The 288,358-nt window shown below is 40.5% G+C and overlaps 3 protein-coding genes and 1 pseudogene across 6 annotated transcripts; 1 reads left to right on the top strand and 3 right to left on the bottom strand.

Moving 5' to 3' along the window:
- Positions 1-25,806: 25,806 nt before the first annotated feature.
- On the bottom strand, positions 25,807-26,845 carry LOC105881589 (UPF0488 protein C8orf33 pseudogene; annotated as a pseudogene).
- Positions 26,846-45,787: 18,942 nt separating this feature from the next.
- PTCD2 (pentatricopeptide repeat domain 2) lies at positions 45,788-79,750 on the bottom strand. 2 transcript variants are annotated; one of them, XM_076008102.1, is made up of 11 exons: positions 79,611-79,633; positions 78,207-78,299; positions 75,637-75,772; positions 74,772-74,901; positions 69,836-69,953; positions 65,351-65,429; positions 64,495-64,586; positions 62,185-62,298; positions 58,812-58,886; positions 52,681-52,794; positions 45,788-47,194 (listed from the first exon to the last, which is right to left on the bottom strand). In XM_076008102.1, the coding sequence occupies exons 5-11, from the start codon at positions 69,893-69,895 to the stop codon at positions 46,973-46,975; spliced, it is 756 nt and encodes a 251-aa protein (XP_075864217.1). In that variant the 5' UTR covers positions 69,896-69,953; positions 74,772-74,901; positions 75,637-75,772; positions 78,207-78,299; positions 79,611-79,633; the 3' UTR covers positions 45,788-46,972. The 2 variants fall into 2 exon arrangements, with proteins under 2 accessions (XP_075864217.1, XP_012638733.2); XM_012783279.2 differs by lacking the exon at positions 75,637-75,772 and having other exon boundaries at positions 79,611-79,750.
- Positions 79,751-79,860: 110 nt separating this feature from the next.
- Positions 79,861-166,730, top strand: MRPS27 (mitochondrial ribosomal protein S27). Its single transcript, XM_012783266.2, has 11 exons — positions 79,861-79,952; positions 87,635-87,712; positions 98,782-98,852; positions 100,916-100,974; positions 146,905-147,019; positions 151,074-151,152; positions 152,895-153,010; positions 157,497-157,599; positions 160,173-160,315; positions 162,622-162,795; positions 165,499-166,730. Exons 1-11 carry the CDS (start codon positions 79,880-79,882, stop codon positions 165,736-165,738), a joined length of 1,251 nt encoding a protein of 416 aa, XP_012638720.2. The 5' UTR covers positions 79,861-79,879; the 3' UTR covers positions 165,739-166,730.
- A 10,511-nt stretch (positions 166,731-177,241) lies between these two features.
- MAP1B (microtubule associated protein 1B) lies at positions 177,242-278,599 on the bottom strand. Of its 3 annotated transcripts, XM_012783241.2 has the most exons (8): positions 278,201-278,599; positions 269,256-269,357; positions 268,703-268,735; positions 203,378-203,460; positions 200,843-200,983; positions 186,444-192,918; positions 182,938-183,176; positions 177,242-181,708 (listed from the first exon to the last, which is right to left on the bottom strand). In XM_012783241.2, the coding sequence occupies exons 1-8, from the start codon at positions 278,382-278,384 to the stop codon at positions 181,553-181,555; spliced, it is 7,413 nt and encodes a 2,470-aa protein (XP_012638695.2). In that variant the 5' UTR covers positions 278,385-278,599; the 3' UTR covers positions 177,242-181,552. The 3 variants fall into 3 exon arrangements, with proteins under 3 accessions (XP_012638695.2, XP_012638699.2, XP_012638706.2); XM_012783245.2 differs by lacking the exon at positions 268,703-268,735 and having other exon boundaries at positions 278,201-278,598; XM_012783252.2 differs by lacking the exons at positions 268,703-268,735; positions 269,256-269,357; positions 278,201-278,599 and adding an exon at positions 207,221-207,525.
- Between the last annotated feature and the right edge of the window lie 9,759 nt (positions 278,600-288,358).

Below are 288,358 nucleotides of genomic sequence, written 5' to 3'. Positions count from 1 at the left end.
TCGCTTGAGCCCAGGAGTTTGAGGTTACTGTGAACTAGGCTGATACCATGGCACTCTATTCAGGGTAACAGAGTGAAACTCTGTCTCAGAAAAAAAAAAAAAAAAAAAAAAAAAAAAGAAGAAGAAGAAAGAAGAAAGGAGAAAGAAGAAAGAAGAAGAAGAAGAAGAAACTGCTTTATCCCAAATTTTGATCCACATCCATCATTAGATTGCCAGTCAGGAAAAATAAATTTTTTAAAAAATTTAAAAATTTTTTAAAAATCAGAAGCTAAACCATCTGTTTGAAAGAATGAGGATGTACCTTCACAACAAAAATAAAACAAGAAGTGTCAAAGTGAAATGTCATAGATATCAACTGTCAAACTTAGTACTTAAGGAGATCAGACATTTCAAACTTAATAACCTAATATATGGAAATACTCTTTTATTCTGGGAATACTCTTTTGGAATGCACACTGATAATTCTAGCTCATATTTTTATATAAAATAGCTCATTTTTAATGGTTTGGAAGATATATTAGGTTTAAAAAGCAAAGTGCAGAAGACTGTATATAGTATGCTGAAATCCATGTAAATATATTTAAGTGTGTAGACCATCTCTAGAAAGACTGACGATAAATCAGTAGCCTTGGTGGACTCTGAAGGGAGGACTAGGAATGGAATAGTTCCATGGAATAGTCCTAGTTAAGGACTAGGAATGGAAGGAAGATTTTTCATGTGTGGCTTCTTGAACCTTTTAAATTTTGACCCATGTGAACATAGTTGCTTGTCAAAAACTACATGTTTTAAAATGTTAAGAAATTAAATGAATAAATCTATTTCTGCCACATTTAGTAATTTTCTGAAGTCTCTTATATGCGTATGGTTAATTAAATTTACATTCAGTTCAAAAATTGCATTTTAGCCATTCCATGTTTAAGGATATTTATTTATTTATTTATTTAGATGCTCTTTTAAGCCTCTTGCCCTGGGTTATTGATTTCCACACTTACATTTTTTTTTTTTTAAATCACAATAAAAGATAAACTCTGGCTTGTGAATTCAGTTCTCCAACCCAAAGATAAAATATCACTTTAATGGTGATATTTTAGGCATCAGAGACAGGAAAGTGAAACATGTTTTTGCCTAGAAGACTGTTCTTGGCACCACCTGATGCCTGATGGGTGGTTTGCATGGGAATTTGGGAGCCTGATTGGTGAGTTTGTTTTTGTTTTTGTTTTTGTTTTGAGACAGAGTCTTGCTTTGTTGCCCAAGATAGAGTGAGTGCCATGGCGTCAGCCTAGCTCACAGCAACCTCAAACTCCTGGGCTCCAGCAATCCTCCTGCCTCAGCCTCCTGAGTAGCTGGGACTACAGGCATGCGCCACCATGCCCGGCTAATTTTTTTCTATATATATTAGTTGGCCAATTAGTTTCTTTCTATTTATAGTAGAGACAGGGTCTCGATCTTGCTCAGGCTGGTTTTGAACTCCTGACCTTGAGTGATCCGCCCGCCTCGGCCTCCCAGAGTGTTAGGATTACAGGCGTGAGCCACTGTGCCCGGCCTTGATTGGTGAGTTTGAATTTGATATCATCTGAGTATGTGGCTCCTGGACAGTTAACTTAAGAAAGGATGCACCTGATCCAGGTGTCTTGTGGCCTTTCAACTCTGAGTGGCTGACCGAGTGCCAGTTGGCTTTCTGGAGTGGAATATTTAGTGACCCTGCTGACAGACAAGCTCCCCCCTTTCCCACTCCTTCTTTAATAGCTAGAGGCTTAATAAGGGAAGGATTCAGTTGTTCCTAAATGTGATTGTGGAAAAATCTTGTCCCAGGAAAGAACAAGTCTTGGCTCAGACCCCTATAAGTAAGATGGCTGACAGCCAACACCCTTCCAGTTGGGTTATTTATACTGCAAAAGGAAATAATTTACTTGCAAGCTACTTCTTTTCTGTTCATACCTACTCTAAAATATTGTTACAGAAACCAAAATCTGGGGTCAAAATTAACAAAACAAAATATTTAGTGAACATCACATAGCTTCCTATAATAAATGCAAAACTTCATGCAGTTCCCTGTTACAGAGGCTCACTATTGAACTGCCCACTTTTAATCAAGACTGACTTGATTCTCTTCCTGAGCTGCTCATCCTAGAACCTTATTTGCTTCTTGGAAACTCCCCTTGAGCACATTTCTAAGGAATGCCCCTCCACTTTCCATGGAGACTTTTCTGTACTCATTTATTTTGAGTAAAGTATACTTAAGAGAGAAACATAACTGTGCACAAAGGCACTGAAACTAGCCAAGAGAGAAACTAATCCCCAAATTGGTTCAGAGAGTTCAACAACTGGAAATGGGATTCTTATACTTACGGACATTCACTCAGACCAACGTGGTTGTGGCAGCAAAACCATGTAAGCCAAAAATTTCCCCATGAGCTTTCAGAGGGAAATTCCATGTTCTCGTCAAAGAAATGGAGTTTATCTCCTTTTACTTCCAACTGGAGACAGACATGATTTTTCTTGCTGTTGGTATCCCAAGAATTCACTGCAAGCCCCACTGGGAATATGACACCTGAACTCAAAAGTTAGAGCAGTGATGCTGGGAGTAATAGGCTGAACTCTACCAGACTGTGAAATACTTCAGGGTTCAAAACCACTTTTTCACCTCCTTTTTCAGGTGAGCATGAGCCTAGATTGAAGTGGGCAGTAATGAACTCATGGAGGAACCAGTAACTGTGAAATAGACCATTGTTACATTGTGAATGTGGCTAATTTGTTCACAAACCATGATGAAATCAAATCAGAAACCTGAAAAACAATTTCTGAAGTCTAGCTGAAGATGCAAGGCAAGAGTTTGTAAGCCTAGTGAGAGGATGAACAAGAATGTGCCTCCTGGGAATATTCTTAAGATCACAAAAATATAAATCACAAGCTATTATTTTCTTTACAACATTATGAATTTTTCCATTTGGGAGTGCAAGGTTTTAGGAGGAATACCAACCAGTTCAGTCATTTGACATCCAAAGTACAATTCGTCTCTTGGCTAGGAGAAAAGCCACTCATTTTGAGCCATCTCCTAGGGAGTGCTGTTTCTTAGCCAGCTGGGCTACATCAGCCACTGGAATTCTCAGTCAGGGACTCCAAGACAACAAATGAGTCAGGATGGTTCTTTATTGGTTTCAGTATGATTTTACTTAGTGGTAGCCCTGCACTGGTTGCGTGTCATAATGAGGAAGACAAATATGGGACTATTAGGTGTTGTGACAATACAAACAAACAATTTATATGTAATTCAGAAATGTGAGCAACATTTACTCATTTGTTACTCATTTGTTCATTTACTCATTCATTCATTCAATATTTTTTATTTTTATTTTTTTTGAGATGGAGTCTCACTCTGTTGCCCAGGCTAAAGTGCCGTGGCGTCAGCCTAGCTCACAGCAACCTCAAACTCCTGGGCTCAAGCTATCCTTCTGCCTCAGCTTCCCGAGTAGCTGGGACTATAGGCATACGCCCATGCCCAGCTAATTTTTTCTATATATTTTTAGTCGACCAATTAATTTCTTTCTATTTTTAGTAGAGATGGGATCTCGCACTTGCTCAGGCTGGTTTCGAACTCCTGACCTTGAGCGATCCTCCCGCCTCAGCCTCCATAAATGCCCAATGAGTCCCACTGGGAATCTGACACCTGAACTCAAAAGTTAGATCAGTGATGCTGGAAAGTCAGAGGGAACTGTACAATCCTAGGGTGTGCCGTTCACTGATGTTTCCAGGCTCTGTGTAAAGTGCTGTGGGAACAAGGGACAGTTCCTGCCTTCAAGGGTCCCACAGTGCCTTGGGGGAAAGGACAAGTAGGCAGGCAATTACAACACAGAGTGACATGGTTAGCACCAGCAGTCCTCTGAGCTCACAGGTGGGACACTTATCCCAGCCCTGGAGGATGAAGAGGAGCTGCCTGGAAGAGGCTGCACCTGAGAGAACTCTGAAAGTGCAGACAGGACCCAGCCAGGCTAAGAAGAGGAGGGAGAACAGTCCAGGGTGAGGATGCAGCCTGTGTAGAGGCAAGGAAAACAGGGAGTGAAGGCGGGGTATCTAGAATATGCCAATTGGGACCAGCTGAGTAGACAGAGGAAAGGACAGTTGCCAAGGAAGAGGAGAGGAGGGGAGGGGAAAATAGGAAGGAGAGGGGAGGGAATGGAAGGAGAGAGTAGGAAGAAAGGGAGAGGATGTAGCCAGAGCCCAAAGCCACCTTGGTTCTCACCCTCCCATGGCCTAGTGGTCAGATTCCCTTGGGTTTTCTGCCTGTGAGTTCCTTTCCTGCATTAGTATGTGGCCACACTGCTCCTTTACAAGCAAAAGAATTCTACCCATAACAGGGCTCTTGATACTCAACAGACCGAAATGCAAGTAGGCCTTTTTATCTTTTAACATGTAGTTAGCAGGCACTTGCACCGAGTCGTTCAACTTTGCCATATTGGTAGTCTGAGTATGAACGGCTACTGAGGACTGAAGATGGAAACAGCTAGTTTTGCCATGTTATTTCCTGCCACTTTGTATTAAGCAACCTCTCTGCTACTTATTGGCTTCCATCTGCCCACTGGAAAACAATGCTGGCTCTGAATTCCTCCCTTAGAGTCTTTGCTGCTCAGCAGTTGAGCACCCATCTATCTATGAGATAACGAGAGAAAATACCAGTGTTGGCTTTTCAGCAGATTTCAACCGGACTGCACCCTAACACTGCAACATATTCTAGTAGGAAAGGTGCTACAAAAGAAGTTTTAAAAATAGCAAAGAGAGCATTATGATTCCCCAGATATCATCTCTTTTATCTTCATCACTCTCATACTTAAGAAAACAACAACAACAAAAAAGAAAACCTAGTTTGATGTAATAATAACTGCCTAACAGCAATTATAACAAAAATAGCTTAATCCTATTTTGGAGAATTTATTCTTTTCTCTCCACTTTACCACTTCCTATTCATTCATCATCTATTAATTTTTTTTCACACCGCACTCAGAAACCGATAACACAAAGTAACTGAACATAAACATCTCTAGTCTACCTCTTTCTTATGGTTTTGTTCCTCATTTTTCTTCCCACTTCCCCTTCAGGAAGATTTTTTCTCTCTTTCCTAAATGGGCTCAAGCCCGTAATTAGTCCTTTGAAAGCTTGCGCAAAATCTTATTTTCTTATTTCCTTATGCAAAATGCCTTTAAGGCTCTAATCCCAGCACAAAGATCTTCAAAAATACAGTGGTTATTTTGGAAAAAAAAAAAAAAGAAAGAAATTCTAAGAAGCCTAGTCATAAACTGTTAGAAGTGTTTGCAAACAGTTACAGCCATAAACTAAAACAGAAGAAATAGGCACTACTTGTGTAAACATTGTTGGTCTTTATTTTCTTAGCCACACAGGCTAAATATAATCATCATCTTCAACTATTAGAAAATTAACAATGTGCCACTGGGGTCATTAATGCTCCTCTTGTCAGGATGTGCTTTCTGTTGTCTGCTTAGTATTTTCTTATTACCGACTGGATTTAGTCCATCCCACCATCCCGTGTCCTTTGCACTGAGCGGGCTGTGCCTGAGGGCTTACAATTGAGCAACCAGTGATCAAAGCCAACTCTTCCTCCCACTGCCAGCCATGGGAGACATGGGGGACACTCGTCCCCTCCTCCCGGAAGCCCTTCACATTCCCATGGTGTGTGAACCACATTCTATCTCTACTTCTCTCTGGAAGTTTCAATTCTTAAAAATTGGTGATACTGAATCTCTTCTTAGTTTCCCCCCAGCAAGTTGAATTCCTCTCTATGGGTACATTTTTCTCTCAGAAAATGCTTTAAAACAGACAAACAAACCTCTTGTCTTTTATTCGTTTCTCTACCCATTTCGTAAGCTTCTTTCTAACCTTGAATCTATTTCTGCCAATTTAAAATGGGCAAGATAAATTCTTTTTCTCCAACTTGTTTTCATATCTTGAAAATATCTGAAGAAAATTTGTTCCTCTTTATTCAGTTCTTTCTAAAATATGTTTAATCAATGGTTACTCCTGAGGTGTGAGATTGGAGTGGTTTGGGATAAGGATTGAGAGGGCAATAGAGTGATTTTAAATTTTATTTTGCATCTATTTTTCTATTGCTTGAAGTTTTTTATAACAATAATATATTACTTTGGTAGTGAAAAATATTTCTTTCTTAGAAAACACCTTTATATTGTCCAGAGGGGGGGAAATTCCTACCTAATGCTTTTTAAAGTCTTCTAATACTATGGTTTTTAAGGTTTTCATAACTAAATCATTTTTTACTGAAAAGAAGAGGGGAACAGAGATAGTGGGAGACTGAAGCTAGGGGAAGTTTAGGAAATTGTGTAAAGCCAGCATTTCCCTTGACTTGTTTTCAAGCTGTGAGTACATGACCAAGTTCTGGGAACATCATATCTTGAAGGCTGAGTATGGAAAGAGATTGGATTATTATGGAATAAAACTATTTAAGTTACTTTTGATACCCCTTTAGGAACTTCTGATTCAGAAAATAAATCTGGCTCTTCATGTTTTTTCTTTTATACAATTTGACATCCTCAGAATTTTTTCAAAATCAGCACCTATTGCTGTTGCAAATAAACACACACTCGAATAAATAAACAAGGAACAAGAGAAGAGAGAAAGTCTGAAAGGACATACTCCAAAATGTCAATTCTGGCTAGTAGAATTATAAGTAGTTTTCAGTTTATGCAAATACTTCATAACTTGCTATTGTGTGGACTTTTTGCAATTAGCATGTATGACACTTATATACAATAAAACTTCACATACACAGAAGGACTTGCAGGCAAAGAGCCCTGCATCCATAATACACAGGGCCTTCTGGAAGGGGTATCATTGCTTGGAAATAGAGGCTCCTTCATCTGTTTTCCCTTCCTTCCCTCCCTTAAGTTTGGCCTTTGAGTAAGCACATGTCTTATTTACAGAAACACACTACATACAAAAACACCACACACACACACACACACACACACACACACACACACACCAAACAAGACTCCCATTCTCTTGAGTTAGCTAAATTTAACAGGGTTCTTCCTAATGCCTATAGTACTCATGAGGGTCCCCTTTATGGTAGGAAAGCAGAAGGCAAGGGACCCACTGATGTAATCCCTACAGGGCCAAGAGCAGAGCAAGAACAGGTGGAAAACAGATCGAGAGGGAAGAACAGAAGATACCCAGCACAGGTGTGAATGTCTAAGTTATTTTAGTAGTCATATTTTTACAGACCATCATATTCAAGTATTGAAGCATTTATTTTAAAACTCTGTCACAGCCGTTATATATGCCACAAATAAGTCTGCCTGGTAGGTTTAAGCTGCTGGGCGCTAACAAGCAGATTTGCAGGCCCAGAGAATGAGGGGGAATTGCCAGTCTCTAGGAATATTTTTTCAGTGACAATCTATTTAGTTATGACATATGAGGTTCACAGTATTTCTCCAAGCCCAGGTGTAGGCCCAGGCCCTGTAAGTGATCTGTCTCTCGGTTGCCTTCCTGATTCTCAGAACCTATTTGCACCTTTCCAGGCCTTTCCAAATGTAATTACTGTGTCTAACATTGTGATCTGAAAGTTAGCCATCTCTAACATCCAAATACTGACTTTTTCTGGATTCCAATGTAGAGGAGATGCTATCTCCAGTATTTTTCACATGTGAATTTTTATGTACTGGCATATGTCTTAATGTAGGAATTCTTTTTTCCTGCTTTCTTACTTCATTCAAAATACCTTCCTTCTTAAGGGAATTTTCTGAGCACCTCTCCATCTTAATAAACATCTTAAAATCTCTTTGGGAAACTTTCCTTCTGGCAAGTAGAGTCTTACTTCTATGAAAAGTTCTTCCCTGTGGTGAAGTCATAAACATTAAATAGCCTCAAAGTTATCTATGCCAATGCCTTCATTTGACTGACAAGAAAAACTCTTCCTGCTTTTTTCTTTTTTCATGACAGCACTTCGATTTCAGCTAAACTCTTCCTCACTCATTTGCTCTCTGGTATCAGTTATCTTTCGTTTAGAGTCTAAGATCTCCCACACCTTTAATCACTTAAGATAAAAATGAAAACTATGGGGTTTCTTTTTCCCGGAGTGCGTTCCCTATATTCCACTGCCCACATCACATTACTGACAACACTGGGATGATTTCTTTTAGTATCCGGTTAGGTTTCCAGAGGGAATGTCAAACTTTGCCATGAATGTTGTTTTATTTTCATTTTTGTACGATCTTCGTGAGGGAAGGCAAATTTGTCTCTTTGTCCAGTTGCCTGCCTCACTTGTTCTGTGTTCTTGTGTGAGACGGTCAGTCAGGGCAGCCTTAGAGAAGATAGAGGAGAGGAAAGCAGTTCACTGTACTCCTGGACAACTGAGGTGTGGCTGCCCACACAGGGATCCGGCAAGGCGCAGGGAGTCAGGAGGCGGAAGACAGGAGCAGGGGAACGTTTAAGCCAAGGGGTTTAATGGGGTCTCCACAGGCAAGGCAAGGCAAGGCCAAGGCAAGACCGGGTGAACAGATCAGGATCAGCTAGTGTGAATAACTGCTGGGGGCTCTGGGCTCTAGGGGTGGTCCCTGCTTGCCCAGCTCCCAGCCCTGGGAAAATCAAGGCAGAGCAAGTCACCTGGGGTGAATGGGCCTGAGAGGAGGTGCGGCTCCCTGTCAATTCGCTTGCACATCAAAGGTACGAATGGAATGGTCATTTTAATCTCTAGTCTTCTGGGACTTAATGCTCACACGCTCTTGCCCCACCTAGAGGTGCTTTGGCCCTGAACTTTTCTGGATTTTTGTAGGAGACTCTACTGGGTTCCTGCTGCAGCTGTGATCACCCTAGGAAGTGGAATTTTTGTTTCCATTTTAAAGGGGAAGAAGCAGAGATCTTTGAGATCCAATGTCTCAAGGTAATTTAGCTAGTTGGGGACAGCGCTGGTTTATATAAGCCTGGTTTTTCTGATGCCAACTTTTCCACATCATGATTTTCTTTACTTATTGCTGACTAGGTGTATGTGCTTTCTCTCCTTTTCCACACTCTACTAACCAGCCCCATCTTGTGCCACCAGAAAAGAGAAGGTGAATAATAGGGAAGGAAGTGCCACCAGTCCCTCCTCATGCATGGCCTGCCTGCAGTTAAGGTCCCCCAAAAGGCCTCTGCTTTTTCTTATATTATCCAAAGAAAGAATCAATAATGTCAAATTTCAACTATGTCTTCCCTTCCTGCTCATCCATCCTCTTGTTAATATTAATTTAATGTTAGGTTTACTGCAACATTTCTCTCAGAATAAATTTTATGCTGGAGTTTAGTTTTTTCCCCTCCTTTATTCAAAATAAGCTCATGTTTTTTTCTACATTCTCAAAACAATGTTAGATATTGTGCCTGTCTAAAACTTCCTTATCACTATTTTTCTTCAGTAAAATACTTTTGGGCAACTTTAGGAATATAGCAAAAAGGACAGAGGAGAAAATATGTTCCCACATACCAGTTAATGGTAGAACTACCCCTCAAAAAAGTCACACCAAAAGCACAATCCATAAAATAAAAATATTGAAAAATTGGACTTTATAAAAAAAGACTTTTGTGCTTTAAAAAACCCCACTAAGATAATGAAAAGACAAGTCACTGACTGGAAGAGAATATTTGCAAATTATGTATCTAATAAAGGTCTTGTTTCTAGAGTATATAAGGAGTGCTTATATCTCAATAAGACAAACAACCTGATTTAAAAATGGGCAAATGATTTAAATAGATATTTCACCAAAGAAGATATGGGAATGTTTAACAAAACATATGAAAAGATGCTTAATAGCATTACTTATTAGGGAAATGCAAATTAAAACCATGATGAGTTAACTTTTCATACCCACTAGCATGGCAAAAATAAAAAAGAGAGACAATAAAGAGTGTTGGTAAGAACATGGAGAAATGGAAATTTTCATACATTGCTGAAAGGGATGTAAAATGGTATAGCCACTTTACAAAAATAAAAAGTTTCTTAAAAAGTTAAACATAAACTTATCATACAAACTAGTAATTCCACTCTGAAGTACCTAACTGAGAGAAATAAAATCAAACATCTGTAAGCAAATGTTCATTGCTGTATTATTCATAATAGCCAAACTTTATGCTAACTGAAAGAAGCCAGATGTACGAAATAGTGCATATTGTGTCCCATTTATATGAAGTCTATAGAGACAGAAATTAGATTAATGGTTGCCCAGGGCTGAGGGTGGAGTGGAGATTTACTGCAAATGGGCATGAAGTAACTTTTTGAGGCAATGAAAAAGTTCTAAAACTGGGTTGTGGTGATGGTTGCACAACTCTGCCGATTGGTTAAAAATAATTGAATTGATCACTTAACAATGGACAAATTTTGTGCAGTGTAAATTAATCTCAGAGAAATTTTAAATTTCAGCTTTGCTAACTATTTATCTTTAGCTTTATTAGCCTTTGAATCTATGAGCCCACCCTCGTTTGCTATGCATTTATTCATTTCTGGGCAAACTAGCATCATACGAGAGGGACAGGGCTGAGACACATTCCATTGTTCCCTGTTGCCATTTCCCCTTGCTTGCTATCTGAGCAACTTAAATACTATACAGATAGACTTTTTAAAATGCATGTTGATTTCCTTTAGTGATATACCAAATTTTGGCAATTTTAGTCAATGTCTTCAATCTAATATTGAATAAACAGATACACTTGAAATGCTAACTCTTTAACCTAAAAGAATGGTTCCACTTAGTTCATTTAATTAAAAGATTTAAAGGCAAGAGGTAAAGAGAGGCCACACATTTTGCCTTTATCAAGGTCAACTTTTTTCATCAAAATCTGGGTCCTCTTTTACTTTCCAGATTGGGCTTCTTCCCACTATGAGGGCATTAGCCTATTCTGGCTTCATGTTGAGTGAAGGTCAAGAATGTTTGCTATCTGCCCTAATCCCATTCAGACATCACGTGGCCTGCCCGAGAGCCATGCTATTTTGTAATGAGAATTATCCACCTGGGAAAAGAGCCAGAGTAGCGGAAGAAACCAGACCCGAAGTAGCTAACAGACAGAATCTCCTTGTTTGGCTTTGAGTAATTGGAATGAAATCATACTTCCTTGTCAGACCATCCACACAATTTTTGTTTCCACATAGGCTAAAACTGGGGTCTGTGTCATGCACGGGAGGAAGTTTATCCATCACCTACCAAATATGCTTTACCATGTTAAGGTAAGAAGTTGTATGACCCTTTGCTTGGCAGGCTTTTTAAGCAACAACAAAATAGCCATGAGCAAGAAAGAAAATCAGGCTGTGATTCATTAAAGAACTCCTACTTAAATGCTATGATATGGATGGATTCCTCGAGTTCTCACAAACATGAATTTCCTTTGTGTCTATGTAGGCCATTAGTGCATTTGGAAATGGAAAGGAGTGAGAACTGCAGCCAGCCAATTGCCTCTCCCACTCTCCTCTGTGTTCACCGTGGGCCAATCCAGTTCTGGGAAGCTCAGCCAGGTATGATCCCTTCTAAGGGGCTTAGAGTCATTCTATCTCCTTAAGGATATGTAGGTATCTCTAGTATGAACATGATGTATTGATTTGGGAGGCTAATTTGTAATCAGTATGTTGAACAAGAACAATTTCTTAGGTTGTAATTATCAGGCAACTTTATATTCTGCTCCCACTGACTCTTTAAATTTGCTCTCCAGCCTAGTTCTTCTCCAGAAGAAATATCAAACAATCCCATGACATGTCTGGTCACTCTTTGGGCTTAAAAGGCAACCAATTATGATCTCAATTCAATATGAGAAATATCCACCTTTATATAATCATTGACACTCTAAGCTTGGTTTAAGTATGTAACCCTTCTCTCCTTCAGCTTGCAAGTTACAACCAGACAGAGTGGGGAGCTTAATTGGCTGCTCATAGTCTGCTCAGACTGCCATTACAAAATACCATAGACTCAGTGGCTTAAACAAGAGAAAGTTATTTCTCACAGTGCTGGAGGCTGGGAAGTCCAAGATCAAGATGCTGGCTAATTAAGTTCTTGGAGTGAGCTCTCTTCTTTGCTTACAAACACCCACCTTCTTGCTGTATTTTCACATGGCAGAGTAGCTTTGATGTCTCTTTTCATAAGTAATTCTATTAGATCAAGCTTTATAATCTCATTTATTTTTAATTATTTTTGTAAAAGCTTTATCTCTAAATACAGCCTTCTTGGGAGTTGAGATTTCAACATATGAATTTGGGGGGAGGACACAATTAATTCCTCATCACCTTGCATCTCTTCCTCCATCCTGTCTTGCACCTGTAGTTTCTAACCTATGAAGTATTGAGAGAGAGGAGACTAAAAGAGGCAGGACCATTTATAATGGCTGAAATTGATGTGAGCCTTCAGCACACTCTCCAGGCCTGGCAGACAGTAAACCTAAGATTCCTGCTCTTAGGGGGAAGTTTGTATATGCTGTGCTCTCCTCCTGCTCCATGTTCCACCTCTTTGCTCAGCCCCTAGGAATTCCATGGCTTACCTCCAGGCTCTTTCTGCTGAAGCTCCTTCTCCCCTTCAGAAAACCCACTTGGACAGTCATGAATCAATTCCCCACTAGTTCTCTTTCATGTGTGGACCATCATGTCCATTGGAAACCCTCATGCTTCTTTCTACTCTCCTCCTCTTGAATCCCAAACTCTGGGAGAACAGGCCAATCACAATGCAGCACCAAAATGACTTTGCTTCTGAAGTCACAGCACCTCTCATTTTTAGATTCTCCAGGCAGGAGTTAGAGTGCTTCCTGCCCTAATTCCCAAACTCCAGAGGATGCACCTCCAGCTTTCTTAATAATGTCCCTGAAGCCTTTCTCTTTTCACCTGAGGGAATGGGAACCCACTCCCCTGACACCTTCCCATCAGTCCCCCCTCTACAGCAGATACAGTGAATTGGTCCTCAGCATCAATTCCAACCTCTTTTCTTGTGTGCATTCCTTGACTACCAAATTGAAAACAACTATTTTCAGATGATTTTGCAGTTAGTATTCTAGATACAAATTATGTTCTGCCACTTGAAGGCTCTTGAATAAGATTTGGAAGACAGAATGGAGCTGGGGAAGAGGAGGGTGGTCTTGGAGATAGCAAAGCCACGGGGATGGAGATAGTATTTTCTGCATCTGTGATCCAGGGTCCAGCCATTATCTTCATGGGTATTAAGAGGGAGTTGCATCAGTGATGACAGAGGTTTCCTTATCTCTGGGTCACAGCTAAGGTGATACAATTTTGGCATCAACAATTCTAGAGTTCACATGGTAACCTCTGAACTTCCTACCTCTGGCTGGTGGGCAGAGTAGCAGCTCCCTGGGGGCCTAGTTCTGAAAGTCATTTTCTGTAAGCCTGGCCTGAAATCAACTCCTCGAGCCTTCTAAAATTTTCTAAGCACTAAATTCTTTTGATCATTCTGATTAAAATTCCTAGAGTAGTTTCTGCTTCCTGCAACTGAACCCTGACTGATACACCTCTGCTTGGGAAAGGGAGTGGGGAATGAAATTCAACTGCACCTCAACAACTGGGCTGAAACATCCATTTTAACATCTTCTTCTAACCTCCCTGAGGGCATGCCTTATTTTCAGCCCCCAAGAGTGCTCCTTCAAAGCACCTATGTCCTTATCACGTTTTATCATGTCAAAAGGGCCAACATATTCTAAATTTTCTTTTGTTCACAAAGATAATGCCTTCATTATATATCCTTACATACTCACAAATCTATCCAGTACTTTATTCATTTGGCTTAACTCCAACCTCAAATTATCAACTGTGCACCTGAGCTCTCATTGGGCCTGGCCTCGGGAGCAGACAGAGAGGCAGAACTGCTTCTGGAGCTGGAAAGAGTGATTTCTCTTCCAGAATATTCACTCCACCACCTAACATTGCACCCCCTGGAGACTGATTCTTTGGCTTGAATTTGTTTCCTGAAAATGCCAAGAGCCCGGTCACAGTGACAGTTGAGCCTGTGATCCAGAAGTGCCTTCTCTGAGCTCACCCTAACCTGTCATCAGCACTGTTCTTGATGAGAAGGAAGCAGAGGACACGAGCGGCACAGCGGGATCAATGTGTGGCCCTCGGAGGACTGCTGGCCCCCTGTTACCCCACGCCACCCCATGTGAAATAAGGGAAATAATGTTTGAGATGAGGAATTGACTTTCTCTTAATATTATGTAGAATGTGAATAAAAGCATCTTTTGGAAAATTTGCTACTTGTTTTTCTTCATAACACACTCTGAGCAAAAATGATTTGCTTGTTCTGCAAATACAACTCTGAGACTGGGCCTCTAGCCCCTCCTTGCACCTAAACTGCTGCCCCTAAGCCCCTACACAACAGAAACTCTGGAGCTGCCACTGGGACTCGGGACATTAGGGGGTGGAAGACAGAAGGAAGCGTCCCTTGACTGTGGGGGTAGGGGAGGGAGACCCACGCAAGATTTAACCTGCTTTGTAATTTTGCCTATAGGCAACATATGTCTTTTCTATATCCCTCGTTATTGGCATGCTTAAATCCCAAAATAACTATATCAAAAATTGCTCCCCTCCTAAAGCTTGCATCATACTTTTTAATTCTTTTTTTTTCTCTCCCAATATGATCTGCAGGAACATACTTTTTAATTCGGATCTGAGTCATGGCAACATTCTCTGAGTCAACTGCCAGGACTTAATCAAGGTTTTACAAGGTCTTTCCTATGTGAATACTTTCTGGCTTCTCTATTACATTTTATTTTGGCAACAAATAAAATCCTTTGGAAAAAAATGGGCTCCACACAGTTCCTCTGTCCCTCTGGTGGCCTCCCTCTTCTCTGCTGGGCCTCCCGAAGTCAGAGGACCCTTCCCCCACTTAACAAACGCCCTTTGTCCTTCCCTCTTCCCTTGCCTGTTGTGTCACTTTCCTGCCTCCTTTCCTTGCATTATTTTCTCCACTAAACACTTCATCCCCCTCTCAACGCCCTTCCCATCCCCAGAGGACAGTGGCATTCATGGGCTCACAAGGGAAGACACCAGGCTCTACCCTGCAACCTTGGCCCAGTTCTTTAATGTCTCACGGCCTCAGTTTTCTGTAAATCCAGATAGTTCTCAGTTCGTGTTAATAGTTGGTCTTAAAATATTCAGATAAATATCCCATCAGAGCAAATCCCATTACATAGAAAGTGTCTGTATATGAAACTACTTTCTAAATGTTTACCAATAGAACACTGGTAAAATACGTAAGTCCTTTCAAAGAGTAATGATGTATTTGTTAAAAAGCATGAGGTGGCTCTTTGCTAACGTGGAATGATGTCTAAAGAATAGAGAAAGCAATTTGCAGAATCACGTGTGTGATATAATCATGCTTTAAACAATCCACACTACATGTTGGTGTTACGTTATATATACCACGTGTAAGTTAGTGCAATTAGAAAAAATCTGGAAGGATATCGGCCGTACATAACAGTGGTTACCTTGGATGGGAGGTGAGGTGGAGGAAGTGAGGAAGGGAACTTTAATTTTTTTTCTATGCTTCTGAATTGTTTGAATTTTTTACCAGCATTTCTTTAATAATTAAACAGCACCAATTTGGGATAATTTTTGGAAAGCATCTTTTATATCCTGGATGAGTGCTTTATTGATATGTTTAAAATCCTATAAAATAAGCTATCTTAATACTAAGTCTTTTCCTTTGGTATCTTTTCACAAAACAGATCAATAGATGGACAGACAGACAGACTGCGTTGCCCTGTGGGAAAGTGGGAGCTGAGCTGACCCCAGTTTTTTGTTCTGCCCTCAAGTAGCAGCCCCTTTCCTTCTGACTCCCCCTCCTCAAATGTCTCAATCACCCCAACAAAGGCTTGGCTTCTGCTACAAACCCTGGCAAGCCACAGATTTCAGGGCCTTGAGAGAGGAAATAGGGCTAAAAGTTGAGGTGAAGTAGATGTCCTGAGATGACTTTTCCCTTTTTGGGTTCACACCAAAGTATGCTATTTTATATCATTAATTTATTACCAAAGTTTGCCTCACGGACTACAGCTTTTGTGGACTGATTTTACCAAGTTATTTATTTCAAACCTGTTATATTTGCTCTTTCATATGAGGCATATTATGGTGAGGTTTTATACTCACATCACTAAATGAAAAGGCTTTCTCTCTGATCCTTTTCACTAATGGAATTTCTATGAACTTGTTCGTAGCTCGCCATGGTGACGCACAGACTATTAAAGCAGCAGGACTCGCACATGCACACACACAGTCTTCATTGGCTGAATCCTCCCAGGAGAACCTGAGACATCTTTGTTAATAGAGTCACCCGTCTCCCTGCACCCAACACCCAAGGAGGAAATTAGTAAGAAAAACGCTGGAGTGTGATTTCCTCCTCCTTCTTCATTCTACGGTCCGTCCAGCCTATTTTAAGACAGTTGCATGCGGACAGACCTGTTACCCACCTTACTCAGCTTCTGCTAATCATGGAAAAAGGAGTTTGCTTGGCAGGATAATCAGCCACCATCTCCCAAGTCCCTAGGATTATGGCTGGTGCTCTCTTCTGCCCAGGCATGAGGAGTCAGTGAAAAGTAGCTGTCAAATCTGTGCATTTATGTGGAAATGAGACATTATCTGTGTTATATGTTGGTATATTTCTTGGGGACAACATCAAGTTGTCTTTTTGTTATAAGAAAGCATTAATCTAACTGGGAGATATTGTTATTACATGTCTTTTTTTTCATTGCTGTCAACCCCTTGGTCAATTTGTAGTATTATATGCATATTTAGATTTACATCACCTTTTTCCTGAGGGCCCCCCCACCAGCCACTGTCATCTCTCACTGGCCTATGTCGCCTAACCTGTCTCCCTGCTTCAGTGTGGCCCTGCTACAATGTTCTCCACATAAAATGCAGAATGATCATTTAAAAATGCAAATTGCCAGTCCCAGTTGGTTTGCAAACCCCTTGATGGCTCCCACTGCACCTTGAGTAAAAGATAATCTCCTTTGCAAGCTCTGCCCCCACTGGGCATTGCCCTCCCTGCGCCGGCCACACTGGCTGAGCCATGCTGGGGGGCTGCGCCAAGCTGGCCCAGCCACCGTGCTCTGCGCTGCTCTCCTGTGCCTGGGACACATGCCCGCGGTCCTCCCTGGACCTGCTCCTCCTCTCTCCTCAACTCAGCCTCCTCAGCCGTGCCTGCCCTGACCGACTTACCAGAGTGACAGCTTCCTATTTATTTCTTCTCTAGTACATATTATACCTATAATTACTAGTTTGTTCTTTACCTCCTTCAGTTGACTGAAAACTCCATGTCAAGGTGGATCATCTAGTGCTTGTATCCCAAACACCCTTTTCAGAAACCACTGAAACCCCAAGAGGCCCGGGCAGCCCAGGTTACAAACTTCTACCGTGTTATCAGTGTAAGTTGGCACTAGCAACATCTGCTGTAATGTTCTTGTTCGTATCACCAACTTAATTTTATTGAACAATTTGCCAAGAGTCTAAAATCTGTTAACGTTTCCAATTAAAACTAATAAGTAAAGCTTTTAAGTCAACGACAGGAAGCAGGATACAGAAAACAGCCAGCTTCGACACAAGTGTATCACTTAGGTGAGCTTTCCCTCAATTTGAGGAGTGCTGTCGCCAATTTTTGTGATGGGCTGAAGATCAGGGTGCAGTTGGATGGGACAGGATGCAGAAGCATGACTCTGCTTTCCTAAATCACATGTTTTCCCAATGACCTCATCACTTTATTTGAAACAGTGAGGGCTCCAGGGTCATTGGAACATCTGTACTCAAAAATAATAAGGAACATACTTTAACCTTCTCTAAAACTCTGTTTCAATGCCTCCTTCCTTCCAGGCACGTAATGAGTATGATTTCTTAGAATACTCAAAAAAAAAAAAAAGAAAAAAACAACAAAAAACAAAAAAACAGATATTAAAACAACCAGAGTTTAAAATTATTTGTACATTTGTGAAAATTTAGTCAAAGTCACAGCTAAGAGTTATTGTTATTTTATGGAGACTTAATTTGAAATACAGAAAATTAAGCGTGAAGCTATTATAAGACATACTTCACAATGGCTACATAGTTCCACAGTTTTTTGGGGGGGGAAAGGTCAAAATTGTTGTCACTGACCAAATAGAAGGCTAATTAAGACAAAGACCTGTTGTGACTCTCATTTAACTAATCAGTTGCATTGACATATGCTTATTGAGCTTCTGCTATAACCTTAGGAAGTGTAAGCCATGGTCCCAGCCTTCAAGAAGCTTGAATTCAGAGGGTGAAAGGCAGAAAAAATTTTACATTTATTACTTTAGTAAGTACCTTCCTACATTTGTTATTAATAGGTGCCTATGAGTTCCAAGTTCTCTGCTCAGACTTTGCATGTATTATTTCATTTAATCTCACAGCAACCATCATGTACTTTAACTATATAGGAATTTCACATTTAAGACAATTGAGCAATTCATTGGCTTGTGTACCTACAAGGAGCTGCCAAGTGGCAGAGCTGAAGTTCCACCTAGATCTGCCTGCCTCCAAGGCTCAGAGCTCTTTCCACCATCAAACTATGCTATGGTCAGGAGGGACTGTCCAGGCTCTCCCCAGGAATGCAAAATAAGACCCGGCAATAGGGTTAGAATATGAACTTCATGAGGATGGATCATGTCCCTTTCGTTTCCCATTTATTTCCCAAACCCAAGATAGTGCTTGGCACTGATAGTATTTTTTGAATAAATGACAATTAATCTCTGGCAATTAAGCTTTGAAAGCAACATATTCTAACTCAGAGTAGAGATGTATAGAGGGAACTTAAAAAAACAAACTCCTAGGTGTATAAAATCTGGGGAAAGTTGATGGAATGTATTGACATTAGAATAAAGATTTAAAACAATCATTAGAACTGTTGATTAGTTTTGGAAACAGAAAAGGAAAATGAAACTGTAGAGGCAAAAGATATACCATAATTCCAAATGGCATTTTCCCAGCAGACACAAGAGCTTGATAACTATGTCGACTGTAAGAATTTGGAGAAGGACATCTGGGAAGCTGGAGTCAATTTGACTGGCTCTGTAGAAGAGATTGACTAGGTGGCGTGTTCATTAGCCCTTGTTTCCAAGTCATCCTGAATGGCTGTCATGCAATAGCATGCAAAGGACATGATACATAGTGTAGGCAGGTCGCCTAGGAGTAGCAGCATGTGGACTCAGAGTTGGTGTCCCTCAGTGTTGGTGAGGATGTTCACTGAACACAAATGTTGTCTCAGTACGTCATTGAGACTTGGTGAGATGTTGTCACCAAGAACACGATTGGTGACTTCAACGAGAACAGTTTCAGTTAGGTGGATGGGGGAGAAGCCAGCCTGGGATGAGCCAAAGAGAAAATGGGAGGGAAGGAAAGAGTGAACAAAGGAAGACAGAGAGGAGACAAAATCTGTGGGCAGGTGTGGGACCAGAGCACTGGCTGGCAAGGGCACATCATCCTCAGGTCTAGTTCAGCAGTTTTGAGCTAGAAGCAGCTTTCCTCTCGCTCAGGAAAGGAGCTTGGCAGGGGCAGTGGGGACAGTGAGATTGCAAATAGATATGGGAGCCTCCTGAGAGTTCACAAAGATCTAATGTGTGTGTATTTTTCTGGAGAGATATTACATAGCCTGAATCTGATTTTTGAGGGATCATGATCCAAAAACGTTTTTGAACCACTGGTGTAAAATACAGGAAAACTAAGGCTCAGAAACCCAAGTGAATGGTTCCAGGTTATACGGCTACTTGAGGGCTGGATCTGAATGTAGAACACAGATACACAGACTATCTGATCTTTGAACATCTTCAAAAATGGGAGGACAGTGTGGTGTTCTACAAAGATTCCACTGTAAGCAAATTAGGCTGCCCTCTAAAAACTACACCCAACTTCCTGACAAAGGACATAGGGCTATGCAGTCAGTGCAAGCTCGCTGCTGAAACATACAGTCTCAAACTTTCAGTGGCATAAAGCAGTTTTTGCTTTTGGCTTTATTTATTGCTCCTGTCACATCTGACATGGATTGTGAGACTTCCTCCTAGCAGTGACACAGGGACCCCAGCTTCTACTGAATGGGTCTCCCATGGTACAGACTCTCACTTTCAGGTGTGCAGATGAGAAAGAAGAGGGCATGGAGGATATTACAGGGCCTTATCTCCACCCACGTTCCAGACCTCAGTCATGTGGTTTCAGCCATCTGCAACGGAGACTGGGAAATATCATGTTCCTGTGTGACTACCAAGGTGACCAACCATGCTGGTTTACCTGGGACTGTCCCAGTTCCAGCACCAAACATCCCACATCCCAGGAAACACTTCAGTCCCAAATAAACCAGGGTGGTTCATCACCCCAGTGCCAGAAGAATGGAAGTGGCTTTGGTGCACATCTAATAGCTGCAGGATGTTTGACAGGGCCTAATAAATAACATCCCAACCCCCATTTGACTTCTGAAACTATTGAGAAATTAAATAAGAAAGATAGATGGGGGGGTGCAGAATAGGCACCTTTGTCACTGATAAAGCTAGATCAGAGGATAAAGCTTTTATCCACGGGCATTGGGAGAGAGGAGGACTCCCTATCATGAACGCCCGAATGGGGGAGACCCTCCTGCCTGTCAAGGGTAGTATGGCACCTGCCCACGTGAGAAGCCTGGCAGTGGGACATAGAAGCCTCACTGTGAGCAGATCTGCTGCAAAAAAGACGAAAGGAGCTGATATTTGTACATCTAGTTTGTTTTCCCCGAGTTACCAAGGAAAACGTCCATTCCATCTTCCTGGGGTATGAAAAAGGGGTAAGTTGTAAAAGAAAGGGAGATTGAAAGAAAGGCCAGGCCATTGTAGCAATTGATCTTCCCTCACAAAGAAGGAAACACCAGGCAGGGGAAGAAGCTTTCCCACATGGCAAGGAGTTGGGACACCTAGGATGTCAACCAAGGAGAACTCAAAGCAACAGGACTGGAATGTTATCAGACTTTAGTTGGAGAAAGATGCACAAACTGAAAAGTGTAGACTAGAATATAGTAAATGGAATCTAAAATGGTGAGAAGCTGATGTGGTTCCCTTAGCAAGCTCTATCTGAGAGAGAGAGAGAGAGAGAGAGAGAGAGAGAGAGAGAGAGAGACAGACAGACAGACAGACAGACAGACAGACAGACAGAGATGTCGGGGTGGCCTAAACTTTGTAAGCATTGACATTGTGGAGCCAATATCCCTTGTTTTGTACCTCTAATAAATGGTCACTCCCTAACCTCCCACTGCTCACCCCTTTACCACCAATGGTGTATTTTTTATTGTAAATTAAAGAATCAGCATCTGGTTTGTCTATATCAGTCTCTGTGGCTGTGGTTAGCATACATAGTCCTCAAGAGGAGAGGCCCTTCATCAGTATTGGACAAATCAGGTTCTATGTCTGGAAGGCTGAAACAAGACCTTAGATCCCTCTGAATTCCCATAGGATAAACACTACCTTGAAAGGCCCCCTGACAGCCAACCAGCAGCTCTCCTAGCAGTTCCTAGTGTACCACACTGGAACCAAGCAGTGTGTCCTTCCGAACTGACATTATCAAAGAGTATATAACTACAAGGAAATATTGATACATTTCAGTTCTAGACTAAAAGGAGATTATCAGAATATAGTGATGATGGGGAGTAGAGAGGGAAGAAAAAGAAGCAAAAGAACTGACATTCACTGGGCCTTGTTTTGGCCAAGTCCTATGTACTTATCATACACAGAGAATGACCAGGGAACTACAGGCTTGGGGAGGTAAGTCAATTGACCAGAGTTACCTAACTAGTGGCTCTCAGGGATGGTATTCAAGCCTAGGCCTGTCTAGTTCATGAGAAATAATAATAAGGGGACATAATTAATATAAATAATAGATAGAAAAGACCCTCATAATAAGACTTAGAAGTCTGAATGCACAGTTGCCAAGAGACTGCTCTCTCAAGTTCTTTTTACAACATTCAGTAGATGCAAGCTGTTTGGACTCACTTTTCAGTTCTGCATGAAGGCAAAGAAGTGATAAGGGATATGAGAAACTCTGGGATAGAGGCAGGCTGTGGAGTCTACCTCCATCCCTGCCCCTGTCCCACAGGGAGTGTTTGCACAACTAGAATATAGGAATGCTTGGAGAGGTGATTCGTATGAAGCCAGCATTTATATGAATTGCTCTTTCCCTGGTGAAATCTTGCCCTTCTTGGACTTTGTAAACAGATTAAATTCCAAATTCAAATTGCTATACTGCAGCTTATTAAATATTCACTTTTTATAAGTAAATAGCTGCATTATTCACAGCAGGGCAGATTCACTATTTGTTTTTCCAAAGAGTTCCGACTACAGTGTGTCACCAGCGCCTTCCTCCTGGGTCAGGAGGTGAGATGAAATGAGTCTTTTTTGGTACAAATCCTAAGAACAGAAGATTAACCCGAACTATAAGCCAGCTTTGGGTCCTGCCAGACCCAGGCTGCGCCCACACCAGACCTCCGACTTGCCTCATTCTTGGCCTCTCACAGAGGCTTGTCCCTCATCAGTGTTTCTCAAAGTATGGCACCTGGCAACTTGGGGTAGAATCTCCTGGGATGATTTTTTAAAAAATGCGTTGGCATCAAAAATTTGAACCTCAGGGTTTAGAGTTAGGCTCTAACCAAGGTAGTGCCTAATAAGAAAGCCGTCGTAAGCCTCATCCTAGACTCAATCAAGAGTTCAGATTTTGTCTTATAAACTCTGGGGAGACACCAAAGGGGTTAAAGGACAGAAAGGACACAATCACGATTTTGCATTTTGGAAGAGTCGTCTAACTGAGATGGGAATAGACTGCTAGACAAAGGAGACCAGGTGTAGCAGTGGTCCAGGTGAGACAGGACACTGACCCAAGGTAAAGCAGTGGCCACGATGCATTGGAGAGACAATTAAGAAAAGGAATCAGCAGGGCTTAGAGACTCATTGGAGGGAGGGTGGGAAGGTCAGCAGGCGACAGAGAGGAAGAAATTAAAGATGAGCTTCCTGTTTGGGGTGAGACGCGCTAACATGAACACTACATGTTACTGTAGAATTCAGAGTATAACCCCCCTGTTCTGAAACCCAATTTTTTCCAAATATACTCCACTTCCTTAATTTGTATAAAATCAATTAAGTAATATTTTGTTTGTTTTATTCTACAATTAACAAATGGACTTTCTTAGATTTTTTTTTTTTTTTGCTGGAGGCCTTGATAATATAAACTGAATTAAAACAATGTGTCTAGGTTCCTAGTGAAGTTACTTCTCTTTAGGTTCTCTGAAAAGTAGGGCAGTGAGCCAAAGCCTCAGCTTTCATTCTGTAGGACTGAAAACACTTGTCTCCTAACCTCAAACTTGGAAGTGAGCACTGTCTTTTTTAATCACTGGCAGATCATCTCCTCCTTTTCCTCTCTGTCTCACTCCCTCTACCCTAGATTTCCCTGAGATGCTTTATTTAAAGATTGTTAGTCCACAGATGGGGGAGATTTAGCTGGAACTGGAGGAATTTCCAGGGGACAGAATGTAGCAATAGTTGTGGGACAAGAGGTAAAAATCTGATCTCTTTATTTTTCAGTTTTATTTTTTATAGTTACAGCATTCTTTTCCTAATTATAAAATAATTAAAATTTATTATGATTATTAGAAATTCAAACAATCCAGGAAACTAAGATACAGAAAGAGAAAATACTCTGCTATCACAGCCTGAGAAATATCTCTGTTAACAATTTGGTGTATACTAGTCCAGACTCCTATACTAACGGAGGATTAAGGCCAGAAATTAGTCAGGCACTCAGCAGGGGTCCGGGCCCCAGGCAGAGAACAAGCCTGTGTTTCTATGCAATGCAGGACACATGAGAGAAGCTAGAGCTTCCCTATGGTGCCAGGACCTGGAGCATGAGGTGGGTGTAGCAAGATGTGAACAGCAGAGGCTGGCAGGGATCTTTTGGAGTGCATGCGTGCGTGCCTGTACACCTTTTAAACAAATTGGGTCATACTATGCATTTTTTCCTACGACTTGTCTTTCCACATGGAAATCTTCCCATGTCCGTACATTTAGATATAATTCATCCCTTTAAAATTAGCTCTATGGTACTCTCTTATTTGGGTGGACAAAGAGGTTATGCAAAATTTTGAATATGTATAACCATTGACCTAGCAATATCAATTCTAGAAATCAAGCCTTAAAACATTCTTCTTTGGGTATTTACTTAATAATGTTCATGTCCTCTTAATAGCAAAAATTGGAAACTACTCACATTAGTAGTGGATTGGTAAAACACACTTTGTCCACCCAAATAAGAGAGTACCATATAGCTAATTAGCTAGTTCCTTATACCCTTACCAGTATAGGATGCTATTCATTTATTTGTTGCCAATCTCATGGCAAAAAGAAAATCTCATTTAAAATTTTATTTTGATTAATGTTGAAGGTGAACACCTTTTCATATCTTTCTTGCCTACAGGTATTTATTCTGCGAATTACCAGCTCATATCTTTTGTATCTGATTACTTTAGGTCAACCGCCTCTCTGGGCCAATAAAAATGTCACCATAGAGTTTTTTGGTTTGGATTTTGTTTCGGTGGCACTAGGGCTTACTAGGCTGCACCTTAGTGTCGGCACCAGGGCTTGCCTGTGGCGCTTCTGGTGTTTAAAGCCTGGACATTCTGCCAATCTGCCTTGAGCGGTGACACCAGGAAGCTGACAGCAGGAGGATGCTGCCCACGAGCTCATCCTGTGTCATCTTCATATGGCCAAGAGCCACGGCCAGACACAGCACCTTTATCTGGAACTCGACTGTGGCCTGTGCCTCATCAGCTCGGGCCACCGTGTTCACTGTGGGTCAGCAGGGAAGGGAACTTGCCAGCATTTCTCAGGCCAGGCCCAGGGTGCCTGGGATCTGTCTGGTCAGAGGCATCTGACTTCTTGGCCAGCTTCTTGACGAACCTCTTATCTTTGTTGAGTTTCTTCTGTGCCTCGATGTTCCTGTGGGTGACATCCACAGCCTCAGACTTGTCACAGTGCTGCTCGTCTCCAGGACACACATGGAGAACACGGGGCTGCAGTGGACTTAGTCCGGACAGTGCTGGAGAAGCATTTGTCCTTGTGAGGGTCACAGTTCTTCAAGCTGATCCTCAGCTCCACTGAACAATACCCAGTGCTTGCTCTGGCTCCCGCACAGGACACCTTGCCCAGGGTGTCCCGAGAGGCTTTGCTGCTCTTGGTGCCTCGTGTTACTAGAGAGCTTTGTGCCTTCATTTAAAGTGTTTGCTGTGTTGGTAAAACAAAGCCAGTGACCTTCAGTATTTTGGAGTCATTTGTGCCTTTTGGGTTTTACTGCAATTGCAGAACACTAATCTTCTTTTATAACCAACCATGACCTTTTTCTGTTGGCCTCTATCACCTTGATCTATGGACTCCAAAACTCCTAATTTCCACCAGTCAATTTAATCTTTTTAAGAAGGACATTTTAAATGCTTCTCAGGATTGCTTTGGGCTTCACGCCTTCATTTTCTATTTATGGGTTTATGGTTTTCTGGGAAGGAGACCCATCTTTTCTTTTGAATATGGCCTGTCTTCCTATTTAGACTTCACAGTTCTTCATCAGCAACCAACCCTGATCTTGTGCCATTAGGAATCCAAATTTGTCCACGTCTGCTCCAACTAGCATTGGAGTGAAACTCACACCATATTTCCCCCCAGGGCTCTTTATACTTCATCTGTAGCTGGACAAGATGACAGAAATAAGTTCTCCTTTCTGGACAGTCAGGGCTGGGAAAGAAAAATAAGGTAACAAATTTTTTTTTTTCATTATCCATTTTTATCAAAAATAGAGATTAGGGCAAAGTGACATAATAGGATGAACCACTAAACCATTTGATAAGGCATCCTTCAAAAGTGAGCACAGTGTACAGTTACATAGTTTCCCCACTAATCCTTGCTACCAACCTAAAGACTGAGTACAATATCCTTTCTATAACACACTGAACATGCATTTCAATTTAGTGTAGAAGATTTTCTAAAGGTACCTCTGTCTCTCTTCTGGCAGGAGGAGCATTTCATCAGAAAACCTACAAATGGGGTCCTGTGCCTATTGGAAGGTCCCATACCTGACCAACAGGCCCAGATCCTTGGACCAGCCAGGGACAGACCAACCTCACATGTGTCAACAGAGAATTCCTGGGAAAATTCTGCACTCAGGACAAACCCCACAGTACCCCTGGGGAGGGGCAGGATTGGAGAGAGGCTAAAAGAAATTGAACCTGAACTCTTCATCAGGAGTGTCCACAGTGGCCTTGGCTCTCCCTACAGGGCGAGGCCTGCAGACCCTTCGGCTCTTCTTTCTGGTGGTCTCATCTACAGGCTGTACCTGGGCTGAATGGGCAGCAGCCCTGAGAGCCCGCAGAGCCTCATGCCACTCAGCTTCCATCTGAGCCCTGTAGTCCCCAAACATGGAGCGCATCAGCTGCCTCTTCCGGGGCAGGGGGGTTCTTTTGCTGCGCAGAGTTCGGATCGCTCCAATAGCCTGCTCTTTCTGTTTCGGGGTGGGTTTCTGCGTCTTGAGGCCCAGCTCTAGCTGCTCCACGCACCAGGCCAATTCCTGGGCCAGCTGTTTTGCCTGGGCCTCAGCGCTCAAGGGGGCTTCCTCTGGGGCGAGGTTTTCTGAGGACTTCTCGCCTCCATTCGCCACAGAGGCCCTGTTCCGGGTTTTCTTCTTATTCTTTTGCTTCTTCAAGGATGTGTCATCGCCTACGGGGTGCGCTCTGCAGGCGGCGTCACTGCACGTGGGTTGCCCTGGGCCTGGGGCCGGTGGTGCCTCCCGAGCAGGATGTTCTAGAGCCGCCATGCACCGAAGTCCAACAAATTTTAAATACAGATGTATCATAGATTGAGGAAGGTTTAAAGGTCTTAAAACATAGAAGTTTTCCTAGAAGGTAGCATTTTCACTCCCTTGTTTTGTGGTTGAGACCAAGGCAGGTCAGTGAGCTGCCATGCTTGCCCAGCCAGGGAGAGCCAGAGCTGAAATGCAAGTTTCCTGACTCCTGGGCCACAGTCTCTTCTTCTAGGCTGCCTCCTTTTCAAATTGAAAGAAGAATTTCTTTCCATTTCTAATTGAAAGAAGAAATTCACTTAGAAGTTTCATATATTGTTAACCCCAGAAGTCACTTTGGTGTTCATCTATCACAAAGAAAGAACCAAGTCTCAAGGAGATGAAGTAACTTGGGTAGGGTCACAGGGCTAGTTGGCATATGCCCACCCCAGGGCACAGGTCGAGTGTCTTCTCATGAACAAAGAGGGCTCTCTCTACCAAGCCACTCTGGTATCCTCCAGAGTCCTCAGAGCAGGCAGAAACATCTCTGAAGTCTCAGACTGTGGTGGCTGCTCTCAGGAGTAAAAGAGACCCTCCCCTCCCAGTGCTCTGAGAAAACACTCTTGTCTTTTGGTTTCCTAAGCCTGCTCCTTGTGTCATATTGAAAAGAAATAATCCTCGTGGTTCTACTGGGTTTGTGACTTGTGTAATAGTGTGCATGTTCAGAGTAGTTGTATTTTATTTTTCTAGTAGTAAAATAAGTCATTGCTTTCCTACTGTTTCATTTAGGTGCCTTTGTTTTTAAGGAGAACTGATGTCAGTTAGCCTGAGACAAGGGGGTTTTATTGCAGGAACTGAGACAGCTCCAGGGACCCCTCGCTCTGCATCGCTTTCTCACGGCTTCTTGTTTCTCCTTGTGCTTCTGCTCAGTTCTTTTCTCTCAGCCACCTGGCATATTCTGCTTATTCGAGGTTTCTGAACTTTAACTGTGACTTACTCGTGGATTTTGCTTGCCAGGTATGTCCCTGACTCTCCTTTGGGGCATCTCTAAGGACACAGGTAAACCCAAACCTCATTTCTCCCCCTACACTCTCGCAACACAGAACGCTTCTGTGACCAAACGTGTGGGTGTGTTTCCTCACACACCAACCAAGCAATTCTGCCTCGACACCAGCTGGGTGTCCTCTAATTCAATTCAGTTCTGACACTATCCACCTGGAGATGGACTCGGATCCTGCAGGCGGAGGGCTCAGTCCCACAAGACTGCCCTCACTTGTGATGACCGGCACAGGGCCCAGATTTTTTTTTTACCTGTGCCTCTGCCCCACCAGCTATAAATCTGGGTTTCTGCAGCCCCCTCTGCAGTTGGATTAATTTGTCAGAAAGGCTTATAGAACTCTGGGAAACACTTCCTTACTGGTTAATTATGAAGGGTACCCAAGAATATAAATAAATCACCAGATGGAAGAGATGCATAGGGTGATGTGGAAAGTGCCAAGGAGCTTCCATGCCCCCCCCCCCCGGGTGAGCCATGCTCCAGGAACCTCCACCTGTTCAGCTATCCAGAAACTCTCGAACCCAGCCCTTTTGGGTTTTATAGAAGCTTCATTCTGTAGGCATGGTTGATTAAATCATTGGCCATTAGTGATCGACTTAACCTTCAGCCTCTTTTCCTTCCACGGAGGATGGGGGTGGGGCTTAAAGTCCCAATGCTCTAATCATGCCTTGGTCTTTCCTGTGAGCAGCCCCTGCCTTGAAGCTACCTAGGGCTGCCAGTTACCAGCCATCTTATTATTATTATTTTTTGAGACACAGTCTGGCTTTGTTGCCCAGGCTAGAGTGAGTGCCATGGCGTCAGTTTAGCTCACAGCAACCTCAATCTCCTGGGCTCAAGCAATCCTGATGCCTCAGCCTCCCTAGTAACTGGGACTACAGGCATGCGCCAACATGCCCGGCTAATTTTTTGTAGATATATTAGTTGGCCAATTAATTTCTTTCTATTTTATAGTAGAGACGGGGTCTCACTCTTGCTCAGGCTGGTTTTGAACTCCTGACCTCAAGCAATCCGCCCGCCTCAGCCTCCCAGAGTGCTAGGATTACAGGCGTGAGCCACCACGCCCAGCCCCAGCCATCTTATTAGCATCCAAAAGACACTCATCACTTTGGAGATTCCAAAGATGTTAGGAGTTGTAGGTCAGAAAATGACACAAAGACCAAATACACACTTCACAATATCACTGTGTCCTTACGGTTCTACTCTTGTAGCTGTGGGCTTATTTCTTCTGTGTTCCCTAGTTCTAGATCTTAAAAGACAGAGAATCTGATTGGCTCAACTCATCGTTTTGCACTAGGACATAGGTCATAGTTACTCTCCAGCCTGTAGGATTGGCTGTGCTTTGGTCAGGTGCCCACTCCTGCACCAATCAGATATGGCCAAAGAGGATTTCATCACATGGCAAATTATCTGGTAAATTAAGCATCTGTTGGTGGGGAAATTTCTTTAAAAGGGGCAGAGGCATCATAAACATGTCTAATACATGTGCTTTTTTTAAAAAAAAAATTAAGTTTCAAATGTCATGGAACTGAATTTGTTCATTGGCATCTTTTGTAGATTTCTTGGGAATTATAAAAATATGTTATTCAGGAACTCTTTCAATTATCTAACAGTGAGTCATGGCAATGCCATAATTTCCCATCCGTGAACTGGTTGGCTGTCTTCCAAGTCCTTATACTGGGCTCCATTCTCTTGAGGCTGAAATTTCAGATACAACTGGCAGAGAATGAACCATGTGCCTTGGCCTCTGAGCTTTGTCTTGTTCAGCTTGAGAAGGTCTTGTGATATCTACGTTCTTGGCCCAGCCCATTCCTTCACAACAGCTTTAATGAGCAGGGGTCCTGCAATGCTGAACCTAAATCTTATGCTCACCTGCAAACCCTATTCTGTCCCATTTAATAGAAATTAGTTGATTTAGGAGCTTGGGAGGGTGTATGGGAGTTGGGTAGGCATGCAGAAAAAAGGGGTTAACCTTTACTAAGCATATTCTATAAGCCTGATGTGAGCATGCTCATTTTACAGATGAGGAAGCTGAGGTTCAGAAAAGATGAGACACCTCCACAGCAACAAGCAGTGAGCGGGTAGTAGAGCTAGAATTTAACCCAGATCTGCCCGATTCCAAATTCCACTCTCTGCATTGTACCTTGGAGTTGCTGGTGTGAGAAGGGGGTGGGGAAGACATTCCTGGTGAAGAAAATGGAGACCATCACAGGTAAAGGTGTGGAGATGGGCAAATGGAAAGTGGTGCAAGGACTATTGACTGGAGTGGCAGATTTATGTTGGGACAAAGGGAGATTAAATGTCAGAGGCAGCCAGATTCTTGCACAATATAAAGGCCAGGCTAGGGTGTGACTGACATTTTTGGAGGCCTTGGGGAGTCACTGATGGTAAGGCAAGGCATGACGTCTCCAAGGCAGCTGTTTAGATTAGAAGGATTAGTCTGGAGACAGGTGTCAGAAGAGTTGGAAAAGGAAAAGACTAGAGGTGATTAAGGCACGCATAGCTGTGGAGAGCCCCTGTAATCAGGGAATGTTTCACAGCTGGCTTCATCTTCTCAAGCAAGGACCCCTTTTCAAGTCACCTCCATCATCTCTGTGACAGTTTACAAGCTTGGAATCGCCAGTCCTCTCTGTGGAAACTGAGCTTTGCTATCCAGTATCACCTTCGATGGAGAGAAATGCTGTTACTTTCTTGTAACAAATCCAATTCAAAGCTTCCAAATGTTGCATTTTTTGGTTTTTAAAAACAGAACTACTCCAAAGGGTAGCAAGTACTGGGAAGCCGAGGCTGTGGTCTAAATTTCCCCTGAAAGTCTTAACCACTGGTGAGATTTTGTGTGTGCATCAATCATACCATTTCCATCCTCATTCTCTGTTCCTGTCACTCCAAGTGTGAGAAGAGATAGATGATTAAGACAAAGGAGAAGTTCCCAGGACTCTATTTCTCCTTTTTCTTTTCCATAGTAAAATTACCATGAAACTTAGTAGTTGGAGGCAGTTTGGCTGAAGTACTTGTGGATTTGTCTTGAGAAGAATAAAAATCAACAAATGTTATTTTCTTCCCTGCATTTTGCAGCTATGAAGGATATTTGCATAATTTGGACATGCCAATAGCATAAACGGTACTGGTACTGAAACATGTCTTTCTGTTACCAGAGATTAAGTATCAAGTTTGGAGGTGAGTTAGTTTTTGCAGTTTTGTCGGTGAGAAAACTGAAAGGGAGAGAACTTAAGCCCTAGACCCTGAAGGGGTCAGGACTCATCCAGCCTGAAACCCAGTAGATAAAAATGGCAACAGGTTCATCTGCCTTTTCCTTATGCCCCAGGCGAAATTGGAAGCCTCTCTTCTCTGACATTCTTGAAGTAATAAAACAAACTTACAACTTTGACAAAACCAGAGGAAGAAGTCCTCAGTGCAAAAGTTAAACTGGTGATCCCTCCACCCAATGAAATATTAACACAACCAAATCAAAAACCTTAATTGGCTGCCCTCGATGTGGAAAGGTTGCACTAGGAGAGAACTTGAATAATTTTTCCTTAAGAGTTTAGTGTCAGAGAAATATTGTGTTCTAACAGTAATCATCTGCACTGAAGCAGAGGTGAGTTGCTAAAATTTCAAATTCCATTTAATGACCCCAAGAGTACTACCCAGTGCTTTCTCTGCTGAGTACTGCAATCAACTCCCTGCATTCTTTTGTGCTTAAAGCACAGGGCACTACACCCATAGGCTCAATAAAACAGCCACATTTTCAGGGGACTGTGCGGATATAAAGATGTAAAAGCAAGCTCTGGCTATCACGTCTTGGGGCTTTGCTGTCAGGCATGGATAAACGCCAGGTGCTGGGTTATTCTCAGACCAATGCCCTAGAATGGTCTGAGGATTAGGATCACCATGTCCTTCTCCTGGTCCTGTCACAGCTGGATTGGGTGGATATAAGGGTTGTTAGAGTTCTAGGCAGGAATTGTGAGAAATAGTATATATCCAACAGAATTGAGTTGGTCAAGGCCAGCTTTGTACACAGTCTGGTTTGGTGTCTAGTTCAAATCCAAGGAGGTCATGGTGGGGTGTTATGTGTATATTTGCACCTCTGGGAACTTGGGGAGCCAGAGCAGACTGGCCATAGTAGAACTAATGACTATTGATGTTTAAAGTCCCTGGAAGAAGCAGTGGGAACTTTGAGATTCTTGAACAAAGAGAAGAGACTAGGCCTGTGTCCACCTCTTGGAGGGAGGGAGTACTCCAAGTAGGCAAGGAAGTCACCCACTGAGGTGAAGGAAGGACATAGTTTGTATTCCCCATATTGAAACACTCTTTTTTTCATAGTCAAGGGATGCTTTTGAATACAACAAGGGCTGTGTCTTCCTGCCCAGAGAACCTGGAAATTTCTACATAGAAGCTATCTGTGGGGGCTTTACAAGTCTATGGTTACTTAAGGGTCAGACAATTTGAGGTTATCTGAAAGAATTATATTTGCTTGGGGTGGAGGCTGGAGTCCAAACCCTTGAGTTTTGATAGGGACACAGCAGGTCAGGGACTGCAGGAGAACTGGGGACAGTGGGAAAGAATGAAAGCCATTGTTGAGAAATGGAACACTGCAGAAGCAGTGGCGAAGACTCTAGGGAGATAGCAGGGACCTCTAGGGAACACAGGGGACTGAGGGTTTAGAGTCACAGTAACACAACCACGTGGGAACTCAGGGCCAAATACCTCTGTGCTCATCATCCAAGCTGTGACTATCACCAAGGCCTGTGTAGCCTGAGAAAAACAAGGGTTTCTCTCAATACTTGGTCAAATATTGGCTACTTTCGAAATGTCACCATCCTCATCCAAGTGTTGTGATGTGAAAAGCTTGGGAAGGGGAACACGAGCAAGCGGTTGGTCTGGCTAGTTTGCCAGCTGCTGAGGGTGGAGGCAGAGAAGGGACTCCGTGATTAGTTCTCGGGGACGGAACTGTCCCACTATGTGGAGAGATGACTTACATGCCTGGCACAGTTAAATACGAGTAGAATATCTGACTCGGTGTCCTGTGATATTCTCTGGGAGTTTGTCTGATGTGGCAAATAGCACCGAGAGGACATTAGTGAGGTCAGTCCGTCAAGTGAGGGTCTGGAGATCCTAAGTTGCCAGGAATGTCTGCCTCAGTTACCTCTTCAGATTTGGGGAGGGGAAGTCCTAATTTGGTAAAACCAGCCTTTTCACCCTAAGGGCAGACTGCTGCAAACTGAGAGATCAGTCAAGAGCCAGAACTGACCATGTCAGACATCTCTTTATTGATATTCATACAGCCATTTACAGTAATAGTGTACTAGTTATTGATTGCTCTGTAACAAGTTACCCCAACCCTATCAGCTTAAACTAGCAATAAATATTTATCTCATGCAATTTTTTAGGTCAGAGTCTTAGGAGTGGCCCAGCTGGCTTGGGGGTCTCTCATGAGGTTGCAGTCAAGAAGAGGTCAACCAGGACCGCAGTCACCTGAGAGTTTGACTGGGGCTGGAGGGTGGCTCCAGGAAGCTCCAGGAGCGAGCAGGATGGCTCGCTCACATGGATGGCGACTTCATGCTGTTGTCAACAAGCCTAGTTCCTCACCATATGGAATTCTTCATAGGGCTGCTTATGCACCCTCTTAACATGGTTGATAGAGGTCCTGATGGTTGTCCTGAAAAGGCTGCACAAAGTTCAGACGATGTCACGATTGCAAAAGTGACCTGATCTAGCCCTGATCCAGATCAAAAGTGACCCAAGAAAAAGCAAAACAGAAGCCTCAATAATGTTTATGACCTAATCTCAGAATCAAACTCTGGCATTTCTCTGATCTATCCTACTGGTCACATAGATCAGCCTTTCCAGTGGAGAAGTGACAATGCAGGGTGTGAATAACAGGAGGTAAGAGCCACGGTGACCCATCTTGGCCGCTGGCCACCACAGATAGCCACTACCTATCAAGAGCTCACTGTGAGACAGGCACCTTGCCCATCACTTTACAGACAGTAACCTTCAGGGTTATTGTTTTCTTATTATCCCCATGTTTGCAGATGAGGAAACTGTGGCCTAAAGAGAGTAAATGACTTCCCAAGGTTTCCCACACCCAGCTTGCCCTTGGTTTGCACCTCTAAGGAATAAAGCCTGGCCGTGTTTTCACTCGGCACACGAGCACCAAGTGCCCACTGTAAGCAGGCACTGTGTGAGGATCTGGGAATACAAGACAGCAGCCCCGGGCCCTATGGCGTGTGTAAGAGTTACTGGCACCAAGATGCCCTGTAGCTAAGGTATAACTGGGCTCAACTGAGGCAGTGGTCAACTCTCTGTGGGTGGAATATGTCAGAAAAGACTGCTTGTAGGGGTGATGCTTGAGATGAATCTTAAGGAGTCAGGCACTTTCCCAGGTGGGATGCACCCTAACTTCAGGTCTGAGGCAGGGGTGGGGAATTCTGACCAATTCCTGCAGACTCTCAAATCTTCATCTCCTAGCTTTTGTCTGTGTTTGGTGTAGCCACATGGCCAGCCAGCTGGGTGGAGCCATGAGGGCTAGAATCAGCAAACTCGGGTTTTACTCCCTGTTTTCCCACCAACCCTTTACATGACCTTTGGCAAATTCTTAACTTGCATTTGTTTTGGTCCTAGCTTCTATTAAATGGGGTAAAAACCATCTTTCTTTACATTGTGGTGGGGGAGGGGCAGGGAGACTGGTTGTGAAAATCAAATGAGATAAAAGATGTAAAATCCCACTGAAAAGTCTGAAGCTCTCATTCCTAAATGACCTAAAGTCATGCGCTAGTCTCCTCTGCGCACACGCGTCCCCCCTCTGCCACCCCACCCTACCCGCACTGTATGGACACTGAGGGGGTACACTTTTTATCTCCTTTTCACAGGAGGATTGCTGAACTAGGCTACCTCTGAAACAATGGAGAGGCACTTCAGTTGTCCATCTAAAATTATGTTGCTGAAAAAGTTGGAGGATGGGAGAAAAGAAAATAGTATACTATGTGCAATCGTGACATCATCTGAGCTTTGTGCCACTCTTTCAGGACAGCTATCAGGGGGATGACACTGTATGATTCTTACAGTTGCCATGCATTTCACTGTTTGAGAAGTCAAGCACATTTTTTTGTTGTTGTTGCAATAATGCTGAGATTTATTATTATTATTGCATAAGCAAATGAGCAATATTTTCCTGTGAACAGCACTGTCATGTATATGTAAACCATAGTCTGCAGTTCCTCAAAAGAAAAGAGGAATGCTGAATATTCTTACCCACGACGGGATGCACATGGGGTACAATTCCAGGTAGAGGCCACCACTGCCTTCCCATATGTAGCCTGCACCCCTTCCTCGCTGTCATTAGCACAGGTGAGCAACTAGATATTTGCGGTGAGTAAAAAAATTTCCCAGAAATATCCATCATTTCATACACATATGAATCTGGTGATATCATTCATATGGAATTATTCATATGGAATTATCCAATACACAGGATATTGATCTCCTTCAGCATAAAGCCACTTTTATTTCATTACGTTCTTTTCCTTCTCTTGCGTGGAGTCTTGGACAGCCAACCCCACACACCACTTTAGGCCTTCCCTGATCACTTCCACGAGCCCTGTGCACCCACAGGAGAGCGTCTGTTGTGACCTGGGCACACCCCAAAGTACGGTGGCAAATATGTTCCAATATCCATCAAGTTCTAAAACATTTTCTTTCTTCTGGACAAGCAGGCTCAGACAATTCTGGGGTGAAATTTGGTAACCCTGGATTGAGAAGTGAAGATCACCTTGTTCTGTGGAAAGTGAAAGAGGAATTGAAGCAAGGAAGCTAATGCTCTTGGTGCAGTTCCACAATATCGACTTTCTCCTCTCCGCTGAGCATTCAATGACCACGAATGGGCAAGGCCTTGTTGCCTGGTGCATTTTTAAAACTATGAATTTAAGTACTTTATTTGTGGCTAGAAGCAGATATTAAAAGCGCATCGTGTTCTTCGGGGACTACTGGTCTTGCTCTTTAATTAACACACAGTAAAAACAATTTTTTTAGTGTACAGTTTTCTGAGTTTTAACACGTGTATGAGGGATTCATGCAACAACCACTGCAATCAGGAGGAAGCCCAGGGAGGTTTTGAGATAGGGAATACCATGTTCCAAGTTTTCACCAGTGAGCAAAAGGGGTCAGGGTGACTTTGCACAGCCTCCGAGTAGTGGGTTAGGGTGGGTTAGTAAAAGCTGCCTCTTCCTATAGAAAGTGGCGGCCTTGGATGGCAGCCCCCACTCTGCCGAATGTCCTTGGTTGGGGTACAGTGTGCCTAGCTGTACATCATGGTCCTTGGTCTGAAGTGCTGCTGAGGTTACTTAAACTCCAATTAAATGGTACTCTTGAGACATTCAAGGACTCTGATACACTTGGTATGGAAGTGACTGCCATGAAGGCTGTTGTTTCTGGGGCTCCAGCTCAGAGCTCTAGGGGAGACGGGAGGGCGTCTAATATTGGGGATGTCCCTTCCTTTTCCCCTGAAAGGAGTCTCAACCAATTCCTGAGACCTTTTGCCACTGGGACAGGCGCTCCCCCTTTTTCATGTGGCAGCAACGCAAAGCAGTGTGGATGAGGGAAACAGGGCTGAGAGTAAGCAGCAAAGGTATCTATACTTTAAGTTATGGAAACTTGTATAAAAGGAACCTTGTGGCAATAATGAGGGTTTTCGTTTCCTATTCTTTGTTAAAGGACAGGTTGCCAGGAAAGCACTGTCACACATTTGCATGCAGGTTAAGTGTCTCCAAATCTGAGCCTCTACAGATAGTGTTAACAGTGGGACATGTGAAACAAAGGCCTGAGATTTACTGGTGTGCTGTTGTTATTGTCAGTGGGCAAATATCTTTGGCCGTTCGATGTGGTTCTAGTGGAACTGGCTGGAACAAATCTAGTCATTCTTCCTATTTACTGTTTTGAGTGGAGACTAGGATAGCCAAGAGGAGAAGATGAAAGACATTTTCATTATCACCATTAAATACCAATGCTAGGTGACTCCAGGGTTTACAGAAGAACTGTAGACAAGTTCATCATGGACTAATATCTTTCACTTTTCTAATGTGCTTTTGGAGGTTTTGACACCCGGGATGAAGCAGTGCTTTCCAAACAGTGTGTGCTTTACCTGGAAGTATGATCGACTGAGTCTTAGTGAGCACCGTGGGCCATTCTTTTCCTACTGTTGTCTTAATTAGCTGTACAACTGTCCCTGATCTCACAGGCACACACTCTTTAGCTCCTTTCCCAGAGATTTGATTGCACATTTTCTATTTATTCATCAGTGCTCAGAATGAGTGAATGAGATCAACTAAAAATGAATATTTCTCTCCTAATTCCTGTAGACAAATGCAGTTTGACTGCTTCAACTTAAAACAATAAAGATGGAAGTGATAGTATACTATTATTAATTTTGTAGTAATAAGCATCTCCCAAACTATAAGTAGAGGATGAGAGATGTAGTCCTAGAGTCGGGCTTTAAACTTACACCTGCAGTTCGTTGTTGGTAGGAGATCTCTGAATATCAGGCCTGGAAACGTTAAACTGGTAAACACATTTTTCTGTTTTTAATCTGTCCTCTCTGCTTTCTGGGAAAAAATGGGTACTTGCTAATATTCTCTGTGGCACAAACTGGGAAAGTTGAAATGTACTTTGGGGTGCAGTAAAAGACAGTTTTAGCAGGTTGATCTTGCCCTTGCCTTACATGGAGGGACTTAACTTGCATCAAAGTCTGCACAAGATGCTGGGCATGTGGAATATTTGGGGAGCAAATGGGCAGCTCCAAGTGGCCTAGCTATCCTTCTACAGGATATAGCCCACGGCTGGCTGGTGAGAAAAATGGTTTTTAGGCTTGTTGCTTGCTTTTCTCAACTTGGCCTATCTGGATCTTCTGTCTTGAAATAAGAGCTTTATGCTAGGCAGAAACAGGACTGAAAGCAAACCTCTGGCTTCTCCCAAGTTCCAGTAAAGCAGCCTCTACTCTGAGTCAGTGAGTGAAAGAGTGAGAACACAGGAAACCAAACTCTGTCAAGAAAGAACCCGAAAAAGGGACCTAAAATATTTTTTTTTTCCAAAGGGAGAATCATTAACAAAATCATGGGGAAGACACAAAATAGAAGAACAGAGAAAGAAGAAAGAGGAAGTAGAATTTAAGGAGGAAAAAAAATCATAAGAGATGAATTTATTGAAATGTGAAGAGAAGGCAAAACTGTACACAACCCACTCTAGCCTAGCTTGCTTGCCGACACTTCAGCTCAAAGGCATGGGCACTCACACCACCTATTTGTCTCAGGACCTCTAAAATGGAGTCAGGGGCCAGGTGCAGTGGCTGATACCTGTAATTCCAGCACTTTGGGAGGCTGAGGAGGGAGGATCGCTGGGGGTCAGGAGTTTGAGATCTGCCTGGGCAACAAAGTGAGACTCTATCTCTATGGAAAATGAAAAAAATTAGCCAGGTGTGGTGGCATGCACCTGTAGTCCTACTCAGGAGACTGAGGCAGGAGAACTGCTCGAACCCAGTACTTCGAGGCTACAGTGAGCTATGATTGTGCCACTGTACTCCAGCCTGGGTGACAGAGTGAGACCATGTCTCTAAAAAATTAAAAAGTAAGATAAAATAAAATGGGGTTAAGAAATTTGCTACTAGGGTGTAGCAATGTGCAGGTTGTCTTTTTTTTTTTTTTTTTTTTTTGAGACAGAGTCTCACTCTGTTGCCCGGGCTAGAGTGCCGTGGCATCAGCCTAGCTCACAGCAACCTCAAACTCCTGGGCTCAAGCAATCCTCCTCCCTCAGCCTCCTGAGTGGCTGGGACTATAGGCGTGCACCACCATGCTCAGCTAATTTTTCTATATATTTTTAGTTGGCCAATTAATCTCTTTCTATGTTTAGTAGAGACAGAGTCTTGCTCTTGTTCAGGTTGGTTTCGAACTCCTGACCTTGAGTGATCCTCCTGCCTTGGACTCCCAGAGTGCTAGGATTACAGGTGTGAGCCACCTCGCCCGTGCTGTAGGTTGTCTTTGTTCCTGCACCCCACCCCTGCTGCATCTATCCAGGTGTTCTGCACATAAGAGGATTTCCATAGAGTTCAATAATCAATAACTTTAAAAAGTGATGTCTACACTTGCAAAGTGAAATGTGGAATTGATATAGTTTAGAGAAGAAAAAGAGATTTTTGAAAACAGACTCAAATAGTCCATATGAATAAAAGAGTCATACCTTTGGGCCAGACCCATGACCCACTGAGTTTAATATGTTGACTCTGAGAAGGTTGGCAAAGGCCGCGGAAGATCAGGGGTACAGGAGTCCAGAGCTGCCGTCCATACCACTTGGCTCACTGGTTAATTGCCCAGCTCTCCACTTTGTCAAGACAGGTTCTGCAGGAGCGAGACCAATGCTACTGACACCCTCCTCAGTTGGCAATGCAGGAGAACACAGCCTTACTATGCTCCTCCCTCCTCCTCTAACACCTGAATGGGATAAAAGCCTCTCAGACGTAGCTCTGGCAACTCAACTCCAGATTCCTGGCAGAGTTTGACCCAGTGGTCATCAACAAGGTGTTTGGGGCATTTTTCATTTTATAAGTGAGATAAATCATAGAAAGAATGTAACGAATACCAACTACAATGGGATTTTCCCCAACCCTTTTTCTAGTACATTTTCTAGAACCTTTTATTCTAGAGCTGGTGTAGCCTGGCCCGAATCTCCACGGGTCAGATTTAGAGTAATCTTAACAGATTATTTCTTTTACCCAGTTGCACTAGAGTCTTCTCCAGGTACTTTTGGTGGTTCCCAAGAGTTTATCTATTGATACTCACAAACAAGTCATCTTAAGCAAGACCATCTACTCTTTTCCTCCTCCCAGCCTCTAGTCTCTGTCAAGGACGTTTCATTGGAATCCCACTCCCAGCCCCATGAGAGTTAGGATCCTGCGAAGTCTCAATATATAGTAAAGATTTGTGATAATGGAGGCTTGATCTATTCTTGAAACGGGCAGTGATAAATACACAAGGATACAAAACATAGAAAAAGTTCCAAGAGTTAGCAGGAAGAGATAGTCAGGTTGACTATAATTGGATGAATTTAGAAGGATAAAGAGACAATCAAAATGCCTAAGACTCTAATTCCTTTTTACTTCTCTCACATAGCAACATGATTTTAGTAAGTAACGACAGTTATTGTGGGTTTTTTCTTCTGAACTTGGGAGGAAACATTTTTCCAAGTGAGACAAATGAGTATCACTTTTCTTTTATAAGAAACTTAAGTTGGATGTTTTCTCATGAAACAGCTAGTGTGTGTGTGTGTCTGTGTGTTTGTGTGCACGTGAACATGTGCATGCACACATTGCATTATACTTGCATTGGTATACTTTCTGCAGAGGATTAACCTAACTGTTTTCTCTCTTCTAAGAGCATCCTTTCAACACGGGATAATTCTAAACCTGAGTGAATGCAATATTCCATATTGCCCCTATATCTCCCCCAAAGTCTATCTACCTCTCCCGTCTAGACTGCCAAATGGACCTCTGTTCTCTCTGAATTTGAAAACAAGCACCTTTCAAAATTAGTGAGTCTGGGCGCCCTCTACTGTCCACTCTAAGTTCTTCAGCTATTTAACATATACTAGTGATTGAGCAAAGCATGAAGTTGGCCAGGGATTATTGAAAATGAACATACACACACACACACACACGCACGCACGCACGCACGCACGCACACACACACACACACCCCACACATGTCTACCATTTGGGCAGGCAATACAGAGATGGAGTTAAAAACATGACCTCTGGCCTCAGACTGCCTGAGTTCAAATACTGTGCTCTCCCACTCCCTAGTGTTGTATGCAGGGGCAAGTTACTAAACCTCTCTGAGCTTCGCTTTCTTCATCTGTGAAACGGGGTAATAGTACCTTATGGGGTCTTCCTGGGATTAAATAAGATAATATACACAAAGTGCTTTGCACAGGGCCTGATAAATGGTAAGTCTTATTATATGTTAGCCATTTTTTCTATAATTTTTAAATTTTATTCACTGTAGCATAAAAGGCCCCGTTATTGTTGAATTCCCTATCATTTATGCTAATCAATTATGCTAATCTAAAGGAAATGACATTTCCTCTGATTTCTATAGTTATATATATAGAGACAAACTTTTTAGTCCAAAGGTCTCATGATGCATGCAACCATCTTGCTACCAGCTACAACCAGAACATTCTCCTTACCGTACCTGACATCGATCCCATAATTTCCAGCTATAAAACTGAAGGTCAATTTAATCCTCTTAAACCTTCATGGCTACATAAAGCAACCCCTGGGATGTGGCAGGATACAGCAGTGGCTTCTGCTTCGTAGTTGCCAGAAATGTGACTAGCATTTGTGGATTCAAAATCAAACCGAGTAGTAGGACAGTCACTTTGCGGGGGTCACACCTTCCTTTATGCTGTCAATTGTAGTAGGATGATCTTGCTGTCTGGGAGAGAGGGAGACCTGGGGGATTAAGAGAAAGGTGATGATGTGATCTTCTGGGTGAGCAGCTTGGCCCGACTTGGGGCAGGAAAAAGGAATCAGGGAGAATGAGGGAATTACAAAGCATCACTCTAATCCCACGATGCATTTGCAGGCAGGCCTGCAGCTCACAGACCATGATGCCTGGCAGGCTGACTCAGAGGCCTCTGCTGCCCTGTCCTTTCTCGGCCTGATTCAAGGAGGCCTTCCCCTAGTCTCCTGGAGCAGCCGGCTTTGGAGTGTTTCAGCTGCGGGGCAATGATTAGCAGGCAAGCATGCAGTTCTTTTCCTTCTCTTTGCTGCCTGTGAGGCCCTTGCAGGTTACAGCCCATGAAAGAAGGTCAACTGGGCAAGGCAGGCAGCGGGAGGCAGCAGTGTTCTGATCCTCGTTCATCAGCAGCTTGAAAGTCTCATCCAGAACCCTGTGCCCACCCCCTCAACCCCTTCCTCCCAAGTCACTTCCTTGTCGTGTCAGCTGAGTGCGCGGGACTGCTGGAAGAAACCCCCATGGATGCAAAACTGCACCTAGTGGTGCTCTGGCCCAGTATATGGATGCACTAGTCAGGCCAGGGCCCCTGCACAGTCGGTCATTCCACTTCTCTGCATCTTGGCTCTGTCATGTAAAACTGGGATAGAAATAGCAACCGGTTTATCAGAAAATTATGAAGTATCTAAAGAATATTGTCGCAGACTGTACAAATTAACCCAAATCTGCCATTAATTAATTATAAAAAATATTAAGGCCCCATGTATTATATACTACATAGGCACTTTGGGGGTCATATAAAACAAATGTAAAATACTTTGTCCTTCATTGGAGAATAGATACACTTAAGGAGAAAAAGTTCTATAACAACACAGGCAATGTACTTTGTTAAAATGAGTGACATAGACAATTGGTAGTACAAAAGACCAGAAAAGGTCTTCCTCTTATTATGTGTGTGTGTGTATATGTACAACACACACATGCCATTTGTATGCCACAGGGTGGTTAGGAGTAACCTGGCACTTATCCCATTTGCAATCATATGGTCATTTGCCCAGTTATCTTTTTAATGTCTGTTCCTTGTGTAGAATGCATACTTCATGAGAACACAGGGCATTTTTTTAAAAAATCCCTTGAGTCCATGTTAATGAATAAAAATATTTCAGCTAGAATTATACTGATATCCATCAATTTTTGTTGAGAAGATACTTTTAGAGTTAATGCCATTTAAGCCAATTTAATTCCTTGATTCATTTTTTATTTTTTTAAATTTCAAAATATTAAGGGGGTACAAATGATTTTGTTCCATGGATACACTATATAATGCTGAAGTCAGGGCTTTCAGTGTGCATGTTAACAGGACAGTGTTCATTTATCCTATAGGTAAGTTTTTATCCCTCACTTCCCTCCTACCCTTTCCCCTTTAGTTCTCAATGTCCCTTATGTCTTTTTGTGCCCGTGTGTACTCATTGTTTAGCTCCCACTTATTAGTGAGAACATGTGGTACTTGTTTTTCTAGTCGTAAGATATTTCACTTAGGATAATGGTCTCCAGTTCCATCCAAGTTGCTGCAAATGATATTATTTCATTCCCTTTTATAGCTGAGTAGTACTCCATGATATATGTACACACACACACACACACACACACAATTTTATCCACTCCTGAATTGATAGGTTAATTCCATATCTTTGCAATTGTGAATTGTGCTGTGATAAACATTCATAGGCAGGTGACTTTTTGATAAAATGATTTCTTTTCCTTCAGGCAGATACCCAGTAGTGGGATTACTAGATCGAATGGTAGGTCTACTTTTAACTTTTTGAGGAATCTTCATACTGTTTTCCATTCAGGTTGTACTAGTTTTCAGTCCCTCCAACAGTGTATAAGTGTACCTTTTTTCACCACATCCACACCAACGTATGCTGTTTTTTGACTTTTTAATAATGGCCATTCTGACAGGGGTAAGGTAGGTATCTCATTGTGGTTTTAATTTGCATTTCCCTAATAATTCGTGATGTTGAACATTTTTCCATATGTTTGTTGGTCATTTGTCTTCTTTTGAAAAAGTTCTGTTCATGTCTTTTGCCCACTTTTTGATGGGGTTGGTAGGTTTTTTCTTGCTATTTTGTTTGAGTTCTTTGTAGATTCTGGCTATTATTCCTTTGTCAGGTGTATAGTTCATGAATATTTTCTCTCATTCTGTAGGTTGCCCATTTAATCTGTTGATTATTTTCTTTGCTGTGCAAAAGCTTTTTAATTAAATCTCATTTATTTATTTTTGTTGCTGCTGTATTTGTGTTAGGGGTCTTAGTCACAAATTTTTTGCCTAGGCCTATGTCTAGAAGAGTTTTTCCTACATTTTCTTCTAGAATTTTTATAATTTCATGCCTTACATTTAAGTCTTTAATCCATCTTGAATTCATTTTTGTATATGGTAGGAGATATGGGTCCTGCTTCATCCTACCGCATGTGGCATCCAATTTTCCCAGTACCATTTAGCCATTGATTCATTTTCTGTACAATACAGCTAAACCACTTCCTTTTAAAAAATATCATTACATTTTTACTTTTCTATAATCATTTCCTTGGGAGATCAATTTTACAGTGATTTGGTCCACCACAGTTTCTTATGCATGTCAAATGTTACTGATCATAGCTCTTGCCATTGTTCACAGTGCCTTGTCCTTTGTAGACGTTCAATGTATGTTTGGTTAAGTGTATAGAAAATTCACATGGGTGTAAACAGCTTGAGAATACCTCATGGAAAAGGTGACACAGGACTTGGACCTTGATAAGTAGGCAGAACAGAATGAAGAGTGAGGGCATTTTAGGTGGGAGGAGAAAAGGATACATAATGGACTGAAAAAAACTTGTAGTCACGTCTAAATGTGGAGGATTTGGGACTGTCACAGTCCCTTTAGACTACTATAACTAAATCCCAAGAACTGGGTGGCTTGCAAATAATAGAAACTTATTTATTATTCCTGATTTGGGGATTTTGGAGCAATAGACATCTACAATAAGTAAAAATAATCTGCAAAGGCACATAACAGAGTTGAGGAATAAGATGTTCTGACCAATCGAATACTCTTTTTAACAGAATAAATAGATGCTTTAGGCAAATTACTGATTATAAGGAAACACCATTTTTTCAAAGGAGTTACCAAATTTTAAAGAATGAAATGCCCACCATAACCTGTATTGAATACTTTTTGATTTTTAAAAAAAATTTTAGAATCATCTTAGTTTGTGGCGAACATTTACGTACATTAGTTACCTCTGTACTAAGGCTTCTGGAACAGGTAGCAGTCCTTTTTACCACCTGATGCTCCGTAGGGATTGGGAAGGTTGTTGCTATTTATTGCTCATAGAATTTGTTTTCTTAAATTTTGCTAATGAATGGTTGTTGGCTAACAACCAAGGCCACATTCACCCAGGGCATCATAGCCATTTCAGTAAGTCAGTAAGTCTGGGGACAGGAAGTGGGCCTTATTGTTCCGTAAGACTAAAGGTAGAGAAATCCAAACTCCTTGTTGCTGTGTGTGTTTCCAAAACACCGGACACATAAAGAAGCAATTAAGATGCTATGAAAGCATAGAATTTGTTTCTTTAATTGGGGCTGTTTCACAGAGCACAAGCAAAAGCAATTCTTTCGATATTCCTGAGCAGGGGGAAGAACTCTTTTGTTCATGTAATTTCCTTAACTAGATGCAAACATATGGCACTTCCTATGTGCCAGACACTGTCTGCTTGCTTCACATTCACCATGTCATCTCATCCTCACACCAAGCCTGTGGGATGGGTATTGTAACCCCCATTTACCAAATGAGGACACTGAGGCGAGCCCCTGGCCACAGTAAGTGGTGGGAGCCCTTAGTATTCTACCTTAAAGATTCTCCTTTTCCCCTCTGAAGAGACAGACTGTGGTGTAGTGGGAAGGAGACTAGACTAGGAATCTGGATTTAACCTCAGCTCCACTGCAAATTAGTTATGCCAGTTTGGACGAGTCATTTCCTCAACCTGACAGATGAAGGAGTTAACTAGGAGACTCAGAAGACTCCTCCTAGTCTAAAGTTTCTGATTCTCTGAACAATCCCTGCCTCGGAATAACAATAAAGTGAACAGCCTTAGTTTTGGAAGAAGCAGTGGAGTCTGTGGCAGTCTTGGCAGACAGCTGCTGAGATTTGAACATCCCTCTGGGCCTCCAGAAACAAAAGGCACAACTGAGGTGTGGTAGCTGTGTATCTTCTGCACCTTAGTGAACAAATATGATAAAATTCACCAGATGCTATATTTCAAACCCTAAGTGTGAAGCTTTGACTTACTCTCATGATACATTTATTTTTGCAACAAAAAATAAGGCATCCAAGAAAAAAAGATTAACAAGATACACTATAGAACCAAATATTTATGACCCATATAGAAAACTAAATATTATATAGTTTTTATTGGCACTTATTTTGAAAAGTACAGGATTTACTCATGAACAAAGCAGTGATCATTTAAATTTGGCTTACTTACCAGCTCTGAAAGCTAAATTTGGATTTTGTCTGTGCTGCTGAGGAAAAACAAGCACAATCCCAAAAAGTTTGCTCAGGAACCTTTTTATTTCTCTTATTTTTCAGAAAATTTGACCCTACTGAACCTTGCATAAAAATTTCAAATCTATAGGCAAATACACATAGGCACTATTTTTTTTTTTCTTTTTTCTTTTTTTTTTTTTTTTGAGCAAGTGGCATACAAGGGAACATAGGCACTATTATTTTGCAGATGAAAAAATGAGGGCTCAAGTATCTTGTTTTGGGTCACTGAAATACATGATGGTGGGCTGGGAGTAGTGGCTCACACCTGTAATCTCAGCACTTTGGGAGGCCAAGGTAGAGGATCATTTAAGGCCAGGTTTGAGTTTGAGACTAGCCTGGGCAACACAGTGAGATTGTGTCTCTACAAAAAACAAAAAAAATTAACTGGGCATGGTGGCATGCACCTATAGTCCCAGCAACTCAGAGGCTGAGGTAGGAGGATTACTTGAGCCTAAGAGTTTGAGGTTGCAGAGAGCTATGAGGATGCCACGGCACTCTAGCTTGGGTGACACACTGAGACCCTGTCTTAAAAAAAAGAAAGAAAAGAAAAGAAATATTTGATGGCAGGGCAGTGAGAAAATCCTGGGCTATTTTCTAACATGGTAGAATAATGGTTTCGAATCTCCTGAATTCAGTAAGGGTACACTTTGCGAGTAACGACTCCCTTGAAAATCAGAGATGACCACATGTGTAGTGAAATTCATTCCTTAATGGTGCTTATGGGTTCCACTCTGGTACCAGAAGCTGGACTGGAGACAGCAACCATGTTCCTTCAAGGGTCCTCAGCAGTGTACACAGAAGACACCTCCTTTCTAAAGGAGCTAAGGTTTCTGTGCTTGCATCTAGACCTTCACAGTGGCACAACATCGTAACTTCTCAGTTCAGCATGCCACCACTCTGAACTCGGCAATTTAGGGAGGAGACCAAAGGTTAGCATTGTGTCCACTGAAGTATGATGCCTAGTTTCTTAGGGAAGCCAATAACTCACTAGAAGTGGGCCCCTCAGATACACAGGTGGATTAAACTAGGGTTACTCAGCCAACAGAGACTTGCTGAGTGGCTGCAAGGTCCGATGGCTGACTGTCTTGTTCAACGGCAACATGTGGGATTTCTTGTCCTTGGGTATGTGGCAGAGCAGGGCATCCAAAGTGTAAGTGGAGACCTGGCCACTGATGTGCAGTTTCCCATAGATCTCATCAAATTTGGTCAGAAGGGCAGGCACATCCTTCACTTTTTCCCTCACTTTGGCCAGCTGGAAAGAAGTAAAAGCAGATTGTTATGTCTCTGTAAGATTTCTTCCTTGTTCTTTCCATACTCTAAGACAAGACAGACATGGGTAAAAATATATAGCATACACCTAAAGTGGTGAAAACCAAGGTACTGGGACACATGGAGGCATCACTGACTATAAGAGACTCCACAAGCTACCAATGCAATTCAGAATTAGCACTTGAAAAATCAAACCTTGCATCTTATAAAAGGGTGCTCAAATGACACACAGCATGTAGAGGAGGGCAAATACCAATGGAATCAACTTTGTTCAATGTAAGGATTAGGGCTGAAGCAGGCAGGGCCAAATCACACAGAGTTTTTTTTTTTTTTTTTAAATTTACTCTAAAAAAGCCATCCAAGGGTCAAGTGGGACACAATCTGATTTAGGTTTAAAATATTGTCTAGAAAATGAATTGGAGGTACAGGGATGTGAAGACTATTCCAGAGGCTACCATCATAGCTGAGATGAGAAAGGACTGTGGTTTAGACAGGGGAATGTATAGAAAGGATGGAGAAGTAATGTACGTGAGGTATATTTTAGAGGTTTAACTAACAGGATTTATTGTTGACAGGATGAAGGAAAGGGAGGAGTCAAAGTTATCATCTCTATTTGGGCGTTAGTAACTGGATGATGGGTGGTGTCATTTGCTGAGATGGGGAAGGCATGGAGGACCAGATTTAGAGGGGAAAATCAAGAGTTCTGTTTTCGACAGGATTGAGATAGCTGTGAAACATCTAAGTGGTCGTGTTGAGAGGCTGTTGGATGTACAACTCTGGCTTGCAGAGGAGAGGTCTACCCCAGAGGTATAAACAGTAGAGTCACAAGTATCTGAATAGTATTTCATTCTGCAAAAATGGGTGAGCTTGAAATTAGAATGTGAAGCTTTCTGAACAGATCAACATTTTACTTAGCTCAGTCCTTACTAAGGATACAACTTAACATTTCTTGATGAAACTTAACTGGGATGAAGCTTCCTAACAAATCCTTTGGTCATCTTCTAAATGTATAATACTATTAATATTTGATACCTGCACATCTTCCTTTCAAACAAGGGCTCCCAACCAAATCTACAGACAAGCAGTCTGAACATTTCTTAATGTTCTTTTTAAAAAAGCCTGTTAAATCCTCATGTGCAAGGTGAAATGATTTAATGTGCAACATATGGCTTCCGAAAGAAGCAAAGCAAGCATGGCAAGCTGGCGGTAACTCTGATCTAAAAACGGTATTAGCTCTGTTATATAATTACAGAAATATTAAATGGCTTCATTAGAACCATTCTACAATTTAAGCAGAAAAGGATTGTACCATATTTGTTGTTAATTTAGTTTAAAAAAAGAAATCAATGAAGAAACAGCTAACATTTGAGCAGTTTCAGTAACATTATTGCAGAAAACTGACAATTCTTTTCAATAGTTCTCTGGTGGTATAATAGCACCCATGAAAGTGCAGCAGAATTGCAGAAAATCAACAATTATTTCAATACTCCTCTGGTGGTAAAATAGCACCTATGACAGTTTATAGTCTTATCTCCACACAATACATTTTTAATAACTGTTGGTATAAACACTCAATATACCACTTATAAAATGCAGACTCTTACAACATAAGACACCACACAATCTCACAGACACATATTTAGAACTAGCTCAAAAGCTACTGCAGTTATATGCATCAATCCATTTCTCATCAAGCAGTTCCCTAACTGGTTTCACAATAACCTGGGAGAATACACTGAACTAGAAGGGTTAGTTTTCTACATAGAAGAGTCTTATATCAGTAGTTTTCCATGTGGGGTTTGTTTGGACACTTTAGTCATATAAATGGGTGACAACATATAGATGGATCCGGTCTAAGGAAAGATTAATGTCAATGCTGTTGAGAAAGTTAAAGTTATATCAGTATTTCACATGATGGTGCACACACACATGTAATAGTGCACTTTGAAATCTGTTCATACTTCCAGTTCCCCTACTTTTGTAAACTTACTCCAAAAAGAATTTGGGTGGGTAACAACCTACACAGAGCTGAGACCTCAAATAGAAAGAAGCCTTATATTAATCATACCCAGTTAGTCATTTTCCTGACAATCTCCCTTTTATCAGCAGGAAGAAGACTTTGGGTGGAAACGAGGAAATGGGACAGGGCTAGGAAGGCGACAGTGTGGCAGGGGGAAGCAGCCATGCCCTCTAGTGCCAATCCTGCCATCTCAGCTGTCTTCCTGGACCAAACTATGAAAGGAAGAGGAAGGAGGGAGAAACGAAGGAGGGAGGACCAACCAACAGGACACTTGGTTAGTCAAAATGATAATACCAGTATTAACAATATGATCACTGTCAATTTCTTTACAATTTCTTTACAGTTGTTTTTCTCCGCTTAAGTTATATGCTACTAGAGATGTACAAATTACTATATTTCAAATATGGTACAATAATTGCTCTTTGTATACTTAAGCCATCAATGTGATACATGGGTTCATTTGTTTCATTTTGCTTTCAATTTTTAGGAATTGCTTTTTCTCTTCATTTTTAATTAATTTTGTTTTATAATTTTGTAATGCATTTCCATGGTTCCCAAGTCAAATATACAAGCAAGTTCCATTTGGAGAAGTCATGCTTCTATCCCTCACTTTCATAACGGTTTCCTTAAATTTTTTAAATTAAATTTTTTAAATTTATTTTAATTGACAAATATTAATAATTGTGTATATTTATAGAGTATGATGTGATGTTTTGATTCATGTAGACAATACAGAAAGATTCAATCAAGCTAATTAACATATCCAGCACCTACCAACTTATCATTTATTTGTGGTGAGATATTAATCTATTCTTTTGGCATTTTTGAAATATATATTATTAACTGTGGTCCGTAAAGGCTCCACCAAAAAACATCAGAACTGATAAACAAATTCAGTAAAGTTGCAGGTTAGAAAATGAACATATAAAAATCAGTAGCGTTTCTGTACACTAACAACAAACTATCTAAAAAAGAAAACAATATAACCATTTTAGTTTTTCCATTTGTTATGTGTTTCAAAAATCTAAATATGTGTGTGTGTATTTCCTCCATCTTAAAGTATACCACACAAAGACTTGCATCTTGCTTTTTTCACTTAACAACATATTTAAGTGATCCATACATATCTTACATAGTGGTCCATAGCAGTGTATGTTGGATCTATTCATCATTTCTTTTGAGATGCATAGCATTCCTTTGTATGGACATACCCTAATTTGTTCAACTAGTCCTCTACTAATGGAAATCTGTTTTTTTCCCAGTCTTTTGCTATTACAAATTGGCCTGCAACAAATAGATTTATACATATAACTTCTTTATTTTTGCCAGTGTATATTTGTTTGTATTTATTTATTTACAGAGTCTCACTCTGTTGCCTGGGCTAGACAGTCATGGTGTCAGCCTAGCTCCCAGCGACTTCAAACTCCTGGACTCAAGTGATCCTCCTACCTCAGCATCCCAAGTAGCTGGGACTACAGATGCATGCCACCATGCTCTGCTAATTTTTCTATTTTTAGTAGAGACAGGGTCTTTTTGTATTTTTAGTAGAGACAGGATCTTGCTGTTGCTCAGGCTGCTTTTGAACTCCTGACCTCAAGCAATTCTCCCACCTTGGCCTCCCAGAGTACTAGGATTATAGGCAGGAGCCACTGCACCCAGCCTGCCAGTGTATCTTTACCATATATTCCAAGAAGTGGGAAGACTGAGTCAAAGGGTGAATTCATGTGTAATTTTGCTAGATACTGCCAAGTGCCTCTTGATGGGGGCTGCACCAATCTGCACTCTAGCAACATAAGATGATAATACCCATTTCCTCACAGCCTCACCAACCGAGTATGTTGTCAAACTCAAATTTCTACTAATCTGAGGTATGAGAAATATCATAGGGTAGTTTTATTTTACATTTTTCTTAATATGAGCAAGGCTTAGAATCTTTTCAAATGTTTAAAGTCCATTCACAATTTGTCTTTAGTGAATTCTGTCCATATTCACCCATTTTTCTTTAGGGCTGTTGGTTCTTACAATTTTCAAAAAGAGCACTTTAAATATTAGGGCTTAGTCTTTTGTCTATATGATTAAAAATTCAAAGTATTTTCTTCCCCAACTTGTCACTTACCTTTCGGATTTGTTTACGGTGTTTTGCTATGCCAAAAAAAAAAATATTTAAAAATTTTTTATCTAATCAAATTTATCAATCTTTTATTGATTTGGATTTTGACTGAGAAATAAAAGTTTTTCTACTCCCACAATATAAAAGAATTCAGTTTATATCTTCTTTATTCAGTTTAATGTTTATACCTACTACTTACATAGTTTTTAAATATTTTTTTAAATTTAAATAGCTCCTGCATTTTGAATTTTTGGAATTTATCTTGGTTTGTAGTATGAGAACTTATAAAATTTTATCTTTTCCACTGGTACCACTTCTAAGAGTAGTCTATCCATTCCAATTGATCTGAGATACTAGCCTTTATCTTATATTAAATTTGCACATGCAGTTGGGTCTATATCTGGACCTTCTATTCTGTCCCATTAGCTGCCCTACTCAGACACTAAGCTAGTCTGAATTATAGAAGCTTTAACATGCTCTACTGTCTGCTAAGCCTAGCACCTCTTACTGCTCTTCTTCAGGGCTTTCTTGGCTATTCTTGCTTGTTTGTTCTTCCAACTAACCTTTAATTACAGAAAAAACAAAGTGATATTTTTATGGGGATCATATTACATTATCACATTAACTTGTGAAGGACTGACTTTTTATGAGGTGGAGTCTTCCTATCTAAACTCATGGTATGTCTTTTTATTTGTAGGGAAGTTTTTGGTTTTTTTTTAAAGATGAGAGACAGGATACCCTATTGTTTGCTGATGAGAATGATCCACAGGGAAGGGGATACTGAGGATGCTTTAAAGAGGAAGACAACTTCTAGACTGACACCCTGCAGTGAGTCAGAAAGGATGGGACCTGTGCATGACTGGAGAGGCTGGCTCAAGAGGTGCACCCACAGTCACTGTGGGCATACAGGGCAAGGCACCAGAGGCTGTCAATGCGGCAGACCTTCTCTTCTGATTACTTCTATTTTCTCCATGAAACAGGAAGCAAGGTCACCAACTGAGAGTGAGAAGTAGGAGAAGCTAATCACAGCTTGAGGGAAAGCAAAAAGGTATAAAATTGTCATCTAGAAGAAAAAGAGAGCCAGGGCCCATGAATACAGTGTCGAGAAAAGAATAATATAAAAGGAAAAAGATTTCCTAGCATTTCAGAGGATATATTCTATTGGAAGGAAAAAAATCTTTGCATTTACCCATAAAGTCTTAAAAATAGGAACAAAAGAGAGGCTGCTATATTTGACAATCTCTTTAAGGAGGTAAATTATGGAATTAGGAAATTAAGCGAGCATTTTATAGAGTGTCCTTTCACTTTTAAATGATTTCTGTAAAACTTGTACACTCACCACTTCCTCTGAGTACACATATCTTTTCACAAATCTTGATACGTTTCCTTCTGCAGCATTCGTTAGTATGTGTATGGGAGTTTCCAACATATTTGACTGGATATGGATTATAATCTGCATATAAAAAAGAAACAAGCAAAAATAAGACTGAGCCAGTGTTTCAATGTTGAGAAATGTACCTGGTTAGATCAACCTGCATTTATAGGCACTGAGCCTGCTTTGATGCTCTTTCTTAATTTATTGCTTGTACAAGTTCAAAACAGTGCTTTAAATGTATGCTCAAAAGCCAAGACTTGCTTTGCAACAGTTAGTCAAAATACTACAACTTCAAAACTTGCTTAAGGGTAACACTGGAGATAGTATGGATTTTGGTGTTTGGATATTTGGGCTGAAATCCAGACACTGGCAAGTACCAGCTATGTGACTCTGGGCCACAATGCCCTCATTTGTATAACAGGGAAAATACATTTAGATCTACCATTTGGGGTTACTGTGAACATTAAATGAAATACCAGCACACAGGAGGTACTCAATAAACAAATACATTAGTTTCCCCTTTCCTATATCCTCTAGATTCAGAAGATATGATAATCCAACAATCTCTTAAGATTGGCTAGGGGCAAAGAGATTGTTGTTAGGAAATTGCAGGCAGGTAGGTTACTCAGGCATAGAGTAGAAGTTGGCTGAAGTCTTAATGAGTCACTCCTATTTACACTGTATCTATTAAGGAACTTTCAAAACATGGTATTGTACTGTGCTTTCAAAATAACACTACCACCTACTTTCCACCAGATAGGTACAATTAACACAAGAGAAAAATAACAAATGTTTTCCCCTAATTACCAGCATTCACTAGGACAATGTGAAAAGTAGAAAAAGGTTTAAAGAAAATATCAGCAACTATGAAAATGAGAACAGAATTCACCAACCAATGTTAACCACTATTTATAATTTGATGTATTATCTTTCAAATATATTAGTATTTTCCCCAAAATTTGATACTGCTTTTTGTCAATTATACAGTGAACATTTATTTCCTCATAGTATTAATATTGGGGGAAAAAAAAACCCTCTTTTTTTTAACAAATGCATAGTAATTCATCATGTAAATATATACTTTATTATATTGATCAATATGTATATATACACATATATTTAAAAAACCAGGAATGCCTTAGACTTGATTCCCAAAAGTAAAATTGCTAAGCCAAGGCACATAAACATTTTTAAGGCTCTTGATCTTTACAAAAGGTAGTTTTTCTGGAAAAGATTTTCCTTTTTCACATTCAACCATATATGTTCTCTCACCAGTCTATTGTGAAACATTGATGTTTGTTGAGTAGTTTATCAGGATGAGGGATTATCTATGGTCCTGAAAAACAATGAAACTAGCCCACACAGACTAAATATAAAGAACCTAATCTACACTCAGTGCTCTAAAGCACAGGAAAATCATAAGCACATCCCTTTTGGGAGACAACTCTCAAGGGTTTCTTGAATTTCTGCATATCTTGACAGCAGAAACACTGACTGCCTTTATTCCAGATTATTTTTTACATAACCAACAGACACAGTATCATCCAGAACAAAGGGCAGGTGTGCTTACTGCCCATTATAAGAGATTTGGGTTCCCTAAGTTCAGGGTTCCTCTCTTAAAATGCAACCTCCTGTGTGTGCAAGAGGCATTTAGAGCTTTTCATGTCACCCTGAGAGAACTAGGACTTAGGAAACTGATGCAAAGACGCGAATACTCTGGCTACTGCCACTGCTATACTAAACTGTCCTTCATTTCTCTGGAGTACACATGTCTTGTGTACTCCAGTAGCATCCATGAAACTGGGGCAGGTTAACTCATTAGCTTGCAAATGGGATAAAATCTCCAACCCTTCACAGTTCTTAACACTCTTGTTAATAAAAAACCTATCACAATTTGGTTGCCAGTGGTCTGTCCTCTCAAAGGCAAGGACAAGTCTACCTTGTTGAATGCTATGTCTTCACTGCTTGGCACCCAATCAACCATCAATAACAACGAACAAGAAGGGGAGTGTGGGTCCCCTAGCAATTTACAAAGATAAACCGCCTATATCACTATGCTAGAAATAGCGTGCTCCTTGAAGATTTCAATGTTTCTTCGTAAGTTTTCCCGATCTCTCTTCCTACCTCCAGGAATTATCTGATTCAGCAGGGATTTCAAGAATAAGGTTCACGACCTTAAAATACACTGATGAAAGGCAATACACATGAGGCAGTTACTGATGAAAGGCAAAGAGAAAATTTAAAGCTAGGGGCTTGTCTCAGGGTGCAATTAAAGAAAACTAAAGCAGGACACAGCACATTGCTTTAATCGTATAGATTTCAAACAAAAGATCAGGGAAATTGAATTAGCAAGGAACAGGGGAAATTTTGGTAAGAAAAACTATTTAAAGAACACACACTTCCTGCTCCTCTGATTTTCTGAGGCCTCAGGAAATGATGATGAGTTACTGGATACCTTTGGCCAAAAAAGGGAACAGAAGCCCTTAGCATACAGAAATTTCCATTTCTTGCTGCTTTTATTTTCTTTTTAAATATGCTATATTGGAAGTAGAATATCATAGTGTGGTAGAGGCTGCTAGTTTTCTAACCAGTATCCATTTTTCCCTTCTGTTTTGATAGCAGAACTCCTTTAATTGATGCTGTCACATATGGAACTCAAAGACTGTATTTCTCAGAATTCAAGTAGGTATGGCCATGGGATTAAATTCTGGCCAATAACACAAAGTATAAGTTGTTGGCTGAGACATTTGGGAAAGCATCTTTAAAAGGGACCAACTTCTGTGTCCTCTCCCATTTTCCCTACTTCTTGCTGGACCAGAGATACAATGGATGGAAGTCACATGCTTAGGATGGTAGAGTAGAAACAGAGTCTAGACTCCTGATGGACACATTGGAATGCCACAGCAGACCTTGACTGACCACCTCTGATCTTTTCACATGGAAGAAAAATAAAGCCTCTCATTTGTATAGGCTCTTGTTTTCTTGGAGTCTCTCTATATTGCTCCCAACCAAATGCAATTCTTGACTTACACATATGGGTAAAATGCTGCCATAAAGGGATTTATGAGAAATGAGTCCTGTCTCCCTTCCTACTGTGCTGCCTAGGAGACTTCCCAGCATAAGCTAGAACTTTAGGGTGGCCTTATTGGGTAGGAGAATGGAGCACTGAAACATTCACCTGTATTAACAAATGATAAAAGCAGCAAAACCACTTGTTAATTCTCTTGCAAGGTAAATTCAATTCCAAAATGGGTCTCCATTTGAAGACTTGCCAGATTTCTAGAGAAATGATTAGAATTCAGACAGAATCAGTGGAAAGTTACCTGTGTTGGTCTCTGCTACTTTCAGACATATTGGGAAGTGGAAATGAATCCCTTGATTTTGAGCATCATTGCTAAAAAGGGGCTAAGAGTTTTTTTGAGATTGAGGGGTTTAAATTCAGACTGAAAGGGCAGTGTCAGTATGTATGTGTTTTGATGAGATCTGCTAAATTGATGTAGTATGTATTAAGTATTAGCTGGGAAAATAGGAAACCAGGTCCTCTGGGTCATATTGGCAGAAGCAGCAACTTAGATTAAAAAAAAAAAAAAAAACCTGAGGCAGAAAATTAGGTAAGTTCAAATTTCAATTGTCAGCTGCAAAAGATTATAGCATAAGGCATTAATTTTTAAAGTAGATCAGGAAGAAAAGGCTTCATTTATTTTTGCTAATACTGACAGAACACTCTCTACTCAGCCTATCTGTCAGGTTTCCATTTCTTAATAATTAACAAATTGCCTTTAAGGATTCCAAGTATATGACTCAGCCTTAGAGAAGCTAAGGCCCATTAAGTCATTTTAAAAAAATGTGCTCTAATAACAGAGACCTAGAATCTGAGAGATAGCTAAACTTGAGAATGGCATGATCTCTTTTTCCTTGTCTCTGAGGAAGATGAAACAGGCTTATATTACAACCTGAAAAATCTAGATTGAACATTTGGAAGAATTTCCTGAGCATTTTTAAATAATAAAATAATCTTTAAGTTTCCTGATAGTGGATAATTCTGTGACACAGTTCACGGAAAGGGCGATTCACAGTCAAGATCAGTTCAAGGTTCCTTACACAGCCCTTGCCTCAAATATGCCTGTTCCACCCTTTTCCTGCTCTCGAGGAAAGGAGCCGGTCCTGCCGCCTGGCACTACATGCACTAGTGGGGATCACATCTGTGACATCTAGTTCTGTGTTCTCTTCATTACTCAGGAGCCACTAGTCCCAGTCCTGGATAAGAAAGACATACCCTTCTTATCTCTGTTGGTCTGAAGGGGTGGGGAAACCCTTTGCTGACAGAATTGGTGTTGAAACCCTGACTCTGCTATTTAATTAGCTGAGCGAGCTTAGGTAATTTACCTACCCTTGAACCTTCATCTATAATATGGAGAAATATTGTTTTGACAGGGTTGTATAAAACGAACTAATGAATATAAACTACCTAGCATGGCACTTTAGCTAAATTAAAGTCCTGCCTATCTCACGCTCTTTAATTTCTTACCACCAATCCTTATCCATCCCTCCAATCTCACTTCAACTCTTAGAAGAGGTACCGATGATTCACATAAAATACCTCTCCCCATGCGCTCCTGTCTTTCCTACCTGACGCTATGAACCACTAGGATAGTTTTAACCTTATTGGAAGAGCCTCTTGCTAATCCCAGCAGTTCTATCCTGTCCCACCATGAAATTAGCACATCTGCAGGCCACTCTCTCTGAGATACCAGAGCAGTCCATATCCAGTAGAAAGCAAAGAAGATCAAAGACATATGGTGCCTGCTGGGAGACCAGACTTCCTAGTCTGTTTGGCATGCTGCTATCACTGGCTCAAATGACCTGAACTTTTAGACTCTGGGTCTTTGCCAGCCTTGGCCTCCAAGACCTGCCTTGGCCTGTGAGCTTTTCAGGCTGATGGCTCCCCATCCCCTGCTTGCACCTGCAGTTTCTGCTTTGGCCTCCAGCCTGAAAAGGGGCCATCGGTAGCGGGCTATGATGGGTAGGGCTCTTAGCCCTCTTAGATTGCTGGACAGCTGCTATTTCTTATCTGTCTCTTCTGATGCTTCCTCTGTCTAACCATTCATGTCTCATAAACTCATTTCTAACTCTTCTTACTCCCCTTTCTTGTGGCATTATCAGCTCCCATCAGATCCACTACCAGGTGTATACAGATGAGTTCTGAACTGACAGCTCTGACACTCTTCCCCTCTCCAGGCTTTTCTTTTGCGACTCCCCACAACAGATGGGCTCAGTACACAAGCATGGGCTCAACAGGAGTCACTGTGTAGGGGCTACAGTGTCTCAATGGCAAGATACTGGTCTTTTTTTAAATTGGTCTGGGAAGGTTTAGGTGACTCACTGCTCAAACACTGGGAGTGATAACAGGATATGCTTTGAACTTTATTATTAGAGTGAAGCTTGTGATTCTGTGAGAAATTTTTTTGTTTTTAGTTTCAGAGATTAAGGTTTTGTACATCTTGGTGGTATCTGTGCAGCCCCTTGCTGACTCAAACAAAATCCCAAATAAGTGACCCAAGTGGCCCAGATAATGGGGCGAATGGGCCACAGCAGACCAACATAATAAAAATAAAAATAGCTAACATTTATCGAATGCTTACCATGTGTCAGGCACTATTTTATGCACCATAGGTATATTAGCTCATCAATCACAAGGATGCCATGAGTTAGGTAGCTTGGATGAGAAGCAGTTAGCATGCAGGTTTCTCTCAAGGCCCAGTAAAAAGACCGGAGAGTCTATCTCCATTCCCTCCATCTCTTCACATCTACAGCCTTCTTAGCCACGTCCCACACTTCAGCATTTAGCCACGTCTTATCTCTGAGCATATATGCCTTTCACACCCATTTATAAACTCCTGGAAGCAATGGCTGTGTTTGACTCCTCTCTCACAGGCGTGATGCTGTAATTTTCACAGAGAGGAGCTCCACAAATGACTGTTCATTTGAATGAAATGAAGACTCTGGGAGACTAAGTCACTGTACACAGCCAAAATATTTAAACATCATTTTATTATATTTCAAGGCTTACCTTAAACCATAAAGAAGTCACTTACATTTAAATTAATGCAGGCTATGCTGTCTGGATTCATGATTTGAGAAAAAATGGACATAGCTTTTGCCACCTGGTTCTAGAAGGAAGAAAAACAAGTCATACCCCAAATCATATGAACATTACTGTGCTATCATACAGATCATTTAGAGAAGGCAGGATATTACTATTCATGGGGCCCTAGGGGTTTTGATGTCTACAAAGAAAAAAAGTTTTTGGGTTAATCAAAAATAAACATGCCATAAAATGCTTATCCAGTGACATATTATTGAATGTCACTGCCTGAGTGACATTCACTTATTGAATTGAACCTGCCTGAGTCTAGTTTTTAAGCTAGAGACATAAAGTTGGCATTTTCCCTTCTTCCATTGGAATCAGCTTAAAAAACACAGGAATGAGAAGCAAAGATGCAAACCCCATCTTTGACACCTGTCATTAGAACACAGAATCCTCATGCCACAGCAGAGGTGAAAGCACTGCCAGAAACACTGCAGATGGAGCCGGGCAGGCTCAGAAGAAAGCAGTCAGAGGAGAACCCTGCTGTGTATCTCAGAAAGAGCCCCAAAAGGCACATTTCTCAGGGTGAGGGCGCAACCTGCAGGATAAAACCTAAATTCCTATTTACAATGAGGGGACTGGAGTGTAGGACTAGTAAGGAGAACCTCCCTGGATCCGGTGATGGCAGAGGTGAGGCTACCAAAGATTTCCAAAGATAAGCCACATTCACAGGAAGCAGTGTGTCCCTAAGGCAGTAGCAGAGACTGTTCACTGAAAACTACTTCAATACTTATTGCCATTAATGAGGACTAAATAGAGCCTGTGCATACAGACACCACTCTGGGTCATATAAAGGAAAATCCTGCTAGTCTAGAACAGGGCTCTGGTGTCCTCTTCACCCCACATGAATCTTCTGCAAATGGCTGGTCTAAGAGAAACTTACATCTTTCAATGCTGAGTAATCAAAAAAGAACCATTGCACAACTTCCATAAAGATAATATTTTTAAAAAGGAGGAAAAAAAATACAGTAAAACAAAATAAGAAAATAAACTTGCAGATGAAGAAACCCAATTAGAAAAATGTTTCCATGGACATACAGGACAGAAATGAGAAAAATGAACATGATCACATCAATCAGAAGTGGCAAAAACATGGCAGGCCCCAGATTTCTCCACAGCAACATTCCATACTGGAAGGCAGAAGAACAGTGCCTAAAAAACCTCAAGAAAACAAGTGTCACCTCAAAAATTTTAATCTGGCCTAACTGTGATTTAAGTACAAAAACAACTGGCAAATAAAATAATTTTAAATATTGAGAACAGGGGATACTGTTTCTATAAAGAATTCACTAGAAGATACACTTTAGCCAGCAAAGAGAAGACTGGAAAACAACAGCAAAACTACTAGCAGTAAACAATAAACCTATTTAACTATACCTTGTATATAAGACTAACACAAATGTGGGGTATATGGTTACAGAATAGAGTCTTAATGTTATACACCTGGACAATTAGGAAACAACAGTACTAATACAAGTTAGGAAGAGAAGAGAAAAAGAAGCTAAGAGACAGAGAAAGTACTCTCATTTGCTTATCGTTACCTGTGGGTCAAAAAATATCACTTAAAGCTGACAAATCAAGTATATTTAAGAGAAAAGTGAATATTACCAAAGTAACATATCAACTAAAACTAGGTGGAAGAGGAGGAAAATAAGAAGGGAAACAGGAAATATACTAATTTTAGCATTACTTGTATTAGGGAATTAATAGGTATTGCCAAAAGAATTAGGGAATTAAGAAAATTAAATAAAATTATGGTTTTCAAGTATCCACCATGGCAAAAATACAAAACATAGAAAATACAGAAATATAGAATCTGAGGGTATTTTGTCAAAAAAAAAAAAAAAAAAAAAAAGAAAATACAGAAATAACCACAAGGCATAAGATAGTTGAAATGTGATAAAAATCAAAAGCATCAATTAAAATAAGACCTAAGATCAAATATGTTATATTAATATAAATGGGTTATATTAAAAGAAAGACTAGCAGCATATTATTAATATAAAGCAAACTTGAAATTTATGCAGTGTGTGAGATACAACTAAAACAAAACGATTCAGAAAGATTACAAAAATAAAGAATAGGAAAAGCTGTATATCAGACAAATGCAAACCTGATCAAAACAAAGGGACAAACAAAAATAAGAGTGGAGATATTAAAATTAGATAAAGGTAACTTCAGAGCAAAAGCATTAAACATGACCAAGAAAGGTATTTTAAATGGTAAAATGAGAGATTCACGACGATTATGTAACAATGATGATGTATCTACACACCAGATAGTATAACTTACAAAGAAATAAAGGAAAAACTCTAGGAGCTTAAAAAGAAATAGAAACATACACCTTAGAAGAGACTTTAGTTCATCTCACTCAGTTCATGACAGAGTAAGTGGATAAAACAAATTCCCTGGATAGAGAGGGAAGCTTAGAAAGTTGAAGAAATGATCATGGCCTAGTGGAAGCCTGGTAAGTGTCTACCCTCTTAAGTCTTTGTCCTTCAATGACTTTTCCCAGCAGTAAATGGTAATGGATCACCTTCATATTTTAATTTCTAATTAATGATAAACAAGAGCTCTCCAGCTACATTTTCCCAGGCGGGGAAATAACCTGCCTTGGTTACTATTAATATTTTTCTGTAATAAATTTTCCTTTTACTGCATAGCAAATGTGTAAAGTATTTCATATATTTTAGGCCTTGGAATAGGGGATCTTTGAAGAAAGGGGAAATTCTAGGGTTCTGGGTGTAACTCTGTCCCTCACCGAGATGAGACTTCAAGAAGGTCCCCTCTTCTCTCTGGGCCTCGGCTGCCTCCCTCTGTGCAGTGAGTGGGGAGAATACGTGATCACTATACTCTCACACAAATAACAGCAGTTGGGTCTAACGAAACACAGGATGAACCCCACTTCTACAAAGGGCTGACCCCAGAGTCTTCATTCATCTGAGGTGAATTCAGCTTTGGAGAGCATTAAATTAAACTGCTTTCTGAGAATATTACAAAGTAAACTGATCATTTGCAATGTTCATTTTAATTACTTAAGAAATTTCTCTCAGGGTGCAGCTTCCCTCCCTGATTCTCCAGAGGATCTCAGCCAATCCCTTCTAGAAAGAAATATATGTTAGGTCCTCAAACATAAACAGAAACATTCTTTGCAGGTATAGGTACAGATATAGGTTGCCATGGCAACACAGGCATTGGTTTCTTTATGGTAACTTTTTATTTACAATATCGTCGGGAGGGGGGAAACAAAAGCAAGAACTAATGAAATTAGTAAAGTCCTGCCTACTCCCAATTTACATAGGTGTACCCCAAAGCCTTACCTGATTCAGAGCCAATGCCACAGCAAAACAGGATGCTCTTCTGGAGAGAACTTCTCCTTTGATTAGGGCTTCATCTCTTAATGTGTTACAGATTTTGAAAGATTCAGGGCTATTCTGTGAGGAAACAGAATTGCTCAATAAATGTTATGAACCTTTAAGTTTAATAAAATGACTAACAGTGCTCTATATTTTAGATTTCCTCTCATAAGAATTTCCCAGAGCATATCTCAAGCCACTTAAAAGATTAAGCTCCACATAGATACTATTTGCAAACAGACCAAGTTATTGATATGTTAGTAGCTCAAAACTAAATTAACTTTCTTTTTAAAGCACTTTGTCAATTTTCTGACTTGGGGCAGTTTTCACCAGAAAAACTTTGTTATCTGAGCAGGCTAGTGTCTAGACACAGGCCCCATACCTCAAAGTATAGAGTCAGCCTGTTACTATATTAAATAGCAGAGCAAGGCCCAACAAGGAGAAGTCTCCTGGTGGGATTTCCAATCTGCAAATATCCACATAAGTCAAATATTTGAAAACATGAACACTAATTTGAACATTTATTATAAAAGAATCCCATGAAAACAGAAACCTTAAAAAACAATCCAAGAATGTGAGTGATACAATAACCAGCAGGACAGCAATGGTAAAACTCAATCCTCTTCCTCTATGCATGTCGTAGGTGGATTAGCTTTACGAGAGCAGCATTAGCCGTGTACCTATGTCTACCTGTCATGACATGAGTCACAACTCAAATTCTCAAAATCAAACTTGAATTTGATCAGAGACAACATCTCTCAGAACTGACTTGGAATTGGTACTGGCTAGCCAGCTCAATTTTTCAACTCATCTCCACTGGGTGAAACAAGTTATTCTTAGACATAACACAGGGGAGGAAAAGTCCTCTGGCTCTTGCTAAATTGTAGAATTAAATTCTCTCCACTTCAGTGAACACTCAGAAAACTGGGAATCACAATGCTGAATAACTGATGCTCTAATGTTGTGTGTTTTGTTGGCCTTCTGTTTCTCAGAATCATAGAACATTATGATTGGAAAAAATTATCTAATCCAGTGGTTAGCAAACCACAATTTGGCCCTGGGGCCATATGCAGCCTACAGCTAAGAATGGTTTTTACATTTTTTAAAGGCTTGTAAAAACAAAAAAGAATATGTGTCAGAAACCATATGTGGCAGAGACTGTATGTGGTGCCCAATGCCTAAAATATTCACTATCTGGCCTTTTATAGAAAAAGTTTGCTGACCCCTAATCCAACTCTCTCATTTTACAAATGAGATAAGTGATCAGTTCAGAGCTATGTAATCCAGTTATTAATAATACTAAAGTTGAGACTAGACTCCAAGTTTCTCAATTCCCTGTTGATTTTCTTTCCACTACAACCCAGCTGCCCCTCATTCTGGAAAATTGGTATGCTACATTCTTTAGGGAAGTTTTTCATGGCCCATTTTCTTCTACCCTGCTTGGTGTTCCCTGTTTTCAGCATAAAGAGTTTCCAAAGTCAGGCTACAGTAATTCATTGAACCTTGGTCATTTCACTATTTCAGTTATTATTTATTCATTTAATAAGTATTGAAGAAAAAGTTTCTATGTGCAAGAAACAATCCTGCTGCAGTGAGGATATGAAGACTTATAAGTTATGGTCTCTGTCCGCAAAGAGTTCATTTTAAAGTCACATATTTATTAAAGACCTATAGGGTACTAGGCACTGTGTTAGGTGCTGGGATACAAAGAAGCCTCAAGGAGCTCACACTAAAGTGAGGGAAATGGATCCTGTATCTACTAAGTACAACAGCAGGCTGTGTTAGAAGGACCAGTAGGTGATACAAACAGAGCACAACTAAGGGATATTTGAAGGCAATAAACATTACTTCTAGCTTTGTTGATTACAAAATCTTGACAGATGAGGACAAAGTAGTCTTTGAGTTTACTACTGAGGGATGGGAAGATTTCCATAGAAGAGGGCAACAGGGAAGATGGATCTGGCAGAGTGCAGCATGCAAGACGACTCTAAAGCACGGCTTAAACCCAACATACTGCCTCTTGTTCTCACTATCCACACGATCACCAGAGAAGGGTGAAAAAATGATAAAATTGATTTTCCCATAATAAAACTGTCTGATAAGGCTAACTTGAGCTTTCTAAAAATGAATACATGTTAAATTAAAATATTTGAACCAGATGGAAAACAGATTTCAGAGGAACTGAATTTTATTTGTAGAGAGAGAAACAAATAAATAAATCCTCTCTCAAACAGTACTTACAAGGCTCTAAAAGTTAAGGGGAAACAGTCTTACCAGTTTGTAGCAAATTGCAAAAGCAAGGACATAGGTATCTTTGCTGAACTTCACATCTTGGTTTTTCATCTCTATCAATACTTCCAAAGCACCTGTCAAAAATGAGGAGTGGACTACCAGTATTAAATGCATTTTAGCAAGGTCAGAGTTCCTCTACTGTTGGCTGCTGAAGTGCTAATCTGTTCAACACCATCTACTAAAAAGTATATTTCAGCACAATAAAAGCTACTTCTCAAAGTCACTTAGCAATTACCTAAATATTAAAATAAATTATCAAGTCATTCAGGAAGAACTAATATTTAACACCTGCTATAATTTTACCATAAGTAAAATCTGGGATGGTTAGTTTAAGGCATGACATACAATGCAATGTTTTCAAACTTCAAGAATGAGGTCTCCGCTGGGTGCAGTGGCTCAAGCCTGTAATCCTAGCACTCTGGGAGGCCGAGGCAGGAGGATCGCTTAAGGTCAGGAGTTCGAAACCAGCCTGAGCAAGAGCGAGATCCCGTCTCTACTAAAAATAGAAAGAAATTAATTGGCCAACTATAAATATATAGAAAAAATTAGTTGGGCATGGTGGTGCATGCCTGTAGTCCCAGCTACTCGGGAGGCTGAGGCAGGATTGCTTGAGCCCAGGAGTTTAAGGTTGCTGTGAGGTAGGCTGATGCCATGGCATTGTGTAGCCCGGGCAACACAATGAGACTCTGTCTCAAAGAAAAAAAAAAGAATGAGGTCTTCATAATTCAGCTACTCATCAGGAATGTAAGGATCATTTTTGCATGATCCATTTTTTTCCTCCTAATTACTACAGCAAGGACAACAGAATTTTTCAACAAACATAAATTGGAGTACTTACTTTCATATTTACCCTTGATAAATAACATATCCATCAAGATATTGAATGATGTGGAATCTGGGAAGAAACCTCGTAAATGCTAATGAAGAAAAATAATACAGGCTGGTTAAAATTTAAAACTATTAAGGGGATATTTATACTGTTACCTATTCGGGTCTTATTTTTCTGCATGGTTTATTCATTTGGCCTTCTAAATTCTCTAATAAATTTGATATACCAATCATTAATTTTTGAAAAAAGTTAAAATGCTGCCTACTCTCTTGGCTGTCTTACCTTTGGGAATGGGCACACTGAACAATCAGCAAGAGGTACAGAGAGAGAGACCGGGTTTTGTAAGTACGTTTTTACAAAACATGGCTCTGCTGCGCTTAGGAGAAAAGAAATGAGCCAATTAACCCTAGCAGGGTGGTCTTTAAACGTGGGCGTCAGCTATTAACACAAAATGGCAGCTATAAATGTACTTGAGCACTAAGGCAGGAGGTCTTTTGGCAAACAGATAATACTGAATTAATTACTATTTGAAATAATTCACTTAAACAGTGGTTATCAACATTTTTTTCCAACTTGTATGTATTGATTTATTTTAACTGACAAATAGAAATTGTACATATTTATCATGTACCTGTTGTTTTGAGATATGTATACACTGTGGAATGGCTAGGCCAAGCTAATTAAAATATGTATTACTTCACATACTTATTATTTTTGTGGTGAGAAGACTTTGAATCTACTCTCTTGGCAATTCTAAAGACTACAATACACTCTTATTAACTACAGTCACCAAGTTGTACAATAGATCGCTTGAACTTATTCCTTCTATCTAACTGAAATTTTTTATCCTTGACCAAATCTCCCCAACATCTTCTCAGAGATTTGAGTGCCATGATAATGTGGCATATGACATTTGAATGTATTATTAAATGTGCCTTGCCCAAGTTTTATTTTCTTTTTTGAGCACCTACCACATAGACCCTGTTCTAAGTGCTGAGAATAAAGAAATGATAAATAAGACACACATCCTGCTCCAAGCTCTAGTGTGGTTTATAATCCAGAGGAGCTTAAATTCTGGTGTGGGGGGACAGACAATGTACAAGTGAATAAAACAAGTGAAAAAAAATGTATTATTTCAAGTATCCATAAGGGCTATGAAAATCAAGGGAACAGGACAAAGTGATAGAGAAGACAGATGGAAGGTGGGCAGGGAGGACTCTCTGAGAGGAGACCTCAATGAGGTCGGGGAGGGAGTCTCAAGGATGAGGGTGCAACGTATTCCAGCAAGAGGCTGTGGCTCAGCATGGCTGAGGAACAACAAGCAGGCCCAGAGGGAAGTGAGCAAGGGGAAAGTAGGAGGAGAAGAGATGGCACAAAGGGCCCTATAGGTCATGGTCAGGTGTCTGACTTTTCCTTTAAGTGTTATGGAAAGCCACCAGAGCAGCCTTGTCCAATGGAAAGGTATTTCAAACCACCAGTGTGAGTTACATATGTGATCCTAAATTTTCAAATAGGCTCATTAAAAAAAGTAAAAAGAAATAGATTAAATTTATTTAGCCCCCTATATCCACAATGTAATTTCAACATGTAACCAATATAAAAAATGATGGAGATAATTTACAGTCTCCTTTTTATAGGAAGCATATGAAATCCATCATATATTTTAACTTAAAGCACATGTAAATTTGAACTAGCTATGGTCCAAGGGCTTGGTAAGTAAGTACATGCGGCTAGTAGCTACCATATTGGCCACACTACTGGGTTGTGAGTAGGGAACACAAGTTTGCATAGAAACAGAATTAGGCTTTATGTCACTTACTCTCATTCAGTTCATCCTACTCCAGAAAACTAACTTATAAATTCTTCATCTACAAATAGGTTTAAAAAAATTATACTTTCATTTTATTGTTCATTTTTGTGTTTTTATCAGCATACAGCTATGATTTATTACAGTGAAACTTTTGTTTTCTTTTTTTTCTAGTTCATTTTTTTAAATTTTTTTAAAAATTTCAGAATACTATGGGGGTATAAACATTTTGGCTACATATAATGCATTTGCCTCACTCAAGTCAGGGCTACAAGTGTGCTCTTCCCCCATACAGTGTGTTCTACATCCATTAGTTGTGAGTTTACCCACCCCTACCACCCTCTCCCACCTGACTGGCACCTAATGAATATTACTACCGTATGTGCACCTTAGTGTTGATCAGTTAGTACTAATTTGATGGCGAGTACATGTGGTGCTTGTTTTTCCATTCCTGTGATTGAAACTGGATCCCCACCTCTCACAAAAATCAACTCACTGTGGATAACAGACTTAAACCTAAGGCATGAAACTTTAAGAATTCTAGAAGAAAATGTTGGGAAAACTCTTATTATAGACATTGGCGTAGACAAAGAATTTACGAAGAGGACTCCCAAAGCAATCACAGCAGCAACAAAATAAATAAATAGGACCTGATCAAATTAAAAAGCTTGTGCACAGCCAAGAAAACTATCATTACAGCAAATAGATAACCTACAGAATGGGAGAAAATATTTGCATTCTATATATCTGATAAAGGGCTGATAATAAGAATCTATATAGAACTTAAGAAAATTAACAAGAAAAAAATCAAACAACCTCATCAATAAATGGGCAAAGGACATGAACAGAAACTTTTCAAAAGAAGAAAGAATAATAGCTAGCAAACATAAAAAAGTGCTCAACATCTCTAATCATTAGGGAAATGCAAATCAAAAGCACAATGAGATATCACCTAACTCCAATAAGAATGGCCTTTATCAAAAAGTCCCAAAACAACAAATGCTGGTGTGGATGTGGAGAGATTGGAACTCTTACACTGCTGGTGGGACTGCAAATTAGTACAACCCGTGGAAAGTAATTTGGAGTTATATCAAAGGGCCAAAAATAGAAATACCATTTGATCCAGCAATCCCACTACTAGGCATCTACCCAAAGGAAAAAAAGACATTCTATAAAAAGACATCTGCATTGGAATGTTTTCTTTTAATTAAAAGAACATTAACATAACATTATATAAAATTAACATATGTTTAGTAAAAAACAGTCAAACAATACAAAAATGTATAGAGTAAAAAGCAAGAACTTTTTACAATTCTACCCTAACGATAAAAAGCAGTTTAGGGCCAGGCGTGGGGGCGCATTGGCTCATGCCTGTAATCCTAGCACTCTGGGAGGCCAAGGCGGGTGGATCGCTCAAGGTCAGGAGTTCGAAACCAGCCTGAGCAAGAGCAAGACCCCATCTCTACTAAAAATAGAAAGAAATTAATTGGACAACTAAAAATATATAGAAAAAATTAGCCGGGTATGCAGGTGCATGCCTGTAGTCCCAGCTACTCGGAAGGCTGAGACAGAATCTCGGAAGGATTGCTTGAGCCCAGGAGTTTGAGGTTGCTGTGAGCTAGGCTGATGCCATGGCATTCTAGCCCAGGCAACAGAGTGATACTCTGTCTCGGGGGGGGGGGGGAAGTAGTTTAGTATATATCTTTCCAGATTTTTAATACATATTAACATATACTAAAATGTAAATATGTGTATATGTTTTTTCTTTTTTAGAAAAAAATAGGATCAAACTATCTCTATTATTCTGAAACTACCTTTTCTCTGCTTACTAATATATCATGGTTATCCTTCTAATATACAGCTGTCCTCAAAGAAGCGCAAGCCTAGAGTTAACAGTCTTACCACATACAAAGAACACTTCACATGAGAAAGAATAAGAGGCACAGAAGAACGACCTCGTTACATAAGTTCCTAAATATCCTAAAGTATACCTCATGGCCAGACTCAGCCCCCAAATTTAACAAATGTTTCTGACCATGGATAAATTTATATGTTTCTAGGGCCCATATTCCTCATCTGTAAAATGGAAATAATAGATCTACCTCACCAGGAATATTGGGGGAAACAAATAAAATGAAACATGTAAAGTACTTAAGCACAATACGGAGGACATAGTAAATACTCAATAAGTAATGGAAAAAATAATTACTTATTTTTGTTTTTAGGGAAAAAAAATGATGTGAAAGCATTTTTAAAAATAGAAAAGAATTTCAAAAATATAGTCTTCAACCAGAAATAAAAATACAAATAGAAAATCGAGAGAGAGCACAGGTGAAGGATAGGAATGATAGTCTTAAATTGGCAGCTTGTCAAACTACTCTCCCCTGGAAGCTCCTGAAAGAGGATATATGCCCCAGGACGACATACATCCAAAGTAGCAGATACCCTGTAATCCATACCCATACCTCTTTCACACCTGCTCTACACCAATGTTGATCCCTACACGTCTTCACATGAACTGACCCCTAGCAGACTTTAAAAATGAATGAAAAAGCTCATTCATTCAGCCCAGTGGCCTATCTCTGAAAATCTAACCCCGGAATAATGTGTATGGAAGAGATGCCTTTCCTAATATCACCAAAAACACCCCATCACATTAGCAGGGAAAGCAATCAAAAAACAATAACCTGGTCTTTGATGAGTGCCAAGGCAGATTCCTCAAGATCCAACTCATAACATAGCCTCATGAAAAGTGGTCCAAACTTATATTCCCCCAAAGTGACATTTCTGTTCTCTGCATGGTACCTGGAAGTCAAAATGATTCGATGAGCCAAAACATAGGAGACAGAAAAAAGGACAAAGACCGTGGCATGCAGTAGGTGCTATGTATATAACAAAGAATGAGGCACTCTTGCAGTCTGGAGGGGGAGAAGTGGAAAGATGAAGACAACAGAGGCATGCTGGAGTGTAGAAGTATACCAGGCATTTAAACAAACAAATAAACAAAAGAGTTTGTTAGAGGCTGACATATCCTGTGGAATAAAAAAATAAAGGAAAAATGTACATTATAATCATTCTCCAAATTTAGTAAGGACCTGCTGAGATTGTGTGAGTATACCTTAGAAAATAGCAGGACCCTTGCAGCTGCAAGTGAATCAGAAAGAAACCCACCCAGAGGAGGACAAAAGAAAGGAGTGGGTGGATGCTCTGTGCTCACCCCCATGAAGATGGCAGACAGCGACAGATGCATTTACAATGGACAGCAATCTCTCTGCGTTTCTAAGCCTGGGGAAAGGCACATGCAACCTACAATCACCTAGCTAAACAAGCTAACTGCAGTTTTGAAATTTTTAGTTTTAGGAAAAGACTAATTTTAAACACGATGATGTCTAATATATGGCTTGAGATTTCTACAGGGAGCCACTTGGAACTGCAGAACTGTAAATCACCAGTATAAATTTACTTTCAATAACCAACTCTTTCTGTTTTAGACACCAAGATGACAATCTCGTGACAAAAGCAGCACCTCATGATTACATGTAAATCAGATTTTAGGAAGACTTATTCATTATGAATCCTCATATTCTTATAGATTCATGTAATGAATGAATCTAAAATGTCCATGGGGAAAAGCTCAGACTTTATGAAACAGAATACTTTTTATCTTCTGCTAAAAATCACTGAGGAAAGTCAGGGTAGCATTATGGCTAGTCTATTCTAAACATAAGTACTGCCAAATAGAAAGATGATGTGTACTTTTAAAGATACACTTCACAATCCAATTACAGAAGTTACAAATAATATTCAATGCCTCATTGTAACACTTATAAATTATCAGAAGGCAGAATAGTACACTAATTAAGGGTTTTCAGACTCTGATTCCCAATGGATGATTCAAATCCCAACTCTTCTACTTACAAACTCTGTAACCATGGGCAAATTAATTAACTACTCTGTGCCTCAGTTTCCTCATCTGCAAAATGAAGAGAAGAGAACCCAATTCGAAGAGTTTTTTTGTAAGAATTAAACGAGACCATGTGCCTGGCACACAGCAAGTCTTCAATACATGTTAGCTCTTATAAAATGTAAAGGCATGCTAAAGAAAGCATATTTAAAATCAACATATTCCAGTAAATCATCTCACCAGAAACTTGTGCCAGATGAAAAACAAACAAAGCAAAAACAGAAGTTTTCCCAATTTGACCTTCACATTCTAAATGGCATTTGCACTAATATAAGTGCTAGAAAGTCATTGAGATAATGAATCACCTCTGGATAAGAAATATTCAAGTAAGAGGATCTAAAATCCCTCTTTAAATCAAATAACAGCATTTGATCAAGATTATGAGGGGATTAAGTTGCTACTCAATTTTGGCTTATGTTTCAGCTTATGTTTCAGCTCATGGCTTCCCTTTCCTGGCCATGGACTGGCTGACTCAGAGAGAGAACAGGTTGGCTAGGCCATGGACCCACCCATCTTCCCACTTGTCCAACTGTCTACAAGTAGACAGGGAGAGGACAACTGGGTAGAGAGTTATTAGAATCAATAAAGGAATTATGAGTCATACTTTGAATGTTTATGATAATAATAAGAATGGAAAGAATGTTCAAAATGTTTATCTCATTCTGCTACTCTTACAAATGTCTGACAGCTTTGGGTAGTAAAAAGAGAGAGAGGAAAACAGGCCAGAGGGTTTCAAATGACTTAACTTTGCAATACAGAATTAAGTTTGCTGATACAGTGTGACTATAAATTATCATAACCATTTTGGAAAATAATCTGACAGTTATCTGATAAGCTTTAAAAAGTTCATACCCTCTGATGACCAAAATGAAACCAAGAGTAAGTTTTATACAAAGAGTTGCTCATCATGGCACTATTTATACTGGTGAAAAATTAGAAATAATTTAAATGTTCAACAATAGGGGCAAGTTAATTAAACTTGTTAATTAAGTTAATTAATTTTATAATATATATTATATATAATATCTTACATAGTTATATATTATATGTAATAATTATGATATATAATTATATATAATATATATTATAATATTTTTTTTTCTTTCTACTTTTTTGGTGTTTTTCAAATTTTCAGATTTAATTTTATTTTTTATTTTTTTGAGACAGAGTCTCACTTTGTTGCCCAGGTTAGAGTGAGTGCTGTGGCGTCAGCCTAGCTCTCAGCAACCTCAATCTCCTGGGCTCAAGCGATCCTCCTGCCTCAGCCTCCCAAGTAGCTGGGACTACAGGCATGCGCCACCATGCCTAGCTAATTTTTTGTATATATATTTTTAGTTGGTCAATTAATTTCTTTCTCTTTTTAGTAGAGACGGGTTCTTGCTCAAGCTGGTTTCGAACTCCTGACCTCAAGCAATCCACCCACCTCGGCCTCCCAGAGTGCTAGGATTACAGGCATGAGCCACCACACCCGGCCTAATTTTATTTTTTTACTTTAAAAATAACATTAATTTTTTAATATAAAGTTAATCATGTCCACTGTAGACAAGTTTGAGAAATCAGTTAATTAAAGTATCTAACATAGAATACAATATTACAACCGCTGGTGCCTAGAATCCTAGCACTCTGGGAGCCCGAGGCGGGCAGATCATTTGAGCTCAGGAGTCCAGCCATCTCTATTAAAAATAGAAATTAGCTGGACAACTAAAAATATATAGAAAAATTAGCCGGGCATGGTGGCGCATGCCTGTAGCCCCATCTACTTGGGAGGCTGAGGCAGGAGGATCACTTGAGCCTAGGAGTTTGAGGTTGCTGTTAGCTAGGCTGATGCCACAGCACTTTAGCCCAGGCAATAGAGTGAGACTCTACCTCAAAAAAAAAAAAAAAAAGTAAAAAGTAGAATAGACTATTACGATGTCATTAAAATGTGACTCCTAAGTATATAATTAATAAGAAAAAATATTTATATAGTATTAACTTAGAAAATAATATTATTATACATACAGTAATAATTATAACTATGTAAAATAAAACCTACCAACCACAAAATCTCTGCATGGAAAAAAAAAAATCTATGAAAAAATATACAAAAATATTAACAATGGTTTCTTAGATAAAGGGATGGGCCCCAGAGATGGCTGCCATCAATCCTCCCTCCCTGCATGTGCACACTGCTTTATCTACTCAAAGGTAGAATCCATTTCCCCTTGACTTTGGTCTGCCCACGTAACTTGCCTTAAACAGGAAAAGCTGTGTGAATTCCAAGTAGTTTCATAAGGCCTGGCAGCTCCCACCTGTACTATGGGCTGGTGCAGCTGGAGCTGAATGAACAAATGGTGAGGCACTACAGGGAGAGAGGGGGCCACATGGAGGAGCACTGAGGCATCAGAAACATCAGGGAGGCCTTCTTGGACCTTGCAGCACAGCCCAGCTCAGCCCAGCTGACTACAGGTGAGTGCGTGCCTTCAGCCAACACCGACAAAGAGCTGCCCAATGGAGGAGGGCCTCAACTCCTGACCCATGGAATTATGAAAAATAATAGATAGTCATGGTTTTAAGCCATTAAGTTTGGTCATGGTTTGTTATGCAGCTGACTGAAACAGATGACTGAAAAAGCAGAATCTGGGATATATTTTTTCTTTCTACTTTTTTGGTGTTTTTCAAATTTTTAACAGATTTAATTTTTTTAACTTTAAAAATAACTTTAAAAATTAGTTTTATCATATAAAGTTAATCATGTCCACTGTAGACGAGTTTGAGAATTCAGAAAGATACACATTTAGACAAACAAAAAATATATATAATCTATTAATTCCCAGAGAACCACAGTTAACTTCTGGTATATAATATTCCAGTATCCTATATATAATAATCTTGTATTCCTCTCTATACATGTACAATATAAATGCAGGTCCATGTATAGAAATATATTTTTAATGAATGGTGAAAAGCAGCAATGGACTTAGTTTCAGAAATGAAGCCTGTTGATTTGACGTTATACTGCTCCCTGTTAAGTGAAACCTTTGCTGGCTTAACCAACAGCAGGCAATAATTACACGTGAGTTCTCTCTGACACAGGAAACCCTAATAATGGATCAGAACGGTATAATAGGCATAAAACTAGAAGAGGAAGAATAGTCAGGAGTGAAGTATTCCAAGTGAGAGACACTGAAGCCTGAACTAAGCCACAGGTAATAGGGGCAGAGAGAAAAGGGCTAGAGATGAGAGATATCAAGCAAGTGGAAGTGATAGGATTTCTTATCCTATCAGGAAGGGGAAGCAATGAGATTAGGGGAAAGAGGCTCCAAATTATCTGCCCCAAGTGACTAGTGAGATAGAAAACACAGGAAGTGGAATAAATTTGTATATGTTGAATTTGAAGACCTAGGGTATATGTAAGTGGAGTTAGTGAATAGGTTGGTGATTTCTTTAGATATAAATTATATGTTTTACTATCCTCAGCACCTGGCATAGTACCAATAACTGTTTTCTCAATGAATGAATGTAAATGTCTAGAGTTCAACGTAGGTATCTGGACAAGAGATTTGGAAGTCATCAGTGCAGAGGTGATAGTTAAAGTCTCAGAAGTGGATGAGGTTGCTCAGGAAAAGGAACACAGTAAGAAGAGATGAAGGTGGCAGAATTTTAAGGAAATGCCTCACCTGTAAATGACACTTTTAACCAGCTCCACATCATCCCGGGATTCACATAAATGAAGCAAGGTTCTCAACTCCTCCTTCAAGATGAGCTTGTTCTGGGTCAATTTCTCTTTAAAGTTTCTAAAATAGGTTTCTGGAAGAAAGCACAGTACAGTGGCCATCACTGAGACTGACTGGGATTGTAAGGTGTCTGATCTCAGGGAGAAGAGGAAGCCTATACCCCCGCACACTGCCAAGGAGTATGAGAGGGGCTCACAGACACACAGCTCCCATCCCGGGCTGATCTCCTTGAGAGCACTGAGTGTCAGCAGACGGCCCAGGCCCACTCAAGACTTTCTAAAACAGAATCTCTGGAGGTAGGGACACAGGATTAGGCATTTCTGATTTCCTAGGCAATCCTCAGGTATACTACTGTCCAAGAGGCTTAGCCCAAATAACTGAATTTAGAGGTGACTCATGAGAAAAATAAAGAAAATGCCGCCAGATACCCAAACCATCAATTGGCAGAGCACCAAGCAGGTAAACTAAAAGGAAAATGTGACTTGAAGCAGGGTTTATCTACAATGGTAGACCCACATAATTCAGGAATATTTTGTGTTTCTTTCATGTGACTCAACTTCATCTTTCTTTCATTCCTCTTGGTCTCTCTTTACTCAGTTGTTAGAAAGCATGCCACAGCTTTATGTAATGGGTAGGGGGCAAAAACAGTTCTCTAAACAGCAGCAAACACTCTTCTACTGCCAGCAGCATTTCAAGATCATCATGGTGTATTGTTGTTCCTTGTCTTTGCATCTGATCCGTCTAGGGGACAGTCAAACACCAAAAGGAAGCACTGCTTCTTGGCAACAGGAGGGGGCTGTATTCTCACCAAAATGTGGGGTGAGATGTAAGGCAGGCACCAAGCAAGCATCTGCTTTCCAGAAGGCAGAACTGTTGTCAGTATCAGAAGCTGCCAAGAAGTACTACAGGATTTGTTCCAGGCCCAGAGCTTTGAAGGAATGTTGCTGAAAGGAATGGCAAAATATACATTAAAAACATAAGAACTGGAAGCTGAGGTGGACACAGCTTTCGATTTATAAGAAAAGAAGCCCTACTAGGTTTGAGATAATGCAGTGGATTTTCCAGTCTTTACCTTTAGAACCACATAATGTTAAAGGTTTTAGAGATGGAAGGACCTGGGCTGAAATTTAGGCTCAGCCACTTGGATGCTCTGGGGGAGACCCTTGTCTGTGAGACTGGATTCCTCACGTGTAAAGTGAGGATTGTGATAACTATCTCATGAGGTTACTTGAGATGATGTATGTAAATCATTGAACACATACTAACTGCCAGTAAATGAGACATTATTGTTCTCATTCTCGTTCCTTCTGTCACCTGTTAGATCTAAGAGGATTTAGTCTATTAAATAATTCTAAGCAATTTCCAATCTTTAAGATCTCAGAGAGATGACTATGTCTTATAGCTTTTAATCCTTCTTTAAAAACCTTAAGAATCCAAAATTTCAATAGATGTAACTTGTGTTTTAAGACAAATCAATCAACATTAAGTATTTATGTTGTACATTCATATTTAAAGGTATTCTTTGAGACACAACAAGAAGGATAAGGTGTAGTTCCTGCCCTCAAAGAGCTTAAAGTCTATTCAGGAACAAGATATATTTGAATAAAGCTGTCTGAAAACAATGACGGAGGAGGTGACATAAATGTAATAGGAAAGAAGAGTTCTACTATGATACCTGTTATGACTCAGAGTGGACAGAAGAGTCCTATTATGACACATATTATGGACTCAGGACAGACCAGGTTTGGTGGAAAAGGAGGAGTACCAGTGAGGAAGTAAGGGGCTGAATAGGATTGGAGAAACAGAGGAGGGGGTATTCTAGGTATCAGTAAGAGTAACAGAATAGAAATGTGGATGAAAGGTGTGGACAGAAGAGCTGTGACTAGATTAACAAGAAATCACACTGGACTCTAGAAAAAGAAGGGTCCATTATGGAAGAAATAGGAAGCCAGTGGGGTGACTATGTATGCAGTGTGGCATACAACAGAGTACCACAGTGGGTTCTTAAAGGGACAAGGTTGACAGGATTTTATAAAGAGCAGTCTGACAATGCAGTAGATTGGCACTGATTATTGCCTTTTAGAACAATGTGCACAACTATTACAGCCTTATGAAGACCATGACAATTGGAAATAACAACTAGACAATGACATGGAGCCCTAAATCTCACATAGCTCCCAAATACCTTGGGTAAAAAGACTGAAGTAAAATCTAGATCTAGTCTACTAAAGTGGAGATAAATATACTCTCCCCCGATGCCTAGAGATTATCTTCTTGTCCTGCAGGTGGTGTTATATGTCAGTATGATTAGTGGAGCAGCAAGGGAACACTGATTTCTGGAGGACTGGACTATGAGGGAATAGAGGCAAGAAGTGTTAATCAGGTGCTCACAAACTTGTGGCAATTAGAGGAGGGAGAGCTCGGCCTAGAGCTGAAAAAGTCAATAAGGACAGAAAATAGTTATTAAAAAAGTCTTGGATGTGTTCATAAAAGAGCTTGAAGTACTGGGAAGAACTCTATGTACAGGAGGGAGGGAATAAATGCAAAAGGATTTCTCAGATGCTGAAAAGGAATAGAACCTAGGGTGGCGGTGCTTTTGTGTTTTTAGCTTTTTATAATAAAAATTTCAAACGTATCCAAAATTAGAGAGAACGGTATAATAACCCTTCCTTTAAGTACCCATTACCTCGCTTCAACAATTACCAATATTTTGCTAATTGTTTCCTTTACATTCGCCAAATACATTGGATTTTTTCAAAGCAAAGCCCAGATTTCATAGTTAAGTTTCTCTTATTTAAGAAATCTTTGATCCTACTGACTTGTCCAGCACAGAATGAAAAATATCAAAGTGTATCATCACACATAGCACTTTTGTTTCATTTGATTTCATTTATATATATATATGTATGATATATATATGTGTGTGTGTGTGTGTGTGTGTATATTGGAGAAGTAACATAAAATGCAGTTTTCATGGAGGGTTACATCAAAAACTTTGAAAGCCAGTCATCTAGAGTTCTTAAACTTTATTGTACATATAAATCATCTGGGGTCTTTCTATCTGTATTTCTATCAACCACCCAATAGATGTTGATGCTGCTGTTCCTCAAACCATACTTAGAGTGGTATAGAACTAGAAAGGACTAATGGCAGCACTAGTTTTAGTATTTCTCTGGGATCATGGGAGCTGGGATAAGAGGAGAGCTGTAGACTTGTAGTGGTAGAGTGTGAGATGAAAGGTGAATGTAGACTAGAAAACTAAGAATAAATGGTCTCAATTTTTTCTGAGGTAACTGAAAGAGAGACTGAATAGAGATAAAAACAAAGGAAATTTAAATGACAGATCGATGAAAGAATTAACAAAATAGATTCCATTACCTTTGGTGCCAGGAAGATTATTTGCAATAGCCACCTTCTTATGCTGAAATTCTTTTAATTTTATAATATTATCTGTAAGTAGGTATCTTCTAGCTAAAAATTAGAAAAAGAAAAAAGTAAAAATCATTTTGGCTGTTTTATAGTTAAATGAGTAGAGCTTGATTGCCTCTAATTAATCTTATCTTCATCCATTATTAAGTGATCCATCTACACAGGTACTAATACAACAGTAACCCTGGTGGGAAAAAATATTTCCAAACTACCGGAAAATGCAAATCCTAGGCAAGAGAATTTTTATTTGTGGTGTGAAAGGACTTACTAGTGATTAACTGTATGTGGGGACTGTCTAGGAAGCTGGAATTTGAAGGACAAATAGGCATTTGCCATCTGGTTAAGGGGTAACAAGAGCATTTAAATATAGCTAACATTTAAATGCAAAACAGGCATATCTACTTTGGGCTTATCTAGGGAGAAGCATATTGTGTGATGAAAAAAGCTGAAGTGTGACCACTGCAACTCCCAGCTTTGTTATTTGTGAAATGAGGGGGTTATGTGTCCTCAAGATATATCAGAATCACTGATCACAGCTTAGTAATTTGGGAAACAGCATCCTTTCTTTAGGATCCTCAGCTGTGAATGAGATAAAATGGATGAAGTTTGGCCAAAGAATCACCCACTAAAAGAATTCTATGTGCTGTAATAACAAGGTAACAATAAAAATTGTTATTTATTCATGGAAAGGCAGTTCCAGGGAAGTGGTCAAGAGCAGGTCTCTGCTGTTAGCCATGTGCAAATCCCACCTCTACTGATTCCCTCTGATCTTGGGCAAATTACTTAATCTTGATGTTTCCTCCTCTGTAAATGATTAAAAGAACGGTACCTCTTTCACTGGGTGTTATCTGGAGGCAAGGAATTAATATAGGTAAAACGCATCAAAACAATGCCTGACACAAAGTGTTGAATAATTTTATTATCACTCACTAGCATTTTCAGATTTAACCCTTTTCATAAAAATGATAAGGAATGATTTTGAAAATGAGGAGACCTGCTCAGGGTCTCTCAGATTGTTAGCAGAGCTGAGGCTTCAAACTCAGGGAGTCTAAGACCTCTGCTCCCAAACCCAGCAGAAAAAGTACACCCGAGGGCAGGGATGTTCCCAGAGAGCAAGGTCGCCCCATCCGAGAGTACATTACAGCCCCAAGGCTGAGACCCCAGCCGTCCTTCAGTTTCCAGGGACTGGGACCATCCACGACCCCCAGAGGCCACCGACGCATGCACGCGGAACTAGAGGGCAAGGGCACGCTCCAGCCTGTGCGTGACTGCTCTAAAAAGATGCCCGCTGAGGTCTAACGCTCCTTGCTTTCCCATCCCTCCCTTCCTTCCACGGGCTGAGGCTGCCGATACCTCCAACAGGGCAGCAGCAGCAACTGGAACCGGAGCCTCCCACCCCGGGATACAAGGAAAACCGCAACATCCGCAGCAGAACTTGTCTCGAGGGCCGAAAAGAGGCAGCCATACTCTCCGGGACCGTACCAACTGGGGGAACCGATAAAAGGGGCGGAGCGTCAGCGCCACCAAGAACGCCCGACGGAATTCGTCCAATTCAGCTGTAATCCCGCCCCTTCCTCTGTCCGCCCCGCCCCACACAGACTTTCCGTTTGGTATGCGCCAAGATGGCGGCCCCCATGGTGTGGCGCGGAGTGCTCCTTGTGCGGAAAGTGATTCTGCCCCAGCTCTCCCCAGCAGGTTGGTGGTTGCTGCCTTGGTGGGGCTGTTTCATTAGGTCCCTAATTACTCTGTCCTTTGAGTGAAGGGAGTCATGGGCTTTCAAGAGGAGAGAAAATGCTCCTGAAATCTAGTTGCTAGAGAAACTTTTTGGGGTCTTTGATAGCACAGAAGGAGTTAAGGTCTCTGATCTATCTCCTTCCTTAAAATAGTAGTACCTGCCAGTCCAAAGGTGTGAAGAGCAGAGGAAGGTTATGGCTTGAGGGATTTTGCGTATGATTTGCTGGATTTTTGTGTTAGAGTGGTTGTCTTTTTGTAGACCCTGAAAAACCCAAATGTGTCCACCCTTGGGTCTCTGACATTTTTCTCCATTCTGAGGTTTCTTCAGAAGGGCGTCAGATAAATGTTTTCCCCACCACCTTACATTTGGCCAGACTCCTGGTCCTCACTTCGCGGGAGAATTTTTCAGTATTAATCTCATTTTACTTGACCTTGAGCACAACTCTTGATTGACCTTTCTTTGCTATAGTTTTCCACGTGTAGGTAGTAAATGCTAATACTTACTTGCAGAGTAATTTGATATCTGAATTGAATGGCAGCCCGCTCAAAGCCTACGTAGTAGACCTGATGATGAAAACATTGAAAGTTATAAAGTATTTACAGAAACCAAATTTGCAATGTTAACACATAATCCTGACATATTTGATTATAGATTAAAATGCAGTAATCACACTTGATGTTTCCAATGCTTATCTCCTCTTTCCAACCTACCTCCTCTAGCCCCTATTTTAAAAAAAAAAGCAACACACACTCTTCCTCACATGTCTTTGAAACAGCCATTAAATATCAACATGGGCCAAGGGCGATGGTTCATGCCTTTTTGTAATCCTAGTACTCTGGGAGGCCGAGGCGGGAGTCAGGATTTTGAGACCAGCCTGAGCAAAAGCAAGACCTGTCTCTACTAAAAATAGAAAGAAATTATATAGACAACTAAAAATATATATAGAAAAAATTAGCCGGGCATGGTGGCACATGCCTGTAGTCCCAGCTACTCGGGAGGCTGAGGCAGCAGGATTGCTTGAACCCAGGAGTTTGAGGTTGCTGTGAGCTAGGCTGATGCCATGGCACTCTAGCCCGGGCAACAGAGTGAGACTCTGTCTCAAAAAAAAAAAAAAAAAAAAAAAAAATATATATATATATCAACGTAAAACTTTGTGGTTGGCCACCAGAAATTTTCTGAGGATTAAGTGGTTGACCTGGTGAAAATGTTTAATGTCACACATTGTTAGGCAAAGCAGTATGCATACTACTTGCCGCCTCAATAAGAATGAGCTGTTGTAGCTATTATTAGCATGTTTAATTATGATTGCTAGTAAATGCTTCTCTGTCTAAACAAGACCCTGGATAGTAGATCAGGGAGTATCATGGTTGCTTAGAATGTTTGGTGGCAATCATTCTAATGGAACAGAAATTAATAAGGGTGAATTAAGAGAATTTCCAGTTAGCATTTTGGTCTCAGTTTGAACTGATGACCTCATGGTAAGTTACACCTGTGCTATTCCAATATGGTAGTTACTAGCACATGTGGCTATTTAAATTTAAGTTAAAGTTAAATAAAAATTCAATTCCTTAGTCACACTAGCTATATTTTAAGTGCCCAATAGACCCATGTGGCCAGTGGCTCTTGTATTGGACAACTTAGAGTGGAACATTTTCATCACTGCAGAAAGTTATATTGAAAACTAGCAGTAGGTTAAACCCTAGATGAAAAGAGTCTTGAAGTTGGAACTAGAGCAGGCATCCTCAAACTACGGCCCGCAGGCCACATGCTGCCTGGACATTTATCCGGCTAGCTGGGTGTTTTTGCCACCGCTGCCTGTCCTGCTTAGCAGCCAACTAGTCCCGGGCCCACAGGGCGCACTCTCCAATGGTCTGAGGGACAGGAACTGGCCCCCTGTTTAAAAAGTTTGAGGACCCCTGAACTAGAGGCTAAAAGGGAAGTGATTCATAGGGTAGTGCAGCATGGACCACTCAGGAATTGGGGATGCTGATAAGGAGCTTGACCTACAGTCATTGAAACATCTTGATCCATTCCAGGAAAAGAGAGGAAAACCATTCTACTTTGTACAAATTCATGACAAATCAATATTTGGAACATCTTGAGGCTTCTATTGATTCTCCTTACAACAGAATGGAGGAGGGCAGCCAAAATGACCAAGAGAATGCAAGGAAAGTAAACTGAGATGAACTAAAAACGTGACTTAAATATATGAAGAGGGGTAAAAATCTTATTGGGCACCTGTTACTTAGTGGATATTGGGACATTAACATATGCCCTCACTTAAACTACAATACCAAAATAGACATTATTTTCCCATTTTACATATAAGAAGCTCAAAGATACTATGTAATTTGCCCAGATTTTCATAGCATTTATTAGCAAGGCAAGGATTCAAAGTTAGATTTTGTGACTCTAAAGCCTGTTTCCACAATCATACTACTTCCCTTTGAGTAGAAAAAATGTTTGGGCCGGGCGCGGTGGCTCACGCCTGTAATCCTAGCACTCTGGGAGGCCGAGGTGGGCGGATTGCTCAAGGTCAGGAGTTCAAAACCAGCCTGAGCGAGACCCCGTCTCTACCATAAAAATAGAAAGAAATTAATTGGCCAACTAATATATATAATATAAAAATCAGCCGGGCATGGTGGCTCATGCCTGTAGTCCCAGCTACTCGGGAGGCTGAGGCAGGAGGATCGCTTGAGCCCAGGAGTCTGAGGTTGCTGTGAGCGAGGCTGACGCCACGGCACTCACTCTAGCCTGGGCAAGAAAGCGAGACTCTGTCTCAAAAAAAAAAAAAATGTTTGGAGATGTTTGATCAAAGATCAAAATAACTGTAAAATGTGTAAGCATATGGGTAGAGCCAGTCATTTGTCACCAAATTTTGAAATTCTGGTCCTTAGAGGTCTTTCAGAATTAAATGGAAAAAACATTTCTTTTTGTAATGGATGGTTATCTTAAAGAATATTGTTGACCCAAGCAATAGCTGACTAACTGAAAGGTAAGCAGTTTTATCAAAAGTTTATATATATTCTTAGGTAGTATATTCAGAGTGCGATTAAGCAGGCTCATAGACCTAAACTTGTGAGACTGAGGTTAATCCATCTCCTTGCTAATTCAAGTCAGGTCTGAGGACTAGTAGCATCATCAGCATGTCCTGGGAAATTGTTACAATGCAGAATCTGTCCTCACCCTGCCCTACTGAATCAGCATCTACATTTTAATGAGACTAATATGCATATTAAAGTTTGATAATCTAATCTAGGTGTCCCGCTTTGCTATTGTCCACTCCACTTAAAGTTCTGTCTCTGACTTTATAGAAGTTCTTTGGTTTTAATGTTAATATACAGACCTTCCAATTAACACTTACAGGGATGGAAAGAACTTTGGTATCATTTGTAAAGTATCTCAGAAAGATAAATATCCTCCTTTAAAAGGCTTACAGAAAATGGAATGTCCTTTGTCCACTGGGGTATATGAAAAAGAAAATGGAGTGTCTATATTGGTATATTATTTTTCTTTTATTGCTGTAGCAGATTACTACAAAGTTAGTGACTTAAAACACAGATTTATTATCTTATAATTCTATTGGTCAGAAGTCTGACGTGGATTTTACTGTGCTAAAAATCAAGGTATTGGATAGGATCCATTTTCCATATTCTAGAGAGCACTTGCATTCCTTGGGCCTTGGTCCCCGTTCTTCATCTTCAAGGTGAGAAATGGCCAGTCAAGTATTCACATCACTCTGTCCTTCACATCACATCACCTTGACCAAAAGACTCTTCTTTCTTTAAAGTAAGAAGAGTGGTTACATTGGGCCCATCTGGATAATCCTGACCACTCCCAATTTAAGATCCACTGATTAGCAATCTTAATTCCATCTGCAACTTAATTCCCCTCTGCCATGTAACCTAGCATATTCATAGGTTCTGGGGAATGGGATATGGACATCTTTGGGAGGCCATTGTTTGTTCTGCCTACCATACTTGGCAACTTACTTCTATATTTGTCATTGGTTTCTATTAGGAAAACTTATTATTTGCCAAATTTAAAATTTTCATTCTTCCATTTCTTTTCATTATACCCTCAACAGAGATGGAGAATAATTACCCATTATTTCTTTTAAAACAGAAAAATGCACAGACACCCACATATGTAAATAAATGTTACTGAGCTTACCTTTTGCAAATTAGTCCTGATTTATTTTCTCTTTAGTTCATGTGGTTACTTTGAACAACAGCGTACAGAGGGCATTCTGGGAGTTCTGTCCTTTCCCCCGCCATCCTCTCCCCAGCTTTTTATCTCCCAGTTCAAAACTCTTGAGCAATGATTTAGATACTGTCTTTTCTGACTCCAAAATATAGACCATGCTAGAATGAAGATGTAGAGAATAAGAGATACTAATAATTAGAGAATAAGCAAGTTGCTGCTAGCCTAGAATATAGTTGACCCTCCGTTTATGAGGGGGTCCTGCATCTGTAGGTTTTACCAACTGTGGCTCAAAAATATTTTAAAAAAAACAAAAATAGCAATACAACAATAAAAAAGTAATACAACATTTTGTTATTATACTGTAAAAATACAGTATAACAACTATTTATATAGCATTTACATTGTATTAATATTAGGTATTATAGGTAATCTGGAGATGATTTAAAGTTTAGGGCAGGGCAGTAAAGTATAGGTTGCATAAGTTATATACAAATACTACACTATTAAAAGGGGCTTGAGCACCCTCAGTTTTTGATATCTGAGCAGGAAGGCCTGGAACCAACCCCTCCAGGATACCCAGGACGACCATATGTAGCTTAATAGCCTCTTTGCTCATGCTCACACAGAGAAGGGTTGCCATTGTTACCCTCTGAAAGGAAAGATCTTCCTTGTTTTAGAATTTGGAATTCAGTTTGCATACAAATGCTGCTGTCGATTATGAATGACTCATCTGAATTGATCCTTTTGGTTCTGTGTCAAAGACTGTCAGAGAACATAAGGACCTTAGATATCACCCAGCCTATCTAGGTGATATCTAATTTAGCTTCATTTGCAACTGCAGGATCTGAAGTTTTTTAACAGCAGGTAAAACTAAAACTAAAACTCAGATCTCCTTACTTCTGAATTGGTAGACAGCTATATACCTAACATAATGTCATGGGCTTTTTATTTATCCTTCCTGGTAGCTCTGGGAATGTAATAATTAATAACATTGTTTCTATTGAAATGCAGTCTAAATTACATCTAATTTTTTAAAAAATTGCAATCCATTTGACATGTAGGCACTGAAATAGTTACAATTTTAAAAAATATCTTAGTTCCCCTTTTGAAACAGTCTGAGGAAACCTTATTGTCTTATCGTTGTTTAAGTTTTAGAACTCAAATTTAGATGTATTCTAGCAAAGGTCGGATCTGTGCTTAAGGTAATGGAAGGATTGGATTATATATAAATTCAAACAGATGTTTGTATTTATTTGTTCTAGTTAGAATCTAGAGAATAGCAATAGTATTCCAATATTATATTTAACCAGCCCCCAGGCCATCTAGTAATGTTTGGCCATTCCAACCCCCCCCCCTTTTTTTCTTAAGAAACAGAGTATCTCTTTCTCTCTCCTCCCCATGCCTCCCCCCCACACCAGTCTGGAATGCAGTGGTCCAATTATAACTTCGACCTCCTGGGCTCAAGCAATCCTCCCACTTCAGCCTCCTAAGTAGCTGGGACAACAGGTACACACCACCACACCCGGCCCCCCTTTTTTAAAGGGAGTTATTGAGATATAATACACATGCCATACAATTCATTTAAAGTATAAAATTCAGTGGTTTTAAGTATATACAGAGTTGTGCAGCCATCACCATAATCAATTTTAGGAAATTTTCATCACCCCAAAAAGAAATTCCAGTCACTCCACATCTCCCCCAAGATTACCCAATCCCCACCCCTAGCCTTAGGCAACCACTGTCTACCTGTGTCTGTATAGATTTGCCTTTTCTGGATGGAAATGGAATCATACAATATGTGACCTTTTGTAACTGGCATCTTTTTCACTTAGCATAATGTTTTTGAGGTTCATCTATGTTGTAGCACAGGCATCCTCAAACTACGGCCTTCAGGCCACATGTGGGTGTTTTTGCCCGTTTGTTTTTTTACTTCAAAATAAGATATGTGCAGTGTGCATAGGAATTTGTTCATAGTTTTTTTAAAACTATAGTCCGGCCCTCCAATGGTCTGAGGGACAGTGAACTGGCCCCCTGTTTAAAAAGTTTGAGGACTCCTGTTGGAGCATGTATCAATACTTCATTTTTAATTGCTAAATAATATTCCATTATAAGGAAATACCACATTTTGTTTACCCATTCATCAATTGATGGATATTTGGATTGTTTCCATTTTTTGCCTACTATGAATAATACTGCTATGAACTTTTGTGTATAAATTTTGTATGGAAATGAGTTTCTTTTTTCTTGGTTATATACCTAGGAGTGGCATTACTGGGTCATCATGTTCACATTTTGAGGAACTTCCAAACTATTTACTAAAGCAGCTGCACATTTTACATTCTCACCAGGAATGTATGAGTTTCTAGTTCCTCTGCAGCCTCTCCATTATCTGCATTTTCAGTATAGTCATTGTAGTGAGTGTGCTGTGATATGTCCAGGTGATTTTGTTTAACATTTCTCTAATGGCACATGATCTTAAGCATCTTTTCGTGTGCTTAGTGGCTATTCTCGTGTGTATATATATTTTTAGAAATGTCTGTTCAAATGCTTTGCCCATTTTTCATTTGTGTTATCTTTTCTATTTTTGAATTGTAAGAGTTATTTATATATTTTGGATACAAGTCCCTTATCAGATAAATGATTTGCAAATATTTTCTCCCATTCTTTGGGTTGTACTTTCACTTTCCTGAGATTGTCCTTTGAAACACAAAAGTTTTTAATTTTGATGAACTTGCCATTCATTCTTTCTCATTCATTCCTTGGACTCATGTTTATTGAACATTGTGCCAGCATTGTGCCAGGTGCTAAGAATACAGCTATGCCATCTTGTGTGTTACCTCAAAGTTGACTTAGGGGGTTTCTCTTATTTACAACTAGGGTGCTGGGTAAGGTGACCAGCTTTATTTGAAACTGGGGTAAATATGCAGATTCAAGTCAGATGGAAATGTTTATGCTTTATGTGAAATTGCTTTACATGAAATTGGGGTAAATATGTACACTCAAGTCAGATGGAAATATTTTTAAGACTAATTATTATAAGGCATTCAATTAATGAGTTAAGGAACAGCCAGCAGGTGTTTTGGGGTTCTAGGAGGAAGTTAGTTCTAGAGTTCACCTGGGCTATAATTTAGTGGCAACAAATGTGTCCTAGCCCTAAAGTTACAGGAACAAAATGATCAGTATTTTTATCCTTAAAATTACTGTGACAATTTTCAGTTTCTTTGTATCCTATTTGTTAGAGGTTGGATGCATTTTATTATGAACTGAATTGTGAACTATACAGTATTGGTATTATATTGGAATAATATTGTATTGGAATTTTTTAAATATATGATCTATTAGTTGAAAATATAACAAAGACATGTATAATAAAATAGATACATAAAATCAACCTGTGTGAAACTGTGCCTATTTAGGTAATTGTTTTTTTCCTCAGGTAAAAGATGCCTGCTTTCTGCAGCATATGTGGATAGCCACAAATGGGAAACAAGAGAAAAAGAAGATTATCACCTTGGTAGGTACCTATTGGGCTGTTATGGGTCATTTTCATTCCATATGTTTACCATTATATACTCATATGATATATATATATGAAATTATACTTTCATGATGATTCATTTCATATAGGCACATTTTAAGTCTTAAAAAGAATTAGACCTTTATACATGGTAAAAATCATTTCTCCTATCCTGTACATTTTTAATACTTTGTTTTTGCCTTGACTGTTAGTCTCCTGAAGTTAGGTAAACAATTCTTTTTTGTCCATTTTTATCATATGGTCTTTATGCAGCCTCTCTCTGTTTTACAGAATTTTGTATTTCATATAACGTCAATCTCTTTATTTTCTTAACTTCTCTTGTGGTCTTCAGAGCCCTTTTTGACTCTTCTCTATTTCCTTACCAGGTGAGAGGTTTGAAAGCAATGTTTGAATCTCATGTAAGCATTGAGGGATGATAGTTTGCTAACATTTTCCCAGGCAATAGGCTCCCAATTATACTTCTTTTTCCCTTGTTCCCTATGTCATATTACACAGAAAACAACCTTTATTTTATAAAATACCAAGGCCCAAAAGAAATCACTGACCCTTGAGCACTTTTTAAAAACATACGTACTTCAGACTTTTGGTTCTGCCTGCCCTTTTGGTGTATATAACGTCATCGGAACATCGATAAAGTAAATAGATTGGTTATAGTTTTAAGAGCCTGAGGTAATTTTTGGATTGATTCCAGTGCTGATCTAAAATTTTCCCCCAGATTTTTTTTTTTTACTTATGTCAGATAAGAATAAAGTCCCCCTGTGTTTATGGATTCTTCCTGTAAGTGTAGGGAACACTGCTGTCTGTAATGGATACATTATTATAGTTGTCAAAGAAATCATCATTTTCTTCCCTGATAATTTGATCACACAAGCAGAGTTGATTGTGAGCTCTGGAATGGCTGCGTGGGCAGGGGCTAGCCAAAGCAGAACTGTGGAAGATCTGAAGATAATCATAGTCTCTCCATAAGGAACTTATAGTCTCCCTATAAGAGTCTCACTTTAAGAGACTCAGGGTAATCTTTTTATAATAAATACTTTATAATAGTTTTTTTAAAAATTATCCTGAAATTAAATTCATACATAATATCTATCTATACATATTTTAAAACCAGTATAATTCCCTTATGATACAAAGAAGAAACCAAAGGAAAGAAACTTACAATAAATAATTATGTACAAGGGAACTATAAAAGGTTTGTGGGAAAAGTAGAATTAAAAAACACAAATAAAAAAGATAAACTTTATATCTCAACATAAGCGCCATCAAGGTCAAGACACTTTTGTAAGCAATGATACCAGCTCTTTAGTTTAGTCTTAGAGAACTGAGGGTCCTGGGAATTTAGCTATGTCAGTGCAGTCTTTTTTACATTATTAACCAAAGAAAAACTAGGTGCCCTTTAAAGATTTTTTTATGATTAGGAAACAAGAAACAAAAATAAATCAGAAGGTGCCAAATCAGGATTATAAGGTGGATGCTTAAAGATTTTCCATTAGAACTCTCCAAAATTGCCCTCACTTGATGAGAGAAATGAGTAGGAGCATTGTCGTGGAGAAGGACTCTGCTAATGCTTTGGCTAACTTTGTTAAAACACACTTATGATAAGCAGATGTTATTGTTCTTTGGCCCTCCACAAACTCAATAAGCAAAATGCCTTGAGCATCCCAAAAATCTGTTGCTATGACCTTTGTTCTTGTCTGGTCCCCTTTTGCTTTGACTGTACTTCTACCTCCTGGTGCCATGGCTTTTTTTGTGCTTTGTCTTCAGGATCATACTGGTAAAGCTATGTTTCATCTCTTGTTACAATTCTTGGAAAAAATGCTTTGGGATCTTGATCCCACTTGTTTAAAATTTCTAGTGAAAGCTCTGCTTTTGTCTGCAGCTGATCTGGTTATAGGGTTTTGGCATCTATCCAGTGGAAACTGCTCAGCTTTAATTTTTCAGTCAGAATTTTTGTAAGCTGAACTAATTGAGATGTCTATGGTGTTGGCTATTGTTTCTGCTGTTAACTGTCAGTCCTTTTCAACTAGGGCATGAATAAGATTAATTTTTCTTACAAATTGATGTGGATACTCTGCCACTGCGGGCTTTATCTTCAACATTGTCTCATTCCTTCTTAAAACAAGTCATTCATTTGTAAACTTCTGATTTCTTCGAAGCATTGTCCCCATAAACTTTTCGTAAAGCAGCAATGATTTCACCATTCTTCCATCCAAGCTTCATCATAAATTTGATGTTTGTTCTTTTTTCAATTTTAGCAGAATTCATGTTGCTCTGATAGGGGCTCTTTTCAGACTCATATATGTCTTAGCACCTCAAATTAGATCCTGTGCAGACATATTATAACAACTTAGTATGAGTTTATTTTGGCACAAAAAAATTTTGAGCTCCATCTTAGGTTGTTTTCTGTTGGTTTTTTTTTTTTTTTTTTGAGACAGAGTCTCTCTTGCCCAGGCTAGAGTGCCGTGGCTTCAACCTAACTCACAGCAACCTCAAACTCCTGGGCTCAGGCGATCCTCTTGCCTCAGCCTCCCAAGTAGCTGGGACTACAGGCATCCACCACCATGCCCAGCTAATTTTTTCTATATATTTTAAGTTGTCCAACTAATTTCTTTGTATTTTTTTAGTAGAGACAGGGTCTCTCTCTTGTTCAGGCTGGTCTTGAACTACTAACCTCAAACGATGTGCTTGCCTTGGCCTCCCAGAGTGCTAGGATTACAGACATAAGCCACCGCGCCCGGCCTGTAGTTTTTTCATAATATGCATTTTCCTTAAACTTTTTGAAGACCCCCCCCATATTTCAATATATAAATAAATGCTTAGGCAAAACTACACTAAGAAACTATGAAGTAGCTAAATGCTTACACTTAAATGTAGCATCCCTATGAACATGTAGATGGGTACGGATGTGGTGTACTGGTGAATTCAAATATTAGGAGTAGAATTATATTGACATAATTTTACTTATAAAATTCACAGCACTTGGTAAAATTATGAGTGATTCAAAGGTCTGTCTTCTCTCAAATTATGTGGAAGTGCACTTATGGAAAATTCAGCTTATTTTCAATTATAAAAAAATACTTTGTAAAATGGAGTTCTGTTAATTATAAATAGATTTTTCTAGTAGTGTGAATGTCTGCCATTCACAGATGGCATGGTATGTGGGGCAAACTTTTTAAACTTTTTATTTGGAAATAATTTTAAACTTACATAAATTTACAGGCTGGGCTTGGTGGCTCATGCCTGTAATCCTAGCTCTCTGGGAGGCCAAGGCGGGTGGATTGCTCAAGGTCAGGAGTTCAAAACTAGCCTGAGCAAGAGCAAGACCCCGTCTCTATTATAAATAGAAAGAAATTAATTGGCCAACTAATATATATAGAAAAAATTAACCGGGCATGGTGGCACATGCCTGTAGTCCCAGCTACTTGGGAGGCTGAGGCAGAAGGATTGCTTGAGCCCAGGAGTTGGAGGTTGCTGTGAGCTAGGCTGACGCCACGGCACTCACTCTAGCCTAGGCAACAAGGCGAGACTCTGTCTCAAAAAAAAAAAAAAAATTACAAAGAACTATATACCTTAGTCTGTTTCTGTTGCTTATAACAGAATATCTGAAACTGGGTAATTTATAAATAAAAGGAATTTATTTCTTACAGTTAAGGAGGGTAAGAAAGCCAAGAGACTGCATCGGGGGAGGGCTTTCTTGGTGGTGGGGACTCTGCAGAGTACGGAGGTGGTGCAGGGCATCACATGGCAAGGGGGCTGAGTGTGCTAGCTCAGGTCTCTATTCCTCTTCTCATAAAGTCACTAGTCCCACAACCATGATAATCCATTAACCCATTAGTCCATGGGGCAGAGCCCTCATGACCCAATCACCTTTTAAAGGCCCCACCTCTCAATACTGCCACATTGGGGATTAAATTTCAACATGAGTTTAGAGGGGACAAATATTCAAACCATAGCACTACCTTTACCCATATTCAACTGTTGTTACCATTTTGATTTCATTTGTGTTTGCTTTCCCATTCTCTCTCTGTCTGTGTGTGTGTGTCTTTCTCTCTCTCTCTCTCTCTCTCTCTCTACACACACACACACACACACACACACACACCCCACACATACTTTTTTAGTCATTTGAAAGTCTGTTGCATACATTATAGCCCTTTATCTTGAATACTTCAGTGTACTTTACCTGAGGTGAGGATATCATGTTATATGACCATAGCACAGTTATCAACTTCAGAAATCTTAACATTAATGTAAAACTTTAGTATTCATATCTCTGTCAGTTGACCCAAAAATGTCCTTTACAGAAGTGGTCCCCAACCTTTTTGGCACCAGGGACCAGTTTCATGGAAGACCATTTTTCCATGAAGGGATGAGTGGTAGGCAGAGTTCAGGTGGTGATAGGAGTGATGGGGAGCGGCTGTAGATACAGATGAAGCTTTGGTTGCATGCTCACTGCTCACCTCCTGCTATAAACCGCCCACCCCCAAGTTTCATGGAAGACAGTTTTTCCACAGATGGTAGGGAGTGGAGAGCTCTGCAGCACAGTCCCTAACCAGTCCAAGGTTGGGGACCACCACTTTATAGCATTTTTCCTCCTCCAATACAGGATCCAGTCTAGGATCACATATTGCATTTAGTTGTTAGGTGTCTTTAGTATCTTTTAATCTGAAATAGTTCCTTATCCTTTCTTTGTTTCTTATGACATTGTCATTATTTTAAGAATCTAATCTCTTTTTTTAATAGAATATTCACCCTTTTGGATTTATCTGCTATTTTTCATGATTAGATTCAACTTATGCTTCCCCAGCCAGAATATTCTTAGTTATATTGTGTCCCTGTCAAGGTATCACATCTAGACATACCTGATATCTGTAGGCCAACTCTGATCATCTAATCAACTGTCTGATTTCTCCATTGTATTGTTATATTCTGATTAATAGGCTGTGGGGAGACACTTTAATACAATGCAAATATCCTGCTGCTAATCAAAAGTTTCTTCTGAGATTTAGCTTTGATTCATAGCTTCTAACCTGAATCTTTACTATGATTGTTGCAAAGTGATGATTTTCCAACCCTAACAGTTCTTCCAGATTTACTTGTTAGCACTCAGTATTCTTCTGTAAGCAAGAGCCCTTCCTTTTCTCTTTTTCTCATCTGTTTATTATCATACATTATGTTTAAATCTCATCAATTCATAGATTTTTTAAATGACTCATTACCATCCTTAATTATTTTGATGGTCCAATTGTCCCAGATTTGGCTAATAGAAGTCTTTTCAAGCTGGCTTCCATCCATCCTCCCAACCTCCTTCTTTTATACCTTCTTTTCTTTCTCATATAGCTCATCTTTTATCTTCTCTGACCTAATCCTGGAACCAACCATTTCTCTGAGGAGCTCTGGTTCCTTCTGATGAGGAATGGCCTTAGAGACCAAGATCTAGGTGCCAGTTGTCCTTTAGCTACTGTGGAATTTTTGCTTCTTGGTCCATTCAGTAGACAGAGCTGGGAAAAATTTCAGTCATATACACATACATACATATTTTAGAAATAGTGAGTTCATACCAGTACCTCCAATTCAAGTACATTCACACACGATTCTTCCATACTGAGATCCCTGGCTCCCCACAGGGACGATGTTTTGATGTATGGGACTATTTCAGCATTGCAGGTCATCTAATTCCCCTGTCTTCTGTTTATTAAATGCCAGCAATGCCTTCCAGTCATTGTGACAGTCAAAAAATATCCCCACATACTCTAAAATGCCCTGTGGTGCCAATACTGCTCCTTTTGGGAACCACTGTTCTAGTGATAAGATCAACAGGGACTCAAGTAATTATACTTGTTCTGATGTACCATGTATGAATTATAAGCAAAACACTCTTAAAAGTACAGATACAGGGATGATGAATTCTAAGAAAGCTTATTAATACTTTCCAAGGTATGAAGGGAAGATTAGGAGATGAGGCCACAGTGTTTGGTGTCTTGGTGTTGGGTCTAGTCACACAAATCCAGGGGAACATTGTCACAGATACCTGAGTAAGCAGAAGATGTTTGCCAAAGAATGAGCATAATCCTCTGTAATGCATAAATATCACATGAAAGTAATTGTCCCCTTCTCTGTTAAGACTAGTTTACTTAGAAAAGCAGTCCTAGCCACCAATTACTGAATTCTTCTCTGCCACTGTGGCTGTTGTCCTGTCTGCCTAAAATACCCTCTGTACATCCTGAATCTCTATGCAGTCAGAATTGATTTTTCCTGCCTTGTATTCTTGCAGCACTTTGGGCTTTCGTTATGTAGTGTGATGTGAAAAGTCTACACTTGGGAGACAGACATCTGGGTCTGAATGTCAGTTCTGTGGCTTTCACCTGTCACTACCCTGGGTTTCTGTACCTTTAAATTAGAGATGATGATGATGCCTGCCTCAGTGCCTAGCATATACGAGGTACGCCAGAAATAACTCCAATATAAAATGTGGGAGGTGAAATAAGATTTTGGAATTCAAGTTGCTTGGAATAAAAAGAGGCCTTTTGAGAGGACATTTTTCCACTGTGTAAGAGAATGCAGTTGTTACAGGGTCTCATTCAAACAGACTATTCTTTTCTATGTGACATTACTACTCGCTTTCCCTAATTTTAGACTGTTTGGATTCAACTACTGGCACTAGGCAGTGAGGCCGCACGGAGTAGCCGGGAAGGGCGCCTGTCGCTGGCTGCCTAAAGATTGGGCAGCAGATGGCAGTGTGGCCTCTGCAGGAAGCCGCAGCCCAGCCAGGGAGCCCGGCATAGAGCTCAGGCCTTTGGGGAGTGTGCGGGTGCGCATAGGGCGGACCAGCATGTGGAGCGCGGCGATTGGACGCCGCGAGCTGCAGGATGAGGTCGCCCGGAGCGGGCTCGCTGATTGGGGGAGTGAGGAGAGCAGATATGAGGCATTCATTCCTCCGGCCCCCATTGGACAGCATGGCCGCGAGGGGCGGTGCCAGGGGGTGGGGGTGGGCTTCCGTGTCCTGGAGGATCTCACCTCCTGCCGGGAAATACTGCGGCGGCGGGAACGTTCCTGCCTGTGTCTGAATGGGAGTTCGGTTCTGGGGCTTCTTGCCTTCAGTCTCGTTAGTGGCTTTCTGTTAGTGCCTTTCGGGGCGGGCTACTGGGCATCTGTCTGGCCCCCAGTATGAGGGAAGTTTATTACTGCCGACAACTTGAAGGACGCGGTACAGCTCTTTGCTGCAGTACAGCTCTTTGCTGCAGTGTATCGACATAGCAGGCGGGCAGGCCCTCGGACTTGACAGCCAGAATGCAGCCCTCGTTCGGTGCCAGCTGTGTGCCATCCTCTGTGCTAAGCACTTCTCACGCACCAAACTGTTCAATGCTCACAGCAGCCGGCTAAGGCAGCTACTGTTATTTCGCCTCAGAATGGAGGAAACTGAGGCTAGAGTCTAAGATTAGCTTGGGATCATACGGTATTCTGTTGCCTTCTGCTCAAAAAAAAAGCTTTCTCAGTGATTGCAGTGTAATAGTACCTGAGTGCCATGGGGTCTTCCCTTTGCATTAAAGTAGTAGAATTCTTCCTTTTTAAAAACACATTTTTTTTGCAATGTAATATACATACTAACATGTACAAATCATAATATAGGTTGATGAATTATCACAAAGTTACCAAACCTGTGTAGGAAATAGAACATTCCTACCACTCCAGAAGCTCATGTTATGTCCCCCACCTTTCTCTTCAAAGATAACCATTATCCTGACTTCTGACACTACAGATTAATTTTTTAAAATGCTTTCACATATGAAAAGTAGAGAGAATAGTATAAGGAATTCCCTTTTTCCATCACCTGGTTTGTGTGCCATTATACTCCCCATACTCGGAATAGTGCAGGGTCCACAATAAGATCTTAGATCATGAATGGTATTGTCTTCAAACTAGAAGAGCATTTTTATACTAGTATACATTTTATTTTCTGGACATACTTCCACATTGTCTGTACAGCTTTTAAGTATGGTCAAATGAGGGATTCAATTTTCAGATCTATTTTCCTGTATAGTCTTTGTTGTCCGCAACCATCAGCTGCATTGTATATTCTGAGGAGTGAAATAACAAGCAAAAAAGCTTCTCTTTGGCACATCCCTTTGAACAAAACCTGGGCATCTGTTGGCCTCTCACTGGAACATGAAGTGTGATTTTGAGTGTGGAAGCCCAAAGTCCAAAAGCCTGTGGTGCCGGCCCTCCACAGGCCACAGCTGTCCCAGCTTTCCTAGCCATCCCTGCTCTGTGCAGCTTTCTGCCTCATTCATCACTGCAATGCTATGATGTCAGGGGATTGGTAACATAGTATATCTAACAGCAAACCTTTCTCTGACTTACAATATGCAAATGTTATTCATCGGATGCCAGCTCTGCAGCTGTTGCCTTTTTTGAAGCCTCAGCCAATTTCACTTGACTGAAGATGCCTTGGTGTTTGGGATTCAAATGGAATCTTGAGTTAGCACACTGCAGAGGGTCAGTAAATCCAGCTCACTCCAATGTTTGGTTGTACATTGTGCAGTATGTGAAACCCACAAAAAATTGGGCCTGTGGACCATTTTAATTAGGCCAGTAGATACTGATCCTACTATTTTTTTAATTTAAATTACAAATTTTGAGTAGAGGTTGTTCTTTATATTGCCTATGATCTCAACACAAGAGCCTCCATTATGAAGTGATCATAAAGATTTGGTATGAGAGAGCTGTTTAACATCTATTCTATGAACAAGTAGATATAATGATATTAATTTGCCTTAATGTGAAGGAATTTTAAGGACTTTTTAAAATATTCTTAAATCACCTGTCTCAATCTCTTTAAAAGTGTCATAGGAAAAGCTAATTACTTTACATCATATCAGGTTTTAGGAGTTTTGCAAGGTTGTTTTCCCCAAGTAGCTACTGAGTCATTCAGCCAGGGAAAGATGAGAGGAAAAAATGGCTAAATGCATAGCAATAGGTTTTCAACTAATACTTGTTAACTGATTATCTCTGAGTATCTCCTTATTACTTGATATTACTTTCTTCCACCAGAGAGTAAAACAAACAAACCAACAAAAAACTTGGCAATCCAGTCACTTCTTTTTCCTCCTTCTTTTCCTTTCTTTGATTCATTTCTTTAGCTATTTATCAGGTGCCTTTTATGGGACTATTCTAGGGACTGAGAATATGCATGACAGTGAATTCAGTCCTTGCCTTCATGGATTTTACTTTTACTGCAAGAGACAAAAACAAATGAACAAATGAAAACATACAAGCATATGTAGGCATTTGAAGGTCCTAAAATTATTTTGGATTTTATCCTAAGTGTAATAGGAAGTTATTGTCTGGTTGAGAAAAGAGAACAAGATCTGATTTGTCTTTGAGATTAGATTGTAAGGGTGGGGGCAATTGTTAAGGCAAGGTCAGTAGATGAGAAAGATTGGTGGCCTATCAGTGGTGGTGATGAGAAATATATTCTTGTATTTATATTTCAAATCTAAAGTCTATTGGATTTTCTGACAAATTGGTTATAGAGCGTGAAAAGAATGAGGTCAAGGATGACACCTATGTTTTTGGCCCGAGGAAGCCAACCGATATAGTGGTCATTTACTGATAAGGGAAAAGACATTTAGAGTGGAAAGATGAGGAAATAAGAGGACAGGTAATGTTTAGATGCCTATTAGACACTCAGATGGAGACATCACCCATGTGATTGGAAATACAAGTCTGGATTTAAAGGCAGAGGTCAGGGTAGACATGTACATATGGAGTCAACAATCTCTAGATGATGGTTGAAGCTGTGGGAGAAGTGGGGTCACCTGGGGGCCAAACATAGACGGTGAAGGGAAGAGCCTACTACTGTGACTTAGGGCACTCCAACATTTAGAAGTCAAGAAGAAGCAATCGTGCATAGGAACACAAGAAAGAGAAACAAAAGATATTTCATGAGAGGTAGAATGGTCAACTGTATTAGTTGCTAGTGAGAGGTCAAGTAAGATGAGGACAGAGAATTACCCACTGGATTTAACAGTATGGAGGTGGTTACTGGTGTTAGTGGAGTGGGTTGAAGAGCGGGAGCTCAGGAAGTAGTAGTAGTGTTATCAGAGATGACTCTTTGGGGCAGTCTTGCTGCTAGGAGGAACAGAGAAAATAAGTAGCTGTAGCTAATTGAGCAAGGGAGGGCTTTTTTTGTTTAATGCCATTCATCCTTCATAACAGAATAAAAGGCAGAGTATATGGGCACAGATGCTAATAGCCTGGTAGATATGTGCTAGGAAGATGAAGTTCTGTTTTAGTTGCTTCTATTTTAGTGAAATGAGACAGAAAATCATGAGCTGAGAGTGAGGGTAAAGGGAGAAAGGGAAAGAGGATATTGTAAATTTGAGAAGCAATGACAAGATGTGCGATAAACATTTTGGAGAGTATGTTGCCAAGCATTTCGGATCTTTTTAGACTCTAAGATAGAAGCGTAATCTCAGGAATACTAAGTATTCCTATGGCGGTTCTGCTGAAAGGAACCAAAATAGGAGTAGTTCAGGCCCCAAATCATTAAGGATAGCCAGAGTGATTTGTTCAGGAAATGTATGAAAGTCACTTGATAAATTTTAATTTTTAAATTTTTTGAATAGCTAATATATAATATTTGCCTAATATATAGCGAATATATTTCAAAATTCAAAAGGAATAGATGTGTAAGTAATGAAGAATCTTCTTTCCTTGACCTCCCATCATCTAATCTCTTTTCCTGGAGTTGTCAGGAATGACGCTTTCTTGTGTCTCCTTCCAGAGATATTTTATTGATCCATTTTTTAAAAGCTAAATATACGCTGAGAATTGTTTGTAATCCTTACTCTAATAAAATCGTGTAAAAATGTTACTAATTTTCCTTTATATTTTAATTGCTATAACAGTTTCTAAGAAAGAGCATCTGGTTTAATACTGACTTCATAATATTGGCAGCCATGTGGCAGGAATTGTATCTGTTAGATTTTTCTTAAGAAATATGTAGATTTAACAAGGTTCTTTTTCCTTCTTTGTCTTCACAGCTGATCTCGCATCTCTAATGGATAAAACATATGAGAGAAAGTTGCCTGTTAGTTCTTTAACAATAGGACGGGTAAGACAATTTAAACATACGTATTTTCAAAGAAGAAAAAAGCAAGCAAGAGCCAGAAAGGCTCTTCATATAGATGAGGCTATGTAAATAAAGAATACCCTTCAAAGGAAATAATTTTCCAGGGTATGTTATGTTTTTATAGTTACTAATATTTATGATATTGTAGTAAATTTTTTTAGCTGAAATAAAAGGTAATAAATTTACTAGACTCTGATATTAGTACTTATTATTGTGTATCTTATTTATTTTAGTTTTTCTAGGATATGACCTTCTGCTGTATGATAAAGTTGATACAGCCTTCAAAGTAATAATATTGTTAGTATTAGAAGTGTTTTTGACAGCTGAGAAAGTCTATAAAAGAGTGGATATTAATGTTAGTGTTAACCTACTGCAAAGCAGTGGACAGAAGAATAATGTTAAGCTAGGAATCAAGAGGAATAATTGCTAGTAACCATTACTGAACACCCTCTAGGCCAGTATTAGTTTCTGAACTTATATCATTTTTGTTAATTTTCACAGCAACCATATGAGATAAGCGTTATCTCCATTTTACATATAAGACATAGAATGGTTTAGTAACTTTCTCAAGTTCACATAGCTTATAAGTGGAAAACTTGGAATTCAAATCCAGATATCTGTGACATTGTTCTCTTCTATTGCCTTCCTGAAATGTATCTGGTCTTGTCTTTATCATGATTCACTTTATGATATTGGGCAATGGGACCCCACTCAATTTCCTCATTTCCAGTGTGGGTATAGTATTATCTTCCTTGCAGGGATGATGTGATGCTAAAGCGAGATTTTAGCTGTGAAAGCTTTTTGTAGAAATTAAGGCACCATAAAATTCAAAGCATTATTAAATCTAGAGGTGGGAAAGGAAATTACATTCCTTTTTAGTCCTAGTCCTTCTTTCTGCCTCTTGATATTCTCCTCTATTCTCAGATGCCTCTTAGTCAGGAAACAATTTAACTGGTCATAACATAAATGTCATAGACTCATAAGTGGCATATTGGAGAACTGAAAGGTCATTGGTTCATCCCTTGCATGGTGGGTAAAGCCTCTGTATGCTGTAATACCTGGTATTTGTTTAGGTAGTTCTCCAAGATTTAAATAGCTTTCACATACATTTTCTCATTGGTGCCTCATATTCTTTCAGGGCAGGTGCCTTTATCCTATTTATGCAGATGGAACAACAAAGTCCCAGAGGGGCTGTGCCATCTGCTTGTGCCATACAGCAAACAATCAGAGCTGGTTTTTAAGCTCAAGTCCTGTGTTTAAAAGACATTTTCTGCCCCTTAATGGATCTCTAAATCAAATCCATAAGTCCCAGACATTTTTAGAAAGTCTGCCCATTTTTACTTTCATCTCCCTCTTCGTGAGGTTTTAATTATATTCACAACCTGCATTGTCTCCTCTATTTTTTTTTCTTTTTTCTTTTTTTTTTTCACCTCTGTGTCTCTACTTAAGGCTAGAATTTATCCTTGGAATAATCCTTCCTGTTGGATTATTTGGGCTGTAGTTAAGGAGCATATTCAGATTTTATGGATTGAAGGGAGATTTTGTTAGTAGTGGAATCGTAGGTTGACTGGTCCATAGCAAAACTTAGAGTAGGAAAAATGGTTATAAGACAGAGTTCTCTAAATTAAAATTTGTATGTTCTGGGCAATATTTGTTCAGTCATCAGAGTCTTCATCCTTTCAGCTGTGTGTTCTCATGTACTTGGAGTTTAGAACATAGAGAAAATATCAGGGTTTAAAGATAAAGGGAAAAATAGATGACTAGTTATAAATATAGTCAGTGGGGCTCGCTCTTGGTTCTGAGCAATGTTCATGTTGGCTTTCAGTTTTTCTGATCAAGATTTTTCTACATGTAGAAAAAGAGAAGTCATTGTATATTCTTTGCATTCCCATAAAAGAGTTTCAAGGATGGAGCCATACCATGTGACCATTGTTCCAATAAAATGGGTGTACTATCTTTTTCAAGGTTAATGTGTGGCCTAGGCCCTAGGCCAAATATATGACATAATTTGTATGCAACCAAAGGTTTCTTTTTCTGTCTTTTAGTTTGTGGACAATATTTCATCTCGAGAAGAAGTAGACCATGCAGAGTATTACCTTTACAAGTAAGTTTTCCATTTGATTAGGCTATATACTCTGTGATTTCACACTCCTTTTTAACACGAAAAAGTGGTATACGTCAAATAGAGTGTTCGACACCCTGATTTTTAAGTTTATGTTTTAGAGATCTTTCCGTATGAGTATGTAGACAGCTTTCTCATTTTTTATAACTGCATCGTATTCCATACTGTGAATATATTATTTAAACCAGTTCCCTATTGAAGGACCTTTAGATTGTTCTCCTTTTTTGTATTATATATAATGCTGTAGTTAATAACCTCGTATATATGTAACTTCGCATATACTTCTCAGGAGTATCTGCATTTGTAGTTTTAATAGCTATTGACAAATTTCTTTCTATTGAGGTTTTACCAGTTTTCATTCCCACCAGCAATGTATGAGAGAAGTCTAATTTTAGAGCTTGCCTAACAGTTCGATATTTTCACATTTTTGAATTTTTTTGCCAATCTGATGAAGATTTATGTACACACACCCATGCACACAGGTTGAGTATCCCTTATATGAAATGTTTGTGTTCAGAAATGTTTTGAATTTTGGATTTTTTTAGGTTTTGGAATATTTGCATTATACTTACAGTTTGAGCATCCCTAACTGGAAAATCTGAAATGCTCAATTTGCTTTGAGCGTAATGTCAGTGCTCAAAAAGTTTGGGATTTTAGAGCTTTTGGGATTAGGGATACTTAACCTGTGTGTATAATATATATATAAATATATATATACATATATATATATCTTTTCTCTCATACAAATGGAAATATACACTATATGAACTATTATACATCTATTTTCAGTTAACACTGTTTTAAAATGTTTTTACATTACTACATTTACTTTATTCTTTCAGCTGGGAACAATTCCATTGTGAACGACTCACAAAACTCACTCATTGTACAAAGAAGTATGTTGAGTACAACATAGATAGATAACTATAGTTATAGATAACTATAGTAGCAAAATACTGCCATAACCTAATGCATGTTAAAGGACTAATCAGATAAATTATGATTAATCCTTTTAGTTGATTTTTCACCTATCAAATATCTGTTAGAATGGTACCTTACAATTATATTTTTATGGTGACTCCTGTTTTAAAAATCTGATTTATGATTTGTTCCAATTCCTGAGTTCTAAAAATAGACTCCAGTTGAAATTGAAAATGTTTCCAGTAAGCATTGTATTAGAGTTTTCCATTTGAATTTGCTTTGTTTTGATCAAGAGAATTTTTAGTTATTTCCATCTAGGTACATTTTTAAAAGCTTCCTATAGTGAAAATGTACTCAATTTTCTTTTAGTTGATTTTGCTAAGTAGTAATGAGGCTTCCTTATTTCTGAATTGGGTAGATGCTACCACCTTTTTGGTGTTTTCTATTTAAATATAAACCTCAAGTAGGCTAGATTCCACACCTTAAAAAACATTTTCTTTAAAATTGCCTTTTATAGTGTCCCAAGTTTAAATTCTAGGTCCTGAAATCATAATTGCAAGTGCCTTCTTATATACTTCATTGAGATAAACATAAATGGATCCCTTGATGAGAGCTAGTCCTACCTGCCTTTAGTGACTCTTTGAGACTATAGGGCTGCTCTGGTAGTAATTTTTTGTCCATGGTGAAGGGTATTTGTGGCTTCTGGCCTGTTCTTATTCTTTTGCTTTGTATATATAGCAAAATGCAGAAAATAGTTATAACTTCTAAATAGAAAAAAACTATTTCATAGACTTTCATCTTATGAGACACAGTGCCATAGTCTTAGAAGAAATATGTCCCAATGTACAAGTACTTCTCTAGCATATAATTGATTTCAGTGATTCAGTAAATATTTACTTAGTAATCTGTTATGTGCCCAAGCCCTGTCCAAGGTGCTGGGCTTATAGTGATGAATTAAGTTGGACATTGTCCCTGAACTCATACATTAAAGTAAAACTGAAAAATTGAAGTCCTGGCTCCAAGACCTTCCATGTGATGTTCAGATTTGTGTGGCCTGGATTATAACTGAAAGTTTCAAAAAATTGCCATGTCCTGTTTGCATATAGGTGATATAGAGGACTCTTGGCCATCATGAATCTGAGCCACTATTTGATTTGATATCCCATTCTTTGCTTTAATAAAAATTAATGTTCTAGCTATGATTTTTCACTTTTCTAGTTTATTCTTTCTCCTTCCTTCCATTACTGAGAAAATTGGCTTTCTTTTTCTCAGCTTATTTTTTTAAATAGATAAATGTCCTTATGGCTTCATGAGATTGTTGTGTGAAATTATTGTGTGTATATATAGTATATATGTATATTATTGTGTATATGTGAGACTAGGTAGAACTCTACAATGCTGCATGTAAATAAGTGTCTCACTCCTGCTTTTCAGCCTTAGAAAGTATACAAAACATACTTATGAATCAGCAAAATTAAAAGTTATAAGTTATGAACTCTTGGGGTTTCTCTCATATACTTGAAATTAGGGATATTAATCCTGAAGACACCAGGGGCCTACCGCTCTGTGGTATTTCCACTGGTTAGGTCTTTAATGGTTGTGGTTGATGCCAAACATCCCCACTTGGCATGACTTTAGACATCTTAGAGTAAACTTAGAATCACAGGGCTAGGGTGAGGAAATGTTGAAGGAACTTCTGAATTCTAGACAACTCACAGCTTCTTTCAGGCCTGACTTTAGGATTTCTCATTCCCCCAGAGGTTTTGTCTTTGACAGTAAAGCCCATGGCAGGACTTTTGCATTGGTTCAACTCTTGCCTGCCACACATGCCACATCTTCCCCTCTTCTGGTGATTAAATTGCCACACTGATTATGTAGCTACTAGAGCCAAGGAAGTTTGGAAACCTTGAATGATCAGTGGAGAGCTGGCTGAACTTCTGCCACTGCATCAGGTGCACAAGGAAGCAGTTCCAAGTTCCAGCAGTTCAGGGTGTTGTTGGCATCTGCCAGCTTATCATCCTATCATTCCAAGAGAGAATATGAACCTCTGAGTCTCCTAAAGTACACAGGTTTAAATGTTTGTGGTCTTCACCATTAAAGGGCACCAGGAATCTTTTAAAGAGAGATGGGAAGGCTGCTATTCAGACAGCAGGAGAGGGAACAAATATCCAAACACTCCTATGTGAGCTGTAGGTTATTCTCTTTTACCCTGCTGTTTGTAAATGAAAAATGAAAACACCAAGGAAAGGGAAATGAAGGGTCTAAGCCAAATGTTAACTGAAGAGGATTAACAGTTAATACCAGAAACAATATAAGTTGACCAAAAAAAAAAAAAAGGACCCACTTAATAATACTCTACACATCTAAAGTGCAAATAGCAAATAAGCCAAGAGTGAAGGTGAATAAAACAGTAAAAAGGTTAAAACAAAGTAAAATAAAATGTGAATGCTAAGAAACAAGAAAACAAGGCATCCTTGGGGGGCTGTAGGCTATAACAAATAAAGAAAGCTTAACTAAAATAAGATAATAAAATTATAAATACAGTAAAATGAAATAAGAAGGACTTGAGCTGGGCACTTCATACAATATGTGTAGTTTAGGCCAGGAGATTGGGAAAATAGGCATGAGTGTGCTCTTACATGGATACTCTTAGCAGGCTAAATGAGCAACCTTTTTATGACTGGTTTTCTAGCTGTCTTTTGAGAAGCCCTGGATCTGGTTTCCCACAAAGGCCTCAGAGGCACGGGTTAGAGGAAGAATAAGTTGGGAGGGAGAGGACAGGCCATGCTGCCACAGGCCATTTGCTTCTGCTTTTGTTTCTGCCAGAGAAACTGTGCCTTCAGCTACTGCTTTATTGAGGTCTGCAGGTAAAATTCAGAGACATCTGCAAACTTGAATAAGAAGAAAATTATATGTCTATTTTCACAACCTCTCAGTAATATTTAGTATTTCCTTCAATTATAAATGTAGGCAACAGATGACTATAATATTAACAGCATCTGTGTCTTTCTTACCAATCAAAATCTTTGATTTTTCATAACACATTACATTTATTGTACATATCTTAAAAAAATCATGCTTATCACTGCTTAGAAATTATATTAGTAATTAAACCTGCTAGCTAGTGCTATTTCATACATTAATAAAGCAGCACATATATTATCATATCTTAAGGATTTCTTAATATCTTGATAATTATATTTCAATATAATTAGTTTCTGTTGTGAGAAGTCAATGCTGAAAATTCTGAGATGCCTTTATCAGACTGCCAGAGAGTTTAAGACACAAAAAATTGTTAATAACCCTACTGTAAGATCTTGTTTATAAGATAGGTTCTTTCACTTAGGCTTATTCCTAAGTCTGTCCCCTGGCTTTTTGAAGTATTCTAGGTCTTTGTTTTCTCTTCTTATAAAGAATACTTTCTTTTCTTAGTTTAGTTTAGACCTTACAGAGTAAGACAAGCATATGGTTGCTGGTGTTCTGTCTTCCAAATGAAAACTTAGATACAGCCAGTCTCCCATGTTTCTCTGCAGGAACAGAAAGAAGGTGTGGAGGGAAGTGAAAGAAATCAGACATGCCCAGAGATGCTCTGTCCTAGGAGACCAGTGCTGGGATGGGGCTGGGCAGGAACATTTCTGCTTTGTTTAGATATTACCGTCACCTACTGCTTGATTGAGGTGAGAAGCCACACTATTTCCCTGCAGTAGCAGCAGAGAAGTTCTGTGATACGGGGAAGAGAATGATTAGAGATATTAGCTGACTGGAAAAGGCTATTCCGTTGTAATCTGATTGGTGGGCATAAGAAATTGACTGCATTTATTTTTTATTTTTGCTTAAGAGAGTTTTTAATATCCCATGTTAATTTTAAAAACAGTTAAGCAAAATATTTTTCTGGGCAGAGGATTAATTTCTACTTCCTACCCACATGCCCTCTCATTGACATTTGAAAGAAAAAGGTCTTCTTACCTTTGCTTTACTATAAATTTATAGTATTCCTATGAATTAGATTTGCTTCTTCATTTTATTAATGCAGAGACTAAGACATAGAGACTGAGTGAGTATACGCAACATAGAGATTGTGTGAGTATAAGCCACTGCCTGTCCTGAGCAGGGAAGGGAAACCAGAAGTGTGAGTGGTGGGGCAGTGTTTTCCCAGTGCAGGATTTTTTCATTAAGGATCCTAGATGGGGCTACAATTTCTTTAAAGAAAACTAAGGCAGAAGAGATGCCAGAGAAACTAGAGTATGCACCAAGAGGAAATTAGAATTACAAGATAAAAGAAAATCTCTTATATTTCTTTAGCCTGTTGGTTATTCTTAATGTTTTTTAAGAACCAGAATCTCAGCTTTTTCTCTACAAGAGATCCTCTTTTGGGATCTCTCTGCCTGGGATGAGTGTTATTTTATGGTGAGCTTATATGTAGCGTTTTATATAATGGGAATTTTTTTCTTTACCATTTTGTGAAGAGCATCTTTCCTGGGCCACCTAGGAAACCACCTAGTCTGTGGTTCTGAACTTGACCACCCCCCACTCTAAGGCTGTGTACACTACCCAGATGCAGACAAGTAAGCCTTGAGGCAGGCTCTGTGTCTCCATTTTTGGGAGATAAACTGCATGTTATTGGTAAAATTGTGCCATCAGTAAAAGCTATTATTTTCATGGCTGTAACAAGCTTTAACAACTCCTGTATTCATATTTGATTACTGCATTAATGGAATGCAACCTCAAGACATAAAAATTCCTTCTTTCCACTTGGTGTTCTCCTCTTCACTGAGGATGTTTGCAAATTGCGTTTTTAAAGGCTTATTTAGGCTTTTGAATCATTTTGAATCATAGTGGTTTAGAGATGCATGAAATTAAACTTGCTCCTTTTACTATCACAGTGTCAGTAATCAGAACTGATAATTTAATCTGCAATATAACAGTCATTCCTGAAGAATAAGCAATAGAAATTTCCAACATATATAAATATGCTCTCTATATCAAGAATATGTCATTTTTTAAAGCAGCGTTTTGGTTTTTAGGAAAAATATGGGAAATTGTGAATTAACTGTCATACAATAAGAAAAGATTGTTGCAGAGACCTTCCATGGAAGGTCTGTTTTCTCAGTTCTCTCTGTTGTCATGGAGAATGGCATGCCACCAGGTAATGAGAGGAAGTTAAAGTTGCGTGGCAGGCTGTGTGCCACCAACACATTTATCCATGTTGTACCTGGGCCTCAAGCATCTTTCATCAGTTGCTAAGCTGACCTGGCAGATACCAGGCATCCCTGGTTGGAGATGGATGGCAGGTCAGGAACAGCTGGGGCCAGGCAGATGGCAGCCTGCATGTCTCCAGGTTCTGGGTTGGCAGCCAGCCTAAAAAGGAAGGACCAAAATAGCTTCATTTTTCATGAAGCAAAAAACCCCCTATGGTTCCTTGGAACGCAAGAGCACCACCCCGGACTATGTTGTAAGAATGCATTTCTGCCTATAAGGAGAAAGGAAGTTTATCAGGAGGGAACAGCATACATGAATTTACACGGTAGTAACTTTCACTTGAGGGCATTGAGATTGTGTTGCACAGCAATAAAAGGTAATCTTAGATTTTTCTGTTAGCACATTGCCAGTTCTCATTATACTTGAACATTATTAAGAAAAAAGTAAGAACCCAAGGGGAGATAAATGACTTAGAGCAATTTTTTAGTAACACTTCCATACTTTAATATTGTTAAGTGTTTTATTTAGTTCTTATTTGCTGATCCTGACCACAGGCATGGGAGATAGTTGATTCTTGTTAATGGATCTATATTGGAGGTGTCAGGGGCATAGTTTATGCCTTGACAAGATCCATAGGAACTTTGTGGTAAGAGATAAAACTCTCAGTCTCCACTGCTTCAGACTCTACTTCTCTTCCCACTAGTCTTTTGAATTATTTTTGTATATTGTATGAGGTAAGAATCAAAGTTATTTTTTAACGTAAGAATACCTAATTGTGTCAGCACTACTGTTGAAAGTCTATTTTGAAATGTCCTTTGCGTTTTTTGTCTATAATCAATTATTTATTTGTGTGTGAGTCTATTTCTGGACTATTTTTGTTCCATTGATCTCTGTTCTGTTGGCTATCTTGATGCCAATACTATGCTATCTTGATGACTGTAGTTTTTAAGTATATCTTAAAATTATATAAGTCTTACAACTTGTGCATGTTCTTTTTCAAGGTTGTTTTGACTAGTTTAGGCCCTTTCCATTCTATATCAACTTTAGAATCCCTTGTGTTATTGTATGTGTGTCTATATATATGTATATGCTTATTTATATACACACTCATATGTATTATTAGTGTAGAGAAATCAGGAACAATATCAATGTAAGAAATATGTATTGAATGTCTAGTATATATTTAGAAACTACAAGGAAAAAGGGGATGATTATAAGGAACATAAAGGGCAAGATTGATTTTGTAAAAGCCAGTAGTCATTCTTTTTCCATTGAAGGCAAATTAAAACTGCCTTGACAGAATTTGAGATGGAAGTACATGAGGTCAGATTTCATGTCTATAAGACAAATGATTCTCAGCTCTGTTTATAAGGGAAATTCTAAAGCCAATAGAAGATTTGACAGTATTTTTTTTTTCTTGAGGTAGGCTCTCGCTCTGTTGCCCAAGCTGCAATGTGGTGGTGTTATTATAGTTCACTGCAACCTCAAACTCCTGGGCTCAAACGATCTTCTTGCCTCAGCAACCCAAGTATCTGGGATTATAGGTGTGTGCCACCACACACCGCTATTATAATTTTTCTATTTTTTGTAGAGACAAAGTGTCACTATGTTGTTCAGGCTGGTCTTGAACTCCTGGCTTCAAGTGATCATCCTGCATTGGCCTCCCAAAGTGCTGGGATTATTTGGTCATGTGCTGCTGTGCACAACCAAGAGTATTTTTTAATTCACTAAAACTGGTATATTCAAAGGAAGGATATAATATAATCCCTAAAATCAAAAAGCTTATAAATTTGTTGGGGATAATTAGATATGTTAAACAATTCAAAATCAACACAAACCCAGGATATAATAAATAGGTCAATTGACTATGTAACAAAATATAAATTTTAGAGAAAACATGCTTTGAGCAGGAAGAAGGATTGATGTCATTATCAATAAACATTTATAAAAGAAGTAGAACTTGAGATGGCCTTGGAGATTGGATGAGTAAAGGAAACGGGCAAGTGTTCAAGATAGAACAAGCAGTAGAGGTAGACTTAGAAGGATGGGGTGAGACTGGCTTTATGGAGACTGCCCTAATCAGAGAGATGAGGGCTGTTAGGGAGTAGTGAGAAATAAGGTAGGCAAATTATAGAGGGGTAGAATGCTGGCAAGAGAGAAGGAATATTTTTAAATCTGACATTATCACACATTGCTAGTAGATACATAAATTGGTACAACTTCTATAGAGAGAACTTTGGCAACATCCATCAAAATTACAAACGCACATACCCTCTGACCCAATGATTTCGCCTCTAGGAATTTAATCTCCTGATACATTGCATACATGCAAAAAATATCCATTACAAAAAGTAAAAGATTATGTCCATCAGTAGAGGCCTGGTTACATTATTTTATAGCCATACAGTAGAGTACTATGCAGTGATTGAAAGAAATGAGTGAGCTTTATTTTTATTTGTATTTCATGTGGAATAAATTATTAAATGTATTTAAGTGAAAAAAACAAGTGTAGAAACTTGTGTGTTATATAACCACTGGTTTGTGTGTATATGATATGTATACATGTGCTTTGATTCATGTGTATATATGTAAAATGTGTGTCTGTATGTATGTACATAGGATGCTACCATAAAAACTGGTAACAGTTTCTTTTGGAGCAGCAACCTTGTGATTTTTCACTGAATTCTCTCTTGTACCTTTTGCATTTTGCATCATGGATATATATTACTTATTCAAAAAATATTTTTAAAAGATCCTTAAGGTAGTTATCAGTAGATTCTTAAAAAGTATATATCATAATAAAAGTATTTCAGGAACATAAATAATGAAACAAATTTTTGATTAAAAGATAAATGTTGGAAAGGAAATTGTCTATGTATATAATGACAAAAGGCCTGTTTTATGGTAGTTGACAGTGGAAACGAAGAGAAAAAGAGGGGAAAAATCAATCAACAGGATTAATGATAGGTTGACTGTAAAGACAGAAAAAAGGAGAAGAAGGAGAGTCAAAAATGAACTGAAAATTGAACCTCAGTTAATGGGAAAATGTCTTATACATGGATAGAAGTATTGAATTGGAAGCAGATTTCAAAGGCAGCCAGAGGGTGAGTTTTTCTTCTGCCTTTTCCTTATACACATACATGTTTCTAAGTTTGCTGCATCATATCTTTGCCTACAGACCATATTTGGACTGTGTGAGAGAAACCCCCACAGACCTTTGGAGAAAGGACAACTCCCAAAACATACCCATTAGATTTTCCTGGTGTCTTGGCACCAGCTGGAAATTTTAGACTAGGTGACCTCTGAAGTCCTGCCAACTTTTAGGATCTGGGAAATTGAAGCCTGGATAGACTAAGTGATTTCCTTAGAGCCATGTGACAAGTCTAAGCTCCAGCTGTGGAGGAAGACCTGACTTCATTGAAGTTCAGAGGCTCATCAGCTAGACCAGTGTATCTCTTTGTGCCAGTTCTTTTTCCTAAAGTAGTCTCGATAATAAACCAGAAGATAAGATTCAATGAATACTTAAATACCTTATAACAAAGTGACACAGAATTAATTAAACCCAGAGAAAACCTAACATATAAAGAGACTCAAGGATAAAGATGCATTATCTTGGTGGGGGAGGGTGGAAAGTGCTGAGAAGACTCTGAAGGAGTCAGGATGGGAGGAAAGAGGTGATCTGGATTTTAGGACCAGTTTAGTGCCCACTTTGATCTGTAACTTTGAACCAGTTAGTGAACTCTCTGGACATCAGTGTCCTAAATGAGCAAATGATCTTGGATGTCCCCCAGGCCACTTTCCATATCTAAAATTCTGTGTTTCTCAGTCCCACTGATAAGAGAAGCTAGATTTTATCACCAGAAGTCTCAGACTTTGAAAGCATGAGGTTCTGGTTTTTGTTTAGTTTCTTCCTCAGAGTTTTATTCACTTAACAGTGGAATTGAAGTTGCAGCTACCTTAACCATCAATATCAAAAGAAAAACTAATGGATGTAACATTACCCACAGAAAGGGTAGGAGATCTCTTAATCTCTTCTTGATTCAGGTGTTGGACTTTATTTACTGTCTTATTTGTAAATAGCTTTAGTAAATTTCATGGTTTGAGAAGTTGAGTATTCACTCCTTTTTTCCAGGGAATTAATTTTTGTGTCATTTGTATTTGACATTTTCCTGAAAGGCCCACAAAGCACATGTTTTTGATGCCTTGAATATACATGGGGATTTAAAAAGAGATGGCTAAAGTAAATCTTTTCTAATAGCTACAGAATCCTTTGTGGATTAAACCTTTAAAAAATCCTAAAATTTCACATAATAATATCTAACCCAAGTTCTTTTTTCTACAATATGAAGTCCTTTGATTGAAAAATCCTTCTACTAGTAATTTTTGTAATTGCGAAGTCATAATCAGGGTACCAGGAATTACCGCTTTAGGGTAGAGAGAAAGGTATAACTAAAATATAGTCTTATATTTATTATATAAACCCCACTTCAGTAGTGTTTTACGTGTAAGACAATTTGAAGATAATTAAGAAATCTTTTCAGGAACTGGTACAATATTTAAGGCAGAGCTGAGTAGATAAACAGAAGCTTTAAGGAGAGATTTATGGGAACAGAAGTTTCAGTGGATTGCATCATGATGATTGAGGCCAAAGACAAATAAATTCCTGAGTATTTCCAGATGCCTTGTGTCTGGGCAAGAGGACAACTGAGGAGCTAGAAGTATTTGATGTGCATTCTCTTTAGTGGTCTTGGCCACTTTTCTTCTCTTTTTCTTTTTTGAGACATAGTCTCACTCAGCCTATCTCACAGCAACCTCAAACTCCTGGGCTCAAGCAATCCTCCCGAGTAGCTGGGACTACAGGCATGCGCCATGATGCCCAGCCAATTTTTCTATTTTTTTATTAGAGATGGGGTCTTGGTCTTGCTCAGGCTGGTCTCGAACTCCTGAACTCAAGTGATTCTCCCACCTTGGCCTCCCAAAGTGCCAGGATTACAGGTTTGAGCCACCAGGCCCAACCTGATTACTTTTATTTTCATGGTAGATTTTCAGTTATGTTTGTTTTGACCTGGCAGATTTTGTATTTTGAGATCTATTATGTTCTTTTTAATAGCAATGCTGATTTTAAGAATGATATCACCATTTCATAGTAATGATGATATCATTATTATTACCTAGTAATAGGCAGGGCTGGGACTTAAAACCAGGTCTTCCACCTCCAGGCCATTATAGTACATGAACATTGTATATTTATTATGCACTGGCTGCTAACATAGCTCAGTGATAGACACTACTAAGAGGTGAAACTCAGATCAGTTGATAGCCTTCATTTGTAAAAGCCCTGGCAGAGTTTTGATAAGAATAACACTGAAATTATTTATTAAAATGAGAACTTTGTGCATGTCATACAAACAGATTATTACAGTCTTCCATTTGCTGAGTTGGTGGCAGGTAATAGCACTTAACATGTGTGGCACACTTACTTACACAGTGCTTTCAGACTCCAGCCAAAATGGACTGCTGTTCTCTGAATGTGCCCTCAACTTTCTTATCTTCGGCTCTGCTCTTCTCTCTCCTGGTCTCCTTCTGATAGACTACAACCTGTGTTTTAAGGCCTGTCCCAAATTCTGCTACATCCATACATTTATGCTGATTTTCACCATTAGAATGTGATCTCTCTGATCCATCTATAAATTTTCGTTGTAGCTATTCAGGGGTGCTTGCTTAGTTTGTTTTGTCTTTTGACTAATCAAAAATATATGTTTCTTTTTCTTACTAGAACAACAGTAGGGTATAGTAAGAGTATGGACTCTGGAGCCACAGTGCCTGGATTTGAATCTTAGATATGCCATCTGTTAGCTGTATGATTTTGTTACTTATAGTGTCTGTCCCTGTTTCCTTGCTCATAAAATGAGTGTTAAAATAGTGCCTGTACCTTAGGGTAGTTATGAGACTCCAAGACGTTAATACCTTGTAATGGTCTTAGAGCAGTCTTGGAACAAAGAAGGTCAGTGCTCAATAAATTTTAACTTTAATGTTGACTAGATTGTAACATCTTAAAGACGAAGGACTACTTTTTCTCCATACTTCTCACTTTAAGGAAAATGTATTTTGAATTCCAGTTTAGGTTTCTAAAACCATTATTTCCCAACCATCTTCACCCCTCCCACCTCAAAGTCATCAAGGTACAGGTCTTCAGGGCTCAGGAATGGGGAGAAATAGATGCTTATGAGCACTAGTAGTTCAACATCCAGATAGAAAGGATATCACATTTTTGGGGAAGCTTCCTGACCCTCAAAGACAACTAATCAAAGCTGTCATTCATATACCTATATTGCTAAGCGAACAGTGGCCACAAACCAGAAGGGGGCAGTAGAAAGTCATCTGCTTACTGTCTGGAGAAAGAGAAGACTCAAGAAAGTGATTCCCAGTTAGGAAAAACCTATACCAAAACTGATCTCTGATAAGATGTTATTGACTCAATAATCAAAATGCAGATTGGACACAAAAAGAGAGGTTTATTCTGAGGGCTGGGAGTGTGTAAACAGTAGAAATTGAGGGACTACTTCCAGTGATTTTAGCTCTGATATCTGTAGTGAACAAGAGCAACCCAGAATGGCTAAAGCTATTTAAAGTCAGCATTCTTCACTATTTTATTTTTATTGATTGTTTTTTCTAGCTGTAGAACTAAAATTTTCTATTTGTGTAGCACATTGTTATATGGAAATCCAGGCTACTGTGGCCTTACAGGTTAGAATCAAGTATATAAATTTTTACAAATTTTTTAAATAATTGCTTATGATACTCATAATTATGTAATTATTTTTTAAACAAACTTATAGAGGAAAAATAACTTGCTTTTTAGTGTGTTTCCTGCCAGACTTTTTCCTATATCTTTCCATTTTATTTGTTTTAAACTATTTGACAGTAACTCAAATTTCATCTATGAATTCAATGCAATTCCAACCAAAATCACAGCATAATTGTTTGTGGAACCAGAGAAGATGATCCTAAAATTCAAATGAAAGAGTAAAAGGCCAAGAATAACTAAGATAGTTTTAAGAAGACTAAGATAAAATGATTGGTCTACCAGATAGATAGCAAGACTTATTAGAAAACTACAATAAATAAAACTGAGATGTTGGCTTAGACTTAGACAAACAGACCAGTGGAACAGATTAGAAACCAGAAATGGGTCTATACATAGAAACTTCTGGAAACTTCTAGAAACTTGAAATGTTTTATACATCAAAGAGGAAAGAATGGATTAGTTAATAAATGCTGCTGGGACAATTGATTATATAATAATAATTATTCATCCTACCTCAAAACATGTATCCACACATATTTATTTTAGGTAGATTAAAAACCTAACTGGAAAAAATAAAACTTAAACTTTTATATGGAAATATAGGAGAATGCTAATAGTAGTATGATATTGGGAATACTGAAGGATTTTTTTGAATAAGTCACAAAAAATGCAACTGATAAAAGATTGATAAATTTTAATACATTAAAGTTTTAAAGTTCTATACCACAGAAGACGCCATTAACAAAATTAAAAGACAGGGAAAAGATTTGCAATGCATATAACTGACAAAGATTGCTGTCCAAAATACATCTATAGATCAGTGAGCTAATCCAGTAGAAAAATGGATAGAGAATATGAACCAGCAAGTTACAGAATAAAAAGCCAAAAAATGGCAGTAAACATACAAAAAGATGCTCACTTTCAATAATCAGATAAGTTACAGATTGAAATGATACATACTCTCACATTTATCAGATACAAAAACAAAAGACTTGACAGTAATAATTGTGGCAAAGAAGAACAACAGGAACTCTGATTCACTACTAGTAAGAGTTTAAAATTATATAACAACCTTGAAAAGTATTTGGCAATATGAAGTTAAAAGTGAGGATGGGTGTGGTCTTCTACTCAGCATTCTACTCCTAGGTGTATAATTTAAAGGAGGTATAAGGATTGAATTATAAGAATGTTCATTTTAGCATTGTTCATAATAGTGAAAAACTAGAAACAACTCTTTAATGTTCAACAGAAAAAGAGGAAAATGCAATAGACTTATACAATAAAATACCATACAGTGGTGAGAAAGAATGAACTAAAGCTATATACATATACACACACACACATATATATATATGCACATATGTGTGTGTGTGTGTGTGTATCAACACAAGTGAAAAAAGCATAGTAAAGTACCATACATAAAATACGATATTGTTTATGTAGTTTGAAAACACGCAAAGCGACATCATAGTTTATATGGATACATGTGTAAAATGAAGGGCATAAAAACATGTCCAAGACTGATAACAGATTCAGGATATTATTTACTTGTGAAGAAGAAGGATTGGATAAGAGTAAGATATATGGAGGTGGGGGCCACAACTGTATCTATAATGCCTTACTTAGAAAGAAAAAAATATGAAACAAGTGTGACATATTTTAGAATTTGATGAAGGTGGGTGGTTGGGTGCATGAGTGTGTATGTGTTCTGCTTACTTTCTGAGTGTTTAAAATACAGTCATGCACTGCATAACAACGTTTCAATCAATGAGAGACCTGAGAGACCACCTATACAGCTGTGGTCCCATAAGATTATATGATGGAGTGGGAAAGTTCCTGTTGCCTGTTGATGTCATCATGCAGTGTATTACTCACGTGTTTGTGGTGATGCTGGTGTAAGCAAACCTTCTGCGCTGCCAGTCATATAAAAGTACAGCAAATATGATTTTGAACAAAGTTTTAAAAGTAGAAAAATTAAAAATTTCAAAAATAGCTAATAGAATGAGGATATAAAGAGACAAATATTTTTGTACAGGTGTACAATGTGTTTTAAGCTAAGTGTTAAATAGAAAAGTCAAGAAGTTAAAAAAAGTTTATAAAGAAAGTTATAGGAAGCTAAAGTTAATTTATGAATGAAAAGAACTATTTTTTCCCTAAATTCAATGTAGCCTAAGTATACAGTGTTTATTTTATAAAGTCTACAGTAGCATAAAATAATGTCCTAGATCTTCACATTCATTCACTACTCACTCACTGTCTCACCCATAGCAACTTCCAAAGCAGAATCAACAAAAGGAAAAGGTGCATGGGACAAAATGGAGGAAATCAAGCAAAAACTCGCAAGGGTCTTCTCACAGTGGAGTCACACAGGACGTGTGTTTAATTCCTCCAGAACCGAATTCTGACAACACGTCTGAAATGTCTGCCAGGGAAGCTCATTAGAGACTCAGTGTCCAAGGTTTTTATTGGGAGCTGGTCACATAGGCATACTCTATCTAGCACATACCAAAATTCCAACTCCCAGAGGGAAGAAGTGTTCAGCATAACCCACTTTATTTGTATAATAATGCAAATGAGCTACTCTTAATCAGTTTTAGGGAATGGTGGGAATTCCTCTGAAATCTAATTTTCAGACATCAGTCAAGGGCCAACCTGCAAATACGCCTTTCTAAGGATAACAGTCTCAGGCCTGACATGGCTCCTTTCTATATATTACCTTTTAAAAATGTAAAAATGATTCTTCCCACACAGGCTGTACAGAGACACACTGCAGGCCTAATGTGTCCGATAGGTCCTAGTTTGCCAACCCTTGATCTATTCTCTCACCTACTTCCCTGTCTTTAAAATGTGGGCAGGGGAGGGGTGTAGGAATCCCAATGTATCATTTCATCCATCCTTACTCTGTTGTTTTGGGTTTGGAGGGGGAAAAAGTAAAACTAAAGCTTATACTAACTCCTGAGCTATTTGATTTTGCACCTTTCTGTTTGAGAAGGAATAATTGGTTGGATGGCTATTTTGTATCCCAATGTGAGCCTATATGTAATTGTCATCTGCCCTGCAACAAATGCTGGATAACAGCAGATGGCTGGATGGCATGTGCTGCTTTTTTACAGTTTCCAGAAGCAGAAAGATGACCCTGTTAACTGATAGAAATCCAACTTACATGGATGTTCATTATTAATACTGATTATTTGACCTTTTAGGCATCTTACTACATAACTACTGTATAATGATTAAAATCAGAACATTTAACAGTAATATAATACTATATATAATATAGTAATATACTACTATATCATATATAATATAGTAATATATATAATACTATATAATATATATTACTATATATTACTATATAATACTATACAGTAATACAATATACTATATAATACTATATAATACAATACTATATAATACTATACAGTAATATAGTACTATATAATACTAATAGTATATAATACACAGTTCATATTCACATTCAAATTTTGTCAATTGTCTCTTTAATGTTCTTTCTGGATTTTTTCCCCCCTAGTCCAAGAGCCAAACCAGGATCCCCCCTTATGTTGTCATATTTCTTTAGATTCCTTTAATCTAGAGCAGTTCATCAACCTTTTTTGTATGTTTCTGGACATGAACATGGTTTAACTTTTTTTTTTAAAGTCTTTACTTTCAACATTGTTTTATAAAGTTTAGCATGGGCATCTTGCAGGTCTTTTGTTAAATTTATTTCTAGGTGTTTTATGTTTTTCTGATGTTATTGTAAGTGAAATTATTTTTTAAATTCCATTTTCTAATTGTTTGCTACTAGAAGTACAGTTGATTTTTGTATCTCACCCCCATGTCTCAAAACCTTGATAAATTCATTTTTTAGTGCTGATAATTGTTCGTAATGTTTCCTACATATGCAATCAGGTTATTTGTGAATAGAAATACATTTACTCTTTCTTTTCAAATTTTAGGTGTTTTGTTTTTCTTACCTTTTTACACTAGCTAAGACCTCCAATACAGTGTTGAATAGAAGTAGTGGGATGTACTTTTATTTTCTATTGTTTACTATTAGTGAGGTTGGCATGTTCTTATATGCTTAAGAGTCATTTATATTTCCATGAACTTACTTTTATCTTTTGTCCTTTTTCCTGGGTTATTAGTCTTTTTCTTACTGATTTGTAGAAACTATCCTAATGTTTAGTGAATAGCCTTTAATGAATATTTTTCTCATTTCTGAAATTACTTTGCCTTATGGTAATTTTTGCTATGTAGACATTTTTATTTTTCATATAATTGAATTCATCAATCTTTTCTTATATGACTTTTGTATCAGACTAAGGAAGACATTCTCCATCCCAAGAAATTTTTTCACATTTTTCTCCAGTGAAAGTATGCTTTTGTTTTGAAAATGTAAGTATATGATTCATCTGGAGTTTATTTTGATTTAATTGCATGAGGTACAAATCCATACATATATATACCCCCATATATGTATAAAGCAAGTGGCTTCCCAGTTATCATAATTCCCTCTCAGTTATTCTTTATTGAATAATCTATCTTTTGCCTGTTTATATAATATGCTACTTTTACTATATTCTAATATCTTATTTATGTTTGGATCTGTCTCTGAATTTTTTCTGCTGTTCCACTGATCTGCTTTTCATTCAGTAGCATCACATCTGTTTTAATCATTATAGCTTGCTAATATGTTCTAATATCTAAGAAAGACCACAGTTCTATCTACCTCTTTGCTCAGCCTCCATTATCCTCCTTTCTCAAACTGTTTAATAACCTCATTAATTGTTAAAAATATTTTCCAAATACCTTATTTGAATATGCATTTCCTCTTCCCTCTCCCTAATGGAGAGGCTTAGATGATGGCTGAAAGTCTCCTATATTTGACCAAAACCTTAAATAGCCTTTAGGACATCTTTGTGCAAATAAGAAAAAGACTGCCCCTTCTAGACATAATTAGGGGAAAAGTACCTTTTTCTGAAAGATGCAGCCTTGTACCTGAGTAATACAGCTGAAAGGACCAATTTTAGTTTCTACTCACATTTTTGGGCAGTTCTCAAAATTGACCACTTTGCAAGGAAAACCTATATGCAACAATCCTGAACAGCACTGCACCATACAAATAATGTAATCAGAGAACAAATTACCGGGAAAGCCAGATGTGTATTCCATCCCTTGCCTCCTCTTCCCCATCTGAGCTGCTAGCCTCAGAGCTGACTCCTTAAGTGGAAGTACAGGTGGCTGTTTATGATAACCTCATCCCTTCTGGGATGCTCAGTCAGATTGAGGTATGAGTGAATAAACCTCTCTAAAGTCCAGTTAGCCGCCCATCAACTAGGGTGTCATGGAAGATCATCAAGATAAAGGTCAAATAATGATAATTACATATGTCTACACAACAATACATTGTCATCTCATTTTTATGATCCTCATATAAAAGCCTGCAAAATCCCAAGGGCAGATTATATTTTTGCTCCTTTTTAATAGATGAAGGAAGTAAACCGAAGAAGAAACCTTTCTAAGGTCAGACAGCTAGTGAGTAGCAGGAGGATTTCATCCCTGATTTTTTGAAATTCAAGGTGCTTCCTCTAAGCCTGAAGGAGCACTTATTTCCCATATCACCCAATCTCATAAAAACATTGGCAGCTCCACAGACATCCAGGCAGGTTAAATTAAATCCTCATGAAATTATGCTGGTATATTTCATCCTCCTGAAAGCATACTCTGATATTTCTGGCATGTTCATATCACCTTCGCTAGTGGTGCCAAAAACACTCTACTACCTATTCAGAAACACTCATGGTGCCGAGAGAGTAATAATATCTTTTCAAGGTCCAACGCAAAAGTTGCCTAGCATTTGTTTTGACTTGTTAGTAGAAGTCTTTATAAGCCTTTGGGATTTTAGGAGATTGTAAGAAAGACAATGATTTTGAGAGTAAGGTTGTATTCCAGTAAATTAAGTTTGTCATATTTATGATTCCTAGATTTTGTTATATTTTAAGGAGTTAACTTTTAGTTTGGGTTTTTTTTTAAGGGTCTCTTTACCAATCATAGAAACAAAGTTAGTTTTCAACTCTTTGGACAGAATATGTGTTTGAAACCAAGTAGGGAAATTGTTGAGGCTGATCTTGGTGCATGTGTTCATTGAGGCTGGGAGTCACTGTGAGAGCAGTTTTTAATGCCTCTAAAATGTTTTTCTCTCTTCTATTTCATGTCTAAGTAATTACCTTTCTTTGCAAATAGTAATTGTTTGGGGTCTACTCCCAGATCTTTTTGGCCAAGTATTTTGTAGCAATTTACATAGTTGTCTAAACATTTATTTGGAAGGCAGCATCTGAGCATACTTTTTTTTTAGATCTTAATATCTTATTACTGTAAGGCAGTACAGATTCTTTTTAATTTGTTTTGATCTCAGCATTTTGGCCAGCCATAAATTTGATTTTGACTTCAGGCATTTTTTACTTTGGACAAAATGTATTTCTGGAGAACCACTATGGTACACTTTGAGAGTAACAGTTATATTTATTTGATTTTGTATTCCCAGCACCTAATCGTGCCTAGAACATAGCTGAGCCTCAATAAATATTTGTTGAACGAATGATGGAATGAAATGTATAAGAAAATTAGTACCATTTAAAATCCCGACTGTGTATACATTGTCTTTCTCTGTTTGTACATTGTTTGAACCCATTGAATGAGCAAATAAGAATAAATTTTATAGGCAGTTTCAAATAAATTACATAACGGAACATAGAGTATCAGTCTGAGGAAGCAGTGTGGTTAACAGTAAGCACTGGACTGGAATTGGAAGACTCCCATGTGGTTCTACCAAAATGATTATAGTTGTATCCTTGTCAGGTTACATAGCCTTGCTGACCTTAGTTTTATGGTCTTTAAAATAAATATATAAAGTTGTGTGAGAATCACTCACCTCATACACATAGAAGTGTTCTGGAACAAAGTTATAGCACTCTATAGACACAAAGGGATGCTGCTCTCTTGGTAACTGTCTCTGGAGCCCTGAGCTTCACTTTGGGAAGGTTTGGGGACCTTTTAGCCATAAAACTCAGGATATTTTCTACTGTGAGAAAAGAGTCATGAACCTCGTGGTAAAACATACTACATTTCTGGCTCCATCTGTATTGCTTCTCCTGTAGTTCACTAACATTTTCCTTGTTTCTTTGCCTGTAGGAGGAACTGAGCCAGCAGCAGATACATACACAGATCATGAAAAAACACACAGTACCACTCTGGGGACCTGCATTTATATTCAGATCCAGGTCTCAGGAGCATTACTATTTAACTTCTTTACTCAGCTTAGGACTTAGGGTAGTCGTGTGTATACTGTATCTAGCGATTCTTGTAGGAAGCCAATACACATACCCACTTCCTCACCAAGTTAGGAATGGGTCAGACCAAGAAGGGTGTGTGTCTTAGAAGGAGGAGGAGGCAGTGTGGATATCTGACTTTTTAGACCCAATGTCATCTTCATTCTATGAAAATAAAGGGATTGCTGCATGTACCTTCTCAAATTGTCATCCCTTTCTATTGTTCTTCATGATTAATATAATATCCCACCGTCTTTGGTTCATTTTTATCTATTCCACCAAAACCTGTTTCTCCTTCCATGTATTCATATCTTCCCCATCTCTGTCCTATGGGATATTATCCTAGGTCATGCTCTAACTTATTTTCTATTTTTGTTTCCAGCACCTATATTCAAATTTTGTTTATAGCACCTTCAAAGAAGAGAAAAAATCAGTAACAAATTTCTAATCAAAATCTTTCTTCCATTTCAGAGACTAATCATTAGTTGAAAATAAGGTATTCTATCTTAAACTCATTAACGTCATAGGTCTACTTGAAGTAATATTCTTGGTTTTCTTAACAGAACCAGGCTCCTTTTTCAATTAAGACACTTGAGATTGTATGTATTTTACAAGTTAGATTAATGGCTTCTTGGATTTGCAATTCCCTATTGTAAAACAAAGATGTGAACATCATCATCCACTTATTTTATAACTCTGTGAGACATCTGTGGAAGTAAACTTTCTTTATTGAGGTGATAAAGCTGTGTGACTCATATGTTATGACAGTCTTCAGTAAATCCACTATCATTTACTAGATTAGAAGTTAGAAGAACAATAAAGTGATGATCCAACCTCACCACTTCCCAAGGCTCAGTCCTGTTCTTGATGTCGCATATTTCAAAGATAGCCCAGACTGTTTATATAATTTGATTCCAACCTACTTTTCCAGCCAGATATCAGTAATCCCTAATGTAAAAACTACATTTATGGAATTTTCTTTCCTGACTCATTCAGTATTGCTCAACAAATATTAATTGTATTTCCTCTATAAACTGGGCACTGTTCTTGTGGGGATTCATTCCTTTTAAAAGTCTGCCAAATCTTAAGTGCCCAAACTCCATAATGCCATTTCAGACCACTTTGGCCTGCAGAAACTCCCTGACCTGCACGCTTGTAGCAATTAGTTTTCATCACTCGGGTTTCCTTGGTCACATGTGACCTAGCTTTGCTATACTGTCAAATTGTGAACTTATCACCATTTTGAGAAAACCTTGTCTAATAAAACCTCATAATTAGCAAAGGTTATTTTTTCAAAAACCTATCCATAATATTTTTTAATTGCCTATTAAATGAATAAATGAATATCTGTAATTCTTTTTCTTTCAGGAAATCTTGTTGCTGTCTTAAGTTACAAGGTTAGAATAATCCCCTCTAGTTCTTCCCCTAGAGGTGCTCTGGATTTCATGCCTAAGCTCTCCTCACAGTCTAGTTGTTTCATTCACATACTTCTCATACTTATTTCCTTATCTAAGTCTGCTACCTACCTTGTTTTCTCCATGATGTTTTAGTTTCCTAGGGCTGCTGTGAAGTACCACAAACTGGGCGGTGTAAAACAACAGTAATTTATTCTCTCATAGTTCTGGCTAGAAGTCTGAAATCAGAGATTTCATTAGGGCCATCCTTTCTCTGAAGGCTTCAGGGAAGAATCTGTTCATTGTCTTCCTCTTAGCTTTGGATGTTGCAGACAATCCTTGGCGTTCCTTGGCTTGTAAACATGTCACTCCAATCTGCCTCTGTCATCATGTGGCACTCTCCTGTGTGTGTATCTGTGTCTCTTCTTCTAAGGACACCAGTTGTATTGGATTAAGCCCCCCCCCCCCATTTTATCTTGATTATATCTGCAAAAGACCCTATTCCCAAATAAGGTCACATTCACAGGTTCTGGAGATTAGAACTTCACCATATCTTTTTGGAGGACACAATTCAACCTATAATTCTGTTATAATTCTGTTTTGTTTTTTTTAATGAGATTCACATAATGTAAAAATTAACTATTTTAAAATGAACAGTTCAATGGCATTGAGTATGTTCACAATCTTGTACAGAAACTACCTCTGTCTGCTTCCAATAGAAACAGATTTTTTTGGTTCATTACCCTGAAAGGAAAGCCTGTACTCATTAAGCAGTTATTCCTCATTATCCCTCCTGCAGCTGCTGATCACCATAGTCTACTTTTTATTTCTATGGATTTCCATATTCTGGATATTTCGTATAAATGGAATCATACAGTATGTGACCTTTTGTGTTGGCTTCATTCACTTAGCATAATGTTTTCATGGTTCATTCATGTTGTAGCATGTATCAGTACTTCATTTCTTTTTATGACTGAATAGTATTCCCTTGTATGTATATACTACATTTTGTTTGTCCATCTGTTGATGGACACTTGGCTTTTTCCCACCTTTTTACTATAGTGAATACTGCTGCTATGAACGTGTGTGTATATATATTTGTTTGAGAACCTGATTTTAGTTCTTTTTGTTGTCTACCTAGGAATTAAACTGCTTGGTCATACGGTAATTCTATGTTTACCTGTTTAGGAACTGCCAAACTATTTTTCATAGTAGCCAGTTGTACCATTTTACTTTTGCACCAGCAATATACAACTGCTCCAATTTTTCCACATCCTCACCAATACTTTTCCATTTTTTTTTATAATAGCCATCCAAGTTGGTATGTAGTGGTATCTCATTTGGTTTTTATTTGCATTTTCTTAATGACTAATAATATTGAGCATTTTTTCAGGTGTTTGTTGGCCATTTGTCTATCATCTTTGGAGAAATGTCTATTAAAGTGCATTGCCATGTTTTAATTGGATTATTTGTCTTGTTAAGTTGTAACAGTTTTTTATGTATTCTGCATACTAGACTCTTACCAGATATATGACTCACAAATATTTTCTCCCACTCTGTAGGTTATCTTTTTGCTACTTTGATGCTATCTTTAAATGCACAGAAGTTTTTAATTTTGGTGAATTCCAATTATCTATTTTTTTTTCTTTTATTGTTCATGCTTTTAGTGTCATGCCTAAGAATCCATTGATAAACCCAGTGTCATGAAGATTTAGCCCATGTTTTCTTCTTACAGTTTTATGCTCTTAAGTGTTATATTTAGGTCATTGATCCATTTTGAGTTCATGTTACTACTGTGTAATCATACTGTGCACAAATACTGAAAAGTGCCTACTCTTAAAGACGTTATGGTCTAATATTCTTTAATTTATTTTGTTACTGATAAAGGAAAGCCCTAGGAGATAATCAAGGGAAAATGTTTGTTTTTCTAGGTATTAAAAACCAGAGTCTGCCTTTCATAACCATGAAATCTGGTGCCTTGTGACCAAGAGAGAAAACCTTTTATGTTTGCTTTTTTTTTTTTTCTGGATATATGGGGAACTTAGTCATGAACATGATTGAACCAAATGGGAGTTCCATTCAGTACTTGAAGGATATCAAAGGCAGCCATAAAGTCCTCTCACTTTGTTCCAGGGAGAATTCTTACAAAGTGTATATTCCCCTTTCCATCTGCAAGATGGAACTCTCTGTTCCTTTTTTTCTGTCCACTTGCTTTCATCATCCCCATTCATTATGGAAAATTGGTTACTACTTTTGATTATAGTATAGATATTTTTCATATTACCATTGGTTATCCTCTAAAATAGGTTGTCCAACAACAACCTATTAGAAGTGGCCCTGTTAGAACTTAGAAATGGCCCTGTCATATTTACCTTTGTATCTCTAGCATTCAACAGTGCCCACTATATACTGCGTGTTTATTTGCTGAACTGTTACTGTTTGCTTAGCTTTGGTAGGCTATATCCAGCTTTGTTTATGGAGTTTTCTAGGGGGAGAGGATGCTACAAGAAAACAGGCCTCACAGAAAAACTCAGCATAAGAATAGTAATAGCAGTGGCAGCAGCAACCTTCACTGAGCACTGACCATATGATTGTATATTACTGAGACCTCACACAGCCTTTTTAGTGGATACTCTTGTTCTCATTTATGATAAAAAAAAAAAAAAACAAGATCAGAAAAAATTAAGTATTAATAGCTTACCTAAAAACACTCACTCACAGCTTAGCTAGAAATAGCTGGCCAGGGAGTGCAAGGCCAAATTTCTAACCATTATGCCATACCACTTTTTCCAAATAGAGGTTAGGGAATGTAGTGTGCATGGGTATATATGTTTGAACTTGCTGATTTAAGAGGGTTTAGAGGCCGAAGGGATTGGTATTTTTATAGGTATGGCACATAACTTGCATTTGTACTGCCATAGTTGATATCTACCCTTGGCAGGTTTCACTTTTTGGTCCTGGGACTCCTTTTAACAGTTGTGACTCAGCTTCATAGTCCTGCTCAATATAGCAATATGGCAGCCATTACCAAAAGACTGGAATTAGCCTACAAATGATATCTCTATGTGGTACTTGTCTTAAGGCCGTGGCTCAGTATGGGGTAAGGGGCAATTAACAGGAAAGAAGTTATGGATAACGATGACTAATCTTTGTTCTCCTTCATGGTACAGACATTGCATTGTGTGGTACAGACATTATCATTACATCAGTAATATCTCAATATTCATAAATACTGTGTGAATATCAGAGCCATTGCTGCTGAAAAGTATTTCAGTTTTTCTACTCTTGTTCTTATTCTACTCTCATAATCTAGTATAAAAATGCAATATAACATCTGAATGCACTAACAGTTTTTGTTTCCAATAAGTCTGTAGCAGCCAGGTGTTTTTTTTAAAATCAGTATCCTGATAAGCATTATAATCACACCAGTGTAGCAATTTTCATAAGTATATGGAAGGTGCCACCTAAATATAAGTGATTTAGTTAATTATTAGAGAAAGCAATATAAAACTTGGCATGTTGTTGCCTTGGAAACAGCTTTGCATTCCATGTATGTTTTGAACCACCGAATTACTTGCAACAACAGTTTGACTATTTCACCATTAGACTAGATTCTTTTGTGCCTGATATGTATTTTATTATTTGGTGATTTTTACCCTTTTTTCTCAGTGGATATGCAATTATCTGTATACTATTTCTAGCACACAAAGAAAATCAGATAAAAAGGAACAGGTGATTCCCTCTTCCTTTTCTGATTATATTATGATAAATTTTTCTGTTCATGATATATGTTGTGAGTGTAGTCTTGTTTGACTCAGATCACAACAGCCAAAAGTAAATGTGATTATCTTGAAATTATGAGTCCATGAGTAGAAATGAGAAATAAAATAGTAGGGAAAACAAAGATCAATGCCAGGAGGACAGGAAATATAACTTAAGAAATATATAACAGGAAGAGATTTTTAGAGCAGTCTTGTTTCCTTATACCAGAATAAATTTCCAGGTGGGCTAAAGACTGAAATCATCTAAGTATGTGAAAACACAATATGGAAATGTTTTTATACTCTCGAAGCATGGAGACCTTTTTAAGCATGACATAAATGTCAAAAAGCATATTACTAAAAGAAAATAGATTTGTCCATATAAAAATCTAGAAAGTCACATATAGCAAAATGCCTTAATCTTAGTAAAATGATATGAACAATGACAAGTAGTTGTTGATGAGAAATGTTGTAATAAACATTAGTTCTTTATTAATGACCTTAATAAACAATGAGTTCTAAACCATTAATACTAGAAATACAAGCATTGCAAAAGAGAAAAAAAACCAGAAAAGACAGTTCTAGAAAGAAGAGAGGCAAATAGCCAATAAGCATATGAAAGAAGTCCAGCCTTGCCACTAAATAAAATAATGCAAATAAATAATGAAATACTTTTTGCCCATCTTATTGGTAAAAATTTTAAATTTAACAATATCTATTCTCATGGAAACATTCTCAATAAACGATGGTAGGAACTTAAATTGGTATGCTTTGAAGGAATTCTAAGGACAAATTTGTACATAAGTCAAGAAAATTAACTGTAGTTTTGTAATAGTGAAAAAATAGAAGCATCTTAAATGTCCATCATTAGGGGATTAGTTAAAAAAACAATGGCATACCAGCTTTGGATGGTGAGAATCTCATGTGGTTTTTACTTCTCTGTACTTTTCTATAATGACGAAATTTATATAAAAATTACTACATTTATATCAGAAAAGATGGTTTCTTTCAAGTCAAAAATGTTTCAAATGGAAGCTTGTGAAGAAGCCACTGAGGGGAATTAAATATTTAGACTGAGTGAAACATAGGCTGACAGGTGTTCAGAAGGTCTGATAGTAGAATTCAGAGCATGAAGTTTTCTGGATTGGGTGATCTTAAGTGATCTTAGACCAATGGAGATCAAGAATGAAGAACTATGGTTGGGAAATAGAGGGAGGTAAAGTAGATATAATATGTTCAGTTGTAGCTATGGTGTGTTTGAGCAGCCTATGTGAGGTCCAAATGGAGATGTCCAGGAGATGATAGACTATATGGGGGAGATGTTTGAGACATAGATTTAATAGTCATCTGCAGCTAAGCTATTTTATTACCTACTTCTACTTTGTGCTGCTATGACAGAATACCTGAGACTGAGGAATTTATAAAGAACAGAAATTTATTTCTCATAGTTCTAGAGTCTGGGAAGTCTAAGATCAAATTACCCATAGGTTTGGTGTCTGGTAAGGGTTCCAGCCTCTGCTTCCAAGATGGCACCTTGAACACCACATCCCCCTGAGGGGAGGAACGCTGTTTCTCACATAACAGAGGAGAGAGTAAACCCACTCTTGTGAGTCCTTTTTATAACAGCATTAGTCCATTCATGAGGGCTCTGCCCTCGTGACCTAAACATATCCCATTAGGCAGCACCTCAACACTGTTGCTTGGGGGATTAAGTTTCAACATGAGTTTTGGAGGGGACAACAACATTCAAACCATAGCACCTACAAGGTCTTTGGTCATTGGAATGATGAAAACAAGATGGCTCATACTCAGCCCAGATTTTAGCACAAAATTTGTTGCCTCCCTTTGTTTGATAAGCCTTTAAATACAAAAATCAGAAAATATAATAGGCTTCTTTATATCACACATTAGACATGAGTGTGTACTGGAACAGTAAGTCCATTTTTTTAAATGTGTGGGCTTTCTCAGCAGCTTCTCTGGGCAGTTTTTTGATGTCATCTCTCTTTGTCTTAAACTCTTTATCTCTGAAGATGCTCTGGTGCCAAGGTTTCTGTAAGCTTCCCAGTTACTCTCCAAGTCTATTATCTTCTTGTAGACCACGTCCTTGGGTAGATAAGCAGTGCATTCTGCTGCTCTGTTCACACAATCCCATCTCAACTGAGACAGCCACCTTTAAAATCCTGTTCTCTTTACCACTATCACTTCAATCCACCCTAAATAAATAATAGTGATAGTAAAACACTGCTGTATATTTGGAGTGTCACCAAAAGCCTATTCTTATTCTTTCCTCCTACCACAGCCCAGAATATGAAATTTTGGTCTTCTGAAACAATTTTCATAAAACCCATGTACATGAATCTCCATGGGAACAATGAACCCACCACCAGGCCAGATTTAATTGATTCAGGATTGTGGGTGAATGTAGCAGCTGTTGTGGTCAGTTTCTCACTACTAGCCCTCAGTGAGGGAAGAGAGACAGACAACTTACCAGCTGGGTATCAGTTTTCTTATAGGAAGAAAAAATAATCAGCACTGTGGACCTCCAAAGGCAGGATTATATTAATATTATAGGTTCTTAAATTTGTACAAGCTGTTTGAGATCATCTAATTGACCCCCCTCATTTTACAGAGCTGGACATTATAACAGAGAAGGAATAAAAGATTTTCTCAAAGGCACATAGCTGTTTGTAATAGGGCTAGCATGTGTACAGCTATGAAAATTCCACCAAAAATCATTACAATTATAAAGAAAATTGGATGGAGAGTTGAGAATCAGAGCTGAGGTTTTGGGTACCTGGGATACCTTATATGTGATTCTCCTTTCTGTCAGTGGTATATAAGTGACATATGATTGCACATCTACTGAACTCATTCTTGTATTTCTATAGGAGAGCATCTTAGGAACTGCCCTTAAATCCAGTGCTTACAAAGAATGGCATGTCTAGTTGTTCTGTACAGGATGACACTGTAGTATCTTATAAGAATAATGATAATCATCTGTTGATCCATAGATAAATGCATAAGGCTATAAGGAGTCTCATAATGTTTTCATATTATTCTGGAAATCTGGTAACATAGCATGCGTCAGCGTAGAGGCTCTGAGAAAATGAGAAAATAACAGACCCATTGTTTGAGGATCACTTAGGCAGACACCTAAATCAGATCACATGGAATATTCCCTAACCTCAGTGAGTCTTCTTTCTGAACTGCTTCCTCTCTGTCACCAATATACTTATGCATTTCCACCCACTGCAGTGTTAAATGACTTCGGATAGCCAGGTGAAAAGAAAGAGGGCAATATAATAAGGGTCACTTAGTAATTTACATAATGAAATTGTCTAGGAGTTCTTGGCCAACTGCATAATCGTTCCAAGCTCACTTGTTTTCTATAAATGAAGAAAATGAAAGGGATGAACGGCTAATTTGGAGAGAGTCCCTTTCCAGCTCTATAATATTCAATGATAGAATGTCTTGCCATTGAGTCAGCACAGGTCCTTTCTCCAACCTACCCGCCCCTTAAATTTTATTTTACTTACTCTTTTATTAATGCCTATAGGTATTTAAATATTTGAAATGGCTATAGCTGTGCTTCTTAAATATAAGGTGCATGTTACTCTATTTGATGGCAGTTTCTTATATGTGAGTATATGCATAAACCTGTAGAGGAACAAAACACAATTCCAGTTACATGGAATATGTCAAATATACACACATAGGCACATCTGTGATATCCTTAGATGCATATAGTCATTGTAAGGATGTAATAGAAAATGATGACATTTGATTATCATTAGTGAATAATTGTGGAAATTCTAGGGCTGAGGTGGCTTACTAAATCTATTTACAATACTGCATTTAGGATCAAGAGTGAAACAAGATAATGGCATTCATTGGGTATAATTGTAATTGAAGATTTCATCTTTAACTTCTGAAATGAGAGTTTCATAGCCAAACATCCCTTCTTCCAGAGGGTAATCTTAATTGCAGTAGTACCTCCTGGTTTATTGTTGATATCTGGATTGGGGCATTAAAAAGCTCCAGTTGTTGGTACACAGTTTATGGAGACTTTGCCCCCAGATCACCTAATTTTAGTATCAGGCAGAATAGCTTAGTGGTCAAGAGCTCTGGAGTCGGGCTCTCTGGGTTTGAATCCTGGCCATGTTTAATATTAACTGTGTGACCTTGGGAAAGTTATTTAACCTTTTGACATTCAGGTCTCTCAAATGTTAAATGGAGATGATATACTTACCTTATACAGATAAGTTTGTTTTGATAAGTGAATTAAACAGTCTTGAAAAGCAGTTAGTACAGTGACTGGAATGATATGAGTTCCAAAAAGTGATGAAGCACTGACTTTGTTATTGAGTATATCGCCTATATGTTGTCAACTTGAATGCCTAAAGAGAAAAGAATTGTGTGAGGCATGGGCATCAAGCAATGGTAAAGTATTATTCCCTGATGAGTGTTTCCACCAGGGGAAGATTGATGCTGACTTGTGCCAACCTAATAGGCTCTTATCCCTTTGTCCCCCTCTCCTGTTCTTATTTCAGATGTATTTGTGCATGTTGAATGTTTATCAAGAAATGTAATACATTTTAGATGTGACAGGTAAACTCTGGCTGTTGAGAACTACTAATCTAGCATTTTACTTTGATTCAGTGATTAAAAATGGCATTCATATTTTGTGGCAGCAGACACTTCTCTGAAGAAAAAACAGCGGTAACCAGAAAGCAAAAGACCATTAAACATTTCAAACAACAGTCCTGAGTTTGGGATGACCTAAATTCTCTGAAGTAGAATTTTAAACTCAATCTTTTGAGTCCTTTTTATCCCTTGAGTTGGTACAAAATAAAATTTACCTAATGGTATGGCTTGTGTGTAATATTACATCCCACATGGCATTTGCAAGGAATGAAAAGTTGAATCTTATTTACTAGAGCAGTGGTCCCCAACTTTGCCCCACCTTTTTGTTACCATGGACCAGTTTCGTGGAAGATAATTTTTCCACAGATGGGAGGGGTGGGGGCAGGATGGAGGAGGCAGAGTTCAGGTGGTGGTGTCAGTGATGGGGGGAGCTGCTCTAAATACAGGTGAAGCTTCCCTCACTTGTCTGCCACTCACCTCCTGCTGTGCACCCCCCACCAAGGGGTGAGGCCTGCAGTGCTAGAGAGGAAGCAGGTGCTATTATGTACTATATTCCTGTAGGAAGAAGGAAGAGATCCTTGTTCCTTGTTCTACTGTGGTACTTAATTCACTAAATTCTACCACTTTTCTATCTCTTTCTAGGCTGTGACTGTCCCCTCCATGTAAAGCAAAGGGGTCCAGGTATACAATTCCAGGAGGGGAAATGGCATTTAGCTTCGTGTCAATCTCAAGGATAATAAATTAGGTGGTTATTACATTTTCATTTCCGCTGTTTTTTTCCCCCTTCTCTTAGTCTCTTCTTCCTTCCCTCCCTTCAGTACACACACACACACACACACACACACACGTACACAGGCACACACCAGGAAGCTAGGCTATGGCGGGATGTATGCTCCCCAATATCCCAGGTTTTGTGTGAACCTGTTATTGAAAGTTGCCTCGTGAGTGCTTTCGTGCTCTGCTATACTTCAGACTAGGTTAGATATTGCTGTTGTGTTGGTTCCATAATCTTGTGGGAGCCATTCCTCTAAGCTTCTTGATACTTCAAGTATTAATTAAAATATTTCACTTTTTAAAAAATATCAGAACAGAAAAAATCATATGAATATGGCTGAAGTATCATTCTTTTAGGTAAATTGAGCCAGCTGTGGTCATGCATGCCTATAATCCCAGCTACTGGGGAGTTTTTTAAAAGAGAGAATTTCCCAAGCTGGATTTAACTGTCTTTCATTGCTCAGGGTAATCCTAAATTGTATTATTATGTGTGATTCCCCCCCCAAAAAATATGTAATATTATAGTTTAGAGACTGTATGTTGACAATATTTCTCGTTAATGCTGAGCATGCCATCCATATACTGAGATCTTAATATGTGCATTTTGTGGTTTAAAATAACTTTGGGTTATCCTGTATTTGATTTCTGTCCCTATATAATATAGTATAATATAATATATATTATAATAAAATATTTTAAATTGAACAAAATTCAAAATATAGTACAGTGATTTATTTTTGCCCTTCATTAAAGGATTTTAGAGGTGAAAGGGTTGTTAAAGATCTGTTCTAGCCTTTCTTTTTTTTTTTTTTTTTGAGACAGAGTCTCACTTTGTTGCCCAGGCTAGAGTGAGTGTCGTGGCGTCAGCCTAGCTCACAGCAACCTCAAACTCCTGGGCTCAAGCGATCCTGCTGCCTCAGCCTCCCGAGTAGCTGGGACTACAGGCATGCACCACCATGCCCAGCTAATTTTTTCTATATATATTAGTTGGCCAATTAATTTCTTTCTATTTATAGTAGAGACAGGGTCTTGCTCTTGCTCAGGCTGGTTTCGAACTCCTGACCTTGAGCAATCCGCCCGCCTCGGCCTCCCAGAGAACTAGGATTACAGGCATGAGCCACCGCGCCCGGCCCTAGCCTTTCTTTTTATAATTTATTGAATTTGAAATCCAGATGAATTGTGTCTTGCTCAGGAAATTTTCTCTTCCTTTTTAAACAGAGGGTTATTACTGCTAAATGTTTTCTTTTCTTTGTCATCAGTACTTTTAGGTTATTATATAGTCTGTTGACTAGTTCATAGATCAAGCAGCCTGAGGAAGTCTTCTGATGAGAAATATGTGTTTATCTCTATTTCGTACAGAAACCTCCACACATTTGACAATAAAGAGTTAAAAAAAAAAGCAAAAATCTGAGAACAGGAGAGGAAACAACAGCAAAGCTTGGAAACTAGAAGGCAGTTGGACAAGAAGTCATGGACTTACTTAGCACTTACTGCCTGAGCTGGCAGGAGAGGAAGTCCTAAAGCAAGGTAGTTATACCTTGTATGATAGGCCCCCAGAAAGGCTCATAAATAAGAAGCAGCATGATTCCCAAAGTGGAGCTAGGAGTGGAACTGAAACAGGAGAATTGATTGGAAATGTTCGGAAAGTTAGTGAAATACCCAGATTGTTTGTCTATAACCCTAGCAGAAGACTGGTGGTTTTCTTTCTGGAGAGAGTGAGCCAAAAGGACTCTGGGCTTGGGGACACAAGGCTCATTATACCTCTCAGCAAGGAAATTGGAAGAGTCCTCTCTGGGGAAACTGGCAAGCCCAAGAGAAAAGACCTGTGGTTTGTTTTTTAAGGTTTTGGGGGGAGGGCAGGGAGTCTCCCAGCAAAATAGCACCACCAGGCTGCTTCGCAAAGGCATGAGGTGAAAGATAAGAATCTCTTGTCTTCATTTCTACATTCCTCTCATAATATGAACACCCTGCCTTGCCAGTGCAATTCTAGTGTTCAGAGTGACACATTTTTTATAAAGTAGGCTATCTAAATTCTAGCTAATGGAAGGGCACAGTGGTTCATGCTTGTAATCCCAACACTTTGGGAGGCCAAGGCAGGAGGCTCACTTGAGACTAGAAGTTTGAAATCAGCTAGAGCAACGTAGTGAGACCCCATCTCTACAAAAAAATAGAAAAAATTAGCCAGGCGTTGTGGCATGCACCTGTAGTCCCACCTACTCAGGAGGCTGAGGCAGGAGGATCACTTGAGCCCAGGAGTTCAAGTTGCAGTGAGCTGTGGTCGCACCACTGCACTCCAGCCTGGGCAATAGAGTGAGACCCTATCTCAAAAAAGTTAATTAATTTAAAAAAATAATAAATGCAAGCTAACTACTTCTGGTGCTTAACAGCAAAAACAGTCTATTTCAAACACTGTAGGGAAAACCACATGTATTGGATTCATTGTGGGCTCTTAGGCGAGGTTTGTATGCCCTTCGATTTCACTTTCCTACTCTGTAAAAAGGAAAAAGTATATGTAAAGTGCTAAGAATAATTCCTGGCATGTAGGAAATCTCAATATATTTTAGTTAATAATATTATTTATCATTCTCAGTCACAGTTAAAGATTTTGTACAAACTGATCAGGACAAAAGAAGCCTTCTTTCAGTAAGACTTTTTATTTTGAAGAGCTAAATGCTCACAGAAAAGCAAGCTCTTTAGTATGTTACATTCTTTTGTAAGCATTCATTTATTCCCAGAAATATATTAATACTTAGTACAAGAATTGCTGATAAATTAGACTTTCCTATGGTTGCATGGGCATGTGGAAAATCCTAGAGATGATTAAATTCTGTGGTCATTATAGCAACAGCTCGCCCTGTCTTTGATTTTTTTTTTGAGGCTGTTTTAACATAGGATCCTAAAATACCTTTATTTGTGGTTATTTATATCTATATTTTTTTTTAAACATGAGAAAAACTATTGTATATTTGTTTTTCATAGATATTCTTCTAACTCAGTGTCCCTTTGTTTCATATAGCTTGTTTTTTGATACTCCCAATCTAACCTCATGAAAGGCAAAGAGTATGTTTATTCATTTTTGTCACTTAATGCCCAGCATTGTATCTTGATTCATAGTAGGTTGATAAATGATCAGATACAGGAGATGCCCTTACCAAATTCTCCTTTCTGTTATAATTCCATGTAGGTAAAGAAGTAGAATGATTCTCTGTCTAGTTTAGCATTCAGCTTTTCCTTAATGTTACTCTCTATGTAAATAAAAGGCGGTGCGCAACAACTGACCCTGTAATCTTAGCAGCTTGCAGGGGCTGGGGCAGGATGATTGCTTGAGTCCAGGAGTTCGACACCAGGCACAGCAACATAGCGAGACCATTTTTCTACAAAAAATTTTAAAAATATTAGCCAAGCATGCTAAGATAGGAGGATATCTTAAGCCCAGCAGTGAGCTACAATGATCTTACTGCACTGTACCGAGAGAAAGAAAGAGAGAGAGAGAGAGAGAGAGAGAGACCTACCCTAGCTAGTTCCCATACTCTTTTGCCTAAAATTAATAAAGGAAAAAAATGTATCTGTTAACTGAAAGCTGCATGCATTGTAGCCTACGTGCTACCACACTTGAAATTCCACTTAACGTGTACTCATAAAGGACAAACTCCTGACCCTTCCAGTTCAGTGTAAAGTCTAGTATATGAATCAGTGATGCTTAGAAAGCTAGAGAGGCAAAGGTAATTTTCATAGCTTGTTTCTCTCTCCCCTCCCACAAAGTGCAACCATGATCTGACACAATGGGCCCAGCCCTTTTTAGGATGCAGAAGATGCTCCCTGTGTCTGTGGCTCACAATGGCAAACAAACAATAGAAACTTCTGCAGTGCTATTTTGTCTCCCTGGTGTTCAAACTTCAGTTAAGCCTGTCTGGAACCTACTTAACTATTACATATCAAAGACCTTTTTTTTTTTTTGTAATGAGTGGCGTGGGGGCAGAACCAGAGAGGAAAGACTGCATCTCTGCCAAGGAGCTCTCTCCTTTCCCTATGACTCAGAAAAACAAAGGGACTTTGGAAAGCTGACAGTCACATTGAGGCAGCTCTCCTGGCACTTTCAGACTTTTTAAAAATTTTCTCTGGCAGTAAAAAATGTTTTTCAAATTGTTCATTCCCTCCTTGTGGGCCAGCCTAAGAGTTTTTGTTTAGCTGAAGCATGGCATTTTTATGGAAGATATGCCAACAAGAACAGATGAACCCAGACCTTTGTACTTGGTTTATTACTTAAGAAATAGCTCTTTCATATTCAAAATTTTACCATTCTTATGATTGTTATCTTATTAAAAGGAATTGTCTCTGGCCCTTAGCATTCCTATGACATGAAGTTTGTATTTGGTCATTAAGAATTTTCTTGGCACATTATACAATTTCAAATAGTTTTTAAAAGTTTGGTTTTGGTATTGAGCTAGCTTGAGCTAAATAGGGGAGCTACCTATTTAATGTAGTCATCCTGATTTCTACCATTTGGCACTGAGAAAAGAAAGGTCACCCTTATTTTACTATCTTCATATATTTAATGTAAATAAGGTTTGGAAGGTTTTTTTGTAAGTGATAAATTGAAGCTTCCTGAAAACCAGTTGGTCTGACAAATATAAATCTCAACTTTCAAATGTGTTACCTTTTTAAAAACTAAAAATATTTTGACCTTTTATGGTTTCTAAAATTATCAAGGATATTTTGTAATATCCCTGTGCCTACCCCATCCTACTCCCCCCCCCTTTTTTTCAAAGGTTTCAACCATTTCTGCTATAGGAATTGTCAAATAACAGGGGTTTGATACCAAAAATAACTTTTAGTGGTGACTTCTTTGGGTGATTATAACTGCTTATTAGGAACTTACTTAAGGGGTAAAAGAAGGTATTAGTAACAGTATGCAAAATAATTTGTATTATATAGGAACATTACTTTGGATAGCTGACTCTTAGATATATATTGAATAGCGATGAAGTATTCATTTGAGTAGAAAATGCTTTACTAATGGAAGGATCAATTGCTAAAAATTTAATTTCCTGCAAAACTTGATCTTTAATTATAATGTACTTTAGGGACCTTGAGTTTAACATTAGTGATTGTATCATTTCATCTTCAAGCTTTAGATGCCAACTTGCAGGGTCCACCATTCTCATAATAATCTCTATTGGCTGCCCAGAGTGGGTACCACCTGGTCAGGGAGCGGAGGCCAGTAGAATAAAGTACAGTCATCTGTGGGCTGAATGGTAAATTGTTTGTCTTTGAGTCATTATTCATTTATTTCTGTCACTGCCAATTATCTGGTTTAATAGAAACTTGTAAGTGACTCATGTTTTAATGAGTGGATATAGGCTTATTCTTTAGAGTCACTAAACTTAAATGCTGAGAGGAGTTTAAGGGGTCTGATCTAGTCCAGAATTCGGATGTATTTTCTTTGGCTCATATAGTGTGTTTTTATAAACAATATAACTAAGTCTCTTTGTTTGATTGTAATATAAGCAGCTTTGTACCTATTGCCTTACATAATTCATGCGTTGGTATTAACTGGCCCCTGTAGACATTAGAATTTGTGATCCAGATAATCCTGCCTCTTCATTTTACAGTTAAAGGAACTGAACCCCTGAAGGATCAAGTGACTTTCAAAAGTTAAACGACTAGTTCAGGGCAATTCCAGAAGTGTTTCACACTCTGAGTGTTTTTCTCTGGATTCTGCTTCTAAATTTAGAAGATATATTGTTTACTTTTCACTCTTAAGGACCATTGTGAAATGACGGAGATGCTTTTTAAAGGTCCTACAAATAAAAGAATTGAGAGGCAATGATGGAAGAGTGAGAGTAAAGGGTCTAGCTTAGGTCCTATTGCTAGCTGTGCTTATCTTAGGTAGATCATGCCCTCTGACTGGACTTCAAGATTCCTCATCTATAAAGTTAAGTAATAAGACTAAGCAATTTCATATCACCCAGTAAGTACAGGGCTTGGTACACAGTAAGTTCTCAACACATAGTTCAATATACAATGAATATTGAAGATCCCAACTAGCACTAAATTAAAGGTTCTCTAATTCTATGTAAACTTTTCTTCTCTTCCCTATCCTCAATTTACTTGGCCTAGTTTGCTTTTGAAGTCTCTTCCAGTGTTGAAAGGAATCTAAGATTGATTTATTGAGTTCCTCTTAGGGGAATTCTTTGAACCCATGAACCCATGTACTCTGTCTTTTGTCCTCATCTTAATGTTTTCACTCTCCTATTGGCTTGTCTATTCCCTGAACTTACTGCATGGCAGAATCCATGTATCATCCTTTTGTGTATTATGGGAAGGAGACAGTAGGGAGAAGAAATGAGGAATAGGTGGCTTTGCACGTGGTCTGATCAGTGGCCTCATATTATTCTACTTCCTCTGCCATCTCTGAACTCCTCCCACCTTGTACAAAAAAGGCAGAATGGCTTCATCTTTATTTATAAGCAGGATGATACTTCAAAACTGGAAGTGGATTAATGTTTCAAAGATAAGTAATCCTCATGAATTTCAACACACATTGTTGGTATTTATATAATCAGAGCAGGTCTAGTCACTGCAACTCACTGTTGCCAAATCATCAGGCACCTACAGTTGTAGGACACAAAATGATAGATAACTTGTCCCCTGCCTTTTAACAACTTAAATGTTTAATAGGAGAGTCAGTAGAGTTGCAAAAATAGAATTATATGACTGGAAGTAAATACAATCTTGCTTTTGCTACGAACAAAGAATGCTTAGGAATTCAACTTTTTCCTGTATTAAAGAATTAGAATGTTTAAAACACTGAGATGCTTTTCTTCTTTATTAAAAAAAAACCACAAAACTGATTCTTAAGAAATCCAGATTAATGCTGAGCTTCTCTCCCCTCAGAAATACCCCTAAAGAAATCCATAATCTCACACACAAACACATGTAAATCTGCTCAACACGGGCTTAATTCTTCACTGCTTTTATGCTGGAGTGCTTCATCTCCTGGTCCAGGCTCTTTGCCTGCTCATTTCTTCTGTGGCTGACTTAATCCTGACAACTTCACTAAGCCTAGAATACTCTAGAAATTCTGATTTTCACATCTATTCTATTCCTTTGTTTTTCTTTTTTTCTTTCTTGTCTTTGCCTTCCTCAGAATTATTCAGATGTAATAGTGATTAATATATGTTATTTTCATATCTTATTATTATTCATGATTTTGCAGAGCTTTTGTCTGGCGTTTGTAGCCAAAGCTTTAGAAGATATTAGGAAATGTTTGCATCTTTTTGCAACTAGCTTATTCATTGCTCATAGGTTTCCTACTCAAAACCAAAAATATTTCCCTTATCTGTGACCAAACCAACCCAGTTCTCACAACTTCATACACTTTTATAAACAGAATTAGTTCCAAGGTCCATTTTTGTCGACTTTCTGCTGTGCCTAGCTAAAGGCCCTCTTTAGCCTAACCTTGGCCTTCAGTGACTTCCTCTCAGTTGTGAAGCTAACCTGTGAGCCAGTGTGTGTACAGCTTAATAGTAGCTGGAAAAGTCCCACCAGGTGCTTCTGGGTACAGTTTCACTGAAAGGTTGGGTGGTGGCCACAAAGACAGTCATTTTCTGCTTTTAGGACCATCACAAGAGGGGCACCTCAGTGATGAGTGTAAATACTTTTTTCTTCTCCCATTCTCCCCACAAATCATCCTCCGTCGTTATCCACATACATTGCCCTTTGGAAACTGATAAAATAGTGTGCCAGTTTATAGACAAATAACAACTGGCATTATTCTGACTGGCTTCTTTATATACCATGAAATTAAGAGAAAAGTTGGTTTAGTAGCTCACACCTGTAGAAAAGTTGGTTTAGTAGCTCACACCCAGCGACTTGGGAGGCTGAAACGGAAGGGTTGCTTGAGGCCAGAAGTTTGGGACCAGCCTGGGCAACATAGCAAGACCATGTCTCTACAAAATATAGAAAAATTAGTGGGGCATATTGGTGCCCGCCTGTAGTCCCAGCTATTCAGGAGGCTAAGGCAGGAGGATTGCCTAAGCCCAGGAGCTAGAGGGCTGCAATGAGCTGTGATGATGTCACTGCATTCCAGCCTGGGCAACAGAGTGAGACTCCATCTCTTAAAAAAAAGAGAGCAGCAGAGCATGGTAGTTCTATAGAGTAGATGTATAGATGTTTTTTTCCTATGTCAGAAATGTCATCTTTAAGATTGGAGTTAGAGGAAATTTGTAGACCAATGAGTATACAATGTGAATTTCTGTGCTAGTGCCAGATAGCTACTCAGCAAATACTCATTTCATGAATCAGAAAAATGTCTTCCAGATTGAGAGAGTTAGATCTGGCAGAACAACAGCCAGATCAGAGAGAAAGGGAGAGAGAATAATTTGGTGACATACATCTTACGTGCGATTGCTTTCTGTTTCATGAGAAGACGTGGATAATAAGAGTAGTTTTCAGTATGTCATATTTATAGCAGTGTGTTTCCAGGTGAAATGCTAATGGCCTTATTTTTAAGCCCCGAGTCTGACAAATTCAGACTTTGACTTTGGTATAGAACAAGTTGCTCTGTTATCCATCATCATTTTAAAAAATGTGTTATTATACTGCATTTATTTAGCACTTCACATTTGCAAATTTCTGTGCCCATTTTATTTGCTAACAAAAATTTACTAACTTATAACCCTTTTTTTAGAATGACAGACAGGGATGCCAGAAGGTCTAATGATTGCATATAGGACTCAAAGCCAACTTGTAAACTGGGTTTTAACTTTTTCAAATTCTTTTTGGAAATTGGCAGAATATAGATTATAAACCAACCAACAGAAATTGTGGTTTTATTGCCTTATTTGCTTTTCCTCTTATAAAATTACTGACTTTGGGTTTAGAAAAGGACCTCAGGAGGTTATCCATATAAAATTTGTCTAAATTGACCAGCAAACCTTGGAGAGGTTGACTACAAAGGTGGCATTAGGGAATTTTTAGGGTGATAGAACTATTCTTGTATCTTGTTTGTGACGGTGATTATACAACTGGATACCTTTGTTTGTCAAAACTCAAAAAATTATAAACTGAAAAGTATGAATTTTAATGTTTATAAATTTGACTTTTAAAAAAGTACAAATATTTTTTACAAAGTTTTTTCTTTAAAAAATACTTTTAAAGAAAGACCTTTTCATCTGTATTGTGAGGTAGGTAGTGAATTCATTGGAAATATTCAAGCCCAAACCGGTTGACTTTTGGTGGCAGTGGGGAAAGGTTTTTGGAGGGGACTTTTGCACTTGGTGCTTTTACTTAGCGCAGGCTCAGTGTACGTTTGTTGAAAGTTAAAATTAACTGGAATTCTTTAAGAGTAAGAATCTGGGATCCCAAACAAGAAAGAGATTTTAACCTATAAAACTGATGTTTTTATTATCAGTTCCTGTGTTAGACTCTGCTCTCTTTTTTAAGGACTTGGCAAAAATATAATGGTTATGAGAAAATTATCTCATCAAAATTTGATTTTATTTGTGGTAGTTGGAGGCACCTAATAATTGTTAGTTCTGAAACTAACAGTTCTGGCAGTATGAAAAAGAAAATAATCGTCTTTTCAGAACGAGAAGATGAATAGCAGTGACTGAATCAGATTCTGGTTTAAATAGTCACATGACCCTCTCTTGCTCTTTGGTTCTAGTTCAAGGATATGCTCAACCCTTTTGATAATTACAAACTCTGCTTCATTGATAAGATTTCCTTCCACACTGCAGGCATCAGGGCCATATTCTCTTCTTGGCATTCTTTCTTTTCTCCCTTTACCCTGGCTGCGCTCCCCTCCCTGTGTCCACCTAGCTCCATGGCTGGAGTTCCCATCTGTAGTAAAGCCTGTTGCCACAGGATACAGAATTCACTGAAGCGGATGGAAAGCTGCATGTGTGTGTTTAAGGTTGGTGGCTCTCGTAATCAGATAAATATTGTGGAAAGGTTGCTCATTCGTGTGGAAGAGCCAGTGTTGCAGCTAAATGGTGGAGCCGTGAGCCGCTGGGCTCCAGGCTCTGGCATCTGTACAGTAGGCCTGCTCAGCCCGGAGCATTTTTATTTGTGATACTGAAAGAGCCAATGAGTGCTGACTGCTGCTTTTGCCACTCAGTGATAACAAAACCTTTATTTGAACCCCATGGAAGAAAGGCTATATCCCACTTTTTTTTTTTAATTAAATGATGGAAATTAGTCGCAAATAGAAAATCTCACATGATTTTTACAGACAGTAAAAGTGCCTTCTGTATAATCATATTATGTCTCTAGTGTTTTCTTTTCCCTCTTGATCTCTTTTGTATAACCTTGCTTCCCTTCTAAGAAATCTTTAAGGTATCCAAGACTTAGAGTTTTGCAGCTTTATTCTGTTCTCCTTTCCTGGTGATAGCAAGCAGTCTCCAGTGAGTGACAGTGTAAGTAAGCAAAGGCCCTAAAGAGTTCTGAGTGTGGCCTGATTTTAGAGGAGGGAAGCTTCTCAGTTCCTGCCATTTCATTTGCCACGATTTGGCTTCCTAGGCAAGCTCTGTCTTCACCTGGAAACCCCACTTATTATGGGGACAAAGATCTCTTCATCCATGGGATACTGACTTTTAGAGCTAATGCTAGAGCCTGAGAGCACAGTTCTTCATTGATCCCTTCTCATGCTCCTCCCTCCTCCAAGAAATACACATGTCGTTGGAATTGTTGTAAGTTTACTCATATTTTATACGCTGGAAGCTCAGAATGTCTCTTGCCTTTGTGAGCACAACATTGTTGGGGTTATTTGGGTTACATTTGTTTATCTTTTTCATACTCACACAGTTTGCCTATCTTGACAGCCTGCCGGCCTAGGCAATAATGAAGCTTCTGTTGAGGTGAGCAAACAGCTGATGGTATGGGGGCACGGAGGGGACTCCTACAGTGGCCGTCTGTAATCTGCCAGGCTGGTGGTCAGAGCAGGCGAGAACAAAGCCTGTCTGTTTGCAGGCAATTGGAAAATCAATATGTTAGTTGTGTTCTTTTCTCTTTGCCTTTTTCCTGGCTGAAAGGGAGAATGCTCACCCAGTAGACCACAGAGTCACTCCAGGCAAGTACCCATTCTAGAGTCTTGCCTGCCTGTCATATTACTACTGGGAGTTCTGAAAAGGGCCAAGTCTGTCTGAACTGCTTGAAAAGTCATTGACAAAGGAATTCTTCTCAAACTCGCTATCCAGAATTGGACTCTACTGGCCCAGTGTTTTGACTATTTATATTCCAGATATCTATTCACATAAGTACATACTAATTTTCTCTTTTTAATATGAATGAGGACTTAGAAAGGCATTCTTTTGGTGCCTGACTATGAAATGCAGGAATTGCACTTTGAGCAGCATGTTTTGTAATATATATGTTAGTGTTTCACTGTTATTCCTAAATTGATTTAATGTTGAGAGTTCATTGACAATGTCCTAGCCATGGTTGTGTGTCTGGATGCTTAGTTCTTAGCAGAGATCATACCAAGTAGCCCTTTCCCAGGATAAGAAAGTAGAGGACTTATTAAAGACCTTTGTGAGTCTCTTGACAAGTCTCTCCAGGGCTGCTGTGTAGAGATGAATATATTACATGTGTTGGGTAATTTTCCCTTTAGGCTTCTAAGAAACACGGTGTGAGAAGGAAAGACTTCTGAGAAGAAAAGACTTTTCTGGCCGGGCGCTGTGGCTCACGCCTGTAATCCTAGCTCTTGGGAGGCCGAGGCGGGCGGATTGCTCAAGGTCAGGAGTTCAAAACCAGCCTGAGCAAGAGCGAGACCCCGTCTCTACTATAAATAGAAAGAAATTAATTGGCCAACTGATATATATATAAAAAATTAGCCGGGCATGGTGGCGCATGCCTGTAGTCCCAGCTACCCGGGAGGCTGAGGCAGAAGGATCACTCGAGCCCAGGAGTTTGAGGTTGCTGTGAGCTAGGCTGACGCCACGGCACTCACTCTAGCCTGGGCAACAAAGTGAGACTCTGTCTCAAAAAAAAAAAAAAAAAAAAAAAAAAGAAAAGACTTTTCTGTTCTCCCATGTGTTGAAGTTAGCCTTAAAAGGTTAGCAAATGGCTTTTAATAAATTTTGAGCTCAGAAGGTCTAAAGATAGGTTCTCACTATCAATCTGTATTCTTCAAAGCCTAAAAATGGTCTGCTGATGATAAGAGAAAAGGTGTTTGGCTGGGTGTGGTGGTCATTGTGCTCTTATTTTAAATAAGTCCATCACCCAAAAAATGTATAATTTTAGTGGTCATTGGAGATATCATAAGGCAGAAGATTAGATTTAAAATGAGGATTAGTTTGAAATAATCTTGAGCAGAGGAGGTAATTGGTATTTTGTATTTTGTTTGTTTGTTTGTTTGTAAAGGGAAAATGGATTAAACCTAACAACCACTACTACCAAAAACCCTTTAGCCTATAGCAGTCCCCTTTGTCTTTAGCACTGACCATGCCCCACCTTGAATTAGTGTTAAACTGTGTATGCATTCTTTGTCATGAGATTATAAATGCCCTGCACAGGGAATTTACAGTTCTTCATATACACTGTGACATTAAAATGATCAATATGTTATAGCATTTAATACATGTGTTAATTGAAGCGCCTTTTTTAATTTGCTAAAAACCTACTGTGGGCCAGGAATTGTGTCAGGCATTGAAGAATCAGTGATGAGCGAGTGAGTCAGTTGCTGCCCTTCTCACCCAGGGAGCTCACAGGCCAGTGAGGAAGCATGACATCATTGAGGCAGTACACCTAGTATTTCTGCTATTTCTTTTTTTTTTTTTTTTCCGGCATATTATGGGGGTACAGATTTTAAGGTTTCAATAAATGCCCTTTCCCCCCCCTCCCCCATACACCTAGTATTTCACTAATATTTGACATTTTTGTTAAAAAAATAAAATTAATTTTCCACTGGTCATTACATTTTAAATTTCAGATTTTTCAGAGTAACAAGGAGAGAAGCTCAAATAGCTCAACTATTTGAAAATATGGGGGAAAACATGAACTACTAAAAGGTATATTTTGTTTCAGAGGCTCTCATTATATCTAAGTGCCTTTCTCTAGCCAAGTCACTCTCATCCTGAACTTAATGTGACATATTTCTATCTTTCTTTTTTTTTTTTTTTTTTTGAGACAGAGTCTCACTTTGTTGCCCAGGCTAGAGTGAGTGCCGTGGCGTCAGCCTAGCTCACAGCAACCTCAAACTCCTGGGCTCGAGTGATCCTTCTGCCTCAGCCTCCCGGGTAGCTGGGACTACAGGCATGCGCCACCATGCCCGGCTAATTTTTTTTTATATATATATCAGTTGGCCAATTAATTTCTTTCTATTTATAGTAGAGACGGGGTCTCGCTCTTGCTCAGGCTGGTTTTGAACTCCTGACCTTGAGCAATCCGCCCGCCTCGGCCTCCCAAGAGCTAGGATTACAGGCGTGAGCCACAGCGCCCGGCCTATTTCTATCTTTCTAATGTTAAAGGAGCTAATTCTATAGGGAAAAATAGAGTGAAAGAGACATTTTCCAGTAAAACCGAAGATATTCAAAAGAATGGGGAGGCCTAGATGACCCTAAATCCATAAGACAGCCTAAATTAAATACTATTTCTTACTTTCCTTTTCTCGGCTATTTACTACCTTGGCAGAGAACCTATTCAGAAGGAAACTATCCGAATAGCAGACGTCAGGAAATAGCAGGGGCCAGACAGATCAAATAAACCACTAGTATCAGTCTGTATCCTCGACTCTCAAATATGGCACAAAAGCCTTTAGCACCAAGTTTTTGTCTTTTGTTTTTAAGAAAAGAGTTTGATTTGAGGGAGGTGGGGCAGAGATTGGCTTGCTTCCCAAATGGTTAAGGAAAACATGGGGCTTCAGCTGACATGGTATGATAAATGAGGGTCTGTCCTGATCAAAACACATAAACAAAAAGAGGGCCAGTGAAGCTCTCTATATACCCCGTTCACAACCCTGAGTCTTTTGTCATGGACCCAGAAGAACAAGGAAAAGTGGCTTCCCCTCTATGTGTTAGTAATGTGAATTCAAGGCAGGAACAGCATTCAGAATTCCTTTCCAAGTACAATTCCTTTGTGGGAATGCTATTAATATTACTGTTTATACCTCATCTTGGGCTGCTTAGGGGTATTACAACCCTGTGGGGAACTACAGGAAGTAAGAGGAGATACACAGATGGGCTAGAATGGAGCTGTGAAGAAGGCAGGGGGGTTGGGCCTAGAGGATATGAATGTTCACTTTTGCTCAACTTCTATTTTTTTCTTCTTTTTTGATTCAGTGAAGAATGTCCCAATCTCTCCTAAGTGCCACAAGAAATATCACTGTTACTCAATGCTGATTTCCCTCTATAGATTTGCTGTGCTGTTCTGTTTTTCATTTTTTTTCTTTATCTGTTTTATTTTAAACTTCCAAAGTATCAACATCACCTTCACATGTCTCTTCTAATCAAATATGTATTTATATAATACGATGGTTTGTAGAGTACTTTCCCCAAATCATTACCGTAACATCTTATATTAAAACAAGATGTTGAAGCAGGGGAGTTTAAGGAATAAAATTTTTATAATTTTTTAATTTATTGTTTTGCCTTCTCTTTCCTATTTCAAATTTTAAGAATTAATGAGTTTCATTCTCAAGTTTTTATCTACTATTGACTTTTATGACTTTTAGTCACATTGACTACACTCTGTAAATATCTAAGAGAAAGACCTGCATATGGAAGATATGTTTTAACATTGACTTTTAAGAATTAACACATGTGTAAGCAGCACATAACAAAATAGTCTACCCAACACCCTCCATTCTCAGCTCTCATCTCCTGATACCAGGTCCCCAGGTAAAAATGGCCACTCCATCCTTGTGACTCTTTTATACCCTGTACAGACTCTACTCATTCATTCTTCATTCATTCATTTATTTATTCAAATATTTAATCAACAAGCATTTTTTTTAGTTCCTGTTATGTACAAGACACTCTACTGGCTGCTGGGAATGTAAAGCATTCAATAAAAGAGACATAATCCTGTTTTTTTAAAAAAAGAGTTAACACTAGTTTCTCTCTTTGTGCTTTATTTAGATTTCGACATAGCCCCAACTGCTGGTACCTGAGAGAATGGACTATCCACACCTGGATTAGGCAGTGTCTGAAATATGGTGCACAAGACAAAGCCTTATATACCCTTGTAAATAAGGTGAGTGGTTTCCTGGGCTCTGCAGCCCGGTTTTCTGAGTTTAGATGATGTGGTGTTTATACCTATTATAGTACAGGAAAGAATGGTCCCAGAAATAACTTTTTTTTTTTTTTTTTTTTTTTTTTTGAAACAGAGTCTCACTTTGTTGCCTAGGCTAGAGTGAGTGCCGTGGCGTCAGCCTAGCTCACAGCAACCTCAAACTCCTGGGCTCAAGCAGTCCTACTGCCTCAGGCTCCCGAGTGGCTGGGACTACAGGCATGCGCCACCATGCCCGGCTAATTTTTTTCTATATATATTAGTTGGCCAATTAATTTCTTTCTATTTATAATAGAGACGGGGTCTCGCTCAGGCTGGTTTCAAACTCCTGACCTCGAGCAATCCGCCTTCCTCAGCCTCCCGGAGTGCTAGGATTACAGGTGTGAGCGACCCCAGAAATAACTTTTTAAAATTATTTGCCCTCATATATCCTTTTTAGAATAAGGTTGGTCATAAATTAATAAATTAAAAATAATTCCTGTACCTGCTGCTTTTCTGAGCATAATGACTCAGAAAAGAACAGGTAAAAGCAAAAAGTAGTCTTATCAGAAGAACTCCGCAATGGTGGTCATTTCTTTCTTGATTGCTAAGCCTTGGATTTCTTGTCTGGTTCCCCCTAGTGAATTTTAGGGAAAAAACATGACCATTTTTGCTGGAATGTGGTCTCCAGAGTATTCCGACTATGTTACACATCTTTAAAGAGACCATATACCTAGGTTATGCATCCTGTGCCTTGCAAGTTCTCTGACTCCTCCTCTCAAGCCTGAGAGCCTCCTATGATTAGAATCTTTCTGAATGTTACACTCCATCCAAAGGTTGAGTCTTCCTTACCTTCATCCTATGAAATATACACAAAATAAGCAAAAGTTTAGAATGCTATTATTGTGAGTCTCAAGCTCAACACTAGTTTGAGCCATTAAAATATTTTAACAATATTTTTATGAATGTATTATTTCTATAATGTCACTGGCCCTTGAAAGTTAGAATATAAAAGGAATACTGATTTTGGTTTTGGGTCCCCTCTGTGCAGAATAGTCTTTCTTTCCATGACTTGGGCCCAGTTCAACTTAACATACGTTGTATACAGTTTGCGTGTGACACGTTAGATTGGATATGGTAGTCGATACAAAAATGAGCAGTATCCTATCCTTGTCCTCAGGAAGCTTATAGTTTAATAAGGTGATAAGCAGGTTCACTGATAAGTCTAATATTAGGCAAATGTAAGTACCAAACAGGAATACCAGTAAAAAAAATTTAGGGATTAAGACAAAGGAATCTAATTGGAAGGAAAGGTTAAAAGACTTGAGGTGTCATTTAAGCTGGTCACTAAAAGATGCATGCCTGCACCTAGAGATGGGCTGGCAGGAATGGTATTAGCAGAGGTATATCTGGGTGAAAACAAAAGCTTAGTTTGAGCAATAATGTGTTGCCCTTCTGCCTAGAGTATAAGGAATGTTGAGGGGTGGGATGGAGTATGGGAGGTAGTAAGAGACTGAGCTAGGTCCCTGGGTAAGGAAGATCAAGGTGACGACCTTGAATCTCAAGAGGAGGAAATGGAAGTTCCCAGGGGAAGGAGTGGATTAAATCCTACTCTTCAGTCCAGAGTATAATGACATAGATTACTAGAGAGAATATTCCTGTGAAAACAAAACAAGAAGGATCTAGAACAGCAGAACAAAGTCCATGTTACTTTTTCTGTTGCTAGAGTCTTGTGGTGGAAAGAACATTGGACTAGCGATCAGAAGACACAAGCTGTAACACTACGGGTTCCACCAGTTGCCCATAACTTTAGGCAAATAGTTTTATCCTTCTAGGTCTTAGTTTTTCCCACTCTAAGTGAAATGGGTTGTAGTCAATCAGTGATTTCCTGCCCTCACTACAGTCATCGAAATAATTCTTTAAAATTATAGATTCTTTCTTCAGGAGGCAGAGGTGGGAGGATTGTTTGAGGCCAGGAGTTTGAGACTAGCCTAAGCAAGAGCAAGACCCCACCTCTACAAAAAATAGAAAAATTAGCTAGGTATGATAGCACATACTTGTATTCCCAGCTACTAGAGAGGCTGAGGCAGGAGGATTGCTTGAGCCCAGTTGGAGGTTGCAGTAAGCTATGATGATGCCACTGGCACTCTAGCCCATGTGAAGAAAAAGACACTGTATGGGGGAAAAAAATTTTTTTTAAATTCTTGTCTCTACCCCAAAGATTCTAATTTAATTGATCTGACTGGGGCCCAGGCATTGGTATTTTTTGATGTTTATTTTAAAATAAGTTTTATATTTTGATTGGTTTTTAGGTTCATAGCAAAATGGAGTGGAAAGTACAGAGATTTCCCATATGCTCCCTGGCTCCACACTTAGCTTCTCCCATAATGAACATCCTACATTGACATACGGTTATTGCCCAAAGTTCATAGTTTACATTAGGGCTCATTCTTTGTTTTGTTTTGTTTTTTTAGAGACAGAGTAATGGAGTCTGTCACCCAGGCTGCAGTGCAGTGGTGCTGTCATAGCTCACTGTGATCTCAAACTCCTGGGCTCAAGCAATCCTCCACCTCAGCCTCCTAATTAGCTGGGACTACAGACATGTACTACCACATCCAGCTAATGGTTTTATATTTTGTAGTGACAGGGTCTCCTTGTGTTACCCAGACTGGTCTTAAACGCCTGACCTCAAGCAGTCTCCTCCTACCTCTGTCACCCAAAGTGCTAGGATTACAGGTGTGAGCTACTGTACCCGGCCATGGTTCATGCTTGATATTCTACATTCTGTAGGTTTGAACAAATGTATAATGACATGCATCCACTATTATAGTATCATACAGGATAGTTTGCCATAAAAGTCCTCTGTGCTCTGCCTATTCATACCTCATGGTATTTTAAGCTCCCAGTTGATTCTAATTTACAGCCTGGTCTGAGACTAACTGACCAGTTGATTTCTGAAGTCCCTCCCACTTTTAATGTTTTATCATCCTAAAATATTCTTTTACCCTACCTGTAAGGATTAGTACTGATTTGGATGACTAATTTGGAAAATATAGACACTGCCCACAAGCTACAACCTTTAAAGCAGTGGCTTTTAAACATTTTCCCATTTCCTCACACCTGGGGCATCCCACACATGCCTCACAGTAACAGTTCAGCAGTGACTCACAATTAGGGGTTGGGACTATGTCAGAATCTCCCAAGGGGATGAGTATAGTGTAAAAAATTCTTCAGGGGTTTCTGGTGGTTAGTGAGGGAAGAATGGAGCAGTGTGGGGGATGGTGGTTACATCCACTGGAGTAAGAATTTGAAACAAATAAAAATGCAGCCACACCCTACATCCTTGGTAGTCACACCTGAGTGCGCATGAAAACCACATGAGAACTAAAGCATCAGGTTTCTGTGCCCAATTCCCAGAGATTCTGATGCTGTAGGTTGGAGGTTTAGGAATCTGTATTGTTAAAAGCACTCCTAGAAAATTCTGAGGCAAATGCTAAAGGGTCCACATTTTAAGAAAGCTGAATTCTCAAATATTCAACATTCCTAGGAGCTTGGTTAGTAATAAATACTCTTTGGCATTTTTCTTGCGTCTTTAAAAGCCAGGTTAAGGACCAGAAAATGCTGCATAATGCATGTTTTCGCTTGAGAGTTTATTTTTGCATTGTTATTCATACTTTATTTTTAAAAAGTCACTGAACCAGTTAGGGATGTGTATGGGTTTTTGTTTAGTTTTTTTCTTTTTCCTTTTTTTTTTTTAAAGCTATGATAAGGTGTTAGAATTGAGCTTCATTTTTCACATATCAATTGTCTTGTATCAGACACCCACTCACAACTTTCACCCTGGACCAACAGTTCCAATTACCAAACCCCATGAGTCACAGTTTCTATTTCACTGTCACAGATGCTGTAAAATGATAGTCAAATATTTTAAAGCTAATGGTGGCAAGTTTATTCTGAATAATACTTAGGTACATATAACAGACTGAATTAAAGTGGATATTTTTCTCTTTTTTTCCTTTTATTTCCATTTTTATTACAGGTTCAATATGGAGTTTTTCTAGACAACTTTACATTCAATTTGCTGATGGATTTTTTCATAAAAAAAGAAGATTACAAAAGTAAGAAACCAAACTCAGATTCAGTTATGGGTCTTCCAGCTCCCAAAGGGAACAGTATAAATGTAGGCACTTCCCCCTTTTTTATTTCTTAATGACTTCTTACATTGCTCTTTCATTCAGAAATGTTTTGATAAAGATTATTATCATTTATGTAAAATTTTTAAAAATATTATCCTTTTTTATTGTCAGGATAGAAAATATCAAAGTACATAAATGATTATAGAGGAAAAGAAAAGTAAATTAATTATATAGGCCAATCTAATTTCACTTCCCAAGCTGACTAAAATGCAGAATATAATGAAAGGATAAAGTAAATTTATTTTTCATGTATAATTTTAGATTCAGTAATGAACAGTTGGCAGAACTGAGATTTTTTTAAAACTGGGTTTTAGCTTTGTGTTCTTTTAAAATATTATAGGTTTCTTTAAAGAAATAGGTCCTTATTTTGCTACTGATTTTACTAGGTGACTATCCTGATCTGGCTGTCTGTTTCAGTTTCTCCACTTACAAAAAGAACATAGAAATTCAGGCCCATGGTCTCATTCAGTACTCTGACAATGTGTGCAAAACCAGCTGGCTAGGAACAGCTACAAATCAGTGCTGACTCTTATGAATATATGCAAAAATTGGTTAACAGAATAAATAACTCAGTCAAAAACATTTGTTTTTGTTGTTCTGCTTGTGATATGTGCAGGCACTATATTTTAAACTAATATTAACATTCTCTACTTTACCAACAAATAAAGAAAGGAAGTTGTTTCAACTTGATTTTCTTGGCTTCCATTTATGTTATAAAATATCAAGGGGAAATAAAAGTTGTTCGGGCCTGCTCTCCTATGACCAGCATTCACATGGAAACAAATATCTTATGTTGCATATTATACTCAGGGGCATATTTTTTTTTCTTTTGGGCAGAGTCTTGCTCTGTTGCCTGGGCTAGAGTGCCATGACATCAGCATAGCTCACAGCAGTCTCATACTACTGGGCCAAGTGCTCCTCCGGCCTCAGCCTCCCAAGTAGCTTAGAACTACAGGCATGGGCCACCTTGCCTGGCCTAGGGGTTTATATTTATAAGTGACATTTTCTTTTTCCTTCTTTTAAGTCTTTTAAACTGAGCCATATTTTCTTTTTTATAGTCATCACTTTTCTTTCTTTGAAATAATACCTGGAATTTAGGACTTCCTTTAGCAGTTCTTCTCTTCTGCCTTATCAGTGAGAAGGCTTCAGAGCAGAGAATGGGACAGCCAGCCCAACCTTTCTGCCCTGCCAGTCAGGGTGACCTTGAAAAATATACGTGCCTCTTCCTTTCTTTATCCCTTAGCTCCTATAGCTGACGGACATGGTGCCTTACATTTGCTTCATAATTCTGAAGCATTTTCATATGTATTATCTTGCACTGTCCAAAATTCTTTTGAAGTAAATGAGACAAATAGTCTTTTAATCTTAAGAAGATGATACTGGGAGCCAAGGGAAATGGTTTTATTCAATGTCCTTGTGGACATTGGTGCGGTAATACTTGATTTACTGTGTTACAGTATGTACAGTAGAAGCCAAAGACTTGGGAAAGACCTAATATGTGGAAGAACTAGGACCAGAGCCCACATTTTTCCCTTCTTAATTATTCTTGATGTTTTGTTTTGTTTTTAACTATGCCCTACTTTTTATGAGTGTTCATAGTTAGAAATTTGGTAATGTTACCTACACCTAATTTCCTCTAATTTTTACTTTCATCTTCTTGCTAGGTGCTTTATCAGTGGTTTTTGAGATCATGAAGCAAGAAGCCTTTGAAGCGCCTTCCACCCAACTTCTCTCCCTCTATGTTTTATATCATTGCCTGGCAAACAAGACAGACTTCAGTGTAAGTGATCTGCCCAAAAGCAGTACTATAAGCTTTACTTAGGTATGAGGTGGCCAGCAAGGAAACCTTGCTCTCAGAATCTGGAACAAGGTATCTGATGTGCAGCTCTGTGGCCATGCACAGGCAGGAATGAGTGCTCATTCTAAATATTTTAGTTACTAGGTTCTAGCAAAGTGAAACTGAATGTTTCTCCATTTGAGAGAAATTCAAATCAAAATCCTTGTGCATGTTTTGAAACTTGAGCTAGGTTGAGTATACCTCAAACATTCAGAAATGGATCATTGATAGTCACTGAGAATTGGACATGGCATATCAAAGAAGCACTGAGGCAGCTAACTTTGACCATGACCTGGGATATTAAGTACTGATTATTTAATTTGTGTCAGTATTTTCCTGAGGTTGCTCCAGGGCAGTTTTGTTCTGTGAGGTCCAAAATACCAAGTTTTTGGTTTCAGCTCTTAGGTTCAGGTATTTAGTCATCGCTTATTGCTATCTTAAGAACAACAACAGTAATAACAACAATAGCTTATATTTAAGTAGCACTTATTTGACACTGGCCTGTTCTAGATGTTTTAAATTTATTACTATGTTCAATCCTCACAACACATCTATGCAGATAAGGAGACTAAGGCATAGAGATGTTACAGACTAGCCACCCAGCTAGTAGGTAATAAAGCCACCTGGTGAAACCAGGAAGTCTGGTTCTGCAGTCTGGCCTTAACCTCAACTGTAACATCAAAAAAATCCCAGTTTGGGTAGGAACTGAAAAGATCATGTAGTGCAGCCCACATTCTAAACAACCGATGGTATGTTATGCCTTTCTCAGATGAGTGTCATAGCCTATGACATACCCTGTGTTCATTATTAATTCATTCTGCATTGAACACCTACTCATTCCATATTACCTGCTTACGATCTGGGAGTTCCTTTTAATTGTTAGAACATGACATTTAAAACAAACACACAAGTGTAAAATATGACCATCATGAGCACTTCAAAGGAGTGAACAGCCTATATTGTAGGGAGGGATGCTTTTGTTTTTAAACTTAAATTGTTAGGAGGGGCTTCCTTAAGGAAATATTTCTTTAGTGTTTGAAGAATGATGAGTAATTAACTGGCTGAAGAGGGGAAGAAGAGTCCAAGAAAAGGAAGTAATATGTGCAAATGCCCTGTGGCAGAAAACATGGTGAGCAGAAAGGGGATGAAGAAGATAGTCAGGGTAGTTACGACAAGGATAATGCCGGGGAGGACATGAGTAAGGCAAGGTTGGAGTATGTAGGCAGTACTAAGTCGTTTTGTGTTCATCCTAAGAATGGTGAAAAGCCCTTGAAAAGCTTTAAGCAGAGAGGGTAACATGTTCAAATTTGTTTTTTTAAAAGATCCCTCTGGCTATATTGTGGACAGGCAATCAGCAGGACAAGGATGGCCATCGTCAGTGTGTTGTGTAACCCGAGCAAAAGACGATTGTAGGGTAGGGACCAGGATGTGGTGGGGTTAGAGTAGCCGGTGGGCTACAACAAGATGAGAAACTAGAGGTGGAGGCAGGGACACAGGGGAGCCATGTGTTTGCAAAGTGAAATCTAGAAAAAGACCAGGTTTTATGAGGAAAATCCTTAATCTGACTCTGAACATGTTACATTTTAAAGTGCTCTTGAGACCGTCAAGAGATTTCACCAAGGGAGGTGCCTCGATCCTCTTCCACCAGCAAGCTTTGCCCTGGGTGACTCCAGTCACTTTCTTGGGGTGTCCTTATCACACTCCATCACTGTGCCTTATGCTTTTCCCTCACAGCATCTGTTGCAGTTGGTGGCTATCTGCATGTGACCTTAATTAAAAGCACTGATGATTTTTTTAAAAAAAAAAAACAAACAGATATTTCACTAAGGAAATTGGATGCTTAATGGAAAGATCTGGACTGGAGATAATAATTTTTTTTTTTTTTTTTTGAGACAGAGTCTCGCTTTGTTGCCCAGGCCAGAGTGAGTGCCATGGCATCAGCCTAGCTCACAGCAACCTCAAACTCCTGGGCTCAAGCGATCCTCCTGCCTCAGCCTCCCAAGTAGCTGGGACTACAGGCATGCGCCACTATGCCCGGCCAATTTCTTATATATATATTAGTTGGCCAATTAATTTCTTTCTATTTATAGTAGAGACAGGGTCTCACTCTTGCTCAGGCTGGTTTTGAACTCCTGACCTTGAGCAATCCGCCCGCCTCGGCCTCCCAGAGAGCTAGGATTACAGGCGTGAGCCACCACTACCGGCCTGGAGATAATAATTTTGGAGATTAATTTGTACATCCATGTGTAAATGTCTGCAAGTGAGCCAGATAACAAAAATAAGGAAAATCAGCAATATGTTGGACCACTGAATCTGTGGGAAGGGAGTGGTCTACAATGTATAATAGAATGCTTCCAAGAGGGTAGAGAAAGATGAGGAGTGAAAAAAGCTCACTGAATTTAGTGGCGTGGAGGTACTACATAGTAACCTTTGTTTCCATAGAGTAATAGACCAGGAAACCAAATTGGAGTGGATTGTGGAGTGGTTTAGAGGTGCAGAAAGGAGACAGGAGTATAGGTAACTCTTTCGAGATGTCTAGCTACAAGGAGTGGAGAGAGGATAAGTGGGAGAATGAGGGTTTGCTTTGTTTTAGTGGAAGAGGCAAAGTACAAAACAGAAAAACTCTGAGGGCATTGGTGAAATAGCATCTGAATTAGTCCATTATAGTATCTACAATAGATAATCATCAAATTTTTATTTTATTTTATTTTATTTTTTTGAGACAGGGTCTTACTCTGTTGCCCGGGCTGGAGTGCAGTGGTGTCATCATAGCTCACTGCAACCTCAAACTCCTGGGCTCAGGTGATCCTCCTGCCTCAGCCTCCAGAGGAGCTGAGACTACAAGTGTGTACCACCACACCTGGCTAATATTTCTACTTTTTGTAGAGACAGGGTCTTGCTCAGGCTGGTCTCAAATTCCTGGCCTCAAACAATCCTCCTGCTTCAGCCTCCCAAAGTGCTAGGATTATAGGCATGAGCCATCGTATCCAACCTAAAATTTCTAAGACATTCATCTGTTTGATGTTTTCATTCACCTTCTAAAAAATCTTTTCAAAGTATCACCATCCCTGTCACCACCACCACCCCTGCCTGATTCCCAGATCATTAAGGATAGCTACTGCTCCAAAATTGTACTGCTCATTTGGCTTAAGCCCCTGTTACATCCTGATACTATAGCTCATGTTTTTCTCTACAAGGTAAAAAAAAAAAAAATGTTTTTAAGGCTCCTTGTTTTAAATTATTCACTGGGTCTACTTTTCATGCAGTTTATATGGGAAAATCAAATTTCCCTAGACATAGAATGGTTTGCTTTTGAAAGTAAAATGACCTGATCCTTAATTTATCTGTGCTGCAGAAGTGCCCGGGGAGATTTTGTTTTTCTCTCCAGGTCTTTGTTTTTTTCAAAGATTTAGGAAAACCTCAAGAAATAGCACTTGTATTGCACAAAGACCATTCACAGTAAAGAAGGGTGCCTATTAACACCTGGGGTGCCTCACTCACACCTGGCTGCAATTGCAATTGCAGCCCGCATACCAAGTTCATTCTCTGCTTCCTCCCTGACCTAGGTGCAGAGACTGCTGCAGGGCAACCTGAGCCTAATGTGGTATGTTTTGAAGGCAGAGGGAGGGTTCCCGCTCTGTCTGGGGTGTGCTCATATAGCACCAAGATCATAGCTCCTGTTGTCTGAGGAGTTGCTCCTCTCAACCCTGCATATCCAGCAAGTCCTGCAGTCATGGTTATTCCTAGTCCATAGCAGACTTAGCAATGCTTGTGTTTTTGTCCTTTTCCCCCATGTCTCTAAAGGCTCCAATTTTATTAAAGTATAATTTTGCACCCTGGGTTGAAAGAAATGATCGATAAGTGTTTCTGATTGCCTAATTTGTTTTTGAGAGGCACAAATCTATCTAAAAGCAACTTAATAGTGGTGTTTATTCTAACACTGAAGGAGAAGTCTTATCCTTGCTGAATTGTTTAAAATTCAAAGGCTTGCTCCATCAGGCCATAGCAATGTGAGTGAATATAGGGCCAGCAGCACGTTAAAATCTTTACTGTCTCAAGTCAGTGTTGGTCCAGAGGGTACGCTTTATTTTTGTTTTGTTTTGTTTTGCTTTGCTTTGCTGATTGTAAAAGGAACTCCTATTTATTGCCAAAAATTTAGAAAGTAGCAAAAAAGTGCAAAGAAGAAAACCAATATTATTCATAATTTCACTACCCCAAAATCTGTTAAACATATAGGACATTTCTGTATTTTTCTTTAGACATAAATATCTTTTCCTTACAAAATTAGAATTATATATACAGCTTTGTTATTCTGCTTTTTTTTTTTTTACTTAATACGGTAACATGTTCTTTTCCTCCATGTCATTAAAAATCACATTTTTTTCATAAAGTATTCAGATGGCCCATGATCTGGTATATTCTGTTACAGTGGGAAGAGGAGAGGAACTTCGGTGCATCCCTATTAATTCCAGGCCTGAAACAAAAGAACTCAGTGGGTTTGAGTTCCCAGTTATATGGCTGTGCACTTATTGGTAAGCTAAGTCATCTTACAATACCGTTCTTCATGGATAGAATTGATGCATGCTTATACTTCTTAATAAAATTATAATTTGGTTGAAATTTACTAGGGAAATCCGATAACAGCCTTCATTTTTAGATATAAAAATAGACCTCGTTGGCCTTACAGTTACTCCATAAGAGAGTAAGGAGGGTTCTGAAAACCTCTACCACTGGCAAAGTAAGAACCAGTTTTGGTGGCAGTAAGTAATATGTAGGGGAAATTGATGTGAACAAAGGATGAAGAAAGAGAAGTTCTGGCCCTCTTTACAGAAAACCACCCAGTAGAATCTTTTTCAATATTAATAAATCTTTCTGTCTCTTTAAACCTAAAGTCCAGGAAGTAAGAAATTAAGGGTTAGAGTTGAACTTGTATCTTTGGTACTGTTTTCAGGTGAGAGAAGAGAAACTCAGCACAAGTAGTAGCACTTTGGGAAAAGTAGAGTGGCTCGTTGGTGTATAGTTTGATTATACCACATGGTGAGATAGTGGCTTTACTTTTGTGCCCTAATTGCATTGAAAATCAGACAGGTCATGAAGACAGAGCCTTCTCAGGAGTGGCGTCAGAACCTCAATTATGTGGGATCTGGGCAAATAACATTCAACCTAAATGTACATAAGATATTGTTCTGATCTACAGAGGTTTTTTAAATGCATGTAATTTCATCACCCTTCCATTCTCTCTTACGCAGTTAGGCATCTTGGGAGAGTACCTTCTCTTGATCATGTGTTGCTCCTGCTTGCCTTTGTTTTCTGACAGTCATCAAAGTTATAGAAGTTTGATTGCTTTTGAAGTTGATCTTGCCAACACAATGTAGTGTGGCATTCTTGGATGCCAGTTCTGTTACAATAACTCAGAAAAATTTTTAGAGTCTATCGATGGGTTATCAGACTAACAAAAGAGTTGACCACTCTTTAGAAACCATTTTTTCCTTATTTGCCACTACTTTTTTTTTTTTTTTTTTTTTTTTTTTTTTGAGACAGAGTCTCACTTTGTTGCTCAGGCTAGAGTGCGTGCCATGGCGTCAGCCTAGTTCACAGCAACCTCAAACTCCTGGGCTCAAGTAATCCTCCTGCCTCAGCCTCCCAAGTAGCAGGGACTACAGGCATGTGCCACCATGCCCGGCTCATTTTTTCTACATATATTAGTTGGCCAATTAATTTTTTTCTATTTATAGTAGAGACGGGGGTCTCGCTCTTGCTCAGGCTGGTTTCGAACTCCTGACCTCGAGCCACCACGCCCAGCCTATTTGCCACTACTTTTGATATTGATTTACGTGTGTTTTCCTTTACTTTCAGATTAGCATTCAGGACTATTATACTGCATGGATTGTTCAGGAAATTGGCAGGACTGAGAAAATATACCTTGTTGTTTTGAGCAGAGGCCCTGGTCCTTTGTGTCTGTCAGCCATGAGATCAGAAGCTCTTTGCTTTCATTGTGTCATGTTCTGTGCTGCCTCACCCAACCCTGATGGAAGGCAGCTGCCTAGAATGTGACTGCAGTCTAGCTCCAAGCACCTTAAAGGCCTAAAATTAGCTGCTGCCTGATAAGCTTTGTCTGTTTATGTCCTGCTATAGCTTTCCCAAATCCTCCTTTCCAGGAAAGATAAGTGAAGGTGGATTTAAGACCTGGCAGCTCAAGGTGACTTTGGTCATTAGTGCAGAAAGGGTTTCCGCTCCACAGGCATCCAGACAGCCCCTCTCCCCACCAGAGGACCCTGCTGTCTGTCATCTACATCTTCAGCTCCAGTCGCGGTGGTTTGAGGTACCAAGAGAGACATGTCTAGAGGTCCAAAGGATCACAAGGACTCTATGATTTAAGAACTGATGAAGCTCAAATAAAGGAAAGAAGGGAAAAATGAGATTTTTTTTTTCATAAAGACAATAGATTTGGGTGTTTTGGAGCATTTCAAAAAATGTCAAACATTTCCTAGCAGGGAGAGTTGTCACATGTTAACAAGATTTTCATAGCAGGAAAGTTGTGGAATTTCTTTTTGTTGAGAAGATTTTGTTCTTAAAACAAAAACAGTATTTCAGTTGATTTTTTTTTTTTTTTTTTTTTTTTTTTTAAAGAAATGGGATCTCTCTGTTGCTCCGGCTGGAGTGCAGTGGCATGATCATAGTTCCCTATGGCCTCAAACCCTTGGGCATAGTGATACTCCTGCCTCAGCCTCTTGAGTAGCTGGGACTTAGGTTGACTTGTTTGTTAAGGGTAGCCCTATTTAGAAGCGGATATATTAACCTCTCTAAATTTCCTTCAGCTCACGGATTCATACATTGTCATGATAATCTCCACCAGCCCGAATGAACAAGAAAAGTTCACATAATTTTGTATTTAAAAATGTGTACAGTGAATTTTACACATTCCTCATCATCTATCTGAAATGTCCCCAGGTCACTGGATGAGCTGAGGCTCTTGGTACAGATTTGAAATGTTCTTTCTCTGTTTCTAGAGCTGCCAGGCAAATACTTGTGCCTTCAAGTCTGTGGCCTCAGACATAGGGGGAAGACACAGCCGAGCATTCTTTGTTGTTTTTTCTGGCTTCAGGGAAGGTGGAGTTGCAGCAAGGGCTGCGGGCCGTGTACCACAACATGCCTCTGATATGGAAACCAGGCTACCTTGACAGAGCCCTTCAAGTGATGGAGAAAGTGGCCTCCTCCCCAGAAGACGTGAAGCTGTGCAAAGAAGCGGTGTGTTCCTCAGCCCTAATTCAGTGAGATTTACCCATCTTCTGTTCCTCATGAGAAGCTGAGCGTTGAATTTGTTTTTACTGTCTTCCCCCACCCCTATTTTCTGTGTTTTTGTAGAATATGTACTTATCTACTTGAAAAGGAATGAAAAACACAAACATTTTCAATGCTACTGACAAAAAAATAAGATTAATAGTGATTTATAGCTCATTGTCTAGGAGGAAAACTGTTCTCCTCTCCTGAAATTCAAGCTGAGTTCAATAAAATACCACCTAGTTCACTGTCTATCCCTGTAAACCACCACCACCACCCCCAAAATCTCAGTGGGAACTCAAGAAAGAGTAAAATTCCATTTTAAATATTTTTGGCATTTCTGTACCCTGGTGTGGTCCTGAGAGATTACATAACATTTTTTATCCCATAAAAGCCTTCAAGAAATGAATCTGGGGACTGGAAATGGAGTAATCTTACTTTCCTTTCATTAAACCATTCTGTGGTAAATGTGTGTGTGCTGCTGAGATCTGGATCAGGTGTTCCTTTCAAAGCTCTAAGGCGGTCACTTTGTGTGGACTAGAACACTGTCTTCCCACCAGCCCCAGCACTCATCCCTCTTAGTCACAAGGGCCCTTGACCCTGTGAAGTTAGTAGACTTAGCTGAGAGTCTGAGAGCCATGGTGAGCCTTACGCCCCACAGGCAGCCACAGTGTCTGCTCCTGTCCAAGCAGCTTTTGTAGCCAGAGGGAGGCCTAGAAGGACATTGGCGATCTCATTTCCAGGGCATAAGGGTTGCCTTGGAGCCACTTACCTGATTTGTCCTGATGCTTATTGCCAGGGTTCACCAACTGGCTTTCATTTCAGTCCTGAGATGCGCGGGTCTGGTGCCCATGCTGTCACCTTATGTTAATGTATCATGAATCATTTTGTTCTTTTCAGACGTTTATAATAAAGAATATACATTTCTAAGTATAGTTTGTTTTAACCCTGCTATAGTCAGTGCTAGTGGTTGAAAACACAAAATTATATATAAATCCTTTGCCAGGGAGATATTCTTTCCAATCTGAGCCAGATTTGCATTCTTTGTATTGTGAGTTAATATAAATGTGGTTTGGACATGAGCAAGAACATGATGTGTGTCCAGTTTGGGCATACTAGATTAGTAGTATTCAAAGGCCTTGGACTGTTTTCTGGACTTTTGTTGTGATGTGGCATGGACAGGATTAGTCGGTACCCAAGCAGGGGCTTGTGCTGGTCTTACTCTTGTTCTTGTCCCATCTCTGCTGATTAGGCTGTCTGTGAGCCCAGGGAGGTATCCTTCAAAGTAAAAGAGGGAAGGGAGGCCGGGCGCTGTGGCTCACGCCTGTAATCCTAGCTCTTGGGAGGCCGAGGCGGGCGGATTGCTCAAGGTCAGGAGTTCAAAACCAGCCTGAGCAAGAGCGAGACCCTGTCTCTACTATAAATAGAAAGAAATCAATTGGCCAACTGATATATATATATAAAAATTTAGCCGGGCATGGTGGCACATGCCTGTAGTCCCAGCTACTTGGGAGGCTGAGGCAGAAGGATCACTTGAGCCCAGGAGTTTGAGGTTGCTGTGAGCTAGGCTGACGCCACGGCACTCACTCTAGCCTGGACAACAAAGCGAGACTCTGTCTCAAAAAAAAAAAAAAAAAAAAAGAGGGAAGGGAGAGGGGTTAAAACAAAAAGAAGCCCTCTGTTTTTAATTTACGTAGTCACAGAAATCACCTCATTAAAATGAATTTCATGTATGCATCTCTGGTCTTTCCCAGCATCTTATGTGGATTAGAGTGATCCTTAATTTACAGACGCCCCGTGAGCTGAAATCTTTCTCTGAGGGAGGCCCTCGCCTATATCCAGAGGCTTTAACATGCATTCAAAATGGCCTTGTGTTGGTTGTGGTCAGTAGTGGTCTGACCATGGTCTTTTACTTTGTCCCAGTTCCAAACTGATTGAGGAAGAAAGACATGGTAGGGGCAGGTCTTAGGTTAGTGCCCATCAAGCATAATGCTAGAGTTGCTACCCTGCTAACCAAAAGTGAACTTAAATGCCATTGTGCTGATTCACTTACACAAATCATTCTTAGCTTGGTTATGTGTACCATTTATTTTCTACTAAGTTTTCCATGCCCACGTGGTAGGGTGTTTCTAATGCGAAAATATGCAACCATTTATATTTCCTACGGTTTTATAAGGTCTTATATTCCTTTCTTGCGCTTCTCCGGCCTCCCTTCACAATGTTCTTTTAGGACCATCAGACGTCTAGTCACTGACCCTCTTTCTGCTCCGCAGCTGGATGTGCTGGACGCAGTGCTGAAGGCTCTGACTTCTCCAGCCGACGACGGGGCTTCAGAGGCACAGTCCCAAGAAGGTGAAGACAACCAGGGGTCAGAAGAAGTGGTGGAGCGGTTGGACTTTGAGGAAACCGAACAGTCCAAGCTTCCCCAATACCTGGAACGATTTAAGGTGAATCATAGCAGAATTGCATGTCTCCTAGCTGTGCATAAAACATGCTACACTGCTGTGATGATGGACAAGTAATCTTTTCATGCATCAATGTCACTCACAAAGGCATTAAAAACTGACATCAAAAATTACATTTTTATTGCTTCACACAGGAAGTGGCCTTAAAAGAAACCAATGGAATTTTTATGCTCCTTTTTGTACTTGAGTTAATCAGCCACAGTTTAGTTCACTAAGGTGACGTGTCATTACCCACTCATGCCTGATGGGTGGATAATAGCTTGCCTCCCCATAGCAATAACCTGACTTCCACTCCGAGTGGAAAGTACTGCCATTTCTCCATCTTGCACTAAGCATGCTTGATAACCTAGAAACCCAGTTAGGCATTACAAAACCACATTTGAGTATGCAGAGGTAAAATGCAGACATCTTTTGTTGTTCATCCTTGGCAGCTTTGTGTTGTTCACTAGGGTCATTAGAAGTACTCTCATGTGCTACATGGAAGATGTAAAGGTTTCCAGTGTTTCCTTCCAGGCAGCCCTGAGGACGCAAGCTGCTTTTGGTAGCTTCTAACTCTCTGCATCCAAAAATGCTCTGTGATCAGTATCAAGGAAATAGAACCATGTTCAGTGTTTAAACACTTGGCCTCTTCCTTGCTTTGTTTCTCGTCTATTTATTGCAAAGAGAAAAAAGTGTTGCCTAAGTGAGAATTCTTTGTACAGAGCAAAAAGCTTTCCCATCCATTCCAGCTGACCTGTTCTGTCATTTTGGGACTCACAGATGTAAACTTTACTAGATTATTACATTTAAATCTTTTCAATAATTATATTGAACCTATTTCCCCACATTATAAAGGGGATTCTGCTATGAGTTTATTTTGGTTTGTGTTTTGTTTTTTTTTTCCTTGAGATAGTATCTCGCTCTGTTGCCCAGACTAGAATGCAGTGACATCCTCATATCTCACTGCAACCTCAAATTCCTGGGCTCTAGCAATCCTCCTGCCTAAGCCTCTCCAGCAGCTGGGACTCACGCTCAGCTAAGTTTTTCTATTTTTTAGTAGAGACAGGGTTTCACTATTGTTGAGGCTGGTCTTAAAGTCCTGACTTCAAGCAATCCTCCTGCCTCAGCCTCCAAGAGTGCTAGTATTACAGGTGTGAGCCACTGCGCCGGCCTCTCTTTTATAATTTGAAACTGGGAAAGAAAGGTTAATTGATATTCCAGGTACACAGAGGATTGGCAGTAGATAACTGTCCTTTCCCCTTAACTTTGCCTAATTTTGTAGATTTTGTTAGAAAGGCTAAGGAAAAAAAACCTACTTAAAACCCATTTGTTATCATTCACCACATTCACATTGACCAAGGTTGCCACACCACTCTAAAACTTACAACTTCTTTCTCCTATTTCTTATATATTTTGTCACAGAGAATAGAAACTTGTGCCTGCGTTAAGTTTTCAGCCCTCATTCTTCTACAAATGTGTTTTTATGAAAACCGAAAAAAGAAAAGGGATGATTATTTATTCATTGCCAGGTGTGTGTTAGGCACCAGTGCATTTCTTTTATCCTCACAAAAGCTCTGGGTGGTAGAGACTGCTCTTCCCAAGTTACGTGACAGCAGGGCTAAGAGAAACTAGCCCATAAGAGGCTGGCTTTAGATTTGAACAAAAGATTGCTGACTCTCAGTAGAGGCCTTGTTCTGGTGTCCTGAGCTATCTCCTTGGCCTTAAACCATGTGGAGAGTGATATCAGAAAGAAATCATTTTCATTTTGCATTTCCTTTTCTTCTTGTTGCCTAATTTTTGTTGGTCTGAGATAATTTTTATGGGTCACATCACCATCACAGGAGACCCCTGGCCCCTCCTTGGAGCCCATGTACCCTGTTTACCTTCCACCCCCTTTATTAGAGCAGGCCTCATCACCTACCAGCAAATTGCATTTGTTTGTAGAACATGGGAATGTGTGTTATAAGCTACAGCTGGGGCCATAAGTGCCTCTCTCTGATGATCACATCTTGAAACACTTAAATAGATTAATGTTTTTAATACTTCTCCAGAAATGCAATACCGACCAAACCAAGCTGCCATTTCAGATGGAGCTGTAAGCAGTCTATGTAAAGGCTGACCTGCCGCAGAGCACAGCAGGTAGAAGCTTATAATAGTGCAAGCACTCACGGGAGCTGTTTAGCATGCCATTAGTGAGACATCCTGGAAATGATTTCCATCTGTTGAAAGGAACACCAGTTATGCAGTTTATTTCAGTTATTCTGAAGGAGCAGATACGGATGGGCTTGCTCTAGTTCACCAGATGCATCTGCTATTTTGTTTGTACTTTAGAATCCTTGTCCTTGGAGTTTGCTGCTTGGTTTGCTATAGGTCAGAGTGGAAACATAGATTTGTTATAGCTGTGCTGTCTTTGCTTCTTGAGACAAGGAATTACACAGGGAGACACAGCATATGGAGTTCCATTTACTGTTTGTGAGTAGAAGGGGAGAAATCACATGTGGTGCATCTTAGCAAAATTGCTGAGCTGAAAAAAATGGCAAAAACCCAGGCAGCATGACAACTTCCCAACAAAGTATTTCTTTCCTACAAGCAAAATGTGTGTGTTTGGCAACTGACTTAATCTCTTCTTTATTCTTTTTTTTATTCTCACTCCTGCTCCACCTTTCTCCTCCTTTATGTATTTTTTCCCCCTTTGTTTCCCCACAGGCCTTGCATTCTAAGCTTCAGGCTCTGGACAAAGTTGAGTCAGAAAGCCTTTTGACTCTGACCACCAAGCTTATCAAGGAAAAGCTCCCCACCCATGAAGCAGAGGACATCGCCACCTATGAGCAGAAACTGCAGCAGTGGCACGTGGATCAGGTATCGCTGATTCAGAGGGAGCGTGAATACAGAGAAAAAGCGAAACAGGAGTACCTGGCTCGGAGAGCAGCAGAGGCATCTGCCTGACAGGCCCCCTCCCCGATCCTCCCACAAGAACTTCACTGGAGCCCGTCCTAGGATTCAGAAGTGGCTGGAACAGCAGCTTCAACTTCCTCTATCGTCTCTTCTTAAAGCAGGCCACGTGGTCTACGTGTCAAGGCACCATGACTGCCCATCCCGATGCCAAGAAGGGCTATGAGACTATGAAAGTGACAAGTGGCCAGACTGAGGCCACCAGCTCAATACCTTAAAGTAGGCTCCTGGGGCTTATTAGCCTGGGGCATAGGAGTCAGTTTTGAACATTGGGAAAGTGGTATGAGAAGCAATAGCTGAAGAGTCAGGTCTCAAGCACGGGCTTTTGAATCGTCTCCTCTCCCCAGCCCAGGCATACCGAGCCAAGGTAAACTGTGTGTCCCAAGCACTCGTGCCTGGAATCCCCTCTCTGAGCGTGAGCTACACTATGAGCAGGCTGTGGGCTACTCACACAGTCCCACGCTCTCCTTTCCACCATGTCTCGCCCTTCCAGACCTGCACCGGGAGAAGTTAAGGACAGAAGTGAATTCAAGGACATGAATCCACTGGATTTCAAATTTTAGGCACCCACAGTGACATTTTAGAATATAAGGGCTTCTGAGGAAAAAGCAAAGCCCTAGCTAGGAAGCCCTGTGGCTTGGCTACATCATGTTGGGTTGACTTTTTTCCCCTAAGCATTGTCTCAGCTCCTTTATCAAGTAGGTACAGGGAGCCTTTTGTGTACATGCACATGCATGCGCACATACACACACAACTTGTAAACATGCGTTTCAGTTAAACTGGAGAAAATGAGAGATGGGATGAGGTTATGAATAGTGTAAAATCGTCAGGAGATGGGAGATTCCTTTCTAGAATTTCTCTTCTGGGAAAGGGGTCTGGGCAGCTTTTGCTTGTTATATAATGTTGTCTTTCAATACAATGGTGTATTTTTGTTCAGGATTGTACTCTTTTATCAAAAACCTCTGGAAATAAATGTTCTGGGATTATTTTGGTGTATTCTTTATCTTTTGAGAAAGGGAATGAGAGGGAATTGTACCATCATTATTGTTATTATGATTTTGAGCAACATATTTTCAACCCTCCTTCTTCATTAGACTATGGTGTATATAGTAATAACAACATCACTAACATTTATTAAGGACTTACTGTGTGCCAAAAACCCAAGTAGCCCTATGAGGGGGGTCCCATTATCCCGATTTAGAAACTCAGAACTAAAGCCAAGCGCCTCCCCTGCGAGACTCCCCCTGCCTGTGGCTCCGTGTGTAACTGCAGTCGGGATCCAGCCCAAGGCCCTCTGGACTAGCACAGCTGAATCTCACTTAGGTAGAGGGCCATGACCAAAGTCAGCTTGGACATTCCGAGTTATCAAGGGCAAGGCTTTCTCAGCCACTCCCTTATTACATTAAGAGGAAGATACAAGATAAATCAAAAGGCATCTTTTGCTCAGCAAATTAATGACTAGCATGGCACGAAGCATCTGGTTAATGCGTGGGCTTCCTTTTTCCTCTGCTTCCGTCCCCCTTGCATTTTACTTCCAGTCCTCAGCAAAAGAGGCTGCTTCTGCCGCGGTGCTGCGGTCCCAGCAGGAGTCCGCATGTTGCCACACCTCAGGACTGTTCCATGTTGTACCCCCATCTCCCTCAGGAACTCTTAAGAGTTTTTCACCTCCAAATACACTGCCCTTTCTCCACATTCTCATCTCTTGAGCTGTAGGCTGTTCCCCCACCTTCCTTAACAACTGCAACTACAGTTCTCTGTCCTTTCCCTGATGTCACCTTTCTTCCATGTGGGTGGAGAAACTGCTCTTGCTACCATGGCCTCTGGGGATGACCTCAGCCGTGGCAAATTACCTTCCCTCTAGCTGACCTGCCACAGTCACAGCCAAACCTCCAGCCTCATCACTAATCCAAGATCATAGACCCTGAAATCTCATTCTCTCAATCTTCTCTCATACGTGGCTCCTGGTGAACTGGCTTGTCCCTGTTACTTCCCACTTGCAAGCCCTCTGCCTTGCCCTTGACTCCAACCCCTGATCTTCAGAACTCAGAACCTACTCACCTCCCTCCCAGCTGGGCCCCTGACATTCCCTTTAGCATCCTAATTTCCTCCCACTCTTTTATCCAGGCCCACTTGCCAGCCTTGGACCTATGTCCTTACACCCACTTGTTAAGAGTTGAATTCTGTCCCCTAAAAAAGATATGTTGAAGCCCTAACCCCTGGTACCTTAGAATCTGACCTTAGTTGAAAGTAAGGTCTTTTATTGAGGAAATCAAATTAGAATGAAATCATTAGGGTTGGCCCTAATCCAGTATGACTGGTGTTCTTTAAAAGGGGGAATAAATTCACAGAGAGCAGGAGCGTGTGGCTGGAGTGGTGCGTCCACAAGCCAAGGGGTGCTGAGGCCACCAGCAGAAGCCAGAAGCGGCAAGGACCGTCCTCCCCTAGAGCTGTCAGAGCGTGGCCCTGCGGACACCTGGATTTCTGACTTCTAGCCTCCGGAACTGTTCTGTTCTTTTAAGGCACCCAGCTTTTGGCACTTTGTTCCAGCAGCCCTAGGAAACTGACACACCACCATTTGTTTTCTGTTTGCTTCTGACCTACTAAGTGTCGGTTTACAAAGTCGTAATATTAGGCTGGTTAGATTCCTCTACAAAATTACAGCTATCCTCTTCCAGTCAGTAATCCTTACATTTGTCTTCGACTCTCATTTTTACTTCAGGAGCTTTTCTACTCTGTGTATGCCTGAGTCCATTGCCTTTGGAACACTGAGCAGATGTTCCTGCCTCCTAATACATCAAGAAAATGTAAGCCATATGACACAGCCTCAATCTCCTCTCTCCCTTAACAATTCTCTACCCTCACCATTTCTCTCCTTCATCCTTCCTTCCGAGTGATAGGTGTCCCCTCTTTCCTTCCAAGGTTAGAGTCTTCATTTGTGACTTTGACTTCATACCTGCCTGTTCCAGAACCGTCAAACATTCATTTCCATCTTGCATCATCTCTACTGATTTCTTCTTCCAAGTCTACAGTCTTATTCAAGACCTTCTTCCCTGTTGGAAAAAAAAAATCCTGCTGTCAGTCAAGCTGCTATCCTATCACTCTTCTTCCTTGTGTCTCCAAACTTCTTGAAAGAGTATCTTATTGGCTTGTTACTCTTTTGTTAGACCCAAGAATTTGGCTTTCAGCCTTACCACTCTGCTGCACAACGTAGTCATCAACCGCAGTGATCCTTTTTCCCTCTTAAATGCTCTGCTCCATTTGGTACCACTGCCCATTCTTTATAAGCTTGGTGACTGCAGCAGACACACAGTCTCTATTGCGGCACTGGTTGCACGTGCTCACGAGCATTCGTGTGTCATACTCTGTGTGCAGGGCACCATACGAAGCGCTATGGCATTTACAAAGATGAGTAAACCATAGATTCTGCCCTCGAGTAACTTAATTCTAGGGAGGGGGAAGAGGCTGGCACATCTGCACCTGTCAACACACAGCTGAAAGGTGTCATGAGAGAGAGACAGATAAAGTGAGGTGGGGGGTTACAGAAAGAGGCCTTCAAGCCAGGAGATGGGGGAAACTCTAAGAAAGGGAAATAATCACCTGCTTTGTGCATTCATTAGTGACATACTCTGCCTCCAGCTGCCCTGGAGTACAGACGGCCCTCTTCATGGAATCGTGTGCAGAGTGTGTTCACAAGAAAGTATTTTAAATTGAGCTAAAATGAACAATTCACACTGAACCTGTTTTGATCCACACCCCATACGTACTCACCTTGGCAAGAAAAGAAAAAGGCAGGGTGGTAGAAAGAAGAAGAAGAAAGAACAATGGTGAGGTACAAAGATCTTCTACTCCCCTTGGGTATATGTTGCCTTGGCACCAAACCATGCATTGTGTTTTCCTACCTTCTAGTTGGCCATGGAAATCAGGTAAGTGTGTGGTAAGGTGGTTGTAATGATTTTTCAAGAGATAGTCAAAGTCCTGGAAAATAAGTTGATTAGAGCCTTTTTTTTTTTTTTTTTTTTTGTTCTGAAAGAAAACAGCTAGCTTTGACATTCTTTGTTGTCTTTCACTTTGGGTATCTTCCCTGGAAATATAATCCAGCATTCTGTTTTTTTCTTTTTGCAGCAGCTCTGTGATGAGCCTTGGGACCCCCTCTTATTTTAACCACCACAGAGAGGAAATATAGCTGCTGTGGTGGAACAAAGAACTTACAATTGGGTATGAAAAACATGTTTAGGAATGCATTGTGTTTGGTCCTCCAGGAAGCAGATGCTGAGTCAGAGGTAGGAATGAAAGCAGTTTGGGGGGGATAATGCCTGTGAAACATAAAAGAAGGTAGAAGTAGGATGGGGTAAGGAGAGCCTTCAGATGGAGGTCCTACATCTGCAAAGAAAAGCAGGGAGGAAGCACCACCACCTGGCCTTTACTCCTTGGGACAGGAGGGTCTTTCAAGGCCGCCACCCCCATTGCCACCATCAACAAGCCAAGAGTATGATTGCCTTTGCTGCCATGGGCCTGGCCTCCCACCAAACTTAGTGGCACGAGTACCTCTAACCAACACAGAGGGCCTTGAATGGCGTGGCTCCTGGCCCTCCATGAGTGTAATCCTCTGCTAGGTCCTCTGGCTGCAAGCGATAGATATGTCCACTCCAGCAGGCTGCTTCCTGAAATGTCCAATCCTTTCCTCCATGGTTTGCGAGCTCAATTCAGGTATTTCAGTTTTGCTCAGTGGGGGCCATCCGTTTCTCCAGGCTGTTATGAGGGATCCTTGCAGCAAGTTTGTAACACCCTCTGGAGTGATTAAGCCCCTTATCCATTTTATAGATTCTGAATTAATTATTCAGAACTAATGTGCAAGATTGGCCACAGACTTTAAACTCCACAAAGACAAGCACTCTGTGTATCTTGTTAATTTTTGTATCCCAACACAAAGGACAGCCTTTACAAGGAAGAGGGTGCTCATAAATATTTACTGATTTTTTTTTTATTAGGTTGAAATAAAAGTCTTTAGAAGGAGCTCTAATTACCAACAGAAATACTAAGATGCTAGAAGCCATATGTATGATTCTTTGAATTCCTACAAAATGTAGTGTAGGTCAAAGTTGACACCAAGTATTATGTTCATGGGGGGAAAAGTGGGGGCAGAGGAACAAGGGGGCATATCAGAATTATCTCTGTTCCCCATTTGTATCTCACATGCCTCAAAATAGAGAGTTAGGAAGCATCAACCCAGAATAACTAACTGAAGCAAAGATCTCAATAGAGGTTTATTAAGTCAAACTTGAGGACATATTTGGGAAAAACACAAATCAGAGACAGCTGTGTTTTGGGCTGTTTTTCCCAAGGGGACCTTGAAAGTTTCAGTATTTAAAGAGGAGTAGGGCATATAGAAAGGAAAAAAAAAAAAAAAAAAAAGCAGGAGTGTGAGTAGTGAGACAAAATGGTTACACTCTTGTAAGACCCAGGAAAATCTACATTTTACCTAAGATAAGGCAAATGTTAAGGAAAAGGGAGTGAAGGAAGCATCAATTATGTAGATATCTCTGCTTGGGTGGAAGAATGTTTGATCCTGTCTTGTCACTGTTCTGCACCTGTGAAGATAAACTTGCAATTCATTATTAGTGTGGAATCAAACAGACTTTAGTTTTAGGAGCCAGACATTGCCTGCAGACTTAAAATTACAATTTGCGTGCCCTTGCTTCTGGGAGACCAGCGAAGAATTTCCTTATGAATGATCTGTGGGGGCAGTACTTCACAGGTGCCTGAAGCCTTTACCTTCCTTTTTGTATAAGGAGTTTTGGTGGGGTGGTCCTGAGATTTTTATTTTACAGAAGTGATGAAGCCATGACACAAATCTTACCATTCCTACACTAATAATAAAAGCTCATATTTATTGATCCCTTACAGCCAAGTTCCATATTAAATGCATTATATGAATTATTTTATTTAATCCACAAGAATATGACTGGTATCACAGCTCCATTTTATATATAAGAAAAAGGTTTAGAGAAGTTAAATGCCACAGTCACCCTCCATGAATTGAATCGGAGAGCCAGGGTCAAACCCAGATCTGACCCCTGGGGCTGCTCTCTAAAACTTGGAGGGTCACTGTCTCAGTTTAGGTTCCTCCTAAAGCAAGACCAGGGACAGGAATTTGAGGGCAAGTGCATTACTTGGAGGTGATCCCAAGAAGGCAAGTGAGGGAGGGAGAAATTGGTGAAGGAAGGAAAGCCAGTAAAAGGTGCATAATTGAGAGTATTGTGGGGGCAGGCTCACTCCTGCTGGGGACCCCCTGAGAGACTGTGTAGAGTGGGATATTTATCCCTTCACTCCCTCATTGGTTCGAAGCACTCTGGCTAGCAACTAGTGCAACACCAGATACTCCCATGACCAGAAAGCCATCCATCCATCCAGTGGTGGAGAACTGTCTGTGGGTGACCTCAGGAATAAGCCCGGGACATTGGTTTTACCTCCAGGGGACATTTGGCAATGCCTGGAAGTATTCTTGATTATCACAACCAAGGGGCTGCTATTGGCATCTCGTGAGTAGAGGCCAGAGATGCTAGTAAACATCTTACAATGCACAGAACAGCCCTCATAACAAAGAACTACCTGGTCCAAAATATTAATAGTGCCAAGGTTAGAAACTCTGGCCTAGGGTGTATGAGTGGGGCACCCATAGGACATCTGCAGTGATGCAGGGGAGACCCAAGAATGATATTTATGGCAAATGGTTCATTTACAAATTATATTCCTCAGGCTAGAAGAGTAATTAATATTAGTTGTTTCTTGTCTAACTCTGAATATGAATATAAAATGTGCAGTGATGCAGAGTGGGCGATTATTCTTCCCAAACAAGGTCCATTCTGGGAAAGGGTAAACAATGATTTATATAACTTTGTCATCTGGGTGTAACTGGAGCAGGAGTCCTGAGTTCCTAAATGAATGTGATGTGACCTGCATGAGTCAGCAGAAGATGATTCCATCGGCACCCGATAACCTCCCCGGTGTGGGTGAGAAAGGATGAAGTATAAAATGGGCCCACAAAGCTTTCACTTTAGTGGTTCACAAGAGCAGAAAATGTGGTGTGATTGTATTTTCATGAATTTTTTAAACTCTGAAAATGATAAATTTTTTAAGGTCTGCTTTAGAAAATGTGGGAAACAGTGCTTTTCAACATAATTATGTTGGGAAAATTATCTTTTCTTGTAAAGAACAATTTCTTACCTGGAAAATAACATTTTCTTTCCCCACTGATGTGGTCTTTTTGCTGACATTGTGTACTGCTGTGAGCATGTTGTTGCCTGTGTGCTAATAGGGAAGTCCAAACAAAAGATGGTGGCAATGCCCCTGAGATTATGGCGGTAACCACTGGGATCTTTGCTTAAAACACAATAGTTGCTTAGGCTGTGTGTTTATTATGTACAAATGTTAAAGATTCCAGAGCTGAGCTCTGGATGTGTCCAGAAAACAAGGAGTTTATTCTTGCAAAAAGCATCTCAAAATAAATGCCATTATGGGCTTTCAATGCTGGATCAGGGACGATGGGGAAGAATTACAAAGGATTTATAAAAGGCACATTATACCCTCTGATATGTACCCAGGGGTACGTAGGAGAATTAAGTTTGCTTTTTCAGTTCCCATGATGCTCATCTCTGCAGAGTTCAAAGTTTTAATCCTTATGACACCGTCAGAAGTTAATATGCCTACGATAGTCTGTGGAATAGACTGAGAATGCCTATTACAAGTTCCCTCCGCTGACAGTATGCGGGGCCGCTGTTGGCTCACGGGCAGGCTCGTGCCCACTTGATTACAAACACCGCATTAACAGCGCTCCTTGTGGAGTGCCCATTACCCTGGCTCATCAAGTGCAACCTCTCTAATCCCTGCACCAATCCTGCAGGGCAGGGATTATATCTTCATTTTGTGACTTTCCCACGGCCCACACAATTAGAAAGTGGCAAGGACAGTGTTTGAACCCATGTTTGTCTGATTCTGAACCCACGTTCCCACTGCTAAATCACATAACCACTGTGCTAACCTGAGACTAAGTACTTTCATTCATTCGCCAACAGATTTTTACTGAACACCTACTATGTATCAGGAACTATTGAAATAGTTATGATACAGCGAGGAACAAAATAGACAAAGATCCGTTGCCTGGTGGCATTTACATTCTGGGAAGGGAGACAGTTAATAAGCACATAACATATCATAAAGGAGATGGGGCAAGAAAGAGGAAAACAGACTGCGGGTTATGTGGTGGAGCTTGCAACTCGAAATAGGGTGGTTAGGGAAGGCCTTCCTGAGAAAATGACATTTGAACACACAGGTGCTCAACCCACACAGGTGTGGTTGAGAACCATGGAGTTACCTGGAGAAAAAAACATGTCGGGACAAAGGAAAGCACAGCAAGGCCCTGAGGGGAGAGCAGAGTGTCTGAGGAGCAGCAAGGAGGCCGGTGTGGCTGGAGTCCAGTGTGTAGGGCGGAGAGGGGGTAATAGAGTCAGAGAGAGCCGGGGATGGGTTGTGCGGGGCCTCCTAACCCATTAGTAAGGACGTTGGCTTTTTCTCTGAGATGAGAACCTATTTGGAGCTTTTGAGCATGGGTGGCCTGATGGACTTAGCATTTTTAGAGGATCATTTGACTGTAGCTGCTATAGGGAGAAAAAACTAGGAGGGCAAAGATAGGAAACAGGAAGTTCAGTTATAGGTGGCCACTGTAATAATTCAGGAGAGAAAGGATTGACTTGGACAGAGTAGTAACAGTGAATGTGGGGAGAAGTCAGATGATGTATTTTGAAGGTCAAGCCAGTGGGATTTGCTAGCCTGCAGACTTGCTGATGGGCCAAGATTTTTGACATGAGCAGCAGGAATTATTTGCCATTTACCGAGGTAGAAGTGCCTAGGAGGATAAACAGCTTGGAAAGGAAGATCAGGGGGCTGTTTGGGGACATGTTAGACTTGATTTGGGGTATTTTAAAGACCCCTACTGGACATCCAAATGGAGATCTTAATGGACACCTGGATATATATGAGTTTGGAGATCAGAGAAGAGCTACAGGCTGCAGATACAACTGTACAAGTCATGAGCATCAGTTTACACACAGCATTTAAATCCCTGAGACTGCATTACAGTAACATGCAAATTTCTGCCTTTAGTGGGGATAGTCTGAGCCTTGAGCTAGAGCTCTATTAGTTACAAAGACATCTCCTTGTGAATCAGGCCTTAGGAGCACTGCTCCATCATCTGTGAAAACACTGCCCAAAACCCACAGAGAATTACCCAGGGGAACTGCTATTATTAATCGCTTTGGTATGGCGCTCACCGGCCGCAAAACCTTGCCCACAGCCGGCACTCATAGTCTGCACGATAGTTTGTGCTGTGCATTGATGATGAATCGTTTTGCTCTTGTGTGATGAGGAAAGCTTTAAAGCACTGAAAGCTTGTTTTACTTTACAGGCAGCTTTACTTGTAATGTAAATCAGAATAGGTAACATATACATATGTTTTCATTACGTTATTTTTTAATGTTACAATTTTATTTTGTTAAATGAAAAATTAGAAAAGTCATATCACGGCTGTCGGCTAAAGTCGCTGTGCGCCTTCATCTGTGGCTATCGACTATAGTTGACACTCGTACTGAAGTGGTTAAAGGAATTGGATCTGAGTAAAACTGCATATAATGCTCCAGTGAATTTCTAAGACATACGATGTAAGATCAAAGATGGAATGGTGATCTGGGATTGTGCAAGGGACCAAGAATTCATGAATGAGGAGTCTGTTAAAGACATTGTAGGGGTACCCAAAAGCATCCAGAATGATCATTGCCAATTCATGGCTACATTGACCAATCCTATCAGAAATCACTATTTGCTAAGATGGATTCTGAAATCCCTTCAGAAATTAAAGGGTTAAGCATAGGAGAACTCAGGATGGGAAATGCCCACTAATGGATTTTAATTTCATGTATCAGACTAAAATTAAATAGTTAAATAAGTTGTTTTCTATTCCACTGCCAAATTGTTCAGTTCCAGGAAGTTTTCCTACCGGCCTGAAGCTAGGATAGCCAACTGTCTTGGTTTATCTGGGGCTGCCCTGATTTCAGCACTACCTGAACCCTGCTTTGTTGCTTATATCCCATCCCTTCCCAACCTACGCACAGCTGATGGGGAAGAGTTGGAAGCAGCTTTTCTTCAGTTTCTTTTTTCCTGTCTTCCAAGCAAATCAACAAAGGTCTCTTGAGGCCCTGTGGCCATATTTTCTCCCTCTTTCTGTGGAGGGAGACACGATCTAAGATCAAAAGGAGTGTATGTACAGACAAAGGAACATCATAATGACTGAAGACAGGCTGCAGTGGCCTTTTGAGGTCAAGGGACCACCTCTGCAAACAGGCAGGTACTGAGGTCTCCACCGAGCACTCCATGGGCAGGTTTTCCGTGGCCACGTGGAGGGAATCCCGAGGTGCCAGGGCCTGCCCCTTGACCTGTGGCCATTCTGAGAAGTCTGTGCTCCCCAATATATGCTAGTCCTGCTGTGTGCTGAGCCTTTGTGTGAGCTGTTGCTCTGCCTGGAATTTGCTTTCTGTCCAACACACACATCCCCACGCACACTCCAGGGCTCAGCTTACACATCACTCCTGGTGCTTTCCCTGTGGTCACCTAAATTCACTTTGGAATGTTGGAGCCCTTGTCACAATGTAGTGTGGTTGCTTCTTTGCTGGTCTGTCTTTTCTAGTCCGGGCAGCAGTTACATGTTTTGCTCACCTTTGAATCTCACAGTACAACCCACTACCAGCTACAGATTAAAGCTACAGAAAGCACTTGAATGACAGGAAATTCTCCTATTTTAGGTATTTTTTGTTGTATGTATTAATAATCATTTTTCCTAAACAACTTTTGGTTCCTGGGTGTGAGTCAAATCCACAGCATATTATGTTAGATGGCTAGAGCGTATTTTGTAATAAGAGGAAGAAATAGAGAGGGAGGCAAGATATTGACCATAACCACTGAGTACGATGTTTTCACAGAGCACCAGAAAGTCAGCTTTGGAAGGGACCATCAAATCTGACCATCTTGTCAGTTAGAAAAAGGAACTCTAGACACGTTAAGTAACTGAGGTCACTCAGCTGCGTGTGGCAGAGCCAGGATCCCTCCCAATATCCTCCATCAACCACACTGCTGTATTTACCTTTTCTTTTTAAGGAATTTTATATTCCTTTTAATTGTTCCTTTCCCTCACCTCCCAGTTTCTGTCCTTAGACTGTAACATCCTCTAGGGCTTGGCTACAGAAGACGAGGAGGTAGCAGTTGCAAAAAATCAATAGCAGGCCCCCCTGGGCTGTTTGCCAAAAGCCAGGGAGCCCACCCTGGAAAGCACACCACCACGCCTGCCGCAAACGCCTCAGCTGCCTGGTGGTCTGCGTGGCGCGGCTAAGCCCAGCGCCTCATGGGCCCAACTTGGGAACACGAAGCCAAAGATAAGCACAGCACACACGTGAACTTTTGCCACTTTTGTATTTTATTGTGGAACTGAGTTTTTTTTTTTTCCTTTACATCAAATATCCTCAATGGAAGAGGGGATATTGCACACAAATATCATAAAAGCACTACATATTACTTTCACTGGAAACTAATTTCCTACATTAGATATGACTGGATAGGATAGAGTGATGCAGGATTATAAGACATAATACCATACACAGCTGCAGACTGACACAAACACCATTCAGAACAAGAGAGAGGAGTGTGAAGTGCTTCTCGGCCGGGCTCAAGACCACTTCTTTCCAGGGCTGGAAAGGCGGGCTGCGTGCAGCGTGGGAAAGCGTGACTCTGAACTGCCGCAGGGTGACCTCAGAAAGGGCAGCCTGGTCTTGATGCCTCTTCTCTGTGGCTCCTGCTTTGGGGAGCTTCAAACAAGTGCAGAGAAGCTGTTTATTTTGTTTCCCTTCCTTTTCAGTTTTTGATGCTGCCTTTTAAATGAACTTCATAAAGTCACAGATTTTTTTTTTTAAATAGTACTTTTAATACCAGGTGAATAACCTAATTGCTTTCAAAGAAATGCTCATCCCTAGGCTGCTTTGGTGTGTTGTTCAGTTGGTGAAAGATAAAAGCTTACAGTTTCTTTCAAATGGAAACAGGATCTTTTCTTCTAAATCTGAAGCACAAAAAAAAGTCATCCTAACTCACAATATCATTACTGAGCAGGAACCTCCTGTGACAAGTGACTAAAGAGAGGCAAGAAAAGCAATTTCAAAATTGTTTGTAGAACAGCTCCTGAGAGCTGAAATTTGGTAAAAGACGGAAAATGGAAGGTGGTAAAATTTCCATTAGCAAATTATTAAATCTTATCAAATGAGTAGTGGAAAGCTCCTAGACTGCGTAAGCTATTGGAGACACTTAAAACATTCATATACACTGGGGAAACCATTCACTATGATATGTATGTAACGTTAAGAAAAAAAAAATTTCTTTTGAACTCCATGAAAAATGGTGTTTAAGGGGGGGAGTCAGTCATTGTATCCAGTCCCACTACAAGACTGAGAAAGCATGCACAGGGGTTGGGAGAAGGGATAGAATTGGTTAAAATTGAAAATGGAGGATCATCTCTAACATTTAGTCTCTGCAGAATTTTGTTTAAGAATACTACCAAAAAGGTCACCATCATGAGTGCTATCTCGATGGAATCCCATCATTTAACCAGAGTGTAAACTCCTTCCACTCAAATATTCAATCTATACAATTGGATTAAGTAATCAGTATGAACAAAGTTCCTAGAAGTCTGTGTCGATCTTCAGCTCTCACCATGAATGTACATGGTACATTGTGACGGCTGTTACTAAACTAATCATGTATTTATGGAACTAGCAAAATTAGGTTAGTCACACAGGTAGGAAAGGTGTCTGGAAGGACAAGAGCAACCTGTAATGCAAACATTGGTTTTCCTGGTATACTCAGGTTCTGTGGTCATCATTGAGAACAATGGATGGAGAAAGGTACTGATGGTTTCACAGGAAAAAGTGCCAGCTGAACAGTGACAGTTTTTATATACTTTCCCCATTAAATCCCATAGCGGGGGAAAAAAGAAAAAAAAAAGGGAGTGGGGTAGAGTGGTTATAACTGAAGACTAGCTATAATTTTCCTAAAATAGTTATATTTTTTAAAGCAAAATAATGTACATGTTAAATAAATTTAATTTGGGAAACTGGAAAATAACTCCATCTTCTATCAAAGAAAAATCAACCAGAGGTCTGGATTTTGGCAAGAAGGCTAGAAATCTGTTTTTCTTCCCATGCATTGTGTAGACCAAGTGTTGACTTAACAGCTAACCATTAAATAATTATCTTGAGTATCTTAGGTTGTCTCATAAAATAAGTTTGAAGTAGGTGAGTTTATACTCAATGAAATCCATTTTCATCACAATGACTTCAATCGTGCATTAATCTTTTGTACCCTTAAATGTGTTATTTTTAAGGACTTAAAAGCAGTAGGGCAATAAATAAAAGCTGTATTTCTAGAGAAGCCTAACAAAAATAGAATATTAATTTTCTTTAAAAAATTAAACATTTGAAAAATGTAATTCACAGCATTAAGTAGACTGCAATAGGTCCTCAGTGAGGGGACCGCGAAGAAGCATTGTTTAAACCCTCATAGCAGTTAGCAGTGCAAAACATACACTTATCAGACAAAAATAAACTAAAATGTTAATTTCGAAATAAATAACTAACATAGAAAATAAAATGAGGTCATTGTTCTCTACTCCGTAGATCTTAGAGTCTGCAAGAAACGTAACATGACAGAGTACGGCACAGTTGTCACTGAGAAGTTTACCACATCTGAACACTGGGTGCATCAATCTGCAACTTGAAACTTGACATCAGTTTTAATCACGATCTGGCTTCCCAGGCTCATGGTTCAATGATGATGATAATGGAAATTATCTCTGAACTCTACATGATGAACTGTAGGAGTTGGGAATTCATTTGTTTTCAATGTATAACTTCATTTTTTTTTTCTAGAAAAGAAAATTCCAAAGCAAATTTGTGCTAGGGTTCTTTGAACTTGGTTCTTTAACCTCATGGTTGAAGATCTTGAAAGAAGTATGTAGGATACCTCTGGGTGATGTACTTGTAAACGCCCTGAAAAGTAGCCTTCCATGCCATTCTCCCCCACTCTCAATAGCACATACTCAGATTTTTATGTTATGGGAATCAAGGGGTGGGAGGTATCATTATTCCTGGTAGTTATGGGTTTTTAATAAATATTATTACTGCAATATCAGACTTCAATCTTGCCAGAACTTCAAAAAACATTATTCAATTTTTGTCTTACGAAACACTTAAAAAAAAAAAAGACTATCACTTGAAAATGTTCTTTGCAATTTCCTTTAAATGAAAACATTTGTTAAAAAGTTCATCTATGAAAAGTTCTCACATATCTAAAAAAAAAATTCTTCTGTACACTTGTTCCCATAATTACGTTGAAATTAATGGAAAATTTAAAAAGCCAATGTAAGACAAAGGAAGGTAAATACTGTACACTTGCTGAGAACCTCTTCCACCATAAGATTCACTATTTTCCCAGTTCTGATCATAGAAGCCATTTCAATCTTGAACTTGCAGTAGTAAAGAAGCAACTATGAAAGGCGCAACTTGTTTGGCTGAGGGGCCACAGGTGCACTGAAGTGGGATTCAGCACGCATGACTCCACATCAAACTGCTGGACCAATCAGATCAGCTTCCAGTACCTCTACACATGCACAGACGTGCTCCTTTAAGTATCTATAATCATATATGGATGTTTTATAAACTTGCTGTCTCACGTTAAAAAATAAGTGCATCAAGTATCTTTGTACATTCAAGTCACTTCCTAAGGCAAATTGTCTACCATATGTACTCCCAACTGCTTTGGTATTTGCTTCAGTTAGATTGGGGTGGACTTGGGTGTTGCCGCATGCAGGTTAATTGACTCAGAGTGGACTAAGTGGGTGGACAGATGCTGGGAGCATGCCTTAGATCAATCTACTTGTGTGTTTAGAGTCTGAGAGTTTTGAATGGGGCTCAAACCACTTGCATGTCCAGTCTACACTCACTACATTTTGTCAGTGTGCAGCCTTCAAACTGAAGAAGAGTAATTCAGATGTGAAAATCTCACACATCATCATAACAAGTTTTGTTCTTTTTTGTTCTCTTCCAGCCAACTTGCTTTAGAAAATTAAGACCCTCAGACTGACAAAAATGGAAAACTTTGCCTATGTAGACTACAGAATGCCTATTGCCTGAGAAAATGAAGACTTAATTGTTGGTTATTTTCTCCTCCTTACCCCACCCTGCTCTCTCTTTCTCTCTGGGTATCTCACCAGAACTCTCTATCATTACATCTCCTTCTCTTGCGTTCTTTTTCTTTCTCATTCTTTCTCTCTCTTTCCCTCCTGCATTCTCTTTGTGCTCTGGCTCTCTCTCACTCTCTCGCTCTCTCTCGCTCTCTCGCTCTCTCTAAGACAAATGCCTCTACCTAGCGGAAGTCAGTTGGGTTTGCTAGTGCATGGTTTCCAAATGTTCAGCAGAGATGAACTGGGGTAGGTAATTTTGCAGTAACTTGAACCCTATTGTGGGAATACTGTTACTTCCCTTAGCAATCAGCAAAAACTGAGAAATATTAGTGACTTGCATCACCATGACACAGTATAGCATTTGGCAGGTAATTGTTCAACGACTTAATTAGATGAATTGACTTTTTAGAAAAGGTGGTTTCAAATTGAAGAATTTCTGGAAACAAAGTTCAAATCCTGTGGTGTGGCTGGCATTAGCTTTTACAGTTCAATCTTGCATGCAGGGAAGGATTCATCTTGCATAACCACTGTGCTGCTGCTTGCTAAAACCATGATGTTGAGGTCTTGCTGTTTCTCATGGGTCTCCTGGTACCATTCTCTCATCACTTCTGAGTCATGAGTTGGGATTAGTGTCACCTGCAGGGAGAGAGAACATAGCTGTTTAAGGGCAGAGACAACAGAAACCAGATGAAAAAAATAGAACAATAACAAGGTATGAGGCAGACCATTAGATGAAGAAGAGAAATGAAAGGAAAATTTTTTGTTTTACTCAAGGAATGCAAAGGATTTTTCAACTTGTATTTTTCAGGAACCAGAATAAAGCTGCAAAAAAAAAGCTTTTATCCCTTAGGAAAGTTGGAGACTGGAACCAAAAGCTAAATAATGACCTGTCAATTAGTTCATCCATAGTTACTTTCAGTTTTTCAATTTTTTAGTGTTAAGAAGTGCGTCAGTTAAGGTGCGATTTCTTATTTTTTTGTAATAAAACTGTTACATTTTGCATAAAAGATAGTGCATATTCAATCCAAGGAGTTTTAGTAATTCTTGTGCCTCAAAGCCTTCAGAAGCCCACTCATTGTGTGTAACTAACGTTTTGTCCTGACAGCAAAGATTCGTATCTTTAATTCTTCTATGTGGTTGGGGACAGAGGAGTGGGGTAGTCAGGTAATACCTAAATAGTAAAAATCCCATCCAGTATTTGTTAAGAGGCCACTATGTGCTTCTCATTAGATTTTACATGATTAAATAACAAGTAATTCTATTTAATATTATGCAAGCACAGTTTACTAAGTGATTCTATATAGAACCACAAATAAAACTTAGGTAAGCAAAGATGACAACTGAATTAATAAGGGGTGGTTCATGGCCCAAAATGATGTTTGGGAGTTGGGAGTTGGGACTGTTTTCAGAAATAGTCCTACTGTGAAATTTCACATGAACAGATAGATGATTTTTGAAATGGCTACAATCCTAGCTTTGGTCTACTCATAAAACACAAAGGAGTAAAGACAATTTTTTAGCAGCTCTCATGTGGCAATATTACCACTTTGATTCACACACACTATATTCTTGGACACTGAGGGGAAGGGCAATGAATCTTGGGCCCATTTTGCATATAAATGAATTATGCCTCAAGGAGGGTGGCTTTCCTCCAAGGCCACAGTTGTCAGTGATGCCAAGAATTCTACTTTAGACTATCTTCTGTGTGTTAAACCGACTTTGCCCTCAGAGTATTTCCTGTGTAACAGACTCATGAGGCACCTGTGGATCCATGATCATAAAGGTTCATCTTTCTACCTGGTTCCTTTCCTTTGCCTCTGGACACAGCTCAATCTGCAGTGTAGACACTGCCCTGTGGCTCTTACCTGCATGTTGCTGCCCCACTGAGCCTTCCCTTCCAACAAGGCATCCAGGACAGCCCGGCTGGGCTCCTCAGCAGCTGGGTCATTCCCACTCACCACGTAGTAGGATGACCTCACTCTCTTGAAGAATTCAACATCGACATTCTTACTATTGCTGTGGTTGGGAATATAGCACAGGTCCAGATACACAGGGAGGCCTGGAGGCACAGCTGGAGACTTGACGGTCTTGGTGGTTCCTGGTCCTATGGTAAACAAGCAAAGACAAAGCAAGGGTCACAGCAAGGTGCAGAGACCCATACAGCCAGCACACCTCCCCTGCTCATCCACAAGCAGGTCTTCTGGGACACCCAAAGAGGTGACAACAGTTCCATCTTTCTGGTAATTTGCAGAAGGCGTTTAACATTAGCAATTTGAAAAAGTATAACATGACTATTTACCATCTCAATAAGAGAACTGAATAGTGGACAATTTCCCTTTGTGGACAACCCATTAGCAAGGAAGAAGAATTTCAAGACCTTTCCAAAAGAGGGAACTAGATACAATACCCCTCCTAAAGGAGATACTAATGTGCATCTTAACTTGATAAGTGATCTAAGAAACAGATTTTAAAAGTCAAAAGGAAGCATCTGCATTTGGCAACCCATGGCTAAGTGATATTAGTAATCCACTTCAGGGTTTCATTTGATAGCAATTTTGTCCACAGTTGAATATTATACCCTAACATTCAACCTAGTAAATGGTTTCAACATTAATCCTATGATTTTCAAAACCCTCAGCTTCATTCATCCATTGATGAAACACTGTATTCTCTCCTTAGCTCTGTCTAGACAAGGCTGGATACCAAACGTTAGGAAAGGAAGGTTCAGAAAGACTAGGCTCTCTCTAACCAACCAGGACACAGCAGATTGGGGAAAGGCCATCCTGCAGCCAAAATTCCCAGCCTAATCAGAGAAGCCTGGGAAAAGTAAAGATTCAGATTAACCTAAGAGTTTCCTGGCACTGTGTCTGGTGAGCTGACTTTCCAGCTTGTTCCAGTTAGAAGATTTAAAGTTTTTGAAACATTAATAGGACTAGCGTTCTATGGCAGTGGTTCCTCACCCTTTCTGCATAATTAGAATCACCTTGGATGTTTAATACTGATGCCCAGGCCTCATCCTACAGAGACTGACTCAACTGGGCTAGGGTCGGGGTCTGGGACCACTAGCTTTTAAATCATCCCAGGTGAGTCTAATGTGCAGCTTGTTTGAGATCACTGCTGTGAAGCTGTTAAAAACGCCATCTAGATTCTATATGCTTAATCCTCTTTCCTTTGTCCACAAGATGTTTAAAGACTGTCATCCCAGAGTCTAAACCACCAGTGAATTCTATCAACTGTCTAGTTTTATTTTTAGAAGTAGAGGGGAGTGGTGAGAATTGGCCAAACTGATATTTGAATAAATTCATCCTATAATTAGATTATTAATAGGCCATTTTAATGAATCTGAGCTTAAAGACCTCAAAATATCCATGTGGGGGCCTCCTAAAGAATTCTGATTTGGGCCGGGCGCTGTGGCTCACGCCTGTAATCCTAGCTCTTGGGAGGCCGAGGCGGGCGGATTGCTCAAGGTCAGGAGTTCAAAACCAGCCTGAGCAAGAGCGAGACCCCGTCTCTACTATAAAAAATAGAAATAAATTAATTGGCCAACTGATATATATATAAAAAAAAAAATTAGCCGGGCATGGTGGCGCATGCCTGTAGTCCCAGCTACTCGGGAGGCTGAGGCAGAAGGATCACTCGAGCCCAGGAGTTTGAGGTTGCTGTGAGCGAGGCTGACGCCACGGCACTCACTCTAGCCTGGGCAACAAAGGGAGACTCTGTCTCAAAAAAAAAAAAAAAAAAAAAAAAAAGAATTCTGATTTGTAGTGGAAGTTTGTGAGTTACAGTTCTTCCAATAATTAAATATGTCTGCAATTTTCCCTTCTACACTAAATCACCACCATCAACACCAAATGAATATTGCTCATAGAAGCACAAACTGAAGCAACTGCCAAAAGTCAACCCAGGTTTGTTTTAAAAATCAATTAATAGCACAATTTTTCCATTCTAGAAATCTAAAAGCATCTTCAAAGTAAATGAAAATTAATTCATCTTTATTTATTACTTTGCCTTTAAATTATCTCTTGAAGTATCCAAAATAGTTTTTTTAAAAAAATTAACGTGTGGACTAGGTTGTATATGTTCTGGCAAATTTAGTAGCAATTTTCAGTTGGCTTTTATCTCATGTTTTCCCCTAAGTGCTGGTCAGCTGTCAACTTTTTTGGACCAAGGGATTAATTAATGGTTTTCCATTCATTCTAAACATGTAAAAATTCAGCTTGTTTTCTATGTGCAAGTAAAAAGACCAAATCTATTGAGAACTCCATCTTAAAATTGATGCTCCATAGTGTTTAAAGTAAAATATTTTGCAACTGTAACTATTATATCCTAAAATGTACTAAATTTGAGAACCCCAAAGACTCATCTATCAGATTTTTCCTAATAAATCAGGGAAATGCTATTTATTTTTTGCTTTACATGTTTGGATCAATTTATAGGTACTTTGTGAAATGTGATCTAAAATCACTGGATGATTACATAAAACAAAGAAGATGTATTAGTGCAAATCCTTGTGATTGATTTGAAGCAACAAAATGAAGCTATGCAGCCAGAGACTCGTTCCATCCAAAACCCAGGTCACTGCTGACAGCCTGATAAATCTGGGAATGGGGACCAAAACAAGAATGATCAGAAGTCAGGGATTACTGCTCCTGCCAAGTGGAATTCAATCTGAAATAGCATTCTGGGTCTATTAATAAGGCCGTGGAGTAAGAGGGGGATAAGAAAAGTACCTTCAATGTTTTTCTCTCAATTTGTACTGGCTACTCACTGGTCAACCGAAATTATGGTATTGGTTGGCTGACAAGAAAACAGAACACTGCCTTTAATGGAGATGTATCTCCAACCTGGTGGTATTGTAAATAAAAAATAGTCTAATTTATAATTTTAAAATTTTATAATTTTATTTTAAAAATTTGAATTAAAAAAAAGGACTCTCGGTCTTGGGCCAAGACTGGTCATTCCCGGAACCTGTGGCTCCCCTTGGGCCCTTGGAAGCTCCTGGCCTGTGTTACCTTAGCTTGGTTCTGGGGCTGGCATGGCTGAAGCTAGTCTTCCAGAGAAGCTGGAAACACACATCCCTGGTTCTAAAAATTTAGAACAGGCCTGCAGTTGCCATGCCTCAGAATGTTGCAAACCTGGGTGATGAATTCCTGCTGCTGCCCTGAGCCATACCCTGAGCTATCCCCAAGCTTTGGGGCCACACTGGGCTGAGATATATATACCTCTGGGCAGCAAAGAATAGCAAAGGGAAGGTAGAACACTAGTCCGTGCTCTCTCATCTTCCCAGCACAAACTCAAGCGGGAAATATAAGGGCTCCCAGTAAAAGTAGAATTGTGACCTATATCCGGGTGCCCGGCTTCCTGAGCCTACCTGCAGTTGCTGTCTTCACCGACTTGGATGTGGAGGCATTGGCAGCATTCTTAGTCTCCTTGTCTTTCTCTTCCCCACGTGCAGCTTTGACCTCAGGAGTGGTGGTGGTTTTAGTTGCTTTTTCCACAGATTCTTTCTTCTTAGGAGAAGCCACTCTGGACACCTTATCTGAGGATTCTTTCAAGCCTGCTGGTTTTGGTGAAGCTGCCAAGGGCTTGGACTTCCCATCACTCTTTTTGACAGGTGAAGATGACTTGGTCTTCGTACCTGGCTTTTTGGTTTTGGTCTTCTCTTTCAGGTCTTTCTTCAGAGCTTTGCCCAGGTTCTGCTCAATGGCCAAGGCCTCTGGGTCCACCATGGACACATCAGGGTGGCGTGGAGAAGGGCTGCGGTCTTGCATGGGGGCCGGAGGTGGGTCCATGTGTTTGTATGTGACAGTTTTGTCCGTGGGGATGGTTTCCGACTCATCTTCGGAGTCGATGTTGGCATCGGCTGTGATGGAGGGGCACTCTTCAGTCTCCGGGGGAACATCGGAGTCCGTCTGGGATGGGGCCGACTCGCTGACTGAGGTGGGAGGGGTTTCATCACACTGTCGTCCCTGTTGCTTTCCTCCTGGAGGTGGTGGGGCTCCCCCTGATTGAGTGAGGGGCTTTTCGGATTCCTCGGTTGGCTCTTCACTGGCAAACCACTCAAGAGGATTGGGATTAATGAAGGAGGGGGAGAGCTCTGTCTTGGGATGCTTGTATTCACAGGAGGATACCAGGCATAGATCAACATCCTGGCGGGCTTCCGAGGGGGACTTCTTTTCTGTAGCATAGCATCGGTCTGAAGTCTCGTAGGAATACGTAGATGCCTGGGGCGTTCTAGTGATTTTCTCTGTAGTCTCATAACAGTATGTGGAAGTATCAGGGCTTCGTGTGGTTTTTGTAGATGTCTCGTAGGAGTAACTATCAGACTCAGGGAAACTGGAAATTTTCTCAGTGGTCTCATAAGAGTAGCTGGAGTCTCCAAGTGTGTGGCCTCCATCCTCAGAGTCATCATAGCCATTGCTGATGTCATCCAGGAGCCTTCTAGACCTCTCAGTCTTTTCATAGCTGTAACCACTCACGTCGGGGGTCCTTGTGGTCTTCTCACTTATCTCATATGAGTACCCACCCTCTTCAGGGGTCCGTGTGGTCTTCTCAGTAATTTCACAGGCGTAGCCACCATGTTCAGGGGTCTTGGTGGTTTTCACAATGGTCTCATAGGAGTAGTCACTGTCACCTGGGGATTTTGTGGTTCTCTCTGTCTTCTCATAGTAATAGCCACCCACATCTGGGGGCCGGCTGGTTTTCTCATAAGACGCATAGTCATAATCCTCTTCATCTGGGGACCTGGTTGTTTTCTCATGTGTCTGATAAGCATAACTAAAGTCACCAGGTGTCTTCCCTCCACTGTCCTTCTCCATGCCAGATGTGGTCAAATCTCTATTCAAGGCTAAGTGGTGCTGCATTGTATCGAATAACATTGAGGCACGGAAGCCATAGGGCTCTGCGGAGGCTGCATCGATTGGAGGAGAAGAGGAAGGATGGCAAGCTGCTATGTTCTCTTTGACTGCAGAGGTAGAATCTGAAAAACTAGGTGAATATAAAGGAGAGGACTCTCGTGGAGTGAGTGGAGAGATATCAGATTTTGGAGAGAGCTTTTCTCCTTCCAGACTTTGTACTTTTTCAGAGGTGAGTGAGGCATATAAGGATATATCTCTGGGAGGAGCAACATCGGATAGAGTATCTTCTTGGAGAGGAGAAGCTATCTGAGAAGGGGTATGAGCAGAAGAGGTGGATGGGGAGGCCTCTACCTGAGACACTGAGATGAGCTCAGAAAGATCATTATCTTGGGCATAGGACGGCTCCTCCATAGGTGGTATCTTGTGTGATAAACTGGAGTCCTGCATGTCAGAAGGACTGTAGTCCACTTCAGTTGGCCCATTTTCAGTGATGTGAAGTATGCTTGCACCCACTGCAGGGTGATCTGGAGACTGTCGACTGAAATCCATAGCAAGGGAATGCTCAGGAGATTCTTGGCCAAATTCAATAGACATTGAGGACTGTTCAGATCTATGCTCTTGAACTGGTGTCCTGGACTTGGCAGTTTTAGGGGAGAAGTCTGGTGGAGAAATTGACATTGGCCTTGGGCATTCTTCTTTCGATGGAGACATTTCTGTTTCCTGGAATGTGGTAGGTGTTTGCACAACAGACACCGAAAGGGAGTCGTCTACTTCTGTGGAATGTGGGGAGCCGACTTCAGCATGGAGAGAAGGAGACACGTCATCTGTTGTTGGTTCTGGAAATGAGCTTGTGGCCACTGAGGCAGTGGAGACTGAGGCCACACCCTCCATGTGAGAGTATGTGTCTTCTGCCACACCCTCATCCACAGGAGTAGCTGACTTGTCTGAGACAGTGCCTTCAGAAATGGACATCTTCGTGTCTTCTTTAAAAGATCCAAACTGACTGACATCTATTTGTGTTGGAGAAACATCACCTCCTAATTTCCTTTCATCCAAAGCCAATGCTGGTTGAGAACTTACAGATTCAGCATCATCAGTTTTCTTTCCTTGACCGAAGTCTTCCTTTATTGGTATAAAGTCTGTGCTTTTCCCTTCCTGTTTGTCTTGGTAAAGACCAGTGGAAGTTATTTCAGAAACTGGACTTATTTGGTCTGGAAAGCTTTGTTTTCCAATTTTTTCTTCAAATGGGCTTTCAGTACATCTGCCAGAAGCCTTGCCATCAGCACTTAGAAAACTTTCATATGCAGACTCGGATCCAATTAGGGGTGGGCTGCGTAAAGGAGATAAGACTTTCTCAATAGGAGACTCTGAGTCAGGCACAGGTTCATCCATGGGGCTTATTGAAGCCCTTTCATTCTCATCTTTGGCATCACTGAATTCAAAACTCACTGGAAGTGCTGGTGGTTTTTCAATGACTTCTGTAGGAAGGTGACTGGATTTCTCGTCGGTGGGAGATTGGTAGTAAGGTGTGTGGCCAGCACTGCCAGTCACAGACTGAGACGGCGACACCACTTCCAGAGTCTTATCCTCAGGACTAGCACAATGTTCTTCAACTACTTCTTGGGTCACCTCAGGGGACGCCGAGACCACATCTGCCTCTGTGGAGACCTTGATCTCATTGGGCATCAGAGAGAAGTTCACACTGCGTTCACCCAGGGGGGTCTTCTCTATGGGCGATGGTGGAGAAGGACTCAGAGATGGGCTCTTGGATGGGCTAAGTTTTTCATCTGAGATGGTATCTTTGATCTCCAACATGGCACTGGCTTTTACCTCTTTCACTTCAGAGTAGTAAGCATCACGTAGAGCAGATTTGCTGAATTTGTCTTCCTCCATGGATGAGGGTGGAGAGATGGTGGAGGCCGAAGCATTGTAATCCTTGCCATCAGTAGCATCTGTTTTCGACCCTTCAGATAATCCATTGAGCGTTGTAACAGCAGGTTTGGAGTATTCCTGAGAATACAATGAAGACTCGTATTGGGTAATGTTTACGAATTCCTGAGATGGGGACTCTGTCTCTTCGTTGTTGGTCTCATCACTCATCACGTCTCGAGGAGTAGACATCTCATCCATTGGGGTGGGCTCACTGGATATCTCAATGGTAGACTGAGTGTAGCCAGACGTGGCCGTGAACTCCTCAGGCTGGTCTTCTCGGTTCTCCTCGTCGGAAGCAGTGGCCTCACTCTCTGAGCCTCCCGGTAAAGTCTCATCATGAATTGAAGATGCAGGTTCTCGGCCAGGAGACGGGGCTCCCACTTGCTTGGCTGGTGTGGTGAGGAATCCATACTGATCCTCGGCGCCACTAGCCTCGGCGGCCTTGTCAACCACAGCCATCACATAATCTTCAGCTTCGATTTTTTTGGGTTCGTATTCTTCCTCTCTGGCATCCTCTGCTTTGTCCTCCTCACGCTCATCCTCAGATTGTTCAGCTTCTCCCTTCTCAACTGCTTCATCCATGTCTTCTTCTGCTCGGTCGTCCCCACTGGCCACAGACTCCCTCTTCTCCCGGATGTGCACGTCTGCCTCAGCCTTCGCACTCTCCTCATCCTCGATGAGGCTGTGCTTGGAGGTGCTCACATGCACATTTTCTTCGCCGTCCTCTTCTGGCTCCTCAGCCTCCTCAGTTTCTGCCTTCTCTTCATAGTCTCCAGTCTCAGAGGATTCTTCAAAACCGGCTCCTTCATCTTCGAATTTTTCAATGTCATCCACTCCCTGCTTCTCGACTGGCTCCAACTCCTCCGGCGTTTGTTCGCACTCACCCTCCCCTTCGGTGGTGGTGATGCCCTCATCTGGGGACTCGGCAGGACCCTTGATGACGTAGGCTTCGACTGGCTCAGTTTCCTTCAGTTTCTCTTGGTCTTCGATTAGCTCCAGCTGAGGCTTGATGTCCTTTGTCACATCAACCTCTTCAGCCTTTAACTCTTCAAAGTCCTTGGTTAGATCCTCAGGAGATGACATAAGAGATCTCTCAGCTTCGAGTTCTTTGGCAGGGCCAGTGGCCGCTATTCCAGCTGCTGCCACCATGGCAGCTGCGGTGGCAACAGTGCCAACAGCTGCAGCTGCAGCCTCTGTAGTCTTGCCTTCCTTCTTAATGACTTTAATTTTGCCCTTTTCCTTTGGCTTTCCAGCAGCAACAGAATCCTTCTTGACAGAGTCTTCCTTCTTGGCTACTTTTGGTTTTAGTGCAGCTGGTTTTTTTGCTTCAGATAGAGGAGTAGACAATTTCTTTGAGTCTTTGGGGAGTTTTTTAATTTCTTTTTTGGGTTCCTTCTCTTCCTTTTTAATTTCCTTCTTTTCGTCCTTCTTAACTTCCTTCTTAACTTCCTTCAGTGGTGTTTCTTTCTTAACCTCTTTCTTGAGTTCTTTTTTCTCTTCTTTCTTGATTTCTTTTTTGACCTCCTTTTTCACCTCTTCCTTTTTTGGTTTTTCCTCCTTCTTGATAGGTGTCTTGTCCTCCTTTTTAGCCACTTCTTTCTTTGGCTTTTCCTTCTCCTCTTTCTTTTCTTCAGATTTTACCTTTGTTTCCTTTTTCACTATCTTCTCCTTGGTGACTTTGGGTTTGACATCTGTGGCTTGCTTTTCGGCCACCTCAGCTTTCACTGGAGATGGCTCATCTTTGCTGGGTGCCTCTTTTTCGGTCACGGGAGGTTTGGTCTCTGTTTTTATTGGCTTGTCTTTTTTCACTGTTACCTTTTCTTTGCTTTCAACTTTGGGTTTTTCCACGTGATTAGCTTTTGTAACATCAGAGGTTTCTTCTTTAGACTCCTTGCGCACAGATTTGCTGGGAAGCGGTTTTGTGGCTGGCTTCAGGCTTTCTCGGCTATCAGCCCTCTGTTTCAGTTTTACTTGTTTCACGGCAGAAATGGGCACCTGGCCAGTGAGATCCTTCTGGGTGGCCAGCGGCTGCTTCAGGAAGTCTAAATGTTTGAGCTTTTCCAGCCCTTCCAGGATGTTATATTGGGTGCTGTTTCCAGGAAATAGGACGCGGATGATCTTCTCTGCAGGGTTTGCTGGATGCCACACAATCAGAGATGAGACTGAAGTTAAATAGGTAATTGGGATATCTACTTCTTGACCATTAGGCAGGATGAGTTCAGCCTTGTCTTTGCTGGTGCCAGTCCATTGCTGCATAAAATACTGCATTTCCTTGCTGCTCTTGACTGGATTAAGTACGTACATCTCAAGTTTACCCACTCCCATTTTTTGGAAAAGAATGACAGGATCGATGGTATTGCCTACGCTTCTAAACAGAGGTTCTGGTTTCATGGACAATTTGCTTAGGTACTGGAGAGTGAAGCAAGCTTCTTCTAAGCTTCTCTTCATCTTGATGTTTGGTTCTGGGTTTTTCAGATTTTCAGGTACATTGAGAAATACAACTCCTAAGTCAGGGGAGATGAGGTTTTTCATCCAGTCACTATTTGTGGTGGAGCCCTGGGACTGTTCTTCCTCGAGCTCTGCAATTTTCCGCTGTAGCATGCTATTTATTCCAGGCAAGTTGTCATCCCCAATGTGGGTGAGCAGGATGGAGTCCACTCGGTCCAAGTGTCGGATAAGCTTCCAGAAGCAGGATTTTCTCTCTGATCCTCCATTGATTAGCATATTGAATCCGTTCACTGCAAACAAGGCAGAATCGCCCCTCCCTCCTGGGAAAATGTAACAGCAGGGCTTGGAGAGCTTTAGAAATCCCCCTGACGTGGGAGGTTCCAGGATGTCAAAAGGAGATGGGACTTCTACTGATTCTGAGAGATACTCAGTAAACTCAGAAAGTCCTTCCATTTCTGGCAATATAGAAGCTGAATTGAGTTTAATATTGATGAAGTCTTGGAGATTGTGTCTGTCAAGATTGGAGTTCTTCCAGTCCCCTTCTTCGGGACAGAACAGGGTTAAGCTGGCTTTGTTGGCAGGGTGGGTAGTACTCAGTAACTCCCCAATCTGGGTTTAAAGAAGAAAGGAAGAAAGAAAGAAAAGGTTTAAGTGACTGCCGTCACCGACCAATCATCTCTGTCTGTCACTATGCATTACAGGACCACTGGGTGCACAGAGGGCCAGTTTCAGAGACACGCTTGCTTAGTGACGCTGGTTGTTTAAATGCTAAATTATTTCCACACTAAAGGTGAACACCCTGTGTCCTGAGCTGGTTGTTTAAATGCTAAATTATTTCCACACTAAAGGTGAACAGCCTGTGTCCTGAGCACTCCTATTCCTCCCTCTGTCACAACCAGGACCCCATCACCATCCGTTCCTGCCCAGGAGGGGAACTCCAGAACTCTGAACTCCAGAACTCTTAGAATTCTGTTCCAGTTCTAAGACCAGTGACCATCTGGACGATAGGAGCTTCTGCCACAGCAGTTATGAAATATTTTGGATATTACCCCTGGGGACTTGCCATACAAAGAAACCCTTTAAAAAAACATTAAACTATCATAGGAGAATGCTATGTGATTCATTTCACCAGTGATATAAAATGTTTTCTTTTAATCCACTGGGCTTGGCAAAAAAAGGTCTGCTTGGATATACAAAAGGACCTCAGATAAAAGTACACTTGTTGTTGCCTCCTTTTAGAATTTGGTAGGTACAAAAGAAAAAAGGTTGGTGGATTTGTTCCCCAATGGGAGACAAAAAGTTGTGGATTGCCCATGACTACAAAAAATGACTGCTTTCTGGCCTAACTGCACACTACTTAAAACATGAGTGGTTCACCCAGCAGGTTCTCTGAAGCCATGATGATTAAAGTGGTTGGGTAATTATACAGGCCAGTGGCCAAGTTCATTCCCCATTTGCTCATGTTTAAATCCAAGAGAACCGCTCTGCTCTCTGACTGCTCCCATTCTTTTCAGGGCATGTTGGGTATGAGTGACTAAGATCAAATTAGGCTCAAATGGTTTTCAACACATCATTTAGTACTTCCCAAGGATGGAAATATGGAAAAGCCAATCTGGACCAAAACAAAGACTGTGGTTTAATAGAAACATTACTTTCTTTCTCATTCCACATTATGATCACATATTTCACCTTCTTAGTCTAGCAAAGAGTAAGGAGAACCATGCTATAAACTTCAGTCTTCCTTCCATCTCAGCTTAGAGTTTCACCTACCAAGGGCTCTGTGTCCTGGATGGCAAATGACGACAGGACAAAGCAAAGTTTCATTTGGTCCAGGTATCCTTGAGCCAGCAGGTCTGAACTACCTTCCAGTATTAGATTAGTTTTCTTTGTCTCATATAACCTCCCAAATATGAGCATTCTGAAGTGACTATTACATATGCATATAAGGATAATTTATAGAATCTGAATTTTCCTACACTAGATTGCAGCAAAATAGTCATTTTTATTAGCCTATTAGTCCTAAGTATAACATTTTTGTGAAGGGTCACAAAATAGCAAAATGACAAAACTTTGCTGTTTTTCTCTAATTTAGCCTCACAGTCTCCTATAAAAAGGATATAAGAATTAACTCCTATTTTGGAATCTAAGAAAACTGAAAAAAGCAAATGATAACCATCCTTATGAGAAATTTTTGCTCAAATTATTTACTGGCCAAAGCCAATACGAGCGTCAAATGTGGCTACTTGTCCAATAATTAGCATAGACCCTCATCACCATCACTATTCTCCATCCTAATCTTCACACAGAGCCCATGCAAACTGCTTATGTTTTGTATTACATTTTAGGGGGCAAATGGAGACAACTCAAAGTGCTGAATCTTTACTTGCAAAATTTTAAAATTAAGTTTAGTCCATTTTAATTTTTTAAATTCTGCCTGGGCTAAGGCATGACAGCCAAGGCCATAATCTAGCTATGTATAGGGGGTATTCCATTACTAGCTCTTTTTATGTGAAGTGTGTAATTGCCCAGTTCAAGGAGAAGGTAAAAAGACTTGAAGACTATCTCCCTACTTTCCGTCTTTTTGCCCCTACCCAGACAGTTTCTATGCACGGCAGGAAATAACCCCAAAACAAAATAAGGCTGTACAGAATTCTGAAGAAGTCAGAGGTCAAGAAAGACAGCCAAGAAAGGTTGGCGAATGGAGAACTATGATGCCCAAGGCAAAGCAGAAAAGAAAGGGCACTGCTGGACAGGTTTCTTTCCAGAGAGGGGAAATCGGGTCCCACTGGAGAAACAGCAGCATATGGGGCATGGCAAGACGAGAATGCAGAGATGGGCTAGAGAAAGTCAGCCATGAAGGAGATGGATGGAAAGGGGCAGGGAGGAGGAAGAGGAACAACTCCTACATCCTTAGGGCTGCACAACAGAATGAAGCCCCCATTGTCTCCATAGCCTCTGGGCTAAAGAGTACACTAGACAGTCAGTGCTCAAGGGCAAAGACGAGGTCTAAAGATGGCACGGTGGCAGGGGATCAATGCTCATTCAATGAGTGGAGGAGAACGATAAGGAAGACCCAGCAATGTTAGCAGTGGCAGTTCTTAGACTTGGAAGCTGAGGCTTCTTCTAAACAAACTGGGAATGCATCATCATGGTAAAGGTAACTGTTTTCCTCACTATACTAAATGCTTCTGGATAGCAGGAAGCACACCTTATCTTGTGTCTGAATTATCTTTGTTTCCCAAATACATAATAAGGCTCGATAGATGCTTGTTGAACTGTGCTAAACTTGGCCAATTCAACACATGCTGTTTTCCTGGAGTGGGCACTTGGGATGTGATGCAAGTCTGCTGATACTTATCAAACACTGACTGCTACCCTGGTTTTTACAAAGATGGATGACAGGCATGACTGGGAGAAACACTGCTTCAGGGCAAAGATAATCTTTTCTGTAAATTACTTTTTCTAATTAAATGCAGGCATACTGGAAGAGGAAGGAAGGTATATAGGAAATAAGTGGCTTTACTGCAGATGATATTAATGAAACAAGATTTAAGTTTCTAAGCCATGGCCAACTAACTACATTTCCTTTTTTGATTAGGTTACTTGGGTGGCTGATGAGGAAATACGGTAGACCGTGTATCTCTGGACTTTAGTAAGACATTTAATTGTATGATAGCAGAATTGGATGGATTTCTGGCCAGCCAGATAAACAGTGCTGCTTAGTGTCAACCTGGAGGGCGGTCTATGGCGGGCTGCCTCAAGGCTCATTTTCTATCCTGTTAAGTATTCACTTGGATGAATAAGGTGAACACATGCTTATCAAATCTGTGGATGGCATGAAAATGGGAAACAACAAAATGTGGCTTGGTGGAATTAAGGTATAAAAGCTCTTCACATTGGGACGATGATGGCTAAGTCGACTCTAACAGGATGGCATTCTAAATTGATAAATGTAAGGTTCAGGGTTCAGTAAACCAGCAGGGCAAAGTAAAGGATTGGGAGATGTGGTTTAACAGTGATACCCATGGAAAAGACGCCGGGATTTTATTTAATAGTTGACAGTCCAATGAATTTATCATGAAGCTAAAGAGGCTTAAACTTCAAGGCCCCTCACTGGCATGGTCCCCTACCAAAGTCCTGTACTTAACTGTGTATTAATAATTGTGTTTTTTGGTATTAACTGAGCAGCACCTAAGTGGACACATAGGTACTACAGTAATAGGGTACTGGGCAGGGGGGAGGGGGGTGGGTATATACATACATAATGAGTGAGATGTGCACCATCTGGGGGATGGTCATGCTGGAAAATCAGACTTGGGGGGGGAAGGGAATTTATTGAAACCTTAAAATCTGTACCCCCATAATATGCCGAAATAAAAAAAATTTAAAAAAAATAATAATTGTGTTTTTCTCTTAAAGGGAGCCCCCAAATTATGTAAATTGCAAAGCCCCTCAAAGCCTACACCCTTTCCTGTTAACATTTAGTTGTGCATGGTAATGTATTTGTGCATGGTCAAAAACTACTTTTAGACTTCTTTAATAAAAGATTGTATTGGGAACTATAGAAGCCACTGATTCTCACAATCCTAACCTGGTCAGTGACTCCTGGAATAACAGTTCGAGTCACAACTCTTTATGGAAACAAGTCTTTCTTGCTGGCCCCTTCACCATGGCCTTATTAGCCTCTAAATGCTAAACCTGGGCCCTTTTCTCTTCTTTTTTTTTTGTTTTTTGTCTTTTTTTTTTTTTTTTTTTTACATTTTTATTTTATTTCAAGAAAATATGGAAGTACAAACATTTTGGTTTCATTTTATGTCTTTGTCTCTCCCTAGCAAGGGTTAGAGGTATGCCCTTCCCATCAAATTGGTACTGACTGATTAACACCATGGTGCTCAAATGGTGGTGGTGTTCACCAGGGATTCGGGGCTTGGTGGGGTAGACCCACATCTGAGGGATGTTTGTGAGCATTGTGGAGGGGAAGGGCATACCTTTTCTCTTAACACATTTCTGTGCCTGGATCACTTCAGGTTATCTTCTGGACATTAAATACCTCTGATATGCTATGGATTCCAAATTAATATCTGCAGCCCAATTCTTAGTTCCCTAAGCTCTGAACTGATACATTCTACTGTCTGGAACTCCCACGCTCTAAAACATGACCAGGGCTGAATGTTTGAGTCCCCCCAAACCCATCCCATCTCCCCCCCTTCTTGACAAAGGAACAGGTTTGAAGGACAATGACTAGAGATTATAAGGAACATTTAATATCTTATGAAGAACTGTGGGTAAAACTGAAGATGATTAATCTAGAGGGGAAAAAATTTGGCAGTGTTAATGAAGAGTAGCAAAAACACTGTGGGCGGAAAAAGATCACATTCCTTCCTTCAAGATACAATGGGACAAATAAGGGAAAACTTTCTGAGAGACTGAAAAATGCCCCCAGGAGATGATTTCACCATCCCTGGACTTCAGGGAGGGATGATGGGGTTAGCCAGGCAATTGTAAGTTCTGGTTTTGTGGTTATATTTCCAGCGATTAAGACTCCAAAAACCTGAAGCTCAAAGGACACTGAATGTTTTATTTTTCAGTCCAATTATTTTCAGCTATTCTTATTAAAAAAAATTTTTTTCCCCCTCAAATTGTGTTTCTGGTTTCTCTGGAGTTAACTAGTGTGTTTCAAGGACTGGATAAAAGGAGCAGAGCTGGATACCAAATGGCCTTGAAGGTCCTTTTGCTACCAAATCATTCTGTATTCAACCCTTTTTCAAGGCAACAATCGGCAATCATAGCTCCAAAAGGCTGATAACCACTGATCTAGTCCAGCAATTTGCAATCCACTTTTGCTGTGACATCCTTTCTGCAAAGTCCACAATGTAAAGGAGAGAAAGACCAAGTTGCTTTGGTTGGGGCCAGAGGAAGAGAGTGAATTCTACCCAATATCCTCAATCTTCCACCGCCTTCCCCCTACCACTCCAACAGCACTGATCTAGTCTGTTAGGGGAAACCCTAGAGATCCTTTTCAATATGGATTGAGTATTACTTTCTTCAAAGTATCAGCATGGGGGCTGGAGGTGGCAGAAGAGAATATGACATAGCCTCTGGCCTCTATGATACCTGCCCGAGTGTAATGAAGATGTGTGTCCTTCAGAACCCGCCCCAGTGATTACAAACCCTGGGGAACCTGCCCTGTCACAGCATCCATGGAACTCGAATTCTTCAGTTAAGGCTATTTCTTTTTCTTCTATAATTAGTGGCAAAATCTGACACATGAAGCAGTCCATTGTGCTAAAATTTTATTTCTATAGTCTAGTAAAAATCACTTAAACAGTAATATTTAAAAAGTAGGGGGAGCAGGTATTATTTAGGGTCCATATGGAAAAGTTGTGATAATTTAAAATCTTGGCAATGACAAACACTTTTCTTTATGTATTTCCTTTGTTTGGTTTTATAGTAAAAAAGATAACCCAATGACTTGGGTAGAAACTGATTGCAGAAATGCACAGGAATGCAGAAAGGTACCCATGTGCCCATAAATGAGCCTACAGGCAGACCACTGAACTGCTGCTCACTTACCAGGTCACTGGGCCGCTTCCAGACCTCTGCAGCTCTCTCCCTTCCCCCAGGCAAGACATAACAGTGTGTGTGAGCTACTGACAAATGCCCACTGCCTCCAGGTACAACAGGCACATGGGGACACAATTGTGCAAAAGATTCTGACATTACAGTGATCACACACCAATTTCAGGGCAATAGAGTGAGAATTGTAGCTCTAGCTTTGGAATTTCAATGCACTTGAACAAGGATTTCCTGCGCCTTTACTACGGGCAGCTGCAATGGGTACCAAGATGAACGAGACATGGGGCCTGAACTCTAGCTGTCTTGGAAGAAGACAGGCTGAAGCTTCCATTTTGAAGTGGTAAAGATGCACCAACCATGACAGAGCCCTGAAGCCTCTGAGAAAGGAGCTAACTGACTGCCTGGGGGCCCCTTTGTCCCCCTGGGGAGCCAGTGCTCTGTGCTTCAAGATGCAGAAGACACCACACCTGCTGAGCGCCATTTCAGTTTTGTATTCCCCCTTCCCCAGTGGGTGGAGAGTGAGAATCACTACGTTATCTGACCAGTGTTTTCACAGAACCCCCAGGTGAGCCAAATGAAATTGGGCGTCTGCTCACAGCTCTTGCCAGAGATGAAAAGTACACAGAAACCTCTCTGTGACCCACAGGGCCGAAGGAAGATTAAATGCAGAGAGACACATGGCCCTTTGCAGTCCACATGAGAAACAGCAGCCGCCATCTCAGGAAGACAGTATTAAACAGACTTAGTGACTCTTCCTTTCAGCACATCCCTCAGCCCCTCCATTTAGAAACCTGCTATCAGCCACAGGCATGCCCCAACCTGCCCTGGTGATGGACCTGCATTGTTTCTGTCCCTGCCATCAACAGATAAGCTAGATGTTATTTTGGAAAGTTTCACAGCCAAGATAAGGTCTCAAGTAGAAATAAATAAATTAAAATCTTTCATTTGATTTCACCAAATACCACTAGCTTCATAGAGTTCTTAATACTTCATGTGTCATCTTTGAATAAGATACATTCATTAGAAATATTAATGATCCAGCTTCAGTCCAGTTACTTTAACCATCTTTTTCTTGGGTCATTGATGAGCCCTATTTCCTTTTCTAGAGCCCACTGTTCAAACAACTCAAGTTCAAGCATTAGGACCAGGCATTAAAAGTAAGAGAAATCTAAATAATTAGGCTTGGAAAAGATGGCGGGGCGTGGTGGCTCACGCCTGTAATCCTAGCACTCTGGGAGGCCAAGGCAGGCAGATTGTTCAAGGTCAGTTGTTCGAAACCAGCCTGAGCAAGAGCGAGACCCCGTCTCTACTATAAATAGAAAGAAATTAATTGGCCAACTAATATATACAGAAAAAATGAGCTGGGCATGGTGGCGCATGCCTGTAGTCCCAGCTACTCGGGAGGCTGAGGCAGCAGGATTGCTGGAGCCCAAGAGTTTGCGGTTGCTGTGAGCTAGGCTGACGCCACAGCACTCAGCACTCACTCCAGCCTGGGCAACAAAGGGAGACTCTGTCTCAAAAAAAAAAAAAAAAGGAAAAGGAAAAGAAAGTATAAGTCCTGAGGGCGATCAAGGCAGTTGAATCTTACCAAAAGCCCAAGAGATCTTTTAAGTATTCTTTCAGAAAACAGGAAACCTGGTTTTTCACTGGGGCTCTAACATTTCAAGTTTCTCCATCACTTTTGCCATCTATAAAATGTTGACTAGTCCAACCCCTCCCATCTACCTCTCAGGCATATTAAGAATGATTCCAATTAATTATAGATGAGTCCTCTAAATTCTCTGGCAATGAGCCACAGGACTGAAGTATTTTGGATCATGCAGTTTTGCTTATTTCAAAGGAGCCGTGACATTCCTCCCCTTCTTCAATCTCCCCCAGTGCTTTCAAAGAGCAGGGCAGCCTAGGGCCACAATAACCAAGCAACTGGAAGCTTAGACATTCCCAGACAGAAACCTACCTCTTGGTCGGTGAAAATCTCTATGAAGTTCTGGAAGGAGAAAGAGCCGGATTGGAGAATGAGCTCTCCGGTGTTTTCAAAGCACTGCCCGGTCAGCACCAGCAGCTTGTGTCGAGCGGCATCAGTGATCATCAATCGCACCTGAAACAAAGCACAGAGCGTAGTCCCTGAGCCATGGGCAGTACTGCCACCCCACCTTCAGGACAGTGCTGGCCTTGGGAGCCAATAAAGCTTATTACCAAGAAAAAGCATTCATTCCCTGGGAGTCTAATTTCCCCTGGGGACGGAGAGAGAGGGCGATGATTGGACAGAAATCACCCACAAAACCAGGAAGTGTGGTTATCAGTTCACCCATGAATGCCATTTTCAAAGTTTTGTTACAACCAAGACAGTAGCAGTATCTCTTCCCCTAGTGTTCTCCTCTTTCTCAAAGGAGTCTTCACAGCTGGCAATCATTTGTTCCACAGCTGTTCGGAAGTGTCTGCTAGCAGCATGTAGTCTGTGACACCAGGAAAGACTAGAGAATGTCTCACAGGCTGAGTCACCATGTACAGTCCAGGTCCCCAACTGCCCCTCAGGAAGGATAGGTTTCCAACTAGGGTCCCCCGTGGGCCCCTCCAGCCAGGGTCCCCTTCCTTCCAAGCCATGGAGCAAGCACATGGCTCCGAGTGCAGTCTCCAACGGAATCAGCAAGGTGCTTGACACCGAACACAAAGAAAAGGCTACCCCTGAATAGCAATCTTTGAAACAGAATTGCAAATGGTTTGCACTAAAGAACTCTCTGTGAACTTTAAATGGCAGGAGGCCAGCTGTCCTTCAGCAGAAACACCGCTCTCGACACCAAGGTATTCGCTCTGACAACAATTCGTGAATGTTCAGCGCACACTACGTGCCAAGAAGCATCATGCTAGGCACTGAGGGGAGTATACAAAAGTAAAACAGGACATGACCCCTTGCCCAAGGACCCCACAGTCTAATCACGGAGAAACACATGCACCTAAGGAATTGTTTCAGCCCCATCTCATCCACAGGAGAGGCTGCATTCCTTAAAAAAAAATTCCTTATTTTTCCTTTTTCATTTCTCACAGCTGTTCCAGGCAGTCTATCTGGACATATATTAATTCTCCAGGATTCTTCAAGTCGTAATTACTTCCTGATTCTGTTAGTCACAGAGAGACTGCTATCCATCCCATCACTTTCCTCCACCAGGCACCTTAACGGATTGCCAAAGAGGTCCTGCTAACCTGGAGCAAGCTGGTGTAGGTCAGAACAGATTACGCCAAAAAGTGGAAGCAACGCAAGTGGTCATCAACTGAGGAATGGATATACACATGCGGTCTAGCAGCATCCAGCTACAAACAGGAATGCAGTACTGATACAGGCTACAACATGGATGGACCTTGACAACATTACGCTAAGTAAAATATGCCAGACACAAAGGGCCACGTATTGTATGATTCCATTTATATGAAATGTCCAGAATAGGCAAATCTATAGACAGAAAAGTAGATTAGTGGTTGGCAGAAGGAGGAATGGGGAGTGATTGCTAACAGGTTCAGGGTTTTTAGCGGGTTATGAACATGTTCTGGAATTAGTTGCATGATTTCATAAATATACCAAAACCCACTGAAGTGTACATTTTAAAAGAATGTATTTTATGGTATGTGAATTATATATCAATTTACAAAAAATAGGATGCAGTCACAGAGATGCTCAAAGTGTAGGTAGAAGAGATGCTACCAATAATGGAGGCTCCCAGGGACTTTGACTACTTAAAGCCCAAGAGGCAACTCAATCTCAAAAGTGCTCAACTATAATAAAAGAAGTATAAAATAGAGCTATAGCAACTCCTCTGGCCTGAGTGATCAGGCATTCTTGGCTTCAGCCAACTTCTTTATGTCACAGGGGGGTCTGAAATACCCATTTACTCTCTGTAGCAACAATTTCATATGCTATTAATAATGGTATTAATATTTGCACAGAGGTACAAACTGAGAAAAAGACAGTGAATAATTTGCTCAAGGCCACCAGCTAGCACCTAGGTGAGGCCACCTCGAGGCCACCGCCTAGACGGTCTGGTGTCAGTCCATGCTCCTGACAACTATGCGGTCCTGCCTTTCAAGAGTATGCAGAATAGCTCTGAATGGAGCTTGCATCTGATATGCCATTCTTCTCCAAGTCTGTCCTGGATGTCTGTCCTGATGGCTTGCAGTCTACGTCCCCTGCTACATCCCCACCAGACTCCATCCCAGCAACACTCACCCATGTATACCCCAAATTCTATATCCCCTTGCCTTGACAAAATATTACAGTCCCAGCTAGCATCTTCCACATTGTCCTTACCAGGAGGGGCCGCCTGGGATGGTACCGATGCAGAGAACCAGCCACTGACTGGGAGTTAAGGGAGATCCCCGGACCCAGGACGTCTCTCTCCTGAGTCGGTCTCCTGCCCCGCCTGCCCAGCCCCTCTGATCAGCTGGGTCTCTGTCCAGCGTGGGAGGCCCTGCCCCCCACCATGCAGAGCCAAATGCTCACCTCAGTGCTGACGGCTTCATCGGAAGGGTTGATCAGGACCACTGTTTCTAAAACGTCACTTCGGTGATGAAGGATCTTTTGTCCTGCAGGCACAAAAACACACACAAAAGAGGAGACCTTTAGCGTTTCCAGATGAAATCCACTCTGCCTGCTTCCAGGATAGCAGAATTTCTGCCTCCAACGATGAGGCACTGGGATTCTCTACACCATCTTGGGAAACACAGTTGGTGCTGCTGAAGCAGAGGGAGCGGGCGCCGGCAGGTTCCCCGGAGCTGGGTACGTGTGGTCCGGGGCTGCCCGCTCCCAGGCAGCCTCCGCGCAGTAATGGCGGCTTTCATCTGAGACAAGGGTGGGTGCCAGGAAAACTCAACCAGGCTCTTGACATTTCCTTTCTCATGGTAATTTGGGATGTTTCTCCGTATCAGCCTTTCTTCTGGTGAGAACTGTGCTGAGATTAATTAGGAGCCTTATTGTGAAGTGAATGACATCCAGAAACCCCGGCTAACAGTTAGCCCAACAACCAGAATGGCTGTCTGAGGCAGGCTACAGTCTGCTGGAGTATTCATTAATTAATTCACTTGCCCATTGAAAACTGGAGAAACTGTGAGGAAATGGAGTGGAGAACAGCCCTCCTGCAGGACGGGGTGGCCAAATTGCCCCCTGAAAACAAGCAAAGTAGATTGGGAGCACAGCAAGGTGTTGTGTGGGATGAGGGGCCTGTCCTAGGAGGGCTGAGGCCTGCAGGGCCTGGCACCACAGCCCTGACTTCCCACACCTTACAGATCCCAGGCCAGTCCAGCCCGACTGGACTGAGGCCTAGGACGACCTTCTACCAGACGCTCCCTCCCTGGACGATGAGATGAAATTCGTCAGGCAGATGTGTGGCTGGTGACACACGCTCTGCCAGCTGACAAGGGACAGAGAAGAGGGGTGTTCCCTCAGAAAAGTGGGAGGGAGACACGCGGTTGGAAGGGTAGACCACAACGTGTCTGCTGCTTGGAAGTACAATGACACTCAGGCGACAACAGGAGGAAGCAAAATAAGAGTCTGAAGGAGACAGACACCAATGGAGAGAAATACAAGTGGACAGAATAACCCAAAGCAACTGTTTTCCAAGAAAATAGTTCAGCAGTTCTTCAAAAAGCTAAAATAAAAATGACAGTATGACCCAGCAATTCCACTCCTAGGTGGAAATGAAAGCAGGAGCTTAAACAGATACTACTTTGTCAATGTTAGCTGCAGCATTATTCACAATAGCCCCAAAGCCAGACAACCCAAACGCTCCCCTGTGCGAGATTAGGTAAAATGTGGTATATCCATAACAGTGGTATATCACTCAGCCATAAAACAGAATGAAGTTCTGATAATGCCACAACCTAATGGGAGGACCTGGAAAACATTATACTAAAGGAAATAAGTCAGACACAAAAGGATAAATATGGTATGATTATACTCATATGAAATATCTAGAATAGGCAAATTCATAGATTCAGAGAAAATGGATTGGAGGTTACGGGAGTAAGGGAGGGGGACTGGGGAATTATTGCTTAATGGGTACAGTTTCTGTTTGGGGTGATGATAATGTTTTTAAAATAGAGGTGATGGTTGTACAACCTTGTGAATGCAATTAATGACACTGAATTGTATGTTTAAAAATAGTTAAATTGGGCCGGGCGCTGTGGCTCACGCCTGTAATCCTAGCTCTTGGGAGGCCGAGGCGGGCGGATTGCTCAAGGTCAGGAGTTCAAAACCAGCCTGAGCAAGAGCGAGACCTCGTCTCTACTATAAATAGAAAGAAATTAATTGGCCAACTGATATATATAAAAAATTAGCTGGGCATGGTGGCGCATGCCTGTAGTCCCAGCTACCCGGGAGGCTGAGGCAGAAGGATCACTCGAGCCCAGGAGTTTGAGGTTGCTGTGAGCTAGGACGCCACGGCACTCACTCTAGCCTGGGCAACAAAGCGAGACTCTGTCTCAAAAAAAAAAAAAAAAAAAAAATAGTTAAATTGGAAAATTTTATGTTTTTTATATAAATTAATATATATATCACAACTTTAAAAAATAAAGTAATACATCAAAAACATTTACTGGTACACTTTAAATGAGTGAACTATGTGGTATGCAAATTATCTCAATAAAGCAGTTAAAAAATTTAAAAAGAAAGCAATCCAGAGCACACAGCTTAGCGAGAGTTTTTTTTTTCCCTTTCTATCAGCAAGGACCAGAAGCACCAGAAACAGCAACATGTTGAAATGCTTATCACCATGGCCATTGTCAAGCCCGTTCTCCTCCACCATCTCACTCTTCCTAACAGCTCATATTTACCAATAAGCCCCACATCACATATAAAAGAAGCCCAAGCTAATTATGGTGTCAGGCACTGTTCTAAGACTTCACATACACGACTTCGTTTATCCCTAGAAGAGCTCTGTGATACAGGTACTACGATTTTTCCATCGGGGACAATGAGTCTATAGAAGAGAATTAATTAGCCCAGGGTCACATGACTAGTAAGTGGTCGAGCCAGGATTTGGACCCAGGTTGCCTGGCTCTAGAGCCCTTCCATTTCACTGCTCCATGGTGCTAGTTACCGAAACTAGGATTTGGGGAAATAGACGAGGCACAGACATTACATGCCAAGGGAGAGCTACGGAAAAGTCCAAAGGAATAAACCAGAAATGTGCTTCAAGAAGCAAGAAGCCAGAAAGTATTAGAAGAATATTGGCTAAAAAAAAGGCAAGGGTAGCAGAATACCCACATAAAAGAAGGTAAAATTAAGAGAAAGTATAGGACATCTTATTTCAAACACTTAAAAATGAAGAAACAGAAAAATGTAACACAGTCTGAGCAGGCAAAGAACTAAGGTTTAAGAAGAATAAATCATAGGAAAGAAAGTTCATTTATTATAAATGCTAAATATTGTAATTTGTTGGACATTGCTTTTTGGGGTTTTTGGTTTGTTTGTTTGTGAGACAGGGTCTCTCTCTGTCTCTCAAGCTAGAATGCAGTGGCATCATCATAGCTCACTGCAACCTCCACTCTGGGCTCCAGCAGTCCTTCTGCCTCAGCCTCCTGAGTAGCTCGGACTATAGGCGCGTTACAGCACCTATAGGCGGGGTTACCACACCCCCCTAACTTTTCTATTTTTGGTAGAGAGGAGGGTCTCATTGTTGCTCAGGCTGATCTCAAACTCCTGTCCTCAAGCAATCCTCCTGCCTTGGCCTCCCAAAGTTCTAGGATTACAGGTGTGAGCCATCACGCCTGGCCTGCTTTTGGCTTTTTGGTTGTTTTTGACAAAAATGTGCATTTAATGCTAAAGCAAAAGAAAATCAAATTGAATAAGCAAACGATAAAATGAAAATTGGCAAAATACATAAAACCATAAGGACCTCTTTCAAGGTCTTTCCAAGGGGCCTCTTGAAACAAAGAGTTCAGGAATGTCAAAGGCACTAAGCACTGTGCCAAAATTAAGCAAAAGCTTAAGACCAAGAAGTGAAGTCATTGCCTTGGTCATACTTTTGATGTGAGCACCCAAAGTGTCAGGCAGCACAACGTCCAGGTACGACTGCCATCCTGACTATATTCTGTAGGAAGCCACAGACGTGGAGTTGAGCAGGGTACACAGAGTGGCCCCTCCCCAAGAGATGGTAATGAAATCAGAACCCCTTTCTTTCCTAAGTGCTCCTACACGATGCCCCCAGCCCTGCTAACTGCACCCTTCAACACGCACCTCCAAGCAACAGCAGCCCTGCACAGCCCACCCCTGCCCGCGGTCCCGCCCTCCCCAGGCGCAAAGCAAGGTCGCCTGCTACCAGGCGCTCGCTGGGAGGGGGCTCCTTACCATCCGCCAGAAGTTCCCTTCCTCTTTGGCTTCATCACTTGCAAACAAAACAAATGCCATGTGACAGCTGCTGTTTACCTCTACCCCTCCCAAATCAATTTTCAGACCAGTTTGTCCAGGAACTCAACTAACGATGTTCTTTTTGTCCATCTTTGGAAATGCCGGGAGGAATGGCGCAGACATGCACCAAGATGCCACGGCTGCTCCTTCAACAAAAGCCTTTTTATAGGATCAGATTTGAATGAAGGAGGGGATTTAAAGGGAGAGAGAGAGAGAGAGAGAGAGAGAGAAGCTTCTAGCTCTTGTCACGGCAGGACTGTTGGCCAGATTCTTCCGGGGGAAGACGTAACCAGGGGCCGGGCCACCCCAGCATCTGGCCGAGCCGGGCCTCAGCCCCGGCATCCCCGCGGGGGCGGGCAGGCTGCTCTCTGCTGGGGCGCTCCACAGTTGCATACTTGGGGAATGTTTCACACTGGGAAGCCGGCCAGCCATTCTGAAGGAGAGGCCACCACCCTCGCCTGCAAAGGTCTCATTCAGTCGCTTCAGAAAAGAAGTTCCCAGGAAAGAATGGCAACCCAGCCCCAGCCTCTCTCCCCACCCTCGGGGTCTGCAGTCTCCACCCCACGCCTCACAGGGAATAGTTAACCTCCCTCAGCTTCCCTCTGAGGGATGCAAAAGTGGGGGCTGGATGGATGATTGTGTCACCTATTGCTTCCACAAGAAACAGTCTTTGAGGGCTGCCCCACAAAGCCCAGGGTGAATGTGAAGGCCAACGGGGGAGGAGGGGGCTCGGAGCGGGGGAGAGCGGAGAAGACTATTGTGTGACAAAAAGGGGTCTGCTCCACCTCAGAATAATCAAAAGAGGATGGTCTGGGACCCTGGAAGCAGCAGGGGCCTTGCAGACAATGAGGCTTTTGTTTGCATTCACCCAAGGCTGCGTTTGGAACTCAAAAATAAGCCTGTATATTTCAGTTATTGCTGGGATTTCTTTTTTCCTTTTTGAAAAATTGACAGATTAACTGAATCTATATGTTTTATAAAGTTGGGTTGTTTCAGTTGTTTATTTTTCACTAAATTCAGGTGATTTTGAAATCTCTTAAAGCAAAATGTTATTTTCTACATATATAAATTTATAGGATGCATGTGAGGTCTCTTCTCCACAGAATTTTAGATTCCTATAAACACACACACACACATACACACACACACACACACAGGCTTCTCCTTGGTTTCAGAAGCAGAAAATAGAAATGGAATTATGGAATAAAAGAAAGCCTTCTATTTCTATTTAGTGTGAAAAGGAGAAGATGAGGAGGGTTCTGAAATCACTGGTAACCAGGACCAAGAGTCAAGGCTGGGGCAGAGGCTGCAGCCAGGAGAGAACCCCCACCCCACCCCATGTCTGCCCCCTGCTCCGGCAGCTCTTGCTGCTACATGTTTTCACCTACCAACTTCTTCCAGGCCCTTAGAAAACATATTTAATACTGTGATTCAACACTACAAAAACTTCCAATGTGAAGATTCCAGAGTTGGAATTGCATGAGATAAGGACTGGGATTATTTAGCTAAAAGTAAGATTTGGTAGATCAAGAGAAGGCCACAGCATAGAATGTCTTGATTTTAAAGTCTGATTTCATTAGAAGGAAAAAGGGACAGAGGGAGGAAAGGAAAGAGGGAAAGAAGAGAAGAAGGAAGGAAGGAAGGAAGGAAGGAAGGAAGGAAGGAAGGAAGGAAGGAAGGAAGGAAGGAAGGAAGGAAGAAAGGAAGGAAGGAAGGAAGGAAGGAAGGAAGGAAGGAAGGAAGGAAGGAAGGAAGGAAGGAAGGAAGGAAGGAGGGAATGAGAGCACTTAGAGTTTTTTAACTCAACCTCTTCACCAAAGTGGGTTTTTTGAAAGGACAGCTCTAACCTCCAGTCCCATGTACAAAAAACACTCCCCAGGCTAAAATTAAGCTTGCTAAGAGCAAGAAACGAAAGGTACTTGGTACAGGAACTAAACATTACCAACAGGTTTCCCAGCAGCTTTTAATTAGCAGCTTTTTATCTGAAATCATTTCTGGCCTCCTTTTTGCAGGACCCCACAGAACGTATAGAGCCAGCGTGTGGTCAGTCTGAAGAGAGAGCGAGCTGCTGTGGAGGGAAGGGGGACTCCTGAATAAGCAAAGTTGGCTACTGAATCTTCTCTTCCAGATTCCCTAGCGGAGGTTCCCTCTGAACAAATGCTAGGGCCCAGAGCTGGCCCCGGGCCCTGGCCGGCCTGGCGGGAAGGCGTCTCCTGAGCTCCCTTCTCAGAAGGAGGGAGGGCACCCACAAGTGAGGAAGCCAGGGCTCTGGGGCGGGGTCCGGGAGAAGGGCTGAGGCCACCTGGCCTAACAGCAGCCCCCCTCTTGTTCCCCAGGAGCAAGAAATCACCTCAGCCCCAGGGACACCATTATCACCAGGCAGGGCTAGAAACCAACTAAGGCCCTCACCGCTGCCACTAAGACGCTCTTAGAAAACAACGTGCTGGTAGTCTTGGCTCTGACTTCACAGATCCCCAAAGACCACAGCACCAGCACAGAAAATGGAAAGCCAACCATTACCAGGAAATGACTCTGAGTCCCTCTCCGAGAAATGCAACTCCTCACCCTGGAGGGAGTTTGATTTCTCAGGGGCCCTCTCGGACGTCAAATTAACTCCTCCAATCAACTCACTCATCTTTGCACATCTCTCTGCTCTTGTGGCTCTCAGCCTGAGGCTTGGAAAAGAACTTTTTCGAGGTTGGGTGTCTCAGAGCCAGCAGGGAACATGGGTAAATAGAAAAGCACAATCCAATGTGCATACTGGTTTTAAGGTCATGCACACGTTGGAACACCTTCTATGTGCTAGGTGCCATCCTGCTTGGATCAGAAAATAACCTGATACAGAGAAGAGTTTAGTGACAGCACTTAATCCTTTGATCATGACAGAGTCCATCAAAGAACACAGCACTAAAAACTTACATGTGTAGAGTGCTTTTGAGCTTTCGGAGCATTCTGTCCTTCAGATAGTGCCTTGTTTAAGCCTTGTAACATTCCTGGGAAGTGGTGGGAGCTAATATTATTATCCCCTTGTCACAGACCACAGATCTAAGTTCTACTGACTTGCCGGAGACCTCCCAGACTGTAGAAGAGCAGAGCTGGGACCCCTGTCTCGCTCCACGAGAACACACGGGGCCAACCTCAGTGCTGTGACACTATTCCGTTCTCCCCCTTTCCCTTATCCACTCTCATCCAAAATAAAGATTTTCACGTTGTGATGCCAAGATCCCCCTTTGTAACGGGCAAGCGCACAGCCTGGGTCAGCTGCCGGGCAGCCAGGACCCGCTGAATCGCTCTTGTGCGCGGCTGGGCACACTGGCCTCCCACACAGACCCAAGGCCAATGCCTCCTTGGTTTCTGCTGAGCAATCAGCCAGATTCTCTCCCACGTTTCCCCTGATATTCCTGAAAACGACATTTCTTTTCTGTTGGAAATAAATTCTTGTTTCTGCATCTGTTTCATCTCTGATGCATGTTCCTAAATCCAAGGCTCTCCAAAGTTTGAACCATTTGTTTTCTTAAGAAAATAAAAAACTCAAATTCCATTGTAAACAAGTTCAAGAGACTTTGTAAATAACGCTTTTAAATTTAAATAAGTTGATTATTGCTTGAGAGTTAGACAACATTTTTTTTTCTGACCTTGGATATCTTTTTGTGTTACAGAGTATTTAGTTATTCTATAATTCGAATCTAAACCTAATTTTGTCTACATTTCTTCGACCTTGTCACTGTTAGTCACTTTTCTTTTTTGCTGTCATTGGTTTTGGTTTGTTTTCCATGTGTCAGTTTGACCTCCCACCCCCTCCTTCCCTTAGGTGCTCTGCGATCTTGTGCTTTACTTTCCCTGACCTTTAGATGCCTGGAGAAAAAAACAAAACAAAACAAAACTTCCGAGTTTCTTTCCTTGCTCTAAATTGTTCACAGTGGGCAGGTGCAAACCGAGCCTTCGGGCTGCCACTCACAGGCCCTGTTCCTGGTGGCAGAGGGAGCCTCCTCTTGCATCTCACAGGCCCTCATGTTCCCATGCACACACTATATCCAGGGTTTGTGGGGGAAGAGGATGCCAGGAGACAATAGGTCCAACTCCTTTTGCAGTGTTCTCACTTTACATAAACCACCTTCTAAATTGCTTTCTAAATCCTCTAAATTCTCCTACCCAGTCCCATTCTCCTAAGTTCTCCTCTTCCTTTTTTCCTCTCCCTTTTTGAAAGCCTCAAGGCAAAGGGATGAAAATCCAGGCTGTCAAGGGTTAGAAGTGAAAGAGAGTGGAAGAAAGAAGTTTGCTTCTTTTTTCTTTTTATCTTATCATCTGGCTGAAAGAAGGAGGAATAAATATCACAGATGGTGTTGATGAAACTCTGGCTCCCTGGAAGAAACCTAAGGAGGACTAGCCATGCCCAAAGTTGGCAGAAACTGAGGTTGATGAGGTAGCCTGAAGGTCACATCTTCAACAATGCATAGAAGCTACACACACACACACACACACACACACACACACACAGAGGCAGACCAAGGGAAGGGGAGGTAGTAAGCTGTCAGGGGAGCCAACTCCAGGTTTCGTTGAAAGCAGAAATGAACAGCTGTCTCCTGCTTCACCATTGACAGAGCGCTCTCCTCTGTGTCCATGCATGTAAGCCTAAATGCCAGGTGCCACAGCTCTGACCTGGGGCTGAGATGAGGTGGGATCTGCGAGTTTCTGTTCTCTAAACAAAAGCTACTGCAGACAAAGCAAAATACTCATGCTCCTCGTGCACAAGAAAGGAGTCCCTTCCTCTGCTTTTAAGAAGTGAGGTGTCCAGAAGCCAAGAAGGAAACATCCCCATGAGCCTATGAGGACCTGTCGCTTCCACTTTCACGGTGTGAGAAATCAGAATTTTTTCAACTCACAGAAAGGGAGGACCCTAAGGAGCCCTGGTGACAATTTCATTCCTTCTCTCTCTCTCTCATTTTACAGAAGAGAAGGATGAGCCTTAGAGACAAGTAGTGGCCTGTTATAAGCCACAGACTGTTGTATTTGTAGGACTGCCAAATGCATATTGTGGCCAGTTCTATTTGGGAGTAGGTGCAAGAACACTGACACTACCTTTTGTTTGTGATGCACTTTATGGCTTATAAAATTTTTTATTTGCATGTTACCTCATTTGCGCATTACAACAATCAATGCTTGTAATTCTTTCCATTTTATAGAAGGTGAAATTGAAGCTGATGGGGGCAGGTGGTTTAAGAAGAGTTAGCTGTCTTGTCCAGCATCACAGATATAAAATAAGCTACCGAACTAGGTTTCATATCCAGCCCATCTGACTCCTGATCCCACTCACTGCCCCTCAGTGCTTCTCAGATTGTTTTAAGAGTTTACAGGGCCCAAATCCTTACATTTTTAAAATAAGATTTATTTTAAACACATTTTCCTTAGAATGTTATACATTAATCCCAGCATTTGGGAGACAGATTTGGGAATTATTTTTGTTTTGAGGAACAGCTGCCATGTGCCAAGTACCCTGCCAAGTTATTAGGGTAAACCAGGAGATTACCTATATCTGCTATTTTTTATCTCAAAAATGTCACTTTCACATGGTTCAACAATTAGACCTCACTTTCCCGAGACTAGAGTAGGTAGGTGTCAGAGTTTTTAAAAATCTTAATGGTCTTCTCCTGCCTTTGTATTTCTTATGTGTTAAGACAATGTGAATTACCTATAGAGGACACGGTTTTCTAGAGTTTAAATCAGGCAAGTTAGTGCTACATTCATAAACTGAGCATTGAGATTAAAACATGAATGACATGCTACTCCTGTCCTGAAGGGATATGGCTTAATGGGGAGACTTGGCATTTTGACAGTTTCTAATTCAGGAATCGTTAGGTCAGAAGCACTGTCTCACAGAGCAGGCACTCAGTTGACATTTGATAAAGGAATGAATAATAAAAATGGCTAAGGTATCCTGAATGCCTGCCCTGGGTCACGCACTGACCTAAATTCTTTATGTCTGTTATCTTACTCTGCACATGAACCCTTGGGGAAGGCACTATTCCTATTTCACAGATGAGGAAAATGAGGCTCTGGGCAGTGGGGCAACAGCCCAATGGTCTCATAGTGGAGCTGGGATGGAGACCAAGTGGTCAAACTCCAGAGCCCAGGCTCTTAACTGACAAGCCATCTTAAAGGAAGGAAGGTGACAGTGAGTTTGGTTTGGGACATGCTGAGTGTGAGGTCCCTGTGGGGCATCCAGATGGCTCTGTCCAATAAGCAGGTAGGGCTGTGGATCTGGTGCTTGGGTGACAGGTTGGGCCAGAAGCACAGATCTGGGAGGCATCAGTATATTTTCAGTTGATGTTCTTAGAGAACACAAGGCTTCTTTCTGAGAACAGTCTTGGGAAATGCCATTATTTAAAGGACGGGCAAAGACAGGAGAAAGTCAGTGACGGTGATGGAGAAAAACCACAGGAGAAGTGATAAGGGGGCCACTGCCTTCTCTCTGCCCTTCCCCCTCTGAAGTGACCCATACCACAGTGCTCTTCCGAGTTACAAACCTAAATTCGCTTCTGCATAGAGCAGAGTAGAGGCAGGATAGTTCAAAGACATTAAGTAATCCAATAATAACTCATACTTGGTTTTCAAATTCAATCCAAAACACTCTTGGTTTGGCCTCCATATATACTGCTATGACACATTACCTAGCCTCCAGGCATGGCTTTATTTCTGTTGGGGGCTTGAGACACATCTGCCTGGTGGAGGAGAAAGACTGTAGGCTGACAGCTGTCAGAACTGTATATGCCCCACAGTCCCTTGGGGATGCAGTAAAATGCAGATTTGCATGGTCCCCCCAGACATTGCGGTTCAGGAGGCAGCAGGCGGGGCCTGGGACTCCACATTTCTACAATCTCTCAGGGGATCCCAATGGCTCTGTGGTCCCTTCTTTGAGAAACAAGACAGTAGAGATGATGAATACTCTATTGATCAATAACAACATAATAAGTGACCTTGTTTAAAATCACCCTCATATTGTTTTTATGCATTACGATCCTAATGTCTGAACATACTGCTAGAATTATTTCCCTTGGGAGCAAATGTGATCATTAAAGACCCGAACAAGTTTTCCCAGTAAATATTGATTCTGGGAATCATTTGACAGGTTTATCCGACATTTAATTTGCCATCAAATTCCTGCCATTGATCAAATCCAGGGAAATGGTTGCCCTTTCACCCTCATCTGTTACCATCGGGAACAAATCATCACACTATTATTCCCCCTCAAAGCCAGCTACCTTAAAAAACAAAAGCCAAATTAGCTGCTTTTGGTTCTTGGCTATTGAAAAGGAAACAGATAAAGAAAAAAATGCAAATGGCTGACATAGCATGTATTAAACCTAGAATCTAATAATTGCCATCCCTGTGCAAGCCTTTAGCCCTAGGCCAGGGAAAAATAATATAAGTTGATTTTTTCCCTTGGTAAAGTCCCAAGGGAGCAATACTGCCAACAGGAGCTGGGGCACAGCCACCAGCTTGGTGATCTGCCAGGAAGGGACTTCTTAAGGTTGAGATCCTGACCGAAAGAGATGAGGCCAAAGAGACCCGAGATCTGGTCCTGGCTGACGTGGTGCCTTGGCTGCCACCATCTGCAACGGTACCCTACAGGTGGATACTCAGCTGGCACAAATAAATCTGGTCACATCTTTATAGCATTTGACATAAAGCCTTAGCCCACCCCAAGAGACTTGTGATTTTCGCTGTCCGTTGGAACTGTGTTTATGTATACATTGCCTCATTTCAAGGGGAGGTGGAGATGGCTAATTCGTGCATGGCGAGTGGATCAGCACCTGTGTGTTTCCACTTTACACTGTGCGGGTGTTGTTCATAGCTGGATGCTTGGCTTCCGGGAAAAGCACACCCAGTTCTTACTGACCTTGGGTCTTCCCTCTCCCAGGGCTGAAGGGTGACTCTCAGCACTCCAGGGGCACAGCCCTGCTTCCTCGTTTCTTTCCTGCTCTCTGCCCTCAGTTACATACCCTGTCTGGGGAACCAAAATGATGTCTCACTCAGAGTCTGGATCTCAACTTCTCTCAGAGGACTTCCATTGAATCCCAAGCATGCTCCTTCCATTTTTAAATATATTTTCTTTAGACCTTTGGCCCACGCATGATCTTTTGAGATCTCTATGGCATCAGCAGGCTCCGTCCTTTGCTCACAAATAGCCCCAGAAAAACCATCATATTTGCTCATATGTTTTCCTCCTAACTATACTCCCTTTTCTTATTCTAAGCAGGGAAGAAGGGAATATCCCTGTACCCACACCCCCCACCCCCACCAACTTCCACTTAATCCTCTTCTAGTCTCTGCGTGTTGTTCTAATAGACAGCAGCAGGAGAAGGGAACCATTTCTGAAGACTTGATAAACTGCTGGGCGCGGTGGCTCACGCCTGTAATCCTAGCACTCTGGGAGGCCGAGGCGAGTGGATAGCTCGAAGTCAGGAGTTCGAAACCAGCCTGAGCAAGTAATTGGCCAACTAATATATATAGAAAAAATTAGCCGAGTATGGTGGCGCATGCCTGTAGTCCCAGCTACTCGGGAGGCTGAGGCAGGAGGATTGCTTAAGCCCAGGAGTTTGAGGTTGCTGTGAGCTAGGCTGATGCCACGGCACTCACTCTAACCTGGGCAACAAAAGTGAGACTCTGTCTCAAAAAAAAAAAAAAAAAAAAAAAGAAAGACTTGATAAGCTACAGGAACATAAAGCCTTGGGTAGATATTTAGTCCTATTTACTAAACACTAAAGAGGACCAAGCAATAAGGCCTTGTGAGGTTAACTGCTCTGACCACGTCTTCAGAGGTTCTGCCACAGAGGATATTGAGCTCCTGTGCATAGGCTAGTTCCAGCCCCTCTCATGGGCACAGAGGCAGGAGAAATTGAATAGAAGAACTTTCTAGAACTGAACCCTGCACCTCTCCTCCCTCAACCAAATCCAAACCCTGTATTTCGGCAATAAAATATTTATTAAAAGGATAAAGGGGAATCATTGCATGAACTAATGCAGTAGTCTCTTAGGAACATCATACAGAGTCGACCTTCCTGCTTCATATCATTGTTTTTAGAGCAGAAAAAGAGATACGGGACCCAGCTTGCTACTGACTCAGGCCTGCAAAGAATCTTACTTTGATGTGTAAGATGCAGGCCCTCAGTGTTCAAGTCAGCCAGCAAGTTTTTTCATTTCACTTAATAGCATTCAATTGAAATGAGCCATACTATTAAAGCTTACATAAACTAATCCGGTAATTTATAATGCTGATGTGTTAATTGAATTTCCACTAAAAAGCAATCAAATTTTTCAGTAAATCAGACACCCATGCCAATTGGTCACTGAATTTTCTTCCCCCAGTGGGATAGTTTGCTTGCAGGAGGTTTTAAATAAAGGGTGTTGTTGGATGATAACCATTTACCATGCCATAAAATAAGACGTAATACCTACTTAAATCTAATCCATTTCTTACAGGTCCAGCTCATGTTTTATTTCCTCTGGGAATATCTCCTTCTCCACCTCAATTTCCAGAGTTATCTCTTCCCCTAAAGTTCTGATAGTGGTTAACAGTCTCTACATCACTAGATATAGAGGAATTAGAGGAAGTATGTGAATATTTACAAGTTATTGCCTCCAACTAACTTATAACATCTTAGTTAACAAGATGCTTTCACATGCTTTCATGTACAATATTGCATTTGAACGTCCTATGAAGACGGCAATTTGGATGTAAATCTCACAGAGCCTAGATCCAAGCCTTCCACCTGCAGGCATTCAGGTGATGATGATCTTCTGCAAAACAAGACATCTAAAACTGTAGACACCCATAGTTACACACACAAACACCCATTCCATCTCAGAGTGGGATTCCACATAATAGTGTGGATTGAAATGCAGCCTTTCGAAGTGAGCAAATCAGGTGATCTACCTTCAGGATGGGAGAAATATACACCTGGGCCATCATTAGCAGAAAGCCCGATGCCTTACATAAATAATTAAAAAGGAAACACTACCTAGCTCTTTTCATGTGGATTAGGGCCAAAAAAAATGCCCTGAAGTGTCAGGAGTTGTTTGTGTTTGTTTGGTTTTTCTCACAAGTGCATTGGGTTTTGCCTCTGGTCATTCAGCCACCCCTTAAGATCACTCGAGGAACTAAGATCAGGCATCATTAGGAAGGTTTCATTATGATTTTTTTTTTTTTGAGACAGAGTCTCACTCTGTTGCCCAGGCTAGAGTGCTCTGGCATCAGCCTAGCTCACAGCAACCTCAAACTCCTGGGCTCAAGCGATCCTCCTGCCTCAGCCTCCCAAGCAGCTGGGACTACAGGTGTGTGCCACAACACCTGGATAATTTTTCTATTTTTTGTAGAAATGGGGTCTTGCTTTTGCTCAGGCTGGTCTTGCAACTCCTGACCTCAAGTGATCCTTCCACCTTGGCCTCCCAGAGTATTAGGATTACAGGTGTGAGCCACCGTGCTCGACCTAACAATTTATTTTTTATTTATTTTAAGATGAATATCATTGACCTGCAGGAGTCTGTAGCTGAATGGACACATCTACAGACTTAGGGAAACGTGATGTAGGAAATAAAAGGAATTAGGTTCAAGGCCATATATTTAATTAATGTTTACTTAACAAACAGAGATTTGTTTCTGACATGATGCAGTCAAATCTGGTCAACAGGCATTTTCAAGGCATTGATAAATGCATTCTGCACCAACAGATGTTGCTCTCCTGAGAAACAGGTGTAAAACCTAGGACGAAGAGCAAGTCAGACACAGTAGTCAGGTATATTCTATCCTCTTCTATCTTCTTTTAAGAAAGACTGAAATTCTAGTTTAGAATGAGTTTGGGGAGGGAAGAAAAATCATCTGGGGACTTTGGGAAAACTTGCTCTTGAAAAAAATCCCTAGATTTTAATTTCCATGAGAAGTAACAGGTTCTCATAAGAAAGGTAGCATGCATAAAATCATTTTTACATTTCTATCTTGCATTATTCTCTATTAGGTACTTTTTACACATTTATACACTTGGAATATGTGCAATTATCCATATGCATGCTAATCAAAATTCTTACCATGCATTCTCTTTGCTGTTTCACAATAAAATAGCGTAAGTTGAGAGTGTATTTTGACCTTGTAAAAATGCCAACAAGTCAGCTGGCTCTAGAGAAGAACAGGCCAAATCGGGCTCTGCCAGAGCTCCGGAGTATAATCAAAAGAAAGAACATCTGATTCGTAACCAGAAAGCAAGTCTGAGCACCTCATCTATCTTGGAGCAGAGGCTGTCGCTGGAGGAGCTAGAAGGTGAAGCAGAGCACACTGAGGTTGTAGAGGACACGACTGCTCAGTTTAAACTTGGCTATCTGGAAAATGCAAGGATTCAAAATTAAGGGTTGGAAAGGCAGAAGCTAACCCCTTCTCAACTCAGGGCCTTGGCCAAACAGTGTGACCTGGCCAGGGACAGGAGCCAAGGGGACAGTGCTTGGCCTGCTTTCTGTGGGTCAGCTGCCCGATGGCTGATTCCAAGTCACCATTGTCTCACAATTCTTAAAAGATATAAGCTGTTGCTTTAATATGTTATTTATGCTGTTCTGAAAAATACTTGCATCGCCTTTCTGTCATTTCTTATCAAATTCATTATGAAACTTCTTATTTCATATCTATAAAATTGCTCTAAAGAATTAATTTCATTATTTTTTTTAATTAAAAAAAATTAGGGGTTATTAGTAGAGAGATGCAAAGTCCACTTACCAGTACTTCAACTCTTGGGATCTTGATGCCAATGATAAAGAAAAATGTATTTCTCTTCTCTGATCCAGTTTCTTTCAATAGGAAATGTCTATGTACTCTACAGTTTCATTAGACAAATCATTCTTTTAATATCTTGGATTTTTAAAATTTGATTTAAAGAATGTCAATCTTCCAGGGGTATCTAATGGAACACTAGAGGTACATGGCTTGACACATAAAAAAATATTCTGCATGAGTCTTTACTTATTAATGGATAACTATGTAAGTGGGCTCAATTGTGGGCCCTCCCCAGTCTATGTCTGAGTCTTGTGGTCAAATGCGAGGTGTTGTCCAGAAAAGCAGCAGAGAGAGAACCAGCTCACACTTTCTTATTAATATTTTCTAGAAGCTATGGTAAGTACTCTGGAATTTCATCTTCACTTGCTAACTTTCTAGCCATTGGGAGTGGAATTTTTGCTTCTAGTTTTTAAAAAATCCAATTAGCCAATTTCAAACTGTGGGACAGATGCTATGAAAATCAACACACATAGGAAATCATACCCTTCTGCTTGTTTATTTTCCATAAGGCTTGCATGGAACAGAAAGGTGCTGATTTAGCAGAATGCTCAACCATTCTGTAAATTTGGATGCCCTGTTTCCCTTTGTTCTTCTTCTTTTTTTTGTAATGTCTACATTTTGGCATTTCTGCGTTGCCTCTTTGGTTTTGGAGCTTTCACATGGAGCAGTTCTGGTGGGGGTGGGGGGAGGAAATATAGCAAATAGCATACACTATGCGGCCTCACCAAACTTGCGCACTCCCAAGCACGTCTGCACGACAGACAGAGGGCCAGGTTTCGTCTTGATTCCTTGACTGCCCTGCCCTGCTCACAGCCTGCCATCTGCCAGCTGGGGATGCCGCCCTGCCCTCCCTCGCTGTCAGCTTTCCCAGCCGCTGCGCAGCCAGTCAGCCTCGCTGGCTCAAACTACTACTTAATGAGTTTTTAATTCAGTTTTGACTCTGGAACCCAGCCAGCTTCTGCTGCCTGGGGCTTGCATTTCCCTTTATGTATCATCAGAGAATTGTCATAAAGACAAGTCGTGTCACTGTTGGATTTCTAGGGGAGGATTCACTAGGCCTCACGTTATCTCAAGGCCTTGCTGGCTGCAGACGAGAAAAGGGCTAAAAAGAATCACCTCACAGAGCCGGGGCAGGATGAGGGGTTCGATTCCAAGTGCTTGGGAGCAACTGCTTCAACCCTTTCTAGGGAGTGAACGCTGCTCTGTTATCAGTGGGCCTTGGTCCAGCAGGGAGAGAAGGAGAACTATACAACAGGGAATATTTGGGGGGCCAAAATCAAATGCATTCTTATTAACAGGTGCCCATCAGGTAATAAGATCCTGGAGCACTCCTCTCCACCAAGGTTTCAGCAGCCAATTCTCTCTCCCTTCTGAGGCTGGAAAGGGATCCACACACTGCCCTTACCTCCCTGAACTCTTGTGTGGATCACGGAAGAGTCAGTGCTCCCTGGAGAGGCTCTGTATGAACCACAGAAACATTACTCTAGGAGACAATGTTGAGAAAACTCCCTGAGGCTTAAAGTGCTGGGATACACTTGTAAATGTAAATGTGCTGGGATACCTTGTAAATGATGCAGTTTTTCCTACATTTGCCAAACCATAGCTAGGACGTTACAGTCTAAAATTTCAAGACCCAGGACTTGCAGCCAGAAGACCTGGGTTTAAGTGCTCTTGCCAGCTGTGTGATTTGGGGCAAGTGACTCTGAGCCCTGTCTATTAAGTGGGGATACGAATCATGACCACCTCTGAGGGTTGATGTGGTCATGAAGGAGGGTGCAACACAATGGGGTATCAGAGCTACTGGAATGTTTGCTATTACTACGATTTCTCCCTCCCAGTGTACCTGGTACTACAGTCCGGCTTTGAAGCTTCCTCTATCACAGCACTCAGCATGTTCTCGCATGATATCTCCCAACATGTGGTACGTGTTCTATTGGCAGTATGCGAGATTGCGGTGATACGCTGATGAGCTTTTTAACATTTTAACAATGCATATTTTTATATATAATGTATATGTTTATGGTTATACGGCACCGCTTTTCCATCTAGGGTAGTGATATAGTCCTGTTTGATGAATGGCTACCCTGCACGTGATTTCCATGGTCCTTCACTGCTGTATTGTCAGGGCATGAGCTCGATGGCCCAGACAGGAGAGCTGGTACCTGGCAAGAGATGAGGTGGCAGCGTCACCCGGAAATGGTTCCCACCCAGCCCCTTTTTAAACCATAAAGAGACCAGAGAGTGGCCAAATTAGTGTCATTCAAGGAGGTAACTGCTGCTCTTCAACACAAGATGCCCCAAAGATGCTAACCCACAGCTGATGCAAAGAAACAGTTAATCTTAGACCACAAATAATGTCACCCTTGTCACAGCCCTAGCCTAGATCATCAGCACTCCTTATCTGAATTGTGAAACAACACTATCTGGTCTCCTTGTCTCCAGGTATGCACTTGTCCAATCCATCTACAAACTACAGCCAGAGGAGTTTTTTGTGTACAAATTTACTTATGGTTAAGAGTTCAGACTCTGAAACCAGACTTCGTGAGTTCAAATTCCAGCTCCACCACTACTGGCTACATTACCTCCAGATAAGTTACTTAACTTCTCAATAACTCCATCTCCTCATCTGTAAAATGAGAATAATAATAGTGCCTACCCCACAGGGTTGCTGCAAGGAGTAAATGAGTTATCAGGTAGTGTGCGTATCACAGGACGGTGGTAGGTAAATGGTAGCAGGACATAAGTGTTCCATGTTACCACTGTCTTCATCACGCTCCTCAACATCATCATGCCACCCTTCTCCTTAGATCCATTTCAGATGTCCCCAGTGCCTTCAAAACGTATCTAAGCTCCTTAACATGTTTCACCCTTCCGATTGTAAACTTCCTCTCACCCCCGTGAGATGGGAAACCACGGGAAACCACTTGTACTTTTCCAAAGATGCTCTGTTCTATCTGGCCTTTCTGGGTCTCTGCCTATGCGGTTCTCTCTGTCTAGATAATACTCATCTCCTCCTGTGTACTTGGCTATTTCCTACTTGTCCTTCGGGTCTTGGAGAGACATCATCTTCCCCTCTGGGGGTCTTCCCTGAATGCCCTGTCCCACAGGGAGCCCAGTGCTCACTCTGTGGTCACGAACACCACCCTGTGTCTTTCTGCCTGCTCGGGGCTGAGGCCCACTCAGATATCAAAAGTCAGCTTCACCATGGCATCTGGTGCCCTCTTACAGAGGGTGCTCGGCATTTATTTATTATTCATCAGTGGAGATGACTGAGAAAAAGCCTTTCTAATCGAAACTGTAGTTCAAGGTTTTCAAAAGAGTACAGTAACACTGATTAAATAAGTGAGTGTAGGATAGTTGAAAAGAGGCTTTGCAAACGAGGCAGATTGAAATAGATACTGATTCAGACTAGAAGTTATAGTATTCTTTTAAATTTCCAACTCAATCAGTTTGACATATGTATACATCTGTGAACTGTCACCAGATTCAATATACCAAATGTTTCCATCATCCCCCAAATTTGCTCATGCCTTTTTGTAATCCATCCTGCAGTCCTACTCCAAAGCAACAACTGATCTTTTTCCTGCCACTAGAGATTGTTTTGGTTCATAACTTCAAGAACTCTATAGTAAGACATTTTACAAAAGAATAAACATAAATGACAATGTCCAGTGTATTTTCAAACAGTTGTATAATTGTATCCCACATAAGCTATGATTCCACTTATTCATAAATACCTGAGAACAAGTTGTTAAAAATAGGTACCTGATCTAATCTAGTCATTAAATAAATTACTATATTTTACCTACAAATGTGGGTTTTAAATCCAATCAACTGGTAATTTAAGTGTTTTAGAGTCAAGGCATGTTTCCAGAGACTAGAGGAGGGGGGCTGGGTATCTCACAGGGCAGCAAAGCCCCCACAGATGAGAAACCAGGAGCTGCTGGTCTACCTGTCAGCAGTGCTAGAATGGTAGTCCCGGGTTCTGGCTGACCCTCAGAGGCACACAGGCTGCCTGTTAAAATCACACTTCTGATCTAGGCCAGTCGACTCAGCAGGGCTCGAGGCAGGGTGATTAAAAAGCTCGGAGTGATGATCCTGATCATCAGGCAGGTTTGAGAACCTTTGTTCCTAAGATTTTTCTAGTGCTGGGTGGAGGGTTGACCTCCCTAACAGCTTCTCTAGGGGGTCCCGTTCAATTCTGAGCTTCAGGGATTTATAACCACATTTGAAATTGAAATCGTAAGAAGCAACTCCTCTGAAAAAGTCCTCCTCCTATTAAATTCCACAATATGGTTTGGATCAGATTAAGGGCATTACCTATCAGCACAGTCATCACTAGGATTTGTAACATGAGACAGTTGTAAGGGGCTTTCACAAGTTAGAAAACGGGGAGGGGGGAATGATAGTTTTCCAGAATGAAAGAAAAAGACCTCCAGCCAAGAGAGGGAAGAGTAATAGAACCATGGAAAGGATCCAGAGGCCAATGTGGGAACGAGAACAAACAACTGGGCAGAGGCCCCGCTTTATTCCGTGATTGTGTGTAATTCAATCCACCCAATACTGACCCTCAGCACTGCGGGGTGAGGTTTCCAAAAAGAACAAGACGGCCCCTGCCTTCTGGCACAGACATGCTCTGGCAGGAAGGACAGAAGAAAGCCACAGAGGTGCGTGGAGGGCTTTGGAAGGCTTTCTACACACATGGCATAGGACCTAAAAGGTGGTGGGTAAGGTGAGGTAGGTCTCTAGGATGGAGTGATACAGTCCAATTCAAAGTCCTATAGCTGTAACTCAGGGATACAGAAATGTGAATTTGGATAGATCAATTCCAAACCCCTGTTTTACAGATAAAGATATTAAGGTTCAGAAAGGCTAAGGGGCTTGTCCAGAGTCACACAGCAAGATAATGGCACAACCAGGATTAATGTGTGGGTACCTGGGAGCCCATCCTCCCCAAAGCAATCACTGCAGAGGCTGAGGTTGCTCCTGCAGAACCTCGTGCCTTACAACTCTGTGATCCTGACACCTCCCTCCTCCATCTGCACTCTGTGACACAGCAAATGGAAGATTCTAGTCACTGATCTCATCTCAAGTGGCATAAAAGGTATCTTTGATTCTTAATCTAGATATTACTCAGATTCCTTATTGGAAGCCACAGATGGGCTGCAAGAGAAGCAGTTTTAGTTCAATTCTTAGGTTTCCTATTTGGGTCAATGATGGCAAAAAGATGGAATCTCATCCACCTGGCTAAAACTGTTGGGCTGGAGCTGGTCATATATCTTCCCTTCTTTTGGAAAAGAAATAGGCTCGAAAACACAACTGCTTTATTTACAAAACTAATCGGAATGGCAAGGAACACCTAACACAGAAATTCCAGCAAGTCTCCTCTCCTTAAGTGCCTCTACATTTTGCTTTCACAGTCTTCAGAGACCCCTCGTGGCAAACTCTAAATGATGGATGAAATGAAAATCCTCAAACACTACACTGGAAGGCTTCATGCGGGGTGGTATAATCACTCCGGAACAATATTTACAGTGCCGAAATTAATATTCTATCCACATGCATTCATAAAATTTAAAGGACCCAAAGTGGAAGGGGAAGTGCTTTTTAATGATGATGGTATAATATTTCCTAAGTCCCTGCTATGTTGGGTCCCTCACAATGCATATAAACAGCAAAGACCCTGGGCTCCACGGAGGTGTAGAATCTAACCAAGGAAGCAAAAATTACATGAACATGCTTATACTTCTTTTATTTCCTAAGCATGACCATAAAGTGATACATGTAACTGCAGAGAGTAGGTAATAAGTTCTTTATAAGAAGCGATTTCCTTTAGAGTTTGTTGTTAACTTTCTTTTTCAGGAAGTCTTCCTTTTTCTTAAAACCATTTTATTTTCATCTTTCCTCTAAGGAGTAAGAGGGAGAAAAAAAAAAAAAAAGATGCCTTCCCAATCACGCCATGGCTCTTACTTCAAAATTTTTTCATAGTCGCTTTGAAGCTATTTCAGACAGAATGAAAAGGTCTTTAAATTGTCATATTAATAATGACTTTCACAAGAAAAAAAATACTTCTGCCCCTATTTGGATTCTTCCCTCTCTCCTCACCTCAGACACTCTTTTTGTCAGTCACACTGGCTTTGCTAAGTGGCTTGTCTCCTCCTTGATCACTGAATGTCAGATCTTACTCAGCATCAGACACGGTCCCCTGCCTGGGTGCTGTCTTGGGCTTGAAGGCCATTTCACACCCTAGCAATGATACTGTAGTACTAGCTCATCACGAGGCCTCTGAACTGGCTGTCATTTCTGGTTCTTTCAACACCCGTGTCTTCAGCACGCCATCAACAGACACTAAGTGTGAGCTGGGGAGCAGAAATCCCTCGGGTAGAAGAGAAGGCCAGAGGACGTCAGGAAGGCCACCGTGAGTCCTCAGCAACTGCAGCTCCCTGTGCACCTGTCTGCCAGAAGGCTGGCTGTGCGAGCAAGGTGCCTTTTTTAGTTGAAAAGAGTCTCACAGGGGAAGCGTTTTTAGTTTGTTCATCCCTTCCCTGTAACACCAGTACTAGCAGTACTAGCATTTATATGAGACATAACTGCAACCATTTATTGACTGCTTATTAAGTGTTCTTTGAGTATGATAACATTAATTCTAATTCTCAACAGGAGATACATGATTGATTTCATCATATACATGAAGCAATCAGGGTGCAGAGAAATTAAGTGATTGGTTCAAAGCCATATGGCCAGCAAATGCCAAAGCTGCGATCCAAACCCAGGTGTATCTGGCATCCAAGTTCATCTTCTCTCATCAGCTCTCTCTGTACCACTGAGTCAAATGCCTTGGATGACTCAGGGCTGTGCTCTTCTCTGCCCCCTGGCCTGGGATCGTAGAAGGTGGATGTGTCAAAATCTTAGGGAGAAGCAACATCTTCTTCTTCTTCCTTTTTTTTTTTTTTTTGAGACAGAGTCTCACTCTGTTACCCTGGTTAGAGTGCTGTGGTGTCAGCCTAGCTCACAGCAACCTCAAACTCCTGGGCTCAAGCAATCCTCCTGCCTCAGCCTCCTGAGTAGCTGGGACTACAGGCATGCGCCACCATGCCCGATTAATTTTTTCTATTTTTGGTAGAGACGGGGTCTTGCTCTTGCTCAGGCTGGTCTGCAACATGGTCTTCTTCAGGTCCTGGGGCATCATTCACTAGTCACCAGATGTAAATGGTGTGCTCTGGAGCTAAGCAACCAAATGGTATTGTGTTCCGGGTCTTTCTGGCCTATGCAACTCCCGGCTCTCTCTGGGCCCAAGGCTAGATGCACACGTCCACCCAGGTAACACCTGGAGGCCCGGAACCAATGAACAGTCACTTATTTCCATGGTCAGTCTAGCTTGCTATTGAAGATCTCCGGAGACACAGATTCTGCAACAGTCTCTAGCAAGTCCCACTGAGGATTCTGGCCTCCAAGGTGGAGAGGGTGGGTCCTACCATCTGCCCGATTCTCCAGTTTCTGAGGATTAAGAGATTCCTCACAAGTCTTCTTTGATGTTGCCTATATTCCTGTCTCAGGAATAGGACTAGCCCTGCTCACTCCGTAATAGACTTAAAATAACATATTGGAGAATAAAATGATTACAGCATGAGACTACTGAATTGATATAAACAGAAGGCACCGTGGAACAATCAATCGGAGGAACGTTTATGAACCCTTCCTACCAAAAGGGATTGCAGAAAATAAGGCTTATTTTTAAACAGTGTAATCAGCCAGGCTATTCCCAGCCTACACTCATTTCCTAGACAATAGTCACAGTGGTTTAAATAACTTTCGCTATTTCTAGCCTGGCAAAGTAAATATAGGTTCATAGAAAAGCATCACTTGTAGTAAAAGACCTAATACTATTGCTCTTGATTAAAGATGTTATTCACTTTTCAGAGACCTTTTAAAAATAGCCGGGAAGTGACTATAGGAAGTTTTTTTTTTTTGATTTGGGAAGGACTGTTTTTAGTTTCCAATATACAACTGAAAACCGCCCTTTGTTCTCCGTCCCTGATCCACAACAACATCTTCCCTACCGATTCCCAATTCTCATTTATGCTCAAAGTGAAAATGGAAATACAAAAAAGGAAAGAAGATAAAGGAATAGCTGACACTTCTTTCCTTGTTCTGTTCAAAAACACATTTTCCCTTTTCCAGAGTCATGACATTTCTGCTCTAGAAGACACTGGAAAAAGATAAGGCAATAGATAAAGGGCTAGTTGGATAGAATTCTGCCGGAGCCCATCCTCTCCCTGGTAGAGTCTAGCAGGTGAAAGCATTATTCCATGTGGCTAGAGGTTGCCTGTGCCATCCCCAGCCCCTTCTCAAGTTCAAAGAACCAATAAGGCCTTGGATCTCACCTGATTCAGTCATGGAAAGTTGTTCCCTTTAAAAGTGGACTCAGATTCAAATGTGAATTTCGTATGAAACACTTTAGTTCCTGGGGGGACCCCTGAAATCCCTGTTGAATCTTTCACAAATGTCCCTTTCTTTATTTCCATCATTGAATGCCTGGAAGGCTCCCTCTAAAATCCATAAATGCCAACTTTTCGTGACCATTAAGGGAGTATAGAAGTCACTCCTTCCCCCAGGGCACAAGTTAAATCATTGGTATAATCGTGTTTATCAACAATACATCACCAGATGGTCAACATCAAACAGATAATCATATGAAGACAGCTAAGCTAGAAGATGGCCAAACATTAGTTACTTGTCAGTCCTCAGGCTGTAGGCACCTAGGGACACTGTTCATCATGTTAGCATATACAATCTGCCCTTTTAGAAGCTTCTAGACACTGGGCATTTTTGTTTTCTCCATAAAGACACCAAAGAATCTCCAAAGGGGTCCTAAGAAACAAGTCCAAATGTAGGCACAATGGAGCAGTAATGTATTGTTTTGACTAATACCTAACATTCTTCTTCAAAGAAAGACCATCTTTCTATAATCTTTCATCAAGGCCTGGTCTTTTGTTTTTCTTTCAGTCTTGATGGCATAAGGTTCCTTCTCTCCTAGAGGCTCTCTTCTCTCCTGAAAGAGGCTTTGGGGGCTGGCAAACCTGAGTTCAAATCCCAGCACTGCCACCTGCTAGCTATGACCTTGGGCAGATTATTTAATCTCTCTGACTCTCAGGTTCCTCATTGGTAAATGGGAATAACAGTACTCACACCCCACAGGGCTGTTGAGAGGTCTTGTTTGTACAGAGCCTGGCACATGGGTGCTCAGTAAATGGGTGTCACTATAATTACTATAGTGATTAGAATTGGGCATACTGCCCAAACCACTAACTTCCTGCATAAATGAACCCTTTCAAAATCAAATTATATACATTTATATAAAACCTCCCTGAACCCAGATTCCCTCTCCCCCTCTCAAAGTTTCTAGAGATGCTCCATTCAAATGTCTTCCATCTGTCAGCACATACTAACAAACTGCTTCTCCACATGACAGGCCTAGAACAAAAACAGTACTAGCTTTACCTGTTGCCTTCCTTATTCATTTCCACTGAGTACAGGTTTTGGGTCTCATTAGGAAACCACCAAAATTTCAAGTTGTCTATGTTCACAATGTCAGGTTCAAAAAAAAAAAGAGAGAGAGAAAAAAAAATTTCACGCTGTCATTACTTTACCAATCAACACATTGGTGGGCCTCACCAAATTACTCACCCTAAAGTTACACAAACACCATTAAAAACCTCCCCCTTTCAGCCACGGGGCAGCGCCCTTGCGTAACCATTGCTGTTGGGTTTAAGAGAATCTATTCACATTGTCCAAACACCTCTCCACTTTCTTTTCTCCAATTGCTTTAATCATCTAAATAGTTATATGAAATGAGGACAAAATTTAGGGTTCATATAGGTTTACATAATTTAGAGTTTCCTACTGTTCCTTACTAATCCACCTGATTACAAGGACTATCATAAGAATCAGGGGAGAAAGAGTAATAATAGCCAGCATTTAGTAAGTGCTTTCTATGAGCAAGGCATTATGGAAAGAGCTTTAGATTTATTATTATTTCCTTCACCCCTACCATTTCCCATAGTCCAGAAGCAATTACTGGAAAGTTTGGGCTTTGCTTTTACAGCAAGGATCCATCAGGAGATGGCCATGAATCTTCTTAGGAAGGTACAGGCTGTCTAGTCATTTTTCTCCACTTTTCAGGACTGAGATCAATCAGTCCTTAGGTTCCGCTGCCCACCTGCCCTGGAGACTCCCGCCCAAGCCCTGTAATCAGTCCCCAGGGAGGGTGTGGAAGCCGGTGGCTCGCTGTCCCAGGAATCCCATCTCCACCTTGTCCCTGGGCTCCCACTGTCTGCAGCCCACAGCTGCAGCTGCTGACCTGTGTTTTGCTGCTATTTGCATTTCAAATAAGTTAATAAAAGCAACCAACTAAATAATAAATTGGAGATTTGTGTTTACAACAACAACAACAAAAGCCTTTGATTAACCCAGAGTACCACAGAAAAGCAACTCAATAATACCAATTGTACTTTATACACATACAGGGCCTCTCAGCTGATTATCTTGGGATTCTTACAAACATTACCCTCTCAATCCAAACAGAGTGAAAACCAACATCCTTAGATGGGAAGAGTAGACCAAGACGCATATAAGAGAAATGCACCGATTTGCATACTGTTACAATTAAAGTCAATCATTCATCCATTATCTATTTAACACACACTAAGCACTAAGTAAGAGCTGGTCACTGGCCAGTTGGGCTGGTGTGGGGATCTGCTTTATAATCCACTGCTATCTACAAATATACCTACAAGGTTTAGGAACCGAGAAGGCTTAAGGTCTTATAGTCCATGACATGATGCATCTCAGTTCTGACTTGTGACTTACAAGGTCTCCCTGGGCCTCAGTTTCCTCCTCTGTATGATGGGAGGGGGCCTATGGGGAATGAGTTTGGACTGGCTGTTCTTGAGGCCCTTTGAGTCTGCTCCGTGTGCCTGTGTGTGTATCAGAGGCAACACTGCTTCCCACATCGTGCACAGAAATGCCTGGCAACAGCAGCTGGGACCAGAAGAACCGTATTTGAGTTCCTAAATCTTACCAAGTCTTGTTTTCCTGGTATGCGAAATGGGAATAATGACAATTCTTATCCACAAGGTTGCTTTGAGATTTAAATGAGGTAACTCATGCACTGTACAAACCTGAGTTACCACTAACATCCCTGAAATTTGGGATCAGAAACTGACAGCTCATCTTTCTACTGTCCTTAGGCATCTCTATCATATTTTATGCTTTTATTGCTCAGTTAGCTCACAATGGCTCCCACTCTGTGGCCTTGATGTTTTATTTTCAGGTCACATTTGTTTATTCATTTATTTATTTAGAGGATGAGATTTTGAAATTTCCTGCCTTCATCTAATGTATTCTTGGTCCACAAGAAAATGCTTCATTTAGTCACACAGATTTCTGTTTTCTCTCCTAATTTTAATGCTTATCCCAAGAGGGGGCTTAAAAAATTCAGTACATAAGGAAGTGAGGCTGAGGAGTGGGGGTTGGTGGTGGGGGTTGCAGGATGGGCTGGAGCAGCAAGTGTGGTTGGGGACGCAGTAAAGGCGCATGCCTGTAGTCCCAGCTACTCGGGAGGCTGAGGCAGGAGGATCGCTTGAGCCCAGGAGTTGGAGGTTGGTGTGGGCTAGGCCGACACCATGGCACTCTGGCCCGGGCGACAGAGTGAGACTCTGTCTCAAAAAAAAAAAAAATCAGTGTTTCAGAAGCGGAGGAAGTAAGAAGCAGGCAAACCTGGGGGTCCTGTGCATTCAAAATGAAAATCTGTCAACTACTTCTTGGATTCTTTCTGTCTATTTTCTACCAAAAGACTATGCAAACGTGCGGAGGAAACTGACAGAAAATGAAGTGATTTTAGGAAATGTCTCAAAACAGCCACTGTCGATCAGAACATCATTGCTCTCCTGACTCCGCTAATGCTGGGATTATGGTGTGAAGAGGCCTCAAATGTGACTATGTGTGCCTGGACAGGACAGTTGCGTAATCTCTCCATGAAGGACTTTACCTTTGTACAGACTTAAACACTCCACCCTATTTACAGAGAGATTTTCATTTAATCCGTCACACATTTTTGTTGTTAGTATAACTACCAGACACTTCCAGGGACCAGAATATGCAAAACCACAACCTCTACTTTTGTGCCAACACATTCTCTCTAAATCACATTCTCAATCACTGCTTTTGTTAAGTCAGTCCATAGCTCAAGAACCACCAATGGCTCCCCAGCTCCCTTAGGATTAAATCCAAGCTCCTCAGCCTAGAACTCAAGCCCCTTCACCCAGCTAGCCCTTTGCTATATATACAGTACTCCGGGAGGAGCAAAATGTATAAGACATGGAATTACTACTCTTGAATGGTTTAACAGTTTAGTTGGCGAGGCCAGATTTCTTATATAAAAAATTTAGAAAATAATATATACTAGTATCTAATCAAGTGCTAAGCTAGCAAAGGCCGGAAGCACATGGTAAGAATGCACTTCCAATTCACCAGAACATCCAGCCTTCCCTTAGCAGGATATACTCTGATCAGAAAATACCTAATCCATTGTTCAACCTAGAATCTAGAATAATCTATGCTTTGGAGTACCCTGATGACATTCAAAAATTTTCAATGCACCTGGATTTATCAGGCCAAAAGTTCCCCAGATAAAGGAGTCCCAATTTAGAAGACACTCTCAAGAAGTGTAGAGATTAACAGCAATTTTTAGGATGCCTGCTCACAGAACAAGGAGGAATGCACCTACTACAACCCCCAGAGCTAGTGGATCTGGGCAGAAGAGGCCTCAGTGAACACGAAGCAGTTTCCAAATTTCCCAAGCCTGGTCACAAAGCGTGGCACAATTGCTAGCTCTAGAGGCCTTGTTCTACAGGCTCCTCTCCATCTGGTCATGAGCTCAGCTGAGCAGGACACAGGGGACCACTGAATGACAAACCTCCCAGACTCTCACCTGCCCATGGCCATCTGTATTGGCCAAATTAGCTAAAAGTTGTCAAACCTCCCTTCGTGTTGTGTAGATACCACCTCTGCATCTGTTTACAGATAGATGAAGCTGTTAACAGCAAACTGGAATGGCACCAAAAACGTTCAATAGGTCCAAAAATATGTCAGCCTAACATACACTTGGAGGAACGTCATTCAGTCTGTGAGGTGTTATACATGGACCCTGAGTGGGTCCATCCCAATTCCTTGGTTCTAAATCCTGCTCACTCCAGTCATGAGAACACTTTACTTCCACACTATTTTTAGAAATCTGACAGTGTCAACTACATCTCCACTGTGATAGACACCTGGGAGAGAATTAGGAACAGGAGATGAGTAATAAAGAAAATGAATCCCCCAGTGGAATTATAAGCAAAATACTAATAAAAGTAATAATTCTACACCAATATTATTTTGGTTTTGCTTCTTTTGTTCAACATATGAGTGACTTGGTAGGCACTGAAATTAAGAACAGCTTCCTAACTATAGTTGCAATCTGCTGATTTCAGTCAGAAATTATATTTTGAAAGTCATTCATCTTGCCAACCTATGGAAAAAAAATATATATTTTTTTTAATGAACATCATAAAAGTAATAAGAAGGCTCTGGGAAGGAGTCTGTGCAGCACACTGCCTACAACTTCCCACAGCTGAAAGCTGGAGATTTTTTTGTCATTTTCATTCCCATTTGTTATTCAAAGTCGACCCATGCTCTCTAAACAAGGGAAAGGGATGCCCACTCTCTCCTGCACTGAAGACCAACAGATGGAAACCCAGAGGGTCATGAAGGGAAAGTAAACTGAATATGACACACTCAAGGGTTTATACTGCTAAGCACCTATCTTATTTATCCATCGCCACCACGAGCTGTGTGTGGTCCCACCAAGAATCAATTCCAACCCGTCGTTATATTAATAAATAACCAAAACATTGGCCCTAGGCCTCCATTCTGCTTGTTTTGATTTACTTTGAGTAAGATTAAAATGGAAAATTGATACCAATTTGAACCAATTAAAATGTAGATTTTAGCCAGTTAAAAGACGTCATACCTGTACATGATTAAACTTCAAGGAGTGATTCCTGTCAAGTCAAATGAGGTCCCTGCCTATTTGTGAAATAGAGTTTCCAACAGGGAGGATGACATGGGTTTGGCACATCCCCACTCCCTCCCTCTCACAGGAGAACTCTGACCACAGTGAGCAATATCTGTTGCCACGTACCAGAGCACAGCTAATGTGCCGATACATATTTGCAAATGCAAAGGAATGAAGAGACAAATCTGTGTGAGAAGAGTCAGCAAACACAGATTTGAGGCAAATACGAGGTAGCTCGGCAAATAACTTGGCTATCGTCTGGTCAGAATTCATAGAACCAGACGCCAGACATCTCCATAGTGCAATTTCCTAACTAAATTTTGTTTTCTCATATTCACTCCTGGGACCCTAGATAAGCTTTTTTCTCAGACTTCAGAGAGTCGTGGCTTCCCTGTGGCTCCTCTGGTGGGACCACATTACTGCCTCCTGCGACGGCACGTCCAGCCCGCGAGCCGGCGGGCCAGGGTCCAGGCTGCAGCCGCTCCACCTCCAACGGCTGAGCACCATGCTCCCCCACACAAGACAGTACTTTGCAGCAAAAGCGGTAGTTTCTTTAGAAACCTAGCTGATGTATAAGAAATGCTATAAAAATACCATGGGATTTAACAAATGCTTTCATTATTCTACAATTTTCCCTTCACAGACCCGCTTTTGGTCAACACAATGCCCAGGGGTGGGAAAGGGAGTGAACAAGGCTAGACCACAGGTTTTGCAGAACAAGAAATCGCATTTCAAGAGGTGAGAAACCACATGCTTCGCTGTGTCACTCTCTCCACCCCTGGAGGAAACATAAAACAAAAGACATCTAATTTTTCTGTCATATATAAAACAGACCCACAGGCTACATACATATACACCCTGCCAGAATGCTGCTCCACTGCGTACCTTTAAAAAGAACCACTGTATAAGTAAATGCAAGGTGGGATCTTGCGCTAGATCCTGAAACAGTAAAAGGACATTTAGTGGAAACCTGGAGAAACTGGAATAAAATCTGCCATTCAGTTAATAGCATTCTATTCATGTTAATGTCTTAGTTTTGCTAAAAAGTCACATGGCTATGTAAGTTGCTAACAGTGGGGAAAGCCAGGTGAAGAGGACACAAGAATTCTCTGTACTGTCTTTGCAACTGTTCTGTAAATATAAAATTATTCAAAAATTTAATTGAAAAAAAATTACCCTGAAATGTCTAAAGTGAATAAAAACACAGCCACGACACAATGGTTACTTACTATCTAAAGAACAGGGTGGGAGTTGTAAAAACCAAAGAGACAGAAGCTGGACCCTGGGTTTGCCCAGCTCGGCACCGCCAGTTTGAAACCACACCTATTTCAGGCTCACAAAGATGGCTTTGCTTTAAAATCGTTTTAAAAATTATGAAAACAAACACATACCCATCGTGGACAATCTGGATGCTGCAAATGGGGCAGCAGCTAGCAGAGGTGTATAATCACTTTACCCAGAGATAGCCATTACTGTTCATCTCTGATTGTGGCTCCTTCCAGCACTTTTTCCACGCAGGCATTTTTTACATAGTTGAGGGCAGAGTGGAAACAAAATTTTTTGGTCCTGTTTTCTTCACTTAATGTTCTGTGATAAATAACTTCCCCACTGCTATGGTTTGGATATGATTTGCTTGTCCCCACTGCATCTCATGTTGCAATTTGGTCCCCTCTGTGGCGGTGTTGGGAGGTGGGGCCTAGTGGGAGGTGTTTGGGTCACAGGGGGCGGATCCCTCATGAAAAGCTTGTTGCTGTCCTCACCATGAGTGAGTTCTCCGTGTCAGATCGAGAGTGGGCTGTTATAAAGCAAGGTCCCTCCTCCCTGTTTGGTCTTTCTTTGCACATGCATTTCCCCTTTGACCTTATCCACCATGTTTTGACGCGACACAAAAGCCCTCACCAGAAGCCGAGCAGATGCTGGTGCCATGATTCTTGTACAGCCTGCAGATCTGTGAGCCAAATAACCCTCTTTTCTTCATCAACTACCCAGCCTCAGGTATTCCTTTATAGCAACACAAAACGGACTAAGACACACACATTAATCCAAAGCTTTGTAAACACAACACTTAGAAGTTTCCCATTAACTCCACTGCACATCAGCTGCACAGTTATAAAGCTTAACCAGTCACCAACAGCTGCACAATTAAGATGTATCAAAGTTCCAGTTGCTAGGTTAATACCACAGAGGTGGCTTAAAACAAAAACCAGTTCTGTATCCAGCTCTCTCTGGGATTAAGTTGCTCCTCACTGGTAAATTAGGCAGAACAATTTGTTCCAGAATGTTTGCAGCCATTTCAGCTTGTAGACAGTGATGCTTAGGAAGAATGCCAGTCACCACCAGAGAAAAACTTAAAACAAGAGAGACAGAATGTAAATTAAGTGCTCTAAGTAATAACAATATAAAATATTAAATGAATTCTGAGTTATATTGCCAATTAAGTAATTAGCATATAATAAAATAAAAATAGCAGACATCAAGAACTAGAATACTATGATGTTGTTTTAAATGAGCCAGTCTGCTTACGTTGCACACCAAGTCAGCATATTCATTTTTGTAAAAGCTAAGTGAGTGTAAATATCAGCCCAATTTTTTAAAAAATGGGTGAAAACCTAGGTATGTAAAAGATGCAGAAATGGCTTGGGCCCAGCTCTCATTCTGGAAAATGAGACCTCACATGATATACCCACTCAGACTTGCACACACACGGCCAAATCCTAAAATAAACTTAATCCTGCTAAGGATCTTCCTCCCCATGGTGCACTTAAGTGGCTACATCAATATTCAGGAAGAAAAACCAAACACACATAGAGAAGCCAGCTTTAAGGAATAAATTTAAATTCTTATTTCAATTTCATTCCTCCCTTCTGGATGTAGGGTGTATCTGGAACTATATAAAGAGAAAAAGAAGAGAAAACTATATAAAGAGGGAAGAGAAAACCTTCCCTTTTGCTCCCACCTCCTGTCCTCACCCTCATCCCACTTTCTGTTCCAAACACCAGCCCCTGCCTCCATGGTTCTGAGCAAGAGCACAGAGGAGGGACAGAAGAGGTCAGAGGTATCCTCTTGGAGCATAGAGACTCCATCCATAGGGTGTCCTAGGACATGTGCCATACTCCCTTTGGAAAATCAAGGTCTTCTCCAAGTTTAAGAAGCTGGACCAGAGTCTTACTAATGACCTAACACTCTTTTCAACAAAACCAACAAATCACCAAATAGATTTTGTAAAATTCAGTGCTCATCTGATAGATGCTGAGAGTATACAGCAAAACAAATGTCTATTTTGAAAAAAGAGAAATCAGAAATTTAGCTTACTACCCTCCCTATGTCTCAACAGGCTTAACTAGCACATTTGTCCAAGAGTGGATGAATCATTTGGTTAGGAACAGGAAATTTCTTTCCAAGTTACTTTGAAGGGACACTGATGCTCAAGACCTCAGAGATGGTCTACTACATTCTCAACCATGTAGCTTTCTGAAGTCTAGAAAGAGAATCTGTGCTGGGACTTACATGAGAGTATGGTATTCAACAATGAAAATTTTTAATGAGTATCTACCATATGCCAGCTATTGTGCTGGCTGTGATGGATACAGTAGTAAGACACAGTCTCTGCCCTCGTGGGGTGTGAGGTGGTGAGCAGATTATCACAAGATGCAGGGTGCTGTGGAACGCATAAAAAGGGGCCCACGCTGACCCAGACATCAGGGAGGGCTGGGTCCTGAAGAGTGAGCTGTCGTTCTTAGCTAAGTGAAACCAGAGGGAAGAACCTCAGCAAGTTCAAGGAGAAAGACCAGCCTGGACAGTTCTAAATGCTCCAATTTGGAGACTGGCAGAGAGGTGGACCAAGAGGCTGCGATCTCCTAACTCCTCCACCTCAGCACACCACAGTGGGCGTACTACATACTGCTCCTCTGAAGCCCCTCTGCACACAGTCCAAACTCATGACCTGGGCTATTCTGAAGAGCATTACAGAGCAAGGAGTGTTTTCCCCACGGCTACACCTCCTTCCCTCTCCTGTTTCTTTTCCCTGCAGCAACATCTCATGGGTGTGTGACACATGGATCCATGTCCTACAGCACTGACTCTCAAAGTCTGATGAGAGTAAGAATCATCTGGTGGGCTTGTTCCAAATGCAGATTTCTGGATCCTGCCCTGGAAGAGACCCAGGAAATTATACAGTCATAACATGCACCCCCTGTCCTGCCAAGTGATTACGTTTTAGCTATTCTGACCACTCTGTAATTGATTTGAAAAGAAGAATATTCAAAACTAGAGAGGTAACATTGAGGACAGGTGGCTGATTCCCTAGGTAGTATTAGCAATGACCTCCCTGCGTATGTGCAGGTCCCAACTGGTCTCCATGAACAGAGAGGCTGAGGGGCTGTCCCCTGAATCCTCAGGAGACAGGAAGGAGAGAGGATATTAAGGAGCCCTGTGCAGCCTCAGGGTGAAATGGAAAATTCCATGGAATAAAGCTTCAGAGGTGGCTTAACTAAGCTGGATATATTCCTTGGTTCCATAAGCTCATCGCAAAAGAAGTGTTTTAAGAAATAAGCATTTTATGAAATCATTTCTATTTTAAAAATCTTCATATCCCTTTTAACTTTCATAAAATTTACATTTAATTAACATGAATCATTTGTTATAAACTAGGTGATGCCTTACAATCGACTGTTCTTATATTCAGGGAAACTTATTATTCTTCCAATTTGGGTGATTTTCCCTCTTCTGTAACCCAAAGAAATTTTGGAAACTACTGTCCTGAACTCCACTTTGCACAGACTCCTTTTACTTCTCATGTTAACTTTTCATCTGGGGCCAGTAAGAAGGCTTTGTTTCCCAGTTTATAAATCTATCAGTGAAGACAGCAGACTGGATCTTTCTCTGGTTCATTTTGTAGCTGGCAGGTTTCCCAGGCAACAGCAACCCACCCCAGTCCATGGAATAGTCACCAATTTTCTCCCCTGACAGGTCTCCCAAATCCTCCCCCAGCTGGCCCTCAGCAGGCACCACTAATCTTCTGTCTGCCTCAGGGGAAAATGGTCAGTCCTCGAGAGGAGGGGTGAACACTGGCCAATCGATCACCCTGATCACCCAGCGGGGTGTGCACAGCTGGGAGTGTCCTCTGCAGGCCCCCCTAACCCTACTCTCCCTTCCCGGACGGCTTCCAGGGACTGGGCAGCCATGCCAGGGCCCTGCCTTTCTTCCCCAGTCATCTCCCTCCTTTCTTTTTTTAATCACTGAAAAGGGTTCGTCCAGTAATGCCTATTACCTGGAGTGTAAATACCTACAGGGCAAGTGAGAGGCACAGGTATCTCCAAGACATTGGCCCAGTGACCTTATAAGACAAGCCTTTCTGACATAGCTTTACCAAGAAAGGTGCCAGCAGTTTGGTTCTAGGCTTTGCTTTTTTGGGGAGAAGATTTTGATAAAATGTATGTTCTATCAGCCATGAATGAGAATATCCTTTAGCACTGTGGTCCCCAACACCAGGGCCTTGGACAGGGATGGCCTGCAGAGCTCCGCTTCCCCAGTCTTCCCGCCACCCCCACCCCCACCCCCACCCTGTTTGTGGAAAAATTGTCTTCCATGAAACTTAGGAAGGGGGAGGGTGTGGGGCGGGGAAGCACCTCCCAGCAGGACGTGAGCTGTGGGAAAGGGAGCAAAGCTTCATCTGTATTTATAGCATTTATAGCCACTCCCCATTGCTTGCATCACTGCCTGAGCTCTGCCTCCACCCCCCCAAGGAGAAATTGTCTTCCATAAAAACAGGTCCTGGTGCCAAAAAGGTTGGGGACCACTGCCACCCCATTGCCAACTAGGCTCTGCTTTTGAGAAAGGTTTTAGTTGCCCCAAAGAGGGGCTGATACTGCAGGTCAAAAGCACATACTTCCCATACTTGGAATCCATTTGCCCAGACCCGCAAAGTCCTCAGGAGCTCTGCCTTAGAATAAGGAAGTTCTCTGCCGAAAGCACTTCTAGTGATGTGTGAGGGTTTTCAGAATTGAGCAGAGGGCTCTGGGGCAAGATTGCCAGGACCTGAGCCCATCTCCACCACTCACTGGCTGTGTGACCTTAGACATGCTGCCTATCCATCTGTACCTCAGGTTGCTCATGGTTAAACAAAGATAATAATAGGACCATCCTCGTGGAAAGCTGTGTGGATTACATTAGTTAATACATGTAAAGTGCTTAGAACAGTGCCTGGCACATTGGGAACATTCAGTGTTAGCTGTCATGAAGATCAGCTGGGTGTGGTGGCTCACACCTGTAATCCCAGCACTCTGAGAGGCAGAGGCAGGAGGATCACTTGAGGCCAGCCTGGGCAACATGGCAAGACCCTGTCCTCTATAAAAGATTAAAAAAAAAAATTACGACCAAGGCAGGCTGGTGTCACAGACAAAAGGTGAGAACTGACCCAGACTCAAATGCTACCAGTTCAATCTGAGAAAGACAAGCCCTCTTCCCAAGAATATGATTCACCCACAGAAATCCCTAGAAAGTTGCCCTTCCTGAAATTATTTTGAGATTTAATGAAAAAAGCAATCTAGTCCAAATTAGATGAGCTGGGTGACTGTGAGATCCAGCCCTGGGGCATTGTTCAGATTTTCCGGTGCTGGTGTCATGCTGGGCTAGAATAAATTGATTTAAATGAGTTAATGAAAAATTCAGTGTTCCTCCTTGCAACCGGTATAGCAAGGGTTCCTAGAACAGCTCAACTGAACAAGCTTCTTTCTTGTAAAAGAGACTCTCTAGAAGAGGGTAAATTTAACGTAAGTCGCTTTTTCCCAAATCACACCCAATGACTCCCTTTTTTGGCCTCTCTCTTTATTCAACATCAGCCTTCCTGTGAGGACTCCTGTCAAATGGCCCACATTCCTGGGTCTTACTTCACTCTTCCATTACATTTAATGCATGTGGCTGGTTCATTACTAGATACACATGGAACAATATATCCTGCTTCATGCGGAATAAATAAATATTTCTAAAACAATAGGGATGAATATAATCAGATCTAGAGCAAGACCTTCCAAGTGACTACTGGGCATATGATAATTAACTAGTGATTCAGGAAAACTCAATTTCCTACCATCATAGCCTGGGGCCTTAAGGAAATCCACCAACACTTCACTGCTTCTTAGAGGAGATGCTTGGAGCCTGAATGAAATATTGTCAGGTGAAATTAGGCCACTTCTGAGTTGTGCAACATTCCCCTTCAAAATCTTGCTGATTATGCAAACACTGAATAATTGCACTGATTCATGCATTATACTTCATCAGAATGACAAAGCACTAGCACTGGCACCCCATTTCACTTTGCTAATGAAAAACAGCAAGCTTTTAAGACCACCATCCATCAAGAGAGAAAAAGAACTCATTCAGAGTACTGACAGGTGCACGACAATGGAAACAGAATTTTTTTTCAAAGTATATGGGCTGCTGCCAAAGATTAACATCATTCTGTGTTTAATATCATTCTCTTTCTTTGTGTTCTCCTGAAGTTTAGTATTTTCTTTCAGCAGAGCAATAAAAAGGTTGATGCAAGAGATCCCAAATTCGAAGAGGATCTTTCTATAATTTCGTACTGTGTTGGTGAACATTTTCTACTAGGGTTTCTATCACTTTCTTTAGAGGCCAGTGTCCTCCTCTTCAACAGTCCAGGGTGCAAATCTGCACAAAGGTGGTTCTTAGAAAATATTAATACACTGGACTAAGAAGGAAGTTTGTCCCAAACAGTGGCCCTCGCAGCTGTACAAAGTGTGATTTTCACCAAGACAGAGTATAATTCACAGGCAGCACCAGAGAGAGGCAGGGACGGGGCCCTCTAGAATCGCGCACAAGCAGCAACAGTCTCCTGCAACTCAGATGGCCAAGAGAAAAGAGGGATCTGTGTTTCAGTAGTAAGAAGATATTTATTCTAGTACCTCTCCCACGCAGCCGCTTCTCGGCCATTCCTAGTCATGGCCTACACTGTCTCTCAGAAGCACTTCTTGGCTAATTCCCCACCCCCCCCCAGCACCCTAAAAATCTCTGTCTGAAAGACCCAAGCATAACACTCCATATGGCAGAAGTTCTTTCTTTATCCAGCAGTCTCAACTCTGGGAAAATCAGCTTAGGATCCAGTAAATACATACATAATAAGTGGGGGAGGGGGAGCCTCTGAGCAGGCGCAATAGATACCACTAAGTCAAAGCACAGAAGCTCAAGCTCAAGCTCAAGGACTCTGTGCCCAGGAGCACTCCTCCAGGCTTATCAAGGGGAATCAAGTCTCTCTCTCTCTCTCTCTTTCTTGTTTAGATAGAAGGTCAAAGAAGCTTAGTTCCTGGGTTTCGCAATCTATAGTAGATTCAAAAGAACAAAATAGAAGGAAGGCGTACTGGATTGAATAGTGTTCCCCCCAAATTCGTGTCCAACTGGAATCTCGTAATTTAGAAACAGTGTCTTTATAGATGTCATTAGGTAAAGTGAGGTCGGATAAGGTTAGGGTGGGCCTTAAGCCAATGACTGCTATCCTTATAAGAAAACACGGACAGAGACACACACGGGGAACATGCCACAGGACATCAAAGGCAGACATTGGTGTGATGAGTCTACAAGCCAAAGAGCTCCAAGGATCTCCTGCAACCAGCAGAAGCTAGGAGAAAGGCATGGGACAGGTTCTGCCTCAGAACCCCCAGAAGAAACCAGCCTTGCCAACACCTTGATTTTGGACTTCTGGGCTCCAGAACTGTGAGAGAACAAATTTTTGTTGTCATAAGCCAGCCAGGTTGTGACGCTTTGTTAGGGCAGCGCTAGGAAACTAATACAGAAGGATTTTTAGAAATAAGTACACTGAAGATAGTTTAGAAAAAAACTACTGACAGCATGACACCAAGGGAGAAGACCAAGACAGATACGTTTTTTTAAAAAACATATGGATTAAAAAACCAGGGCTGGGACCATTTTGCCTGGTGGCAAACCAAGGGTCTTCTCCAAGAAGACACTGTGGACGATGTTCATAATGATGACCTTGAACTGGTTTTCAAAAGGCTGCATTCTGTTCAGTACAAGGCCTCACTGTACTGCCTAACCCCACAGCCCTAAAAAGGAAATGTACTTGTTTGCCACATGGATTGAACTAAACATGCTTTTTTATATTTGGCATATCAACATGACAGTGTATTCTTTTGTTACTAAATTCTCAGGACTAAGTGTAAAGTTTTTTCTGCACTTAGTCCTTATTTGTGTCTTTTTATAGCAACTGCACACACACACACACACAAAACACACATTTAAGAACACAACAGAAGAATCCTTTACTAGAACTCCAACATAATAACACCTAGGCAATCAAACTTTTCACTATGGATTTGACACAACAATCAGAAAATCTTATTTCTGGAGGATGAACTATGAAGTTGGCTTAAAACAATTACATTTTGTCTTCAAATCACTTAAAAACTCTATGTCTCAAGCTCCCTCCCATCTATTAATAAAGGCCATAGTTGAAAATGTTTAACTATAGACGATAGCCCACGTACAAAACGACTCAAAGCAGTTCTGCTTTACTCTTCAATTCTTTATCTCTGCACCATGTGCTAAACTCAATTTACTTTTATTTTCTCGTTGAAACTTATGCTAAGGAATTTCTCTTGTTCCACTCGGAGAGCATTTTTTTTCCTCCCCCGAGAAATCCCTTTTTTCTTTTATTTCACATCTCCTTATTTAGTCTTAAGTCTCCTCAAGTCATTTTTGAAAATGAGACGTGCACAACTTTATGCAAATACTTTTAAAATTATCTTTTAAAGCTTGGACTTTACACTTGTTTCCACATAATTATTTCTCAGTGAGCTCCAATACCGGGCTTAGAAACGCCTAGGTACGGTTTCCCCACCTCTTTCCTGGCGATCAAGGAAGCTGCAGATCCTCCTTGTGTTAAACGACAGGATGGAGTTGTGCAGACCGCCTGCCTCTCCTCCCGGCCTAATGAAAGGATGTGGACGTGGAAGCAGGCCCTCGCAGGCGGAGCACACCCTGCATCACAAGCCTGTCTGCGCAATGAGCGGCAGCCCAGACCTCCAGCCCACAGCGGGACCTTAAATCACTCCCTTTCACTCTGGCTTTGGAAGAGCTCCAATTCTCCCTCCACCCCCAGCCACCTTGGGGGAGGAAGGAGGACTGAGGGTCACAGGGTGGGCACAGGAAGGGCGGCCCAGTCCTTACACCGGGCACCCTGCCAAGGCGGGGAGCGTCACCAAACTGTTGCTGGGTAGGGCTCCACAGGTCTCCCTTGCTTTTGCCCTGTCAGCATTTTAAGATTTAGGGCTGGGGGCTGTGTTCCAGAAATAATAAAAACCACCCATTTGGAGAAACACGTGGCAGGGCTTTATAGCCTCCCGGCCTCTCTGCAGCGCTGGGCTGGGGGAAAGGGACAGACGGTGTCTCCTCAGTGAGGGTTCCCGGGTCCAAGATGCGCGGGAAGGTCAGCCAGCACCAGTGGAACCGATGGATTTGCCAACGCCCCACCGTAATCCAGAATTAGGGTGGAAATGGTTTGAAGGAGCATTTTCTCTTTCTTTTTTTAACCAAGCCTCTTAGTAACATGATATCGTTGCCTTAGGCTTTTCTTTCTTTTCTCTTTCTTTCTTTTTTTTAAAGCCATGATCCTCTTACAAACCAAACATAAAATAGTCTCAGAACCTCTCCATATAAGGAATTTCCAGACAGGCTGATTCTGTGCTATGTTTCTTGGGCTTCATGGAGAAAGTCATTCTAGGGCACTGTCCCGCTTTCTGAGTCATGCCATGGGGGGCACTGAGAGGCTGGCTCACACAGGACAGGGCTCGGCCTTTCCAAGCCCCAGGCCAGCCATGAATGAGAAAGGTCACTCTCTGGCTACTGGCCCCTGAGCAATGCTTTCACTACCTCAAGAGATTCATTCTGCCCAGAGACAGAGCTGGTCTGACAGTATGCCCAGCACGAAGGCTCTGAGTTCAGGCCTTTCTAACAGGGCATCAGAGGCCACTAAACACCTGCTGAAGAAATTAAAGCCTTCTAGCTACAAAGTCCCGTTTAAGGATCTCCAGTCACTTGAATCCTGGAGCACTGGGTGACCACCGTTTGGCCCCGCCAGCCATGCTCAGAGGTGTGTCACGGCACCAGTGCCACTGCAAGGCAAAGGCAGGAGACAGAGGAAGAAAGGAGAAATGGGAGGAAACAGGGAAAGAAGCTGGAGGGCAGAAATGGACAGGAGGAGGTAAAATGGCCCGGAGTGGGAGTGAAACTCTGGGTGCAGAGTTGCACCCTGCACTGGCCTTGCTGATGCTCCAGAAGCCACCAGAAAAAGCACGTGAAGTTGTCTGAACGTGGGAGGCTGGGGGGCATCCCCAGACACTGAGTGGTCCAGAAGCCTTGCAAGAAGTAGACAGTGCACCCCTACCCCTCATAAAAAGAGTTAGTGTCCAGAGCTGTTTTACTGTGTGGCCATCCTCTCATTCACAAGGACTCATACACTGAGATGGGTTTGAGACAAAAAGAGAAAAGTCCAAGACAGACACCAGAAACAAAAGCAGGCCCACTTAGATCTTGGCCCTTTTAGTTTTTCCATGTTGTCTAAAGTTGATGGTGATTTCATTCATTTGTGTAGGTATAACACGATTGCTTCCACAGTCACAAGTTTACCTCTTTTCAGATGCATTCTTCATACTTGAAAATGTTGGATATGTGTAAAGCTCCTTTTCTAACATGCTCCTCCCATGTCATTTTTGTCCTTGTTTCTGTCACAATGAGCTTAATAGAGAAAAGATCTATTTTCCTCTCCTATTTCTCTGCAAAGAAATTTGTAAGTGATATTTAATATTTCTCAGGATAAGTAGTAGTTTTTCTATGTTGGGTGCCTCTTCAAAAAGCTCTGTACCAATGTTCTTCAGAGTGAGGGTTGCAATACTTTATTGTGGCATGAAATCAAATTAGTGGGTCAAAACCAATTTAATGGTATAGAATAAAATACATTAGAAAATTTCATAATATATTGCAAATAGTAAGGATAGGTATTATTTTGTTAAACTTTTGTATCATTTTTGTATGCATGCATGGGTTACCATATATCTTCTATACTGTGGTTAAGGTAAAAGAAGTTTATAAAATACTCCTATACAATATATCTCTGAACCTAAGTTTGTCTTTAAGGTTAAAACATAAGATCCCCTAAACTAGGCCCTTCTTATGTAGCAGGTATACAAGATCACCTCTACAACTGATGGGATGAAAATTAGCCTGATGATAATTACAAACTTAAATTTTTATGTAAGGAAATAATATATTGTTAAAGTATATATCAGTTTTGTTCATATTCTGTGATAGGTCTCTGCTTTCATTTTGTAACCTCCTAGAGAGAATGAAACCGCCTTTCTTATCTTCAACTGTAGTCCCTTCCAAGGATTTATGTCATGGTAACTTGTTACTCAAAAATGACTGAGGACCTGGATGACTGCAGACATATCTGATCCAAGGGTGTGACCCAGAAGGAGCCTTGATCTGCCTCCCCGCTGGCCAGGTACCCCTAGAGACTCACACCTCACCATATGGGGCTAGGAACTGCAACAGAATGCCAAACTCCAAAATAGAAGAACCATCCAGCTGGAAGAAAACTCAGAATTCGCAGTTTGGTGACTTGCCCAAGGTTAAGTACAAAATGTATTCGCAGAGGAGCCAGAATGAGAACCCTGGCTTCCAAGTCCCAGCCCCAAGACACTGCACTTTGATACAGATTCCGTCCGGAGGCACACACTGACCCCAGAGGTTACCAGAGCTGGAGACCATAGTTTAGTAAATTTTTTACTCTTGTGACTGTTTTAAATATCCACTCTGACCTCCTTAATTCAGACTGACATCCATGGCTTCTCGTGCCATGTCATTACTCCACTACATACTAGTTTGAGGTTTCTGAGGTTAGTATTCATAAGAGCTTTCCAACCCGACTCAAATGAGCTCTATTTTCCTCAGACTTATAACGTACTATTGAATCTCATTTCTCTGAGAAATACAAGAGCAATATTGATTCATGTCTCAAATGTTAGGCTTACCATTTTCGAAAATGCTTACACTTTTTCCTGACTATAAAATAGTATGCGCCTACTGCATAAAATATAAAAAGCACAGAAAAAAGATACATAAGAAAATTAAAATAACCTGTCGACCTACTATTCAGTGTTTACCTATATTAAAATTTGGGTGCATTCTGTCTATGAAAGTACAAAAATTCTGTTGGTACTAAATTGTTACCAAACTGATAGCTACCTTCATGAACCCTGCCTTCTCACTCAACATTACACATCAGTAAACATTCTTCAAATGTATGATTTAAAATGTAGGCTGAATATAGCATCCTATTGATTAATCATTGTTAATTATACCATTCATTATTGTTAAGAACTTCAGTTTTTTCCAGTTTTTCACATAGATAAATAATGCAGCAAGAAGCATGTTTTTTACATAATTTGTATGTCACCTTGTTTAGTTCTTTTTTAAATTTTTAATTAATATGGGTACATAATAGTTGAATATATTTATAGGATATCTCTGTTTATTTCTATAGAATAAATTCCTGGCAGGGAGTTACTGAGTCAAAGTAGGTGAGCATTTTTAAGACTCTTGATATTTATTGAAAAATTCCATTCCAGAAAGGTTGCTTACATCCCAATAGCAGAATATGAAGGTGCCTATATTGTCCTCTTTGCCAACAATTAGTATCATTCTTTAATGCCTTGAAACTTATAGAAAAAATTTACATCTTCTTGTGTTCATTTGTATTCCTTAATTTGTAGAGAAATTGAACATTTTTCATATGTTTATTGGCTCTTTGGGTGTGTGTGTGTGTGTCCCTCTTTTTCTCTACCCATCTCCCGTGCATGTGTAAATTGAATGTTTGTATTTTACACCCATTTTTCCCCTGAAATGTTAAGGTTTTACTTATTTATTTGTAAGAGCTCTTTACATAATAAGGATATTAAACTTTTGACTGTTATATTTGGGACAAATACTTTTGGAATCACTTTCAATGATATAACAATTTAAAATAATAAGATATGCTGGTCTGGTCTTTACATTGTCACCAGCATAGCAATAAGTCATGCCACCTGCTGGTAAAAAAGCAGAATAGTTGGTAATTCTTCATGTTAATTCTTTTTCCATACTGATTATTTTAAAACGCTGGAAACAAAAGAACAATTAATTGGAGTTATTTATGACATTTCATAAGCATGGATTCTGTAACTAAGAATCTTTGATTATGTTTAAATATTTTACTTCTCTACTTAAATAGAAAAAAAGCTTTGACTCATATTATTAAGAGAAAGTAAAATTTAGTTCTGAATTATCTCAAAGTCATTTCTGATGCTACTTTTAAACATAGGTATGCATGCCTTGTTTTAAGAATCATAATAGTTGAAAACCCAAATTTAACCATCAGATAAATGGGGAGAAGTACCATTATTTTTTTTATTTTCACAGAAGATATTTTGAAAGAGACATCTTCGAGCCAGAGCTTCAGACCTACACAGACCATTTAAAATCAATATCTGCTTGATTTGGCCAGGTAAATTAGGGTAAGATGCCACCATTTAATTCTGGATGAAGATGGGTCTTACCAGTTAAAGATCATAAGGTTTCTATGCAATTCAATTAGAAAATATGATTTAATTTGTGGCTTACATAAAACAATAGTCATAGGACATGTTTATTGGCTATCATCCCTCATAGACTGATCTAGGAAAAACAATACACTCAAAGGTTCTGCAGAAACTTAGGCTGTCAAGATGATCAACTGACTATACGAATACGACCAATAGATCATGATTTCACTCATATACATGGAGGTCAACAGCAAAGCTACAGGTTCTAGCACCAAATGGTCTGACATCCCTGGGAAGATAAAAATGGAATTGCTGCTTTGTAACAAGCCATCTCTGTGAATGAACTGAACTGACCTTCTGGTACTGTGAATTATTACTCAGACCCAGACAGATCTGATGTAAATGAAAATGCAAATCACCCCAATAACCTAGCCAATGTGGTGTGCCATAAACATAGCCTTTGGTAACAGTAGAAAGCACTTTGTCCAATGGGTGGAAGAACATGCAGAAATCTGAACCCCTCTGCAACTGGAAATGATCAAATGTAAAACACTCAAAATCAAGTTCATAAATTTTTAATAAAAAAATAAATTTTGGTATTGTCTTTGCAAAAAACAATTCACATATTATTTAAGAACTCATTTTAGCAACCTCTGGGCAAGGTTTACTCTGTAGATTCACTTGGGCTCAGTAGTCAGAATTTGTAAGTTTGTAGTTTATCACCAGGGAAGGATGCAAAACAACTCAAGGACATATCCTAAATGAAGGGAAAGGGAGTGATTGGCCAACAAATGAGTAAAGGGAACAAAACATTAGGCCAGGTCTGATTTGGGGCAAGATCTGACAGAGGATCTGACAGAATAAAATGATTATGAAAAACAACTGAGAATATCTCTCCCTTTTTCTACCATCTAAGCTATGAAGTCTTGGGGGAGAAAGAGGCAGATTTTAAATTATCCTAGAGAACCAAACCCACAGATGAGGACAAGCCTTGGATGAGAGTGCCATGCTGAGAGCTTGGAGAGGACACAAGTGAGGCTGAGAAAGTGACCAAAGTGTCCCCTGCATGGGACAGGGCACCTGGCTATCTCTAGGCAGCAAATTTAGCTTCCAAAGTCAATTGTTGATTTCCTGTGTGTGATGACCTTCCTTTGAATTACATTTACACTCAGGTAACTTGTGGTAAGAGAGCTGTCCTATATTTCCAATAATTCAAGGAGGCTGCAGCTGGGAGTGGAGGAAAAAAATGGCAATCAAAATTCCATAAATTCAGGAGAAACTTAGGAGAGACACATGTCCACAGGTATGTTTGGTTTAGTACGTGGCACTGTACATAGTTACCAGGTGCTCAGCACACGGGAGTGCCTTCACCCTTCTTCTCATTCCACATAAGGGCCACAGGACAGGTAATCCAGATGGTCCAGTACTTTCTAGAACATGCAAACAGAACTTGGCACATCCAGAGTTTCCTTCTCACCAGACAGCCAAATACACCGACCTTGAAGATTTGTAACTGAAGACTTTTGGTCAAATCTAGTTGTGCTACACCTCAAAACCCAGTGTAATTCAGAATCTTATTTCTAAAATATCATTCTCATAGGGGCAACAATCAACTAGGTAATTGGACCTGAAAAGTCAGATGAGGAAAAGAAACTCACCTGCTGCCAGCTCACCTGCTGTCTTTCGAGGCAAAACAAGAATGAAAATGGAAAAGCCCCCAGGAAATCTGGATGGAAAATTATCACCCAGCAAGAGGGCCTGCTCTAGACAGAGCCCATCCTTCTTCACAGGACAACTCTCCTCCAAAGAAGGATGCTAAGAAAATTCTGGTGTCCAAATATAGAGAACTGAGAGACATTGTAAGAGTCTGTAAATCTCCCAAGAAAAATCAGTAGGGACTTTTTTCTTCCAGTGCTTTGGGAAAATTCAAAAAGATTGAAATTTCAAAACCTATCAAACCCTCAATCTCCTAGGTCTACTCCACAGGGAAGGAATCCAGACTGGCAAGAGTTAGTTTTCTTACCTGTATCTGCAAAATACTAACAGAAATGGGAGAGAAAAAGGAAAAGAGGAAACTATCACCTTTACTCACTCGAGTAATAGGGTCACCCCAGAACACTAGTCTGTTTTCTGAAAGGAAATAATTTTTAGTGGTGAAAAGCAACAGCTGATGGGTACCAGGCACAACCCTAAAAGGCACAAGCACTATTGTTAGTTAACTCCCTTGGACGGGTGAGCAAACTGCAGCTCAGAGCAATTCAGCAAGTTGCCCGAGGTCACACAACCAAGTGAAAGCCAGAGCTGGTGTTTGAACCCAGCTTTTCTGACTCAGAGCTATTGTTAGGTTGCTTGAAAGAAGGACTCTCTCCCTTTCCCTTTCCCAAGTCTGACAGTGATTTTCTTCCTATGTTTATTTTTGCCAGAGAAATTGGAAATGACTGATAAAAATTCTGTTCTTCCATAGACTCAGGTCTGGACTCAATGTATCTGTGACATCAGGCCTCCACCTCACTCTGCATTTTATTTTCTTCATATGGGAAGCGTAAAGGGAAATAAAAATCTCAGGACTACACCCACCCCCCAAATCCTTATGCAAAAGGAAGGTCAAGCCTGGAGGCTGAGTCATGCAATTCCTGCTTCCAAAAGAATAGCTGTTACTAACACTGTGCATGAAAGCCAGATCCCCAGGAACGGTAAAAAGCCTGCCCTGCTCACAGATCATTCATAATGAAATTCATTGCTGGCCTCCCATAAGCAAGGACTTACAAATTGCAGGCTAAGTCTAGCTCCTAAAGCTAAAGTCTGTTCGAGTCCACACTAATAATGTTAATTACAAGTCTATCTTCCCAGGTGCAGAACAGAGACCAGACAAGATTAATCATTCTTCCACCCACCCAAGGACATGTACACAATTGATACTTCCTTCATTCCCTTTTTCTCTTCTAACATTTGCCTCATCTTATATATAAAACAGATTTCCTGGGCCTCATAAGAATATAATCATTTTGTCTCACTGCCCACCCTCCTCCTCCTTATTTTTTTTCTGTATAAGCTACCCCCTTTAAAAACTGAGTTCCCAAGTCCTGCTTTGGAAAGACAGCCACAGAGGTGCCTGTGGTTTGAACTTTGGCCTAATAAACCTCCATTGATTGGGATCTTTGCCTCAGTCGCTTATTTTAGATTGTCAGAAGGATACTAAGAGCTCACCCTGAGGAATGAGACTTGAGACAGACTCGACCAATGCCATCATGAAAAGGTGAAACATTTCAGAGGTCTGATGGGACCAGCTGCCTGCCTTCCCTCTCTGCCCAGCATGGCCCTGCCTTTGCCTTCCTTTTTCAGGGACGTTTTCTGCAGCAGGGCCCAGCCCATTGTGGGCTTTGAGAAGAATGATATTCTGCTTTTGTAAGAAAAGGAGGAGATTTCCCAGGCATGCTTTGTGTCCCAGATGCTTTCACTAATTGATAGAGAGAGGCGCTACAGAGTATATTTCCATTCATGCAGTCAGCACATGTCTAGGTCTACATTTAAGTTTTTCTTGTGTTTTTTCCTTTTAAAAATTTCTCCTACGAAGACAACAGTTTCTGTTAACAAAATGCAGCAAAACCAAATTCTTCTTAATGAAAATGTCAATAGGACTTCTCCCTTCATGCTAATCCCCTGTTTGACATGCAATGACATCATTCTACAGGCGCTGGGGACAAATGTAATGTCTGCTCTAATTACAGGGCTTAATATGCAGGATAAGGGACGTGGCCGTGAGGTGCAGGCAAGCCCTTCCCACTGGGCCCTCCTCGGGAACACAATCAGACCCACTAATGCAGCGCTGGAGTCTTGCTGGGACAACATTAAAAAGGAGCAGAAATCAAAGGACTTCCCTGGCCATGGATTCAGGCTTGATTTTTCTGAGGAAAACATATCCCCAGTGATCATTTAAATAAAATTGCATTTTTCTTACTCACTCAAACCAAACTGTGGTGTCACAAAAGACAACAGGTAACCCACACAAAACTCTCACTCAAAAACAAGTAAAAACTAAAATTCAAAAAGAAAGCTATAATTCATGAGGTTCATACAGTGACAATAAGAATGAATGCGGCACTTCTGGTTGCAGCAAGGAATTTTATACAACACCATAAGCAACAGAGGGATTTACATAAAGTTTTGAAATATGGAAGGTCCTGATCAGATAAAGAAAAATAGAAATGTTTGGCTCTAGGGAACTTCAAATATAGAGAATTGATAATGCTATAAAGAAACCACAAGCCTGAATGATTGTTGGATGATACTGGAGAAGTTACACAGTGGCAAATGCTGTAGCTGATTTGAGCACTGAGTCAAGATGAATCGGCTTTTCCTGCTTGGCTGACATTTCTTACTCATTTCCTTGAATAGCAGGTTATAAGCATTAATCATTAAACAAAGGTTTTCTTTCTGTTTAAAAAATATTATTATCTGAAAAATTTTCTTAAAATAATACACTTGGTAAACTACTGGTTTATAGTACAAAATATACATGTATTATTTAGCATAAGAATAGTATGCTGTTGCCCATGAAACAAATCAGTCTTACTAGGAATTTTTCGTATAAATGACGTGTAATCAATCCTCTCTTAAAAATATGATTTTGAAGTGTATCAAGGATACCAAAATAGTACCACATTCTATAAGCATTATAGATTTTCACAAATGAAGATTATACCATTAAACAATTACTTTGAGTCAGAGGGTTAACATGGCGGCAGACCAGAAGAGCCTGACATATCCTTATCCAAATTTATGAATTTTTGAAAAATTCATGAAAATACACAAAACCAGAAAAACTGACCACGGTGATTTAATGTAAAGAGATGACCAAATGCTAAAAGGTATTGAGGGTGAGGGAGCTTCAGGGGGAAGACAAAGTGCACCAAAGGGAATTAAAATATACATTTTTTTTTTTTTTTTTTTTTTTTTTTGAGACAGAGTCTCACTTTGTTGTCCAGGCTAGAGTGAGTGCCGTGGCGTCAGCCTAGCTCACAGCAACCTCAATCTCCTGGGCTTGAGTGATCCTTCTGCCTCAGCCTCCCGAGTAGCTGGGACTACAGGCATGCGCCACCATGCCCGGCTAATTTTTATATATATATATCAGTTGGCCAATTAATTTCTTTCTATTTATAGTAGAGACGGGGTCTCGCTCTTGCTCAGGCTGGTTTTGAACTCCTGACCTCGAGCAATCCGCCCGCCTCGGCCTCCCAAGAGCTAGGATTACAGGCGTGAGCCACAGCGCCCGGCCTAAAATATACATTTTTAAATACACACTCTGCCTCAGAAAAACAGTAGATATACTAATAAAAAGTAACATTCATGGGGCACTTCATATGTTCCAGCCACCATTTCCATACTTTATATGTCCTACAGCCACTGAGTTTTCATAAATCCTCTATAAGGTAGGTTCATAGATGAGGAAACTGAGGCACAGAGAACTTAAGCATGAGGTGGAGCTTGTATTTGAACCTGGCCACTCCAGCTCCTGGGCCCCCACCCTTAATCATTCTGCTGGACTCAAAGAAGGTTGGAAAGGTTTTGATTCACTCTTCACATATCTGCCCCTCACTCTAGGATGCAAGACAGGAAAAAGAAGCTTACTGTAGGGCATCTGATATCGCCTTTCTCACCCCTCCCTACCCCTCCCCCAGCTCCTCACCTTCCAGAACCCAACAGAGCTGGGGGTGGAGGAGAGTGCTGTCCTACCTTACAACCTGAGCTGGAGAGTTGTCTCAGGAAAAGCACCTGTAAGTAGAAGCAGAGGTAGGAGGAGCCTGGGAAGGAGCACACACTGGGAGACAGTCTTTCATACTTGCAGCATATTTGTACAAAGAAGAGCTGCAGGTTCTACCTAATTCTCCATAGGAGGCAGAAGCTCCGACAGTGAAGACAGACTTCTTCCCAGGCCAGGTAGCATCCCATGCCAGCTGAATGCCTGCTGGACCGTGGACCCAGCATGGGGGGTAGGCACCTGAATCTGACTTCCAGGTTCTAGTTATAAGAAGGTGGAACTGCTAGCACCCAAGTGGGCAGTGAGATTCGCTAAGAAGTCCCTACAACCCTCAGCTGGCAAATTCTGAGCCTAGACAGACTTCTTATGGAACAAGGAGAAAACAAACAAACCTCAGAATGGGTCCTTTGAAAACATTCTGCAGCACAAGAAAAAATGAACACCGCCTTGAGATTTGATGGAAAAACATCTCTCTAAAAATGACTTTCTATAGGAAACAAAATAAAATTTTAGAAAATGACACTTGGTATCTACAAAAGATGGTAGACATTACCTTTATGAAATGACAGAGAACAATAAAAATAGGGTGAGCTGAATTACAGACAGAGATTTAAGAAGCCACCAGTGGAAGGAACAAAAGAATTCAAAGAAATACAAAATGCAATAGTAGAATTTAAATCTGCATCCAAGGCAATAAAGAGCAGAACAAATCCTGCAGGATACTGACTAAGTGATGCACAGGGCAAAAGTAAAATGTTCTCCTAGAACCCATAGAAGAAAATCAAAAAGGAAATGAGACAGAGGATGAAACATAAGAGGAAGTTCCATTCTACGAATCATACATATTCTTAAGATTGAAATCAGAACAACAGGAAGAAAAACAATGATATATGTAAAAGAACTTTGCTACCTGAAAAAAGTCTACAGACTGAAAGGGTTCAGAGAATTTCAGGGGGAAAAATGATGAAAAATACTTGTATCTAGACACTTCTTTACAACATATTTTAATTTCACATAGATTCAGGAGATTAGCCAAGATCTGAGCAAATACAACTGAGAAAGTTACTCTGCAACTGATTTAGAAACACCTTCAAGTAAAATACTATATGGAATAAGAAAAATCTGTTCTTGGTTAGATTTAACAGTGAAATCAAGTTTTATTTTTGCCAGTAAGGGGCACTGGTTCCAAATAATACACAGGTTATTTGCTTCAATAATATCTTCCAGGTTATAGAAAAAGTATTTTCATATGCAAAAGTTGAGGTTTTAGATACTATCAAATAAGACCAAGAGATATCAATCAACATGGGAGAGAAGTGTATATTTGAACCAGAAACAAACAACAAATGAAAAATAATCAGACGTGACACAAGAAGGCTATATACTGCTGGCCTGAAAAAAGCAAACACTAATAAGCGAGGATTGGCTTAACAGGGCCTCAAAAATTACCATGTAAGTATTCTCTAAGTGAGCACAGGAAAGACCCTGGGAAGAAGATACCAAAGGAAACCTCTAAGCATCATAGATATAAAGTATGATTCTACAGGGACTCAGGAGCCATAATATGTTACAACACAAATCCTTGAATTCTGATCTCCAGAAATTTTGGTTGCTTCTTTTCTCTATTTAGCATCAAGATTTTTGCAGCCTTGCAAACTTGTATATAATTAATCCCATGTTTTTAAGAAGCCGATCTAGTTCTCTTTTACTTGATTCTTGATTCAGAGCAGAAGAGTGGAATCCTTACAAGAATATCTTTATAGAAATATTTTTAAATTATTTCTATTTAATTGTTTCTATTTCCTAGGGAAAGGGCTATTATAACCTCACATTGATCCATATGCAGTCTAGGATAAATCCATATACTCTAGAACCTGTAAAATTAGGATGAATTGCTAATGTTGTATTAGAAGGGAAACATAAATACAGTGTGCAATGTCTTAAATATAAAATAAAAAACATTCTTCAGAATCACAGCTCTAAAGTTCTCTCACTTTCCCCCTTACCAGTTTCCTCTTTTACAAACTTAGCACCTATTTTCTTCCCCCCTATTTAGCACCATTTGTATTAATAATACACATTTGTGTGAATATTTAATTAATGTCTGTCTCCTCACCTTTGACTGAGAGCTCCATGGGAGGCTGTGTATGGACTGTGTCTCATTTGTTTATTTTGCTTATTATTATTAACCTCAGTATTTGACACAATACCAGGTCCCATCAGACAAACAACATATATTTGTGGAATGAATTAGCTGAGTGTACATGTTTTCATTCATTATTCAGCCAAGCAAGTTATTGCATCCTAAGAATTCCAAAGAACTTTATACAAGCAACATATCTTGGCTTTACATAATGGCCATGTTTATCGACTTTACATGTAAGCCATTTTAAAAAATATTTGAATGACTTTGTTCACTTACATCACAGAATATTAAATATAAATGGGAGCCAAGAGATAATAAAACTGAAGTACAGAAATGCTAAGTAATTTGTTCACAATAGCACAAATCTACTTAGCAGTAGAACTAGGTAGGATTAGAGCTCAGATTTCCTGCCCCAACTCCACCCCTTAAAGGTTCTGTCAATTTTGTTAAGACTGTATCTTTACCAGAGCTTCTAGGTTTCCAAGTCTCTGATAGTAACTGATAGTTTGTAAATAAACACTTTACCATACCTTAATGTTTAAAAGAAATCTGTGACAAAGAAATCATTTGCCATATAAATAATCACTGCAAATTGTGAGATTTCTTATGCAGCTTATTTTTCAAATCTACGAGCTAATTATAGCTTCTCCAGCCCATGACACCTCATCATTCATTGTCATATGTGTACTAAGCCCATATGTCTGGCACTATTCTAAGGCTCTTTATCAAGGGGCATTAGCCTAAGACCTCCTTATTTCTATGGTTTAAAAGATAACTGCATTCCTTTTTTTTTTTATGATTCAGTTGCAACTGGGAAAAAGCCATTCCTGAAAAGTTAAAATCCTGAAACATTAAACAATCTACCTGTACAATTACTTAATTTTAGCTCTTTGGTCTCTGTTTTTCTCATCTGAAGTATGTTTTTGTTTATTTGGTTGGCTTTTTTTTTTCCTTCTTTTTAAATTGTAAGTTGGAAGTTTTTTGTTTTGTTTTGTTTTGTTTTTGGTAACTAGTTTCAAATCTGTGATAAGTCTCCTTACCAAGCATAGAAAATCCATTTGCTGGCTAAAGGATTCAAGCAATAAAAATTTCTATCTGATGATGGAATCATATTTCTAGATAACCCCTGCAGTGAGTTAATTTGCCAAATTATTTCATTTATATTTATATGCTGTAATGTTATTCCAAAGACTCCAAATAGTCTCTGTTCTATGTATAAAACAATAAAACAAAAATATGACAGTATAATATGTATAACTAATACATAATGTAATGCTTCTTTAAAAAGCAAACTCTGATCTCATGTTAAATGTTTTAAAATAAACTCAAACCAGCACTATTTGTAGAATAGGAGGCTGTGATTGGAGGGTGGGGAGAACACATTAAGAAAAAGGAGGAGAAGCAAAACAAGAGGGAAATAGTTGACATTAGAGGGAGAAAAATGCATGAGTGATACAGATGAGAAAACAATAGAAGGAAAGAAGGTAAAACCAAATGAAACGTTATTTTTTAAATCAACAGATATTTATTAATACTTGGACCTTCCAAACGCTTCTTTAAAAGGGACACACGTTTTTGAAATAATATAAAAGCAAAGCCACACACACACAATTACATATGTACATGCAAATGGCTCTACAGTGTAGCCATATAACCATGTCTAATCTTAGGCTCTGAAGATATTCTGGATAATCTTAAAGCACATGTGATTAAGCCTTTGAAATAACCTCACTTCTCACTTCTTTTATATCTTTTTTGGATTTTTGTGTTTGTTAGCTTATTAAGAGGGAGATGGTGCAACAGAAAAGGCAATTATCTATTTAAAAAATTATGTTTTCATAGGCAAGGGACATAGGAAGTAGAAAGGAAAAATGGTTGGGACTTGGGAATGGGGTGCACCTGTTGTATGTACCCCAGGACAATACTAATGCAGAGGGCTGGTGCATATTTTGCAAATGCTGAGATTATTTTCAAGTTACCTAGAAGATTGCCATGGCCTCTTTTGCCACACTTCCTTTTTTCTTTATAGCAGTTTTGAGTTCTTTTGTAATATTCAGAGCCAATAACATTTTTTCAGAGCCTGTAACATCCAGCACTATTCTATACTGAAGCACAGTCATATTAGTATTAAGGTGGCCTGGCCACCTCAATATAAATGGTTTGCTTGCTATTATTTCAGCAATAAGAATGCACTAATGATCAGCACACCTTCATGTTTACAGTGTAATTAAAACAGGGTTCATAATAAGGGCCCTGAGGCACAGGAAAAAGACCTTCCTCTTGAATTAGATTGTTCTGAGTTTGGATTCCAAGTACGTAGCAAACAAAGTATGCTCTCCTCTTGGAGGGATGGTCTCTCTTGGCCTATGCTTCAATAAAATGCCAATATTTGCCTTAGGGGTACAATATCTCTTAAAAAAAACTCTCTTTAAAAATATCATTCTATTTGGGAGGAAGAAGAAATAATAGATTTCTAAGTTCATATTTTCTATAAATAATTCAAGTATATCTTGGGCTAATATATAAATTTGGTGTAGGAATTCTAAGTTAATTCTAGGTAAATTTGAGGTGTTTGTATAAAAGAAATTACTGTATCAATGGATTCTAAAACTTTGAAAAATAATAACCCCACAATGAATTATTGGCAATTCTCTACTAGAATATTTGATTAATCAGACCACTGTACTTCTAATCTATAGAGATATTATCATTAATGTTGTTATTATACACAAATTTTTTCTATTATTTTAGAATGCTCTGTGAAATTTGCTGTAAACAGGTTCACAGCTAGGTTTTAATGAGTGAATTAAACATTTTTTGCAAATATGATCAAATTAGGTATGAAACAAATTGAAACTGTTACCTTAAAGGTATCAAATACCAATAGTCAATCATAAGACATATTACCATAATAATCACTTTTCCTTCTGGATAATCATGACTTTCTGATAATGATTACCTGCATGCAAGTTGTACACTGTCAGTAATAATTTGATTTGAGGACTTTCCTTCCCCAGGGCATTCATATCTGCGTGTACGAACTTGTTAAATTATGTTGTGCTAATTGATGGTTCACATGACAAGATATGCATAGTTGATCATGCTTATTAAAATGCAGGCCATTCTCAATTATCCATAACAAATGATGTGCCCAGCACTTTTAACACCCTCAGCCTACAGATAATCCCCAGAACTCATAAAATTCAATCTTCAGCCTCCTTCTAAAGATTTTGTGAATAAGTAGCTAATCTGAGGCTCAATGCAATACGAAACATCAATGTGGAAATTCTCATTTTAATGGAAAAATATGCAGCTATTTCCTATTTGGCATTGTATAGATAACACACCCATGAATTTGACTTCTGAAATACTTTCCATGCAGGTGTTTGGCACTGTGCAAACATGATCAAGTTTTGTCGTGTTTGGTCTATCTGCAAAGTAAAGACAGATGGGAAAAGCCAAAGGCTAAGAACCCCCAAACTGGGAAATCAACCTGAGTATCATAAAGCTGTGTGTCTTTCCCTGAAATTAATAATCCTAATAGATGGGGCAGGCAGATTTTCTAAATACAATTCTTTCATTGATATTCTAAAACCTGGATTAAAAACCATTTTAAGCTAACCAGAGTAGGACAAGTATCTGTCTACATTTTTTTTTTTTTTTTTTTTTTTTTTTTTTTTTGAGACAGAGTCTCACTTTGTTGCCCAGGCTAGAGTGAGTGCCGTGGCGTCAGCCTAGCTCACAGCAACCTCAAACTCCTGGGCTCAAGCGATCCTCCTGCCTCAGCCTCCCGAGTAGCTGGGACTACAGGCATGCACCACCATGCCCGGCTAATTTTTTGTATATATACTTTTAGTTGGTCAATTAATTTCTTTCTATTTTTTTTAGTAGAGACGGGGTCTCGCTCAGGCTGGTTTCGAACTCCCGACCTTGAGCAATCCGCCCGCCTCGGCCTCCCAGAGTGCTAGGATTACAGGCGTGAGCCACCGCGCCCGGCCTCTACATTTCAATGATAAGGCAATTTAGTAAAAATTCATGGAATATAGAAACCAGAAGGAACTCAGTGATCATTTGATCCACACTTTCCCAAATTGCGTTCTATAGAAATCTAGATCCATGGGAGAGAGTGGTGATGGGAGTGATTGGTCAAATAGGTTAAGGAAATGCATGTTAAAAAAAAAATTAAACAAGTGTATGCACATATAATTCATGCCTCCTCAAAATATAAAATTGAGTATGCCACAGTTCCCAAACTCATTTCACCATGAAATCCTTTTCCATTGACTTTTAATGTTTTGCAGAACTAATGGCTGGCAGAACAATGTTTAAGATGACCTGATCTAGTCTAATTCACTTATTTTGCAGAAAAGGAAAGAACTGACAGCAACTTTTCAGGGAGCTCTGTGGGCAACAATAGTCTCAGGTGTGGCCCAGAGCTGCGGCATTAGGTCAGGCTCCCGGGACTTTCTGGAGGAGGAAAGGTCCTGGGAGCAGCTCACAACTGATGCCGCCACCTCCCTGCTTCCCCCTGACACTGAACAGCTGAATCAGGTGCTCTCCTAAGTGTCCTTTCTAGTCTTGGGGCAGTGAACCAATTATTTCATATTTATTTCCTTAAAATGGTTCACTTGCACAGTCTCTTATCTTCAGAGTCTGCCAGCGGATAGCTTTCCAGCACTCAAAGATGAAGACAATCTTGAAATTAAGCTTGTATATCCAGTTCTGCAGTTTTATTCTCATGTGGTTTCAGAGAAGTGAATCTTTAAACTATCAATTCAATCTTTTCATCATCAAATTAAAGGGCTTAATTTCAAATGTAGCTCCAAACTAGGGAATACTTTAATTCAGTTTGGATTCAAAATTTTCTATTCACAAAGAGGATCCAGTACACTAGGATCTGTTGTATTTATGCATAAATACCTCAATATGCATAGATATGATTTTAGTGTGTATTTTTTATGCACATATATTTTTAAAATAGCCTAAACAAACAGAATTTATGAAAGGACCCCTTGCAGAATTCTTGTTTGGCACACATTGTAGACTGACTTGTTCTGTTAGTTATCTTATTTCCACACTCAATTGTAAACAACTCTCAGGCCAGGATTTACTTACACATCTTCTTATGGCCTGCAGAGCCAGGAACTGGAACTGTGCCTTGCTGCAGGAACATAAATATTTAATGACAGATTGGCTGATAATAGGGCACCTTCTAAAAAGATATGCCCTATAATATGAAGAGATTATCCCTTTCTAGTGGATTAGAATATGATAAGGTATTCTTTCTCTCTCATTCACACATACATGCATGACAGGGTGTGTACACACACATACACACACAAGCACACAAACATTATACTAAACTAATTACAAGGCACTTGAGCGTCTTGTGGGGCCCCAGGACTTTACACAGAATATCACTTCTTATTGAACTGCCACTTCTTATTGCACTGCCAAAAACTCGAAGTCTTTGAACTCAGAAACTGGAATTCTAGATAAAAGAGGGGTTGCTACATCATCTCTAAGCAGGTATCGAGTGGAATTAAAAAGGGGAGGAATTCCATCGAGTAGTTTTCATATCTGTTTCTCTGGTCTTCCACAAGTCAAAACTTCCAGGGGAGAGTTTATTAATACAAAGGCAGAGAGGGCAAAATGCTCAAAATGGCTAAGGAGCTCGGCACTAAGAGTATTGCTTGCCTAAGCTGAAGAATTATTCCATGCTTAATTTTATTGCAATAAGGTTAACGTCTCCAAATGTGACATTTCATTGATTGACATTTCAGGAACCAAAAAGCAGCATCTACGTGAAGCAATGTCCCTGGGGCCAAGTGCACTGGAAATGTGTTGCTTCCCCAGGGGAGTAGCTGTTCCTGCCTCACTAGAGCCATGTGAGACGCCAACAAGGAATCTGAATTTGATCCAAAATGCTTACCAGTGGCTTGTTTACTCATAGCTTCCATTGAAAACCTGTTTTATTAAGAAAGAAAGGGCTGGCTTAACAGCAAAGCACAGGTCTAGAGGAGTTTCCTCTACGACAACAAAGATAATCCTGAGAATGTCCGTATTTTATTTTAACCCCCCAGGAACACAACGTGGCAATTTTTAGAGGCAACCTCAGTTTGAGTCTTTGAAATGAGGGGCAGAACAAATGCAGACAGGAGCCATATTCAATAAAACATTAGCCTAAGTTTTCAGTGTTCATTCTTAATTACATAGTTTTATTTTCAAGTCATGGGTAGACTGTCGTTACATTTTCTATAGGCATTCATTTCACCAGCCCTCACTATAGGCAATCCTTTAACCTAGGCAGGGAGAGTTTATTAAAATAACATTATTTTTGTCTTGTACTTATGTTAATTTCTCCAGTCCCTGTGGTCCATTTTTAAGTGTGCTTCCCCAGGCGCACTTCTTATTTTCTCACATTTCTCTAGGACCAAGGAAATCTGTCTCCCCTTGCAATAGAAATTACCCTTAGACCGCAGCCGAGAAAACAAAAGGGGTAAGCCCTGGGGTATGATGTTTGGGGATACTTGATCGTTGCCAGGGTAGCGTTTAATTAGTCCTGGGTTGCAGCTGGGGGTGGGGTGCTGGTACCTGGGTAACCTTTGTCATTGTGACTAACTCTGTGGTTGAACAATCAAAATATGACGCTTGTTCTAATCTCCACTTTCAATTCTTTAGGAATTTGAGTCTTTCTCTGTCTCTCTTTCTATTACACACACACACACACACACAAACATGCAGTTTGTAAACTAAGAAAGCACTCTTTCTTTGTTGAACAACACAGTATTTTTTGCAAATATAAATGACATTTTCCCAACTAAATTATAAACAGTGGGGATACCGTATTCTTCCATATATCCTTTTACAGTTCCTTGCTTATTGATAAACACTCAAAAAGATTACTTGTCATTTTTAAAGTGATCTATTAGTTTATGCATTATTTCTCACCTTCCACCATTATTTCTATCATGCTGCCACAGAAACTGAACAAAATGCCTCAGAGAGAAAACCCAAAAGCAAGCAGCACAAGCAAGGGAACTATGATTGCTTGATGGTTTGCAGTTCTTGTACACTTGGAAAGGAAAGAAAGAAAAGAAAGAAAAGGAAGGAAGGAAGGAAGGAAGGAAGAAAGGAAGGAAGGAAGGAAGGAAGGAAGGAAGGAAGGAAGGAAGGAAGGAAGGAAGGAAGGAAGGAAGGGAGGGAGGGAGGGAGAGAAAGAGAGAGAGAGAGAAAGAAAAGAAAGAAAGAAAGAAAGAAAGAAAGAAAGAAAGAAAGAAAGAAAGAAAGAAAGAAAGAAAGAAAGAAAGAAAGAAAGAAAGAAAGAAAGAAAGAAAGAACCTCTACTAACAAAAACCCTGGCCTCCCTTTGGTCTCTGAAAATGAAGACAAAACACTGACATTCAGCATGAGGTACTACCTTGGTTAGCATGTTAGCAGCTGTTCTGGAACGCACTTACTGGGATTTAATGGAGGGGTTACTGACATTCCCTGAAATGGCTCCTGGGCCCAGGCAGGCAATTTTCTGCCACCTTCCTGCCTGTGCCTGTCTGTGCTGAGTGGTTCCACAGTGCCCATTACCAACCTTTGAGAGCCATTACCGTCAGCAGAGTAAAACATCCTTTCTACTCTAAAAAGGAAAAAAAAAAAAAAAAAGGTGAGCTGAATAGGTATTTCAAGGGTGGTCTGAATGAGCCATCATTAACTACCCTGAGGAGTGAAGGTGCCTGAACCTGGGAACGAAACAGCTTTTATTCCTTTCGGTTGACCGCACCTGCACCAAAAAAATTTAAACAATGTCCTTAAAATGACATAGTGTGTGAGGATCCGGAAGGATCTGGATATATTTTCAAAGTTGAGCAAGATGTAAACCTCACAGGAATTACGCCTTGTGCTGCATACCCTACAAAAATCTGACCTTCTGCCCAGAAGGTCTGGCTCTTTCACCATTTCAAAGGGCTGGGCTGGGGGTGGCAAAGTCTGAATGGGAGCACTGGGGCGAGAGCAGCCACCTGGGGCGGCGGGTCCCTCAGGACCCACCAGCCAGGAGGGCTCAGGGCAGGGGCCAGAGGGAGAAAGGCTAGGGATTTGCATTAAAATGGGGGTCTCCTTCCCAGGAGGGCCGCATTGACCTCAAGGGATGTTAGAGATCTGGTGACTTCAACAAAAATAAGGTTTGCTATTTGTCATTTTCTTCTGCCACCAGGATTCCTCCCATAATCTTGTGCGATGATGCAATCCGAGCCGCATGGGCATGGGGACAGGCACCTAGACCCGCGCGTGGGCGCGGGGGGCAGCAAAAACGTGAGGCTAAGGGGTCAGCTCTCCCTCTGAAATGGCAGGTTCCTTGAGGGTTAAGTCAGCCCCTCGAATGCAACTGGAACATATATTTGTGTGCTTTATTGTTTAAAGGTTGGAGCAGGGCTGAAAACACATTCATTACTCCCTGTCACAGAGCAGTGGATGTATTCCGGGCACATACAATTAAGCTATAATTCTGCACAACACAGACTAAACATACGAGTCTAGGCAGAGAAAGATGACTAAAAATATTCTCAGACCCTTTTCTAAAGAGCAGTTTAGCATGTCCTTATCATTCTACTGGCAAATATTAGTTGTAAAACCGTGCCTCATTAATGTCAAAGGGAGGAGAGGGTTCGCATGACTGAAATTCAAAGGGCTGATTTTAATTCTCCGTCAAAACCCAATCTCAAGGCAAGGTATTTTTAGCAGTCACTCAGCACAAATCTAAAGATGCTCAGCTGTGGTTTGTTTATCTTGCAAGGAAAAGGCATGAGTTTCTTAAACAAAACCACCCATATACATACATTACAAAATCAATCGCATTGTATGAAGATTTTTGTGAATGTGATCTAGGAGCTATAAAACCAGTGACAAAATGTAAATATGCCAGGGTCTTACTATTTATTCAGCTCAGAAAATAAACCACAAGAAATCTCAAGTTTCTTAAAACTGGCAAAGTCTATAGTCACCTGTTAATTGGCGAGAGTAGGAGCTGAGTAGCTGAGTGGTACTCAGCTACTTTCTAGCTAAGTAGTAGACTGGGTTGAGGGAGTTACCCATGGGTGGGTTCTACAGTGGGAAGGCAGGCCAGCCCTGTCCCTGCACATCAGCACCCTGATGGATGGTCCTTGCATGGGCACCCACGGGACCATTTGCAAACAGTCTCCAACCCTGCTCAAAGCTTCTGCTGTATCTGCCGGCACTTTCAAGCATTGCCTCCTTTTTGCTCTCACGCCCAGAAGACTGGACTAAGCTCAGTCACAGAATGTTGCTGCCCTCTATACATAACCAGCATCTGTGTGCCTGCTGAAGGTAAGTGTTTCTCTGAGAAACATTCCAAATGCAAACGAACATTTACTACAGAAAGGAAGCCAGCCAAATATCCAAACAGGGTATTTCCCACTGATAATGATAATCACCAAATGCACAAGTCAAATAGATTTTCAACAAGGGAGACGATATTAATACTAGCTTACATATACTGTTTACCATGTGACAGGCACTGTTTTAAGACTTTTACACACATTAATTCATTTGAGCTTCATGAAAACTCCATGAGGTAGAAGGGAAGTTTACAAAGGAAAAAAATGAAAATGGTTAAGTAACTTGTTCAAGATCACATAGCAAATAAATGGCAGGGTTACGATCAAACACAGGTAGTTTGGCTCCAGAATTTGCACTCTTAATTGTTATGCTATGTTGCTTAATGAGGAGTTGGGTTATTAAAATTTTAAAGTCCATTTTAATAGGTAATAGTGGCAAAAGGACGGAAAAAATAAAATTTAAACTGATTTTCAATTCTGATATCCCCTGACCAGGGAATGTTTTTTATTTGTTTGTTTTGAAATGGTGTCTGGCTACCACAGATAATCCTGGGGAATTCCTATCACCCCAATATAGCTAGTCCTAAAGTTAAGTTTGGGGAAAAAAGCAAATAGGAATGGAAATTGAAATAAATTCTATACAGCATGGTCAGCCTAGCTTTACTCATATGGTGAAACTTACAAAAGTGATTCTCATCCAACATGAGTAAGGTAGAAAAAATATATGATATGATATATAAATAAAAATTTTATGATGGTATTCAAATTCATAAATATAAGGAAATATAAGACTGTTACTCTACTTTGAAAAGACTCAACTGTTGAATTTGCACTTGCATGAAAGACTGGCGAGTGTTCATGCAAAAGTACCTAACCTTTTCTCTCAAGATGACTATTCTTCCTTGAGCCAGCCTACGTGTGGCCAGGAATAGCTTTACATCAGGGCAAACCAGCAGAGACCCGTCCTGGGCACACAGAAAATGTCTGATGAGTGATCTTTGGGCAAAGCTTTGTTGCAACAGGTTCAAGATAGTAAGATGGACCTGGATGACCAACCATTCCAAGAATTATACTATGTCAGAGTTAGACAGAGCATAAAGATCCCAGGACTAACATTCTGGGCAACTGGGAGACCCACCACCTCACCCCTCATACTACACCCCTACCACCTTGTGTAGAGAGAGCACTCATATTCCAGCTTCCTGCTCAAAGGATATTTGTTCAAGATGACTAAAACTTTCAGAGTGGTCTCAGAAGAGACTTGCAATCCTGTGGAAAGAATCGAACTCAATCTCAAAACCATATTTAAAAACTAGTATAAGGGGTGAATAAGTATAAGAGGAAAAACCGTGTGCCATTTGCAGGATCTATTAGCTACAATTTGAGGCTATCATCAGTCTTTATAAGTGATCTCTAATTCTTAAAATAACAAAAGGTATAATAACCAACATAAATGTAAAACAGATATAAGAGCAACCTGAGCCTGAATTTACTTGTATCAGGAAAGGCAATGAATATTTTGCCATAAAACTCTGCTAGCCTAAAAAACACAATAAAAAACAAAACAAAAAAAACCCCAAATTAAAAAAAAAATGTTTAAAGTCTGGCTTTGATGCAGGGTGCTGGATTTTGTGTTATTCTGTATGTGACTGTTAAATGCCTTCTCCTCTCATAAGAATATAAGCAAAATAAAGATAGTGACTGTGTTTGTTTTGTTCATTACTGTGTCCTCACCCACCTCCTGTCTTGTAGTGCCTTGCACATTATAGATACTATTTAAATATTTTTTAACTGGCTGAATGAACAATTTTGTTTTTTCAGGAGATCCATCCTTTATCTTGCCCCCTGCCTCTAAGTTAGCTTAAGATTCTTAAAACTCCAAATACAGAGGTTCAGCTAGTTCCATTTTAGGAGAATGGAGGCACATGAATTAGCTTTTACAGAATTTCAAGTGAGAGGGGAAGAGACCACTAGCCTTGGACCCACTTAAAAACTGACTTCAAATTTTTCCATAAAACCTTTTCTGTTTGTTCAGGAAAAGCTAAAGGCTTCCATGGGCCCAATCCAGTGGTCATCTTGTGATCTTCATGCACCTCAATTTTGTGTTCTTGCCCCCTAATATCTCTTCTATCTAAAACACACTTAACTGAAACTGAATCTGACATGTGCTTTTATCATCTATTCTAGGCTTTGTTACAGTCCATCAAGCTCCCCATACAGAGGCCCCACTGTAATGGCTCGGTTCTGGATGCTTGGTCCCCAGAAGGGAGCCTGGACCTGTACAGTGTACTCATAGGTTTGAGAAGGAAAGTCATAATACCAGTGCTTTCTGGAGTTTCCAAGAATCGTAAAGATGCTGTGTGTTCAGAGGCCAATCTCCAAACACAGCATCAAGCATAGCACTGAAACTAGGTAGGTAACCAATCCTTACAGCAGGGAAAGCAGGAGAAGAGAATGGGGCACATTAGGCTAATGTGGCAATGGGGGGACTTGATCTTCCTAGTCCACAAGAGCAATACTAGATCTTTGGCCCAAAATGGTTAATTCTTCAGCAATTCTTGCTGCCTTTCATTTTGCAATAGATAGTTGTCATTCTATAAAGGCAAGCCAAATATAAATGAACATAATGAGAACCACATGATTCGTGCACCAAAAAAAAGGAGTCTTGCAAATAGTCATAGTAAGAAAGCCAGAACAACCTATACAGAAAGAATAAAAACTTGTTTTTACATCTTGAAATAAACATACTTGTTGGAAAAGGGTACTTCTCTTATTTTTTGTGAGATGGCTGTAAAAGTTAGGGAGATACTGCAAGACATAAAAATAAAATACAATCACGACATGAAAAGCAACCTTATACTGTACCTTTCCTCCAGCAAAGCATGCGCTGTCTGATAGTATCTGGATCATTCTCTTTTTTCCCTCAATGCAAAGTTACTTAAGAGCTGATTTTTCATGTGACTGTTTAACAAGTTTAACTTTTTAATGAACCACTTTTTGGTAAGTTTTTCTTAGCATATTAACTCAATTCCATGTTTGAAAGCTACATTTCATTTGGATAACTGTAACCTATGGGATTTTATTTTAATATTAAACTCAAAAGAAGAACCAAGACAGTCCCATGGGCATATTACTGCAGCCAAGTGTGATTCATGAAGGCACTGACATTGTATAAAAGTGGTTTCAGATCTTAATATATACAAGGCTGATGAAACATGATCTAATCAGTCGAAAAAGGCTGCACCTCATTCCTGATGTTATATCAATGCCAATAAAATGAGCAGTTATACAACAAAAGCATGTAGACAGAAGAGAGTTTTCTCTACTCTATTGTACATAAAATTCAAGTGATAGTCAAGAAGCAAAATGCAATACGGTGTCACTGATGGGTCAATGGCAAAGCTTTTAGGAAATACACCCCGGTTTGGTGTCTTTATGGGCCAGAAACTCTGTCTCATAAGCCCCAAATGTGACCAGCTGGGAGAAATATGGGTCACTGCTCACAAGGGGAAGACAGAACAGGTCAACACGAATATATCCCCAGCACCAGAGACATGGTCAGAGCATACTCCCTGAGAGGTGGCTGGTTAGCAGGAACACCTTCACATATGACAAATTTTTGTGTCCTTACCTTTAATTATCCTGGAGTAGTTCTTTTTCATCTCTGAAAAAAAAGGTTATTTTAACACGAGTTTTACCCACACTCAGAAAGATAAGTGGTAATACAATGGCAGGTAACAATGCAATGATGAAATGATGATGTATATTTCATCATGTATATTTCATTTTCAAATGCAGTAGATGTTTCCTTTTTCTTTGGAGGGAAGTAAGTTATGGGATTCTGGGGACATCCTATATGTATTCATAACTTCATTTGAGTAAAATAAACACTCAAGTACTTTGCAATCCCTTCAGTTCAGAGTATAGTGAAATAGAAAAAAAAATTACCCTATAGCTTAAAAATGTGGCATTAAAAATCCAAACAATAGATAACCCACACAGTGATAACTTAGAGTTGACTTTCTTAACTGTGGCTGCTGGCTAACCTAGTTGATGACAAGCACAAAGAGTCCTTTAGCAATAAAGAGGCAATATTTCTGATGCTCCATGCAGTTTTCTAGCCAATGGCTTATTCCATTGTCCTTTCAAATTCTAGGCTGACTAATACTGAACAGAAGCCTCACCTGGGACATCAGGAGAGAATCTTGCAGAGTGTCGGGATACAAAAAGTTTGAGTTCTTGGTCCAAGTTGCATTCAATCAGGTTTGTGTCCCATGATCTGATTCCTAAGGAGGGAAAGACAGACAGTTGACAAACTTCCAGCTAGTCATTTCAGAGTGGTTTGGAAAACAGCACTATAACATTTCTCAGGCTTTCAGGGAGGATGTGGAAACTCCTTTTCTGAAGAGCTTGGTGGCTTAGCAATGGATGCCCACAGAATGGGAGGGCCAGGGAGGTCTCTCCACCAGGCCACAAGGGAGGGATAACTAGAAGTGTGGACTAAACTTCTGCCCCTTATAAAATGTAAATGCAGATCTTCTGGAAGAGTAAAAGAAAACAGTTATTAGGAAAATGACAGGCTCTACTCCAGGGAGGAAACAGAAATGGCAAGAAGATGGTTAGTTCTTTTTTTTTTTTTTTTTTTTGAGAAAGAGTCTCGCTTTGTTGCCCAGGCTAGAGTGAGTGCCATGGCGTCAGCCTAGCTCATAGCAACCTCAAACTCCTGGCTCAAGCAATCCTCCTGCCTCAGCCTCCTGAGTAGCTGGGACTACAGGCATTCGCCACCATGCCCGGCTAATTTTTTGTATATATATTAGTTGGCCAATTAATTTCTTTCTATTTTATAGTAGAGACGGGGTCTCGCTCTTGCTCAGGCTGGTTTCGAACTCCTGACCTCGAGCAATCCGCCCGCCTCGGCCTCCCAGAGAGCTAGGATTACAGGCGTGAGCCACCGCGCCTGGCCAAGATGGTTAGTTCTTTAGGAGCTAAGAGGCCACCAGACTATTTCCCTTGCTTTCTCAAGGTCCCCTTGTAGGTAGCAAGAAAATGTAGAATGAAGGTGGAGAAGGCATCCCTGGGGGCTGCCATTCAAGCCCAGGCTTTTGTTTTAAAAATGATGTTCTGGTAGTGTGCACAAAGGACTTCATTCCTTTACCCATCACATTTTTCACCTTGGTTTTACAACCCCTGGATATCAACCCAAAATATGTGTGGTCATTGATGAGCAGGCTGGATCCCAATCTTCAAGACTTGGCCTGTCTGTCCTTCCAGGCATTTCTTTCACCCGAGTAGCTTGGCAGGCAGCTCTTTCATTCACAATTGTTATTTGTTGTAGTATATTTTCTTATCCACAGGCAAAGAAACGTGGCAACTTTTTATACTTTATAAAACTTCTGTGGAGTCAGGGGCCATGAACCAGCTATTCTCACAAAAGTTTAGACTTTCTTTCACTAGGCTAAAAGGAATGTTGCCGGTAAGAGGAACTCGAGGGCAAGAAGTGGGATGAGGGCGGCTTCCTGTGCTCATGTTCTACCTCCCTAGTCTCTTCCTTCCACCTCCTGCTACCCCCACTTTCCTGCCCTCCCAAAGGGGACGGTCCAGAGGGATATCCAGAGAGCATCAGAGATCGGAGGCCTGGTAAAGTTGGGGAACCCTAGAACTCTGGAATGTGTGGTTTTTTAAAATATATATATATATATATGTATTATTTTTTCCCAAAATAGATTGTTCATCATAGTGGTTATGTGTGTGTGTGTGTGTGTGTGTTATACATTTTTTTTCTCCCAATAGATTGTTCATCATAGAGCCAGTATGTAGCATCCATGATTGTACCGTACCCTTCTATAGAGCATCCTCAACTGCCAGGAACAACTCTGGAACCATAAACATTTATTGTGTACCTCCAAAGTGGGGGCTTGAGCCTCTAGGTATAACACAGCAAGTGAACTATCTCTAAATAAACACACAGTCATTTAATCATTTTATTGGTGAGTAGTCATGCATACAGACTTGGGAGAATAAATGGCAGAGTGTTATTTAAACACATCTCTAGATCGTTAATGCATATCTGTATCTACCCCCATTTATGTTTCATTCAGTCTTCGTAATCTGCAAAGAATCAAGGTAGACTATAGGTGTGTGTGTTTGTGTGTGTGTGTGTGTGTATACATACACACTTTGCAGGATAGAATTATATATATATATATAAATTGTGTGTGTATGTGTGTGTGCATATATATAAAATTATATATGTAGATATATAATTACAAAAAAAAGATTCTGAAAACTCAGTTTACTGCACACCTAAAATATCTTTAGATTATATACCAGAGACATTCTCTACCATGAGGAATATTTTCAAATAGAGGTATGTCCACTAAATAGAGGTAGAAATTTCTCATAAGATCAATGGGAAGAATTTAGGTGTGGAAGAGTTAACATTCCTAAAGAGAGGATAAATTATAAGGGAGAATTTTACAAGTCTCCCCGGAAACATTAATAGCCTCAGTTTGCATTTGTGCTAATGGAGTATTTAAATTTTAACCAAAAAGGCAGGTTGAGATTTTGCAGGATCTTTTTAGTGCAGAAATGATAAATGGGTTCTTTTTGTTTCACAGAGAGCTTGACAGGTTGAGAGGTCTGAATTCATTAGAATATTTCCCTTCAACATATACATTATATAGTAGGCTAGTGCGAAAACCATTGAGTTCCTGTCTGAGCTGCTTAATTGGTATTGTTGGCTGAATTCACCATGTTCCAGGTCTGAGCTACACTTTGTCTTCTAGCTGTCAAGCGGGGTCAATAAGTTAATAATGAGACATATGCATTTAAATTAAGTTCATACAATTTTTCTGTCTTTGTTCTAAGTAATGTCTAAATTGCTACATTATTTGAATGACTGCATCTGGGGTTAGCCTAGACTTGCTCTTACATTGTTATTTGCGATTTTTCCCTTGGCTTCAATTAACCTGTCATGACACAAGCAATTAAATGTTTGCTTTATATTTACATATATATTTCATTTTTATGTATATTTCATATATTTATAATTTAGCAATTGAAAAAGTAGTAAACAATGAGGAATCCACTTAGCAATTTTTAAAGTACACTAGCAAACAGCTGATAAAAATATTATTCCTCATTTTTATATTCCCAATGAAACTAAAAATTTAGGGTTCTTTTTTCAAGAGAGCAATTTCCAGCCAAATTATTTCTTCACAATGCATAATAGCTACTAACACTTATAAAATAGAGGTTACAATGGACTTACTATCTATTTTAATTGGAAAAGAAAATTTTGGAACCTAGCCACTTTCTATCCTAATTTTAGAAATAAAATACTTTGTAATTACTTTGTATTAATACCTTCTGCTGGATAATATTAGTAAAGGGAAAGAGTATTTCTCAATGAAGGTTCATACTGCACTTAGTAGGTTTATGTATTTCCCCTTTGTGCCTAACAGGGAGCCAACAGTGGGTCCGCTAAGGTTTGTTGGCTAGAAAAATATTTGGCTCTTCCCAACTGTTACCCTATCTGACTCCAAAAGAGGTTCTGGAGAGGCTTTCAGAGCAGGTCACCTTGGTCTCTGATGGCAGCAGAGAAGCCATGATAAATTCCTGACCCTTTTTCAGATTATCCCTCCACCCCAAGACATCCCAAAGTCAAGCTCTTCCCTGAGGCTTTGCTATTCCAGCTCCCTAAGAAGTCTGTGCCCTTTATGTGCTTCCCCAGGTGGGGGCCAAATAACTCCAGGCAGTTGAAGGCAGTGAGCCTCCACTTTTTAAATGTTTGGGCCCAAAAGGCATCTTTTATCCCCAGGATAATGCAGGCCTGCTCTGTGGCTACTGCCCAGTCCTAAAAGTGAGCGCTATTTCTCCGCCTGTCCTTGGTGACCAGGGGGTAATAAAGGATCTTTCCTTTTGGGTTCTCTGACCCCAGGTGGTTGCGGTGCACAAAGGGGAAGCCAATGTGCAAATGACATTTACAGATGAAAAACGGAGGGGAAAAAGGTGTGTGGGATGGGGAGGGGCATCACAGAATAAGTCAGGGTGAAAAATGAGGAAGAGCCAGGTACCTTTGGTGTATACAGGCTAGATTGTTCCAAGTTTATCAATCACTGCAAGCATTCTGCAAGACTGTTTAAGGAAACCAACAATTAAAAAAAGCACCGCCAGGACAGATGCAGTGGCTCACACCTGTAATCCGAGCACTTTGGGAGGCCAAAGCAGGAGGATCAGTGGAAGCCAGGAGTTGACAACCAGCCTGGGCAACATAGCCCAAACCCTGTCTCTATAAAATAAAATTTAAAAAATCATTCAGATGCAATGGCATCCTCCTATAGTCCTAGCTACTAGGGAGGATGAGGCAGGAGGATCGCTTGAGCCCAGGAGTTGGAGGTTACAGTAAGCAATGATCACGCCACTGCACTCCGGCCTAGTGAGACAGAGTAAGACCCTGTCTCAAAAAGAAAAAAAATCACTTCCGATTTAAAAACTAAAATCTATATTCCTAAAGAGACAATAAATTGAAGAAGGAAGAATGAAATAAATGACCATGCACAACATGTTGATGGCACATGGGTTCTCTGTGACAAAGTTATTTGGGCCTTTGACAAATTGATTTTCCTCTATGGGCTTTAGTTGCTCCCTCTGAGAAATGAGTTTTTGAGTATTTCTTACAAATACCTAAATGATTAGCTATAATCATAAGCTTCTATTTGTAAAACTATGCTAAAAAGTGATCTAGAATCAGATTAGAATCATAAACTAAAGAAACAATTAAAATAAAGGCTGTATTTCTCAGCCCTGCTTTTTCCCTTAACTTAATCTTCAATTTGCTTTTTTCCTTGTTTTCTTAAAGCCAACAATTTGATGTTCATAACATATATGTATATGTTATTTGTAATGCAGACAGTATCTTACATGAAGAGTTCATAGTTTCAAAGCATTGATAATAAATAACTTACATCTTAGATAACATCTTACAATAGAAGCAAACAAGAAGTGATTTATAATAATTTATTTATTAGTCTAAAAAGTTAGAACATTTAAAAAAGTAAGCCCTTAGAGAAGGTTAACAATGAATCATCATTTTAATGACCTTAAGTTTTTGGACTGTCTTGTGTTTCAGCATGGATCACAGAGCCCTGAGTGGAGAATACCAATTAAGCAGTGCAAGCAGAAATCCATCTGCCTTTTGACTTTGAAAAGTATAAAGATTAATATAATAAACTTAATACTCTCTAACATTTCATTGAACTCCTACCACATATGGTTTGCAGTTTGATTTGTTATGTTTTTTCCCCCCCTGTGAAAAGCAAATGAAAAGTAAACCCCAAATCTTTTCCTGGGTTCTTCATTCTCTTGCCATCTTAGACTGACCACATTCAAAAAAAGTAACATCGGTATGTTACAATGTAATCAGCTAAACTTACACCTAAAAATCCAGGCCAATAGATGTTATACACATCTATCTTTTCATGAGCAAATCTTGCTGATTCCCAGTGTTCACCAAAGGAAAAGTTACACTCTTTAACAGTAATCAAAAACAGCAAACAGACACTTAGTATGTCTTAGTTCCTTTAAAAAAATAAAATGAAACAAAATGAAAACTTTGTTCACAAAGTTCTAGAATTCAGTTTGGAGGCATGGATGTATGTAGTCTATGTACTAAAGTAAAACCGAGGTGTGAGGGCTCTGCTGAAAATCAGGATGACTGGCTAAGTCCAAGTTGAAGGCTAATTAGGGAGGAGGCAAAAGAGGTGCCAAGGAGGAGCAGCTGGTGGTAATGACAATGGTCTGGAATGAAGTCCTACATAACTAAACAAATAAAGCCAGACCAATGCAAGGAAATACTATTGCTTCAAACTCTGAAGAAGAAATGTCCAAACCTTACATGATGCTTTTAGAATATAGTTGAGAAAACAAGAGTGATCATCTCCCTTCCTTGGTTTCAAGAAGTATTTACTAAGCATCCACACTGGGATGTCTCAGGCCTGCTGATTTACTGTATCACCACCATCCCTTTACAGATTTATAGATTATTTTCTTGGCTTCCCAGAGAGCCCTCAGTAAACAGATGGCAAGGATCCAAGTCGCCAGAGTCTCCAAACCCACAGAGCCTCACTTAAAATGGCAGGAGAAATAGGAAGAAAGAATAACAGATGAAGAACTGCTTTCCCAGCCTGCAGCACACAATCAAGAGCTGGGCCCCGGGAGCAGCTCCATCTTGCTGCACACAACCCAGCCCACAGGCACCAGCAACAACAGCAGTGGCATCAGAGTGACCTCTGGGGGAGGCTCAGCTGGGGGACCTGTCGGCTGAAGCAGCAGCCTGTCATGCCCAGGGAAACGGGGCCAGCCTGCCCTGTTGCTAAGTCATCTCAGACTGTTTGAAAAGCCAAGGGAGCAGTATTTTCACTTAGCACTGGAAAATCCTGCAGCTTGAGCTGCATCCGAGACCCCAGGATCCAGGAGAGACATCTCCAGAGGAAAGGCAGCATCTGTTCCAGTGTGTAAGGAAATGGCCCTGCTCACTCACTTGGTTGATTCTTAATGGGATCAATACAGCCATTTCAGAGTTGCATGCAAAAACCTGACCAAATTAGGGAATTAAAAATCAGAAAGGCATGGTGAGTATTGCAAAGGGAACGCAGAGGGCTTCTGGGATTCCAGTAATATCTGTTCCTTGATCTAGGTAACACAGGTGTGTTCATTTTGTGAAAATTCATTGAGCTGCTCAACTATGATTTGTGCCATTTCCTCTCTATATAATGAACAGAATTTTTAAAAATTAAAAAAAGGAAGACAAATCTGATTTTATCACTAAGTGCTAATAGTGTAAAAAAGAGTAAAGACAGGGAGTACTTCACAGCAGTACTTGCATGCATCTATTTTCTCTGTAAACAGAAGCAGCTTGAATAAACCCCCTGAGGAATGGGGCACTGAAAGGATGATCAGCTGAGTAACAAAGCAGGAAGATAATTATGGTCGGAAGGTGATTGCTGAACCATCTCCCTGCATGGGGCGCTGCCCACAAGTGGAAGACTGTACAAAGGCAAGCTCTGAAAACTGATGTATTGAAATCTCCCTCTGATCTTAGGATGTCAGTCTGCCCTGCACTCTCATGACAGGGTCAGAAAAGGAGTGACGCTGCAGTACTAGCACTTCTGTCACTTATGCGTGGTGTGACCTTGAGCCGATCCCCTTACCTTTCCTGCCTCTCTGGGCCCCCATCTCCAAAATGGGGTGATGATTCTCTCCTAGCACCACCTCAGGGGGTTATGAGAAATTTGCAGATAGAAAAACACCTCCTAATATATTCTTATTTCTGGGAAATGCTACTGACAAATGATTTAAAAAAAAAACAAACCCAAAGTCATTGATTCCTACACTAGCCACACCCAAAGTCAGTACGTGTAAAATTTTTTAAGGAGAAAAATGTACAAGTAAAGTAAATAAGAACAGATCAGATCAAAAGCCTATAGATTGAAAATGAAGGGCTATTGAGATGCTCAAATAAGACACTTTACTATTGAAATCTCTCTTATTCTTGATTTTTTTCGAATAAAATATCATGACTGCTTTCTGCTCACATTTTTTTTTTTAAGCTGAAAGGGAAAAATCTGTGCTTTAAAGTTAAACAAAAGAACCAAGCAGGTCTGCAACCCCAGTCCCCACCCTGCAGCCTTTTGTTCTGGGGACAAGTGGCTGTTTCCAAATGCAGAGGCAGATGACAAGCGTTTATTTATTTATTTATTTTTTCATATAAAACAAGGTTTTTCTTTCGTCTTTTACTGGGGAGGGGGGAACAGGCAACCAGGGCTGCGTGAACGCCCTTTGTCCGCCTCGGGCTGCCGTAGAGACCGCAGTGCGGACTGCACCACGCCCACCAACCGGTGTCTCCGGGAGAAACGCTTCAGCACCACCCCAGAGAATAGAGCGCGGGCTGGGGCTGCGGAGGGACTCGGCGACCTCTGTCGGGGGCGAGGGAGGGCCGGGACGCCGTGGGGAGAGGGAAAGGCAGAGACCCGAGCTACCCACCTGGGCCCCCCCCATAACAAAGCGGGACAGAAGGAGAGGTGGGGGCGCGCAGCCCCGCCACCCCGAGGCCCCCGCGGAGCGCACGCCCCGCCAGCCGAGCCCGATGGGGGCGCCGCAGTGCGTGGGGGGGCAGGTGCGGCCGCGGCCGGGGGCACTGCGACAGGCCGGGTGGAGCTGGAGGGCGGGCCGGTTTGCGTGCCTGAGGCTGCGCCCGCCGGACCCTCACGGCCCCGCCCAGGGTGGCCGGCGAACCGCTATTCGGCCTCCGCAGAGCGCGCTGCTGGAGCGCGCAGCAGGCGAGGAGCCGGCCCTACCCGCCGACCCCCCTGTCAAGTTATCGCTCCCGAGCCGGAGACTTTTTAAAGCTGCAGCCCCACCCCGCCGCAACTTGGGGTCCCATTGTCCTTTCTGAGAGCTGCAGCTAAGGCCCCAGGGGCGGTGGCGAGGCGGGCTCTGTCTGGGAACGAAGCGCAGGCGGTTCTGCATCCCAGCATCCCGGGGGGTGGGGGGAGCGGGCGTGGCCCCAGGACTAGCCTAGTCATTCTGAGGGAAGAAAGGATCGGGAGGTTTTAAGCCAGAAAAGGCATTTCTCGGGGACTGAGGTGACCATGGTGAGGATTATTCCAAAACGGGCCCTGGCACATGGTGTTTTAACCCCAGGTCTGCGGGTAAGGGGGTTCCCAGCCTTTTGCTGAGGCAAGAGGGGGGGCTGAAAGGAGTGGTTGCATCAAGTCTCCCCCACCCTTTTGCCTCCTGCGGTTGCGGCTTTTATTATGGCCTCTGCTCCTCTGACACCTGCAATTCACTTAGCGGGAGAGGCGGTGGCCAACTTGGCAGTGGCTGCGGACTCAGCTTGGTGACAGATCCCTCAAGGTTATTGGAGACTCTCCCTCTGGGTCTCAAATCTAATGATTCAGATTATTCTCCGAAATTACCCCCAGAAAAGAGTCTAGACCAAGTGCGGGAGGTGGCGGGGAGAGGCATGGGTGCGGGGCGCGAGGAAGGAGACCGGTGGCTGTCGCGCCCTGGGTGGGGTCGTGTTTGCGCGTCTCCCCTCGCGCGTCCCTAGGGGCGCGAGGCCGCTTACCAAGCTCAATGTTGCCGATGGCGCGCCGCAGGTGCTCCTCGGTCACGATCTCGCCGACGACCACCAGCAAGTAGAACTTGCTGTCGAGGAAGCGGTGCGACAGGCTGGGCGAGGTGGACGCCGCCGGGTTGGCGATGCTGCCGGACGGCTCCGGCTCGGTGGCTTCCACCACCACGGTCGCCATCCTGCGGGCCAGCTATGCCTCGGCGAAGTGTCTCGCTCCAGCCGCTCCTCTCCTCTGCGGCAGGAGAAAGGATTATCTCCGAAGGTGCTGTCTCTGCTCCGCCCTCTGCGTCCCCCCTCCTCCTGGCGCCGCGCGCCGCCTCCCCTCCGCCCTCTCCGTGCGCAGCCGGGAGTGCGCGGCGGAGAGGAGCGGGGAGTGAGAGAGGGCGGGGAGGCGGTGCCGCTTTTATATGGAGACTAGGCAGGGAGCCGGGGAGGAGGAGGAAGAGGAGGAGGAAAGGACCACCCGGCACATCCTCACGCGGTGGCTGCCTCCGCTCTTCCAGCCGTTGGCCCAGGGCTGATGTCATCTGCAGCAAATCATCTCGCCCGCGGCCCGGAAGCTGGAGGGACGAGGTGTGCGGACAATGGTCCGAGCAGAGCCTCGAGCCAAGGCGCTGGGGGACCCATTGGGCTCCTGCTACTGCCGTGAAGGGGAAAGACACTTACAAACTACACTCCATCCTCCTCCGCACACACCCACCGCCCCCTCCAAACCCTCACCCTGCCTGCGCAAGAGAATGGGATGAGTTTCCATTTTCAGATTGGGGGTCCTTCCCTTATTCGAGGTGCACGAGTCAGACCTCAGCCTTGTGTCCCATCTGTAATGAAGCCAGATTCTCAGGAGACGGGATAGCTTCAGCGGGAGGACTGGTACTCTGGGTACCTGGCCCGGGAAGTCAGAACTTGTATTTTCTTTGACCTTGTGGGTTTAGAAAGACATGTTTACCAATATTTAGCAATAGCAATATTTACTACCTTCACTTAAAGAATATGTCAAAAATGCAAAACTTAAGCCTACTATTTATTGTTTAGGCTTTGGACTGTACTCTGCAAGGGCTAATGGTGAAAAAGTACTGGATTTGTGGTGCGCATGGGAAATGAGAGGAATACAGATGTATTATCTTAGATACAGATTTCTTTTCTTAATAATATGCTGAACAGATAGTATCAGGCATAACAAAGAATAAAGAGAAAATGCTGTCTCTACCCAGCAGGATCACAGTGACTATAATGTACTTTTCAGTTCCTTGGGGAACACACAAGCAAAATTATTTCCTGTGAAAATGATGTCTTTTAAAATATAGGTAGCATTGGGAACTTTTATTGCCTTTGTTTATGTTTAGAAGAACTCATAAAAATGTTTTTTAGAGGCAGCCCATTTACAGTCATTTCTCATAAACATACAGTATACAATTTATGTCCCAGAAAAGGGAAAGACAGTGAAGAAGGAACAAAATGCAAACATGGTACCAGTAGGAGTGGGGCATTAGAGTTTTAGTGAAGTGGAATGGATGGAAATTACAGTAGTCAATATAGCTTTAATGCCAGAATGCATATTAAGTGGGGAAAAAATCACCTGGATATACTAATAAGATTTCCAAAAGAACCTAGTGTCTTATGTGTTAACTGCCCTGACTTATTGGATATGAACCGGTTGTTCTAATCTGTTTCCTGAAGCCTGGGATGGGAGACATGAGGGGTGCCAAAGGCTGTGGGACCCTTCCTACATGTCAGTGTGACCTATGGGGAATGCAGATACTGTCTGGCTTGCAGTATTTGGGGTCTGTGATAAACTCACTACAGAACTGAATTCACCAGTAAACAGAGACTGTTTCCTGGTGAGATACACACCTAGACACATTGTCAAGATACATATCAAATTGCTGTTAGAGAGTTAAGGCCAGCACCAAAGGTGGGGTTGGGGGAGATAGGGTGAAGAGCACTGTTTTCCAAAGGTCAGCCATTGGGTTCCAGCCTCATCTAGTAAATCTTTTACATTTCTTTATACCTCTATTACTTTTATGTATGTAATAGTTTTCTTTTACCCAATTTTTTTTTCTTTTACTTAAATTTATATTTAAATGGAATTCTATATTGCTATATCAATGGAAACACTAATATCATTTATAAATAGAAGGTATCCCTAAACATATACACAATGAAAATAAGATGTGATTTAATTCCTGCTACATATTGGTATCATTATTTGCTTAAGACTCTGAACCTGAGGCTCCCCTCTCTTGGTTAAAAACAGATTAGCCAAGTGTTAGAGAGGCGTTAAAGACATACTAGCACCTAACTGAGTCGTTCTCCATGTTATAAGAGAAGGTTGGATGAAAATTACAACAGAAGAACTTTCTTACTGCATGAGTCTGTGCAATTAAATGCCATGGCCACCAAAGTCATCACCACTCTTTGAAAAACAGAGGCACAATGGGAGAACACAGACTAGGGATGCAGACTGCTGCTTTACAGCTCTGTAACTCTGGGCAAGTGACTTACTCTTTTTGATCTTCATTCTCCTCATTTAACGGGAAGAATAGCATCATCATAATTGAGTAACAGTGTAAGAGAGAAGTAAACGATATAACATGTGTCAGCACCTAATACAGTGGCTGGAACATAATAAACAATCAAGGTATGTTTGATTGACTTGTTTTCTCCCAATTCCCCCAACAGTAGAGTAAAAGCAGCCTCACAAAATGTGCAAGTGATATCTCTAACACTTCTGAAACAAGAACAGAACATTAAGGCGCATTTTGAAATTAGAAAACTGGTCCCCACTCCCCATTCCAAGAAAAACGATACAGTTCTGAGGAAGAGGAGGAATGGAAAAACTAACATATAAGAGTGCCAGTATTAGGCCGGGCGCGGTGGCTAACGCCTGTAATCCTAGCACTCTGGGAGACTGAGGCAGGCAGATAGCTTGAGGTCAGGAGTTCGAAACCAGCCTGAGCAAGAGCAAGACCCTGTCTCTACTATAAATAGAAAGAAATTAATTGGCCAACTAATAGATATAGAAAAAATTAGCCGGGCATGGTGGCGCATGCCTGTAGTCCCAGCTACTCGGGAGGCTGAGGCAGCAGGATTGCTTGAGCCCAGGAGTCTGAGGTTGCTGTGAGCTAGGCTCACGCCTGTAATCCTAGCACTCTGGGAGGCCGAGGCAGGAGGATCACCCAAGGTCAGGAGTTCAGAACCAGCCTGAGCAAGAGCCAGACCCCATCCCTACTAAAAATAGAAAGAAATTAATTGGCCAACTAATATATATAGAAAAAATTAGCCAGGCATGGAGACGAATGCCTGTAGTCCCAGCTACTCGGGAGGCTGAGACAGTAGGATCGCCTGAGCCCAGGAGTTTGAGGTTGCTGTGAGCTAGGCTGACACCACAGCACTCACTCTAGCCTAGGCAACAAAGCGAGATTCTGTTTCAAAAAAAAAAAAAAAGTGCCAGTATTGCCAGGTGCCCAACTGACATCACCTGTATGTCCCAAAGACATTTCAAACTTGACATGCTCCAAAATCAAATCATCTTTTCCCTCAAAACCTGATCTTCTCTCACCTTTCCTATTTCAATGAACAGTATCACCATCGATCCTATGGTGCCAGCCAAAACCTCACAGGCATGTTGGACTCTTCCCTGACCCTTAGCCTCATGTGCAATCCAGCATGGAGGCTGCTCAACTTTGCCTTCTAAGCATCTCTTCTATCCATCCACTTCTCTCCATTATCACCACCCTATTCCAAGCTACCATCATCATGAGAGGTACTAGCATATGGGTTAGAAAATGGGTTCTGGAATAAGACTGCGTGGTTTTAAATCCTAATACCATAACATATTACTTGTGTGACCTTGAGCAAGGTGCTTAACCACACTGTGCCTCGGTTTCCTCATTTGTATAGTGGAGATGACTACTTGCCTCATTGACAGGAGGACAGTTTAAATATGTGAAGTACTTAAAACAGTATCTTGTATATAATAAACAGTCAATAGAAGTGAGTTGTTTTTCTTGTTATTTAAAATTTTACTATGGAAATTTTCAAACATATATAACAGTAGAGAGAATAGTTTAAGAAACATCCATGTATCTCCATTATCGCCAAATGATTTTTATAGTTTGCTTGTTTCAATTGAGATCGAAATAAAGTCTATTTCAATGGATTCATCAGTCTTATATCTCTTTTAATAAGTGTAATCCTACTCTTTTTTCCTGTAAATTTTTATTGAAGAAGGAACATCTGTAGAATTTCACAAGCCTGAATTTTTCTGATTGCATCCCCTATTGGTTCATTCAACATGTTCTTCTATCTCCTAAATTTCTTGTATATTGATAGTTAGATCTAAAAGCGTGACCAGATCAAGGGATATTTTTTGCAAGTATATTTCCTAGGTGATACTATGTTCTTCCATCAGGAAGCACATAAAAATTGGCTGACTCTTGTTCTGTGATTTTAGCAGCTATTAATGATCATTACCTAGATCCATATTTCATTAAGGATTGGAAAATGATCATACTATAATTTTGTTATTCTTTATTCCTTTGACAGCTGGAAGATTTCTGCTAAGAGAAACATCACCCTGTCAATTGGTTAGCCTGAGATACAGTTTGTACAGGGAAAGAAGAATAAACACATGATTCTCTTTATTTACTAATTTTCAAAATAATAAATTCATTCCATAGCATCCTCCAAAGGCAACTAATTTTTTTGTATCATTAAGAATATAATTTACAGTTACAATATTATTAATATTAGTGCTTTAATTTTTTCATCTTTGGCCAGTGGTATGCTAAGATGTTCCCAGCTCAGCTTATAGCCTTACAGAAATGCTAATTCCAGGTTCTAAGGCTAAAGCTGAGCTGGGAACATCTTAGCATACCGCTGGAATAAATTTGTCTATTTCCCCCCCCCCATACACACACCAGCTCATCTTAGTATTCCTAGTGCCCCATATAAGGCATGTGCTCAGTAAAATCATATTCAGTGACTAAATGAATGGCTTTCATGAGCCATGTTACTGTGCTAACTGCTTTGACTTCCCACAAACTTCCTAAGAAATTGGTATTGCTTTTATAATTTTGTTGGGCTTAAAGTCTGTGTTGATGTCTCTTATTTATGATCTTGATAATTTGTGTTTTATGTCTTTTTTCTTGATCAGTCTTGCTAAGGGTTTATCAATTTTGTTAATCTTTATAAAAATACTATGTTTGGCCTAATTGATAGATTTCTATTGTATGTACATACATATATATTTTCATGGGATCTGTTTTTTATCTATACTATTTTACTCCTTCTAATTTATTTGGGTTTTATTTTAGCTCCTCAAGAAGCTAAATTAACTTTCAGTTTTCCTTCTTTTCTGATGTGTGCATTTAAAGTTAAACATTTCTAAGTCCTGCTTTAGCTGCACTCTACACATTTTGATGTGTTGTATTTTCATTATCACCTACTTCATAATATTTTCTAATTTCATTGTGATTTCATTTTTGGTTGTGTGTTATTATTGCTATTTGACAGATAAAAAGCTGGCATGCAGAAAAGTTAGACAATCTGCTCCAAATCACAGAAATAGTCAGTTGAAAACTTGTGAAAAGACTCAGCTATGTCAGATTTCAGAGTCTATGACTGCCCCTATATAATGATGCTCTTTCTCTGTGCTCTATGCTTCAAGCAAAGGAAACAAGGCACAGCAAAATGTTGGTTGGGGAGAAGAATAAACAGGAAGGACTGATGAGTCAGAGTAAATCTCACATCCAATGAGTCTCCGATATTTTGTTGTTAGTTGAAATTAAAGTGACTCTAGAATGTAACTTAAGGCAATATGTCACTTAACGGTCAAGAAATAGTCTTTTTTTACTCAGCATTGATCAGCCCTTTCTTTCCAAATTTTAAGCTAGCTATAGAAAAATCAACAAAGAGCCTGAGGAAAGAAACAAGAGAAAAATTAGGGAAAAGATTTACAAGGTGTGGGGTATTAGAGATGATTTTAAAAGTATAATCTCTGTGCTCTGTTCTCTGTGGTTGCACCCATTCTCTATGCCCATAAAATAAGTGGGTTTAACTCTCAACAGTTGCTACTTAGGTGAGTTATAAGAGGGATGTCACTAAAAATTCAGTAGCCACCTTCACAGCCAGAGGAAAATGTCTCATACTTATTTCTATTTAATCATTCTTCACTTGGAAAGTACCTCTTATTTTCTTTGGGTGGAACAGTGAACAAATATCACACTGGGAGGCCAATTAACTGAGATCAAGATGCTTTTCCTAAATGTGTGAGCTGGGTCCTTTTCATCACTATCCTTCAACCACAAACAAAACAAAACAAAACCCTGTTAAGTGTATAGAGCACAAAATAAAAGCTCTTCCTTCCCTACCCCTAAATTGTACTTCCCTCCCTAAAAGAAACTACTGTTATTCAGCCAAACTACTCTGTCTCTCCCCACTTTTATATATATATATATATATATATATATATGTATATTACATATATACTGTATATATGTGTGTATGCATGTATATACATATATGTATATATACTCTGTATACACCCATATATGTATATATACACATGCATATATATACACATATACAAATATATATACAGTCATTCCTTGGTATCTATAGGGGATTGGTTCCACAACTCCCAGTGAATACAAAAATGCTTGGATGCTCAAGTTCCTTACATAAAATGATGTAGTATTTGCACATAACCTACACACATCCTCCCATATATTTTAAATCATCTCTAGATTACTTATAGTACCTAATACAATGTAAACGCTGTGTAAATCATTGTTATACTGTATTGTTTAGGGAATGGTGAAAAGAAAAAAAGTATGTACATGGTTAGTACAGATGTAACCATTTCATTTTTTTTTCCTGAATATTTTCAATCTGCAGTTGGTTGAATCCATGGACACATAACCCATGAATATGGAGGGCTGACTGTATACATATAGCTTTTCCCCAGCAAATGAAATAATGTTTTACATACTGCTCATCAAATGGCATTTTCCCTTTGGAGCTCTTTTCAAATATGTAAAAAACTACCTTATTTTTTAAACTGTTACACAGGAGCCCATAGTTCATTCACTCCTTCTCCTCTTGGTGGTCCTTTAGGAGGTCTTTGTTGTCTGCTAAATAAATAATGTGGCAAACACCATGCTTATAAATGCTTCTATGTGCTTAGATGCTTCTCTGAGCACAGATATCTAGAGGTCAAAAAGAGGGGTTGAGGCTTGGCACGGTGGCTCACGCCTGTAATCCTAGCACTCTGGGAGGCTGAGGCGGGATGATCATTTGAGCTTAGGTGTTCAAGACAGCCTGAGCAAGAGCAAGACCCTGTCTCTACTAAAAAAATTGAAAGAAATTAGCAGAAAACTAAAAATATACAGAAAAAATTAACTGAGCATGGTGGCACATGCCTGTAGGCCCAGCTACTGAGGAAGCTGAGGCAGTAGGATTGCTTCAGCCCAGGAGTTTGAAATTGCTGTGGGCTAGGCTGACACCATGGCACTCTAGCCCAGGCAACAGAGGGAGACTCCATCTCAAAAAAAAGAAAAAAGATGGGTTGAAGGTGATACACAATTTTAACTATGATGACTCCTGCAAAATTACCCTCCTAAGATAATTTAACAATTTATACTTCCATCTCATCATTGTCTCTTTTCTCACATCATAGCATAAATCTTTTTAGTTGTTATTCATCAAAGGGAAAGAAATGTTCATATTTATTGTTTAAAATTGAGCACTTTTGGCCGGGCGCGGTGGCTCACGCCTGTAATCCTAGCACTTTGGGAGGCCGAGGCGGGCGGATTGCTCAAGGTCAGGAGTTCGAAACCAGCCTGAGCGAGACCCCATCTCTACCAAAAATAGAAAGAAATTAATTGACCAACTAAAAATATATATACAAAAAAAAATTAGCCGGGCATGGTAGCACATGCCTGTAGTACCAGCTACTCGGGAGGCTGAGGCAGAAGGATCGCTGAGCCCCGGAGATTGAGGTTGCTGTGAGCCAGGCTGACGCCACGGCACTCACTCTAGCCTGGGCAACAAAGTGAGACTCTGTCTCAAAAAAAAATAAAAAATAAAAAAAAAAATAAAATTGAGCACTTTTAAAATTGTTTTTCTTTTTTTTTTAACTGCTACATTTATTCTTAAAATGTGCCTTATTTTTCTATTGGACTGTTGGTTTTATCTTTATTGGTTTGTAGAGACTCCTTATGTAATCTGAATATTAAGCCTTTGTCATCAATATATGTTGCAAATATTTCCTCTCATTGCTATAAATTTTGTGTTTAGGTCTATTTATGATGTCTTTGACCATACAGAATATTAAATTTCTTATAAAGTTAAGCCGATCTTCTTCCTTTACAAATTATTGAGGGCTGTCATACCTAGGATCTAAGGATCTACAAAATGATCTCTCACCTTAAACCTTTAAATTATTCTTCCAATAATTTTACAGATTTGTGCAATTGAGAGAATACTTAATTCAGGAGACTAATAAAGGTTCATAGAGGAAGAAATATTTGAAATAGTTTTCAAGAATGATTTTTTTCAACAGGCAGAGATGGAGAAAAGACCATATAGATGAAGAGAACAGCATGAGCAAAAACAACCAGTAGAAATATACTGAGCTTATTCTTGAAAATAGCCAAAAGTTACACCTCCTTTATCTTATATGCAAATGATAGCACACTGAACAAACTGTTCTGTACCTTGCTGTTATCACTTTGCAATAGATCTTTGAAATATTGCCATAATCATCATAAGGATGATTGCTTTTGACCAATGCATAGATTTTTATTGTATGTGAATATCAGAATTTATCACTTTTCTATTTTTTATCACTCCTCTAATAATAATTACTTCCAATCTTTTGATAATATAAACAGTGCTACAGTAAATAAAATTCTGTGTATGTCATTTGTCCCAGATTAGAGACTGTCTGTGGGATAAATTCCTAGCAAATTGCTGAGTCAGAGAATATGCATGTTTGTAATTTTGGTAGATGCTGAAAATTGGTGGTTGTACGAATATGTACTTCTACCAGTACACAAGTGGGCTGCTGACTCCTCATAATGTAAGTATTTTCAAACTTTTTGATTTTTGCCAATTTAATTTAATTAAAAATTATATCCTAGTTGTATTTCTCTTATTATAAGTGAGGCCAAGCATCTTTTCTTATATTTAAGGGCCATCTGCATTTCTTTTTCTGTACACTATCTGCTTATGTGCTTTGCCCATTTTTCTATTGGATGATAAGTGGTTTCTTTATTGATTCGTATGGTTTTTTGGTTTGTTTGCTTGTTTTTTAAGACAGAGTCTTGCTCTGTTGCCCTGGGTATAGTGCAGAGACGTCATCATAGGTCACTGCAACCTCAAACTACTGGGCTCAAATGATCCTCCTGCCTTAGCCTCCCAAGTAGCTGGGGCTATAGGTGTGCACCACATGCCTGGCTAATTCTTCTATTTTATTTTTATTTTTGTAGAGACGGTTGATCCACCCTTGCCCAGGCTGGTCTTGAACTCCCAGCCTCAAGCAATCCTCCCTGCCACCCACGGCCTCCCAGAGTGCTAGGATTACAGGCATGAGCCCCGATCTGATTTGCATATATTCTTTATACATTAGGGAAATTAGCTTTTTTTTCTGTAATATGATTTACAAATATTTTTTCTCAGATTGGCATTTGTTTTTTGACTTTACATATGGATTTTGCCATGGGAAATATTTTTTATGTAATTAAATTTAACTATTGCTTCAGTTACAGCTTCTGGGTCCCATATTATACTTAGAAAGGCCTTTACCATTCTGAGATTATATAAGAAAAACTCTCCCAGGGTTTTTTCTAGTATTTTCAGGACTTCACTTTTAATATTTCAGATTTATCCAGATGTAGACTGTGAGATATATATATATATATATATATATATATATATATATATATATATCATAGCACTTTGCTGATAAAAAATTTTATCACATTTTGGAATTACTTGTTCACTTATCTTTCTCCCCAACTGATTTTGAAATGTGTGTGAGCAGAAACTTTGATCTCAGGTTTTTATTTGCTCTGCCCTTTAATACGTGTCAACCCCAGCCCTAAGCTTTGCCTACTGACTGGCAATCACACGGTCCTTACTGCTGCGTTT

The sequence above is a fragment of the Microcebus murinus genome, chromosome 11, assembly GCF_040939455.1.
Source record: "Microcebus murinus isolate Inina chromosome 11, M.murinus_Inina_mat1.0, whole genome shotgun sequence".
NCBI lineage: Eukaryota > Metazoa > Chordata > Mammalia > Primates > Cheirogaleidae > Microcebus > Microcebus murinus.
Note: the sequence above shows the minus strand (reverse complement) of the source record. Positions and strands in the feature narration are given on the sequence as shown.

Bases quoted from the DNA above. Each gene is read 5' to 3' on its own strand.
- PTCD2 (XM_012783279.2), bottom strand. From the start codon at position 79,722: ATGGCTGCCTCTTTTCGGCCCTCGAGACAAGTTCTGCTGCGGATGTTG. The intron at 78,300-79,610 runs GTATCGGCAGCC...TCTAATTTTTAG, and splicing joins CTGCTGCTGCCCTGTTGGAG to CTAGAAGATACCTACTTACA. The intron at 52,795-58,811 runs GTAAGTGACTTC...TTTTATATGCAG, and splicing joins TAGCCTGCATTAATTTAAAT to ATTATAATCCATATCCAGTC.
- MAP1B (XM_012783241.2), bottom strand. From the start codon at position 278,384: ATGGCGACCGTGGTGGTGGAAGCCACCGAGCCGGAGCCGTCCGGCAGC. The intron at 200,984-203,377 runs GTGAGCATTTGG...GCTTTGTTTCAG, and splicing joins ATGAAGCCGTCAGCACTGAG to GTGCGATTGATGATCACTGA. The intron at 183,177-186,443 runs GTAGGCTCAGGA...TGTTTACCATAG, and splicing joins GGTGAAGACAGCAACTGCAG to GACCAGGAACCACCAAGACC.
- MRPS27 (XM_012783266.2), top strand. From the start codon at position 79,880: ATGGCGGCCCCCATGGTGTGGCGCGGAGTGCTCCTTGTGCGGAAAGTG. The intron at 147,020-151,073 runs GTGAGTGGTTTC...TTTTTATTACAG, and splicing joins TATATACCCTTGTAAATAAG to GTTCAATATGGAGTTTTTCT. The intron at 153,011-157,496 runs GTAAGTGATCTG...ATTCTGTTACAG, and splicing joins CAAACAAGACAGACTTCAGT to TGGGAAGAGGAGAGGAACTT.